Source organism: Phalacrocorax carbo, chromosome 9 (assembly GCF_963921805.1).
Source record: "Phalacrocorax carbo chromosome 9, bPhaCar2.1, whole genome shotgun sequence".
Taxonomy (NCBI): domain Eukaryota; kingdom Metazoa; phylum Chordata; class Aves; order Suliformes; family Phalacrocoracidae; genus Phalacrocorax; species Phalacrocorax carbo.
In genome coordinates, this window is record NC_087521.1 from 19121774 (window position 1) to 19410131 (window position 288358).

The 288358-nt window shown below is 43.2% G+C and overlaps 1 protein-coding gene across 5 annotated transcripts; it reads right to left on the minus strand.

Moving 5' to 3' along the window:
• Positions 1–11088: 11088 nt before the first annotated feature.
• Positions 11089–230274, minus strand: FOXN3 (forkhead box N3). Of its 5 annotated transcripts, none has more exons than XM_064460546.1 (7): positions 230166–230274; positions 147667–148223; positions 122833–122969; positions 89429–89493; positions 41395–41460; positions 30029–30137; positions 11089–18547 (listed from the first exon to the last, which is right to left on the minus strand). In XM_064460546.1, the coding sequence occupies exons 2-7, from the start codon at positions 148207–148209 to the stop codon at positions 17998–18000; spliced, it is 1470 nt and encodes a 489-aa protein (XP_064316616.1). In that variant the 5' UTR covers positions 148210–148223; positions 230166–230274; the 3' UTR covers positions 11089–17997. The 5 variants fall into 5 exon arrangements, with proteins under 5 accessions (XP_064316616.1, XP_064316619.1, XP_064316615.1 ...); XM_064460549.1 differs by lacking the exon at positions 230166–230274 and adding an exon at positions 151045–151178 and having other exon boundaries at positions 41398–41460; XM_064460545.1 differs by lacking the exon at positions 230166–230274 and adding an exon at positions 151045–151178.
• Between the last annotated feature and the right edge of the window lie 58084 nt (positions 230275–288358).

The following is a 288358-nucleotide window of genomic DNA, read 5'->3' on the forward strand; positions in this document are numbered from 1 at the left end:
CAACTGGCGGTAAGCAGCGTGGTAGGAGCCCATCACAGGAAAATGTGCCAAAGTTTCCTAGTTTACCCACTGCCAGTTGACAGCAGGACAGAAAATCATGCCTAGCCAGTCAGCATAGGAAATTTACTTTTTAAGCGATGTGCACTGCACAGTGTATGGAGGCTGAGATCAATGGAGGACAATAGAAATCTAAATTGACAGCACACTAATAATTGTTGGCATTAACTAATCAGATGGGATTTTAAAGTTCACACTGTGAACATTGATATTTTCTGTGTGATGGGAAGACAGTTTAAACTGATATTTTTTTCTATTAATAAGTGTTTGAAATGCTGTTAGAAGAAATTATTGCTGTAGTAATCAGAGCTCTCTGTGTGAAATCGCTTCATAGGCTTTGAGTTTCACAAAGCAGGAGATAGTCTGTCTTGAAAATAGTATGAGCCTTAACCTAGCTACCTAATAAAAACGTGAAAGTTATCTTTGCTTTAAACCATCTTTTAATTCATTCACCAATACGCTGTTTTCCTGATACTCTCTGGAAGACAGGCAGGGCCCAGGGCAAGGCCGCTGAAGAAATTTTGGGAGTTATCTGGAGAGGGGTTTCTGCCACCCTCTGCTGATGGGCAATAGCTCTGCCCTACTGCCTAGCCCCTCCACAGACTTCACCAGGCAGACTCGGCCAGGGCAGAGCTACCCATATAGACTATCCCGGGTCTCTACCAAGGGAAGCGGGAACAAAGGATGCCAGTCCTGTGTGTTTCCGATAAAACTGCTAGATGCCACTGGGTGCAGTTATTTTTGTTTAAGCAAACACTGTCACATTTCACTTCTCACTAATGAAGGTCAAACCGTATCAGATTTAATGGCTTCTTTAGACTAACAGTGCACATTGGGTTAGACATTTCCCTGTGTTTGCACGGGTGTCTAATACATGAGCTCGGGTGTATGGAAGAGACCCGCTGGTGCTTTCAACTAAACATGCTGGTTTGTAAAGATGAGAATGTTAGAATCATAGAATCATTTAGGTTGGGAAAGACCCTTAAGATCGAGTCCAACTGTTAACCTAACACTACCACGACTGTTTGTTGAGCATGCATCAGTTGTGTGACTAGTGCACATGATTTAGCATCAGGTGGCTACACACAATGGCTTCTAGCTCCCTTGGACTGAGGAAAATGTTATTCCCATTTCCCAGAGTGGAGCTGAGACTAATACTGTGACTTATACTGATGTCCAACAGTGCTGTGCTAGCTACTGCATGTGAAATCTAAACCAACCTTCCTTTTGCCAAAGGATTATTATTTATGATGTAATACAGCTACAATATTATGCAAGAATGAGTCTGGAAATGAGTGTTTGACATTGAGTCCATATCAGAATAGATCTGCAGTCAAGAAAAACCAGCTGTTAACACCTGCTATTCCTTCCCAGCAGCCTGCTACAGGGGTAAGGCGATTCAGCCCTGCTTCAAATCAAAGCCTTTTGTTTTCTCCTTGTGTTTCCCACTCTCGTTTCTGCCTTTACATTATGATCAATACAGTCTAAGCTTAGGGAATATTATCAGAGCCATGATTGCAACCTCTAACATTATAATCCATAGGGTTGCTGGGAGCATTAGAACATCCAGGATAAATTAATTCAGTGTAAGTAAAAGCTTTGAAGCTAGGAGCATCACCAGGCTTTTGAAGCTTAAGCCCTGTTTAGATTACTTGATTTAAGTAGGTCCAAAGCTTCACCAATCAATATATTTTGCTTAGGAGCAGTGTTGATACAGAAGCATGTTTAATTGGATCTGTGGTACCCTGCCCAGAAGATGGTCCTTTAGAGCAGAATGAGATAACATGCTTGGGAGGGAGAGGGGCAAAATCATTGCCATGTTTTTGTGCGTGCCTGCAGAGATTACTTGCAGCTTGTGTAAACGAAAAGGGAGCAGGGAAATGACAAGAAAATTACAGGCTTGGAAAAGAAGTAACTGAATCTTCTATTAGTCTAAAATTGTAAAACATGGCCAAACATAAACAGACATACCTACAGCTGTGCATTATTAAAGCGACAGCCATGCTCTTTGGCCAATTTAAATCTTGCCACCAGCTTCAGAGTAACCGGGACTGACTGGTTACCTGGATGCCAGCGTCTCTGACAAGACAACCAACACCGTACCCTTGGGCCAATATTGACAAGGCGGCAATTCTTTGTACAAAAATTAAGAAAAGTTTAGCCTGACCACTAGATCATAGTTGAGAAATGCAAAAAATACAGTAATCTCATAAAATTTTTGTCACCTGAGAATAGGAATATGCAACAGGTTATGGGGAGAGCACAGATTTAGTTTTGCTCCTCTTGCTTCCTTACTTTACCTTCAGATTTACCACACCTGTTTGATGATTCACATATAAAATTTCCTTCAAGCGAGGATCTGGGTAGGGCAAAGTAGGGTGTCAAATGAAATCAAAGAACACCCACGAAAGTCCTTTGCTTTTTTCAGAGAGGGGAACAATTGTTTTATGCCAGTAGAGACAGATGGAGGTAGTAATGCTATTGGCAGAATTGTGGGCAGCCCCTGGGTTAGGGGCTGCTGAAGCCTTGGTTATGTGGGGAACAGCTTGCCAAAAAGTGCTTGAGGTCCTAGGTCCACCCAGCAGACAACGGCGCTTGCCCACTCTCAGCTGCACAGCAGCTCTGCGCTGAGCAGACCAGAGGTGACCGCCAGCAATGTGTTGCTCCGGTAAGGAAGAAGCTGAGCATGCATGAGGTGCGCCTCCAGGGCTGCGGGGATGCAGAGCCGCGCCTTCGATACCACCACTGGTGGTTAGAAAAAAGGCTGTCATTTGTACCCCAATGTAAAACATAATCCATTTAGATTTCTAATTTGACTTGATTAGACTTTTCGACAACTTTTTTGCAGTAGCAATTTAAATGAGTTAGTTATATTTTCCAGCCTACTGAATAGATTTAGATGAGCAAATCGTGTGCTAGCTTCATGGCACAGCATGCGCCATCTGCAATGCCTGAGATTCCTGTAGCTCTTTAAGGAACACCATGAATACTGACTCCACCTTGGTGCCAGCGAGACAAGGCAAGCTGCTCCCTAAGAGGCAGCGACCTCTCCAGCCAGGGCCCGGCCTCACAGTGCCTCAGCAAGGTGAGCAGGGCAGACCTGGTGTCACTCACCAAGTCCTACCAAGAATCCAGATCTCATCAGGCAACTTTGTGCTTATAAGTCAGGTTCAGTGATGGTAACCAGGGTCAGCTATAGCCCAGCAATTGCTGGGCCGGTCCATAGAGACAAGGCAGGTCTGGGGCCAAGCTGGGAAGTCAGTCAGGGTCTGGATCAACAGCACCCATGGCCAGGCACAGGCATGGCTGTGGCTGAGCTGGAGACTGATACTCCTACAGCATAGCTCAGGCAAAGACCAACAGCCCAGGGCTGAGCTGAAATGGGGCTTCTGGATCCCCATGTGAGGCTGGTGAGGAGCATTAAGGTCTATTAGTGCCCTGACATTAAGACTGATTGTGGAAGACAAAGGTTTGCTTTTTCATTTCAGCCAGAACCTCAGTTTGGAGCTGGTGTTTGCTCATGTCATGGCAGTAAATATTTCATGTGCAGGAAAAGCTCACAAAAAGAATGAAATGAGTGTACTAGGATGCTTCTATGTCTAAAAAGGATTTTGCTCTGGATCATCCAACCCTGCAGTGAAACTTGGAGCATAGCACAGGGTGGGTTATGTTAGAGAAGTGCTGATGCCTCTTAGAATACAACACGAGGCAGCGCACCCTTGCTTTGCTGTCTGGCCTGCTGACCCACTGGCACAGCACAAAAGTCTTCCATGAAGAGTGACGTGCAAAGGTATCTGAAGTGTCTCATGGACACTGATCATCCCTATTGCCAGTGTAGGACAACAAATGCTCTAAGTACACAGTCCTGCTGATGTCTAGACAGCAATGCCACACAGAGGGGTCAGAGCTGCTCCTAGAAGTGTCTTCCTGCTGTACCATACTTGAAGTAACTGAGCTCCACTTCTCAGAGCACAGCACAGCTGGGATGTGCTGACCTGTTCCCTGGGTAATTCATTTGACACAACTGCCTTGTTTACCTGCACCCAGGGCTACCACCAACCAGACTCCTATACTCCCTGCAGCTTGAGTGGGGTTAGCTCTGCAGGCTGAAGATTTTCCTTACCACTTAGCACTGGAAAATGGTTTGTATGTTGCACCATATTCCTACATACCTCCCTGGATGTGTAACTAACTTCCACATTCACACTCTGGGTAAGCGTGAGCTATAGTACAAGAGAAAGTACAAGCCTCTATTGCCAGAGGTGACTAAAACCCAGGCAGGATGTGCTGCGTATTTAAAGGCAATAAATCTACACAGTGTTTGCCTCTGAGACAGCCAGAGACTGAGACAAAAAATTTGCAGTTTGAAAGTACAAATCCAAAGATAGGCAGACAGTGAGATGTCTTGGATAATGTCAGGAGTGGGACTGATGTCTTTTCCGTGAGTTCATACATAAGCATAAGCCTGAGCAGATGAGACCCAGCAGTCTGATAAGACTCACTGGTAAGGAGGTGCAAACCAGATGAAAAGGTTGTCAGGGGAGGACCCTCTCAGCTGATTACCCATTCCCTTGGCAGACCCTTGCAGCCCCACTCCTACCGCCGCTCCAGGCTCTGTCCATCTCCCTACCTAAGCGTGGACTGAACCTTTGCCCCAGAATCCCAGCCCTGGGTCCCATGAAAAATTTCTGCCTTGGCAACATACCCCTTCCTTTTGGCAGCCTGACTCGTACTGGGGCTGCAGGCTTTTTCTCCCTCCTAACCCTAACCTTAACATTAGGAGTGGGCTAAGGCTCATCTGACAAACCCTGGCCATGCCCTAGTGAAAAACTTCTGAGGGACTAATCCTTCTGGCAGCCCACCCCTTCCTTTGGCAGCCACTTTCAAGCTTCTCATTTTTTCTCAAAATCTTATGTTGTCGTAACATGTCTTCTTTCTAAAATGAAATATGTTTGTCTTTTTATTTTTATACACATCAGACAGTTGTCCTCCTGGTGAGCGCTCATGTATTTTAGTGGCATTTACAGTCTGCATGAATAAACAACTAGAGGCACTCGAAGGGATACAAGCTTTGCCTGCCTTTGAGCAAATAATCTTTTCTTCTGCCCCTGAACCCTGAACCAGAAATGATTATAATTCTACCTTGCAAACACAGCCAGGCACAAGTTATTACTTGGCTGTTTCAAGATGAATTGCTTAAAAAAAAATAAAATCTCACAACTCTTGTAAATAATTAATCCTTTTTTTTTTTTGCTACTGCTACTTAACCCTAAAACAGGCCACCCAACGGAGGCTTTGAAGCCCAGCGACTCATAGCTACTTGGCCATGCCCAGTCCCTACTTCTTGACTTGTGACTTGTCCTAGACTGGGGTCCCCGTATGATCCCTCCAGTCACTGTAAACACTACTGTCGATGGAGATGATATTACCAGCATGATGGAGGTGACTGATTTGCTTCCAGTTAGATACACTGTCACAGACTATTAATTTTACTGCAGCCTCATTTGAAGGGAGTGGTGAAGCAGCAGGGCAAGGAAACAGCTACCGTCTGTGTGGGAGCACTAAATGCCCAAGCAATTAGGCTTCTTGTTCACCACATTTAAGCAGTCTCCTGTTTTCACATTTGTTTACGCTCCAGCTTACTAATGCAAACAATGCCCGTGTAAGGTGAGACCTCTCTAAGAGGTTAGACACCGGGTTAAGTCAGAGGGCTCTCTTTGCAAATAGCTGTAAAAACAGAGATAAGAAAAAAATGGCAAACGGTACTTAGAACTCAGATTTTGTGTTTGAGGTCGTCAGCCTGCCACCACCTTGGATAGGGTTCAATTGCCCAGAACAAAGCAAGACACAATAGTGAGGAAGAAGAAAGGAGCATGGAGACGTGACTTTTCAGCAGCAGAGATGTATCCCATGCAGTACCCAGGAATGGGTTGATAATTCTCTTCCAAGTCATTTAACGAGTGGAATAATTTCAAGGCTGTGATTTTGTTCTCACTCACATCAGCATTCATCGCTCTCCATCCAGCCCACTGGAGGTAACAGCGTTTAGCCAGAAAGCCCTCCAGGCAGTTTTTAAAAAATCATACAACTTTGGTACCTGGGTGAGGAAGTCACACAAGGCAGCTGGGCCCCAGGTGGCTGGGAGCAGCCGCAGAGCTGGAATGGTGGCGGGGTGGCACAGAACAGGCAGCCACGATGCTTTGGAGTAGGCAAAATGCTTTAAAAAGTGGTAAGGGAGAAGGCCTTAAGAGACAAAAGTGCTAGCAGGGACAAAGCCATGGTGGCTTCCTATGTCAGACGCCAAGCACACATTTCTGGTAGGGCTTCCTGCCCAGGCTTTTCCCCATGGTTCCTGGATGCCACAGGCAGCATCAGGAACCTCTTGTGTTATCACCTTTTCCTCCTTGGCAGCCAGCAGGAGCTACCCTTACTTTCCCTTCCCTTCCCCCCACCTTGCTTGCAAAGCTCAGCAGTTCAAAATGGCTACCTGAAAGCTGTTTGCAGCCTTTTAGACAGTATTTCCCAAATCCACTTTTTTTTTTTTTTTTTTTTTTTTTGCCTTGTGGATCACCAGCGAGGTCTCACTGCGGGCACAGCTCCTCCCCACTGCTGCGCCAGGAGGAGGTAGCAGGTGGCGGCCACCCTGAACACGAGTGGGGTCTCTCCCCCGACTGATGATCTGCTTCTTACAATACTGTATTACGCAAAGCTGGTTGTATTTGATTACACCCCAGGTAGCGTGGCTTCTGTAACTGGGATGGTGAATGAACTCGACTGGCATAAGCAAGTGAATTAATTAGTATGCTGATAGCAGAATAGAGCTGTTTTTAAAATCACTGAACAGCACTGCTCTTTACTGTGATTGCAGAGATTATGTAAGATGATGATTAAAATCAGGTCCCTGCATCACAGACTGGTACGTATTTTAGAGATGCGAAAACAAAGCTGCAAAGGAATGAGAGGAGACTGTATTACTTTAAAAGGCTCTCTGTTTGCCTGCCCTAATTAGGGGCAAAGCAGTTATGTCATCAACTGCTCCATTGTCATTCTAACTATCCTACTTTTCCTTTGATATTTTGCCAATAAGCCATTTGTTTTTTAAGACTGGGTGTGTACATATGGCAATGTCAGCTCAGGAGGAATCTGCTGCGTCATCCAACAATACGCAGCTGACTTACAGGGTGTCCCTAATGCACAGCTTCTGACTCCTAAGGTGCATCTAGCGAGAGTGTTTTCCTCCTATTTTTTGAAGTACTAACATTCATTTTAAAAAACAGGAGAAGACAAATGCCCACGCTATCTTTTTATATTGTCTAACTGATTGAAAAACAGACAGATAACAAGAAGTTGGGTCTCAGCAGCAGGAAGATACTGCATTTCAAGACCAAGCTACCAAAAAAGACGCTGTTGTTTTCAATGACAGTTATTTGGAAAAAGCCTCTAGAAATTGATTGTCATTAAAGGCCTGGAGAGAGCATTGCTTATGACGATAAGCAGAGATTTTACAATTTCATGTTTGCAGTCTCCTGCACTGTAATGCTTAGATTGCCATATATACACAATCATCATTTGATTTCTTACACCACGGTGAATAGCAGCACTGCTGATCTAATATGAAGTGGCAAGCAATCCTAATGCAAATAGAAATATAAACAAAACCTGCAGATTTATAGGCAATCAAAATTACGTCAAAGAGTGTAAGATTAAAAACAGAGTGTATGTTTGTTATTAATTCTGACAGGTGTTTGTTGTAGAAAGTTTTCCATGTAGTTTCTCACCATTGTTAATCATCTGTATTTTACAATGAAGTTTGAAAACTCTTTAATTATCTGTGTGGATTGAATGTGCCCAGTCAAATCAACACACTGTGTTAAAGCTGAAGATTTATTGCTTTATAATATTTCTTTAAGAAGCAGACATCACAGAAATCATTGTTATTTGAATTCGTGGCATGATACAGGATCTGGCGTACATAGAACAAAGCCTTTTATCATTGTTTACACGCTTCTTTCTTTCTAGGCAACTTCACCAGACAGCATGCACACGTGAGCAGAAGGGTCAAATGCAGCCTCTTTGCAGGGGAGACCGCAGGAACAGCTGTTGTGTAAAGAAAGGCATTTAACATGGAGGCCACACAGACTTAGGCATTTTGTGTGTACCCATTTTGTGCAAGACACCCATTAGGTACATTTACCTGCAAGCAAGCCTGGGACCACGGTTTCTCCTGCGAGTCCTGACCGGGTGAGTTCTGCTTTGCTTGCTCTTATTTGGGTCCCAAAGCCTGGTGCCTCCTGCCACGCAGCAGCTCACGTCAGTGAGGAGCCTGCAGGGGCGTCTCGATGGGGACGTGGGGTAGCTCTGCCGTCTCAGTGGGCAGCACCCTGCCTGGTCGACCTGGGCTGTTTGGACTTCTGTAGCCAAAATTTGCAATGTAAAAGCTCATAGTCCCTTGCGTTACACACACACACAACCACATCTATTTCTACACAGTGAGGAAGACCAGGAGCACAGAGGCAGCTGCCCCGGGGTGGGTGCCCGCACCTCAGCCACGAGGGCAGGCTGCCGCTCTCCCCCTGCCCTATGCGGCCCCCAAGGGCTCCGTCCCAGAGCACAGCCATGGCGCCTATGCGCCTGGGATTCTCAGGGCCAGGGCAGGCCCTGAGTGGGCCGAATACTGCCGCCACCATGGCTGAGGTGCTGAGGGACTGGGGTGCTGCAGTGCCCAGGAGAGAGCAGAGTTCAGCAAAGGGTGGTAGCACCACCTCTGTGGAAGCCAGCTGGGAGCCACCCTGAGCTGGTCACAGCTGGTTCCAGCCAGCTGAGGGCTGAGGTCAAGAACAAGGAGGAACCTGCTGGGTGCCACCACTGTGGGCAGTCAGAGGAGCGGGGGGTATTCCTCCTCAGGGCTGTGTAATAAAGGAACCAGGAAACAGAGGGCTGCTGGAGACCCACTTGATGTCTAAAGGGGTCTGTGTGCCCTGGAGCGACTGCAGCCTGTGGGACACCCATGCTGGAGCAGGGATGCCCCTGGAGAAAGAGCAGCAGAGGCATCGAGTATGTCCGAAGCAGCAAGACAAACAGCAAGCGCCAAAGAGCATCACAAAGAGCTGGTACTCGCTTCAACTGCTCATGCTGCCCAAAGGCTTGCCAGAGGCATTTTGACAAAGTGAACATAACCCATGGTAGAAATGAGGGCACTGAGGCTGGAGAAGAGGTAGGACAGGTGTTTATATATATTTGGTTGGTCATTTGTGTCCTTTCTAAATACCCAAATGAGCGATCAGAAGTCTGTGTTAATTGGCAATGAAGTAAAACTCGAAACCTGAGACTGTTTTGCCCATGGCAGGCAAATTGCAAGGTTACACAAAAAGCCTGTAGCACAAGTGGGATTCAAAGTATCTCAAATAGCCTGATCTAAACCATTTAAGGCCCTCTTGTAATGCCCTATGCTGAAACAAGCCCAAGAGCAGTCTCTTGGCAAGCTTGCTGGTTTGCATATAAAGACTAAAACATTTTCTGTGAAGTCTGCGGGTCTCCCTGGTCCTCTACACGTCAGTATGGATCCATCCATAGACCGTGCTGTGCGATACTTGCTTCACTGGCAGCAGATGGGATGGGGGATCCATTAGAGGAAGACGGTCCAGAGTACAGTTAAGTGTTTTTCCCTTCTCACCAGCCTCCCCTCATCTTGTCTCCTTGGCCAAGTGTTTTTTTTTTCACCTCTTTGTTCCATTACAGCAGCATCAGACTCTGAGGATAGGTTACAAACTGAAACTTTCTGAGGCAATTCACTGACGTATCAATTGCCTGGTCAGATACTGGGGTTGGGCATTTTTACATTCCTTTGTTTATACCTCAGACGCTTGTTTCTTCTGCCCCACCCCTCCCAGGACCTGTTTACATCCATCTTGTCCCTCAGATGCCTACTGTGGTGGTCTCCAATACCAACTGCTCAGGATGGCATCAAGACAGCTGAGGGTATGCATTTATAGCTCTGGGCCAGCTGCAGGTCCAGCTTCAGCAGCCATAAATTCTCCTTGTAAAGCTGAGAAACCATTCTCCCCCGCTTCAGCAGCATCTCAAACCAGGTGTGAGAAAGATTTTAGTTTGACAGAAGAACAAGGGGGCTTTTTTTCTTCTCAATCCTTTAAAAAGTTTAATCTATAGATACATAAGGCTGTTCATAGAACACTTTCAAACCACACTGTCTGAGGAATGATTTTATTTATAAGATTTTACTATTCAGTTTATTTGGAGAAAGCTATGCGGCAACTACCATTTTTTATACCCTCTATTATTCACTCTCTGAAGAGATGACTTTTGCACTGTTTTCTTCAACTCTAGACTTAGGTTGGATTGCTGGATCTACACAGCCCGAACGGGAAAAAGATTTTAGCACCAGTGAACAAAGAGCATTACTGCTTCTTGCAGCACCCAAAGGTGACCAGGAGAAGTTCCAAGTACCTGAAGAGCAGGATACCTCCTAGGCGGTTATAGATTGAGTCAGTTTAGGCAACTAGCTTTGAAGCTCTCAGCTCTGCAGGATTTCCTCCTGCGAACAGTCCCTTCACACTGCAAGGTAAAAGAGTAACGTGGCAAAAGAATTAAGACTTCTGGTGCTGCAGAAACCAGAATAAAGCCTGGGGAGGGTTGATGCAAAGGTTAGAAAGCAATGTTTTTCAGGTTGTTATATATATACACACTGTTATACATGTCTTATTACTGAATCTCATCTGATTGTTGCTAATTAAAAAAAAAAATTCTCAGTGAAATTTGCTTTGTTTCCAGGCTGCAAAACTGATGAAAAAGGAAGATCCTGCCCTAACTTGACAGCAGTTTAGTATGTCTAGCCATTTGCAAATGACTGCAAATGAACATGAGCTGATATCTACTGCAGTGAAGACACAGGTAACGTTCCATGGTGGTTGGAACTATTTAGTAATGAAGGAATTAATTTGTAAAAAAATCACTGTTGTTCCTCCTTCATATCAGGGCACATCTTGAAGCCAATATTCACACAACTACAATTGGTCAATTGATGCAACTCAGTAATTTTTATTGCAACTGGAAGACAATACATCACAGAAACTTTATGGTAGGTTTTGGGAAAGTGTTATTTACAATAGTAATTGATGAAATAGTTTGTCTTTGGCAATATGATTACACATCAAGAAAATGTAAAATGCAAGTATGCCTCTAAATCAACATTTTCATATTTCCTAAAGATCAGCTGATTGCACTTGCCTTCGGACTGCTCATTTAGGTAAACACAAATACAACTTAACATCACTGTTCATTCCCCATCACAGTTCGTATTTTAATATTGATGAATTTGGCAGTTTCAGATGCCAAGTACAGGAAAAAAAATTGGCTTATCACCATACTAAATTAACTTATTGGCCAGTTAAGGTCCTGTGACCCTTAAGCATTAATACTAAATCTCTTGGTCTTTTGATTGCTTTATCACTTTTTTCTGTAAAAGAAAATATTTCAGAAATTACAGATCAGAGTATAAAAAAAATGTACAAGTCCATAATGCTTTTTCATACACACACAAATCATTCCCCCCAACATTTTACATCATGGCAGTTTTAAGTAGTGAGTGTGAATGATGCAGGCATGGAACTGGTTATCAAATACAGGCATGACTTTCAATTGTTGTCCCCCACACATACTCAGGAAATGTACAATGCTCTAGCAACTTAAAAATGTGCTCAAGTTCAATGTCATCTGAACAAAAAAAAGAAAGTGTTGGGATTTCAGGCCAGAGTAAACAAGTGAAAAAGATTCCCCTTTCTAGATGATCAGCTATCCCATAATCCAGCACATAATTTTAGCATCCAGTAAAATCCCTTCTAGCACTGAGGGCCAGCGCAAGTTGTCATTTATCCCTTAAACCCTCAGATAATGAGCTCTTGTAACTGCTGGCCTGATCCAAAGCCCAATGAAATCAACTGAAAATAAAAAAGTGAAACAAAACCCCCTTCCATTGCCTGAAAGGGTGAAAGGATGTTACATCAGGTTGATTTCCCCCTCTTTGCAAAAGGAAATATGATACAGTAGAAAAACCATTACATAGCTTCAGATAAATATACCTTGTTTCAATGCTAAAACAAAACAAAACTCAAACTCCCAAAACCAGGAAAGGCTACTTATTAGAACAACTCAAAAGTGACCTTTAAATTATTTCTGGTTTTAAATGTATACCAGCAAAATACAGCACCATAGACACATTAGGTTGAGACATCTTTTTTTTGGTCAGTGAAGGTAGTACTTGTTTGCTGAACTGTGGAAGAATTATAAGGTCATGTACATGATCAAAGATAAAGCAACCCAGCTGACAAGTCTCTGCTTAATTCAAGAATAACCAGTACTAAAAATAAAAATGCAAAAACCCCTAATAAACCACCATCAATTAATACTTTCTAAATAAAAGGGGATTAACAGATGAATTCACAAATGTATGCAGATTTATACAGAACACTGAATGTTGTGTGTAAATCCTTATAAACTCCAGCTCGAAACAGAAACACACAAAATGTATAGTCTGACTTACACATCCCATTTCAAAGGAAAAGAGACACCATTACAACTTGGTAACTGTGCTAACTGCAATATAAACCAAACAGAAATTCGAAGTTTGGCAGGTAACTAAGAAGAGGGTTATCACTTAGGTTATATAGCAAAGTGTTGATGTATATTACATAGAGTAGTATAAATAATAAAAAAGTATTATTTAAATTAGATCACAGTGCTGCATTATGTGCATAACAGTGTTTGATATATTACTGGAGGGCTGTGAAGAACACTACTAAAACTTAACTGGTCAGATGGTCAACACTGATATTCTGTTACAATCAAGAGGATGTATGGTTCAAATGCTCTTCTGGTGGCAAAGTCAAGAAAACATTTCAAAATATTTCCTATAAAGTATGCCAATGAGCTATTCAGGCAGTAGTAGCTATTCAGACACACCTGAAGGAGCTGGGTTTGCATTCTCCATGAAGTGAAGTCAATCGCATTGCATCTGAAATTGGAAATGCATTCTCTCTGTAGTTTTATTCTGATCCTGGAGCACGGGAGAGAAATGTTTTTGAAAATGCCTAGGGCCAGATTCAAGGAAAAATGGTAATAATAATGATAGTAATAATAGTGAAACACACAAGACTTCCAGGAGCTCTTGGGTGTCTATAGCTCCACTGACTACAACGGAGATGACACCTCAGGTTCTGAAAAAGCTCAGCTTGTACCTATGTATATCTTTAAGATGATTTGGGAGCCCAAATCTCAGTGAAAATCAATTGTGGCTACCAAGAAAACAGGACTCAGTGTTGTTTTGGTCATTTTATCCCTGGTGCCATTTGGTGTATAATTTAGGATTTCATTCTCTGCTAGAGTACGTTGATGCAACACTGCCTCACTCCAGTGAAAAATGCAGCCCCCAGAGTTTCTCTGTGTCTTCTCCAAAGGTAGACAGTAATTCAAACACCAGGAGCCAATGCACCTCCTTTGGGATTCCCTTCTCCCGTTAAGTTACAAGAGGAGCCAGAATATGGACCTTGACTGAATTGCCAGAGAGGAGAGTCACAGTCACAGTCACAAGACAGCTCCCTAGTCCTACGCGTCTCCTTGCTCCCACACCAGGCTTTTCAGCTCTAAAATCCCATGACCTCTGTAGAACTACTGCTGGTTTTGCCAGAAGATCAGCATCGGACTGCTTTCAGAAACAGCTATGGGGTGATACATTAAAGCTGTGCAAGGCCTGTGCTTGAATTTTTAAATGCAGACAATATCTGTATCAAAATGCAGTAGGACATCCAATTGCTTGCACAACGCAAGCACGACTGGCAGATTTCACCTCCCTGCAGATGCTGGTGAAATCTCCTTGTGGCATTGGCTCTGGCCTGCAAGAGCTTCTTGCTGTGAAAGGCATATTCCAAAGGAACCCACCATGAAGTCCGGCGACCTATGTGAATCTCACCTATGTGAAACTCACCACTGAATGCTTGCTGACCTACTGGGATTCCCCTAGCCCCCACCTGTCTTGGAGAAATGCTATTTGGCAATACTGCTAGAGTGAGGAAAATGGAAAGTTAGAGATTTGACAACTTCTCACCCCAAAATGGCTTAATAAGGAAAGCAAACAAGCAAAACCAAACCACCACGTCTGGCAAGTGAGAGAGTTCGTAATACAGTGCAATTACCACTCCATTTTGGCATGACCTAGTCAAAGTAGACACAACTGGATTGAAAAGCTGACCTTACATTTTTTTGAAAACAAATCGGTCTCAATTCTTGTAAAAAGAGAATTTCTCTGGTGGAGTCGAACCAGTTCTGAGAAAAGGTGCCATTGTCAGCCAGGCACAGAAATGGTTTAAAAGGTGTCTCTTAAGTATTTTATACAAATCCAAATGATGTACTTCTCATCAATAGTCAGAGTAAGGGTCAATAAGGACAAGTTGGTTTTAAACTCCATAAATAACCTGTTGATGGCATTAGCCCTCAGCCAAACTGCTGGTTCCTGAACATAACTTTGTAAACTCCTACTGAATAACACCTCCTTAGCAGATCGGTCTAGGAGCAACACATTTTACATGAAAATAGATGCTTGCCAACATTTTAGGCTTACCAGCAAGTATATAAAGGAGTTCTTGAAGTCTTAAATAGATTATATATATACTTAATATATATGTAAAGATAACCTGCCTAATTAGATATTTATGCAAAATGACTGTTTTCTAAGGTGAGTAATACTAGTGGTAATTATATATTTAGCCACCAAGAGTCCACATTAATGAATAGTACGTGTTGTTCAGCAAATACTTATCTCATTTGCACTGACACGCTGCAATCAGTGAAGATGCTCTAGAATTAGTGTCATGACTGTGGACAGAATCTGGCCACCAGCACACAACCACATCACTTCCTCGGGAGGACAGAGATGGCTGAGCCATGGTTTCAGTGTATCTTCTACTACTGAATTTCACTTTTCATCGTTGCCTTCTGATAAATATTAAACCACTCCAGAGCTGGTACAACTGTGCATTAATGAGCAAAGGTGGTGGCAAACTGATACTGTAGTATTTTATATTTCAAATTACTCCCCCCAAAGTCCATAAAATGATGAAGGACCAAGTTTTCTTGTGCAGGGGTTGTGTGGTTCACTGCCTGCGGACTCTGGCTGTAGGGAGCGTGGATCTGGGAAGAAGCCAATTATCCCAGTCCAATCACACAAGGGAAAAGCTATGGCTCATTCATCTCTGTGCTACCTGGCGAAGGGACCTGTCCTTCCTGTTTTCTCCAACTTCATTTTAAGGGCTGCAGGCAGCCAACAAAAATTAGTATCCATGTACTCCTGACTTAACTAACGCTGGGGATCAACCCTGCATGCATCAGCTCCAGCAAACTGCAAGGAGCGCAGAGCCGTTCCTTGCACCATCCTTGGCTCTCTCCTTCCTATCTGCATAGCTGGCTGTTGTGCTGGGCTCCGGCAGCTGTCAGGCAGCTCCCGGATCCCAGGACAAGGTGGGTGGGATGGGAAGAGAAGCACCATTTTGCTGTGCTGCCTCCATTGCGGCCCTGTTCTTTACAAGACAAAATGCTTGTGGAGCACAGCAACAGGTCCAGACCAGCCTGCCCTTCAGTCCTTCCACTTCCTAAGTGAACACACAACACAAGCATCTCCAAATGCAATTTTTAGTTCACTCCACTGAGTGGGAAGTCAAACCCTTCTCTAACTCACTTTTCATAAACTACATCTGTCTTGGTGAAACTGCTGTCCGACACAGTTGTTAGGGATAAATATAAACCTCTATTCTTTTTAAGAAACAGACCATTTTGTTCTGTTAAGTGGTTGGTTCCTGGGATTTTCTTCTTGCCTCTAGGATATTCTAAGTGTAGAAGTTTTCATGCCAAATTCATGAATCCAGGTGAGAGAGACTGTCTTATTTATTTCACAGCTTCCCTCTGCTGTAGGGATCTCCAGTCTAACAGTCGCCATTACCAGGAGAGTAGCACTATACCTGAATCACACTCTCTGTAACACTGGTTCTTCTCTGGACACCTCAGTAAGGCTCTTTACTAACTTCATTTTCTCATGGCAAATTAGCAAAGCTATTTTCTTGTCTACTTATTCCTGAATCAAATCAGAGAGTTTTCCTCAATTAGCCTCCCATTATTCTCTTGATTCTGTCATACACACTCACTACTAAGTTTGCCCTCAGATTATTGCGTCATGTTACACATGTACAGACGAAGAAAGGACACACTTTTTCTTTTTTTCTTTTTTTTTCTTTTTTTTTTTTTAAACAGAAGTAGGGAGAGGGGGGCTGAATGTGCAGACAAGGCAGTATAATTCAACCATCCAAGCCCTACCAGAGCATGAAGATTTTATTTTTTAATATTGCAGAATAAGTTCCCCAACAGTCAGTGTTTGTCCCTGAAGAAGGTTAAACCTTAAACACCTGCTTCAAAAAAACCCCAACAACAACAAAAAAGAACCAAAACAAAAACAAAACAAAACAAACAAAAAATAAAACCCAAAAAAACCCCAAACTCTAAGCCTAAGGGCTTAAAAATTAGAGGCATAGCCTTTTTCTCTATTTTCTATATTTATATGAAAATAATTCATGCTTCATGCTAAATACATTATTTACCTTACAAGAACTTTGTCATCTTTGAATAAAAAAAATTGTTTGCTTTTTGTATTTCCCCCCTCCCAAAAGGAATCCATGCAATGTGGATCAAATTTCTTCTGCTGGCTACGCTGGTTGAATCTGGAAATCTGTTGTCATTTTTGCACAGATGAATCCTGACTGACGGTAACTGCACACTCATTTCTGAGGGCAGTGTAGGAGCTCTTTTGTTGAACTTCTGAATTTTACTGTTCACCGATATGCTTTCCTTTTTTTTTTTTAATACAAGATACTACTAATGGTAGGTTTTGTAGCTTTGTTTCCCCAGTTAGATCAAGGATTTGATCCACAGAAAAAGATTCTGATGTATTTCCATCCTTAGTATCTACTGTAATTTCTTAGACTTGATTGCTTTTCACTCAGGCAGTTTAGAAGACATAGCTTATTTTTCCCTATTACTATTATTTTTTGCACGCAGTGCCAATCTTCGGGCTTATGGCTTTTTGAACTTTCTTTTAATTTAATATAGAAGACAGAATCCAATGATTAATGATGCTACTAGCAGTGCCCCCTCCCCCGATTTCTTCTCGTTATTTCACTGAAACCCATTGCATACATAGTTCAAATTTCCCCAAACTTAAAATTATCAGTCTTCACATTATGAGCCACATATAGTACGTGAAGCACTAAAAGTGCATTATGGTTTGCGCAGTTGCCACCAGTGGCTGTCCAAAGACTTCTATGGCAAAATGTATCCAAGTGCCACTAGATGGTTCTTGGTTTGGTGTTGAGAAGTACGTGCCTCCTCTTTCCCCCATATCTCTTTATTCACATTCACTTCTAACCCAATCGTAAGGCCATTAAAAAGAATTCTTAAGGGCCAGGCCTGAATGATTACTAAATTATGCACAGCTCTTCTAGCGTAAGAGGGATTTCCAAGTGCCCAATTTTACTCCCATCACATTAATGTTGATGTCACTGAGTATTCAACCATGCATTTTTGACAAGCCGGAGAAAGCAATGGCGATTTTGGCTTTTTTTTTTGTTAATTTTTTGTCTTCAGGTAATGAAAAGCTTTTGTAAATTAGCTGAGTGTCAGTATGAGTTCTATGGCTTCAATCTCCTTTAAAAATAAAAATCTTAAGGGTCCAAAAAAAAAAAAAAAGAAAAAGAAAGAAACAAAACAAAAACAAATAGAAAGAAAATCAAAAAAGGAAAAAATTGCTGATATTGCCACAAATCATTAGAATTCACCTGACGTGCTGAAACAAAACTTTGTTAAGTTCAAACAAATCATTGATTTGTTCTAATTTTTTGTGGTTTCCTTTTGCTCTTTCTGCCCCTTTGCCGTCCGATTGGTGATGTTGTTCAAACAGGATCGAATTCCTGCTAAATGCAGGAGCGATCCTGCTGCTTCTTTCATCTCCTCATCATCACTCTCAGGGGGCTTTTCTGTACGTCTCTTTTTAAGAGGCAGTGTGTCACTTGGTACTTTTTTCACCTTCATTAAATGTTGCCTTTTCTTGTGCTGGGATGCATATCCACTGTCAGCTAAAGAATCCTTGGTCTCCTTCTGATTTTGCTTTTTGTCCTCCTCTTCTGTTTCACTATGGCTCTCATGGCTCTGGAAGCTAACTTCACTTCCTTCACTGCTGGCTTGGCTACCTTTAGTTGCAAATTCATACTGGTCATCAGCAGAGGAAGAGGAAACGGAGTCACTGGCAGGTGATGTGCTCCTGTGGTTGGAAGATTTGGCACTGCTGTAGTTGTGATCCTCCTTTGGGTCACCGCTAACAACTGGAGAGCCACAGGACTGTTCGCTTTCTGTCCGCATCCGGCAGTTTGTTATTCCATTCCTGTAAAAACAAATTGAAGCAGTCTTAGAAGCCACAGAGGTGTGATCCTGCTTCAGTGCAAAAGATGATAAAGCCAACTGACAGATAATTTAAAATTATGACTATCAAAGTAACGTCGGTGCAGGTCGGTTTCAAAGCCTGACTCACTTTGCTTGTGGATGGGACTCCACACATGGAACAAGCCAAAAGACATGCAACATCACAAAAGCAGGAGGAAGTAGGGGATGGTCACAAATAAGTGATGTCTGAACAGTCCTGATTTATGTTTCAGCTAATAGTTTACACTTCAAAAAAATTAAAAAGAAAAAAAATCTCCATTACTTTACTGACTGGATATTAAATAAACTCTGATATGCTGCAAAGAAATCCCCCTCCTCTGTTTCATATAAAATGATGCTATCAAAAACGTGGGGAAGAGACACTACCTTTCTGGAGTACTTTGCCCTCTCTCAAAGACTCTTTTCCAGCTAGGGCTCTTTCTGACAAAGGGAGCAACTAAGTACAGCACCCAGGTAGTAGACCAGTCATAATCCTGATTGTGATCAGTTCATGAATAACCTTAAAAGCAACAGAATCATAAGCCACTAGCTGCCAAAAAAAGTTATTAAAACATGTTTAAAAACAAACAGTAGAAAAAATGTATTGTTTTCCCCTTTGGTTTTATGGCACTCGGTGCTGTGAGAACCATTGCAACAAGATGAATTTAAAAACAAACGGCATCCTCCTCTTCACTGGAAAATATTAGAGCACTGCCACTGACTTTACAATACCGAATACCATACTTCCAAGTCTGTTAAAGAAGGGACTGACCCTGTGCAATGCTTAATTCCTGCTGAAAAAAAGCAGAGAAGGATGCTCATCATCGAGTAAAGGCATCATCATTGCCACCCGCCAGTCCACCAGCCTTGAGACCCTCTATCAATTAAAAAAAAAACAAACAACAAATCAAGCAAGACTGTTCAAACGATCACATGATAAACTGCTTCAAAATCTAGTCTTGCCATCCTCATGCTACCACTGCAGTGCTTGTGCACACTCAGCGCAGTGTTGGATTAAAACCTTTTCTTAAATGCACCCACTGAGCACAGGTATTTCTTAAGAGGAATGGCACAGTGGCGTGTCCACAGTATTACTGCTCTTCTACTTGAAAAATGGGAAAGTGCTTTAGGTTTCAGGGAATGGACCTCATGTCTGGTTTCTTTACAGAAGAAACAGCAGAGTATTATCCATTTCTGAAAGGTAAGGCTGAAAGGTGGAAAATGTAAGAGTGATATATAATTCCACAGTTCCTATTCATCTAAATGCTCGTCTGTAGAGTTTGCTGAAATAAGAAACAGGCTTCTGTGAACCAGTGACAGGACAATGCTAGAAGGTAGCAAATGAATCAGTCATCCCAAATGTTCTTATTTACAGTATTTTCAAAGAAATGTCTATAATAGAAGGCCCAGTTAGAAAAGGAAGCCTCTTGCCAACCTCTTTTGCTCAACGAAATTATTTTCTCCTAGATTTTCGAGTACCTTTATGATCCATAAATTATATTCAGAACCCAGAGGGAATACACAAAGCCCCTTCAATTATTAATAACTAAATGCAATGTCATTCACGATTGTGCAGCAAGCCAGCTGCATTTACTCTGTGATGGTTTGCCACTGCAGGGGTTGTCATTAGAGGATGCCAAATGCTTAAAAGAAGAAATCATCCATACTAAACTAGTTGTAAGGTGAATTTATAACCAACTCCTTAAGATCAGTCATTACAAGGAAGCATGTGATGCATTTTAAGTGACAGGTTATTCATTTTTAGGGTAAATTTACATTTAAATATGTTAAAAATTATCATAAATTAGCATAAAATTAAAGTTACTTGATTTTACTAGGCATCTAATAGTCAGAGCAATGTGGCTCAATAAAAATCACATGCTACTAATTTTCCATTAAAAAAACAGCAATAAATTCTTACTCCAAGGAAACAAACACAGGACAGAATAGGTGGGAACTCAAAGGGGGATTCCTACTCACTAGGTTACTAGTGAACAGGCTCCCAACAAATAGGCTTTAAATCAAGATGCCCATTTTCATGTTACAGTATCTACTCCTATTTGTTAGTTTGTACTGAGAGACTATCAATACAAGGAAAGCTACGGTTCCATGGAGCAGAGCAACCACATGCCAAAAAGACACCCCTGATTTGCCCTGCTCTTGAGTCTCTAGTGCTTGCTTTTACAGAAAAGGGCTATAATTTGGATTCAAAAGCTCTGCACCATGGGACTTACTCCAGATCCCAATCCTTTCAAGAAAGCACAAAAATAGAATGAAAGGCCTGGGGATTACAGAAGCAATGTCCTCAGGGAAGGTGCACTACTACGGAGTTAGCATCCCATAGGGAGTGATTGCAAAGAGGGATGATGACAAAGGAAACCAGAAGACCACAGAAAGGTGAAAAAAAGAAATCACTTTAAAATATGGGAGGAAAGGAAATACCAATACACTTCAGAAGAAAGGCATCTATGGTGGAACTGGTCAGGAAATGGATAGCATTTGCATGTCAGAAAAATCTTTGGCTTTCACTTACATTTTGAAAGATTTCCAACCAGTTCTGCTTGGGGAAATAAAAAAGGAAGAGAAAGCAGGTCAAGGAGAGAATTAGCAAAGGATATCCGCAGAAATGAGTTATACAGGCAGAGTGTTTTAGGATAGTCACAAGATCAAAAGTCATGTACCCTGTAAGTACAGTAATCTGGTTAGTATCTTGATACACAATAGCTCAAACATAATATTTGAAGAATTGCTTATAACTGATAACAGTAGATTAGTAAGAGTTGAATAAACCACTCACATTCCACATGCACCTCTGAGACATTCTGAAGCTTTGTATTTCTCTTATACAGTCACTTACTCACTAAGAAATGAATCTGTGATCTACTTAGTTCATTCTAGATCATCAGTGGACACAACTTTCCTGGGTTTCAGGGGACAGATTTTGGCCAGCTGAATCTAATTTTGCTCACAGATCTGGTTGTAACTCTAACTTCATTACTGAAACAATAAGAGAGTTTTAGAACAAGTACTTGCTCCGATGTTTGGATTATTTTTAAATTACAGAGGGTAAGAAAAGGTATTTAAGAATTCTGTGCTTACTACAACGAGGGGAAATTTATTTCAACTAATACCTTATCTTTTCCCCATTTCTTTGTTCAGAACTTCATTTCAAAATTTCCAGAAACTGATGTATTTTTGAATGTTTTAAAGCAGTGGCTTGCCTTTCCATCCTACTGACATGGACTATTTTATTTGCTTGAGGGATCTTAACCATAGTTACACAGACAAAAGTACCATGCACAGATTCTTTTCAAAGCACTTCAGTTTGGCTGTCGCACAATGACACAACCCTTGAGCACTGTAGAGGTAAGTTTGGACTTTTGAAAGCTCAACTCCATTCTCATTGTTAATGGAAAGGAGTTCTGCTACTAATGGCATCAGGGGCCAGGTGGGACTCATGGCAGCCGGATCTCAAGTCAGTAAGGAAATAATGTCCTTTGCACAGTGTCAGTGCCTCTGCCTTTGAAGGGTCCTCCTCAGTATGAGATGAAAGTAAGTCTCAGTGATTTTACCAAGGGCAGACAGATCTTCCTCAAATTTCTCTACTAGCTTTTAAAGAAGATAGGTAATCACATTCTGTTTGCAAAATGGCAGGAAGTTTTGCTGAAAAATACTTACTGTATTCCACACCACAGACAGGTATATTCCTTTGATAGACAAAGCAAACCTATGTGGAGTTTAAATATCACCTTATCTATCACTGATCCTTCTGGATGACAGATATTGTATATGCATAGGTGACAGTTTTGATAGGTAATTGGAAACAGGCCGTTAAAAGACAGAAAGAAAGCAGTACAAGTAAGTTGGGTTTGTGGATTTTGACAGGTTCCAAGTTTGCTAAAAAAAGAAAATAACACTCTTTTTTACTGTATCGGATAATATAATTTCAAAGGGAAATTCAGGACAGTCAGAACAACTTTTAGCTACAGGTAGCTGAACTGTTACTTAAAACCAGTACATACCAGCAGACAGGAGGATGAGCAAGCATATGACAAGTAAGTAGTGCTCACTTGGTGTATGATGAGATTCTATCAGGAGTGATTGAGTTAAAAGTCAACAACAGCAAGTCGGTTATGCTATTGATAGAAGCTCTTACAAAGGTACTTCACAGCATAATTGTATGCAAAGGACCACAATAAATGAGTCATGAACTGCCAGCAGAAAGAGCACTTTTCCAGTATCAACAGCAGATTTGAAGTTAAGACAAATACAGCCCTCTGCATTTGCAAAGAAGGATAATCAAGTCAGCCAGTATTTTTGCCCTTTAGTTACTAAAGAATTCTTTCAGTTCCCAAGGATAACTCATCCTGCCTGTTACAGGTGGGAAAGGGAATACAATGCAATAAGGATGATTTGGGGTTTGTTAAGCTGACTATGCCAGTAATAAGCAAAAACATTAAGTATATACAACTAAGAATTTATAAAAGGAAGTACCTACTGGTTCCTTTACCTAAGCAAAATTAATAATTTGCAGATAATGTAAATATATAATTTTACTTGTGTTTTGGCATCTATACTGCACGTTATTTATGTTTGGTTTATTTAATCACTGCTGAATGGCTGCTTCAAGGGAGGCAAAAATAAAGCCAGCATGAGAAATAAAGTCACGATAATGAAAGCTAGGCTTGAAAAATAATCTAGTAATTGCCCTATAAAGTGAAAATAATAATAAATAACAATCTTCCATCTTTGAATAAAGTTAGGCACAAGACTCACTCTTGTCACTCCCCAGTGATCAGGAGCTGCACAAGGAACTGCTGCATTAATAGCATAAGAACAGGTATTTTAAGATCTACTCATGACGAAGTAGGTAAGGTTTGTTTGCATTTTTGGGTTTGTTTTTCTTTTTTTAATTCAACCCCCCCCCGGCAAATAAATGAAGAGCAGGAGCTCTGCCAGTGCAGATGCACTTGCTTTCCCTACGAAAAGGGAACATTTGGTCTTGGAAACCTGAATGGAAAGTTTATTTACTTAGGGAAATTCCCTGGGAAACTTGTGTTTGTAATGCATAGATAATTGTAAAATTCCTTGAGAAGCTACACTTTTGGTAAGAAAGAAAGGAGGGAAAAAAAAAAAAGGAAAACTACCAAGTAATTTTGCATTAATGGCTATTTTTAACCTGAAATAATTTAAAAACACAAAGTATTTCTAACAAGCACTACTGAAAGTAATTTATCCTATTACCTAGGCATAAATGGCATATAAAGAAGTTTTGCCTAAGTTTTCAACTAGTCTGAAACAACAGCTTGGATTCATTCTGGGGAAATATGAGCTAAAAAAGGCAGTTAAGCAATGGAGTCTACACTATCCTCCATCCTGACATTTCTGATGCATCGACAAAGAGAATGGCAAATCCAGCCAAAGCATCCTTACTGGGACTGGCTCTGCTCAGCTCTTCCCAAATCCTAAAGATTTTACCTGCTCCTTAAGGTTTCCCACCAAGGTGGCTCTTAACTCTTCCCTCTTATTCACCCCCATCTCATGTGTATTTGCTGGTAGTTATGGGATGGGGTCTTCATTTGGCCTTCCCATCAGAACAGACCACTGAACAGGCCATTAAGCCCTGTGGGCCAAGACCAGTAGCACCTTAATCTGGTCAAAAAAAAAAAAAAAAGGAAGCATGGCCTACACAGTACAAAAAGCACTGGAGACCAGAGCTCCATAAACCCTGGATTACCTGGGAGCCCAAATGAATGCTGTTCAGTGGCCTCTGTAGCAGTGAGCATTTGGAGCAGAGGAAAAGAAAAAAAATAAAGGCCTAATGCATAAAAAAGAACAAGGGTGTTTTGTAAAACATCTTTTGCAGAATAACCCGGACCACATTACAAAGCCTATACCACACAGCTGATGAAATTCTCTGGAGTGAAAATCCATCACCCTCATCTCAGTGGATGTGCGCATGTCAGGTAGATGAGGCTTAGGCTCAGCGGGTCTATCGCACTGCGGCAGGACACGGACATAGCCACAAACCACTCATACACTACGGACAACCAAAGGAAATTACAAACATCATGGTGGAGGCTGTTTGCTGAATGTACTGAAATAGCCATTCAAACAGCTCTAATATTATATCAGCTCCCAGGCTTGTGCTCTTCCAAAGGGTTGGTGTAACTGGTAACACCTTACTCGTGTGGAAGGTGATTATATATGATAAAGCTTCTTGCACCTTGCTAAGATGCACGTTGGCAGATGCATTGGCCACTTTGATAGAGACTATGCCTACCAAACTGGACACAGAAGTCCTTCTAAGTAAATATTTAAAAGGTATTTAACAATGGAGGTACGTAGTAAGAGCAAGAGCTCACCTTCAAAGCACAACCAACTCCTTGCTGCATGTAACGCTCTACTGGCTTTGCTTGCTTTCATTTAATGCCTTTTTAAGTCAGCATTTTCTTTTCTACATATCCGGACTATCACTGCATTTGCTTTTAGATTCTCTCAGGGAACTGTATGGGGATATGGTCTGCCAAAAATATATATGATGGATCTCATGTTAGAGACACGCTACATGCTGTGCAGCTTTGAAGCGTTATTTTTCCCTGCTGTCTTCGGGTGGGTCTTAGACTTGTCAGCCACAACATGGAAAATATGGATGGTAAACAAGCTAAAAGTGGTGTGAATAAAGTAAATAAAAAGCTACTGTCAAAACACATCCAATTATGCTCTGCTGTGGAGACTTAGCACCAGAGGATGATTTTCAAAGTAAAAATAGTGTGGGATGCCTTTTCCATTTGTAGATCAGTTTGGAGCGAAAGGCCTATTTGTGCAATTTAAGCCAAATGCACTATAACATAATGATGCTCTCCTCAATTGCTGTCCTTTATCCATGGAAAGCGGTGGATTTGTTGTGTCTGTGAAATACTTTTCAGTAAGGTTTTTTAATCCAAACTACTTAATTCGATCGTACTTCATTTTGTATATAAAACCCGAAGTAATTACATGGAATTACATGAGAACAGCAACACATTGATACCTTGTGCAGGAACAAAATAGGCTAATACATGTACTGTTGAAAAAGAACAGCACAGTAACTTTCCAACCGATGGGATCTAACACATCAGAAATCACAGATTTCAGCATCTTAGTCCCATGCTATGGCTTTGGCCTCCTTTCTGAAAACAGGTTAGTCAAGACACTCCACCTAATTGCAACTGCAAATTTAACCCAAGACCAAACTTTTTGTTACTCTCTTTTGACACTAATGGCAGTCTGCACAACAGGACAACATACTGCAAGTTATTCACATGTGGTTTGGGGGATAACAAAACCAAAGACCACTAAGATACTGAGGAAATAAACAGCTCAGGGAGCAAGGAAGTGCCAATAGAAGACCAGCACCTTACAGAAGAACCTGTAACTCCTGCATATGGCAACTAAAGAAAAACAGTTAAGAGGTTTAATTTATTATGCAAGGACCCACTACCAAGAAAATATGAGGTCCTCTATATGAATGATGAACCCCACCTTTTTTAGGCTGTTTTAGGCCTTTCATTTGGAGCACCAAAGGAACTCTTCTCAAGAAAATATGCATTTGAGAAAAAACTTCTCAGAAAGAAGCTGTCTGGCTTCTTAATATATAGGCAGAGGCACATAATTTCTGCAGATAACTGTAACAGTAGACTGCACCACCTCCCAGCAGACCTACCTCCTGGTGAAAGCTGGAAGGGGAAATCAACCTTCTTGCACGTGAATAGGTCTAAAACATCCCCTGCCAGCCTGACTGGAGCATCTCTGTCTATGCAGGAATGACAGCTCCATGTGAGCAGTACTCCTGCTCTTAACTGCAACAGAAGGTTGCGCGGATGCTGTGGTAAATTCCCCCTGCTGCACATGATAAGTAGAAGTTATTTTCATGAGATGCCATGAAAGCTCAATATGACAGGTCCTATTTAGCCCTGTGTATCTGAGGAGAGGGGTAAGCACCAAGAAACAGGGTGTCATTTTTACAGTAACTGATAACAGAAGTATCCAGTTTTGAGAGGACCAGCTGATGTTCTAAGAGGCATCATGCATCCAGACTGACCTATTCTGAATCTTAATATCCCCAAGAGCAACAAGACAAAACTGCCTGCTAAACTTGTGCTACTGCAGAGTCCCCTAACTTCTCAAAAACTTTCAAAGGTTCTTCCCATGCCCTGCCTACCCCCTTTTCAAGAATTAGAAGAGGGGATATTACAGGAGCCCTTAAATACAAGCAGACATCATGCAGACCAGGAATATATTCATAGCAAGCTATTTCTTATACTGCCTTAGGCTGAAGAAGAGAACAAGAATTAGAAATGCCTGCATTAACTAATTATAAATGCTTTTCTCTGAGAGAGAGCAAAAAGAACATAAGCAAGGGAGGGGTAAATTCACTAATTTCCCAAATCTACATTAGCAGGTAGCTGGTAAAGATCCTGTTCTACCTGCTGGGAAAAAACATGAGAAGTAGTCCTCAGAAAATGCATAAAATTTAACTATATACAGCCTTACAGCATAGCAATTTGATGATATCTACACAGAAGAAAGTTTTCAAGTGGCCTGTAAGGAAGAAACAGTTCTATCTCCTTGAGTCAGCCCTGATTATGAAACAGGGTCTAAGCAGGAAATGCAGATAAACCAGGACCAGCAGGACCATGACTGTGGGAACAGTGACCTTCCATTTGGGGACACTGAAATTGTAAGGGAACAGCTGTTAGTCTAACCTCAGTTCCTGGAAAAATTATGGAGAAGATCATACTGGGTACTACTGAAAAGCATTTAAAGAATAATGCAACCATCAGGCACAGTCAACACAGATTCACAAAGGGAAAGTCCTGCTCAACTAATTTGATAACCTTCTATGATAAGCCCACCTGCCTAGCGGATGAAGGGAAGGAGGTGGATGTAGTTTATCTGGATTTTACTAAGGCTTTTGATACTGTCCCTCACAGCACCCCTCTGGACAAGTTGTCCAGCTGTGGGATGAGTGGGTTCACAGTGTGCTGGGCAAAGAACTGGCTGAAGGGCAGAGCTCAGAGGGTTGTAGTGAATGGGGTGACATCCGGCTGGTGACCGGTCACCAGCGGTGTTGCTCAGGGTTCAGCTGTAGGGCCAGTTCTGTTCAGTATATTTATCAATGTTCTGGATGCAGGAGCTGAATGCACCATTAGCAAGTTTGCTGATAAAACCAAGCTGGGAGGTGCTGTTGACTCTCTTGAGGAACAGGAGGCCTTGCAGGGATCTAGATAGATCGGAGCATTGCGCTATGATTAATGGGATGAAATTTAACAAGTCAAAATGCCGCATTCTGCACCTGGGATGGAGTAATGCCAAGCACAAGTATAAACTGGGAGAGGCGTGGCTGGAGAGCAGCCCTGCAGAAAGGGATCTGAGGGTGCTGGCTGACAGCAGGCTCAGTATGAATCAACAGGGTGCCCAGGCAGCCAAGAGGGCAAACCGCATCCTGGGGTGCATCAAACACAGCACAACGTGCCGGTCAGAAGAGGTGATTATCCCACTGTACTCAGTGTTGGTGCGGCCTCACCTGGAATACTGTGTGCAGTTCTGGGCCCCACAGTTTAAGAAGGATGCGAAGGTCCTTGAACGCATCCAGAGGAGGGCTTCAAAGCTGGTGAAAGGGCTGGAAGAAATGTCCCATGGGGAGCAGCTAAGGCCTTTGGCTTGTCTAGTTTGGAAAAAAGGAGGCTGAGGGGTGACCTCATTGCTCCCTACAGCTTCTGAGGAGGTGACGCGGAGAGGGAGGTGCTGAGCTCTTCTCCCAGTATCCAGCGATAGGACGCATGGGAATGGTTCAAAGCTGCACCAGGGGAGGCTTAGGAAGCATTTATTTACTGAGAGGGTGGTCAAACACTGGAAGGGGCTCCCTAGAGATGTGCTGATGCCCCAAGCCTGTTACTGTTTAAGAGGCATTTGGACAATGCCCTTAACAACATGCTTTAACTTTTGGTGAGCCCTGAGTCAGACAGTTGGACTAGATGATCGCTGTAGGTCCCTTCCAACTGAAATAGTCTATTCTATTCTAACTAAGAGAGAATATTCAGGCCACTATGTTCTCCATTTAGCTTGGACACCTCATATAAATTATATATATGATTAAAGATCCAGTAGTCCCATAGCTTTGCAATTCCCACTGGAGCAGAATACAAGTCCTTGCGGCAAAGCTACTGAAGACAGTTGACCTCCACTGCTAGGAAGGCCAGACTGTGGTAAAGTGAGATGGAGAGGAACTCTGCAGTATTCTGGAGGATGACCCTCAGGGTTGAGTCTCTTCGGTGTGGCAAATGTGAAAAACAACTGAAACAGTCGCCCATCAAAAAATATGGATTTTATTCCAATTAGTATCTTCCTCTCTATGCATTTTAAGCATCAAGAGTACATGGATGTCATAGGTTCTCTTGCTCTCTCTCCATTTACTGGATGGAAATACTGCACCCAAAGGGCTAGACACTGATTGTGAAAAGGAATAAAAAAAAAAAAGAGCAAATGGGAAAAAAATCCCAAGTAAATAATAACAGAATAAGCAGCTATCAAGATACTTTATTTCACTGCTTTGCAGCCATTTACTGAGATCAGAGGGTGTAATTGGAACAGCCCAGCAAAGCAGGATCAGAGCTAATTATGAACCCCCACCCCGAATACCCAACTGCCTGAGCTGAAATAGCTTTTGCAGATACTTAGAGTTCTAAAAGAGAAGGGCACTGGCAGCACACTTGACCAAATTAATCTCTGTTGCGACTGACTGAAAATGGAGCTACACCTGAGGCAAATTGTTCTTCCACCAATAAACCATCACTGCTTTAATTAAAGCAAACCACTGAACCACAGTTCTTATTGCCATCACTAGATGTCTCTTATTGCCCTGCTTTCTGAAAAAGTTGAATATCTTCAAACAATATTTTACCCTTGAATGTTTCAGTATAACCTTGAAATAGAAACTGTAGTGAAAGAAACTGCCTCAGAAAGGCCTAAATTAATAAAAAAATGGCAGCTATATGTTTAGATATCTTTCAGAATTTACTTTAATATTTATATTCTTCTCACTGGTATTTAATCCAGGAAAAAGGTCTTTAGGAAAAGGGAGGGAGAGAGGAGCAGGAAAAAGCATTTGCACTTAGAAGAACCAGGTCACTGTAGGAGGTTCTCACCATAAATCGCCTGCAATTTGAAAGTGAAAATAAAACTGCTTTTTACAAACCAGTGTGCAACAGACAGATATGCCATGACTATCTTGCAAAGAATGATAACTGAAGAATTTTAGTGGCAGAGTTTTATTTCATTTAGAACCTCAGAAGCTTAAGCAAGCAGCAAAGTATCTCTTGACCAGAGTTTACATACACTTTTACATTCTCTGCAAAATACTGATTTATTTCATAAAGATCCCGCAATGAGCCAATCTTACCTTACTGCAACAGCCATGCTTCCTATAGGGTTGATTGGCAATGGCCTGGCTCCAGGAAATATTCCTCTACTCAGAACTCGAGCTCCATTTTGTATCACACCCGGAGGAACTAAAAAAAAAACACAAAACCAACATTTTTTCTTTTAAAGGAAAAGTTAGAAAAAGGTAGGACCAAATGCGGAACTTAAACTTTCCAGTGAATTGAGAAAACATTAGCGAGGCTCATGTAGTACACTGCTTACCTTGAACATCTCAGCCTCAATTCTTGTGAATGCTATACTACTTCCAGTGCTATTTTCATGGCACAAAAAATTTAACAGCAAGCTATGATAACATGGCTTGTGTAAGCCACTGCCAGACCCAGTTGCTGCAGATCTTTCCTTGTACAACCCAATCACTTTTGTTTTGTAATCATCATTCTGTGTCAAAACCAGCCATAAGCATAGATGTAACTATTTCATCTACAGTAAGAAACAATGACCCTTTACAGATAAACAGAATATAAGCACTTCGCTACAAGAACAGAGGTCATAGCTTTTTATCATGCCAGCTTACTTTCTGAGCAGAAATCTCTTGGCCTCTGTCTCCTGCAAAATAAAGCACTAACTACAAACGTCGATTTACCAGGAAAGCAAAGAGAAGAGGCTAAGAAGGCATTAGCTCCATACCACTAATTAGCTCCTCTCTCTTGCCACCGATGACCTCTGTCACCCAGCCTGACCGCAGTCATGCGCCGCCAGCATGCTGCCAGGTCACAGCCTAGTCTCCCCATCCAACGTGGCATGCTGATGCCACCGACACTGAACTGCAAGGGTACTGGCCACTACAGAGGACAGATTTCGCTCCGGCCCTTTAACTTGAACATGTATCGAAAACTGCAGCTCTGGCCAACAAGATTTTAACCTACCACCAAGTACTTCTTTTCTATCCAGGCAGTTTCTGTGGGCTGCTCAGCCAAGGGCAGCTAACCCCCCAGCTGAAGAAACAGCAGAGGAAGCACTACGAAGGCACCACCAAGGGAAGAGTCTGTCCTTAGTACGTCCTCAACATTCTTCTCCTCCACTGTGGGATGCAGGACTACTGAACACAGTCCTTATCCTAGGCACTTACCAGGGACTTAGGTGCAATGCCATTTGCCTGCACAGCTATTTTGTCCTTTCAGGTTGGAACAGTAACCTCCAATAGCCTCAACCCGAACTTGCTGCTTTAACCTCCACAGGTAGCCACTTTTTCTTTACTATAAGTCATCATTCATATTGTAACCTCCCCTGATGGGGAATGTCCAAAAACAGAATGATGATCATTACTCTGGATGCATTATTTTTAAACATATTATATAAGTACATATAAGATAAATGTAAACCATATCACTTCATATACACCTACAGATTTTTATTTTTAAACAAATTACAGGGAGACTAGAAAAATCATTCAGTGTAAGAATCAACACATACACTGTACATGCCCAACTTTAAAAGCTCACACCTGAAAATATTAGTGTAATGAGGCAGAGAAATATAGGCTCAGAAGTACATTATTTCTAAGCTGCTGAGGTAGGTTTCAACTTTCTATCAACACCAAGCCAGATCCAAACCTCCCTTCCTCATATCCTGATGCTCACCTTGCTTCACTCCAGACCACACAGATTAGTTCTGGGAAAATAATCTTCTTTCTCCTGCTGGTGAGAACAAATCACCCCCTAATCAAATCCTGTCACTGTGTTATACCCACCCTGGCTTCTGAGCACCTCTAAAGAATAGGTCATTTATATTTAGGTCCTTAAGCACAGCCTCAAATGGCTAAAATTACAGAACCTACTTTATAACAACTAGGGTCAGCTTTCAATGACCAAAATAATTTTAAAATTTCTTTTGCTATTTATACTTCACTACTTTGTGGGCTTTTTCCTTCAGCACTACATTATGAGAAATCGATCAAATCTGTTTCACTAAGGGGACACTATCTGGCTTTCAATGCTCCGATGTCTGGGTTTGTAGATACTGTAGAGGAATATTATCTTGCTAAAAACTTCAGAATCTGACCATATTATATTTGTTTCAACAGCATGACCTTAACATGGCCAAAATATCAGTGTCATAAAAGAAAAGCAGTCTGCTCAAGGATATGGCTAACCTAAAATGCACAGGTAAGAGGTAAATTCAAAGCAACAGATAAACCTGCTAAATATCAAAAGATTGATAAAGAGACATCATTTCCAATGGACACAGTTTTTCCAACGGCCTTTCAAAAGGGACAGATTTTGTCTTGCACTACACAGTACAGTTTCTCTACATTTACAAAGTCCCATTAAAAGAAATTAACCCGGAGTTTTGACCAAGTAAGATCTGGGAATTTTCTCTTTATTCTGACACAAACCATAGTTTTATATTGAAAAGAAACATTTATGCATACACACAGAGCCAAGTGTCAGTTAGCTATGGTTGTTGCCTAAATACATATATATATATCTATGTATCTACATATAAAACTTCAAAGCAAACAGACTGACAGTTCTACCGCAGCAAAAGAGCAATAGACTCCTTGATGCCCAAACTCTTCTTTCCATGGTTACCTAATTATCCTGGTCTGTTGGCAGAGTTAGCTGATGCTTATCTTATTCTTTTTGCTCTCCTACCCTCTCTTTCTGCCTTATTGACAACTCCTATTGCTTGTTTAAAAAATCTCGTTCACTTCCTCATCACTTTTCTAAAAAAACTCCGTCTTCCCTTCTTTACCTTCTCTGAGTTTCCTTTTTTCCCTGCACTCCTATATTTATAAAAATACACTGCCAAGTCTCATCACTTAGTCTTTCTACATATTGACATCCCCACTCGAACACATCTCCATCTTCCTCAACGTTTTGCAGGTTTCTAAGTCACACTGTGCTGTTCAGGAATATTCTCTTCAAAAGCTTCACATTTGAAAACATCCCCGCATCAACACACACACTCCACATCTTCCCTTCAGGAATTAAGAACTGTTTTGGGGAAAAAAAAAAAAAAAAAAAAAAAAGAAAAAAAAAGAAGGAAAAGTAGAAGTTTGCTGTCCTCTGAAAAGATCCCCAAAGAGACAACTTGGTACCTATTCCTGCCTATGAAACTCACATCAATTATGTCTGGTCTGTTCAGTGCGCCACCACCCATTGAAAGGCTTCAATAGGACTATTTGTGCCAGAAGAGGCCTTAGCTTTTCCCTTACAGCTCTGTATACTGAAATCGCCACTCAGAATTCAATAACTATTTCAGCTTGCAACAGCGGTGTTATTGCTACTGATTTTTATTCTTGTTTCCCAAAACTCTCTGAATTACAATGCAGCAATACCACTACATCACTAACTGAGTTATGCAGACAGACAAACAGATGTAAGGGATCAACTGAAGGACATGGGGATGATGCAGTGTATCCTTTCAGTGAACATCTGGAACCACAATGAAAAAAAAACCCACAACCCATCACAACTGGCTGGTAAATCAGTTCCCATGGCATTCTAAACCTACAATGAAACGCAGGATCAAAATAATTCAGTGGTAGAAGTTATCCACATAACCAGTGTACCACAAGACTGATCTCTATTGCTCATGCATGTCTACTTACAGCATTTAAAGCAACAATGCCCGTCCTTCCCAAAATGATACTGTTTATTTTTAAAAATTTATGTATATAAACTGCTAACACATTGTCCCTGGTACCCAGACACTTTCCCTGCCATTCTGCAGGCTGTATGAAGATGGCTACTTATTATCCCAGGAATTATTTTTACATGTTGGTACTTTTGAAGGGTTGTGGATTATTTACTGGAAAATATGTGGTGCTTTTATTCCAAAGATACATTTATGCCTCACAAGCTTTAATTATGTTTCAAAACCATACTTTGAGGTGAGTTATTTATATTTTAGATTGAAGATTCAAGGTGTGGATGTAAGATAATTTACTCTAAGCCATATCATCAATCAGTGCCAGTCTGGACTAACACCTTACAGTCCAGACTCCTCTTTTCTAATGCTTCTTTAACCAACAGTACAGGCAGGTGACATGGTTCCCAATTCCTAAGGAGAAGTGTGAAATGTAATTTACACCTTTTCTGTGCAAGTGACAAGAGACATTTATGTCTGAGAAACTCAGCTCAAGAAAACAATGCAAAAAGATCTGTGCATCTCTTTGGTATCGGTTTCCTCTTTCACAAAATGCTCCTAGTGAAATGCATAGAGTCTGAAACAACAAAATCATTATTCACCTTTCAGCTTTCATCACTGCTATGTCTTCAAGGAGGCGTTGGACCTCATTCTGCTCTCAGGGCGCTTAAACCAGGAAATACTTCCACTGGAGTAGAGTTAAACAGTGTACAGAGAATCTGCCCCTAATCTGCTGCATGAATGGGGAAACAATTTTTTACTCTTACACTGCTCTGGTGGAATTCCACAACCTCAGTAAGATCTGTGGTATTTCAAGTCTCCACTGGCTAACTGTGGAGAGGAGCAACACATCCAACATCAAAAATCAAGACCACAACTCTGAAATTCCCCAAGGGGGAAAACAATTCGTCTTTTGCAGCAAACTTTCACATTACAGTTTAACAGACGATAAAGTGAATGCCATGTAGGAAAACATACCATAATCTGAATCGATCAAAAACACTATGTTCAGATAGTGTTAAAAAGACCCAACAGAAGCCCTCAAAAATCCAGTGTTGTTTTGTGGCCCATATTCAGCCTCTGAAGGTGGAAAATAAGTAGAAGGCCACATGATCACTCCACAGCCCGTGCAGGACTGTTTTAATTCAGAGCACGGACTTGTGTGCACATTAGCTTAGTCGAATATCCCAAACTATTGACTTCTTTCATCACATCCCTCAACAGACTGCATCCATAATCTCTTACTTGCAAGTGTTTGTGCAGGTAAAGCAAGCTTCCCCATCCAGCTGAGCTAACAACTTCATCCAAGACCTTCACAACAATCAGAACTGTTAGACTGGGTCCTTCCCTGAAGATTTGATTTTCTAACACACAATATAGCAATTTGGCAAAACTGAAATGGAAAAGGAGGAGGAAATACTCAATGGATAGAGCATTCAGACACACTGACATCCCAACAGCTCACTAGATAAGGAAACCAACTTCTTGGTTAAATGTTGGCACATGGAAATTAAATGAAATATCAGCACTGAGAGTGATGTGTTGTAAATCAAGGAAAATTAAAAAGAAAGTGGTAACAAACACGTTCTTTATGTCATCTGGGAAACAAGCATACACATCATTAAACTGTCTAGCTCAATGCAGCCAACATTTAGACTAGTGAGGAGGACTGAATAGTATTTATTGAAAGCGAACTTTAAAAAAAGTGGAATACTGGAGTATGAAGGTATCCTGTAGGGACAGACTGGTTCTCTGCCTCTTCTGTCATCACGTGGCACATGCATTTATCTCAGGGCTCTCTTCCCTGACCCATCTCTTGTAGCACAGAAGAAATCATTATAGACATGAGGTACTGAGTTTCTGCTAATATCTGTCAGCTTCAGCTTCTTTCTGCCAATCTCGCTTCCAGGACAGTGTTTAGCAGAATACTTTATCTCAGGCTACAAAAACTGAAAATAGGAAATTACTAATGATGAATAACTGATGGGACATCAGAAATTGCCAAAAGCAAATGTTATCTGCCAAATATGTAACTTTATTCACTTCAACTCTCTTATCCCAAGCATAAATTTGATGCCATCTGCCTAACTTCTTCTATTTTACTGCTCAAGGACAATTTTACAGCTCTTAAATTCTATAGTCTGTAGTCCTAACAAACTGCAAATCAAGAATGCGTCCTTCAACAAGCCATTTACTCTAAACAAAAATTTGAGGGGACAGGGGGAAGGAAGTGTATCCTGATAATCCTATCACACTCACACCTTGTCTAAGGACATCTAATAAAAATAATTCAATCTTCTGAGTTATTTTTTGTATAAGCAGAAAACCATGGCTAGCAATTCCTCATTTTGGCGATGCTGGAACTGCTCAACAACAAACTAAACCATGCTGCTAAATCAAAATACAAGGAGTAGGGATAAAGAAGTAGAAAGTATTTAATAAAAGTAAATTTTCTCTCCAATCCTGTTTCCTCACTTTAATGACTTAATACTAAAACACTGAAGTAAAAAAAAAAAAATCCTCTTTAATAGAAATTGAGGATGTCATTCTCCAAAAAATCCCAGCAACTGGAATGGAAAGTTTCAACCCTATGAAAATTACTTTTCCCAGTTTTCACTTTGATACAGAATTGTCAGCAAAAATAGCTTTATGAAACATTTTACAGTCAATGATTTATCATTTTCTGATGTAAAAAGTTAGGCTGGAAGCTGTCTAGTAAGTTATAATAAGTGACTTGTCCACAAGCAGTACAAACAGAATATTACAGTTATCAAGTTTCATATACAATAAAAATGTCCCAAGAAAATATCACGTTCTATTTGATCCTATTTGGAGGATTTCTCTCTGTTATTATGGCAATTTTATATCATTTTTTTGTCTTGATTCCTGTAAATATATCTTCCGCATATACAAGCCACTTGCATTAGCTTAAAAAGCAAATTTCATCAGGCTACAATTTTAGAAGTAGAGTGTTAGTAGTTCTCTATAGGGAACTACTTCTCCTCCCACCAAATTTAAAATATATGTATCTATTCTGGTTTTTATAGGCTTTGAGACAAAGATTAATGAAGATTTCCAAATGAGAGAGATGTTGATCTCGCCTTTGGAAAGCCTGGTTTTTAAAAAGCACACAGCAAAACTTCATACTCATATCTCCCCAAACATCTTTACCACAGCATTTCACCCCAAAACCAGTGTTGCAAAATCTCCTGAAGGCCACCACTTTCCAGCTATCCTGGCTGAGTAGTGGTGAGCACTATTGAAAACAGAAAATGGATGTTCAGAGCTGAGAGGACTCTCAGTTTCCTGGTTTCTGCCCAGACCCTGTCGGCAAGCACTGTTTATAGCTGTTCCCAGTATTAAACTTCAGCTTGAGCAATGTACTTACATTTGCATGCAATTCCTAAATTATATAGCAATGGGCAAAGGTCTACTTATGAATTCGAAGCTATGTGTAATATTGCCGAGTCAGGAGCTTCTTGAGTTAAATCAAGATTTCCAGTATCATCACTTTGACCGCAGTGTTGTTTCACTAGCAGTAGCAGCGGCAGCAACACGCTACACACACTCCCTTCTTACTGCTCCTTCCCTCAGAGCACATGGTTCCAAGTTCACAGTGACCTCACCAGTTAAGAGGGCATTGCTACTTAAAATGCTTACAGTGACTTGAATCTCCGGAAGTCCAAACACACTGCAAAAGCACCAAAACCAATCTCCATTTCATTCATGGCAAAACACAGTGTTTTGGCAAGACTAAACAACATGCCCTGGATGAGCGTTGGGAATGCTACGCTGGAGTGGCAGCTGGTAACATTTACTTTCAAATCACTGGTAAGAACTGAAGTATTGAAAATCTTAAGTGTACAAAACTAATGCATGGGCTTCATCGGATTAGTAGCCATGACTTCTAAGTTGAGCTTTACCATTTGTTCACTATCTCTTTTTCCTCTGTCCTCTCTGTGAATCAGATTTCCATCAGGGAAAACAGGCCCAGAAATTTGATGCAACTTGCCCAAGATGGCCCAGCCAGTACCCAGTCCCCTGCAGGTCAAGATACAGTTTTCAATATAAGTCATGCATTTTGGAACGAATATTAATGTACTGGCTACTAATAAAATCCAAAGTATTCGTAACTTGTGGTAGCTCTTACAGAAGAAAGCAGGTGTTTCAGTTGCTGCTTCTTTTTAAACTCAATCAAACCACACAAAACTTAATGAAATAAAAGAACTTCCATAAACTGAAGAAAAAAAAGTATTAAATCCATGTTCCTACATGTCCTTCCTTAGCATATCACAGTATCTTTCGTGCTTTATTCTTGGTGCCAGCTGGATTGTATGTTTCAGGAGAGTCTTGCAGAGAGCTGGCTACTTTGAACTTCTGTCTTTAGTTACAGTCTAGAAATATTTACTCTGAAAATACTGCAAAGTGTTAATGTTTTAGAAACTGATTTCTGATGTCAACACCCCAACTATAATTGCGTTATTTCCAACCTTTAGTGACAATGTGAACAATCAATTTCATGAGTCTATAAGTAAAACCCCCACAAACACAAAATAATCCTAGTAACAGTGTTTTGCTGTTTTATCCTGCCTTTTTTTTTTTTTTTTTTTGCGTAAAAACTAAAGCACGGTATGATTAGGGTAAACGATAAGCAATGTTTGTGCCAGCTCAGATACCATTTCAAGATTTCATATAAAGGCAAAAGCTGACTTTAAAATTAGCGTGTGGTTGTTAGCAGCGTTTCACGTATGGGTATGGAATTTTAAATGGTCATTTAAAACTCTAAAGCTAATTAATCAATGTGTTATAAAGCAGGAATAGTTCACTCTGGATTTTCTAATGCCACCAAGATGGGATTCCTTTATGACAGATTATATTAAAAGAATAAATTTTAATAAGACTTTGAATGACAGCTTTAGCTAATTTCTTCCTAAAGATGCTTTTAGCATCCCCATTGCCTAGATGAACATGGATTTTTATCCTGCTGGAAAAGTAGCTTTTAATCCAAGAAGATGTCTTCAAAGTCAAAAGCCAACACACGTAACCATCCTCAGAAAATGAATCCAGACTCTGTCACAATCTGCTTTAGAAGTCTCCACGTTTCACAACAATAGTTAAATGTTTGCATGACAGGCAAAGGCCTTAATGGACACTTTCTGATGTGTCAAACTGTTACACTGTGAAATGACACTCAGGTTCTGCCTCCATCTGACCATCTTTGTTGTGGAAGTAACTGGCACACTTGAAGTCAGACTCTCAGACCAAGACGGTGTTTTCACTCAGGTATGAACATCTTTGGCCAAACTGTAAACTATGGCTCCCCCTCTTCAATTCACTTCCAGGCAAGCTTAGCTTCAGAAGATGGGGCATTTTGCAGCCCTGACAGCTTGAGCGCATGCTTGACACCACAGTCCAGTATGATAAAAAGAACTCTCATCTTCAAAGAATCAAACAGTACCAGCATGCTTACTGCCCTGATCATTCACAGCTTGATTTGCAGACCACTGTAGTCACTGACAGAGCAGAGAATGAACTGTGAGCTTCTAGATGATGCTCAGCATTGCGATGAAATTTTTACAGCCCAATTGCCTTTTATTTGGAAACTACTATTAAACTTGATTTTTCATGCAATTGTTTCTTAATGTGCAGTAGTAATTAATTTGATTTAAGTTGCCTAAGATTTTCCTAACATGGTAGGTAAGTGATACCTAACTGCAATTCATAGGACAGGCTGATTTACTTCCTCAGGCATCCATTCACACACACAAAAATATTTCTCCTCTGTAATTTAGAGGACCTCAGAGATTATGATTAAAACTTCTGACCTTTCCTCCTGGCACTAGCCAATTCTACCCAACGTTTGGAAGGATTCATGAACTTCTGAGCAGACCTGGCTTTTCAGTTTAAAGGCACAGAGGAAGGCCTCGTTACTTGCAGACATTAAGGAGGGAGCAATGTCAATGAGGAACCGTCTTTCTGCTTTCATCTCCCTCTCAATTTTGATGTCCTGACACAACAGCCTACTGGGAAGGTGACATGGGGGGAAGAGATATGCCAAACTCGTGGAAGGCTAGAATTTCCTTCCTCAGAGCGACCTCTACAAACTAAAATAGCAATAAGCCATTTGACAACCTGCAGGCTATGATCTCTATGAAATGACAGTGCCTGAGTCTCCAAATCACTTCCATGCAAACACCTGCAATGCTGGCAAATATGATAAAAGTCTGCAGTGTGTTTAGTACTTGTAGCTTACTATGGATCTCATCCCTTTCTTGTCTGCAATCTTCTCCTGCTCTCCAGTTCATCCAGGAGTTCATATTATTCTGTTTTCCCCATCCTTTTTCATGCACATAACTGCTTTATTTCTCCTTCCCCCTCTCACATGCCCTTTTACCCCTGCACTCTCGTTCTACCCCAACTTCTTTTCCCCTTTTCTCTGCCCCAAAACCCTGGCTTCTTTAAACTTCTGATCCCTTGAAGATCTCTCACGTTATTCTTCCCACTAAGCCCAATGATAACCTCCTCTCCCCGATAAAATCTTTCCTTTTTCCTACCTACACATAGATGGGATTGCTCACCCTTTTACTGTGCGCAGTCCCTGAAGGCTGTTTAGGAGAGGGGGACAAGGACCACTCTTCTCTCTTTCCAGAATGGACAGTTTGTTGCTACATCATGCCCTCCCCCGAGAGGAGCTTCTCAAGAGGCAGTTCTCTGGCAGGGGCACAAAGCAGGCTGACAATAGCTTTCCTCGGCTGACAGGAAATGCTTTGATGGTAATTGACTCTCTTCCCCAGGCAGAGTATCAAAGTGCGAATCAAGGCTTCCCCTGGAATTTGGATTTGGTTGTGTGAGCTAGAACAATAGTGGTGATACTAGACAGGCTTGAGATAATGGCTTCTATTTTAACTTCTGCCTTTATTTTTTAGAGCTGCCTGTCACTTGGCATTACTACTGTGCTTGCTGACCAGCGATATGTTTGTTTTCTTGTACTCCCTGCTTTTGTGCAGCTGTATCCCTCTACGGATTCCTCTAATACCTTCCCTGCATGCACTGTGGGGCAGGATGATTCCTGCCCTACTTGCACAGCCCCATACAGTGCGGGTTCAAGGCCCCTTCAGTGCTCTGTTAATACACAGCATCAAAACCTTGGGTCTGGTCACAGAACGAGGAGGACAGCATTGGCAGGAAATGAGACCTTTCCTTGCTCCCTGGAGCCTGCCTACTGCCTTGCATCAGACAGAGCAAAAAAGCAAAACAGGCAGGATGTGTGCAAGGGAGGAGTTGAAACAGTGCCCAAGTGAATGGAAAGCATCCAGATGGCTGTGGTAACTCACACGATGGGAGTCAAATCAAAACAAAATGAAAACAAAACCATATGCCATGCACCCTTCGCTCTCTTGCTCTCTTTCTCTCTCTGCCTTTCTCCTGGCTGTTGCCCCAGGTCTTCCTATCAGTACGGATAATAGTATGTTACTCAATTATGTGTATGTCATGAATAACAATAACCCCTCTTTTACATTAGAGATCATGGATTACTATTATTCACGTAACAAAGAATGTAGTATGAACCACAAAATTATACTCATGTAAGGGTCAAGGAAGTGTAAGGGTCTACACGGGAAGTTATATTTCTTCTTTAAATCCTTCTTTTTATCTGGTACGCTCTATACTTATAAAAGAGAATATTAACTTTACACGTCTATGTTGCTATATGCTATAGAAATATCTACTCACAACCTGCTTGTATCTCAGGGGGAGTATTCAAAAGCATCATGGCAGTGGCAGCATCAATGTCAGGATCTGGAAAAATCAACCAATAAATACATTATTTACAACTGGGCTAATCTTCTTGCCCCCGTTGCTAAACTATAGGTTCAACCAAATCTCTGCAGTGAAAAGGTGTGAGATTTCATTATTCAGAGGGCTTGCTGATCACACACTGAATTTACCCCCAAACTTTCATGTGATCCCACTGCTACTATGAAGTAGACACAGTGATGAATGTCACCAAACCATACTCATGTGTGCATGATACTTTCGCTGTTAGCCTCATGAATTCACTATGTAGTTCTGTGGAGAGTATTTACATTTCATTACAAAAGATCTGTGAAAGCAGGTGCAACATCACAATTTTGAAGCAACATGGAGGGATGAGCTGACAGTAGAGTGGGAAAGCATAAGGAACACCTACGCTTGAGCAAGTGCAGAAGACGACGCTTGGTCATTTTGATTTGTCAATAAGGATTTCCCTCATGTTTGAGAAAGTGTTGGAAGCCAAACTGCTACAATTAAAGGGGTGGGGGGAAGAAACTAGCATTTCATTGAAGCACCTACTTATTTGCATCCTCATCCATCGTCACTTTAATATAAGCAAAAATCATCAGCTGGCTGCTGTTATTCTTAAATTGGTTTCTGAATCCATCACAATCAGTCGACAGATGGTAAGTTATACAGACAGAACAAAATATGATCCTTTTATAACTATATTCACTTGCTTCACACACAGCAGCTCGGCTGCTATGGAAATGTAGGTAGCTATGACAACAGTAAACAACCCCAGAACAACCACTGAATAAGCTGAAAAGAACATCTGCCCCAGCAAAGCGTCCCAGCTGCCCTGGGGCACAACTTGCTAATCGTGCAGTGATGCCGTGTGACAGCGAAAGCCGCCTATGCCATGTCCAAATAAATGAAGTGTGCAATTGAAGCAGACATAAAAACGCACACTCTGGCCGACTGCTGCCTCTGTGCTACTAAACTGAATGACTAATGAGTATGCATTTGTTGTTTGGGTGGTGGGTTTTTTTTCACCCAACTTGTCAGTATTTATACTAAATTACATACCAAAAAAGTCAATTTACTGCTAATAGCTCCATGGCACTTTATTTTGGCTATTATGTCAGAAAATTACTTTTCACTGTTAAAAATATATGTACATTGTACCTTTATATATTTCAAATCTATTTCTAGTAGAGTGATACTGTGATACTCTATCTAGTAGAGTGATACTGTGATAGAGTGATAAGTCCTGCAATTTATTAACAATACAAATGACGTAGAGAGAATTTCAATATCTGCTTAAGCAAAACAAATTCACTTGACCAATTAAGAGAAAACCCGATTTTTTAACTAGTTTAAGTATGTACTATTTTTTTGTGAATAGCTGGAAACACACTTTTAATGGCTACTCTATTATTTAATTGCTGAAACAGTAAAAAGGGCAAGAGTGTAGCGTGTGTGAAACTAAAGGTGTAGCAGCAGCAGACTAAATTAGTATAAAAGGTGCCCACATACTAGAAAGCTGGTGCCTGTCTGTCTCCCGGACAGGTCAGCATATCCTTTTCCCAAAGTCACCAGCAGAATCCTCAGAAAAGAAGCTTTACCAACTTATGTTCATCCTCGGGTTTGAAGATACATCAAAAGCAATATTCCTGCTGCGAGCGTCTATGCTGAAAGTGCCATTTCCAAACAGCGTCACTCCCGAACACGAGCCATTTTGCAGGACTGGGTCCACACAGCACATAGCCCACACAGCAAGTTTCCCTTTAGTCAAACTGAAGAGGGATAATCTATCTAACGTTAAAAAGCAAGACAAAAAGCAAAGAAGCCTGAGAAATAAAGCCAAACCAAACCAGAATTCTTCCATCTCTTTCATACCATAAAATCAGAAGATTGTTAGAAGCTGAATTTACTATATAATAACTCATACAGCCAGCTTCAGCATTTGTTTATCAGCTGATCCTAAATTTTGTTTTCCTGTTTTACTTTAAGGTCCCACCACTGGGTAACACTGTACCATAATGTTAATTTTGCTGCCAAAAGAATAAAAGGACACAACCAGAAAAAACACATTTCCTGATGATTTCGGGTTTTGTCTGTTTAACAAACTCTGCGCTTTGAGATAAAATTGATGCAATCAATTTATCTTGAAAGGTGCATTCTTTGCCTTTGGGCCACCAATGGTACCACCACGTTTCTGTCATGACTTCAGGACACTAACATGAGCTGTTCACAACACACGACTCTATCCACAGCAGCTGTTTTCCAAAGCACAACTATGGCTCAAGCACGTTCACACCTGCTATGGTGTCTAGCTCTGTTTCTATTGGTATATTCTTGAAGAAACCAGACAGCTATAACTATAATGCCTTGGAGGAGGTAAGAGGGCTTGGAGACATGCACCCAGGGTGGTGTCAGCACGATCAAGGACCATGTGGTTTGGGTTGTCCTTCTGCAGAGAGAAGAAAAGAAAGGAGGGACTGGCTGCACAAGGAAGTCAAGGGCCGAGGGTCAGCAGTCAGAGACCACAGAAAGAAGTGCGGAAGCAACATCCGAGGGCAAACTGAAAGGCCAGCTCATTCTTGTGCAGCATTTATGCTTGAAAATTGGAAGTATTCTTCTGAGAAGGACATCAAGAAGAAGAGCCAAGAAGTAGTCATGAGGAGCAGCACTGAAGGCAGGTAAATGAAGGCCGCCTTTCCTTGGACTGGCATTTCCTGCTTAGACTTTGGTACCGACCAGTGCCTCCATGCTGACGGCCCTTTTCCCAGAGTTGGCGTCTTCGTGAAGTCTCTTCCATGACGATCCTCTAATTTCTAGCAGTAAGGGCTGACCTTGCATGGCAGCCTGACCGGCCTGGTAACTGGTTCCTCTCCCTTCTACCTGCCTGTGTGCATTCATGAAGCTGTAGATTTCATAACTGAGATCTCTGCCCTACCTGAAGTCTGCGATCAACACAAAGGCTCCTGAAGTTATTAACAGTGGGTGGTTAGTGAAAAATGATTGCAGGAACATCTTTCCGTAGGAAACCAGGTTAAAAATAACTACATACAAAGTTTTGGAACTTAGAAAGAAAATTAAGTATTTAAATGAATGCATCCTGGTTTCTTTTTGCTAATTAAAGTGGTGAATTGACTGCATACACAAACTGGACGTTCATTTTTTGCTAGTGGGAAAGTAGAAGATGCCCAGCTTTCCTAGTGAAAGAGGAAAGTAAGAAACAACAAAGAAGAGGAAGGATTGTTGTACAGAGACGGAAGAGTACATCCAAGTCTCACACAGACAACATCAGAGAGTGACAAAAAAATTGTGACAAAAATTGCCAGCAGCCCCTAACAGACAACTGCTGTCCACATACTCAGTGCTTTGAGCTACAATCTGAAGTTTCAGTGCTTGGTCCCTCATCCACCAAGTGTCCTTCACAGGGTATCAGAAAGGACCTGGAAGAAATTTTAAGCGCTTACACTAACTCAGAAGGCATGAAAGCATACATCCCAATGCAGTTCAAAGCCAACAACGGGTGGGAGCTCCACCACAGCTGCAGTACCTCCCCCCTTGCAGTGGGAGCCTACCGTTATTTTTGCCAGCATTGCTTTCAAAGACAAAACTTCTTTTGATGAAGATGATACCAACAAACGGTAAGTCACAAACCTCATGGCAGGTCTGTTGGCTGCATTTTAGATTCAAGGTCTTATTCAGCAAAGTGTTCAAAAGTAAACACCAAATTGGTAAAGAGCATCTAGTTCTTTCACTGAAGAGCTAACCTACAATTTATCACTCTGTGGAACTGTGATCTGGTGCATATTGTCAAGACGTGCTTTGAGCCAAACTTCACTCTGCACGTTACCTGTATAGATCAGAATCTGTCCTGCACAGACATGTGATGTGGCAAAATAGTAGGCATGAAATATTTTGGCATGAGATTACATAAACACATTCAGCAGCGCAGAGGATAACCCTCAGGTAGCAGACTGTTTATTCTAGAATTGACAAATAAGAATTAAAAACAAACAGGGTACCTGAGAAAGCCGGATGTGACAGCTGTCCTTTTATTATCTTTGTGATCTCTGATCTGAGTTCATTTAATAGAGGAAGTGTTTTATAGTTATTCATATTATTTTCATATTTTTATTTCAAACTTTGATCTGTTTTCACTGAATGCTTCAAATCCACCCGCTTCCAACTAAATTGTAATAAAAATTAGGAAAGCACAGTCCCTCTTGATTTTGCTAGAGGGTATTTATTTTTACAGCCATACTATAAGGTTTTAAAGAAAATAGCAGTTGAAGCAGTTCAAAGCAACCATGGCCTGAATTTTCCAGCACAGATGCCTAGAGAGAGGCACTTAAGATGCATATTTAGGTACTACTAAAACGTTACTGCCAACTAACATAAAAAATACAGTTAGTAAATAAACTGCACCATCTGTACACTACAACCATTGCCATGTTATCTCATCAGGAAGGAATTTATAAGATCTTCTTTTAATTTAAAGTTACTACATCTAAAACAGAACTATTTTTGTAAAGAATTTAATTTCACCATTCAGTATGCTAGCTTTTGGCCCCTTCTACTTCTGCCTCAGCATCCTCCACTGCTTTTTTCCACTCAAATGCCCTACTCTAGCTGGAATGCATAAAACTTACTGCCACTGTACTCAGAAGATAAAAGTCCGTTTATTCCTTTTTGAGAAGATCAGTCTTTTTACTCCCTGCCTCAATTCCTAGCACAGCCCATTCCCACATGTTTTTTGTGATCCTATTCTTTGATATTTTCAATTTTCAGCAGCAGGAAAATGTTGCAAAAGCAACACATTGACTTCTACCTTTTACCTTCGGTCTTATTAAACTGCAACAGAGCAAATAGCAGCTTGCCCCTATTTAACTTGTCTGTTAACAGATGTGCCTTTTCCCTTCCCACATCATGATGGTTAACCTTGCTATGAGCCAGGCTAGGTCAAAGACATAGAGAATAATTAATGGAGTGAAGGCTTTTTCGCTGTTTGGGTGGGGTTATTTTTTTCCTATTTTTAATTTAGCTTGCCTGATGACAGAATAACATAGCTGTTAAAATAAAACTGTAATGTGCAAGACAGAAAGAAGTACCTGAAGAGAACTGTAAGTACTGTAACTGTCAAACTCCTTGGTGTAGGATGCCACTGAGTCCACTTCTGAAATATTTAAATAAGGTTGAGTAGAGCTCTTAAAATAAACAGAATACCTGCAGAAGCGTATGGTAAACCAACAAGATTCAGAACCAAGATCTTGGGAAGAAACAAGAAGTTATAGTCATACCTCAACAACAGTGCACGAAAGACCAAGAATGAGAATTCTGGAAGCTATATAACAGAGGCCAGGAGGAAGCAATTTCACTAGCAATACAAAACTGGTCTGGCAGTCACAGTGGTTCTCCCATTCCTTTGAAAGGATCTAGTATGAGACACAGAAGAAGAAAGGTACGGGTCTAAACAAACCATTCATTTTCCCTGTTTTCTAAGTTCATTTCCAGCACTGCCAAGTAAGCTATGGCACAAATTACTCCGAGAGGTCTAATTTTCAAAAATACAGAACATTTCTGACAGAAACTTCTTCCTGCTCCTCTATTTTGTTAAATTTGTATCGTCATGAAGCTACACATACACTTTCCAATCTCTAACACCACCATTTTATCAGCCAAAAAGCTGTATAAACAAACAGTTACAACATATGTTCTTGTTAAAAATACTAGCTTTAGTAAAAATAAAGGTAGGAGAAAGAGTTATGAAAGGTCTTACACATGCCCAAACTCACAGAGGTTTGTCTATCATTTGGAAAGCTCTATGAAACCAAAACATGTCATCCTAACTTTTCATCTCAGTAGTAAAGATTAAGATCAATTAAAAAGAAAGACTCACAATGCTGATATATATTTTACCAGTGCAGTATAAAAATCTTTTTAAGAGACAGCTGACTACAGAAGGATAAGACATACAACTTACACATGAAAATGGCGTATTAGAATACATTCTCCGCTTAAAAACAGGGCGGAGATGTTTGCTTTAATTTTGTTTCTTTATTTTTAAAATAATTTTTCCTTTTTGTGTACATTACTGGCAGGCTTAATTTTCAGTGCTGGAGGATGTGAAAATAAAATTTACCTATCACAAAGGCAATGGTGAAGTCTTTTTTTGACTCCATCCAGCCTACGCAGCTTGTAGTAATGAAGAGAAAACATCAGCTGGTGAAAGCACTAGCCAGTGAGCCCAGCACAGAAGAAGAAAGAAACAACTTGCTGTTCCATCATGTACTTACCTGATTTGTGATCAGGCATTTCAACCATCTTCTTAACTGATTGCTGCAGCCTCAGCTTCTACAGTGGAAGACGGGATTATGAGGGCAGTAACTCCTTGCAGCCTTACAGGTTGCACACATTTTGTTTTGACCAAAGGATACACATACAAACACACATGCTCTTTGTCCCCAGTAATGCAGATGTGTGTTATCTCTAACTGGGACACCAAGGTCATAATTGCTCAAACGCGAGCTTTCATAATGTTCCTACTGCTAATAATAGGTTTTTCTTCCAGCAAAGTGAGAGGATGGCTGGCAGGAGGAAGCCCTCTACACAACTCTGACCATTTAAGCCTGAATAAACCATACCTTATTGTCCCATACAAGTGTTTGTTGTAAGCACTCATTTCCCTCTCATGCTATTTCAAAATACTTTCATGTCCACCAGACCTTGAGAACCGAGTATGTCTTTCAGTTGAGTAAGTGCATCTCACATAGCCTGAGGGACCCTTGGGGAAATGCTTGCAATCCACCCCTCTCTCAACCACTGGTTCTGCAGAAGAAGGTGGCTTCTGGGTACTTTCACTGCCAGATGAGTCTTCAGGAGGGCTTCACCCAAACATCCCAAACTACTGGAACCACCACATCACAACCCACAGCATGAATGTGGCAGCAGAAAGCAAACATAAATGCCACACTGGTTTCAGGATCCAGAAAGCAAGGGGAAATGTTAGATAAACATGAAAACAGTGAGAAAGGTATTTCAGTGATCTGAAGGAAAAAATGCTACTAATGATGAGAGGTCAGGCATATGACACTGCCAATCGAAGGACTGTATATAGGCTAACTAGGGAGCCAAATGCAGTCTAAAACCAAAAACAAGAGCAGAAAAGGTGAACAAAAAACACAACAGCTAAAATAGCCATGTGCTAATAACGCAGGCAGACTGACGTAATGAAAGAGGAACTCAAGGCACTAGAATTATTACAGGAAAATTCACAAACAGGGTGGAACGGCAATTATTATTGAAACAGGTGTCAAAAGGTCTGTGCTTTTCAAGGAAAGGAAATACAGGTTTTATATGGAAGGACACTGTCATGCAGTAATGAAAGAATAGACTTTGGAAATAAAGCAAAGAGAAGAAAACAGAATATGTTTGGAAATGCTCAGAGAAGACTTCTAAGAGAGAGACACTGGGTCTGCTCTTGACTTCTTGCACCAGATATGGATCTGGATACAGCTCTGCATCATTAAAGAAATGGAAATTATGTCAACACCAGAGACCAACTTCACAGTACAGATTAGAGAACAAATGCCATTTACCATGGTAAGGCCACTTATTCCTGGATGTGACAGCTGACAGGTTTCTTTATCTACGTTGCTGAATGAACAATAGATTTTTTTCTGCTCTCAAGTAATGAGAACGACTTCGGAACAGGAGACCACGAAGTGACTCAGTTTAGATTAAGTGGGAAGGTTAACAGCAAACCTAATTTTAAGATCTATGATTTCCAAAGAGCAAGTTTTGATAAACTATATGGTTGTCTGAAACTCTGGGAAATAGACTGGGCTGAGGAGCTCCAGACCTCAGCCTGCGGGAGGCTGCAGTTCCTCCAAGTCACTGCACAAAGAGCTTGCTCCAACTTGTACCCTGAGAAAAGTAGGAAAGATTCATTCTTTAAAAAAAAAGAACAACAACAAAAAATGCTAAAAAACCCAAGCTGGACAGCTGAACCAAAATGGAAACCTACTTTAGGAGAGAAAACAGAGCTTGGCTTGCTTGGTTAAGCAAAACAAAGGCAGAAAATAAGTAAGACACTATCAAAATAATGAGGTGACTATGGGATGCAGGAGGAAAGCAAGGAAGAAGAACTATTAAGTTTAAAGACAGCTTCAGTAAAGCAATGTTGGCTGAAGACAGACTGGTAACCAGAACACTTCTTAGACAACAAAGCTGTGGTATTTTGGAAGGCTCTTCTAACAGGAGCTGGAACAGAGTAAGAAGATTGAATGTGAGTTTTCAGAGCTATTTGCGCAGTGCTGCAGCTCACAATGTGACCCAGGGAAAGGGACTTTCCAGAAGCTGCCTCCTAAACTGTGCTTCTCTAGGACAGGTAAGCTCTCTGCAAAACTCTATGACATAGAGGGAAAGAGCACATGGAAGCCTATGTGCACAGAGGGTCACCTACATAAAACTGCAGAAGCACCAGGATGATGTCTGACACTGCAGGGGCAGACCTTGCACCACTTCATGACAAAGCCAGCCTGCAAAAAGCTTATGGGCAGTGCTAGGGACACGCAGGTCCCATGCCTACCAGCTTCCAGCAGGCAATGTGCCCTGGGCTACTGAACTCAGGCAGGATGCCTGAAGCTTGGTGGCTATCTGCACTTGGAGGAGAGCAGCACAGAGCTGGAGCCTCATAACTGACAGTCAGCGCAGTGCAGAGTGGTGATATAAGCCCACATCTGTATCATGTAGCCGGCCTGAGCTCTGTGGCAGCAGCCTTAAACATGTAAGACTCCCAGAATAATAAAGAGGAAGCTGGCCAGAGGCCAGTAGCACTTGAACCATGGCACTACGAATGAAAGCCAGTGAGCAAGCCATACAAGACCTGGCTTACAAGTGGTCTCACCTCTCCCATTGCACTCCCATACCTGCATATGAACTTCTGTTCAGCCTTCTCTCTTCTGCTCTCCTCTGCAGGACAGCAGAGCAGTTCAAGGCAGGAAGGTGCAGAGAGGTGCCAGCAGGCAGAGCCTCGTACGTGGGGGACTGGGAGAACCAGAGGGGAATGCCAGTGCCTCACAGCTTAGGGAGGTCTGTGCACAGGGGCTTCTTTGTGAATATAGGAAAAGACTGGGAAAACTGGTTGCAAGCCCAACAGTTCCCACTCTGGTGTACGCTATGCAATCCTGGGTTTCAAGGCGTGGATGTAGGCAGGACAGCTAGAATTGCCACCAGAAGTATGTTTAAAAAAGCGTAAACAACTAACAGGGACACAGGCAGGCAGGCAGGCAGTCTGCTGGGGCTCAACTCCATACCATACAGCCATGACAGCCAGCCAAGGCTTGCCCTCCAGTTCTAGATTAGGTGTGTTTTCCTCAGGAGGGACAGTGGATAAATGGAGATGTGTTAGTGCTGATTCTTGAGTAAAATCACACCTGAGAGAACAGATCACTTTTTGTTTGCAGAATTACATCCAAGACAGGCAGGCGTATTATAAATAAAGAAAAATCAAAGTCCATACCACTTCTCTTCTTCCTAAGATTGAGACCAGCTAACAATTACTATTATGAATCAATCAATAAACAAGTAAATCAAATTACTAGTTTTGAAAAGCTATTATTAAATACATTAAAAAACCCTGCTGAGGCAATTCTTTCTCCCTTGCCAATCTTTTGCAAATGTATCCCCATTAAAGACCAACAGGACTAGACATAAACTTACCCAAACCAATGGAAGCAGAGTAAAGCCTTTTTTCCATCAGAGCACTTGACAATTGTTATTTTGCATTGCTGCGAGCGAGCCCCAGCCTATATATGGAGATGCTAAAGACTCGCCCAGGTCTGTGGATGATGGCTGAGCACTCTCCACAGGGAGTGATGTTCAACATGGCTGGAACAAGCTGCTCTTCTGCTTTTCAGAAGGAAATCAATGGAGGAGGGAAGACAGCCCCAGCAACACTGTCATCATCTGACAAAACTGGTTCCACTCTTCCTGCAATACTCCTTCTAAATATCTTTAATTTTCATATAAAAGACATGACACAAGAGCAGGAATCTAGTGTTTAGGGCCTTTTGACTTTTTTTTGTTAGACAGCTTCCCAAGTGGGCCAAGGGATGAGACGCAGGCCAATGGTAAGGTGATGCAGGAACTAACATCGTTTTTGAAGAATTACTATAAAGACATACAAAACCAAATACAGCCTTTGAAGATCTTGACATTCCCACTGCAGACGTCTACAAAATAACAAATGGAGTAGCAGAATTACTTTCTAAATACAACCATCAATATCCTGAGACCATACTGGCCTTTTTTAGTGAAAGCTCTGGCTGAAAGTAACACAGTGAACGTAAGCTGCCTGAACACTGAAGAGACTTTAAGAGTGAAATTAGTCAGCCTTAGGTTAGGGCTTTAACTTAGCTTAAATAGCATATGTAATAATAGGAATTTTTTAAAACAACTGCAACACAGTTTGTTTAGACTAAACATTACATCCTAGTTATTAGGGTTTTTTGTTTCTTACTTCAATACTTCATAGAAGAGATTTTGTAGAAGAAACATTGCAAACCTGAAAAAAAACTATCAAACTTGCTTTTGCTTACATATTATTGAATTCAGCTGCATATGCATCTCAGATCTTCCAGTAAACACTTCGCTAATATGAAGATGTAGTACCATCTGAGCTATATAGTAGCAAGCATGTAAGCTAATATTGGCTTCACTGGAATTTTTACTTAAACATTTCAAAAACAGAGGAAATATGAAATGCCATGAATGGAAATGTTGTGACAGAGTAGTTCACTCTAGTCTCTAGAAGGCGAGCACTTAGACAAGACTTTGCAAATAAGTTGCATATTTACAGGCTCCTTGGATGCTTCTAACATGCCAAACTGTTATCATGTAGCTCCTTTCTATCCAAAATGGTTCAAACAACCTTTTACTTACTATTATCTGTTATGTTTAATTAAAAAAAGAAGGGGAGACACAAGCTTCCACTTCTGCCAACCTCTGATTTGCCATGAATGACCCTGTTCAAACTCCTTGGACTCTCAATCACCACTAGCTGACAGGTGAGATTATCAAAGTAAGGAATGGGCAGAATACAACCAGAATTCCTTTCCAAACTCTTTCAGATCCTCAGCTGAAAGGTGTAAAGTGTATTTACCTCACAAAACAGAGTGGGTAAGATAAGGGGCTCTCGTCCCACTCTCTTCATGTGGTGAACAGGGCCTCAAACTGACCGTGTGCACAGGCTGTGCCCAAAAGAAGTTGGTGGACTTCTTAAAAAAAAAAAACACAAAACAAACCACCAAATGAAATTAAGCTTTATCCCGATAGTAGTGAGAGCTGTGGCTATAATCCAGGAAAGCACTTACATGTGTGTACAAGCCAGAGAACAAGTAGTCCCCATGGAAGAGGATCAGAGTACCAGCATCCCAGACTGGAACAGCTGGGCAGCTTAACTATAGCTCAGGACGCTTTTGTAAAAACATTAGTGCTTTCATTAACAAGAATGACAAGAGTGTTTTGTGCCACTCTCACTGGCACACAGCAAGGCCAGAGAGGAAACCAGGTTTTAAACAGTGTTCCCTCTGCAGTTCCCCAACATAGCTCCCCATCCCTGGTGGCTGTGTCCCTGCTGGGGAGGAATGGCTGTCACTCCAGCCAAGCCAGTGGCATGACAAAAGCTGCCATGAAGAAAAGGAGGGCTTGATTTTACTACATATGAAATCTTCTTGACAATTTTGTATTTACAACCAAATAGAAAAAATGCCCCGCATTTCTTTTCGTATCCAGAATTTCAACAAACTCTAGTGAGAGCTGGTTTATTGATTTTAACCACGAGTTTCTGTAATCCTTGTCAGTGCAGCACACAGGCATCAATCCGGGCTTTTAGAAAGCTCTCCTTCATGTACATACAGCAAATGGTTCATACTAACTCCGCCAGCTCAAATTCAATTTACTAGCATGATCTGCGTGTCAGATCTGCATGCCTGTGAGAGCAAAGCATCGGCTATCTGGGGAAACAAATCTTAGTAATGTTTGGTAATCAGATCGATTACAACAAAACAAGAGAGTACACATTCATCTTGCCCCCCTCCCAATCTCTGCCTCTCTGTGCACTGATCTTTAATGATCGTGTGCCTTCTCATGGGAGAGTCAAACAGGCTGAGTACCCACCACTGTACAGAGGCCCTCCCAACTCGTCTCATGACCTTTCCATGGCCAGAAGAGTTTCTAAGCATCCCAGTGTCTGTTGAAGATTTCCCTCCCCTGCTTCTCTTCTTCCTGTCTCCAGCAGGGGGTAGAAAAATCTCGAAGTATAAAGGTGGCGGACCTCCAGAAAGGCAAATGCAAAAAGAAAAAAGCTCCGATGTATTTTTCATTTTAATGCTATCATTTATAGGCAAACAGCTGTCTTGCACGCAGTCAGGAATAGAACTGAAAACCTTATAGGGATCCTTTCCCCTCCCCTCCCCTAGCACATACCTGATGCCCCAATTTAGAAACAATTCTTCATAAATCTGGCGCAACATTTCATCTGGTATAACAAACACTCTAATGGCATGTATTATAGCCTTTGTACAGCGTTTGTTATAAAAACCACAAATATTCTTCCACTGGGAACACACCAGTGAAAATACTTCTATTCTATGCAAAACTGTCAGTGAAATTCCAGTAAAGTTAGAGCCCTGGCAGTTACAGGACTCCTTAGTGCAGGAAGCCAAGTGCTAGATTGTACAACAGTAACACAGTTATGGAAAACAGTGTAAAGCCTTAAAATAGCTGGAGGTAAGTCATATCACCGTCTTGTTTCAGAGGAGACTAACAGTGGTAATTATGCCTGATTAAAAATCAGTGTTGCTGGACTTGATGTTGGCTGGGAAGGGCCTGGAGTATATAAACTCCCAAACTCTTCATGCTGGGAAAGCACCGAGCTACATCTTCCTTTATCAGGGATGAAAGGAAGCAGCTCCCTTCCTTTTAGTTTCCAGGCAAAGTATCTGGAAACACATTTGAGGTTGCTTTTCATGTCATTACTGGATATTTTAATAAAAGTGTGAGGATGTATGTGCAAAGTTACAAAGAGCTTATTTACAGTTAGTTTTAGAAGTGAGAAAACTTCCCTTTCGTCTCCTCACGTGTCAGCCAGCAACATCAAATCTGTTCTGCCCCTCAATCATGATAACGCAGCACAGCTTGCCTAGGCTTTTTACTGATGGGACTGCTTTGGGATTGCAGAAAGGATGCTGATGAGTATTAACTATGATGCCTGTCATTTTGTATCTCTGCGTAATCCTACAGCTCTACCATTATGACAGCAGAGTGCCTCTCAAGAATTTAAACACAGAATGCTCCCTTTTCTTCCCAAACTTTTAGATTAAGTAGTTTGATGAAGGGTGTATGTGTACATCAAAGAAAGAGACACACACGTGCACGTACAAGGTACTGGAGAAAAAGCGTAAAAGGTAGAAAAATTAATTTTGCAGCAAAACCTGTGATAACTGTCTGGCTGAGCATGTATCCTACGTGAACGCCACCTTCCGTGGTCCTCAGAGCTAAAGCTACACTGCAATGTAATTACTGAAGGAGGTCACAGCTTTTCAGGGGGTAAAACTGGAGGAAATCTCTTGGAAAACTCTGACTACTTGGACAACGAAGTTGGCTTTCCAGAATGGAAACTAAATAGATACATTCCTAAGAGGCTCTATACAACACAGCAGAGAATTCTCTTTTACATCAGCTGAAGGGTTCTGTCAGCAGCAAATCCATTTTTACTGGGAAGTCATCTAAGAGCATATATTACACCCAGACCAACAGAGCGGGTCTGAGTCCTCTGTTACAGAGGGATGGTAGCAGATACCTCTTGCTGGCCTAGCAAAATGGGCATCCAATAGCTCTGAAAAACATAAAGGCCCCCAGAGCAGAGGCAGAAGCAATGGTCTGGCACAGAAAGGACATTTCCTAGTGCTGCCCCACCTTCTCTACCACCACACTTTTGTCATTTGCTCACAGAAATCTGGATTTGCTAAAACTGACCAAACCCTGACTGGAAAGGGCTGCAGAATTGCCTCCTACGTTGGCTGATGCTGTCACCTCCATGAGACGAGCTGCACAAATCTTACATCACCACAGTGCCACCAGCTGACCAAATCTAGAGGAAGCTCCTCACTGACCCCACAGAGATGTTTGGTCTTCTCCAAATTCGGTCATTTGCATGTGTTCTTATCAAACCAACCCTTACCTCACTTCAGAAATGCAGCTAGGGAAGAGCAGCTGACTACAACCACCTCTGAATTTCACAAGCTGGCAAAAGTTTTTCTTTCAGATGCCTTAGGTGAACCCATAGCTATTGTCATTAGTGACTTGCCTCTCTACCCCACAGAATGCAAACAAAACCACATTTCTTGTCAAAATCTTTCATAATAATTAAACATCAGTCCCCTCCAATTTTCCTTTCTTCCTATTTTCCTGTTCTTCTTTGGCATGTATCAGTCCTTCCAGCAGGCTTTTTCCCTTTTTTCCACAAGGATAAGTGCGTGGTGCCCATCGCCGTGATACCAGAGCTCCTCACCACTGGACAGATGCACCAATATGCCCTGCCCAAGGCTGGGACAGAGCTGGGCCCCGAGTTTTGGTGGGGTCAGAAACACAGCCCCTCTGGGGCAATCATCCATAGCTGAACACTAAAATACAATGCGTTAATAAGTGGGTGAGCATGCTCCTATGAAAGTAATGGGTTTAACGCCGACTGTGTCTGCCAGCAGGCGTAGAAAGTGTCTGGAGTTTTCCCCTGTTTCCCACATTCAGCCCCTTCGAAGCCACAGCAATCCTCCTCTGTCTCTGTCCTGCTGGCAGCAGGGCAGGGTTCATGGGGTGCCCGCAGCCCTGCCGTACCTTGGCCACCAGCAACTCCGCCTTCGCAGGGCTGCGGTCAGGAGCCACTGCTGAAACCTTGCACCAGAAAGCAAATTCCAAGAAAACAAACACCATCACTAGGCAATCAAAATGCAGTTGGTAGCAACAAACAAACGATCTGCAACAAGGATCTAGGGTTCATTCTTGCCAACAGGTTCAACAGGTTTAATATTAAGTCACCCCAAGCTTTATTAGTGCTTAAAAGGGAAACAGCGCAAAGATCTTGTCACTTTGGTTTCACCACCATCCCTGCTTTAGTGCAGCTCCCCCGCTCCACTTCTCTCCCTTCAGCAAGGAAGTATTTTGACTCTCTTTAAATTAGTCCGGAAAAACATTTCCCTCCTGTCCAACTAAAATATTTGAGTGTCCCAACCTTACGCACATGCCTGAGCAGGGCTGAATGCAGGCATGGAGGGACAGGGAGGTGTGGGAGGCAGCACCCCACCCACAGGGGAGCAGGAGCACTTTTCAGTCTGCCCAGAGTTTTCAGTTGCTCAAGGAAGAGGACACTGGACTGAAACACGGTGCTGAGGTAGCGCGCTGGCCCTTTGTGCAGCTGAAGCACACCTGGGCTGCCCACTCACCAGGCCCACCACAGGCGACTAATGCAGTCCTGTGTGATCCCACCATAAAAACCTGGGGCTGAACCTTACCTGCATGGCTTCTTCACCTTATCACAGCCAGTACAGAAAGCTCTCCTGAACAGAAGGATAATTGCTTGCAAAGGACACCGATTTATTTTAATAAAGGCTCTGATATACTCTTGTCATTTTCTTTAAATACAGCAGCAATGGTATTTACCAAAAATAGCGCAAAAGGCAAGAAAGTTCATTCAAACGTTTCTTCTCCTCTCAATGAAGCAGCTCACTATGATGCCTCTGCAAATAGATCTCTATATTCAGCCCAACATGGCATCGCGTGGACTGCAAGACCACAACACAATGCCCAAATACCATCTGCTCCTCCCACGAGCTGGTCTTTAGAGCCTTTAGCTTTTGTAAACAACTGCTGGCCCATTTTATTTTGAGATGCTGCACAATGTAGCAGAACACACTTACAAGCTGACTATAATCAACAGCTTTACAGTCTGCTAAACTTGTTTTAAATAATGCATAAATACCAAAAAAGACACACTGTACTCTTTATCAATTTTCATGCAAACTCAGTTCTGTTTGTTGCATTTTCTGTTTATAGCAGCATGGCTTTAAACCACAGAATAAATAGTATTATTTTCCATTCCATTTTAACTCCAGTCCAGAAACATACGCTATATTTAATTACTGTTTTGGTAGAGTCCACCTACACAGACGGGCTGTGCTTGCATGAATCAACTGGTATCTCTGGATTCAGAGCACAGAAAAGGTTAAAAAAAAAATGAGGGCACTTATGTCAGCCCCTCCTTCCTCTCCCCTGCATTTCATCACACTGAAAGGGTTTAAAAGTAAAAAATTCCTTCCACATCATATAATCCTGGCATCTGCTGTGCAGCAAATCAAGCTCACTCATTTTGCTGTGTTATTCCCAAAAGTAACTGTACAGATTCAGGTTCAGAACTCTATTTTCCACTCCCTGAAGTTTCCAAATACCTGTTTTTTCTATTTAGGTACATCAGAGAAAGCAGTAAACACAGCTAGTAAATACAAAGCATTCTCTCTGCCTAAGTGCAATTCTTATTGCATTATTAAGAAATATAATTTCCTGGGGCTTTTTACTGCCTTACTTCATGATATACATGATATGGTATCAATCTACCAACCTCCTTCAGCTGCCCCTTTCTTCAGCGGCCCGCAGCTCACCCATGACATTATGTAGTTCAAATACGAACCCATTACCGGGATTAAGCCACAGAAGGAATCCAGTCTAGAGAGTGAGTAGGTCGCTGTGGTCATGTTTATTAAATAATAACAGTGGGAATAATTCATATCACAGCAACAGTTCTTCACCACTCCGTTTATCAATTTCAAAGTAAAGTACGTCAGGCCTCCAGGCAGTGACGGGAGGCCGAAGGCTCAGTCCACCTGAATTCTCTCTGTTAAGCCCTGGGCCCACGTTCAAGGCTGGACTCCAAAGTAAGATACGTGGGAACAATCTTTCTTCACCTACACCTATGGCCAGCAAGTCTGTGCCAGCAAAGGCTTGGGAGTAGCACAGCCTCAAATTCACATCCTATTTCCATGTAGACACTGTGGTTTCGGGTAAGGTGTTTCATCCTCCCTCCTAAATAAATGAGGTTTAATTCTTCTCCTTGATATGGGCTGCCTGGCTGGTGTACTCACTCTGCAAGCTTTTTGAGGCAAAGACTGTCTCTTACTACATGTGTCTTGGTTGACAATAATTGCTGTAGCTGTCCTGAAGTCTACAATTTCTAACATTTTTTAAAAATGTGATTAAATAAGAAACCTAATGTCCTCACCAACACCTTTCTCAGGTGTATCTTTTCCGCAAAACAGGGCGGTGCCTCTGTCATTAGGCTAACATAATAATTAATTTTCTTCTGTAACATGCTTTCCTTCACACCCTTGCTATTGGTCAATATGATTTTCAATACATATTGAAGCCGCAATGAAACAGAACAGGAAGAGAAAGGAAGACATGACAGTAAAACTTAGAACTTTATTCCAAGAATCTTCCTATTTCTGCAGATCTCACAGATGAGGCATTTTAATTTCACCTTGCTTTTTCCTACATGCTTTTATCCTGCACCCTCAACAATTGATGAACTACTAACTGGGTTTCCAAATCCTTACAACAGGGCCAAGGTTTATGCCTTTTTGTTTGGCTAATCTTTTCACATCTATTTGCCTTGCTGCCACGACAACAAAACAGCAAATAAGTGATTTGGGTTCATTCAATAGATTCCAAATTGGGAGCCTGCCTATTTCGTTTGCTTTAGGGCAAAAGGAGGAAGCAAACAGCAGCTTTGTAAGTGAAGTTGCTGATATTCTTCTCTCAATTATGGCTGTGAAAAGATTTAGAAATGCAAAGTACTCTTTACAAACAGAGTCACTTCATGCTGATCCAACTTGTTTCAATTCACTTTAATTTGATTCCGCCTCTAGAAGTGGTTTAACTTTGATACCTACTATGGTTTTTTACATTTAGACAGATTGTTTTCAACTCAGCAGGACAAACTAATGTTAATAAGTTCCATTTAGTTTTGAGTATTTGCTTAAAAGGGGGGTGGGAGCTCATAACCAACAACCCCTGAGGCTAACCAGCTCTCTGGGTGCCCAGTGCCATCTTCTGATTTGTATCATCTGAACAATTCCCAGTGCTGATGTTGTTTAATATTTTTAAGACTTTTCCACTAAGGTGGAAAAGAAAAAGCAACTTTAAAGGGTCTAAATAAAAAATAATCCACAAAAGCATTTTTTAATAATTGCTTGCCAAGGATGTACTGCTGCATAATAATTTTGCAGAGTAGCTGCAGCAGGCAGTCAGGTCTGGCATATGGTAGTTCAGCTGCAGTTTGAAATAGGTACTGCTCTAAAGCACAATTTTACTGCTCCATGACTTTATGGCAGTAATTTGAAGACTTCTCACCCAACGTTAAAAAAAAAAATTAACAAAAAGAACCCTCTGAAATCAACATATTATTTAATAAAATAAATGCATTTTGAAACTTTCAAAGTTCATTCAGCTTCTTCCCAGCCTGGCCCTGGTAACTAAACAAGTACAACACACATCATGGCAAGAGGCCGGAGTAATAAGGCAGATAGGAAACCTCTTTCTTAAAAAGTCAACCAATTACACGGATGAGATTCAGCATTTCTTACATGGCTTTTAAAAAACAAACAATTCCTGCACCTTCACTGAAAGGGAATTCTCTCTCTTACAAAATTCAGTAAGGAGCAGAGTCCAAGAGCAAGGGACACAGAGAGGCTTAACTCACTCAGCTCCTCCTGCAGAGCAAGGGCATCTCCCCTTTCAGCCACTCCGTAAGCACCACAGGCATTGGCAGAGAACTGTGAATTCAGCAACATGCTGGCATGTAAAACCCCAGAGCAACTGACACACAACTACCAGAAAGTCCCTAACGGTGCCTTACTACTCCAGTCCTTATTTAATGTGCTAGAAAACAGTAACAGCACCTGTATGATTAAAAATAAAATAAAATAAAAAAAACCCAAGGAACTGGGGTTGAGGGGGGAGGATGGAGGAATGGAAGAAGGAGAGAGGAGGAACAAGTTTCTTACCTGGTAACACCACCTGAAGACATAGGAGAAAAGAACCAAAGAGATGCCACCTCAGAGGCCCAAGAAATTCAGGGCAACTGGTCAAGCAAATACAAAAATGTACAAACGATAAAGATTCACAGACCTGAAGGGGGGCGGAATTTTTCTCCTTTGTCAACTGAAGGTAGAAAGTCAACCAAAAAGACATGAACAGACCTCCACAAAGTTGACCCAACTCTAGTTTCTGGTGTTGATTACAGCCCTGTAGAGACATCCCCCCCCCACTTCCCACACGAAGGTTCTCACATTACACAAACACTACAAATGATTAAAAATTACATGAAATTTTACAAAATTACATGGTATGCTTCTGCTTCTGTTGCCAGCCCCGAAGTGTTTAGCACACTGTTATGCTATCAAGTTTTGTACTCTGTGCCAGTCACTCCCCAAGGTGTTTATGTGAAGCACTCAGGCAAAATGAACAGAACATCTGTATTCTATTTGCTAATGAGCAATCATCATTTCTACAATTCTCCAACCAGGGATTTTGCTGTTTGGAATACTAATGCCATTTAAAAAAATTAAAAGAAAAAAAAAAATTGTTCTGCTCATTAGTACTACAGTTACTAAAATACTTTCACACTATTTACAGTGCAACCAGGCTTCTATTTCCATTGCTTTCCAGTATTTTTACAAAATTAGAGCTTTCAGAAATAAAAACTTTGATGATATATACTTAATGTATTTTCAGAATTAGCATCATTGGCAATGCAGCTCTTGCTTTAATTACATTTTACCCTCTCAGAGGCAAGGATTTAAAATAAACTTTTATAAAAGCTTTTCAAACACACCCTACTGCAGATTCCCTTCATTGCTTCCTTTTTATATTGTGGCAGCACCCACAGCAGGCTAGATGAGGAAAAAAAATAAGAGTTATAAAAATACGGGCCATGGTCTACAAACTTAATTACATGAAACTCTTATGTGTGCAGAGAGAGTGAGGGAATACAACAGCTTTGTAACTTGTGACATGTGTCGTGCAGACAGAGCTATCAGTTTCCCTTCTAACCAATGGATATCTGCATCAACTGAGGACCAGGATTATTCTCTGACAGAAGGGCCACATTGTGAAAACGGCAACATGTGAGGGAGCGCTCCCGGCTGCCTCCCCTCGTCACAGCACTTGGGCATTTCAGATGTGAACCTGCCTTATCATCCTGCGCATCAGAAATCGTTCTGCTGAAGTCAGTGAAGAGCAGCAAATGAGATCAGAATGGGATATTAAAGTTGGCAAACTCAATTAAAGTGGCTTACATAAGAATCGTCTTTGTACTTGCTCATGGCATACTGAAATGCAACTTACCAAGCAAGAGAATGACGACTAAATACAGGATTTGATTGATCTATCCAAGGAAGTCTGATATAGTACTTGTGCTCTTGAGCGGGAGCAGGTGAGGGGAAAGCATCCCTGCTAGGCAGAAGGAACACAGTACACTAGAAATGTCTGGCTTTCCACACGAGAGCAGAGATGTATTTCAATATACCGTGACGGCCTTTCAGTCTAAAAATAAACACCCTCATCCTCCAATCCACAATCACATCAGGTAGGGTCAGGACATTTCAATCACCGATGAGGTACTCAAAGGCAGCTCTGCTCCCTAAGAGGATGAAATGTCTCTGCCGCTGTAGCCATTTCCCAGCAAAGACGTCGTGGTGTGTTTTCGTCCTCTGCTGGGGAGGCTTTCTATTGCCATGGCAACTGGCAGCGGTCCACACACCACAGAGGACCGCATCGCATCACCCCGGCAGGACAGGAAATGCCGTGCCATACTTAAAAGCCACCTTCCCTAAAGACAAAACAAAACAACACAGGGGAGAGCAAGAAACCCCAACTCTCATGGATGCCAGATGAAATAATCTGCTCCTCACAAACCTCTCTGTTGCCCTGCATGCTCAGCTGCAGGCTGTGCTTTAAATCACTCTGAGGAAGGTGTTTTGTTTGACTGAAATATCCAGCTGGCCTCATTTTGGTCAGTCAGATAGCATTTTGTTTTTTCAGCATTTACCTCTCTCCTTTTAAGCAGTCGCCAATCAACTTGGAAATACATGTCTCTCCTCCAGCTGGCAGCAAAGCCAGACCCAGCCTGTGCAGAGGAGCTGCCCACCTCAGAAAGCAGAAAGCTCCCAAAGGCCCCCACAGCTCAGCTGAGTATGAGGCAGACCAAAAACAAGGATAGGTGATATCCAGGAGCAAACATTCATTTCTTGTGCCATTATAAGGTAACTTGCACCTGTTGCTTTCTGCCCTCAGATTGCAGGCTGCTCTACCCAAGCCAAGGAAGCATGCACTACCAGGACTACTTCAATTTGGCTGAAGCTTTCTACATCTGTTTAAGGAAACAGCACAAACCTATTCTAATATATAGATGACCACAAACCGTAACTCTCTTTCGCTTCCCCAGAACTAATTATATACATGTCACCAGAGTGTCATACATCTCTCTCTTTCCACCTATAGAACACATTTTTTACTGCTGCAAGTTTAACATACTGGACGGTACTCTCCATGCAACTTGTTCAGGGGAAAAAAAACCCCTAGTCCTTCAAGTGATGTGTGTACTTTTGTAATGTTACCTAGACAGAACACTGAGCTATAGTGGTTTTCATTTAAGAACACATCCAGTGGGGAAAAATAAACCACACACCTTATATAAATATCGATAAAAATGTTTCTTCTTACTGTGTTAGTACTAGCCTACATCCACACCAACAGCAAATACAAAGGAACACCATGTACTTGCACTGAAAGGGCCAGTGTGCCTTTACTGTGAAAGTAAAGCATGAAACCAAGTTTAAAGGCAAATGAAGTTAAAACCTGACCCATGCTAAACACAAATTCAAACTTCACTTGAAGGTACAGAATATGTTACCTCACAGTTTGAGCAAAGCTACGAAATTATAAAGGGAAATACAAGAGTAAGCACCCAAAAGAACCTGGAAAACATCAGAAACTATCGAAGGAAACTTAAACTGACCACGTATGAATGCCTGCAATAAACAAAATAGCAAGGAAACACCAGACTGAAAGATCAAAAAAGAAAACTGCTTACGTGAATACATCGCGCCCTTCATTTGCACACCAGGATTCCCCTTCTCAATGTGAATAAAATGAATACCCAGAGGCCAAATTAGTTGTTTGCATCATGCAATGCCTATTCTAGCAAAATTGCATATACTAGCAAAGAAATATGCCAAATTCTGTTTCAAAATGCGTTAGAATCACAAATATTGAATGTGTTTCCACAACTTCAAGAACAGAAAAAACCAAAACCAGTGTTGGAAGTTGAATGGCTCACGCTTATTAAAAAGCAATGAATTAGAACTGAACAAAAGAGCCCAAACAAACATGAAAAAGTACAGATGGGGCTTTGCCTCCTCTCACATCTCCAAATATCATTCCCGCCCCCCGCCAGATATGACAGCATGCTGTATTGGGCCATGTACTGGAGACACACTACAAACAGAACAGGCTGCAGTACTGAAATGATATCAAGAAACCACCTCTTAAAACTAAATTTTACATGAAGCACTTTCATGAAAATTGAAAAATATAAGGACACCAAGAAATCTGATGGAATTCAGTGTAACACAAATATGTCTCATAAAATTTTCAGTTTCTGTTTTAAGACAAAGAGCCAGATCTAGAGAACGTTCTCACAGTAAGTCCACTAATGAGGAAGTTTGATGTTTCAAGCACAAAAAAGAAAGCATATTCAAATTTTAAGCGTGGGAATAAACTCACCTGCCTTCAAAGTACTTGTGCCTAGCAGAAGTCAAGGGAATTGAATCTTACATTCTTCTTAGACATTAATGAAGTAATGGCCACTCTCGTCATCACTAAACTAGTTTAAGCAGTGCAAGATTGTAATTAGGAGAGAAAATTCATATGCTAGTCCCAAAAGGAGACACATACAAAGAGCATCAAGCAGCAGGACTGCAGGAAACATCTGATAACCAAATGTGTGCACACAACATAAAATGGAGACATTTGTTTATTGACAGTTGCAAAGTAGGCCGAACATTTTATTTACTGTTATCTCATTTTCAGTATTACACAGATCATTTGAAAGAGGGCAACGGGGATGTAAGTTTAACAAGCATGAAGCACGTCCATGTGCATATGTTTATGCTAACAACCATGGCGAACTTCAGCCTTTTCTGGTGCAGGGCTATGACAGCAGAACAACTTCAGTGCATGCCAAGCACGCAGCGCTGAGCCTGTCCTCCCGACATCTTTAGGCAGCTGCTGAACCACGCTAACTGCTGGCTGCCAGGACCATTCCCTCTTTGGCAGCAGCGCTGCCCACTCTAGGCAGAGTTTGCAGCTCTGGCTTCTTCTCTCCCCACCACTCTGAAATGAGAGTTCAGCTCCTTTTCCCAGTCAAACCTTGGCTCAGTACAGAGAACTGGCAGAAAACACTTCTGCCAGCAGAAGCACAGTCATGCACTCAGTGTTCTACGGCTGAACTCTTCAGGATGGGATAACGCACTGGTAGGACATCTACTGCTATGAATATAAAGGCTTGAAATACGAAGTTCCCAAAACATCCAGCTATCCCACATTGTTTGGATCCCTTGGATGGAGCATTCAACCAAGTTGTTGCATTTAAGTTCAAACCAGGGAAAGAACAATCAAGCAGATTTTAAACAATCAGGGTTGTGATAGAGACATGCCAACAAAATCAAAGGCCAAGTCAACATGAGTGCCGTGCAAGTGATGGAGGGTGTCTCTTACTCCTTCCTGTAAGACAGCACGCAAGACTGCAGAGACCCAAGGAAACACAGACACAGATGTCCCCAGTCCTTCCAAGCCAGCCCCTCCCCAAGCAGCTCTGCACTAGGTGAGCCTCGTCCTTTAAGTGCACTGCATTAGATGATGCCATTTCAGAAGAGCTACTCACTGAAACGATTCTCGCTCCACAATTAGCATCCACATGAGTATGGAAAATCAGACCTAGGGCTTTTGCCCAGTTCCAGCCCTCCTGTACTGAGTCCAGGACAACAATTTTATAATGCACTGCAGTATCCCATACAGCTGTGTCAAAATGCCGTAACACTGATCGCCTGTGACAGGAGGCATTTGTACTAAGAGATTTCTGAAAGCAGTACAGTATTTCTTTGTGTGAAGTAGCTGAGAAGTAATACTCTCGACCCCCTCCACAACCTTCTTTTCCTTTGTGCATTGCCAAGCAAAACGGGCCCAAAAACATGCTCCCTTTATTCTTTAACTGATGGAAATTACATTAGAGAGAAGCCCAGCACAAAGGAAGTTTTGGCAAGGAATGTGCCTTTTATGTTAAGTTCCATAAAACACTCAAGAGATGTATCGACTGATATTTACAAAAAGACATTCTTCGTTCATCTATACACAGTGGCTGCTACAACACTGACTTGATCTGTACTTCAAATTGGCAATATAAAACAAAACATTTTTAAACATATTCGATATATATCATTTTTTAAGAAACAAAGACTTAAAAAAAACCCCAACCCCAAACCCTATTCCTTTATGCCTATATTATAAACTAATTATAGCAAAGAAATTCCAACTTACAATGTATTTGAGTATTACTGAAAATAGAAGCGGTCTACATTATAAGCAACCAATCACAAATGTATATGGAGCCTTTGTTCCTAAATAAAAAACACCATAACAAATGGCATAAGGAACCCTTGTAACCTCCTTTTCTGAGCCTTAAGAGTTGGATTTATTCCCCCTGCTTGTTTGGTGCTTTGCCACTGGCAGCGTTGATTTTCTGCCCTCCTGGATGACTGCTGGAACTTGAAAACCAGAAAGCCTTTTGGTTTCAATGTTCTGCTCCACTTTCAGCAATAGCAACAGTGGTCTGGAGTAGCTTTTGTTGAGGAACAGCACAGAGCCACAAACCTCACAAGCACAGGCAAGACATGCAGCAGTGTGCCAGTAAAATCTTTCCATCACAGGTGTGATCTAATCTATAGCTACAGAATTTTGCTTAGCGCTGATACTATCACTGTGCTCTCAAATGCTTTTATAGTGGCAATTCTTGCCCAAAAGGCAGTCTTATATGTACAACCATGAAGCTGTTCAACACTAACAACACTAAGAAATTTTCCAGTTTAATAAGGATAAATAATACACTAACACACTTGTCAATTCCAACTGCTTGGCCAGGAATAGCTGGCATATGCTGGTGGGGTCCCCCTGGGACGGTGCTCATGTATTGCCGCGTGTCCCAGTGCAGCAGGATCCTGCCCCACCACCCAGGAGGGACACATCCATGTCACCTTCAGGTGAAACCAGGGGTGAGCAGAATGCAGCAGGGCTAGGGCACGAACTTGGCGTGCACTGTCTCACACTCCCAAGGAACCGAATCACAGCCCAAGCCAGTACCCAGGCTCAGGGAGGGACTGCTGCTTCAGTGTGACACAGAGTCACTGCATGACAATTTGTGTTTGGAGGTGCCTCTGAAGATATACTTTAGTTAGTAAATGCAACTGTGCCAGCAAAAATGCTTTTCGGTGGTATGCAGTGTTCTTGCAAGTAGAATTTACCTGTAAAGCCACATTAACAAACCCTCACCAACACAAAATTCACTCAAGCCGAGTGCTCAGGGGGTACAGCTGCAGCTCTGCGCTTCGGGTAGAATAAAGCACAGCACAAACTATCGAGCAAGAAAAAGTGTTCTGAATTATTTCCAAGTAAGTACTTTTAAGCATAGCAATTGCACTGACTCTTTAAAAAGTTACTCTTATTACAAAATATTGCTGCTTTGCATATTAAATCATTTTTACTGCCCTTGCAGGAGTTAGAAGCTTAAAGATCTGGAAGATCTTTAAAGATATGGAGTTTTCAAAACAGGACAGAAACTTAATTTCTTTGGCAAATTGAATCAGTACCATGACTTACTCTCCCTAACTTTGGTAAATCACAAGAAAGGATTAAAACCCTCCCAATATTGGAGAAGAGTTTTATAAACATTTTAAAATACACAAACTGAAGTAATGACTCATCATGCATTGCAGCTCCCTAAATTTACTCACAAATTCTGTTACTTCAGGTTTTGTCTTTTGTTTCTGGAAGGAAGGGAAATGCTTGCTTGAAAGATCCAACTAAATAAAAGCCATGGGGTCTGTTCTCCTACAGTGCACCTGTTGACCCCAGTAATGTGCCTGGCAGTCAGATACACCAGCATGGACAAGAGAACTGTATACAAAGAATTTTTTTTAAGTTGATCAGTAGTCAAAAGGCCCCTTAGATAACATGATAGCACTGCTGTAACCTCTTCAGAGTTTCAGCGTGTTTACTTTTGAACACGTGCCCCAGCTGTAAATCATACAACTATCACAGTGCTGCATAAAGGTCCATGAGTCACTACGAGGTAAAGTTAGACAGAAACGTTGCTTCTTTAATGCCTTCCAAAACCACAATAAAACCTAAACTTCTTATAATTAAAGTTATGTTCTATTCAGTAAATGACGTTTATGTAATTAAACACTCGTCAATACTGTGGACAAAGTAAAGCCACTGGAAAAGTCAAAGCTTCCAGCTGAAGCCTCGCATACAAATGTTGCGCTGCCACAGGATTTGCCTTGTGCAAAAGCCCAGCAGAAATCCAGGGTGCATGAGTGGCTTCCTTACTGCACCTCTTGAACATTAAACTGTTGCAGTAAGATCATTTAACTTTCAGTTAAATGCTTGCTTCCTCCCCCATTTATCACTCAGTATACCTCTCTGTGCTAATTGCTTTTTAAACATTGCTCACTCTTAAAATTCAGGCTCAGCCTATACTATTTACTTCCCAATGTAACTCAATGTTCAAAGTCAAATGCATAATTACTCTATAAAAAGTTGTACAAATATAATTAAAAATAAGGTAGAAACTTTTTTGCCCCTGCAATTTATTTTACAACATTCATGTCCTAATTAAGCTTAAAGCCCCCAATTTAAGCTAATATATTGGAAAGAGCTCTTTTTTGCCTATTCAAACTACAGCTACATGAAAGGGACCTATCTGCACTAACTCCCACAGCAAACTCTCAGCCTTTATGGGAAAGTTTTCTTCACATTTCCTTCACTGAGAAATCCTTTGGTGAAAGCTCCTGTAATTCAACAGACTTCCAGGGGCTGAACAACTGGTTCCTCATGTGACATAGCTGAACATCACCGCTGGTGTTTCTGTCACCTACAGGTTAGCCCACCGGCGATCACACTGTGCTGTGTGTACCAGACACACAGGCTGGTATCAGGGCTCCACATGTGAGCAACAAAGAATTGGCTTTAGTACTAGTATTCATAAAATGTGTATGTGAAAGCTTTTATTCTGCTCTATCAGTTGATATACCGCTCCCTTAAGCTCCCTTATAAAACAAGGAGAACAATTAAAACCTACATTTAGACAAGGCAACACTGGAAGACTGTCCTCTGCATCAACACAAGTAAATAAGCACAGTACAAATCTTCTGCAACCTTTTTTTCTGTATTAATGTGTCTGTGTGAAATCAGGACTTCCCCCAAAAACTAAGCAAATCAACACTGTCAAATGGTTAGGGGGGAAATATCAGATTTTCCACCTAAAAAAAAAAATGGCAAAAATTTTCCCAAGACTACTTTTGCACCAACACCCAGCACTGCTTGCTGTGAACCCTGCCTTATACCACAGGCTCATGTAAGAGGAACCTGTTTGCTTTTATTCCGCTAATGGCCACAGGAGATGACTGCAGGAATTATCATCAAACCTGGAGCATCATTATCTTGAATTTGTTTACCCTCTCATGAAATGTACACTTTCATTCATACCTCTGGACAACAAGAAGCTCAGTTCTTCCCTGCAAAGTTTGGGGTTAATTATTCTTGGAAAATAAAGGTTTTCAGGAAGAACTGAAGTTGTAAGATGTTCTGGTTTTAGTTCAGCTGGATACTACTTACTTTCCTTCCTTTTTAACTGATCTCCCACATACTGTTTTGGGTCACTGATTTTTTTTTTTTTTTTAATCTAGCAGCTCAGGTACTAACTCTTCCTCCTGTACAACACCTGCATCTGTTTCTACAATCTCCCTTCTAGGACAGGACATCCATGCCTTGGAAAGTGTGAATATGAAAAGCCTGTTCTTTCTTGATTCAGTCAGTGGCTGCTGCAGAAACGTAGGCAATCAAAAGTTCATATATTTTGAGAATGTGAGCCCACTTCTCGCTTCAGAGCAACAACTTCAAAGTTGAAGTGGCTGCCGCAGTACACGACAGACTCAGATATGCAGTTGATAGGTGGACCCAAAATTTAAGTAGCTGGCACCTTATTTGAAGCTTTTGACTGGAGATCTTGCTAGCTACTGACGCATCCCTCCACCCGCCAAAACAGCTTCTGAGCAAATTTAATCATAAATGACCTACAAAATCATCTTTTTATAATGCTGGTACAGCAACATGTGCCTTCCTCACAATTACATAATTTAATTGCAAGTGGTATAAGAGAGGTGAAAAAAAGGAAAAGCACAGTTAGGAAATCATGATCAAAACCAGCTAGAGTAGATCAACAGTTTGCTCCTGCTGTTTGTCCTGAGCAAACTGGTTACTGTCTCACATCACACATCCCCCCCCCTCCCCACCCCAATAACCAAGCTGTGCTAAACCACTGCCAACAATATGCATACAGCATCAACGTAGCAAAATACTGTCAGGAAAGAAAAACTTAGTCTTGCAAGAGAAGCTGCAATTAACATGAAAAGAGCTGCAAAGCTACTCTTCATTTCACTCCAGAAGTTAAATTGTTGAACTGTAATTAATGATCAGTTTATTAAATAAGCATCAGGCTTTTACGTCATAATTCTCCTAAAATCCTCGGCTGTTACATAACACGTAAGACTGAATTTGCACTGGCTACTTTGATTCTGAAACATCAGTGTTCATTTATCCATCAGGGGCCCAGCAGGGCAGAGTTTACCATTCCTTTTAAAGTCAAATACAATGTCATTTTACTTGCTCTTCAAGATTAGCTTTGTGTTTGCACTTCTGTTTGTCAGGCCAGTTTCAAAGACTGACTTTCAGAAGTCCCTGGAGCCCACTGCATTTATCAAGGCAACAAAGCCACAGGAAAGGTCTCTTTGGTTTTTTATGTTTGCTTTTTTTCCCCCCTTTGTAGAAGTGTAGTACTTTGTGGCATTCTTTTCTTTTCACACTCACTTTTAACAGAGCAACACTCCAACAAAGGCAATCTGTTTCATCACATTTACCAAGTCCTTATTGTGAGGAGAGACTATAGATTTGCCAGTGAAATGCTGAAGTTGTTATCCTCTGCTAATAAAACTCACTGTAATACAGCGCAATGCAAATAGTCTGCAGAATACATTAAAAACAAGCACGTTCTCGGTGGCGACATCTTTATGCTTTCTAGGGTACTACCAGACATCTCAGCCTCAGTACTAACAGAGAAAAAAATCTCAAAGTTATGTCTGAAAACCCCTAATCCACAGTGGAGCAAAGAATCACAGGTTTTATAGACCTTTCCACTAACTCCAGAGAACACGAGCAAAGAACAAAATACCACCCTGTCAGCTTTGAGAGAGCCGTTATGCTCTGCTACCCATCAATGCAGAGAATGATTAAGTCTTGATTCCTGGTGCCTAAGACTTCAGATAAAGAAGCAAACCATTCATTTCCAGCCGTGATCACACTTAACAAAGCAAGTGAGGGAACCAACAGTAAAAGTATGCTCAGCTACTGAAGTTTATTGTGAATTGCTTGGAAGTAAGATTTCTTTCTACAATGATGTCAAAAAATCCATTACATGGAGGCACCAGCAGATATTTATTTATCTGAGGTTAGCATCGCTTCATGAAGAAGCAAGAAATACTTAGTTTGGATGACAAATCTGTCCACAAACATTATTAATCCTCCGAGTGGTAAATATTTCAGGTTTCAAGAGCCAATTAGAAAGGTCAGCATTTATCTTTTTGTCTGTTTCTAGCCTTAATAACTTTTGCACTCTGCCTGTAGATTAATCATTGAAGGGAAAGATACACAGGTTTATATATAGGAAAAATAACCTAGGCATAACAAGAGAGGGTCCAGACTGGAGAAAAATTATCTCTACCTGCTCTGGTTTTGATGACTATAGCCTACCTTAATCCAAAATCTAATTATTTGGATTAGATTAGGACAGTGGATTTTCCCGAAATGCCCAGGAAAACCACAAGCAATTTCATATTTGGGGCACGGGGTTGTATTTAATTTCCAAATACCTTTTAATTCCACACAGGCACTTGTAACTTATTTTTCCCATGACAGGAAATATTTGTCCCTCTGAAAAAGTTTAAAAAAACAAAATCCCTGTCTCTAAACCCAGCAGAAGACTATTTGGCTTTCATTGTTATTCATTTGCTACACCTGAGGTCATTACAATTACTAAGAATCCAAGAAATTCTATAGTTTTTCAAGTGAGAATTATTTTGCAGGGGGATTGGTTGGTTTTTTTTGAGGCAGTATGTGCCTATGTTCCATAAAAAGGCAAAGTAGCAAATAAAATATCAGCAGTACCCGCCTCTGCCAGTGCATGAGATCATTCCACCTGAGACGCAGAATATGGGATGTTACGCAGAAGCAAGGATGCATACAAATCAGAGTCATGAATGCACAATAAGACAGCAAAGAAAGCAAAACTGACAGGGTAACGAAAACCATGCCTCCCATGTAAACATTTTCTGATTACCAGATGGGAACCTTGTTTCTACACTTAGCAGAAATACACAATCAGAGCCACCTATAACAGGTTTAACTCATCCAAACTGGTTCCTGGATAAGTTTGTTCAAGTAGTCTTCATGAAGAAGAATCATTAAGAAATAAGTAAAACTTGTTAACTGCTGTCAAGAATTTTCTTTTAAAACTGAAGCCTCCTTTCTTGAACTGGATTCCTCCATCTCACACTGTTAATCTCTACTGATTTGACAAACATGGTTTTGTTTCTTCCCGGAGAGGATGAGGACACCCAAAATGCATGATTAAGAAAAAAATAAAAACAGTTCACCCAGAACTATCAACATATATAAAACCCCGTTGCTTGAAGAGGGCATACAATTTGGACTGTTTGCTTCAGTACAGTTCTCAGAGGCTGTGCTGAGCAGGCATGTACAACTCACAATTTACTTCCAAAACATCCCCTTAGGAGAAGTTCCTCAGAAAGATTTCCTAAATGCTCATTTGTACACTATGTGTTTTAATTAACATACAGAATAGAAATTACCATTTAGATAAGATAATGCTCCCCAGCCACCCCACCCTTGCATTCTGAAACTCCGCCAGGTTTCTCAGCCCCTCATCCACTTGTATTTCTAGCAATCCTCAGGCCCTGGTTAGCATTAATTCAGCTGCAGTTGGAGAGTTTCTCCAAGGCAGTCTCTTCAATTCCAAAGTGCATGAACTGCTTAATTTGAGTGCTCTGTGATTCAAGTACTTTAAATAAAGAAAATACTGCAGAAAATGACAGACCTCAGACTTGCTCATGTGACTGCTCCAACAGCTGTATGGACAGAGTGAGCTGCATGCGTATGTGCAGTCCCAGCTGCCAGCACAGACACCAGAGCAACACCACCTGAGAAATCCTTAGTCTCCTGGCCAAAATTTCAGAGAGCTCACACATGAAAGTTCAGAAGGTGTTGCTGGGGTTTGTCACATGGAAGCTAGCCCATATCTTACACAGCAGCCGTGCCTGCAGTGAAGAGTCATACAGATTATCAGAGATAAAAAGATACTCTCTCTGGTCATGGAAGTACTAATGGGATTTACAACCACTTCACACAGATAATCTGTTATCCCCTGATTCCTTTCCTCACTCCATGGTCATGATGAGCACTTTCTCACTTGGCCAAGTACAGAAAGTCTTTCATCCCTTTTACCACCTGCCTGTTTCTGGTCTTCTGTGAAGCAATCTTGCAGTAAATATCCATCACCGACAAAGAAAACCTATGGCAAATTTCATACTGAACTGAGAGACCATGCAATTATTAATTCAGGCCTCCAGAATGTACAGGCAGATACTTAACAATTCTAAGGCACATTTCTAGCTATGATGGGAATCTATCTCAAGGTGTATTTTAAGAAGTAAGCAGGCATCAAGGAGGGATCAGGGATCCTGTGGCTCCTCCCACATCTGATGGGCACAGGCTTGCCCTGAAGAAGTTGCTCAAACTCTCCATTTAAGCCAGGGGTACTGGTGCTCACTCAAAACCACTAAAAAGGGTGCTGAGTGATTTAATTAGATATATGCTTTCAAGTATTCTGGAGATGACAAATGCTGTATGCAGCAAACGCTCAGAGGTATTATCACGATCCAAGTAATTTATCATTCTTGAAAATAATTCGCAATTTTTGAGGACAAAAAAAAATCTAAGCGGTCCTACTTACATGTTACATTTAGATGCTGTATATTGGAGGGCAAAGGCCTGTCGTTTTGATTTTCTGGAAAGTGGCATGCCACCTACAGAAAAGTACTGCCTGAATAAACTTAGGTATCACAGACTACACTTCTATTAGAGTGACAAGATTATTAAGTCCTAAGAAATGCAAATGGTTTTCCTTGATAACAGAAACCGACCCAGAGTTTCAATTTCAGTGGAGAAAATAATAAATAATGATGCCAACAGGTGTAATGGGCAGAGGCAAGGGGAACAAACCCCTGACCAAACAATTAAGTAACAGAATAATCTTTTTTCTTAAATGCATACCTCAGTCTTCACCTGAATAGATTCAAACTTTTAGAATGGGTGCTCAAGAGTTCCCTTTTTATTATATTTTGACCACGTACAATAAACAAGCTCATTCCATCTCCTATAGAATTGGTATGCAGCGTGCAAAAGCATGGCAGAACCAGCGTCTAGATTTTCTTACATATACAAATACCTAACCTACGCAAATGTCACGAAGGTGGCAGAACCAAAAAACCCCAAACCCAACTCCACTCACCAAAAAGCTAGGATATGCTACACTTCAGTAGATTTGCAGTAGTTGCCCAAATCTCAGTTTCCACAGTTAATGCACTCAATAAAGCAGGAGACTAATGGAAAAAAAAAAATATGAAGCAATTACATAATAAGAGGAACTGTATCCTAAAGTACACATAAACAGGAGAGCTAAATTAAAATTGCATGGAAAGATATAAGCTCTATTTTTTTCCAGCCTACACTCTACTTGTAGTAGACAAATCACCACCAATAGCTAATTAACACAACTGACAGGCAACTTTGTCCGTAGCATATATTATGGCAGAACAGCAGCCTGACAGGGTTCAGCAAGTGAAGAAGAAATATGACTTGTGAAACCACCACCATAAAGCAGTACTGCAAAAGCTGGGATGAATCTTTCTGTTGGTATATGAAGAACAGCATGTCAAAATCTTCCCAAACTTCAGCATTTGTTCTGAATTCATGGGAATTACTAAATCACAAGGCATTTAGGAAACTTAGTGCTCGGTGTAAAACTGTTCCTTCCCAGCTCAGGGAATCCAAGCAGAGAAAAATGTACGTCCAAATTCTCAGACAGGTGAGATGGACACAGTGGGGCATTTCTGAAGACAACTTTAACACTAACCACAGTTTACCCCAATTGGACCTCGTCACCTGGTTTCCCCTTTCACAGCTCTGAACATTGCTTTTCAAGTTGCCTCTTTTCAAAAGGGTAGCTGCTGCACAGGGATCAAACTGAGAGACTGTTTCCTTTTACAAAGGTCACCTGGCTCTGCCCTTTGCAGGGGCCTCCTGGCACTGGCCAGCTGAGGATCCCCGTCTTCCCCAAGGAGGGCTGACCACAGCTCCCCATCAGTCTCCCGGCCAAAGGCAACTGCCGCTTTCCAACCAGTGAGGACAACTGGAAACCCTCATTTATTATTTTGCATGCACTTTGTGTCCCTGGAGCAACTTATCACACAGGCTTTTTTTGCTTCTGAATGACCTAACATCATGCCTGCAGGGAAGAACTTCTACAGGCTTCAGCTTGTTGGCTTCCTATATAAATTCAACAGCATTTCACTTCTTGATTTTTTTCTTAATATATACTGAAGAAAAAACCTAAATGAAGAATCCAGGAAAGCTGAGGTGTTGAAAAAGACACCTGTAATAAGACAGTGCCTCAAGTGTGTTGGGTGCTGCATTTGAACACACAGGCAGACCCAAAGAGCAGTACAGGTGGCTGTTTGAACTGGCACAGACATACAAGTGGAGGCTCATGATGCTAATTACAGTTGCCACACAGTGATTCACAAAATTCATGTCCTTTGATAAGAATATTCCAATTTTAATCAAATTATTTGTGAAGTATTGTATGTAAAATAACCTGAAATATGTGCAAAGTGTGGCAGAGGGGTTACACATTTACAGACATGGTTGCTCACGTGAGTGAAGAGTTCAAAATGAAACCACGACTAGTTGTTTTCAAACCAGAGTTTGAAAACAGAGTTTCAAGGCAGCAGACAGGCAGCATAAACTGCTGAAGCTCGCAGTTCATCTTCTCTCTTGGGACCCTTGGCCAGCCGCTGCAACACTTGGGTGTGCCCCAAATTGCAGGTTACAGGCTGTTCCAAGAAGCAGTTTTAAGATTCTTCGCATATTGTCTCAGGTCTATAAAGCTGTCCCTCCTCCTGTCAGGCTTACAGAGCACACTCCCCTAGGATATTATCTGGAAAAGAATTTCAGCTTATAAAACAGGTTTACCAGCTGAATAAAACATCTAGCAGGAACTGTATACATTAGGATCTGTTTTCACATAACAGATTTGTTCTAAGGTACATTTTTTCCTTATTATTATTTTAAACTAATCTTCAGTGGAAAAGATTATTCTTCCACCCAAAGCACTGCCACTACATGTCTATTAGTTCAGATAAACTCAAAAAAACGAGAGATGCCTTTAGCTAGACTGGTAGCTCGCTATCACCATCTTAAGCTATTTTACTCAATCCATACATTGCTAAAGAGCTGTTCAGCGGTCTTGTGTACTAGCAAATCTCATACAGATCTTCACATTTCATTTTCCTCCTCCTGGAAAATAAACACTGAAGATTTGGTGTTGCAGTTAATCACAGAGAAAGCAAAGTATCAGTGGAAAAACTCAGAAACGTTTTGTTTTATAATGTTTTCTTACTGTCCCCCTAGGAGTGGAAACTAGGGGCTACCCAGAAGAGTTTAATGCGTGTCACTCTTCAAGAAAAACATCTATACCTATACAGAGGGGGCATCTCTAAAGATAGCAGTGAAATCATGAAGGGTTTACAGAATAAATCATGACGCCAATGACCTATACACATTTGCAAGTCTGGCAAGAGAGTAACTGCTGATCCTAGCAACAAAATTTCAGAAGGATTCATTTCAGAAATCTTCCAGTAAATTTGGATCCTGTTCTTCAGAAGTAATTGGAGCTCTGCTAGCCCCATCGTGACCAAAGAGAAAAGCCAGGGGGTTGTGACCTTGCAGCACTGTGTGCCTCTCAGGTTCTGTCCCCATCCAGTTCTGCCTCCGAGCATTACGCTGTTCAACAGATGGTATGAAATTTAGGGTTTGCTGGGTATTTTAAGTATCAATTTGAGTAGACTGTACCAAGCTGATTCTTTTGCCTTTCTGTATGAAACTGCACTCTGAGCACTTATGTCATACATGGGTTGCCTCGTCGGTGATTAACGCTGTCCAAAGCACTAAGAACAAGCATCAGTGCTGCAACTCCGCACCGGTCATGTCAAACCCTTACTCAGACACCAGTTCATACGTTTCAGGCTTCATCTTCTTAGAAATAATACTCCGGCCTCATTTGCACAGGGAGCATAGAAACAGATGTATTTGTGCAAGATGCTCTAACTCTTTTACCTTTTAAACCTCTTTAAAGAAGCAGCTAAGTTACAGATACAGTAAAATGAGCTATCTAGAAAAGCCAAAAAGCAAAACCAAATTGATGGAACACCTCAGAGACTGACTACAACCCAATAAAATAAGGGACTAAATAAAATCCTCTAATTTCTTAATCGATCATACATCTTAGCTAGCATTTGCTATTTTATGCCTTTAATCCACTAACTCATTTATACATTAAGTTTGAAAATGTAGACCTAGTTACTCTTGTGGTTTATCAGTGTGACCAAGGCAAGTTGTGATATTATTAAAAACAAAAATCTCCTCTCTCATCAGCCACTGTAGCAAAATTTTAAAGAGACAGATCCAGAAGTACTCCTTGACCTCTCTAGACATCATACAGTAAATAAGGCGTTTTCTGCCTGAGACACATATAGAAAACTCTTTATTTGGTAATAGATTAAGTTATTGACACAACGACACCCAGGGGAACTAGGTGGGGAAAAGTCAACACAAACTAATGGTAGTGTAAGATTAAACTGATTTAAAAAAAAACAACAAAAACAAACAAAAAAACCACCCAAAAACCCAAAACACCCAACAACTTTACAATACACCTCATTTTTTTATCTCCAAATTGCTGTAAGCAGCTGCAGTGATCAAAATTGGAACCGCTTGAAGGGGAGAAAGGATTAAAATCAAGGGAACAACTTCAGATTTGCTCTAAAAGACTGAAAGGGAGGTCTGACAGAAACAAAAAATAATAGAGAGAAGAAAATCTTTACAGAGGTAAAAATGGGGGGAAAGGGAGAGATATAACACATCCTGGTGGGAAGGACAATCTTTGTCACCAAAATATTATAGAACTTAGTATTTTGCTGTACTGGTATCTCCAGCCTAGCATTTGGATGGCATAGAAAACATTTCCAAACAGGAATGGAAATATCGAGGTTTCCCGGCAAAACATTAGAACATATTTACAGGTAATTTTTCCTCCATAGATGGGTTTCTGAATTTACAAGAACAGGGCAGATACACCAAATCTCTAGCACAAAAAGGGATATTTTTCTACATCGCTGTGTATTTCTTTGTACATTAAATATATTAGATAACCCTGTGTATTTATATTTCAATGCATTTCTTTAAATACACACACAGACACGTTTGTACACACGCAGCTGATCAGATGGTCTGGCCTTAGCTATTTTCCTTTTTCATGTCCAAGAGAGAAAACTTATTGTTCTTGTTTCTCAGGAGAAATAACTTAATACTTGAGTATCAGAAACTGAGTGCTGAAACTCAACATATGATTCACAAAGCAGCATATCCTGTTTTATTACAAAAAATCCCAACGTATGTATCCACACAAAATAACTAAATTACGTTTAAAAGCTGCAAAGCGAGGATGTACTGGAAAAATATGAAAATTAAAGATAGGCAGGAAGTGTTCTTAGTATCTTCATTCAATTTGTGCATATACGTAAAAATCAGGACTGGAATTTCCCATCACTCTGTGAACAATTTTAATTTCAATTTCACCTTATCCTTCCTGTGCACTAGAGAGCAGTATGATGGGCTAACACACAGAAATAAATACTGTCAGAGAGAAAGAATTTATTATCTTTATTGTACACAACTGCAACCACTGTAAGACTCTGACTTATAAAGGGAAAGGAAACTAAGAGAAGTAACATGTAAGAAGCAGCCAAGAATCCTATAATGGTATTTCCAAATTGATGGAGGTTGTCCTAAAACAATTCAAATAAAAGTTTTGGTTTCTTTGCTAATTTGTGGTCAGTATGAAACGCATTAAAGAGAGGATAAATTGTTTTACCAGCCTAAAAGCCTTCTGGACTTTTCCCAAAGATTACCTTTGTAAGAAAATGAGAGTTTATGCCATTCTACTGATTAAAGAGGACTGGTTTTTAAAAGTTCATCCTTCAGGATCCAGATACAACTTCTCTTTCCTTTACAAAGGGAGAGGGATGTGAGGAAGAAGTTCTGTATACAAAAGATTCATGTCACAGTCTGCTGCCTTGGCAGGTGTACTTCAAGTAGCTTGGAATCGGTAGTGTAAAGGACTGCTTACCCCAAAAGAAGCCCTAGCTTTGGTTTTGGTATTCCTGAACACACTGTACTTCTACTGATAAAGAAAAAAAATCCTACCTCTTTCCCTCTTGGAAGTCCCAATTCAGTTTCAAGTCTGTTACAAATTGCAGTAAAATCAAGTGATGTGTTCACAGTTGTAATAATGAAGTTGGCCATCCCAGGGCTCTGCATACTTTCAAGTGTACAACTGAAGAATTTCTAGCACTAAGATTTATTCCAATATCTGAAACAAATGGATTATTTCCACACTTAGCTTAACCCACAGCAGCGAAACGTGCACACCACTGACCACCCTTCCAATTTAAGATAGCATCTAGTTTTCTCAACTGTTCAAATAACATTGAGCTCTCTTAACAATATGCCATTTGCATTGATTTGCCATTTCTTCTAGATAGTCAAGAAATGCCTTTTACATAACCAAAAACTTACCAATCTTTAACCAGCATGACAGAGACCTGCTCTGACCAGATGGGAGAAATTCTTAGCATGTTAGAGAGGAAAAATTATTGCTAGTGTTAACCATGAACAAAATCAACACAGACAGCATACAAAACCACAACACATGAACATCGCTTGGACTAGATATTCATCACTGGTTTTCCCATAATTTTCTTCTGTTTACTGGTTATGAAGGTTTGGTTTCCCCAGGGATCCAAAAACATGTGACTGTCCATCACCCAAGTAGGTCATAGCAAGAGAGCATCTTAAAAATTCCAGAGCTTCTGTTTTAATTATCTCAATATAGGTCTGTCTCAAGAAACCTGACATGCCGTCAAAGAACAGCCCAACTTGAAAACAGCTTTCCCTTGCTGATAGCATATCACCAAAACTGCTCATAGCAACACAACTGCAATATTATTATTTTAGTAATCTCCACGTAAAGCACGGGCTTATGCCTCTCTCATAGCTGTGCTCTCAAACAGACTCTACAATTATGAAAGCCAAGATTACTTCTAATATCAACCACCTTCACATTTCAGGAATGCCAAACAGTCACAGGCTCTCAGCATGGAGCATATGCTCCAGCTCATCAGCCCAGAGATTTTGATGGCAATAATCACAATAATTTCACAGTTATGGAAAATAAAACTTTACATACTCTACCATTTTCCAAGTTACCGTACAAATTTTACCACTAGTTTCTAACTGCGACTTGTTCAGAGAACTGCTGTTATAAAATGGGATCTAACTGATCGTACGCAACGTCCTGGCCATAGGCCACTGAAATGTCATACCCTAAGCCCCAGCCTAGCCAGAGGTGGCCTGGCCCCAAATTCCATGTACAGAAAAGGTCTGACACCGATTCCTGCCAGACTTGTCTCTGTAGCTGCAGAGACCATGTCCAGGACTTCCCAGCTACCTGACAGACCCTTAGGAGATGCTGTCACCGTGCTACCAGGCATTCAGAAACCCTGGGCACAGGCAAACAATCCCCATGCTCTAAGCAGTCTATGGCTCCTGGTGGGGAAAGGAAAACGTCAGAGGAATCCTGGATACATGGTAGTCCTGGTAAAGGAGATAGCCACTGAACAGGAACCTGCCATTTCTGTATCTAGTCTACATCTTCCTTCACCCAACTGAAGTCCAAGGGTGGCACAGTCAGTTTTCCACATGTAAGTCAGTTCCGTATGTGTGGTTGGGGGTGGGGGGAAGGACATGTCTCTGGACAAAAGCATCTGTACTGATGTCTAAAGAAGGGCCAGTCACAGAAAATGCTTCTAAAAAAGCTGAGATCAGCTACCAGTGATTTACAAGAAGTGGATTCCAGCATTCAAATTGCAAAGCCACAAGGACATCACCTACAGGACCAACCTGAGATGAAGCCAAGAACATATTTGAGGCCATTTAGCAGCATCTCTAGAGTAATTCTACCTGCAGGTTACCTCAGCACTAAACTGTTTGGGCCAGGACTATCCACTCCCCACCCCCTCCATGATTTAAGTAGCCTCCCCTTCCTGTCCTACACTAGTTTTTGGGGCAGCCAGGCCAGCACTGTGGGGACCTGCAGCAACAACAGCAGCTATTTCTTCAGTGTGTATTGCATAGTGCTGTTTAACTGCCACCGCTCACACAGCAGTTGACACTGAAGGTAAAACAGGCAGATACACACAGATGTATCCTCTCCTCTGCCCAAGGTTAGCACTGCAGTAGGACTTGCCTTGCAGCATTCACCCACACCCTCCAGTTGTCAAGGGAAGTAAACAAAGCCAGTAAACTTCATCTTGAGTCACTCAGAAGTAGTAATTCCATAGTGACTATGTGGGACTGTTACAAAATAAGCAAATTTATCGGTAAAGATAGCAAAGACGCCTATGCAGATGTAAAACATAAGTCACTGAGTTTTTAAACACAGTAGGAATTTAACTCATCTTGTACTCTGCAACATTATCTAACATTAGCAAGACCTGTCTGCTGCAGTTAGGTTTTCTTCCTTCTCAGCTTTAGAAGCCAAAGGTAGCTCAGATGTTTTGGTCACAAGGAACATAAACAGCCAGTGGTCACATTTCCTTACTAATGGCTCCAACACAAATGTTAATAGGACCACACTTCAGGCACTTAATAAATAACAGCTTTTTCCGTTGTCTTACACACTCAGCTTGAAAAACAGGAATAAAAAGACTATATACATACTGCACAGCTAATGCATAGCACCCTATATACAAATGTCCTACATGGAGCTTAAAATGTCACACCAAAGTGACCATTTCTGTATGAATCACTGCAATCACTGTCTCTCACTAGGATTTTTTTATTGGATTCACAGTGCTAAGGCCATTTTAAGATCCTCTCAACAAACACGTGCCCTTACCAGCACCCTCAGGACCCCAGCCACCTCAATAGGGTTTTACCCACTTTCACAAACAAAGGAATTTTACTTCTTCAAATAATACAACTGCAAACACACTGAATGTTAATAATAAATAAATTATTCAAATATTTGGTCTCTACGGGAGCACCATCTGAGTCATCTTCCTGAAAAGTAACTCCTGAAGAGATTGTCAGGTACCCTTCGTATGTGTGCCTGTGTGTGTGGGAAGGGCCAACAAAAAGAAAAAAAAAGTTGATTTAAATAATAATGCAATGTGAATGAAAAGTGATTTATTTTAACACAGAGATATAGCAGCTTTGCTGTTAGTTCAATAGGTTGACCAAAGGCAAGTCACCAGCAAACATAGAGCATGACTGTGACTACAGTTTCAAAGATGGTGGAACTGGAGGTTGGAGAAGCAATATTTGAAGAGAAAACATGGTGAAGTCAAAAGGTTTAGTGCTCTTCTGATGAATATAACTAAACTGGACACTCAAAACCTCAGATCTCCACAAAAAAACAGTAATTTATGGAGTTAAAGAGTCAATTTCCAAGTGTACCTCTAAGAGTAAGGGGTTTAATTGAAACTTCATTGGGGAAAAACAACCCCAAACCTAAAACACACTTCCCTGAAAAAGCTAATAAACAGCACCGTTGCTTTTTACAGTTAGGTTCCCCCTGTTTAAGGTTCTCCCATTAGTGGAGCATCGGAATATGATATGGAGCCAGTATTTTGTAGACTGGCACCTCTGCGCAGTGAGAAGCACTATTACTATCCTCATTTCATAGAGCAGAAAACCAAGGAATTATAACCCCAAAGAAAGAGCGTTTAGATTCTTGGGGAATATGAGATGCCTACATACACATTAGGAAACTAATGTTCAGTTGGATTTGGGTCTTGCCCAAGGTTGTGTTATATATAGATCACAGCCCCTGAGTCTACCAATCCTAGGGCTAGACTGCCTTGCACCATTTTTGGCATTTCTTCTGATAGTCGTAATTACATTTAAGTATTATATAATATTAAATTATCTGTAATATATATGCTACCTTGCCACGTTGAGCTACCTCACCTCTAGGTAGTAGAAGAAAACAGAGCAGTTCTCTCCGAGTTTGGTTTTCTTTTGAGGTGCACTGAGACATGCAATTCTAAGAGTTAAATACACACAGAGTCTTACTAATCCTCTCTTCTTTCAGCATTCCTGTTCCTCCTCTCGTCACCCCATTAGCACCAGCAGGTACGGATACCCTGTGTCCCAGGATGGGCTGCACCTCTCCCTCACGTGCCCAGGACTTGCACCTGTCCTGTTTGTGCAGTGGAAAGCAAATGAACTGCATTTCCACCAGAAGAAAGCAGCCCACTATGCCTGCAGAGGCCCTCAGGTGATTGTTAGCGGGTGCTGGCAAACACATCCCAATTTTTCATGTTATTAACAAGAAAACACATGTGGTTGCATACACATGGGAGTCTTTTCTTTTGAATTTGTTGTCAAATTCCACCTTGAAGGTAACAAGAACTCCTCCTCCCAAACCTCTCCAGAGAAACGACTGAGTAGCTGATATGGGTAGTACTTGCTCTCCAAAGAAACCTGTCCCTTCTTTTGTTATATTTTTATCCTAATGTCACTATTAACATAAAAACGCAGGCTGATGCCTTCATTTATAAGAGGGGACAATTCTAATTTAGCATTCACAAGGGAAAGAGCAACAGTTGCCCCCTTTCTGCCTCCTCCCTGTTGGCTTATTTCCAACTTAGCAAGTGCTTATATTGATAGCTAACACTTGGAATCGTGAAGTCCCAAATCTGCTCTCTCATTTTGTACAATTACTCAAAGGACAGTGGATTAAACGAACTGTTTGGTCATTTCAAGGATTCTCATGCTCATTAGAGAAGAAAAAGATCTCTGCGTGCATGTGTTCATAAATGAGCTGGTTCCCCATCTTTTTCTGTAGGACTTCTCAGGACTGGTCTGTCCACATTTTGTACAAAATAAACTTTCAGAATTAGGGATGCAGTTTTCTTGCTCTCTCAAATAAATTACCATTCTCATCCAAGAATAAAGTGACCTGTGTGCTTTGGCAATTTCCTTAAAGTCTCATGTTATGGTCAGATATCAGATGTCAGTACACTAAAATGTGAAAGCCACCATCTTAGATTGAGGGCACCAAGGGTTGGTATCTTGCCTGCAACAGCAGTCCCCAGAGTTTCCATTTCTACTCTGCAACGGACTCTGAAGTCACTGTCTCACACTGCTTTTGGTGATACCTGACCCTGTGAAGACAGTGTCTTCTGTTTTTCCTGCCAGAGCTCCTCACAGGTGTTGCCACCTACAGCCATAGCAGCTGGACCAAGGCAGATCACACATGGGCTGCTGGAAGCATCAGTCAGAGATGAAAGTGTCCCATAAAATGCCTTCCCAGAGGAGAAGAGGCCAAGCCATCCCCATGTGAGCATCCTATCGCTTGCTCTGTTCTGGAGCATGAGGATGCCTGCTCCCTGCAGCTGATGGTAGAGAGAGAATAAACCAGCCTGTCAGATCTGGGAAAGACAATCCCTCCTTTCTCAGGCTCCCTCAGCCAAGTGGGACCGGAGGCCACAAGTAACTCCTCACTCCTCCCCTCCTGTGTTCTGCAAATGGGATGGGATTTTTGCCAGTCTTTTTTTCTGTTCTAATTAACAGAGAATTGTAGCTTCAAAGGAAAGACATGCAGTGTGAATTCAGTTCACTGACTGCTGCAATCCTGCTCACAGGTATGAATCTGGGTCTACAGGACCTCTGGAGCAAGAGCTCATATCTTTGATTTAAAATCCATAAGCAGCAGATTTAAACTGTACTGGTCATCAGAAGTGGAAGTGGAGGACCTTGCTCACACAAGAAAGCGGACAGCACAGCAGGGATCATGGCTCTACCTCCAGTTGGTCAGGAATTGCTCAAAGCAGCAATCCAAGGTAGACCATCTAGACACAGTGATGAGGGCCATCTCCATTTTCAGTTCTAAGAACAGCAAGGACTGGATGACCCAGGTTCACTTTCCTTCCTTGGATGATGAAGAATCACTAACCATGCTACCATGAAGGCTTGCTTCTTCCAGGCTCTGACTAGAAACTCAGGAAGCTTACCCAAGAATGGCATTAAGCCTTGCAGACATGTACTTGCCATAAACCAGACAGGAGGCATTGCTTTATGTCAGCTGCTGCCCAGTCACAGGGCTCTTGCATCTTCCGGAGCAACTTCAGAAGTTCTTGCATTCTTGTTTCAAACTCCACTGCAGCAGCAACAGCAGATGCAGAGCAGTCTTTTCACTGTACGGCGCTCTGTTTCCATGCCAGCTGTAATTAGACCCGCAAGCACCTTCTACATACGCTTCCTTGCAACTCAGGACTGGACAAATTCAATATGAGAAGACATAGTAATATGTTCATTTTGTTTATTGAAGTGTGAGGGCAAATAAGAAAAAAGAGAGTGGTAAGTTCAGTATTTTTTTTTTCCTCAAAATGAAAGTTGCATCTTTAAGAAACAAAACTGATCCCCTCCACTGTCCAGTTACATCTTACAGGTGGAGCTCAGCAGCTGGAATTTACATGACTGCTGCTAAAAGTTAATTTGAAGATGTATGTTTAATTTATTCAGGAATAATGTTAGATATATTGAGAGCAAGAGAGTTTTATTATTACCATTGATCTGTGAGGAACTGCATCCTCAAGTTTATAACATGAGATTAATAGCAAAGACAGAGCAGAGGCAACAAAACTGACCTTATCTGAACATGATGCATTAGTTTCAAAGTCTTGAAATTAATGTGATTATATCCCCACCTATCTCACTCGGCACAAGTTCCTGAAGACTTTAGAACAAGTCTATATCTTTTCCACTGTAAAGACTTTTTCCTGTCATCTATTTTATTAAATAAAAATGGATGTGTTATGACAGCTGAGAACAGAAAAAACAGTGGGAACAAAGGCCCTCCATACAGCACATTTTAAAAAATTAACCCATGATTTGAAACAAAACCAAAGTATGTACAATAACAAGTTACAAAAAACCAATAGAAAATGTAAAACAGTAAGAGCAAAAGCATGTTTTATCTGGGAATCCTGAAGGATAGAATGCAGCAATCTCCATGGACACACAAGTAAGTTTTGAGAGAAGGTATCAGAGTCTGATAAGGCTGAAGGTTCTACCTCCGTTAAGCTCTGCATGGGATTCCATGAGACCAAAGAGCACAAGATATAAGGAGCAATCCTCACCTAGCAGAAGGAGCTCAACATTTCAAAAAGCACCTGAGCACGTGACTCAACACAAAAAGTAAATTTATTGTTCATTTGTTCTGATTAGAGAGTTAATGCTAGGAACAACAGTACCATGATCCTCAAAAAATAAAATGAGGTAGCCATCTTGTATCTAATAAAATCATAAGCAAAAAGAAAATTACATATATATTTTGTTCAAAATTCTTCAACAAAGTACAAGCAAAGACAGCCAGAAAGGAACAGAGAATTAATCCTGCTCATGTCAAAGGCAATAAGAACACAGAATAGTTACAATGAATTTTAGCTTCCCTTTTTCTTCCTTTGCTATTTTGAGGTACTCAGATAACTGGTTTCTTAGTCACTTTCTCTGGAGAGATATGTCAAATGCTTTACAATAGTTAAGATTACTTTGCCAAATAGTTCAGGTATAAAATGAATGGAAAGCAGGAGCATCTACAAGTCTGTCTTGGCTAACAGAAGTACTATTGTGGATTTTTTTTCTCTTCATTCTCATTCCCCAGACCACAAAAAGAGCATTTTCCTTTACAATTCCAAAGAAATGAGGTGTGACAAGTGCATATGAATATCACTTTTACTAATATTTCAGAATTATTCCATATTATTGTCTATAACACGCACTGAACATTCTTTTCAAATGTAGTAAAACATTTATCGAGTAAAAATTATTTTAAATCCCTTTGTTACCTAATCTTTTGCCAATCAAAAGGCAGTATTATAACCTGAAATGGGTAATTGAGTCAATTTTTCATTCTCTTGTTTACATTCAGCTGGATACAAGCACTGGAAGAAGAGACTTAAGATGGTCAACGTAAGGTAGGGCTCGACAAACCTCTCCACCTGCTCATCTCACACCTCCCTGCACCTGCTACCATTCCTCTATATAGGTCTTCCAGAAAAAGACAGTCAGAAGCAGCAAAGAGGTGGATGCACTATTTCCATGCAACCTGCTGAAGCCTGTACGTGAAAGAGTTCATTGTAGGGAAAAACAGGAGACAGAAAGACAGTAAGAAAGGCAGACTTTGTTGAGTTGTTTTCTTGTTTTAAAATTAAAACCAGCAAGTGTTAAAAGATGACTTTAATGAGGTTTTTCTTCGCACTCTCTCATCCTTCCAACCTCAGACATATCATGCATATTAGAGTTCAAACTGGCTGCATTTTCCACTTGAAATGGCAACACAGAATGCCAACTCAGTTAAAGGTCTGTTAGGCTTTGTTAGTTCCTTGAAAAGGCAGTCATCTCTTTTTTCCCTCTACTCCTTTAATATGCTGTAATGTTTTGGACTTTTAGGATTTTTCCCCCCCAACTTGGAAGGCAGAGGAGGGCAGAGAAGAGGGTGGAGAACAACATACTCTTCTTCATTGGGAGAAAGCTTAAACAACAACTGAAATAGAAAGGACTACAAAATAGTTGTTATTAATTCCTGGATATCTTCCATCATAAGAAGAGGTAAAACATTTGTGCCGCACAGTCTTGACAGAGTAGTTTACATTTTATGAACTCAAATTACAGACTGTATATGTGCAGGTACACATTTAAAACTGGAATTAACTGAAAATCAATCAAGCATATCCATTCACAATAGTTTCTTTTTTTCCTGAGAAAAAGAAAATTTTTTAAAATCTACTTCTTTCCATTAGAAAGGACTGCAAAGGTAGCAGATCTGTCCTATCAAAACTAAAGCCAAATGCAGCCAGATTCTACAATTTATAGCCTCTCCGAATGTTAAGAAATAATCTGAATGCTTTAATGTATTTAAAATTTGTTTGAACAAATCTCAGCATAGATATTAGATAACAGAATTATGCAAATTCCTAGACATGTGCAAGGAATCAGTTGAAAAATATTCTCAGGTAAACTACAGATGCTGGATTACTTTGGGGTGTTGAAGGTGAGCAGTACTGCCTGCTAATTATTTGCTTGTGAGCCTCATTGTGAGTAAGGCTCCATCCTATGTGATTTGGAGAAATGTTCTGGAGAACATTATACAACATTTTTTGCCAGAAGAAGGCCAGAAAACTGCTGGCACCATAAGAATGAATACAAAACTGAGATATTTCATGGCAAAATACTTGCAAAGACCAAAAAAATCATCCTAAATGGTATAAGTTACTTTTGCACCATAGACAAATGCATGCAGTCTAGGGAAACAGCCTTCTGTGTTGCCAAGACACTTCCATTAAGAGCAATGGTAGTTCTATGTACTCAATGGCAGAAATGTAAACATACTCAGCAGTGAATAATGATTTTAGAAAGTCTAGCAAGAGAGACTGAAAATCTTCACCTACCAAAACTGCAGTCATACAGCTTCTATCATCCATCCAATGGAAATAAGTTATTTAACATTCCTCTATGAATATAAGCACCCTTAAAAATTGTATGTTCCTTGAGACACATAGTCTGCCACTGTTTTTCCCACTACTGCACTGCTACCTACCTTTGGGTACATTTCTCTATCAGCACAGTTAGGGAGTAGAAGAAAGGATCTGTCTCAAAGAACAACCTGACTTCATCCACAGAGCTAAAAGCAGTGTTCCTGGAACATTTCCTTCTGGGCGCTGTTTATCCACACAAAGGAAAGGAAAAAAAAGCCACCCTTTGCTGTATTTCACACTATGTAAATTAATAATCTGAGGAAAGAAAAAAAGCAGCAACTTTCATAGACTACACTCACTGTATGTAGTAAACCATCATTTTCAAGGCACCAGATACGCAATAAAGGAGACAGGTTAAAGGAAACAAAAAACGTTTGGTTACTTCTTGCCCAGTTATTATTACAAAAGCTGTGCAATTTGCAAGAGGTATGTGTTAAGTAGAGCAGTTACTCCAAGATGTAACATCCATCACCTACCTTGTAGAAGGGCTCCATTTCTCTTGAAAAAGGTGCTTCCTGGCCAAATGGGTGGACCTGATGTGCTAAAGGTAATAAGAAATAAGTGTAAAGAAAATCTCATTCACATCAAACAATTAGAAGTTACTATTTGCATGAATTCTGTTTTGGTTTTAAAGCTAATGTATGTAATGGTATTTTTGCCTTCAAGCAAGGGTCTAAAATTTCATGTTAAAATATGTCAATTTGATTCAAGATTCACGTTCTCTTCACAAGGAAAAACTCCTCAGAAAAGCACATGCCCACACTCTCTTAGAAGAAGAGAGAAAAAAGCCATTTGGAATAAATAAATAAAAAAAACCCAAATCAATGTCAAAAATATTTACTGAATTCTCAGTACAGCAAAATATACTCCCAAAGCCATCTGCTAAAAACCCAAACGCTTTATGGCTTTTATTCAACCATAGCAACGTGCTACCCCAGCTAATGCATCAGCCTGGAAAAGCCTTGGCCAGACACCAGGCGGGTTCTGTGCTTCCACCCGAGCACTTCGCCCACCAAAGCCCCTCACACGCAGTGGGCACCTCGCCGCGCCACGGAACACACAGCTCAACAGGCTGTCCCATGAGCACCAGAATTAATGCAGCTTGGTCTTTGCGTGCTTCGTGACCAGAGTGGCTCCCGCAAGACCCCGGTAGGGTGGTGGCTGTGGTGGACCCTTGGTCGCCCAGACGTGCTGGACGCCTGCCTGAACCAAAGCCCTTCCCTGAACTCGGGCCACTTCCAGGTCCCTCTTTCGCTTCGCTTCGCCTCCTGCTCGCGCAGAAGCAATGGCCTCCGAGAGGCCTCTCCCGTGACAAGCGTGGCTGAAGTCGAAGAAAGGATTCAAACGTGGGGAAAAGAAAGTGAAGGAAGCGGCGGGGAAATACGATCCTCTAAACCTTGTTTCAGTCATTGCCTCGGAGCAGATCCATGGTGCTGCAGGCAACAGGACTGTAGAGCAGCCACTCCAACAACCTGTGGTGCTGGCGGAGAGGGGAGGCTGTGAGGAAGCGCCTGATGGCAGCCCGCACCCCTTCTCTCCTGCAAAAGCACCAGAGCACCGCTGCAAGGACACCACCACACCAGAACAGCTCTCCTTCCTGCGGCAGCTGCCCCACAGCATTCCCAGATGTAAAAGGTAACCTCACTCGTCTCTGAACAGGGCAGGTGACTGTTGGCCGGGCGCGCCCCTCCTGCGGGTCCAGCACAGCTCGCCCCCGCCCAGGGAAACCCACAGGCGCTGCTGCCCAGAGCGAGAGCGCTGCCGCTGCTCCTGCTGCACGGGGGTCCTCCATGGGAGAGGCACTACCTGTAGGAGCTTGCCGACTGCATCCTAGAGCTCAGGTGCAGCAAGTATTTTAAAAGCTCAGTACTTAGGGAAAATGACTAAAATAATGGAAAATATGTGCTGCAGCGTTGTCAAGGCAGGTGGAAGAGACAGACTGCCAGGGAGTCCTTCCTGTAGTCATGAAACAGGTTTCAAAGTCCTCTCAAGCTTGAAGACAATCGTAGGTATTTTAATACACAGAGCTTTTACTGAAATTAGTATCATGAAACGACACTATCGATTTATAAATAATTGCCCTACACCCAAATTTGAGCGCAAATTAAAAGCAAGGGACTAAATATCCTTTTGGTAAGATTACTGTAAGCCTTTTTAAGGTAATCCACCTCCCTCTTTGGATGCAAAATGTGAGCCAAGCCTCACACACTGTTTCTGTTGAAAACTAACTTTTGTCCCCTCTTGAGTTGACTGCCACTACACAAAATGCAATGAAATGGAAAGCAGATGTTGTCTATTACATGGACAGCATCAGCAAAGCTCAGATAAAATGCCATACATAAAAAACGCACTGATATCACAATTATTCTGCAGAGGCTCTTTTGCTAACATATAAAAACTTCACTGTGTTAAACACTGACTGTAAAAGGATACAAAGCAATTATATGAGTAATAAAAGCCTTCGATGCTCCTGAACAAAAAGGGGAGTTGAAAGAGAGAGAGAGAGAGGGAGACCAAAATGACTAAAAAGAAGTTAAGTAGGTCTACATTCGTACGTGCTGGAGTGCGCTGGGGCACACACTCGTCTGAATACACACGCTCACTTCATAGGGCTTGATGTAACCAATTGTTTGCATTCCTTAGAGCAAGCGCCAGCTCTTCAAGTGTAGCTCCTCAACTCACATGAAGGTCAAGAGCTGTTGAGGGTATTCACACTCCTGTAGGACAGGCTCACAGTTTTATAGCACATCAGAGTCCAGGATAATCTCTGGGACAGGACCCATCAAGCTACAAGTGAAAAGCTGTAGCGTAGTCTTTATACTGTATAAATTTGCCACAGAAATCAGAAATCACAGTATGGCAACTATATGCCTCTCAAAAGCCCAAGAAAAAAATGGTGGAATTCTGAAGTGAAGCCACAGAAAAAATTTATTCCCAGGCTGCGTATGCCTGTATGTGGCTGGAAGAGGGTTAAAGAAAGGAGAAGGAAAAGCATATATATCTGAATAGACAAAATGTCTCCACTAGAGAAACAAAGCCATAGTGATTTATCTTATTTTCCAACTCGAAATAAGGCCCAAGGCTCCCATAAAAAACTCCATCTGATTCAGCACAAATCTACGTGAACTGAGAAAATTAACTGTGCCTTCCCAGGGAAGGAAGCTAAAGAATTCAAGCATGTAAATAATGTACCGCAGTGACTGGTCAAGCCTTTCAAACAACAAACTTCTGTGTTTGCAGGGCTTTGCTGAAGTTTGGCTATGCCTGATCTGTGTTGGATAAATTCTCTTTCTGTTCCCGAACTTTTGCACATGAAGTTTCAGGTGGTATTTATTATTACAACCTATTTAAAGTTGAGAAATGACAGAGTTAAAACATCTCTCACTTCAAAGTGCTCAAAAGCTGCTTTCTCCCTGCTCCAGATTAAGAACCACTTGAAGAAGTTCATTCTTCTAAAGGCCATCTCTAACAAAAAACCATTTGGTCCATCCCAGGTGTTTCTCAAATGAACTGTTTCTTCAGTGTAGCCTGTAAACTACTAGAGAAGAGTGGCTGGTTCTCCTGCAGAATTAACAGGATATTTACAGTATTTAGGCAAAATAAAAATGCAAAATCTGGTTTTAGAAAATTCTTTAATAATCAATACATGCTGTAAGATTAATATTTATGCAATTAGCATTATTGATGGCAGAGTTTTTCCCCAAACTTATCAACTAAATGCACTAAATCAGTATTTAATTTCTTATAAACCCCACAGAGCTACCAGTGAAAAGCAGTTACTAGTTTGAAGTTTTATATCAGTACAAAGAAACTTGTGGCCTAATACATTTTTGTTACGCACAGGTTTGGACTGATTTAACTCCCAACAGGGCACTTGGGGACTGGGGAGACAGACTTGGATCAATCGTAAAGAGCTAAGATTTCAAACTAACATCTTGAAAGAACACGAATTAGTATAGTTTATGGATAAGACAACCTGTGAAACACCAACAGTTACCTGCCAAGGACCATTGGTTTGATTTGCAGAAAATACTACCATTTCAAGCATACCCTCAGCCAAAGGGATAGCCCGGCTGCAACACTATTTGTAGCAAATGCATAAAACAGGATCCGGGGGTGCAAGTTCATGTCCATCCAGTGCAGGGTCCACCTCTCTCTGAAGCACAGTCATGGTCACTGTGGCATCCGTGCACCACCACAGGGAGTAAATGAAGTATTCATGTAATTGCTGAAAACCAGCAGCTGAGAGAACTGACAACCATCAGTGTTTTAACCTGTGAGGATCTGCTTGTCTGAAATGGGATACCTGATTTTTCTGAGGGAAGGCTTTTCCATAGGAAGATGCTGCTTTGCTGAAATCTAAAACATTCCATGGGAATGTGTTGATTTGGACACCACTCTGCTGGAAACCCAGCAGATGTGGCTGGCTAGCCAGCCAGTGAGGGTTTGTGGCAGCCTGCCAGCCCAACCAGGAGCTCCCAGGGCATGGAGAAGCAGTAACGCATGTGAGCACACCCCCCCTTTAATTATTTCTACCAAAATGTATGCCACACATTTATAAAAATCTTTAAAAGATGCATAGGCTGCGAGAGACTTAAAAAAGGAAATATAAATCCTTTGTCTTCTGGAATTCACATTAGAGCAACGAGACTGTAGTTCTTAAAGCCAAGCACACCAAAAAAAAAAGCCAGGGTATGAATTCTCTCTCACATTTGCAGTATTTCACAACTATGCCAAAAACTCTCACGGACCTCTTTGTCAGAGAGGCCTGATTAATAGATTTAAAAACCCCCAAACAACTAAAAATTCAAAACAAATTCAATTGTGTGGGACTACATGCCACAATTAAGGGATGATGAAAACACAGAAGAAAGGCAATAAATACAGGCCAATGACTGTGTTACCAAATATGTCCAGAGGGTGATGGCAAGCAGGCCGATGCAGAAAGGGGGAAAAATAAACAAACAAGCCAACAACACCCCCCCAACAGAATGCACAACACACACTTCAAAGTCCACTGAAGCAGAGAGCTATTAGCCCAAAGAAGAAAGGCTCAGTGGGGAGGCAGGGAAGATGCTCCACACACACCTTGACCCACCATGGTCAAGAGGTGGTAAGCTCAGCTACTGGGGCATAGCAGGTGCCAAGGCATACCCTGGCTCTCAGTAAAGCCTGGAGTACGGGGCAGGACAGCTCAGTACAGGGTAGAAAGACAAACGGTGTCAGCTGTAAGTTAACAAGCTGTTACACACAATAAACCCAACACAGAGCCTGTAGTAAGCAAACAGCTGCTAGATGACAAACAGGCTGCAGTGACACAGAGGATCCCCTCTCCAGCCCTTACCAGTGGCAAAAATGATGGGCACAAGCAAAGATGATTGACTGAAGCGCCTGTATGTCCAGCTCAGCCCACAGATTTAGCGAAAGGTGTGGCAGGAAGAAATACAGCTCTTCCTCTCCTGGCAAGAACAGTAAGTTCCCAGTAATGCAGAACAAGTGGATGGGAGAGCACCCGAATCATTGTAGTCACCACCCTTTGCCCCAGGGTTGACAACTGTTATCAGGACAGCAATTTAATTGAAAATTCCTGGGAACAGAAGCTGCAGCTGCCAGATGAAGGGAAGGAAGGCATCGCTGTACCTGCACTGCAAGTACTCCATTACCAACCATCCACACTGCAAAAATACCTCACTGCAAGTCTCTCCGACACCTCTGACAAATCGTGAGCTGAAGAAAACATCAAGGACACCAAACGTAGAAACAACAAACCATTTTGTCAAAGAGTAACCAGTGGAGCATCTTGCAGGTATAGAAACCCACCTCCTAATGTTTCTGGAAAGCAACTAAACCACAATTATTCTTACGTGCAAGTTGCTGAGATAACAATAGCTGCAGGTACCTCCATCTGGCTGAAGCCCATGAAACCCTGTATCTTGTGGCAGCACAGAATGATGTTCTTGACAAATACATTCAGCTCGCTATGCAAGCTGGGCTCAGACTGCTACCATAAGGTATATAAATGGATGTCCAATTAAGCTGGAAGATCATAATTTTTACCATTCCTTGAGATGTAAATTTAGGATGGGGTGGTAACTAAGAAAAAAGCTTAAGTATACTTTTGTGAGAACACAGCATCTCTTTGATGCTGGAAGATGAATTGTACTTCCTTATGGCAGTCGCCCTGTGTAAGGCATGAGAAATATTCATGACTATGGCAATGAGCAGTCCTCTTGGCTCCCACGCTGCACAAATGTGTTCTGCAGAGTGGCTGGTGGACAGCATGGGAGGAGGTCACTTGGCCCAAACAACGTGGCTTGCAGAGTGAACACAGGACAGACGGCACTTCCTTCTGGTTGAGGACTCCTCTAACGCTTGTCAGCTTTTCACTGCTTCCACCAGAGAGCTCAGATCCTTCTACTGCCATATCAGCTCTGTTTTCCACACTCAACTTTAATGACAGTACTGGACAGCGGCTAAAAAGACTACTGCAGTTAATGCCCTACACCTGGGCACATAATCACAGTTGTATTAAAGAATTTATCGCTCCCATTATGGATTTTCAGAAATAGAGAAGCATTTTGATTCTGCCACACCTCTAACACGTGTTTTGTTAACAAGGAAAAAAAATTTAGAATCCCTGCCAGCAGCTTGCTGGCAGTTAATATCACAATTAGCGATCACCTAGCAACAGGCAAGCAAGCTTCCTCTCCAATCAAAGGGAAAAAAACCTCTGCTAACCTGGGCTAATGACAATACATGAAAAAAAAAAAAAAGTATCTGGAAGGTACGTGTTAAGGTATTTCCTGATTTTAATGAAAACTGATTACTTTAGAGATTTAAAATCTATAAATCCATTACTCCATCTTCTTGAATTTTCCATAACTGACAAAACATTATTCTTAAAGAGATTTATGAATTCACAATACTAATTTTTAATTTATGAAGGCTGATCTAATATTCTGGTAATGCTTCTCTTTCCTCTGCAATTCCCTCTTTTATTGTCTCTCAGTATCTCTCACTTACTGTGACACATGGGATCGAGACTTTAAGCTCCTAGATGGAGTCTTTCCTGGTTTCTCTAGGGTGTCTAACATATTTTCGAGCGAATAATAAAATTTTGATCTCTTGAACACTCTAAATGAGTTTTCTACACGACACAACTGCCAGAGGGATTACATCTGAATTTTTATTAAAGACAAAAGAAAAGTTGCTCAGGAAAGCTATTCACGAATGAAACACCTGAAAATAAAATTTCATGTTACTTTTTGAAGGATGAAGGAAGTTGGCCAAATCTTTACATTCTCCAAAGAGCCAAAGCCATTCTCCTTCCACTGTCTCCACTTAAAATAATTAAGCAAGAAAATGGAGAGAGGGGGGAAGAGAAAGAAAAAAAAAAAAGAATTAAAAAAGCTTCTCAGATTTCCAGAATAAGGGATGATAAAAAGGGTAATTCCCCATTTCAAGAAAAATATTGTCATGTGTCTTTTGGAACCCACCAATGACTCTGCTGTCATGCTCAAAAGACCACTCTCAATGTCAACAACATATATGAAGCCTTCTTCTGCCCTCGGTGAGACTCTGTAGCCTTCAGCCAGAATTTTGGTCTTTGCCAACAGCTGAATATATTTATGGACAGCAACAGAGGATTTGGTTTTTAAATAGATTAAAAAAATCATAATTTCTAGATGGTTGCTGTTTTAAGAGAGATGGCTATTTGAAGTAAGCCAGCCATAGTGCAAAATGAACATTTCTCACTAATCTGTGTTTAAATATTTTAACATATTTATTGTGAACATATTAAGTTCTAGGCTGAATACTGAAATAGAAAAAAGTCCAGATAAATTTGAAAATTCATGGTGAGACAACTGTCCCATGTTACTTTTCATTAAAAAAGATTTGTCTCCATTGGGAATTAATTGGGAGACGCCAGCTATCAGCCTCCAATTCTACTTCTGCCTCTACCACTGAATCACACTGTGACTTCAGGCAAGTAATTTCATCCCTTCTGTCTCAGTTTTATTTTTCTTCTTTTGTGTTAAAAACAGGAATAAGTTCTTACCGACATAGTCTACTATCTCTGGGAGGAATAAAGAATTGTTAAGCAACAGCACAATAGGTGAGGGAATAGTCTTTTGAAGTGCATGTAGTTAAAGAAGAAACAACACAGCTCACTTCTAGAGCATAGGTTGTTATTTCTTCCTGCTTTCCTGACTTTGAAGAAAAAACACTACAGGTTGCTTCACACGCTGTAGTGCTGTGTTTCTCCTTATTTCACAACTGCTATTAAAATGGTTCCTAGACTATCTATCACTGGATGAAAAACTGGTGGTCGTCAGGCTGGGGAAACTTCAGAGTTATGTGAACTTGCTCATGTGCTACGGAGCATGCCTGTGCCAGCTCATGCAGGCGCCACAGGTCAGTCCCCTGAAGCCCAGATGAATAGAAGAACCTGTTTACGGACAGCCATTGGCCCCTGAGACCAGAGAGGACCGTGGCCTCTTTTGGGCCATAGCAGCATCAAATGCTGACCTGGCCAGTGGGGAGGAGTTTGATTCTCTTCTATTCTACAAAATCAAAAATGGAGCACTCCAGTTTCCTGATTATAGCCTTTGTTTGCTGCAAAACAAGTGAGGGGGAAGCCGAGGTTCATTTCTGTTTTGGTTTTACTCGATTAGAATTGCCCTGGAAGAAAAAAGGTCTCCAATCTCAGATTCCAGAAAATAAATGAGTCCTATGAATTACCTACATTTAGGCTCACCTTCATTTTCAACTTGATGTAATGAGTCTGCTTTGACAGTTAACGCTAGAACACAGACAAGACTCTGGAGAACTTCCACACCGACCACCTGAGGAACTGAACTGCATGAAACAACAGAGCTGCCACCCAGGCACAACACTGTAAGCTCTACTAAAGGAAGCATTTCTCCCAAATTGAAACTGATTACATTTTTATAAAGCCCATGGTCACCCAATTGACTTCTGTTATTCTAGTCCCAAATTCTCCATTTATTGTTTTTGCAGAACTTCAAACAGCTTTGCTGGTAGACCTGCCTGGGTTTCATAAATACTTTCTACAGGAGGCTCCCACACATGTTTCTAACCACAGCTTAACCATGGCCTGTCAGTCAATTGGACTTGAGATTAATGATACGCACATCTCTGCTAGAACAGCTTGTCACCCATTAGTAAGCATACACCGCTTGTTAATTTTAAAGACACCAGTGTACCTTGAACATGCACAAAGTTATAAACATGTGCATATGCAAAAGGACAAATCTGATTTCCAATGAAACAGAAATAGATGGGGAAAAGGAAGGGGAAGCCTTTAAGTGCCCCCCTCCAAATGCTTCATGTTGGTTGCTGAAATTCTTGTTTATCCAGTATGGTGCAATTCCCCATTTACCTATTTAAGTACCAAGGAAACTCAAAACTAAGCATGACCTGCAGGCTGCTGCCAGTATGAACTCCCCCCTCCACCACTTGCTCAAAGCCAAGGCACTTACCAGCTGAAATTTTCCATACTTGGTCTTTCTCATTAATCTTGAATGAATGTGGTTCAGATGATTCAGAACTAATCTGGCTTCTGGAATTACAGAAGCAGAGGACAAAACAAATGTTTAACCTCTCCCCTGGAACATTTAACCTCTCCCAGATGCTGAGGGTATTTTTCCCTGGGAAGCTTAACATGCTTATAGGCTTCTCAGCACTGCTGCAGAGGAGTGTGCAGAGATTTGCAGTCACTGGGCCATACACCAAAGTGTTTGATGGATATGTCACAAAGTTATATAAAAGCAGAAAACATAACAATAATAATAGTAACAAAACAGAAGTGAAGTACTCACGTATTTGGAAAGCCCCAATTATGTTTTATGATTGATCTCAATTCTACCTCTTCATGCATATCTACTACAAGGCTCCTGCATTCAATGGTCACACTTTTATCCCCCAGAAGATCAGTGCTTGAAGATCACACTGCACAGCATGCAAGGTGCTCAAAAGATGCATGACAGTTTGTGGGTGCTTCTATCACCAACACAAAATTTTAATGCAAAAATATCAAGTTGTCCTTAGAGCTACCTTTTTAGAAATAAACTGCCAAGGCATAAAAAATTTAGCATCAAAATTTGTCAGTTTTCACTCATTCACATTCCTGTGAATTCTCAGCTTGAAGCACTCAGAGCTGTATTTTAGGGATGGCAGAGGGACAGACCAACACGCACATGAAACTACAGCACCTAACACCAGGCTATTTCACCTCGCAGTCTGGGTCTACAGATGTAACAAAAGAGGGAAGAGAATATAGTATTTTTTGCATTCAGAAGCACTGCAGAGACATAACCTAGATCAATCCTCCCACCCACAGAGCTACAGAGGTACCATTTTCATTCACAGAAAGGCAAATATACACACAGACATAACAGCATACCTCCAAAAGACCCAGTAAACCCTGTCAGACCAGGACCAGCCCCAGGACACCCCACGTCCCAGCTCCAGACCCCTCCGACAACCCCCACTGCTGTCGTATTAGTGCTCCTCATCACCGACTGACATTAGTTGCACCTACAAAAGTTCAGCTTTTCTCCTGAACAGATCCCAAATGCCTCAGGTTGGATGCAGAGGAAATTAAAAGCAGAGTTATAATACGCCCTCCACTGTACAGTGAATTTAAAGCGAATGGCACAAGTTTGACTAAATTCTGTCCTAACAGCCCGATGCAGTCAGGAGAAGACAGGACTTTTCCACTTACACCAGGGAAGTCTTCAATTCAACAATGCCTCAAATTCAAGGGGCAGAGCAGATGCCACCTCATAGGTATTTATGCTGCCAAAGTCTCTTCCCTTGTTACAGCCTCTGCTAAAATTAAGAAGCCTCACTGAACTGTGGCTGGGAACTGTACATGAGCTGTACTTATCTGGTCTCCAGATAAAGAGCACTCCTAGTTATTTTTACAGTAGCAATAACCACAGCACCCAACTCCTGATACCTTCTACTTAACATTTTCAAAGCAGAGCTATGAAATAATGAATTTCACATGTTCTGCAAAGCTAACGGTAAACAAATACTTGGAGGACTTAATTTTGACTCATTTTTAAATTATCTGTAGCCACTTTCATCTTAGCAGAGAAATAAACCTCCCACCTGTAATAGGAAATAAAATTCAGTGTGCATCTTTATCCCTGATCTTTACCTCTCCAAACACCTTGTTCAGCCTGTTGAGAATACTAATGTTCTACTTAATAACATTCTAACAATTTCTCAAGTTACAATTTTACCTACATGAATGAAGGAACTCACTAAGGAAAGGAAAAGCTGACCGTCGCATGATTTATAGCGAGAAGCCATCCCACTACCTATAAGCCAGAGATTTGTCACACAGCTGATGAAGCTGCATCTCTACCAAGGAGAAGACTACTTTTCCAGAAACTGTCTTACAATATTGTTATTTAACAAATCTCAGCTTCCCAGGTGGAATCCACGATCTGGTCTACATGTACCTCCATTCGCTGTGTCTCCTCAGCCATCTGTGCAGAAATTGGATGCGACTCAGTAAGACAGGGTTTAAACACTGCTCTTTGCTCTGGGATTCTCAGCAAAATGCAAAGGTGTAGAAATAAAGGCTGTTTGAGGAAAGGTGAAGGTGGGCAGGCAATTGCTTTTGTGATGAGATACTGGCTTCTATATCTTTGCTTTGTCCACTGCAACTTTGTGTGGGGAAGGTTGAAAAAAATCATTACGGACATAAAAAGTCACAAAAAGTTGCAAATATTTAGGTTTACTGGTTCTGCACGGTATATTTAAACAGCAGTTTGGTAACAACCTTGTACCAAAACACAAAGCCTAGAAAGAGAGTCGAGGACATTCACTCTCTCTTGATAAAACTCAAGAAAGTTAAAGAATAAAACCAAATATGACAATCCAGCAATCCTCTGTACCCCTTGCTGAACAGCTTTGCTCTAACAGCCAGTGGAGGAGACTGCAAGCTCTCCCCTCAACAAACCAAGAGGTTCTGGGAGGTCCATCTGCTGGTGGGCCACCCCAAAACCAGTGGTATTTCACTAACAAACAGCAAAATTTTTGTGGGCACCAAAAGGAGCTGCTAAGGATGGGCATGGTTATCTGTCAGATGTCAGATACTGTGTAATTCTCCTTCCAGTTGAATCAGTGCCTGCTATGCAGTTGCAAAAAATCCTCATTAGTATTAACTAGCAAAAATATGTTCATGACTGTATGTGCACTCTCTCTCTCTGTAATTAATCCCTGGAGTAAAGCTGTTCCTTGGATCACCTCAAATATAGAAAATCAATGAGTTAGATTACAGGAAACAATTAATTATGGTTCACTGGTGTTTAGAAAGAGACAGACACCCTGACATCCCCAGATAGCATTTCTGCCCTCTAAAGCAGCAAATCACAGAAAGTAACAAACCACGCATTTCAAACATCAGATGACCTCAAGCTTGCTCATTCTAGTGAAATGATACTAATCAGTCAAAAAATGAACGGGACATAACCTTTTAAACATTAAAGAGGCAATTAATTTATAGCGCATCCGTTTACTACAACCAATTAAGCAGAAATATTTTCTTCACGTGTTAATATAACTTCTGACAAATCATGAGGGGGAATAGAACAAATGACTTTGCCAAACCATTCCAGTTAATTCTCATGTTAGTGGTTTCATTGATAGTCAAGTTTCTTTTTTCAGTGTCATACACAGTGCATCACTGAATTTTCCCGCCAGCACACAAAGGACTGAAAGTAAATAGGCATAAATTGGAAAGCAGCAAGTGCAGCCATTTGCAGCACTGAACCACGCAAATAGCTGCCTCTGCTGGGTGCAGCAAAAACCACCTGCAGCTCTCAGTTCAACTGGAATATGCTCAACCACCTTTTCAGAAATCCCTGGGCCAAAATTTTATATCACAGAGAAACATGACTTGAAGCAAAGCAGGACTTGGATGGTATCAGCAGAAATTGTTGTCATCTCAGTGCTCTCTTTACCCTTTTCAAGCCATTTTTGCTGACCTACAAAGAGGACTTGTTCTGTTTTCACTGCCAACCCCTGCCTAAATTGTTTCCTCCTCCACATTATCCCCTTTGCTGAATCCGTTTTGGGATTGTTGTCTTTATTCTACTTCAGAAAGTTTATGGCTATTTTGTAGAGCCTTTAGCATCTCAGCACAGGACAACTTCACAACTAAAGCTTTATTAAGCCATTTAGCCAAGTCCCATGCACAGGACGAGAGCTTGTATTTCTTCACCAATCCCCCTTCTCCCTGTTTGTGTGGAAACTCTACCGGCAGGTTTGTCTCTAAACCATATTTTGGCACTAAACCAAAATATTTCCTATTAAATCCACAATATCTCTAATTCTCTTCTATAATTCAACCTTTTGAAATTCTCTTTCTGGAGAGGGAGTGAGGGGGAAAAGCCCTCTTTTTCTGCTGTCTCCAAGCAAGCTCCAGTCTTTAGCTCTGGACACTTGCGCCTACTGTTACATGAGTATGTCACGGCCTCTTCAATATGGCAGCAAGGCTTAGTGCCTGCTTCCCTCCTGGAGGAAGAGAATGACTACACCACTGTGGCACTGACAGAAGACAGTGCTTTTAACAGTAGTAGGAACTGCCCGATTTGCATCTCTGAGCAGGCCAACAAACAAAAAACGGCACTGAAACTCATCTGTAGAATGAGTGGTGAAAGGGTAACTCCGGTGCAGTCTCATAGTAACCACCAGGAAAAACGTTTCCCTGAAGAAAAAAAGGGAGTTCAATCTGCCTCCTTTCCTTGGCTTCCCCTTTAAAGAATACAAATAAGCTTCCTGAAAAACAACGGGCCTTTTGATGAGGCAACAGCTTTCCTCCGTTTTTGTTTGTTTGTTGAAAACACTTTGATTTCGCAGGAAGCACTAACAAATGCAAGTGGGGATCAACTTAGTTAAAGAACCTTAAAAAGCAACAGGATACACATCTCCTACTTCAGCCACTAAACTGGATTGTCTCACTGGCTTGAGCAAAACTGCTGAATTATTTCCCTAACAAAAGAAAGGCGCTTTTAGGTCCTATAATCTCATTTCAAATCCTTTTACCCACTCCTTACTCCTTTTGGCCTTGAAATTGCAATCCTCTTTCAGGACTAATCTTGGGACTAATTGGTGCCAGCACTCCAGTTTCTCTCGCGTTTCTTCCCCCTCCCTCTTGCATTGTTCAGGTGCTGAAAAGGACGGCGGGCCAGGGTTCAGCGCCCCTATAATGAGTCTGTTCCTACAGAGTAACTGTTAATAATTAGCAGGAAGCATTTTGTCTTTAAATTGCACAGCATGAGCAGCAAGATTTCGCAGAGCCAAAGAATCACTTCACTGTTGCTCAAGGAGCTCCACAAGATTGCCGATCTGCAGGCCGGGCACGCGGAGGGCCTGGCAGCGTGCAGGGCGGCGTGGCCGGGCCAAGCCCAGCCAGCCAAGCATGCAGGGTGGCACAGGCAGCGCTGACGTTACTGGAGCTCCACCGGCAGCGGGAAGGAAGAAGGAAGTGAGGAAGCACCCTGCACACCTCACCTCCGGCACTGAGGCAACACCACCACCACCACGGAATGCGTCAACTTAACAGGACCGAGTTGGTATAGTGAAAGGACATCCTTTGTTTAAGAAATATTCCAGAACACAATTCCCTGAAGAACAACCAGCAAAGAGGAGATTTAAGAAAGCTTGCTACTTTTCAGCTAATGACTGTATTTGCAGGTAGTGCCAAAAAGGAACAATGACTTCTCTTACCAAGGGACTATCAGTGTTGACCATTTCCCAGCCAGACTTGGAAGCAAAATTAGTTCTTCTGTAATTGGAAACTTCAATCTAGTAAGAGCATTAAAACAGAATCACAGAATCACAGGTTGGAAGGGACCCTCAGGGATCATCTAGTCCAACCTTTCTAGGAAGAGCACAGTCTAGACAAGATGGCCCAACACCCTGTCCAGGCGACTCTTAAAGGTGTCCAACATGGCAGAGTCAACCACTTCCCTGGGGAGATTATTCCAACGGGTGACTGTCCTCACTGTGAAAAATTTCCCTCTCGTGTCCAATTGGAATCATCCCAAGAGCAACTTATCTCCATTCCCCCTTGTCCTCTCCATGGGACTCTGTGTAAAAAAGGAGTCTCCACCTTCTTTGTAGCTACCCCTTAAAGTACTGGTACATGGTGATGAGATCCCCTCTGAGCCTCCTTTTCTCAAGGCTGAACAAACCCAGCTCTCCCAGCCTATCCTCGTATGCCAGGCTTCCCAGTCCTTTGATCAGCTTGGTGGCCCTTCTCTGGGCCCCTTCCAGCCTGTCCACATCCCTTTTGTATAGCGGGAACCAGAACTGTACACAGTCCTCCAGGTGTGGCCTGACAAGCGCTGAGTAGAGCAGGATGATGACTTCTTTATCTCTGCTGATGATGCCCTTTTTGATGCAACCCAGCATCCTGTTGGCCTTCTTGGCCACAGCAGCCCACTGTTCTCTCATGTTGAGCTTCCTGTCCACCAGCACCCCCAGGTCCCTTTCCACAGAGCTGCTCTCCAGCCAGGTGGATCCCAGTCTGTGCTGCACTCCCGATTACGTTTTCTCAGGTGCAAGACCGTGCACTTGTCCTTGTTGAACTTCATAAGGTTCTTGCTGGCCCACTCTTCCAGCCCATCCAGATCTCCCTGCAGAGCAGCTGTCCCTTCTGGAGTGTCTACTTCCCCACTCAATTTGGTGTCATCCACAAACGTCACCAGGCTACACTTGATGCTGTTATCCAGATCACTTACAAAGATGTTGAATAACACTGAGCCCAATATCGATCCCTGGGAGACCCCACCTGTGACAGGTTGCCACTTTGAAAAAGAGCTATTTACCACCACGCTTTGGGTGCGGCCTGTCAGCCAGTTCCTCACCCACTGCACAGACCACTTGTCTAGGCCATAACACATTAATTTCTCCAGGAGGAGACTGTGGGGGACCATATCAAAGGCCTTAGAGAAGTCCAGGTAGACAATGTCCACTGCCCGCCCCATGTCAACCAGGCGAGTCACTTTGTCATAGAAGGCCACCAGGTTTGTCAAGCACGATCTGCCTTTAGTGAAGCCATGTTGGCTTTTCCCAATCACGTGCTTCATTTGACTCATGATGGCCCCACAGGAAGATTCATTCCATAACTTTCCCAGGGATTGAAGTAAGGCTGATGGGCCTATAATTACCCAGATCCTCCCTCAAGCCTTTCTTGTAGATTGAGGCAACATTTGCCTTCCTCCAGTCCTCTGGGACATCCCCTGTTCTCCACAAATTCTCAAAGATTATGGAGAGTGGCCTTGCAGTGATGTCAGCCAGCTCTCTCAACACCCTCAGGTGGATGGTGTCAGGGCCCATCGATCTGTAGGGGTCAAGCTCCTGTAATAAATCACGTACTAACTCTTCCTTCACTGATGGTGGGTCTTTATTTGGATCAACCACGAATTCCATTCCCAAAGCCTGGAACCCAACAGTGCTGGTAAAGACAGAGGTGAAGAAAGTGTTGAGGACCTCTGCCTTTTCACCATCGTTGGTGACTGACCCTCCTTTTCTGTTTAACAGTGGGCCTATCTTTTCCTTCTGTTTCTGCTTATGGTTGACATACCTGCAGAACCCTTTCTTGTTATTTTTGATGTCTACAGCCAGTTTCAATTCAAGCTGGGCTTTTGCTTTTCTAACTGCATCTCTGCACACTCTGGCAATGCCCTTGTAGCTCTCGACAGAGAGTCCTCCTCTTCTCCATCTCTGGTATGCTTCCCTTTTGGTTTTGAGTAGACCCAGGAGCTCATGGTTGAGCCAAGGAGGCCTCTTGCTCCGCTTACTTCCCTTTCCTTTATAGGGGATAAACTGGTTTTGTGCTTCCCAGAGAGAGTTCTTGAAGAACTCCCAGCACTCACTAGCTCCTTTATCTTCCATGGAAGCATCCCATCGAATCCCTCCCAGCTAAGCGCTGAGCTGAAGTTTTCTCTTCTAAAATCCAGAACCCTTGTCTTAGTACTGACCTTCAGCACACTCAGCAGGATCCCGAACTCCACAATATTATGATCACTGCAGCCAAGGCTATCACTAACTGAGATGTTACAAAGCTGGTTTTCTCAGTTTGTGAATAGTAGGTCCAGCCGTGCCTCATTCCTGGTTGGCACATCTAACATTTGTATCAGGGAACAGTCCTTTATACATTTCAGTAACTTGGTGGATGACATGCGAGCTGCCATGCTGTTCTTCCAGCAGATGTCTGGGCAGTTGAAGTCACCCATAAAGACCAGGTTCAGTTGGCCAGAAGCTTGCTTTAGTGCCCCAAGTATCTCTTCATCAGCATTGTCCTTGTGGTTAGGAGGTCAGTAGCAGATGCCCAGGCAAAACCACCACAAAATAAAAAAGCTATTTCCAATGGACATTTGTTTCCAGCAAGCCTAAGGTGAACCTTGAGCTTTGATTCATGCAAAATAAGCCAAAAGCTTCAAAAGGTTTTCAAGCTGGTAGGATTGCATCACCAAGAGTCGACATAAAGTTCTGACACTTAGATATTGTACAGTGTCGTCTACTGTCTTGAAGCTGAAGGACAACACAGGAAGCTCCATCTGATGAGGTCTGATGAGACATTGCTTATATTGTAACCCCAAAGAGTGCTCTGGAGTTTAAACAAGATTGCGACTATATCCATACCCTTACTCACTACTGCACACCTTTAGGCGTCTGCAAGCAGGTATGCTATGAAGAATACGTGAACATTAAAAAGAAAGAAGATACAACTCGCCCCGCTTTCCTGAAAGATCAACTTTTCCTGTGGAGCATCAATAAGAGATGGGCTGTTACGTGCTGAGACTCCTGCAGAAGTCAGGACACAAGGTCTCACTATCGCGAGATTTAGGGAATCTACAGCTAAAAAGGCATACTCTCTGGCATGCTCAGCCAGCATCTGACTGTAACTGTAGAAAAAAGCACAGTCTGCTACTGCAGGTACGCTCTAGAAATGGTGTGGGTACACAACAGCCACACAGTAAAAACTTGTCATTTATCTCCAGTCATAGAAATCGATAGCAGGTTTGAACACAGAGCTGAAATGATTGATGGTTTCTTCATTTGCACCATAGCTTGAGATCAGGCTGTGTCTTGGTGGCTTTTAAATTAAGATGGGTAATAATTACACTTAGCTCTGTGCATATTACCATCCTCTGAATGTTAGGTTCCCCCGCCACGCTTAAGCCACCCACAGCGTGACACCTCATTGAGGGAATCGTGTTACAGAACATCAGCTGGAACAAGCGCATTTAAATTCTCCATCTCTTGAAAATGCAGTTTGCAAACCTTGTGCTCAGGATCCACTGCTTTCTGTTTGCCTTTGCATCAGAAATTTCAGGCAGAGGACTCTCCTCAGGTCATCCAATTCAGCTTTCTGCCAACAGAAAACTCCTTCCTACAGTCAATTTTCTAGGATTTTATTGAGTCTACTTTTCAGCACTCTACCAGATGGATTTCAAACCATTTCCTTTAAGAGATTAATTCAGTCTAATAAGTTCATTATTTGCGCCTGGTCAGCGACCAAGAAACGATAAGCCAGAGTCTGTGTACTTGTTTCCTCCTCACATGCTATTAAAATGGCAAGTGTTCCAGCTAAGTGTCAAAGGCTGTTCACAATAGCAATATAACAGAGTCAGAGAGACATCCCTGTGAAAACTGAGCACCTGCATTCACAGAGGGATACTGTTAACTTGTTTACAGCATCAAAGCAACCTCCCTTTTCTACCTTGCAGTTTGAAAACTGGAAATCAGAAGACAGCAAGTGAAGATCAGTTCCTGTCATCAGTCCCCTCTCCCCAGGTCGGAGTCCCCGGTTAGTGTTTGCCCACTTTGGTGCAGTCTGAACTCCTGTGCCAGCCCAGGCTGCTCCACTGCTAGTGCATTAGAGCACAGGCTGAGAGATGCAGCAGATTGCCGAATTGTGCCATGCGAATTACCCTAGCTCACCAAGCTTGTGAAGACCAAGGAATCATGAAGTTGAGATGCAGCACCTCTTTCCCCAGCCGTTGCTTTACCCAGCACTGGAAAACTTTTCTACAGCATGTGAGTGACTTGAGAACACAGGTTTGGAACTCGGGTTTGAAGCAGGTTTGTAGCACTCACCTGCCAGAACACACGTATGTCAACGCCATGCACAATGATGCCTCCATGCTCTTCTGCGCAGCAAACTCTGCTTTGACAGCCAGACACAGCATAATTTTACTAGCACAGCACTGGGCTGTCCAACCAGCCTGGGTGAGATTATGGTTCAATAACATTTTCTATGGTAGGAAAGCTTTAAGAAGGCCCTCATCCCTCCTTGACAAGTCCCAATCCCTTAAGGAAAAAAAAAAACAAAACTAAAAAAAACCTATCCCATTTAGAGTGCAGCTACACAAATGCCTTCATTAGCACAACTAACGGCCAATGGCACCCTGGCTTGTACCAGGAATAGCGCGGCCAGCAGGGGCAGGGAGGTGATCGTGCCCCTGTACTCGGCACTGGTGAGGCCGCACCTCAAGTACTGTGTTCAGGTTCGGGCCCCTCACTACAAGAAGGACACTGAGGTGCTGAAGCGTGTCCAGAGAAGGGCAACAAAGTTGGTGAAGGGTCTGGAGAACAAGTCTTATGAGGAGCAGCTGAGGGAACTGGGGTTGTTTAGTTGGAGAAGAGAAGGCTATGGGGAGACCTTATTGCTCTCTACAACTACCTGAAAGGAGTCTGTAGTGAGGTGGAGGTCGGCCTCTTCTCCCTAGTAAGAAGCGACAGGACGAGAGGAAATGGCCTCAAGCTGCACCAGGGGAAGTTTAGGTTGGATATTAGGAAAAACTTCTTCACCGAAAGGGTTGTCAGGCATTGGAACAGGCTGCCCAGGGAGGTGGTGGAGTCTCCATCCCTGGAGGTATTTAAATGACATGTAGAAGTGGTGCACAGGGACATGGTTTAGTGGTGGACTTTGCAGTGATAGGTTAGCAGTTGGACTCAATGATCTTAAGGGTCTTTTCCAACCTTAACAATTCTATGATTCTGTGATAACTGAGAGGACAGTTTGCTATTGTACTAGAGCAGCAAGAGGATCTTAAAATGACTTTGCAAAGGAAAAACAATGAAAACACAAAAAGAAGGGAGAAACCACAAAACCAAACCAAACCAAACCAAACCCCAAAAGCAATCATCTGCTGAGCAATCAGAGGATACTGCTCCCAGGGTCCTCAGGCAGCTGGCTGAGAACTAGTCTGGAGGTATTGCATGCCACTGTCTCCTGTAGTATGGTTAAAGCCTTTTGTTGTCTTAGACTAGCCAAAAGGAAAACTCAGTAGCAAATCCAAACAGCTTGTGGAAAGTTATTTGGGGGGTTTTAACTGATCAGATGACAACAGCTAGTGCCTGAGAGTACCACCTATGGAGTGGTAGCCACTCTTCTCAGGGGCACCTCATACCCACCTTAGTGAACCAAGGATGGCAAATGGGCACAGTAGAATGAACTTTTTTTTTTTTGGCAGTGCCATTCAACACAAACTGAACTCCTAAAGCTCTTGCTCCATATAATTACAAAATAGAGAGCTCATCAGTACAACTTTCCCGATTTTCAAAGCCAAATTTTGATGGTAATACCCCCAGGGAGACAGAAAAAGACCAGTTCTAGCATTTCCAGCACAAATTTCCATTCTCTTTTTTCCCCCAAATCTAAACAAGCCTATTGCTACATGTGAAGGCAAAAGGAGCAAAATAACTTAATAACCGAAAGATCCACATCACTTCAGCAATGTAGTTGACTAAGGCTCTTAAACTATCATGAAATAAATGCATTTGTATAAAGTCTTCTTTTACATTATACTTGCAAGTATCAAAATAAAAGCTGGCTACTCTAGAAGCTTTGTTTGTTATTAATTCCCTTAAGTTTAGAAAATTATTTCATTCTAATTGTTTTATTTTTTAATCTCATGAGAAGAATGGTCGTCTTCATCTTTCATATGCAAAACAGCTAACGAAAGAACAATTTTTTGTATAGAGAAGGAACTCCAATTAATAGAGATCTTAAATACTTGGGGAGCTGTTATGAGTTTTGCCATTGATCAGACAGCTGCCTGGAAAAAAAAGTCGTTTCAGGAAAGATACATAATTAGAAGTAACCCAGTTCCTTTTTGCTTACATTTTTTCTCCATCTGCTAATCCAGATCAAACATAAAAATTAATGTCACCCAAATAACCCTGCATTTGCTAAATTTACATCTCTTTTTCATATACTTTTACAAGGACCTACATCCTGCACTGCCATCAGTTATGAATTCCCAATGCTGCATGGACATTTCAAAGCATCACTGTATTTTTAATAACTCAGTCTTCAGTATCTGCATTACTGTGCAATTAATTTTTCCAAATTTCACATATTCTGTCTTAAAAATCACCACCACACTCACACAAGACTAAAACCCAGAATTGTATACACTTCTAAACACTGAAGTTGAAGCGTCAAAAAGAGCTGTTCCAAGCATCTGAGTTCTTCAAACTAACCTTAGGAAGTTTTCCATCAAGCCTGTAACCACTGAACAGAAATTTCTTTTGGAAGGATATATAATGGACTCCTGATAAAAGTAGTTAAAGAAAAAAGCAATGAGAGGCGTAGAGCTCTGCAATATTTATATTATCCAGGCAGACAACACAGAGACCCATCAGTGAGGTCAAAAACTCCAGTACAGAGAACAATTGGCAACAGCAGTCAGGTACACGGGGCCATAAGAAACAAATGCAAAATACCACCAGCTGTATAAAGTTGGACACTGACTACTACCTTTGAAAAGGGCAGAATAGTAAACTACACTTATTCCACTTTCACAAATAAAGTCCACATAGTACTGATTCTAATTCCAAAAATATGACACACAAGCTAGTGAAAAGAAAATTTAACAAGTGCACGCATGCTACAGCAAGCCAGGAAAGAAATACATTTACATTTGTATTAGCAAGACCCATTGGCTGTGCAATCTTGGATGCTTTAAGAGCAGAGCAATGAAAAATTACCATACATAACTGAAGCATACATGTGAGCCCGAAGAGGGAGTTCTGGCAATTAACAGGAGGAGATTGCCAACAAAGAAGAAATGAGTCAGGATGAAAAGAAAGGAAAGATCTTTTTATAAAGCTCTGATCCACACTGGTATCTGAGATGGCCAATCTCTTCAGCCATTCCCCTTTCACAAAGAAGAAAACGATCTGAAAGCACGGAGGTGTTTTAACTATGCTTCTTTGTAAACAGACACACGGGTGTACATGACAACCCAACCAACTTCACCCTGAGCAGCAGAGCCAGGCTGCACCTTACCAGTGCTCCTCTTCTGGTATCTGCAAGTTATTCATCAACAAATGAACTTCTCTAATGCATTTGCTAGTCAAACTGCTTACACAAACCCACCTCAGACTAGCTGTCTCAAGCAATTCTCCTATCACTGTTGTGTGAGTATTTACTCTTTTATAATGGAAATAGGTCACCTGCACTAGAACAGTACATTTTGTTTCTAAGCACAAGAGAGAGCAGCTTCCCTGGCATCCTTTTGACATCAGTGCACTGTACATACATATACTTGTGCACTGAAACGCCCCAGAGGTTTGCACACTTATCACTAGAACAACATACAGTCATAGGTGAAAAAAGGCTCAGACTCAAAACAGGGAATCTTATCAGAAGTATAACAACATCAAACCCACCAAACTGGATGAAGCCAACAGCCTGTTTGGTCCAGGGTTTCTGTGACGCAAGGCCAGAGATGGAAGTTTTCCAGAAAGTTGAAGAGTGGCATAGCACGGTGAATCTCTGCCTGTTACTACAGCCCATAAGGACTCAAAATATCAGGGAGACTGATTTAAAACTAAAAATCCCATGAGTCCTAGATCCTCTTCCAGATACTCTACCTTTTGGGAGACTATTACGTTATCCTTAGCCTCAGCTTTTTCCTGTGGCAGCAAATTCCACTAATTTACACACTGTCTAAACCTCCCTCTCCCCTTTCTTAACCAGGAGAGGAAAAAAAAAGGCAACTGCTGCACTTTAGAACAAATGCCACCAACAAGCACCCCACACATACACGCTGCCTTCAGGGCCACCTGGAACAGAAAAAAAAGCCAAAACCAGAGTTTCCTGAAATCTATCTAAAACACAGCCTCTTAATTCTCATTTATGTTTAGATGTTCCAAAAATTGCTTGACAGATTTTCTTTAAATAACTGTGGGGGTCCCAAAATTAAGTCAAAACATACAGTACAAATAATCAAATACAGCCTTCAGAGTTTCATCGTGGCTTTACTGAAAAAAACATAAGTGCAAGTCCTGAGCGCTTCTGTTTCGCAAGGGGAAAGGGGAAGGAACATTTTATCTGGCCACTGTAGCATAAAACACATGGGACAAGCAAACAGCTGTAGTTCTCACCTCCTGTCTTTTTACTTGGGGACAAACAGGTGAATGTGTGGGGAAGGCAGTCTCCTCCCAGCTGTGCAGGGCTTTGCTGAGGATGGAAATTTCTCCACGAAAGACCCCCCACCTCCTCCAAAACCCAGTTTTTTAGATAAGTACTTCCTTTCTGATAAAACAAGCAGCTTGATTTTTCCAAGGCAAGATTCAAAACCCAAGTGTAAGAAAATTTCAGTATGAGAAAAGGCTCTATGCTTTTTGTTCTAAAACTTCAAAATGAGACATTTTAACACTGTTTAAGACTTATCAGTTTTAACTCCTCTGAGCCATGGAAGCCCCTGTGAAAGGAAACAACTCTAGCAAATTAGTTCTGTTTGTACAAAATTGAATCCCACCATAATGGAAGGGATATCACTTTTACATGGTAGGATAATACAAACAGAGGACAGATTCACACACATTAAAAACTGGATACAACAGAAATCCAGGTATCATGGTGATGAAGAGTTATAAAAGCCACAAAAAACACAGTCACTAATCACAACCTGCCTGTGGCAACTCCAACCCTGAGCTGAGGTTTCGTGACATCAGAAGTGAAGTCATAACTAGCAATGATGATGAAAAAAAATCACTATTCAAGCATTCAAATATTAACAAATAAAATTATCCCAAAACTTAGTTTCTTCAAACAAATTAAAAACCCTGCATTCTCCAGAAAGCATACCAAACTATACATAGATACTACACTATCAGCCTACTGTATATACACATAACTATATGCTGGGATACCATACATATCCCAGAAAAAGTGTGTTGGCTAATAAAGATTGAAAAAGCCCAACCTGCGGAAAGTTGTTTTGAGCTTTTTATCAGAGAATAAATATTTACTAAACAAATAGCTTTCAAGTAGAACTGCCTTTCACTTTAAGATTTAGGGGCACTGGCACTGCAATATGATAGTGGAAAAGCTCTACAGGTTTAGGACAACTATGCTTTTCAAAAAAATCATTTACAGAAAGACTGATTGATACTTTGAGAAATACTGGGTCAGATACACAGGCAGGGACACCTAACAGGGGTATGAAATGCAACTGCACTTTTCTTCTAACCTTATGTATAAAATAATTGGAAGCACTATTGCAGCAAGCCTCGCTTAGTACACAGGTGCCTCCTATGCCTGGGAGACGAGGAAGCCAGGTAGGATTTTGTTTGGGACAAAGACCAGCTGGTCTGCAAGCTCTGATGTCAGTCCACCTTCCTCTGAAGCTGAAGATCTCCCAATCTGCTGCCCACTGGCCCAGAGCCCAGGCTGAGGGTCCACTGTCTAGTTCATTTTTTTACCTCTGATGGGTAACCCAAGGCCAGATGAGCCACCTCGATCACCTGGACCCCACCTTGTCAACATTTTCCAGTCACACTGTGAGCAGCAACGGAACAGGACCCTGCTCACTAACACTGTGCAGAGAAAAGAGGAATTGATTCTCACTGGCCACACTCATCTCCCAGGAAATTTCTCTATAGAAAACCAGGTTTTTTATGGTACAGTTCTCACCTTATTTATGACCTGGGGAGAAGCCTGGTCACTTGTAGCCAGTTCCTCCAGCTCTTGGACTCAAGCAGACTGTCCCAACACAATGAGAGGCTGCCGAGCAGACAATCTTTCCTTAGCCAAGGCCACTGAACCCATGGGCAGAACTGACATTCGCAGAAGGACACTACATATGGAACAAGTGGGTTACACAAATACTGGGAGTTTCACATAAACTGCAACCGCTCCATCACACTATAAATATGTTCTCTATTCCCTAATATCCATTCAAATGTTAGGTAAAATCATAAAAGGTCCATGCAGGTTTTTGTTTAAGACAGAGCTGCAATTCTTGGAAACAGTCAATACACCTCACTATGAGTCTAAACAAGTATTCAATAAATAATGAAGAGTTAAACTACAGAACGCCTTAAAATCACAGGAGTAACCACTACACAAAAGCCACCCCTTCCCTAAGGGGTGCTGAGGGGGAGGAAAAAAAAAACAAACTAAAAAGCCAAGTAACTGGGAAGTCTGTTCAACAAACGGGGCTATGAATAACAACAACATAATGCAAGGAGCTGGGGTTTGCCTGGCATCTAGAGAAAGATGCCAAAATTATTGTAACTTTTTACCCATATAAAGTTTATTACTATTAATATGACATTAGAAACTGTTATAAGAATGTCAGTCTTACAACAGAACTGCAAGTAAAGTGACTTTCCCTGTAAATCCTTCTCACTAAAGGAACCAAAGGAAAGAAGTCCAATAACTAACAGAAATGTGAAGAAAATCTGAAAGAAAAAAAAATGTAAAAGTAATTTTAAAAATTAATTCTTGAAATAAAAAAAACCCAACCTTTTCTGAATCCAACAGCAATAAGATGCAAGACAACATGATACTATTTCTGGTTTCCCAAAATTCATGAGTCTATGTTTTCAAATAGAGAAGTCGGATGACTTCCACTGTTGTAATACTGTATGATTAACACATGTGATGCTCGTGTCAGCCACTGTTCATCACACAAACACTTGTTCTCAAGTCCTAGTTTTCAACTGCTAACATGTCAGTGAACTGTTATTGAATTGCATTACACAGGCTTTCCCATCCACGCAACTGCTGCAGTTGTAGTAGTGAGGCAATGGCTATTAATGGGACAAAGGGTGAGAGATGGACTGAACACCACCAAGTAACCAAAGCAGAGGTGTGCCCCATGCTCTCTGCTTTTTGCTATACCATACAGCCCATGCACTGTACAATGCATGCCCTAACCGCGCAAGAGCACACGCTAGGGACAGCAAAGAAGAGGGATAGGGAGTTGCAAAAGACCATCTCAGAAGCACAGCACCTATGTGCTTACAAGTTTCTGCAGTCAACAATTCACAGCTCTATCAATGAGGCTACTGTAATAATTTTCATAGGGAAATACCCACAGATAGAGAGGGATTTACAAACAAACTAACCAAATTTTCAAAACACATCCCTAGGCTTTCCTTTTCCCATGAACTGAAGTAGAAATACGTATGGTACCATTCCAAGCTATCCTTGTAATAAGGCTATATTCATCTATAGAAGGCACAGTGGAGGGGGAGGGGAAAAAAAAAGCCTAAAAAGCCAAGTAACTGGGAAGGGGAAGACCATTCAACAAATGGGGTTATGAATAATAACAATGTAATGCAAGGAGCTGGGGTTTGCCTGGCATCTAGAGAAACATGACAGGCTAAGGATGCTGCTTTACAGTTCTTTACCAAAGGTCTGCAAACATGCAGCCAAAACAAAGACTCAAACAAATCTGTATGTATTTGGCAAACGGGAAAGACATTTGCACTATTTTGGGGGTATGGATGAGAAAGAATTGACAACATCTCAGCTGAGAAGGCTCAGAAGCATTCATCCAATTTTGAGAGGAATGAAGACATGATTAGAGGGTTATTTGTATTTCCACCAGCCATTCCTGCTGAACACAGGGTGCTGCAGAAAGGATCCATGAAACTGTTGTGTGAAAGACGGTGGACTCGGACTTTCTGCTATTCTTTTTCTGTCCAAGTTCTGCTGCCACCTTTCCAAATTTATCTCCCTCTCCTCCACTTCCCTCATACTATAATGTACAAGAAAATTTCCTTCAAAGGTAAGAGTCAATCTGTTTTGTTTCCAGAAACTAGGCTCAGTAGGATACTTCCCATATCACAGAACTCTACCAGCTAGAGGGCCAATAAGAATATGTTAGAAAACAAGTCCTGGACTGGCAAATCCTCAAATATTTGTGTACCAATAGCATCACAGACATTCACTCAAGCAAAAGTTCCTTTTTTTCTTTGCTATTCCCACCTGGCATCAAGTGGAACCAATGCTCTCTAACTTGCCAGAAAATAGAAATGAAGCAGCATAATCCCAAAGTATAGATGCTCTTCAAATCAAGACGTTATGGTGTCAGAAGGCACAATTTGGAAGAACTTGTGTTCCCTGTGATCTCTGAACTACAAAACCAGCAAAACAAAACTCCCCAACAACTCTGCCTTAACACCACACCAAGAGAAGAAAATTTACTCTGACTCAATCCTGGAAGTGAAGTATCTACATCAATCTTGATAAAGGGGTTGTAGCGTGCACAGAAATTAATATTAGACTGTGCTATGGTGAGCTCCATTTCCGACTGAAAGTAAAAACAGTAATACAGAATTAAATCCATGTTTCCAGACTGCAAATGACAACCAATTAACTTATTTTCTAAACCCCTTCTTACAGGGGGACACCCTGCAGTGTCTTTCAGTGCTTCAAAGTTTTTAGTGAATGGGAGAAGGTATGTTTCACCAGCCTCACCATATGGTGAATATCATTTCTGATCCAGAAACAGAAAGATCATTTCTGTTCTCAACTTACGAAGTGTATGGATAAAAAGAGTGTTGATACATTGTCCAGAATGATAACCTACAATATATTGACTTTGATGCAGGTTTAGCTTCAGTAAACAACTGCGAAAGGTTGAAGCTTCTGACAGTAAAGCCAAAACCTGCAAATATTTGAAGGACTTGTTCCCGTAGCAGCAGTGTCCTAAGCAGCTGATCTACACCAGCCGTCCTTGGTGAGGAACACTTGTCTGTTTCACATCCGTGTAACAGCTTCGAAGTTCCCCATCCTGAGCAGGCCATATGCAAACTGCATGCCGGCAGCGACTGCACGAGGAGTTATGGCTGCAGCAGTGCGCGGGGGTGCCCCAGGAGCTGCCATGGCACGGCCACCACTCGCCCTCCTCACGGCAAGGTGGGAGGACTCATACTGGTGAGGTGGAAGCAGAAAACTAGGACTAAGAATGGTAGGACTGTGAATTTTCAGTCTCAAAGTAGGTAAATGCAGGGTTTTTTTAGTTCAAATCCAAATGTAAACGTGCCCAGGCCACCTCTCCTGCTGTTCACAGGGCTTGGAGCGATGGCAGGTCCTGGCAGCTAACACTTTCTTCCTGAAATCCAAGTTTCACAAATTTTTCATCATGTCTCTATTAAGACATTTCAGAAGTTAGATAGGGGATCATAATCACAAAGTCCCCTTGTCTTATTCTCTCCTGTGGGGTAGAGAGTAAGGAAAAACATCTTTATCAGAAACAGGTATCAAAAGACGCTGGAGAAGTGATGAACATCTGAGGGGCTCATAGCATTCTTATGGAAGCCACCAGCAGCAGAAGGAAATAGTGCTAAGAGACATTCAATTAAATTTAAAAAAAAAAAAGCCACTCCAAATTTTTCAAATCCTGGACTAGTAAAGTTTCATAAAATGTCTGGTGACTCACGAACCTGCAGGTCCTCTGTGATCCGCTGACCTATCCCTGTACCATGCACTTCAAAAAGGGAAGGAGAAAGAAAAACCAGATCACAAAGCCACACACATTTAAATGAAATACTGTTCTGGGAATTGATGCTACACAAGAAACAGAGGTGGTTTTCTGCTGACTCCTTGCGAGGCCTGGTGCCTGCCAGCCGCTGAGGCTGCAGCACCAGCTGGGAGTCCAGCAGCGCAGCGGGGTGGCTCTGCAGCACCCGCTCTGCCAACAACCGGCAGGCACCACGTACACTGACTGTGGAACGGCTCCAATCTCCGACAACCAAAATCATGCTGCAGCTGAGTTTTTGCTACAGGTTTTCCTGTCGGTTCCGGCCCTACAAGACTCAAGCCCTCTCTACATAGGGCAGCCTGGCAAAACCACAGCGATGCCTGCTAGAAGAGGCAGAATATTTTTCTGACTAAAGTGCTTTGAAGTGCACAGGAGAACTCCGCGTCCAAAGCCAAGCTCAAGTCTAGTTTGGGACTAACTGGCACCTCAATCCTTCTTATGGTGAACATACCAACCAAGCTCATCCAAGGGCCTGTTTCAATGGGAAGCAGCAAAGCACCAAGGAACCCAGTGAAGCCTTTACAAACAGGCAGGCTAGGGCAATGCAAGAAAGAAACCAGTCTTCAGTTTCTATCTCAGGCATGTTTGCAATTTCATCACTTACACGGCAGCTTAGGACAGATGTGTCAATGCTTGCCATTGTTTTAATAAACTACAATTAGCAAAACATGCTGGAAAAAATGAAAAACAGTGGAAAAATGCTCCACGAGTCTATAAAGGGATACAGTCAACACTCCTAGAAGGTCACCCAAATCTTCAACAATTTCTTATCATCTGTGGAACGAATAATTTCTATTTTACATTACACTTCCTGCCAGTATTTCTCCTTCTACTGCTGAAAACAATTGAGATCTAGCCTGATGTAACACATCAGAAGAAAGAAAAACCCATTTCAAGATGTCCTCAAAGCATACCAGAAGAAAAAATTCTACCTACAGTTCAGTTAGAGTCAGAAAACTGGAAATAGAACATACAAATGAAGTACCAGGGCACTGACTTATGTAGTCAGTTAACAGAGTTTGGGTCTATAACTGTATTTCATGGTTGCTATTACCAACACAATTGTAAATATTTAAAAAGAAACACATTAGACTAAAGCACCAATTTTTCCACACCAAGGAGAGTTTTTTCTTTAGAACACTGTATTAGTATCAGTTCACCCTTGAAATTCATCGTAAATGACATAATATATGCTTCAGTTAGAACTACATAAAAATCCTTTTGTTTGATGTGAGTTTTGTTTTTTTAAGAAAACACATCCAATCCAATTACAATTAAATAATTTGCATTGCTATATTATTTTTCTTAGGGCTTAAAGATTATCTTCTTCACCCTGAAATGCAGCAGCAATTCAGACAACTGTATTCTGAAATTTCTTCTTAGGTACAAACACTGCAAGGTTGCTTTTTCCCCAAAAACTATGGTTGTCTGCACATGGAACCCAATGTAATCCAAGCTTCCTGGTTTGAGTCATATGTCTAATCTCAAACGATACTAATATAACACTGACTCAGCCACCCAAATGTGTGGGTTCACATCGTAAAACTCCTTCATAAAAGGTCGTCTCTGTTATGTTTATGCAGGATGCTCTAGTGAGGTTGTAAAGCTAAATTATCTGATGTAGTTAACTCTGCTCAGAAAAAGAGAATTTGTCTGTTCAGGAATCATCTTGCTTGGGATATTTTTACAGTACATTCCTCCGTTTTGTGCTCAGTTCACCCCTAAGCTGCTTATGCGGATACTGAAGAGAACATGCAATTCATTTGTGTATCCTTATTCTTTTAAAACGTCTGATGAAGACAAGCAATAGGTCGGTTTGCCCCTGTGGAATCGCACCAACTGATCCTTATAAACCTTGTAATTCCTCCGATTAATCCCATTCCTAGAGGCTGGAGTAATATTAGCCAATTATCTGGTTCCAGACATATTTCATTAATATCAGGTGACACAGTCACTCTGAGTTGTGGGCTTCAGTCATGGTAAGATGGATGGACAGCAAAACCTCTGCCACCCGAAGATTTTTTCTAGACGTATTATCTTCACTATCAGAAAAATTTCCCTTGGAATTTGTTACTATGACAATGTATTGCTCTGGAGATCCGACGATGGCAGAGCGGATTTACATTTCCTACCACTACCAAAGTCTCTGTACACATGAGAAAGCAATCACATACATGCGGGATTACTGTTTTTCCAAAGGCATGGGGGATGTTCAACTCCTTGTGAATATATCAGAAATATATTCGAAAAAATGATTTCGCCGTGTAACTGCCAATGCATATTTAAATTAATTCAACAGTTACTGATGGCCTAGACCAGCCTGTGTTGATGTTTCGCCAGTCATTAGTAGATGAATAAATATTTTAGAAGACCATGGGAAGATTAAGTTTATTTGACAGTGGGACTGCTGAAAGATATCCAGCTAAAAATAACAGTGAGACCACAATTTCTTCAAACAAACTGTGACCTCCTTTAGGCCTCTATTTGCAAGGCACTTGCTCCCGCAGCCACGCTTTGTTTTGTGACGCAGTCACGACAAGGAAGTCTCGAAAGCGCCTGGCAGCACGAGCAGTGTAACAGCAGCTCTGGCATCCCACAGTTTCCAAGCAGAGGAAGTTTCCCTTTCAGTTTTGGGACTCACTTGCAGGTGTTTCAGTAGAGCACCCTCCCTCTCCCTCGCTCAGGAGACAGCTCTGCCATTTGCCCAGCTACATCTGGGCATCGGCGAAAGCAGGCAGTCTTTCAAAGCACCTTCCTGAATCGCATGCTGTTTGGCACGTGCCAGCACACCTCTCCTCTCCCACACATGAAAACAGGCCAACGGGTTCTGGCCGCCCACCCCATTAGAAGAGGGCAGCCTGACTTTTGCCCGAGGTCTGTGGCTCCCCGAGCACCCTTTGCCGCACACAGGGAGCACGGGAGAGCAGCAGGCAGCAGCTGTGCAGGATGCAGGGCAGCTGCCCCAGGGCAGGCTCCCTAATGCCCAGCACCCAGCCACGGCGTCCCTACGGGCTCGACCCTGCAAGGGCAGCTCAGCTCGCGCCAGCGCTGCTGCATCACTTCCTTCAGCCTAACCTGGAAAAGCTATCCGTGCGCTCCTGCGGGCAACGTCTGCCGGCACACTGCACAGCGGTTCTGGCAAACCCAACCCATTAAGTCAAAAATCACTGCAAGCGTAAAAGTATTGGAGATGCTCCTGCTTTCAACTGCGTGTGTTTGCTGGATTTTTTTGCTTGCAGGGATTAGAAGGGATCAAAATCCCTCCATTTCTATTTCAGATGTGCATTACACTTTTACTTGATACGAGAGTCTCTGAATAAATCTGTATGGGTATTATTAGAATACTCTTTAAAAGACAATAGAAATGATATAGTGAGGCTCTGGAAACAAGCCTTGTTCAATCACACAAATAATTTTAATGCCATTATTCAAATTATTTTTCTGTCCCTCTGGAAAGCACAGTAGCTGTGGGATCGCTGGGAGCAGGGGAGAAGTAAAAGTGAAAAAATCCCTCCTAAACGTGGTACTACGGAAAATATTTTTCTTGAGCTCCACATGAAACACAAGATAGAGCAATCTGCACTGCAGCTGTACTGCTGGTGCCGCGTTGCTTCGGGAAATCCCAAACTCCTGTCACCTCCTGCTGCTGGCTGACCCCAAGACAGCCGCTCATTTCAGAACATGGGGAAAAGACCCCGGCGCCTGCAAGTCCCCAGCCCCCAGCAAGCCCCTGCAAGCCGCGGAGCACCAAGCCCGGAGCAGGGGCCCGATTTTCAAAGCAGCGTCGGAGGTCTGCCGCTGCCCCGCAGGATTACCCGTTACCACGGCAACGGCGCGCGGCAGTGCCCCAACGGCCGGCGCTTTCGCCCGGCAGCGCCGCGCGGCCCCGTGATGCAACGGCACCTGCCCGGGATACGCGTTGCCAGGGAGACGCCCGCGTTGCCGCGACGACCATCACGCTCATCGCGCGGGCGGCGGCGGCCTCTCCCGCGCCAGCCCCGGGTCCCCGCCCCCTCCCCCCTCCCCCCGGCGCCCCCCCGCCAGGCCTCACCACAAACGCTGAAACTGCTCCGGGAAAAAGAAAAGAAAAAAAAAGAAAAAAAGCCCGAAACACCCCGCCCAAACCCCGCGAGAGCCACCCCAGTCACCCGGTCCTGGCGATGCTGCTGGGCCCTCCTACGGCTGGCTAATGACGCCTTCCCGATTATGTGGGGCGCGAGACAGCGCTGGCTATGACCGGCATTTCTGACCCGGCTGTGACACGCTGCCACATTTGGAAAAAGCGAAGAAAACAACTTCTGTATTAGCAGCAAGGAGAAAGCAGCAGTGTCAAACACCGGTGGCCGCTTCCCCGCTTGGTGGCTGGCAGTTGTAGATTATCTTCCTTCGCTTCTGTTAGTCATAAGCAACAGCCAGATCAAAACCAAATGCAAAACAAATGAAAAAACCTGGCCCTGCGCCTATTTCACTGAAGCAGGGCAGAGGAATGGCTATAGCTCTCCCCACGCCCCTCCGGGACAGCCTGGAGGGCAGGCGCTGGGCGCAGGGAGGCCCTAACTACAACACTGGCTGTTTAAGTCACCTGGGGCTCGCGTGGGGACTGACGGCTGCACAGGCAGCACAGGCCCCACAGCACACACGGGGAAAAACCGAGCCCACCTCCTCTGAGCAAGGATACCGTGCTTTCACCTGCCACAAGGCGGAAAAGCGACCCTTTGGAGCTCTCCGTTTGCTTATACACGTTTTAATTTCAGGTGTTCTTTTGCCAAAAGGCTCTGTGGCTCACGCGGGAGCAGGACTGCGGGCTCCTCCCCGGGGACTCGCTGCCGCCACGCAGGGGCACAGGGATGGGGACGGGCAGGTAAGGCGTCCCACACCCACGCTGGGCAAGGCCAGGCTGCTGCCAGCGCTCCTGGGCTTTCTTTGCTAGCACATTTCCAAATGGCATTGCTTAATTACATTTAATGTCTTACCCAAGGTTCATATGCAACACTGGATGAAAACATTTAGAGTTGTAAAATGCATCTAGTTCTTACCTTTGATATGCCTGAGGAGATGTGGGAGGTGTATTGAACACATGCGAATATGGGTGATAGGGTGTCTTTTTCAAAGCCTGAATAAGATTTTGTCTATATTCTGGGTCTATACACCATAAGGACCCCTTTCCAATACTCTGCAAAGAAAAAAAAGAATTAAAAAAAAATCAAATATTTGATCTAATGGCATAGCCTTATTTATTTAGCAGTATTTGTCAGGAAAAGCAGTGGGTTTGGGTTTTTTGTCTGACAGAAGTGAACAATAGCTTGCTTGCCAGAGATGGGTGCTCCATTAATAACATATTGCGACCGTATGATTTAAATCACTCTTCCGGGGGGAGAAAAGTCAGAATGAATGTTTGTTTGCTCCCCCCACCCGTTACTAGTTAATATGATGTAATAATATCTGGCAATTTCCCCATCACCCTTTATTGGAAAAATAAGAAGCTACAGTTACTGTTAAATGGACACTTTGAAAAGAAGTAGGCTCTTTTTGAAAGTGATTTTCTTCTCCTTTTGCTGTTATACTAACAAGAAACAGGGCTAAAAAGGAGGGGTTTAAACACCCTAGCAACTGTTTTAAAAATAAAAGGACTTAATCCTTCAACCACATGACATCAGTGCCATTACACTACAAGAGGAAATTAATCATCTTTTCTCCCTTACGGGGAAAAAAAAAGTACCCAAAAAAACCAAACCAAAACAAAAAAAAAAAGCCCACAGTATAATCAGAGCTTAAACCATTTACGGGTGTTGTGAAATTGTGATCTGTTAAAACAACAGTTACTGTAATTACCCTTTCTGGACACATGGAGCAACTCAAGCAGTCAATCTGTAATGTGAAGACTACACTAAAATTCAGTATTTCTTCTGCAGTTTTACAAGCAGTGCAATTTCAGTTCTTGTCTCAATCCCATCAGAGGTCAGGGTGCAGATATTTTGAATTGTTCTGTGCGAGTTCTCAAACAAACAGAAAAACAACTTTCCCTTGGCTCCGCTATGAAAACATACAAAACGATAGCTCAGGAGCAGCCTTGGTCTGCTTGAGCATACGTAAAAACAAACACTAATTCTAATTACAGACTGAATTCCACTGGCAGTCTTTCAAGGTGTTATGATAAGATTTTCGGTAAATGTTGACTTTTCTGGAAGAGGTGGGGGAGGCCACACTACTGCCTCTAGCTGCTTTCCAACCCAGGACCATCTCTTTTCTCAACTCCAACTCTGTCAGGGGAGCAAGGCCCCCAGTTTCATGTGTCGAGGAATGAACAAACAAACAAACGAACAAACAAACACACACACACACACACAAAATATCACACCAGAAGTAGAATATTATTTTCTAAAGCCACAAGGGAGGCCAAAGCCAGGCACTTGTTTCCTTCTGAAAACTTGTCATCTTTGTGGAGCCCTACCAACTCCTAAGCATTCCTCTGCCTCACAGACAGCTTTAGGATACACAGTGCAAAAGCCAAAGCGCTTACAGACCTCCTTTCCGAGCTTATAGACAGCAAATCTGCACTAAGTTCTTCCCCCCAAAAATAGAAAACTTAAAAAGAAATATCTTCCCCAACATCACTGGCTGGCTGTGTGGGAGCATCTAGCAAGTTCACAGCACCTCATGAGACTTGGCTTGAAAGAAAAGGAGAGGGCCTGGCACAATCGCAAGAGCTGCGATCACTTTCGGAAACAAGCACATCTGCTGGAGGGGTTGAAGAGGAAACCATCTTCTGCACGCTGCTCTGGTGGAACCACAAACATGGGGTCAAGCCTCTTCAGGATGGCAGGGCTCAAGCCTGTCTCTCCCCTTGCTTCCCAAGGGCACCCTACCAGAAGGCCACTGAACAGTCTAAGGGGAGACGTTCTCCTGCTCTCGAGGAGAAGCAGGGCCTTTGCATGGCCAAAAGGCCCAAGATTCAAGGGGCAAGAGAGAGAGCTCAAGCAAGACTCTTGGGTTTTCGTCTCAGTAAAGCACTACAGCAGATGACCAAAAGATCCGCTGTTGGTGTCAGTGGCGGAAGCTGTGCACAACACGTCTCAAACCAGTTTGCAAAAAGGAGACTGCTATGTTTAGCCCTCTTTTAAACATGGAACAATGAGCCAGAGACTTGACACGATAAGCCTAGTAAGTGACTTTTTAGGCAAAGGACAGAGTCAAAAATAGAATCCAAACCTCCCAAATTCCACTTCCATGCTCCATCCAAAAGCCAGAGCAAGAACAACATAAAATTTCCTTTTAAGCAAGCAACGTTCAAAACTAGGAACGTTTTTCAGGAAAAAAACCTTTGCTGGATTCCTTACTCCTTACAGCATGGGATAAGCTTAAAAAAATAAAAAGCTACCATCTACCTTATTTGTACTTGCTGGAACATTACTGTTTTCAAACTTCTCTGTTTTTCCATTTACTTCCAAGACACACCTTTCACCTACCTGAAAGAGATTACCCCCAAAAACCTATCGGAGTTAGTTCAAGTTGAGGGCCTTACAAGATGAAGTCACTACTGAAGAGTAACTTCAAAACCTTTCATTACTGTTAAGCTAAATTTGTTTGGCATGCCCATATTCTTGCAAGAGCCAAAAATAATCTCACTGAAAAACAGAAACTCTCTCACACAAAAAGTATTGAGAAGAATTGTACTGCTTGTTAGAAGTAACACTAGGAAGGCAGATTTACTATATTTTTACCGCAACTGAGCTGACTTATAATTTAGCAGAGAAACCAAATGCAATTTAAGGCAAAGCTCTCCAACCATGCAGAGCTCCTTTTTTAAGGTAGTTATTTTTGTTTTTCCACAATCACACAAGAGAGCAGAAATAAAAAGGAAACTGAAGTGTCATCCTAGTTAAGAATCCTTCTTGACTGTCAGAGGTGAGAAGGGCTTCGTTAACTGTCTGTTTAGATGTGTCATTAGTCTTCCCATATACAGAGCAATCACGGGAAAGGAAATCATTGGAACTCAGACCCATTGGTTAGTGATTAATTTCCATCTTATGACACTTGGCGTGCTGCTTCACTACCTCCTCCAAGCCAAAAGTCAATAGTGGCTCCAATCAAAAACCAGCAAGGAAAGGGGGGGGGGGGGGAGAATCCCTGGATTACATTTGTCTCCCAGGCAACAAGTGACTGAGGAGTGGATAACAGCCCCCTGATCATGTCAGCACCACAGTGCTTTCAAACCTCCCGACACGCTGCCGGCTCCTCCCAGGGCCAGGCGCAGCCACCTCCCTCGTCACTCCTGCCTGTCACAGTTACTGCTTCTGCATCCCTGCTTAAGGTTATTTAAAAAAGGGGGAGTGTTACTACGAGTCCCCTTCACCTTGTTTAAGAGTAGACTATAGTTACTATAGTTGCAGTTAAGCTATTTCAGAGGCACTAATGGGGAGAGAAAGCAACATGTAGAAGATACCCCATAAAACTTTATGACTGAATACTTTTCCTTTTAAAAAATCCTGATTATCTTTACTATTAAGAAATTGTTATGCCTTTTTTCTGTCACTTAATACATATGTAGATTGTATTGGGATGTTGTATACTAAATCCCAACTCATTAATTCATTTGCTCTTTCTCATATCTCAAATACACAAATGCGATTCCCCCCCAACAATTAAAACCAGCGTGTTGTCGTGAAAAGGTCCATGATACACTCAGGATCCAGTTGTTTCTCCTCCCAGTTGACTCCATATAAAAGTTTTTAAGTCCTACTTTACACAACCTATTAGGATCCAAACAAAAATGTTTGGTCACCTTTTAGTAGAACTGAAAGAAGTTTGAAATTTAAAAATAAAATAAATAAAATGCTGCTTCTCAGCTCCTTCAGTGGTCACAACAGCATTATCCACTGTTAAAACTCCTCATTACAAAAATTTTGCTTCCATATACCTTGCAGCTAACTGCCTGACCTTACATATCACCTATCATTTGCTCAAAAGCTCAGTAAAAAAAACTGTGCATTGAGCTCTTTCCAAGGCTGGGAAAAAATACATACCCTGTCTATATAAAAATTCTGGCAAATGTTTATTTGAGGAATTTTGTTCCCTGTTTTTTTTTAGCACAGACTTGAAATGTGTTAGGAACGCTACTTTTTCCAGGGTTGTTCTTTTCATTGCCATACAAACAGTCTGCCCAAAATAAAGCTTTGGGAAGAAAGCAGATACAGGAACCGCAAAACATGCGGGCTCAGAGGGACGCTGGCGATTTCAAGTTGTACCTTCTGAAGCTCCAGTTATAAATTTGCTTTGAATGTGCATGAGAGTGCGCTGCAACCAGGGAGGAGCAGCTCCTGGCACCCACACCTCTCACAGCAGTACCCCACCGAGAGGATCCCTAAGGGAACATTCCCCAAAAGGGACGTACTGGATGGAAGGGTCTGAGCTGCTGCCTCTGCTTCCTTGGTCCTCACTGCTCTCTTGCATGTGCCCAGCCCTTCTTCCACAAGCCCATTTCAGTCAATCTCCTCAAAGAAAACTACTTTGCTGGCACACTTTTATGTCATTTAAACTCATTAAGCTGGCTCATATAAAGGGTCTTATGAGCACCCAGGACTGCTGCAAGCAGCACGGATACAGGGACCCAGGGAGGGGAACGGGAAGCCCTCCCCTTCTGCAGCAGGAGCTGTGGTAACACCAAGATGCACCTCTTGAAACAGCACACAGAGAAAGGAAAACCAGGAGTCTGGCTGGACACAAAACAGCTCGGAAGAGGAATGGGAAAAACGGCATGACAGAGAGCAAGCATAGATGGGAGAGCTGGGGTGAGCTGGCAGCTAGGCTGGTAGACACAGCCCTGATGGAAAGACCAGGAAACCTGCGCAGCCAAAACTAGAGACACCAAGATGCTGGGCACTGACAGATGCATTGGGACTGGGAAAGCTGGATAGGCTGGGAGGAGAAGAACTGAAGCAAGAGACCCACAAGCACCTGAGTGACCGCACAGCTCTGCACAGGCGCCCAGGCTATGCCAGCAAGCTGAGAATTATTAAATTGAACTCTTTGAGTTAAGGACCTTGCTACTTTAAATGAGTGAACAGAACTGAAACCAAGCCAACAACTCCCCACTGAGTAGATCTGTCCTTTTTCTTCTCCACTACCAAACCAGGAAGGAACGAGTGCCCATTGCTAGACTCTCCTGAACTCAAACTGTCGGCAATATGAATTAGGCATATGGCAACTAGTCAGGACGAAGTGGTGTAGATGTACACAGTCTTTGAGAATTATGCGATGCTGGTTACAAGGGTGCTTCAGGAACTGTAAGAACAAGCAGAAAAAGCAGAAATTTCCCATTACTCCAAAAAAAGGGCATTTCCAACTAGCATCTGCAGTCTCACGCTGTCAGTTGTTGAAATCGCACCACTGTGACTTATCAGTCCCTGCCTAGCTCAGTGTAAGTTGTTGCAGTCGTTAACACAGGACCTGCGAATAACACTAATGACACTTTCTGCAGTGATGAGGAACCTTTTGGTGTCAGTATTCACTGTTACTGATCTAATGGTTTGCTCTCAGCAAAGATGAAACCTACTATTGTTACAGCAAATGACCTCTTTGCAAGTAACAGTGGAGAGATTACTGGGTATCAAAGGTTCTTACACTAAAGAAATATTTATCCTGAGCGCCTTGCACCCAGTTACCCTACAACAGCAGCCTTGAGGAAAACCCTTCACACAGATCTGCCAACAAGTTTATCCACAGGAATGCTGTACAGCTTCTATAGGTGTCCAAGAATGCCATGTGAGCACAGCACAGAAGCGTTTCTCTAGGATCAAGCTTTAGTGAACCAGTTTTTGAAATGCAAATTTCAAAAAAGGAATTGGATGATAGCAATATCCATGAGGTCACTGCAGAATTTACAACAACTGCTTAAGTAACAACAGCCAGGACCAGAATCTGAAAAAAAAATACTGCTGTAGACCAGAATAGATTTGTGTGCATAAGGTATGAGAGAGAACAAACCCTGAAGAGCCCCCCACAAGTAGAGCCACAGGCACAGGTCCTATGGCCTTGTCTCCCTGCCCCAAGTAGAGCAAAGAAACAGTTGGTAACAACTCACAGCAATGGCTGCAAGAGCCGCACAGGAGTGACTGCGTGGACAGTTCATGTTTTACGCAAGTGAAGGCATTAATGGGCTTTTAAGAATTTTTTTTTTACCTTGGCACCCCCCTCATGAGTACAGAGAAGTCAGAAATTACTTCTACAGAATGACCTAGACACCCAGCAAGTCCAAGCTGCTGCCAATGGCTACCAAGCCAAGGCATGTCCCCAGAGTCCAGGCTCCTGACCCCACAAGGGGCACTTCAGCCCCAGGTCTGGAATGATTCTCTGTCATTATGTGAGTCACAGTGACCCACTGCCACACAACACCATGGGCACAGCTGGTCCACTGCTCCTCCAGCACACCAGCACCTGTATGTACAGGTAAACTGGCACAATACTATTCCCTACAACCTACAGTGGATCTGCTACATCACATTAGCTTCCCACTGCTCTCATCATGAGTCCTCCAACAGGCTCAGGAGGTGTTGCATTATCACCTGACTCCAAGAGTCACATTTAGCCTGTTAAATATCTCCTTGTTGAGTTTATATGCAAACCACCCTATAAAGCTATTAGGCTGCCACGTGGAAATACTGCAAGCAACTGAAGAAAACAGTGTCATTAACTGCCCTTAAACAATGCCTGGCTCCTATATAAAGTTGTTTCATGCTAGTGCCTAGCAACCCCAGACGTTCACCAATGCCTCCCCAGGCTAGGTGGAGTCTGGGCACTGAAGAAGAGAGGCTGTGACACTGCTACGGAGGAACAAAGTGCAAGATCAAACAGACACAGGGATGCTGGGCTGGGAAGGCAGGAGAGCCCAGAAGGGACGCCGGTCAGCATGACTGGCTGTCACACAGCATATTTGAGGGAGATTAGGTAGCAAGTAGCATTAGTAATGCCATTTCAGCCTACAGAATTCCTGTGTATACAGGGAAAGGGCAATTATCCCCACTCTATTGAAAAGAAAATCGAGGAGACACAGAAACAAAAGGATAGGAAAAAAAGTTAAGTGCTCAAGGTCACCTATAAAGTCAATGGCAAAAGGAAAAAGAAAAAAAATCCCAGAGACTCCAGACCAGTAACCCATTTAGCGGGATGTCCTAATTTAGTGTCAGAGGGGCACTCATTTAAATACCCACTGGTTATCTGATACTTTTCCTGTTATCTAGATTATAAAACTGGGGAAAAAATACAAATTGGCTTTTCTTACAAATATATGGTTACGTCATATATGAAAACCTAGTGACAATTTTGAAACACAACCCTTCACCCCACAGGTATTCAAAAATTGTTCAACACTTATATCTGTGCTAAAGGTCTGCAGGTCATTTTTTGCCTACTATTGTATTAATGATGAAATAAGCCAGTGAGCCAATTTCCAGGAGAAGGGGTTAACAGCTAGTAGAGATGGGTGGGAGGGAGTAGGTTGCACTAAATCCATTAGCAGTGACAAATAAAAATAGAAATAAGGAAGACCTGACAAATGCTAATGGATTTGCAATGTTTCCCCCCTATAACTGTTTATTTAATATAGGGTTTTCCCTTGCTTAGTGTTTAATACTGGTGCACACAATGAATTGACAGGGAAAAACAGGCACTTTGATAAAGTTATTTGAGAGCCTGGATCTGTGGTTTCCAAGTGTCCCTGGGCTCTTTAGGGTAACAAAGCTGTGCTCCATCCTGAGTCCTGTTCTACAGCCTCAGCACCATCACCTGCAGCAGGCACATGCTGAAGAAAAACCATCCTCCTGCAACAGAGACCTTCAGTATTACTGCACATCTGTCAACACACAAATTATTTCTGCCATTTACATACACATACTCTACCCTGCTTGTGTCCCATTTCTCCACTAAGTTCACAGATACTTATTTCTTACTGTCATTTCTCTTTCGCTCTCCTCCTTCTCATAGCTGAATAAAACCCCAGAAAGCAAAACAAAACACACACCCCATGCTACAAGCATCCTCCGACATAAGGCAATTTCCTGACTGCATTTGAAGCCTTCACCTCGCTCACTCAGCGCAAACCAGCACAAACTCGTCAGGGCAGGGCCTGGCTTCAGGAGCTTCAACAGGCCAAACGTCACAAGCCCAAACCTCATGGACTCCAACAAACCTGGGACTTCATCATGACTCGGTACCTTTGCAAGCAGCCTGCACCAGTCCTCCTTCCTCCCAAACACCAGAACCTGTCACAAGACTCTGGAGAAACACCTCCTATATTGGTCAGTAAGATCAATGTCTCTGCAATGAAGGCAAACCAGGGCAGGACCAGTTTAGCTCCAGGAGCAAACCGGCCTCCTGCAGGGAGGTCAAAACCCAGTTGCTCCAGCAAGCACACTCCCTCTTAAGACACCGGGCACCCTGGTGACACTAAAACAGCAGCGCCTGCAGGAGAGGGCTTTGCTCACCTGGTAGGATGTCGCATCTTATTTTTATTGTAATACAAAACAAGCAAGAAATCCCACCTGAGAGCCACACCACCAAGACCTATGCATGGCCAGACAGGGAGCAGCAAGCCCCTGCAGGGCCCAGCTGCAGAGGAAGAGCATCATCAGCTTTGGCCCTAACCTCTCCCTGCATCTTCTGAAGAGCTGGCCACAGAACCACACCTCAACTGCATCAAAGCCTTCTTGCACAGGGAGACTCTGACCTCAAGGCTGCAAGGGAATTAATTACATACCCGGGCAAAGATGGGGAACACGCTGCTAAGCTGCCTGCCTGCCTCCACCCACTGCCACATCACAGGTCACTAAAAAGCACCCTCTCCTGATCCTAGCTGTAGCTTTGGTCTCCTCTGGCAGCTGCCCTGCAGCCCACCTGTACACAAGAGCATAAAGGCTCTTCCTGCTGCAGCCAGCAAGATGCCCCAGCCCACTGGTGGCAGGGGACAGCCAGGACTACATCATTACTGCACGTGCAAACAGGAGACACCGTGGCATGCAGGTTAAGCACAGCGTGTCCTCCCACCCTGGCCATACAGGCAGCAAGCCCAGTCCCCTTGCCCGCCCCGCAGGCTTACAGCACCAGCCTGCGCCCAGCCCAAGCGGATGAGCATCCAACCAGCAAAGGGACGAGGAGGGAAGCAGGTGAGACACTGTCCTCCACAGAAGGATGCAGTGCCAGGGGGAAGAAAAAAAGCTACATTGCCAGGTTTCGTCCAAGTCATCCTCAAGGTGGAGTAAATTACAAGGAACAATACTGGAACTTCTCATTGTGGGAGCAATTAATTCAGATGTGCTTATGTTTCCTCCTGTTCTTACTTTAAGTTTGCTGTAGAAGCACAGGCTTATGAAAACAGTAAGAAGAGATGAAGTTGCTTAGCCTTCAGAGTTTTATTTGCAATCAGATTCATTAAAACTGTAAGAAGGCTCCCCCTATTTTTTTTCCTCTACACAGTACCTCAAAAATAGATTTGACAATTATAATTTATTTTTTGCTGCCTTGGGTTTTTTAGGTGCCTGGAATTTTACAAGCATGGCTACATGGGTTGCAACTGGTAAAATGCTAAAAGCAGCAGATGCAACAAAGCCTGGCATGAGGAACTTCTCCAGCATGAGCCACTCAAATCAGGTGTATTTTAGAGTGAATAATTAATAGTGCATTTCAGCTTCCCTGAACAACCTCCACCAGTAAAACAGATTTGAAAGTTTGCACATAATTTATTAAACACTGCAAAGTGGTTACATTGGAGAAATAAGATGTAGACTCACTGGTACGTGTGGATTTAAAGCAAAAAAAATATTTAAATCTAGATTTTTTTCCAAGGAAGCTAGCAAGTCCCTGAAAAAAACCTACAGCATGGCAAGAATAGGATTCACAGGTTTATTCACGTTATTTCCCAGGCAGACTAGTTCTGCTTTAGCAGAGTGTTAATCAAAGTCTAAATACTTTAGGATCCTGACGACTCAATATAGATACTTCCTCTGTTTAATATCCACCTCATTCTTCCAGATGCAATTCCAAATCCCACAGTGATTTTACGATTTCATATATAGTTCATATTTTCAATTTCAAAAAGCAAAGGAAAAGCAGGTTTCCTCAAATTCACAGAAGAGAATCAAAAGGCACGTGACAGAGGCAGCAGCAGAGAGCCAGCCTGCAAACTCACTGAAACAAACCCAAAAGAAATAGAAATGGAACTCTTCTGGGCATGCTTTTGGCTCAGCTGGTAGCAAACAGAATGTCAGCATCAGTCGCTGGGTGCAGAGAAGAGGTTATTCAGAATAGCAAGTTCAGGCACAGACTGGGTCTTTTACCAGGTAAGGAAAGAGTGGGAGGAAGGGGTTGGGGGGCAGCTTTCAACCCACACACCGCAGCCCTGCCTACTTGGGTTTTCCCTGGTCTCTTTTTAACTGAATTATCTCACAAGCAGTCGTTTTCAAGTGCAGTGGTCACAGGCAGCCCCCATGAAATAGGGCTGCACGGGGAAGCCTGCACATGCTTCATGTGTGCTGGGCGGAGGAGGAGAAATGACAGGCTCCTCTGGAAAATGAGACCATGGACAACCTCAGCAGCACCAGCAGCCCTGACTGGGGCACTTGTCGAAAGACAAGCCATCCACAGAAAGGAAGGATTAGTGCTTGGTTTGAACATGAGAACAAGAAGAAGAACAAGAGTTTGGAGCAGGGGAGGGGAAAAGAGAAGACAACACTGTTTGATGGAGTCTAGAAACCTCTGGAAGTTAGAAAAGCTGTATCAACTTCTCCATTGGGCACCATCATCTTCACCCTCCCACTCCTCGTGTTTACTTGCGAGCTATTACTCATTCTGATCATCAAATACAAAAAGGCTGCTGATCAGTATTGCACAAAGGTGATTAGTGCTCAGTGATTAAACATCAGTGTATGAATTTATCTGATTTAACATGCCTGAAGTAGAAGGAAACAGGAAGAAACAATTTCTGATCAGTCTCCAGTAATGAAAATTGACAACTTGCCCAACATCAGATGTTGAAGTTGTGAAGAGTTCAGAACAAGGAGGAGATGATGTATGATATTCTCAGAAGGATGGAAAATTGTTTTCCTCCAAATTATTCATGATCAAATATGCTTTTGAACAGATCTACCATCTAAAAAGAAAAGAAAAACTCATTTAAGGATGCCAAAGCAAGGTTATTTTGATGACACAGGTGTCATGCAAACAGGCCTGCTGTGACCTGAGTCACTGCTCCAGGTCTCCTGTGATCTTTTTCTCTATCGGTTTCACACAGGAAGCCTTCATACTTGACACACCAAAAATAGCAGATGGTTTACATATGAAACTCTTGCGTCAAAAAAGGTTACAACTTTTTTCTTTTCCAAAATGCAAATGCATTTTCAGCATGGTGCAATGATGATTTAAAGCACTTGCCCCTGCCACACGTTCCTCAAACAGAAGTTTATGAACGGTTCTATTTCTAGATGATGCAAGTAAGAAAAGAGAGAACTAAGAGGGGAAAAAACACAAAAATAGTAATCGGAAATTAGTACCTGAATGTGAAAAGCAACCACATATAAAGTACAAACTCCCTTACAGAGGAAAATGCATAGCTAGAAAATGAGGTCCATTATAATTGACTCCATTCATCCTATTGATGATGAAAAATTTTGACAGCAGCAATCTTACCTTTCAGAGCTGCATAATGTACAAAATCCTGCTGAAAAACAGTAACCAGCCCTTTGACCATGCTGGTGGTGTGAAAATCCATTCTTGCCCCACAAAAGCAAGCCAGATATACCAGCTCCAAAGCACCAGCCATGGAAAAGGGCTGGTATCCTCCAAAGGGTCCTCCTCCTCCTCATAGTCACACTCAGTGACCACAAATGCTGACATCTGCACTGTACAGAAGAGGATTTCTGTAATTGCTGTGTTTTCCTTGCAAAAGACTCTCCAGGGCAATACTAAACACACCACCACCAAGAGAGTTTGAAAGAAACTTGACAGATTACAGCTTTATCATAACCTCCAGAATCTGGCTTTAATATTGCCAATTCATAGCATTTTTAGCATGTTGGGATTCTAGGTGTTTCTATTAGAATGTCCTGAGATAATGCAAAATCTTGGGGGGTGCGGGGTGTGTGGGGAAACAAAACCAAAATGTTTCCAGATGTCTTCACTTTTGTAAAAGAGCCTGTAAAGGACCTTAAAGGCTCTAAAATAAGGTCCACATCCCCTCCCCCATTATTTTAAATGACATCATGATTTTAAGCCAATTTCATAACTTCTAAGGCTCAAATCTCTATATAAATAGGCCCCCACATCATCCTTATCATACCCATCTGCGCTATTACACACACACCCCTAGATGCTAACATTACTTAGCCTAACTTAAAAGCCACGCAACACAAACACAGAGCATTTATTTGTGCAATTACAGAATTCCCTTTCCAAACAAAAGCATGCCTCTGTACACAGTGCGAGAAGGCTGAGGCTACACATGGCGTGGATTGAAAAGCCATTTAAACCAGCTCTGGAACTGTTTTATTGTTTAGCCTGATGCCAAACAACAGGAATCGACAGATAGTCAAAACAGGAGAAAACGAAGAGTTTACTGATGAAGCAAATTCCTTCCCTTTTAATGTATGTCTAAATTAAAAATTTAGAGTGCAAATCCAACAACAAATCTGTGAACCCCGTTTTATAAATTGTGAGGGAAATAGATCGAAGTTGATGTGGTGCACAAGTGGATAATTCTACCATAATTAAGACACGGACTCTTGTCCTGTCAGCTCAAGCCTAGCCAAATGCATTTTTGGCATACTAGGTGCTGGGGGGTGAGTGGGACTCAAGTGCTGGTGAAGGAGCAGATGGTAATTAGCAAAAGTGGTTAGATCATAAGCATGTTTACTTTGAAACGAAAATAATGCAAGTATTTTAGCGGGGGGGGGAGGACATTTTCCTATTTTTTCCTATTCAGCAGAAAAAACAGGATGAGAAAGCAAGAACCTTCCCACAGTTTCAATACTACAAATTAAATTAAAATAAAAGGTTTCTGTATGAAAATTTTATATTTCTTCTCAAACAACAACAGAAAAGCTTGTCTCTTATTGGAAAGGGTCATAATTACATTTCTGCTTTTCCAAATTCAAAATTACTCAGCTCTAAAAATCAACAGCAAATGACACATTAAAGTGGACTTGCTAAGCTAAGAACAGGTAACTTTATTCCTCCAAACAAAAGCAGCACTGCCCAAAAGGCACTGATGTCTTACAGGTGTTTTAGCAAAACCTGAAAGAACAAAAAATTAGTCAAAGTGGAGGTGTTTTACTAAATTTTAAGTGCTGGTTTGTTTTAGGAAAAACAAGAGAGACTGTTCAGGTTAGTTAGACTCAAAATTAAGAGTGATCTGTTTAGACTCATTGATAACCATTGGTGGCAACAGAATCCAAACACTTTTTGGTCCCATTTTACCTTAAAAGTGTTTGGATGATCTAAAAACTACTTGTATAAAATGCAGATATACAGATAGAGAGATACGAAGATAATTATTTTAAGCAGAAAAGGAAGTACAGCCTGAACAATAAAATCCCATTTGTCTCAATAGCTGGGAGCTAGCACCGTACTGAGTCCTCTGTGCAATTTGTCTCCATGACAGCTTCTTTCCTCTTTCTCTGCCGTGCAGCCAAAAGTCCAGAAGTATTAGAACTTGATACAAAATTGTAAAGAACAAGTCTACCCTCTTTTACAACAGCAACGTTCGTGTATTTAACCCCAAGCACTGAGAAAGAAAACATCCATCTTTAGAGAAGGGGGGTAAGAGAGAGAAAATCCAAATAAATTAGTGCAACAAGGTAATTATGTAACAATAAAAGCATTATGTTACTTGCCAAAACAGGAAAAACCATTTTGGACAAGTTCATCTGCCTGCTTCAAAACAAACCATGCAATGCTGAAAGCACCAGCATTTGTCTGATCCCCGGCCACATCCTGATCCTCCAACTTCCCATCTCTCCCAGCTGAGGACTGAAAGCCTGCTGCCTACCTCTCCCGTGCACACCATGCATTTCTTCCTACCCCAGCTATGCGGGCAAGCCAACGAATCACTTATGCTTTTCATCTACAGCTCCTTAGTCCTGAAGTACTTCAGGAAGGGTGGAATTATGTAAGAACTATATTATTATTTCCCGTTAAATTTATAAACAAATATAATCTCTGAAGAGGATTCCTGCAGAACTAAATACCTTTTGATCCAGGAGCTCTGTACCATTTTCTCTCAAAGCCTAAGTGTAATTGTAGCTCCATCTGAGCTGGCAGCATGCAGTTCTTAAAGCCATCAAACATTCCACTCCAAATGCCTTCGAAGTACTCCCAGGAGCAGCGAGGATCTCTGGAAGTGCAGTGCTTCTGTGCTGTTCTAGGGCTGGAGAAGGCTGCACACAGACAGCCAGTGCAAAGCAGTGCTACCAAGGAGAATCTTGCAAATACAGCTTTTCCTGCATGGCAAGGACTTTATTGCTAAAGATGAACCATGTGAGAACTATTTAGTTCTCCCCAACAATTTTAAGAAAACTGATCTAATTGCAAAACTGCTATATTTATTACGTTCTGTATCATTTAACCTTAACAGCGATGATTATCCCCCTCCTCTCAGTCTAAAATCAGACCATTTAATGAATGATTTCCCCATTTTTACTGGAACACACATAACCTAAGGAGAGGTGTGTTCCCACTCTCCACCCTAAAGGGTGAGGAAAAGAAATAAAAACATGTAAATGAAAGCTAGAGATAAGGTGTCCAAGTACCTAACTTGGTACCTAACTTCCATTAACCCCCGCAGCCCCTGCAATTTGCACTGTAGGCATTTTTTTTTCAACTGTGAACTCAGGAAAACATTTACAACAGTTGCCTCATCTCAGTGAGTACCCTCCCACAGCAGGCAGCCAGGGGATCTCATAAATATGACTCTGGAGCAGAGCCTAATTTCCTGCTCATAGCTGAAATGAGTGTGAATTCAGCATTCAACTAGATTCTCTTATGCAAAACCCCATCAATAAGTTTCTGCTCTGTGTACTGCCACAGACACTTTTCCATGCCATTCCCCATACAGAAGCCTGTTCACTCCTCTGCTTACCAACAGTTGTCTTTCAGCAAGTTACACTGGCATTTCAAAAACCCGAGAGTACTCAGCTAGTGGTAAATCGCTACTGTTCACTGCTGCAACAAAATATAGCAATTCAGCATGCCGTAGATGGTGTTTTGGTATCTTAGGTCACTGGCTGAGGGCAGCAATTTGGTTTCTTTTCTACCGTAGCAGGGAAAAACCCACTCACATTGAAGATCCTTGGAATGAGTCCTCTGACAAATTCCTACATCAGTTCCCAGGACAAAGTTTCCGTAACACTCAGAATGGAATTTGAAGAACATAACTAACGAATTAAAGTCTACTGTCTCCAAACTTACTATTATGGCTAACTGAGTAAGATCCAGAGACATCATTTATGGCTACAACTGTTACTTTCCACAGCTCTCAGTCCCAATTCTGCTGTTGTTTACTCAAGAGTAAACCAAAAACAGCTCCTCTGAAGTCAGGAGTCCAAATTGGTGGGAGAACAGAAAAATAACAAGTAACATTCCAGCCTAAGAAGGGCCAATAGTGACCTACCAAAAATTCAGGTGGAAAAAAAATGTATGCCAAAGTAGGAAGGTCACTCCCGTTCTTCCTCCCTACTGTTGCTTATCTTACATGACCTCTATCACTGAAGAGTTCAACACCACTTACAGCCATAAGAAATTTAGGACTTTGTGAGAGCCAGGTGAGTTGCCAGTAAGTACATAACACTTGTCAGCATCCAGACTCTTAAAAATGTGCTTTTTCTCCAGAAAAATAATAATCTGCAATAATCTGCACTAAATGCCCAGACACGGCAGCATTGATGAGTGCGGTGTGGGTGCAGTATCTCGACTACTGGGCATCTTAGCAGCTCCAGCCTCTGATCAGTAAGATCTGAAGGCAGGCTAAGAGGAATCATGGACATGATGTCATGGCAGAGCTGAGGCACTCTGCCCTCCCTTGTGTGATTAAAGGTGAGAATCACTATGAACTTCAGTCCGGGACACTAATTTTGCTCAAAGGGAGAACATCTCAGAAAGCTCTTGCTAAAAGCAGCACACCTAAGGTGTTCCTTGCCCTCATCTACAAGGCCAGTTAGTCCCAGGCCAGCCAACTCTGCTGAACAGCAAGTGGTCTGGTAGCCATCCACAGGGTCACCGGCCAACAGCAATAACATTTCTGCTCCTTCAGAAGAGCCACCTTTGTCTCCACAACTAACGAAACCGTATGGTACTACTTCTGTGCCTGAATTCTTCCAAACCAAAGAAAACACATGCAAGAATTAAGTCAGAAAAAATAAGATACAAGACTGATGCAAACATTCAAGCAGATGTACAGGAACTACTTTACCTTTAAAGATGTCAGAGTGCAAGCGTCAAGGACAGGGACTCATAAGAGCGCCAGAACAGACTTCCTGCATTTCTCTGCTGGATGTCAATTAAGCACTGCCAGGCAATCGATTTTGGCATCTCCTCTCTCCCCCAACCTACCTGTAATAATTTCCCAGCTCTGGGGCTGAGCAGGTGCCCTGCTTTTGGCCAGCTCTGAGACACCAGAGCAGGTGGGGAATGGTTGGAAGAGAGACTGAAACTTACTGGGAATTAGACTGAATGACAGATGTTAGGAAGCAAAATTAAACTGTTTTTTCCTTGAGACCCAAACTTAAATACTGAATCATAACAAGCCAGTTGCTACTACTGAAGAGAACAAAATCTCCTTGCTCTTAAACTACGTAACAAGAAACTGACTTATAACAGAAGTACCAGAAAACCAGCAAGATTCATACACATCTCATTAAAGTGAACTTTCAATATCTTCCTTTACCTAGAACACAGAAGACCTGACTTACACTGGTTCAAAATACCAGATTACAACTCAAAAGATAAAAGCAAATACTTAGAGAGAGAAATCTTTATTATCTTAAAAAATACATATAAGCATGCAGCACAGTCTCTCCCTAGATGCTTACTGAGCAAAACTTAACCAGGGGCAGCCAGGTGGTGGGTTTTTTTTCCCAAGCAAGTCTGTGTTCACAAGATTAACTGCATCATAACGTATTGCTTTGTTATAGCTACATACCATGCTGGCACCATGACTTCATCTAGCAATGGTCTGCCCAGTCTTGAAATCACAGAAGTCAATTACTTCTATACACTAAGCTACCATTAACCAACATACAAATACCAACAAACTAAATTAAGAATAGTGTCACACTGGGTCCCTTTTTCATAAGGATTCCAGCTTGTGTCACCCTGGGCCACTGGTTTTAACAAGATTTATGATGAAGATACAGCAATTTGCTGAGAATAACACAGAAGGAGCAGGTATGAGCAGCCTGGAGACTGATTCTCAGGCTGCACTGGGCCAGTCTGACTTTACCAGGAAGACAGAGCTGCCACAAGAATGACCCAAGCTTTCAGCTGCCTGGGTCAGCGAGTGGGACGCAGCAACTGCCTGAAACCAGAGCAAGGAAAGGAAGCTTCTCCAGCAACTCAAAGGCTACTTCAGGCTGCCTGGAGAGTATTTCCAACTGCTTTTTCATGAGGTCTTCACCCAGGAAGAAATGCCACACAGCACCATTTACTGTGCTCTTTCAGCCAACATATAACAACATGTCACTTCCCTTTTAGGAAAGGAAGGAGGAAGTCTAAGGGACACATATTCTGTAATTAAAATTGATTCTTTGATGTTTTGTTGAAGAACTGAAGCGCAAGGCAGAAGAGTACATGGCTGGCCGGAGCAAGAGGCCAATTCATCTCTGATATTCAGCCACAGCCAGAGGTAGCACAGCTGCCATCATGAGCCTGGTGTGCAGGGGCATGTCTTGCCTACTGCCACAGGAGTTTCAGGGTGATCCCCCACAGGCCAGCGTTCGTTAATGGACACATAAGGCGCTCCTACGTACATACGTACTCCAGCCTCATCATCAGCAAGGCCTCCTGTGCTCAAAGCAGATCGTGGCCCCAGGATCCATGCTTCATTTGCTGGTAGTGACAATGGCAGTTTGTTAGCTCTCCAAGAATTAAGAAGAAACCTCGGTGGCAACAGGGTTGTAGAGACAGCTGCACAGAGAAGCCTGGCAATTGATTTTATGGACATCCTTCCCTCTTCCATAATAGTTTTTCAAAGGATCCACAGCACAGCTCCACTCAGAGCCACCTCTACTGCCAATATTAAAACTTTTTGGGAACAGAAAGAAACAAACCTCGCAAAGCTGAGAAAACATGCATGCATGAGTGCACACACACCCTTGCACAGTTTGCTTCGGATCATTTCATCCATGTTGTACGGGCCCAATCCAGCACCAACCACATACCTGACCAAACATACAAGCAGCCCCAGAGGCTTAAGTGGAGCCTGGGCTCTTGAAGGTAAGATCATCCCCCGCCCCTTCCATTCCATGTCTTCTGCTACTGCCACCAGGTCATCTTGGAGCTGGCTGAAAGTTCTGGGCACTGTTTCATGCCAGATTAAACAGAGCTGAGCCCATGGCCTGTGATGACACTGGTGCTCCCCCGACCACAGTGACCACAAGCTAAGCAGGGAGCTGAAAAAGAATTCAACTAAATTTGCCCACTGAAAAATAACGCTAACAAAAATAAACACAAATAAGTTTTCAGCCTGCTCATTGCATGGTGATGTACATGCCAGTACAGGCTCCAGAGGGGCTGGCAATACAGCTCTGGATCGGTTTAATCTCCCACCAGAGGCAACAGGCAGCCAGGTTGAGCAGGGACCATGCTTGATGGTGGCAGCCCAGACTTTGATCACTTTAAATCAGCTGTAAAACACCACAAAGCCACTAACACAGGCCACTTGAACAACAAATAGCACAGTCCTGCTCCTAGGGAAAAACCTGAAAATGCCTCCACCAGAAGAAAGCTTCCTATTGTATTTAAACTTTTTGTCTCATCTCACCCTAGCCTTTACCTTGTGGTAGGGACCACATCCATTACCCCACCAATCAGTCCTGCACCAACTCTCCCTGCAGCTGCCAGCCTCCTCAGCAATCTCAACCAGAGGTATTCCCCAGCCTCTCCATCATCTCTACTCCCTCCATCGTGTTCACACAACTGTTTGTTGTACTGCGCTATGACCTGAACTGGGGAATTAAGGTGAAAAGCAACTCAAGAATTAAAGAGGGAAAGATAAAAATCCAGCTGGATCAGACCTCCGACCAGATCTGTGGTTCGTCACAGAAACGCAGCAGTTCATGTGCCAGGAAGGTGTTGGAGCAAACAGCCAGGAGCAAGGGAGGTGTGACCATGGCTGAAAAACAGACTCAGCAACCAGCAACCCCACCACAGCTGAAGCTCAACAGGGGAAGAGTGGTTTGCTCTTGCTTTCCTGTCTGGGCTCTTTTAGTGCCTCTCAACATACTTCACATCGTCTTTGCTGTGGGTTAGGAACACAGACACAGCCAGTTGCTCCAGTTTATTTAGCTTAAGTAGCCAACCCCCTCTGGCAGGTCAATAGCCTGTCAATGTGCAACTAATACCCCAGTTACTCAGCAGGGCACCTGCCCGCGGGCTATCTTAACCAAGAACAAGATAACATAAATACCCTGGATATAAGGTTCAGAGGACTCTCCAGATACTGCCAGATCTTCATCATTACTTGAAAAAGAACTGATTATGCTTTGTACAGCTCTAAACCAGTTAAATACAGGCAGACTCCACTGCAAAGAATAAGCTCTGATGTGAAGTCAACCAGCTGGAAGCCAGTGAAATGGAAGCATGTTATTTCCACGCACAGCTTTAGGAAATCTATTATTTAAATATTCTGTATAATTTCTCGGGTTTGCACTTCAAAAACAAAACTGAAAGGTTCAAGAAAAGATCTCCATAAATCGTCTGATTTCTGGAAACCCTATATGACAGTATCACCCTAGAGACTTTTACGATTGCTCTGGAATGAGATGACTCTCATTTCTCTAAATACCAATTTGAGAAGAAAAGTTCTGATGCTAGAGAGCTTTTTAGTGTGACATGCTGGGGTATAAGAAAATGGATTTCAAGTTAAACTAGACAAATTCCAGATTCAAACCACAACACCTCCTTTTAACAATTTGGGAAATTAACCGTTGGACCAGCTTATTTAGGACATTATTAATGGAGTCAGCATCATCTGAAGCCTTTAACACGAATCTGAGGGGTTGTTTGGGTTGGTTTTTTTTAGATTGGGTGGGTTTGTTTTGTTTTTTTTTAACACCTAAGCTCCACCAGATGTTATAAACGTAGCGAAATTCTGACACTTCTGTCATTTGGGTCAGTCTAGGTGATAACAATGTTGAAAAGAGAGACCAGTTCTACCCCTAGAGTGACACCAAGCTTTCACAGGAGATCTTTTGAATAATAACATTAAGAGGGAGGACAGTATCCCTGGTCCCTTGCCTTTGTGTATATGCAGATTGGATTAGGAGATTCTAAGAAAGAACAAGCAGGCTCCTCTTCCTCTCACTCCCGCTACTGCTTATCTTTCTGCAGGGTTTTACCTGTCAAAAGCCTAGACATTATCACATCAGAGGAAAGACGTTGGCAGGAGGGACTCCTGCGCTCTAAGGGTCCCCCACGGCTCTGGTCAGGTGCCCTGGCAGAGGGCTTAGGAGAGGCAGTGCATTAGCATTAGACAGGAGTCGGCTCTCACAGAGCCCAAGGACCACTCCGGAGTCCTCAGATCTCAGAGCCTGCTCCAGACAGAGGAGGAGCCTGGCTGAATCACCATGACCCAGTTATGGACCACATACTTCTAAGAATAACTTTCACATCAAGAGAGAAGAATTTTCTTCTCCCAGCCCCATAAACATATCCCTTACCCTCATAACATTTTTATTAAGACATCCCTCAGCACAAGTGCCAAACAAACCTGTGTTGAATTTCTTCAGCGTGCACACAGCCAGGAGCATGTGTGCGTTTCCCTATCTCAGACAACGCAGAGCAGACACAAAGAGGAACCCTCTTGATAGGATGGATGTCCAAAGAAGCACAGACCAGGGAAAAGATGGCAGAATAGCAGAAAGGGGCGTGGGACAAGAGCCCCAGCTTCTATAACCATGGGCTGTTCATGGAGACAAAAAAATTACAGAGAAGCCAACAAGGTCAAACATCCTTTCCCCTCACCCACTCATTTGATAATAATGATCAGGAAAGTTTGCATTCATAAAAGGCACAGAGGCATCACATGCCCTAAAAATACAACCCTACCAGCCTTTGTTCAAAGCAAGAATCCCTACGCAAATAAAACACGTCTTCAAGGGGAAAAAATAGGGCTTATAACAAAATTTTTCAACAGACCCTTAGCTAGAGCAGCACTAGTGGGCGCAGCTATAATTACAGCAAACCTACATAATGCGTCTGAACTAGCTTAGCCCTTTCCCTGCAAGCAGAGAAGCTGCCACATCAGTAACTCCGTTGCTAGGGCAACTGCTTACTTTCCATATCAACTGCAAACTCGTTGCTATGGAGATACATATACAAGAAAAATTCCTCTCTATAGCCAAGGACCAGATGGTAGGGAAGTCAGAGAAGTCACGGGCTAACGGGCTGTACTAAATGGGACACACATTGGAGGACATTTAGATCTCTACGTTCACAATAGGATTAATCTGAATGACTGAATTCACAGGTCCAGCAGTATAAACAAAGCCAGGGAACTCCTCGTCTACTCCCCATCATGTGATACTTCATACTCTGGCCAACTATTATTAAACTGCTGAGCTCAATGTAAAGAGGTTTGTACAATCAAGGGCTCAGCATTTTCCCTTCCTCACCCTGGCTCTCTGTCTCAACCCAGGAGATCAGCCTCATCGCAAAGTTACGTGAATAGTCACTCTGTCGGCTTGCCAGGTAAGCCTGATGGCATTGCAGCCGAAGTGGAACAGCAGCAGCACATAAACAAATCCGAGAAGAAAAATGTCTTTTCCTAGCATTCCACACCAGACCTAAAAGCACCAGGACAGGGCAAGTTAAAAACTCAAGTGATGCAGCCTCTAAGTCTTTTTTTCCCCCGTTAATTACAAGGATCTCACATCAGGAAATGCAAGCATTCATATGCAGGCAGAAAAAGCTGTACACTATTAAATACATATTTAGCCCCATGAATATAAATTAGTGGAATGCAAGATTGAGGAAACTACTATGCAGTGGGAATTCAAAAAAGAATTAAGTGTTCAGCAGAACTTTTTTTTAGAAAAATGATTACTGAAAGGCTACACAAACACTGGAAAGCACAACTATGAGAGGAAAAGCTTCTAGCTTTTCACAACGTCTCAACGCACATCAACTGGCAAATGCCTGCAATTCCCAGCACTGATTAACTCCTTCCTCCCATACTGTACATGTTTCAGAGCCTATCTTGTCAGCATTTTATAACATGCCATTTGCTAAACGTTCTTTTTCCCCCCATAAAGAACAGTAAGACAGGCAGACTCCAAACCTGCAATCTGCAGAATCTGGCTGCAAAGGGAAAGAAGTGGCATAAAACGATTCCATATAGAGGACAGTCCCGTCCCCCCCCAAGCCCCAGCCTGAGACCAGAGAACCTGTTCAATGAACACCTTCCTTCTGAACAGCAGAAATGCTGGCTGCAAGGTACTCAAATCAACCCTGAGTGTGCGTGTGCACACACACACGAAGGTACTTTCAAAGCCAGCAGCTGAAGTTTACTGCTTTCCAAGTCTACAATTAGCTGTCAAGCACCTGATTCAGCAACTCTGACCAAGTGCCAATTCTGCTCGGGACTCTGTCTGCCTTGTCCCTTGGCCAGGACACGAGAAAAACCCAGCAAGAGATTTAAACGACCTGCCTTGGTGCATTTTATGTTTGAGACTCTTGTCTCATTCACCTTGATGCTGGCTACCTGCAGTTATTAGCATCCCCAGGAGATGGAAGAAATTCTCTCATAATCTGGGATTTTCCAGGAATGAATAAAACCCCACCTAGTTATTCATATAGGCAAGGCCTCCCACCGCACCTTGCTGTCTAGCTATGTAACCATGGCTCTAATCACAAATCCAAGACGTAGGTGACTAGTCATGCATTGTGCTCCGCCACTTCCCTGTGGAGAAGCAGCACGTCGTGGTATTGTTCATACAGCTCCGCAGACTGCCGGATATTTGACAGATAGACATGAAGACAAGTTCCTCATAGAAAGGAAACTGTAACCTAAATAGTCAACTTGTAAACAGAGGAAGAGGGATAGACCAAAACAGAAGTGGCAGTGTTAAACACGTGCCTTGCCAGTTACTATATTTTGGGGGTTTTTTAAAGTGTATTGTGTGAAGGTTTCTTATGGTCTGGGACGGGATCATAAAAGTCTGGTGTGGCACTTGTTATTATAGTCTCACTTCCAAACAAGAATTTAAGACTCTGGTTTACACAAAACAAGATCCAGTTCAGGAACAGGTTTTTTAATCTCATACACGATTGTTCACAGCAACTAGTTTATAAAAATACCAACATATAGTGTGTGATTGCCAACATGCGGACAGTGGATTCTGGGGAATGACATTTAATGGGGTGGCAGGGGAAGGTAAGAGAGCCAATCGTTTAAAAAAGGAAAGCTCCAGAGAAAAGAGAGTTAGGTAATCTAAAGTGAAAAGTTGCTAGTTTAGCGTAATGTATGACTCTTCCTCCAGAGTTACTTGAGCTTCTATTCCACAGCACTTAAAGTTAAATGACATGCAAAATAGGGAGAACAGCACCACCAACAGAAGTCTAGTTTCAGGGTAACCAGTTAAAAGACAACCACAGCATTTACTTCACTGAAATACTGAAGCTGAGTGCACCTATTGTTTCTGCCAGGAGAAAGCGTCCACTTTCTAATCTTCAGCCAATTTTAGAGAAAGATGGTCAGTGATGTGATTTTACCTATTTATTTCACTAACCTGTGAAATTATTCTGCAAACTGGTATTTTTATCGGTATACTTGTAATTCGCCTGACCACTGCTTCTGGAGACTGTCCCCTTCAGAAACTGATATCTGCTCCCAGGCACACCGACACGGTGGAAGGCTATGCGAAGGACTGCCTCCGCCGCTTGGCTCGCTTCCCCATTCCCCCACACAGCCTCTTCCTGCAGACACCACTGAGCATTCAGCAATGAAACTGGCCGACAACAACACAGATCTGAAGGCAAAAATGTGCTCCCCAGGCTTCTGCCACCACACCAGTCACAAAGCTACATGAACCCAAGGAGAGAACAACTGAAATTTCAGTGAATGGTAACTTTCACTTTTGTTGCCAGATCCATCTCCTCCCTTTGAAGAGTTTCGCTAAAACCAGGTTGAAATGGAAATTCAGAACTACTTCTGTTTGTTTAAAAGAAAGAAAAGTTTTTTCAGATTACAACACAGACCAGGGAATAAGCGATGGACTCTTACATAAGGCATACCCTTTCACTATACATTTGTATAAGCCAAGAACAGCAAGCAGCCTATTTATAACATGATTACATTCATCTAGTATAGCTGGAAACCATTACCACAGCATGATAACTAAAAACAGTATTTAACTACTATGCATGAAGACACCAGCTGGGGGGAAAAGAAAAAACACACGCACACACACCCCGAGTACTTTCTCTCAGATGTCTAGACAATGAATTTAATAAAATCAGAATGAGCCATGCTAAAGAAACGTTGGCTGTCTGAATTTAATGAACTATGTTACCAGCGACAGCGCTGGATATTCTGCATTTCACTGTTACGGACATGTTCTGGGATTAGCAGGTTAATATTTTCAGAACCAGACAGGTTTCCATAGTTCCAAACTTACCTGACTTCTGTCTTTGTCCACTTTCTTAAAACACTTATTCAAGGATAGATTATGTCTCACAGAATTTTTCCATCCAGTGGGTGCATTTGCAAAATACGGAAAGTGTTCCAAGATCCAGTTGTATATATCCTTTACAGGCAGTCTTTTGGTTGGCGAGTCCTCAATGGCCATAAATATGAGGCAGCTAAAGGAATAAGGAGGTTTGCAGTTGGGGTTCTGCTTGGCATCGTAGGGCATGTCAGAGTGGGCAGGAGACGGTGGTGTGTCATCACCAATGTCCTGAACAGGGCTAACGCTCCTTAACACTGAGTCCCCAAAGCTTTTCAGTAAGTTCTTGCTCTCGTGTAACCAGTTCAAATTAGTTAGTTCTTCATCTTCCATGGCCCCTTTATCTAATCTGATGGCAGGCAAAGAGAAATCTAGGTCCTCGTCATCGTGAAGTGCCTTTGATAAATCGCTATCTTGGTAACGTTGGCTCAATCCGCTGGGAACACTAATTCCTGAGCCCTCCGGCTTCTTACTGGGAGGCATGACTGGACCCATTTAGATAGCAACTCCTGGGAGAGCAAATCCAAAGGAAGGAGAGAAAGAAACGAGAGAAAAGTTAGTTCATAGAAAGATACTGCATAACATTTTGACAGCTCTTCCCTAACCGGTCACTCAGCCTTTTGCCATCTGTATTAAAAACTACAGACTCACATAACTCTTTCACAACTGTTAAGCAAAATAATCAAAAGTCAGGACGGGAAGAAATTTCAGTCAATGGAATAAAATGATAATCCTGACACACGTCGATTCTGCATGTGCATGAAGCCCCACGTGGGAAATCCTAACATGACATGACCCTTTAGCAATGAATATGTGTATCAAATAATTGAATACTCTGGTTGTATCACTGTAATAAGCACGTAAACTAAAAAAAAAAAAAAAAATATAGAGGGGCTTAAGGCCGGTTGCTTCAGATTAAGTTCAGCTGTTTACTTTTGAGGACAATACAAGAGCACCGTGATTAAAGCCACTCTGGCTAAAGGCTGAGGCAGACAAGCATCCGATCTGACTACAGTCACAGTTGCAACAAAACTTAGAAACGACAGCAGAACTTCAAAACCAGCAAGGGTGGGAGAAGGGAGGAGGGAGAGCAACGCACGGTAGTTTTGGGACCAGGGCCAAAACACAGGGAAACAAGCACCAGAGGAATAGAACATTTTAAAAATGTATGTAAACAGAGACGATTTTGACATAAGCTGAACTGTATTTCAAATATGGTAAAAAACAGAACCAGAAGGACTGGTGTGATGCTCAACAGCAGCCCGGAAGAGGTGGGATGGGCTGCCGAGGGTACTGCACCAGCAGGCCCCACAGGGTAGCAATGAGCAGTAATATCTGGGAGGACCTGAGCCCTCCAGAAGCTGGGTGGGGTTGGGCATCTCCAGACAGGAGCCCAGTAACTCTACTTCAGAAGCAGCAGACAGGCTCCCTTAGCTTCTCCATACATTAAGACTGCCAGGATTTAGGTCTGGAGATGTGAACAGCAGCAAAATAAAAACTGGAAAGAGTTAATAATGGATTTAAAAATGACAAAACTTCCTGCACAAACACTGAACAAGAGCAAAATGACTCCCATTACCTAAAACATATCCTCAGCAGTTCCCTGAAGTCACACACTTGGTACTGTAAATGAAGGGCAAAAAACCTACAGCTAACAACAGAATGAACTACCTATCTACAGGGGGTGGGGGGGGAAGAGCAAGACAGCCATTCTGGGAAAGAGAAATGACAGACTTTAGCTTGGCTTTTACAGAAGGGCAAACCCAGAAGTTTCTCAGCTCCTTCTATAACTACTTTACACCAAAGCAGCCATTACTAAAAAACAAACATACAGAACTTCTGTGCAGAGAGGCCTGTTAATACACACCATCACCCAACAAGCTGGGTGAACATGTGCAGTTTTACACAAGTATCCGGAAGAGGAAAAAATACGGAGGCAGATACAAACACCGGGAGGCCAAACTCACATCGGTCCCGCTTCCCAGCTTTCAGCGCAGCGTCCAGCGCGGCCAGAAGGTAAACGCGAGTATCGCCGGCGTCCGGGGGCACCGGCATCGCCCACCTACGCCGCGCACTCAACTTTGACTCCAAATGGAAGTTACGTCCCATGAGCTTCTAAACAGGAAAATTATATGATGGCTGACAGTAAAGTAATTTAATTGCGCTGTTGCTATGACAACACGCTGCTCTCTTTCTGTTTAATTTGCTTATTTGCCAGTATCCTCCCAAAGGGCCGTATGCCACCCCCTTTCTTTCCCCCCTCCTTTCGCTCCCTCTTCCGTCCTCTCTCCAGGCGGGTCCGCGCGGGCGCCGGGGGTCACCGGGCGGCAGAGCCCCCCGCACCGGCCGCGGGCTCTGCGGGGAGGCCCGGCGCAGCCCGGGCGGAGAGCGGCGCCCGGCGGGAGGGCGGGCGGGGTGCCGGTGCCGCCCCCCCCGGTGGCGGGGCCCGGCCGCAGCCGCCCCCGTGGGGTGCGGGCGGGGGGTGTTGTTAACGAGGCCCGTGGCGGCTGCCGCGGCGCCCCGCCGCCAGACAAAGGAGCGCCGGTCACATGAGAGCCCGCAGTTGGGCGAACATTTGTAATCCGCTGCCAATCGCGGGTGGGTGCTCTGCCGGAGCCCCACGGGGCCGACTGCCCGAGGGGCCCCGCTCCGCGCCCGCCCGCCTCAGCCCCGGTACGGCGGAGTCGGGGGGGGGGGGGTGAGGGGGCAGGCCGGGAGGGAGGGGGCAGCGGGACAGCCCCCCCGCGCGGCAGCGCTCCCACCGTACTTGCCGCACGGGGGGGGGGGGGGCGGGCGCCCATTGGCCGCCGCCGCAGCCAATCAATGGCGTTGCTAGGAGACTGGGACTGCTCCGGCTGGGCGGGCGAGGCGGCCGACGGCGCGCATACCTCCAATGCCGGCCAGATGTCACCGGCCCCGGCCGGCCCCGCCGCGCCGCCCCGGGAAGGAGACCGCTGCCCGCGCCCTCCCCGCGTCCCCGCCGCGACCCCTTGGCCCCTTCTTTATATGTGCGTGTGTGTCTGTGCGTGCTCGAAAGTCCTCGCCCGAGCAGCTCTCGGAAGCCCCCGGCCGGACCACCCTGGGCTGGAGGCGGCCCCGCGCCTCGGCCCCGCGGCGCGGCCAGCCGGGCTCGGCGGGGAGCGGCGGCGCGCATGCCGCGGCCGCGCACCAACTCCTGGCCAAGTTGTGGCGCGGGGCCGCGCCGGGCTGAGCGGAGCTGAGCCGAGCCTGGCCGGGCGGGACCGCGCCGCGCCGCCCCCCGAGCGGGCCCGCCAGCGCCTTGCGCAACCCCCGCGAAGAGCAGCAGCAGCAACAACAACAACAACTTACCTGGCGGGGGTTGGGGGGCGGTGGTTTCACCGCTGCCCCTTCATGGCTGTGGCGCAAACTTTCATCTGGCGGAGCCGGGCATGGCGCGCCCCCAGCCTCAGCCCGAGCCCCGAGGGTGCCGCGGGGGTCCCGGCGCCGGGGGCACCTCCGCCAGCATGGGGCCCGGCCACCGCCCGCCCCCCGCTCCCGACGGGCAACGGTCCGCCTCGGTGCGAGCCGAAGAGCGAGAAATTGTTTCCACTGCAAACAAAAAAGGCGACACATGACCAGGGAGGGAGGGGAGAGAGGGAAAACGTGGGCTGGGCCAGCCGAGACGGGAGAAGCCGCGGAAGGGAGGGCCGCCGGCGGTGGGGGAGGGCGGCGGCGCGGGCGGCGCTCCTCACGGCAGGCCGCGGGGACCCCAGCCCGCCGCCGCTTCAAGGGCCGCCCTGCCGCCGCCGCCAGCTGCTCCGGCGCTCCTCCCGCGGGGGCGCCCGCCCCGGCCCGCCAGCCCCCCGCCCGGCGGCGAGGCGCGGGGTCGTCTCCGGGGCAGGCCAGCGGCGGCGGGGTCGCGCCGGGCCGGCGGCGTTTGCCTGGGGCGGGCGGGCGGGGCGGGCCGGGGGGAAGGCGGGTAGCGCCCGGGGAGAAGTGACAGCGCTGCCGCTGCTCACCGGCGGCCCCGGCGCTCCCGCCCGTGCGAGTCGCCTCCCCGGCCCTCGGCGCGGCGGGAGGCCCGGCCGGCCCGGCCCCGGCTGAGCTGCGCAGCACCACGGCACCATCAAAGCCAGGCGCCAGCGACCCAAAGACCAGCGCACCGGAGCCCCGCAGGGGGGGCGCCTGTCAGCGCCGCTCCACGGGGCGCCGTCCTGCACCTCTCCCGGCAGGGAAGCGATCCCTGTCGAGGGGCGCAAAACCCGCGAGCCCATCGACCAGACGCGGCTGGGAGCGGAGCCTCCGGTGTGAAGGGAGCCCGCCAGCCAGTTTCCAACACATCCCTCCTCCTAGTCTGCAGGAGCCAGGTCCCACGGAGAGGCGTGCAGGGCAGGGGAGGCACACCGGCAATAGCAACGAGCAGGGGATAACGTGAGGGGGTCTCTGATGCTGGCTCGGTCTATCGTGAAACTATGGCCGCTGCTGAGGGTCCCCTCTTTCATGTTTGTAGTGAAGATCCGCGTTGCAGAAATCTGCAATAACTGCCGAGGAAGTTACCTACAATAACTTTCCTTTAGTCTAAGGAAATTTGCTTTAAAATAAGGCCTGATTTAATTAGGAAGAACGGTGCATTTTCTCCCCTGCTACCATGCCTTGACATAACTAGTATAACTTGAATAAAAAAACCTCACCATCAGTTAAGTTAATTGGAGGGAACTAACTTGATTTAAAAACAAAAGAAGTTGCCCAGTCTAGAGAACACTAGTTATAAGCATACAGTCTCCCATATGCAACGTGCCCCAGCTCAAGCAGCTTCAGTGATTCGCAGCACAGAATTAAGGTACAGCTGTCCACCTGCAAAACAAGTACATGAAATTGTTTTGTAGCTGATCCACAAAAATCAAGGATTTTCTGCTCTGGGTAAACAAGCCTTGCAGATTTAGCATACTTCAAAATTAATTTTCCTTTCAGAATGGGAAAGGCCTGCTGCTGAAACGTATGAACAACATAATACGGGTTAGAAATACAGGTATATTGGTAGATCCTTTGCAATGCAGCCCTGGACACAGAAATTATCCCTAAGACAAGAAGAAAAGCATTTCAGCAGTCTTATTCCAAGAAGTTGGGACAGCTATCTCAGGACCTTGCAGGAATTCTGTGCTGGCCCACACAGTCAATACTATCCCACCTAACCCAGTTCACCACTGTATCCTACTGCATGTTGGCATCTGCACTTAGACATTTCCCAAAGCATGGGTTACCTCTTTTAATCTCTCTGACACTTGCAAAATTCACATTTTCATACATGAGTGGCAACTGCCTCGCTCTCCAAGTGCAGGGCTGAAAAACATTTTGTTGATTCTCTCAAACTAGAAATTCCTGTCATAACTCGCCAAGACCTTCTCTTGCCGATAGCTTTCCCTCCCCTACCCAGTGAACTGTTATTTCACATTCTTGCATATTTTCAGGAAGACACGCCAGCAGCTGGATTGAGGAATGGGAAGAATACCTATTGGGCAGCCGAGTATCATTGTTACCCCCTGGTAACCAACCCTGCCCTGTGACTCCACCAGCCCTAACACTCCAACAGTCAGCAGACCCTTAGTTTACACAGTTCTTATCTCATGGCCGGTTGGTTTCAAACCCAAACTAAATTAGCAGGTCGTAACTCCACCCACCTGAATTTAGTCCAAACGCTTCAGACGTTCTTCTGAGTGAATCAACATGTCTCTTTATCGGCAAGCAAGGAGATTATCGCATTTATCATCACTTGTAAAAGTCAAGTGTCTTAGAACACAATACCAAGAAGAATTCAGCTAATGAGAAGTATTTCTGAAGTGAGAAGGGGAAAGCCCCATGAGATGCAGGGTAATATGCAAAGAATATTACACCTTGAATACTTCATGTATGCATCCTAGTTCAGCTTTGAACAGCTCAGTTCTGTTCAAAATCAGTAGCAAATTTCCTCATCAATATTGGCAGAATAAGATCAGTTGCAGAGTTTTATATTTTTATAAAGATACAAATATTTCCCCAGAGTGCATACTATGGATTACAGTGAAGGACTGCTGTGAGACATTTGCCGTTTAGACAGAAGAGCCAGCGTGATCAAGAGCAGGGGCCAGCAGCAGGCAATGGAGAAGCCTAGGAGAGGAGGGGGCAGGCTGCACACCGGGTCACAGTGCTGGCACAGGGCTCCCCGCTGAGGCACCCCGCAAGGGGCAGCAGTGCAGGCAGCCTCTCGCTGTCTCCCACTCACCCCTGAGCTCAGCAGCAACTGCAGCTGCTGACTTGCAGAGCGGTAGAACACCAGCAGCGAGGTAAACACTGGTATCTTGCCTCTTGGGAAGACTGTCCCCCAGCTTCTTCTGACTCTTTGCTGGAATACTTAATACAACTTATTTAAGAAGGGAGAATACAGTCTTACACGGCACCACTGAAAGATCATTCACTGCTGGCTTAGAGACTACAGCAGCATCAGAACATCCAATGTATGGCCATCAAGTAACTCACTGTAATCTTAGGGAAGCCACCAAATTTACTAGGGTGTAGATTTCCTCATTTCTAAGACAGGAATAACACTAACTTATTTAGCAAAAGATTTGTGACACTGACAGATTAAAACTGTTTGTACACCAAGACCAAAGTATTTTCCATACCAAAGGCCAATTTGAAATACCAACAGTACAGAGCTGCAGTTTAACCTTGTGGGCTAATATACAACAGTCTAATCTTTCCACTCAGATTTCAGAACACCAACTGTAGATGTTGCAGTATCTTATTTAACAAGGATTTTCAGCCATCCCCCTATATTCCTTTATCTCTCATCCTCCTCTAGATTGGAATCCCTGATAACCTCACACAAGCCATCGTTGCCAAACAAGCATAGCAAGGGTCACAGGCTCTTTATCAACCCTCCAAAGCTCATCTTCCCCCCGCCCCCCACCATCTCCATCTCTGTTGCGAACATCTTCCCTTGCTAGTATTATGCCCATGCCACGTGACCTTGCTAAATATTTCTACTTTCTGCCCTCCAAACTCACCAGCCTTACCATCCAGCAGACCTGCACTTCTTATCCTCACCTTTAAGCCCCCATTCCTAGCCTATATCCCATTATAATGTCCTCATTGACCGGCATCCTTGTCAATGTTTATTCTCTCTACATCAGAGTCAAATTTCTTCCCTGAGGTCTGCTGCAAGTTTGCCAACTAAGCTTGCTCATTAGCATTTATAATTTGACATGCAGCTGTACCCAAAAGCCTCCCAGTTCTGAAAAGGTCCTGATGTGCAAGGTACCTTTCAAGACTGAAGTGGACATGGTTGCTGCCCCTTGTGATCAGTGATCGGACACTCAGAGTGGGACACATCTCAGGCTCTAACACCACACACTGTCCGTCTCGTTCCCATTCTTCCCCCATGCAGAATGACTGGCGTCCCCCACCAGTCTTGCCATTTCAAAACTTCTGTTTTCTCCGAAGCAAAGGACTTAATCTCATACAGAGCAGAAGCCTGTTGAACACCTTCGGGCACTATTAAAAACTACATTGTGAACACGATATGTGTTTGCTCATTTCTTCTTTCACAACTCCTGTTCCTAGTGTTCTTCTCCACTCCCTCATAGAGAACATGCAGAATCAACACTTCTGTATTTTTAACCATGCCAGACCAGCCTGGTTTTGTTGTTTGTGCTATGCCCACTTCAGGGCAGAGAAACAGCCGTATCTGAATTCCCACCTGAACAGCCAGAGTCTCTGCCTGGTACTGAGGTAACACGACTGATGTAGCATCAGTTGCATGGTGTGTAGAGGGGACCCTCCCTTTGAACATCCAGCCCAGCACTGGCAGTCGGGGTGCCAGGAGCAGCTTGCCTCAGTACCAACCACTTCTGAAGCAGCTCAAACCCCTTCATATGCTGCCAATATCTCTTTTTCAGTTGGAGGATAGCGGGCTTCAGACCCTCTGTATCCATGACTCCAAAACCCTAGGGGTCGACCTCGGGTCTCCCCTGGCGCTTTCTGCCAGAGGCTCCAGGTAGGGCCATTCTCCCCGGCTGTGGTGTAGAGCACATTCTTTACATCTCGTCCTGCACGGACTGGCCCAAGGGCTACTGCATGAACTATCTCCTGTTTAATTTGTTCAAAGGCTTGTCATTGCTCAGGGCCCCATTTGAAATCATTCCTTTTCCAGGTCCCTTGATAGAAAGGTCTTGCAATCAGACTGTAATCTGGAATATGCATTCTCCAAAAACCCACAACACCTAAAAAAGCTTGTTTCCTTTTTGCTAGTTGGTGGAGACATGGCTGCTATTTTGTTGATCACATCCATTGGGATCTGATGACGACCATCTTGCCATTTGACTCATAAGAACTGGATCTCTTGTGCAGGTCCCTTCACCTTACTTTGTTTTATGGCAAAACCAGCCTTCAGAAGGATTTGGACTATTTTCTTCCCTTTCCCAAAAACTTCTTCTGCTGTATTGCCCCACACCATGATGTCATCAATGTATTGTAGGTGTTCGGGAGCTCCACCTTGTTCCAATGCATTTTGAATCAGTCCATGGCAAATGGTAGGGCTGTGTTTCCACCCCTGGGGCAGTCAATTCCAGGTGTACTGGACGCCCCTCCAACTAAAAGAAAACTGGCCTGCACTCTGCTGCCAAAGGGATGGAGAAAAACACATTAGCAATATCAGTTGTGGCATACCACTTGGCTGCCTTGGACTCCAGCTCATATTGAAGTTCTAGCATGTCCGGCACAGCAGCACTCAACGGCGGAGTGACTTCGTTCAGGCCACGATAGTCTACTGTTAGCCTCCACTCTCCATTAGACTTCCGCACTGGCCATATGGGACTGTTAAAGGGTGAGTGGGTCTTACTGATGACTCCTTGGCTCCTCAGTTGGTGAATGAGTTCATGGATGGGAATCAGGGAGTCTCGGTGCGATATTGCCGCTGGTGCACTGTTGTGGTGGCGATTGGCACCTGTTGTTCTCTGACCTTCAGCAACCCACAACAGAAGGGTCCTTCGAGAGGCCAGGCAAGGTAGACAGCTGTTCAGTTTTCTCCGTCTCCAAGGCAGCTACACCAAAAGCCCACCTGTACCCTTTTGGATCCCTGAAATACCCTCTCCTGAGACAGTCTATGCCAAGGATGCACGGAGCCTCGGGGCCAGTCACGATGGGGTGCTTTTGCCACTCATTCCCGCTTAGGCTCACTTCGGCCTCCAATACAGTTAGCTCTTGGGATCCCCCTGTCACTCCAGCAATGCTGATGGGTTCTGCCCCTGTACAGCTTGATGGCATTAGGGTGCGCTGTGTGCTGGTGTCCACTAGAGCTTTATACTCGTGTGGGTCAGATGTGCCAGGCCGTCGGATCCACACAGTCCAGTAAGCCTGGTTATCCCTTTCCTCCACCTGGCTGGAGGCAGGGCCCCTCTATTCCTGATCATAGTATTTGCTACTCACTTCTTGTAAATATGAAGCACAAGTGTCTCTGTTAAGATCAGAAATAAAATCAGCGCTTCTGCTCCTCTGTCTGGGGAATTGCTTACTAACATTAGAACCTAAACGGTCTGCAAAAGCAAAACCAACAGATGTATCTTAACTACCCAAGGATGTTCAAGATACTGAAAAGTTGTTGTAATGAAGGAGGGGGCATTGTAGAAGATGGTAGCTAAGGTACCATTCTATACTTCCTCCATAAAAAACCTCTCAGAGGAGGAGGTATAATTGCTAATTGTCTCCATGAGGTGGTAGCTGAAGTACAGTAGCGGCTTCCATGCAAGACCCAAATAGCTGATAACGATCAAGGCCAGTGTTTTAATAACAAATCTCCTAGGCAAAAAATCTCTAGTCACTGCAGAGCACAGCAAACTACAAAAACCAACAGCAATTTTTAACGTGTCCTTCACAATCAGCATGGTGTAGATTGGACAAACTAATATTAAGAACAGATGAATCAATGCTGTGCCCAGCAACTGTTATTGTCTCAAACCCTTCATGCCCCATGTTGGGCACCAAAAAGGACTGTTGTGGTTTAGCCCCAGTCAGCCACTAAACACTGCGCAGCTGATTGCTCATTCCCCCCACGCCACCCCTGTGGGATGGGAGAGAGAATTGGGAGGGCCAAAGTAAGAAAACTCGCGGGTTGAGATAAGAAAAAATTAATAATTAAAATAAAACAGTAATAACAATAATAATAGTAATATAACAAAAAAGAAAATAATGAGAGAGAGAGAAAGAGAGAGAGATATGAACCCTCGGGCAGTGGAAAAAACAAAAATCCAAATAACAAGTAATACAACTGCTCACGACCCACCGACCGATGCTGTTGGTCTCCGAGCTGCGATTGCCCTCCCCCGGCCAGCTCACCCCAGTTAACACACTGGGCATGACATCATTTGATATGGAATATCCCTTTGGCCAGTTTGAATCTGCTCTCTTAGTTGTGCCCCCCTCCCCTCCCAGCTTCTCGTGCACCCAGCAGAGCATGGGAAGCTAAAAATCTCCTTAACCAGTACAAGCACTGCCCAGCAACAACTAAAACATCAGTGTATTATCAACATTATTTTCATACTAAGTCCAAAGCAAAGCACTGTGCCAGCTGCAGTAAAGAAAATTAACTCTATCCCAGCTAAAGCCATGACATTGACAAACAGTGCCTCGCTTCTGTGAAAAAGGACAGCGCTTGCCTCGCAGCAGCTCCAAGCGCAGTCGTACCCTGCCCCACGGCTTTTACAAGCATGCGCTCCCCTTCCTTCTCCCACCCCAAGCGCTAGCTAAAGATACAAACAGTGCACGCAATGAAGGCCCAGCTTACTCCAGCTTACTGATAGGAGATTTATCTTTTGCTTATTCACTTGAGAACATGAAATCAGATTTACAAAGCATTTTCCCAACCTTTCATTTAATTATTCTTCAAGTTCTCATTTGCTCCAGCTGACAGAACCCAACAGAAACAGAACTGAATCAGAGAAAAGGAGGACCGATATGAAGCTTTGTCAGAAGTGCGAGCAAACAGAAGTATCTACAGCATTTCTGTTCCACAGTGAATTTCTTAAAATAAAATCCAGAGGTTTTATGAAATAGTTCCTTTGTAAAATAATGTATGCACTTTTACGATGTTATTGTAGTAACGCTTGCAGCTTCTAAGAAAATGAGTATACTTAGCGCTAAAATTATATACAGCTGACAAGCTACCAGCAAGTGTGTTTCTATACATGAGTGCAGTGGGAGGAGAGTATCATGCACGCTAGTTTGTCCTACATATATTTATTAAAACAGGTCCATATGAGAGAGGCTTTCCCAGTGTAATTACACCAACGTACTAGCACCCCAAGCACAAACTTAGCTTGTACTGGTAAAGGGAAGCTTCTGCCAGTGCCTCGTTTTAGTAGCCCAGCCAGTGGGAAGTAAAATGTTGCTGGGATAAACATCTCTACTGGAGTCTTCTGCTATATGGCTATATTGGTCTGAAATCACACCTAACCTAACACAGCTGGTACATTAATTGCAATACAAACCAGTATTTCTGGTACCGTTGCAGTGTTTGCAGAGGCTGAATACAGAAAGAACTGTTTCTGGCGTTTGGTGCAGAGACTCAGCTATCTGTTGTACAGGTACAATGCCACAAAATGTGGCCTGTAGTTATCTCAACATTAGTACTCACCATTTGGCAGCTGAAGTCAAACTTACAAGTAATCAGCAGAACCAGAAATCAACTGTATTTTTGTTCTTAAAAGGAAGGTGGAAGAAAAGCAGCAGACAACACTGCACAGAAGTAAAGATCATGAGTTTTGGGGAAAACTATAACGGAGAACAAGTTCTTTTTATAAAGTTCCCAAACTGTGTTGCCAAACTGAGTTTCTAAAACTATGACAAAATTATCGCTGGACAACAGCTCAAGTCCTGCCTCAGCTTTCCTGAATACATTTCATCAAAGCCTTCAGGAGTTCATCCTTTATTTGTGATTCTACACATGCAAAATTAAGTTGCCACAGGACCTCAAAGGTAGTGAAGTTTGTGTTCACCTCTCATCAACTGAGGATCTCGGGAACTGACACTAAATGCAATTTGCTATCACTATCTCTAAGCTAGTAGATGATTATTCTCTGACCATTTGCTTGCGCCAGGTGGACTTCCTAGCCACAATAGTACTGAGTCCCAGCTTGATTTCCAGCTCTTTGGAGTACAGGATATTCCAGGGTGCTTTCCTCTGCTCACTGCTCGGCACTACTCTTCCTGTGCATTTCTTGAACGCTGTTCCTGGAGGAAATCCTGTGAGATGCAGGTCCGGATTCCCAGACTGCAGCAACACACAGAGAGCTATGAAAGCCTGCACGAGGTGATGCAGTGATGAAGCACAGGCATGGCTGACCTACAGTTCTGTCTGTGAAGGGATGCTGAGAGGATGCAGGCTTTGGAAAACAAGCAAAGTCTCATAAAATGATTGAGTAGACTTCTTAGTGTGTTTCTAGTACTACATACCAGCCTACCGAATGCGTTGGGGAACAAGGAATGGAAACCAATTAAAAATTTCAGGGAAAGGACTAAAAAGAGTCAGCAGCATCTGCAGAAACCTTCTGCTCTGCCCTGTTGATACCTTGAACAAAAGCTAAAAGATAGGAGGTTCCACTGTGCCTTTTGTGGTTGACAGGATGTGCTTAATTTATGCCCAGCCGATGCACCAGAATTGTTGCCTCAAATGTGTATATATATCTCTCTATATTCTTTTTGGATGAAATGGAATAGCACAGGAATTATTAGTAATTAAGGATCACATTTAGGAGTGGACACTAACACCTGAGAATTTTAATAATGCTTGGGCCAGATAGGACGGTATTAGCAATGAATGCTTCATTGACAAGAACCTCCTCAAAGAATACAAATCAGTAGAACTTCAAGGACTAACAGTGGAGACATCCTGCTACAAAGAAGGTTGCGAAGACAAGGGAAGGCCACAAATCAGTCAGCAGTGATAAAAGGGGGAACATCTTGGCCCAGAAGGCGCTGAAGCACAGAAACTGGGGGAAAGATAATCCTGGCAGGGGGAGATTGTGACCACCGACTCAACTGAGGGATGAAAGGACTAACCCCCACCTCCTCTTGAGCACACAGAACGGATCAAAATCACACTGTAGCTTTAAATCTAAGTGAAGAAGATACAGACCAATGGAAGAAGAGAATGCTCTGTCAGGTCAATGATTATGTATTAGATAGGCGCAGTGTGTTAACTTTCATGTATGAATGTCAAAGGTGAACTCCAGCAGATATGCACACTAGGAGGAATTATCCCCGGTGCGTCGGTGCTGTAATAAATGAATGCCTGCTTTCTCAAACTCCAAAATTGAGTCTTAGAGAGTTCTTTTAACCAGCTTTTATGGCATCACTATGCTCCTCTCAGCAGCCACAGGCTAGGTGGGCTCCATGGCTGAATCAGAGAGCAGCTGCCAGGCAGAGCAGGTATGCGAGATTTGAGAAGGAAGAAGGAAGGCTGGCACAGAAAAAAAGCACAACTAAATCACCCGCATGCTAGCAGCAATGACTGTCGCTAGCTATGGCCGAGAACCTGCCCCTGGCTGCTGCATTCATGTCCTGTGAGGTGGGTTTCCCTGTGAGTAGCTTTTGGCTTCTCCATGGTGACAAAAGTTCATTACGATTACAGGCTAACTTATCCACTGGGGCATTAATTCATGCCAGGTCTTTCGTCACTGCTCTATTCTTTCTGTCAACAGGTAACTTCAGTTGACAGCTGCAGTCATCTGGGAGGTACGGCGCATCTGACATCTCACAGATTTTTTGCAGGCAAACTTCTCATTCCACAGGTTTCTCACAAAGATGCCACAAGGATGGAGTGGGCCTCGGCACCCAAAGCCCTAGGAAATAATCTTGGGAATTTTTTTTTCTTTAAATCTGCAGTTCTGTAAACACTGATAGTTATGCCTCCTTCTATGGTTCAGATAGTTCCAGCAGAGTTCAGCACTTCCATAAGCATTTCAAGGACAAAAAAAATGCTATGGCTATAACAAAATTTTGAAGCATGTTTGAAGAGAAAAGTAACTTTTATTGCTTGTATGCAGGTAGAGGGTTTTACTTATTCCACATCACTTGTCACATAGTCTTCAGTATTTTTCTCCATAATGGAAAAAAGAAATACAACATGAAAACAACACAATATCAAACCAAACGTCACATATAACACCCCCCACCCCCCAAAAAAAAAGAAAAACTATCACTGGAGAAACACCTGCAGGTCACTGGACCAGCACTGGGCAGGAGAGTGGGGGTTTCAGTTGAAGACAAAGGCCAGTCGAGGCTGGAAGGAGACGGGCTGTCCTGCCACAAGCCAGCCAGCCGCAGAGCCATCCTCTTGCCATGCTGTTGAACAGAAGGCCCATGTAATGACAACCACAGAACTCATTTAATCTCTGAAAAGGTGACTAATGAGCTCATTCATGCTGCCTATAAATTATTCACTACAACACTGACCCCACTCAGACAAACAGCAAAGTAAACTTTAAATACAGGGATCTGGAGCCTCCTGTGTTGTCAGCTTCTGCCTGTAAAACTTTTTGCAATCAAACAGACACTTGGCTTGCTTCCGCTCCCTTGTTACATTTGCTTGGATGTTTCGGCCTTCTTTTTTACTACCTCTGGTAGAGCTAAAGCAGCTGCAGCTGCTACGTATTTATTTCTCTGTTGCCAAGTCTTCTTCATTAGTAGTTGCAGGTAATCATAAAGTGCTATAAATAGCTTTAAATTATATTCTTCAGAAATTAAAGTCTGACCTCAAAATGAAGGCCAGGTCTAAAGAAGTAAGAAGACAACGGCACATACATGTTTAATGAGAAGCAGCCCATCTCCAGAGCCTGTGCTTATTCATACTTCTGTGAATATCTATGATTTGTGCCAAGATGAAAACAGAGGACTTGAAAAAACACACTTTCATTTTTTTAGGTGCTGGGCCAAACAAGCTTCTGATATGTATAGAAACAGCTCATTTATAGGTATACTTTTGTTATCCTGTTTAGCGTGAAATAAGAGACCGGTTATAGTTCAAGGTTAGTGGCACGAGCAGCGGTGTTTGCGGCCGGGGTGGCTGGAGGCACTGGCTCTCTTTAAACAGTACTTTTCTTTGCAAGATAAACTGCTCACAATATTTACAGGTTAACTTTAGTAACTTGTTGCATGTTGAACTATCAACTGCAAAGTGACATTAAAGGCTGTCTTGTATGACTTGTCTGATGTTCAGTGGAAAAACGTTACTCGCACCTCTGGTTACACAACCGAGCTCCAAAGGTCGGAAACAACGAGATAAAAGGGAAAGCCAGGAATTACATAGCTAAAGTCCAGTCACCGTGTAAGGTATAAAACAAGGTAAAGTGTGGGAGGCATAAGGCAACATCACAGTGATATCCAAACACAAGAAAAAAGAGGGGCTAGCAAAGGAAGTTTGCAAATGAAATAATCATTGCAGTTTTCACTGATCACTCTCTTACTTCCAAGCTGGAAATGCTGTAACTAAGCAGAGTTAAGAACTTCTGCACTACTTGAAGAAAAGGACTTCACTGTCTACTGACAACCATGTGATTTGCCTTCATTTATTTACATCCACGATTCTGAATTTGCCAGAGATGCAGAGATGCCCTGTTAGTACTACTCTTTAAAATTGTTATTAAAAAAACCTCCAAATCCCCCAACAAACACAAGGCAGCAATGGAGCAGCCCACACCACATAGCATGCAAGTCTTAACTTACCAAAAGCTCTCCACTTGATGAGATTCCTGAGCCTCTCCTAGCTGAAGGGTGTTGGCAACAGGCTGCTTTGAAACCCCATCACATGCTGGACCCCACTAACCTGTCTGGCGAGCGGAGTTCACCTCCCAGTTCAGTGGTGGGAAACGGAGGTGCTTCCTGCAGCTGGCTCCCCACACCCTGCTCCTCATTTCCCTAATGAGACCCAGCAGTGATGTCAGTTTTGCCCCAAGGCCTGATTTGGTCCAAATAAAAACAACCTACAGTTGGCTGCAAAATCAGAGGAACGCCAGATCTGGGGGAGGATGAGCAAACAAACGACGGTACAGCTTTTAACTGTGTGCAATAAAGCCAACCTTTAGCTGCGACTGACCGTGAATCTCTTGACTGGTCAATTCCCCTAATCTGTTTGAGGGTGCCTTTTCAATGGTCAGTGCCACTAATCTGCTTGAGGGTGCCATGGGTGGCTTTGGACTGAGAGGTCACCTAGGGGTCTTGAGACACCATCTCAGCAAATTCATGCATGAATCCCATGCCATGGGTAGGGCGCACAGCCAGCACTAGTCAACTGTGTAATCCTGACCATCACTTGGGGCCCGCTGATGTTGCTGAGGGGAAGGCAGCTGGATCGTGCTGGGTACTCAGCCCAATCCAAAGCCATGCACAGCTGCTACCTCTACTGGAAGACTGCTCCTGCAACTTCTCCCCCTCAGCTCTCCAAACCACATAATCTCACGACTCCCAAGATGCCAGCATTTGCCCATCTGTCAGGAAGGTTGGGCTCCTCTGTGCTTTGGTCATATCACTGCAACAAAGTATACATGTTTCTTACCAGGAAAGAGCAAATTCAGATGTTTGCAAAGCAAAAAACTTGTATGTTCAACTCAGAGGAAAAGCTATAGCTTCTCTACTCATCTACTACCAGACACAGGTCCCAGTCCAAAGGAAGTTAACACTTACACTACTATACACTTGTTATATATAGTAGTAGTTATTTAATACTTATATATTTATACATATACACATATAGTATATGCTTATACTACTAGTAATAGTAGTGTAAATTAACACTTGTACTACCAATACTAGTCCAGTAGCTACAGGGTAGTAAGTGGGAGAATGCAACTTTGCAGAGTGAGAAATTCCATAAGCAATGGCCAGATGAGGCCAGAGAATAATACATTTATTCCCCTTACTTTTACTTATTTCTGTCTATCGTCACCACTACTGCTGTAGTGGAAAAGGCAAGCCAAATGGCCTTGAACAAGAACTGCCATCAGTAACTTGCTCTTCTTCCACAGTGCTGGTCTCGCACACACCTTGTACACAGCCATGGCTGACTCTGGATCCTCAAACACACCCATCAGATTTAGGGAGCCAGAGACATGCTCGTATTGGGTTTGCGTGGCAAGGTTTTGGTAGCAGGGGGGGCTACAGGGGCGGCTTCTGTGAGAAGCTGCTAGAAGATTCCCCTATGTCCAACAGAACCAATGCCAGCTGGCTCCAAGACACACCCACCACTGGCCAAGGCTGAGCACATCAGCAATGTGATAACATATTTAAGAAGTGGGGACAAAAACCTGCACAACACCAGCAGTAGCCAGAGAGAGGACTGAGAATATGTGTGAGCAACAGCCCTGCAGACACCAAGGTCAGTGGAGAAGGAGGGGGAGGAGGTGCTCCAGGTACCAGAGCAAAGATTCCCGTGCAGCCCCTGGTGAAGACCATGGTGAGGCAGGCTGTCTCCCTGCAGTCCATGGAGGTTAATGGTGGAGCAGACATCCACCTGCAGCCCATGGAGGACCCCACACCAGAGCAGGCAGATGTGCCCGAAGGAGGCTGTGGCCCTGTGGGAAGCCCGTGCTGGAGCAGGCTCCTGGTAGGACCTGTGGCCCATGGGGAGAGGAGCCCATACTGGTGCAGGTTTGGTGGCAGGACTTGTGACCCCATGGGGACCCATGCTGGAGCAGTCTGTTCCTAAAGGACTGCAGCCTGTGAAAAGGACTTACATTGGAGAAGTTTATGGAGGACTTTCTCCCGTGGGAGGCACCCCATGCTGGAGCAGGGGAAGAGTGTGAGGAGTCCTCCCCTGAGAAGGAAGGAGCAGCAAAGATAACATGCGATGAACTGACCACAATCCCCATTCCTCACCCCCCTGCACTGCTCAGGGGGAGGAGGTAGAGAAATTGGGAGTGAAGTTGAGCCTGGGAAGAGGGGAGGGATGGGGGGAAGGTGTTTTAAGATTTGGTTTTTATTTCTCATTACCCTGCTCTGATTTGATTGGTAATCAATTAAATTATATTTGCCCAAGTTGAGTCTGTTTTGGCCGTGATGGTAATTGGTGAATGATCTCTCCCTGTCCTTATCTCCACCCACAAGCTTTTCATTCTATTTTCTCTCCCCTGTCCAGCTGTGGAGGGGAGTGACAGAGCAGCTTTGGTGGGCACCTGGTGTCAGCCAGGGTCAACCCACCTCAAATGCTTATCAGCCAAGTTTAAGACACAACAGGGAAACACGAGAATAAGGCAAATTTGGCCACATAGGTGTGCACCACTAGATTTAGAGGAGGACTGCATACTTTTACTGGATTTTATTGATGGCTCTACTAACACACATGTACACTCTGACTTCGTGTCTACAAACCCCTCTGGACTTGCAGAACAGCCCCTGTCAAGCAGCTGATTTCCATGAGTAAGCAAGCATGTGTGTGCAGGGAAGTGTGTTTGTGCATGCATGCCATGGCAAGTATGTGCTCAGCTCTCCTCAAAACTGGGATTTTAGTTTTCAAGTACCCAGAGGGGGTCCTTTCTGAAGTTAACAGGTTCTACTTGAGCAGGGTTTCTTCTTTCATAGGTCAGGCAGATGGAATAAGATCTTGAAAGTAGCCAGATAGAAGTTTATGCCTGTGCTTGTCTTATTGAGTGGGAAGTGCAATAGTGGTGCCTGCAAAGTCCTTAGGGAGGTGGGCTGAAGCTGCTCTCAAGTACCCCAATGCAATGTGGCTCTCATGCACTATTTAACTGCACCTTTGTATTTACACCAGTGCTAACTAAATCAGCATCCAACCCTCTACCTTTGTTTCTCCTTTTATGCCCCATCACATAACTCCATTTAGCCTTTACTCTAAGAGTTGACAAAGACGGTCAGACCAAAGCCCTTCTGGCCCACGTCCTGGTTCCAGACACATCCTAAGGAACAGCAGGGCAAATGCACGGTGATGTTCTACAGCATTCTTCCATGTTTACAGAGTTCTGCTGCTTGAAGGCTTCAGCTAAAGATTCAGTTAGGTGCAGTGTTATGGTATAAGGCAAAGACACTTCTATGAACTTGTCTAAAAAAGGTTCATGCAAGCTTCAGCATCAACAACAGCCTGTAGCAAGGAGCTCCTCATTTTAACTATTGACTCTGTGAAAAAAGTTCTCTCTTTGCTTTAAACCTGATAGCTTTACTCGATACCCCTATTTCTTGTATTATGATAATTATTGTATGTCTAGGACACATGATCATGTCTATGCAGACTTCTCTTGATTTTATAGTCCCTTTCTACTGCTCAGACCATGCTACTAATGCACGTACTTCTGTATTTCATTCTTTGAAGTAACTACAGGTATACATAAACAATAAAACATACTACATAAACATACCTATCAATGACCATCTAATCATATACTCATAATTATCAATATTGTGTCTACCCAGATAGGAGAAAAGGGTGCTCTTTTTCAATAAAATGGTCCTGGCAACATGCTTTCCCTTGTAGTCTCACTCTGTAGCTTTCCCTTTATAGTCTCACTTGAAGTACCTGGAGCTTTTCCAAGCACTTAATATGTCCATACAAAATGTGGAAGCAGATCATTCCAGCTGACGATATCTTTATCCATGGAGAGAACTGCAGCTGGAACATGCTGCCTCACACAGTCACAGGCTGTAATGGATCAGGCCCTACGCAGGTTCGATCCTTCAAAAAAGCTGCAGCTTTGGAATTACCAAACTTCTCGGGGTTGCTCCCAGTGCAAGTCGCAGCCTCTGGCTTACACCTGGTACCTGCCTAAGACAGCAGAAGCATGGCCAAGGTGGAAATGATCTGGGAGATAAGGATGGACAGTGATGGGAAGGGCTATGGGGAAGGGACAGAGAAAGAGTGCTTTCTAAGAGTGGCATGGGGCTAGGTCAAGTGCAGGGTGGTGATATGGGAAACGATGGCATTGCCTCGTCTTGTACTCAAGTGTCAGCTCTGGCCCCATGCAAAAAGGGCAAACCCCCCCTCCAACAACCTGCACTCAACATTATACATGACCTCCTTGTGCTTGGACCGATGCAGTAATAACAACTGATAAATAAGGGTGAACATAAATGCAGGAACTTGATTTCTACTCAAAGCATCCTGAATTCTTCACCTGCGCTTCCAGCTCCTGGGAGCACTTTCTAACCACCACGCGCAGCACAGGGCAGGAGACCTGTCCATTTTGAGGCAAAGACCAGCAGTGTTTTGTGGCTCAGCTGGCAGGATGTTTTTGAAAGCAGCTCAGTTCAGTCAACAATCTCCCCCTAGAGTCCAAGTGCATCACCTCAAAAATATGTCTCAGCTCTTCTGGCGCAGAGCCTGGGAGCCCAAATTTGTTTCTGATCCAGGTCCTCCAGCTGGCAGCGTAACAAATTGCTGTCCTGCCACCAGGATGGATAAAGTCATTTTTCACTCATTATGTTATTCAAAAATAGAGCAGGAGCTTTATTTAAGACAAGAAAGCAATACACTGCACTTCAGGAAATTAGCAGGGCAAAAAGGCTCTTTTGCTTTTTAAACCACAAGGACAAGAGACTGAGTTAGAACAATGGGAGTTAATATCCCAAGGAGCTTGACCAGAAAAAAACATATTCTGGTTACAAATTCTACTGCTCCCAGTCTTGTGGCTAAGCTTAATGTTACATCCACGTCAGGCAGTCTGGCTTTTCCTGCGCATCACTAATATTTTTCCCTGCAGTCTGCAGAATGGCTTCAGGCAAAATGGTACAGATCCACATCAGCTGCTGGATGGGATAACCTATGGATGTTTTCCTCCATAAGCATGGGATAGAGGTGAAGTGTGCTGCAGTTAGTGATACCTCTGCTGTTCTGATTGCACCTTCCTCGAGTGTGAGGCATCACACTTCTCTCTTTCCCAGGGTGCAAACCCGCAGCTGCTCCCACCATGAGAGGCAGCACTGAGAAGCAGCACCCTGAGCATGAACCCTGTTTATCTAACAAACTGCAATGACTCTGCTAGACTTCTGTCAGAGGCTTGCGACACTGATAACAATGGTACCCATAAAGCCAAGTTGTTACTTAACAGCCAGCCAAAGAAAAGTGGGAATGTGTATCTTGTGTCACCCAGCTGCAATGTGTCTATGGCTGAGTTGTTCACAAGCTCCCAAGGAGACCCTGCTCTCCCCTAAGCAAGTCTCCCTTGGACTTTCCCTCGCCATGGTGAGGAAGGGACTGGCCACACAAGCCACTTACCCCGACCCGCTGGCCTTTGCCTGCAGGATCCTTCCGTCGTTGCACTGCCTGTCAACTGCTAGAACTGCACTCCTGGAAGAGTGATTTATTGTCAGCTTTTATTACTGACTGGGTTATTTTTCCTATTAACCTAAATCAATATACTCATACAGTAAACATCCCAAAACTCAAGTCAATATAGAGAATTCATAAGGTATTACAGATTTATAGATATTTACAGCTTTGATTAGAGATCCTCAGATGGATGGTGCAATGGAGGCATAGCAATAGATTAGATTTTCAAGTACTGATGGTAACTTGTAAGAAAAGCACTGGGAAGATTTAAAAGCCCAAGTCTCACTGACTTTTCATTGACTTTCAGTTAAGTTAGTATTGCTAAAGCCGTCAGGTACTTTCAAAAGTGTCATCTTAAAGCCTTGCCTAAAGGTTTGCCTGTCTCTCCCACCAACACAGTGCGCCTGTGAGAGGGGAGGGCAGTTATAGTGGGATACTCATCTCACCAGATGCTTGTCTTGCCTAAGGTTAACGTCCTGCACAGAAATGAGCATGACCTTGAGTATACTTGGCCCTCAGCCATTATGCAAACCAGTATGGCCAAACTGTCTGGGGCTGCTGTTAGTCCCACACCTGTCCTGCTCTGTGGCCGACAGGAGACGGCAACGCAGGCAACCAAATTGGTGTCTCCCTCTCCTCTGATAACTCTACTTTTCGTTTCTAACTCAGATGGACAAGATGGTAACACACCCTGTTACACATCTTCTTCTGTGAATTATTTCAGGACTGTGCATTGCAAGTGTTGGCTTAGGTCCTACTCCTAGGAGTACCGATCCCCAAAAGGGACATGCCCAGCTCTGCGCCGACTGAGACAGCACGCTTAGCGCAATGGAGGCCCAAGCCAGTACAGAGGATGGAACCACTGCCAAATCATGTCTCTGCAGAGTCCATTTACTGTATGCTTAGATTGTCTCTTCTCTGTAACTATGAGCAAGCTTCCACTCTTAGGAACACGTATGAGCAAGCATCTAGATTTGGAAGCTAGCTGAAACAAAGGGGAAGCACAATGTCCTCTCATGTAGTAATCCCTAAGGTTATATCTGCTACCCCCCGCACCATACTGTGTAGGGACAGCCAACTATGGTGTGTCCTATAAGCAACGTCCTCAAGCTAGCACAAAGATAAACTCATGGTCTGGGTGGCTGAACTTTGTCAAGAGCTCCTCTGGAGTTCACTGGGATACCTTCAGACAGCACTAGGGTACCTTTACAGAGCACCACATAGGCATGCCCCTGGAGACAATGGTTGGGTTGGGTTGGTTTTTTAAAAAAAATCTTTAACAAGCAAAAGTAACATTTGAAATATTAATTTTTACTCAAATAAAGGAAAATGTACTAATAAATGAAAACCTGGCATTTTGTTGCGGGCTTCTACACAGCAGGAAAGGGATTCTCTGCCCAGAAACATCTGTAAGACGGTTATACAGTATTCTTTCTATTTAAATAGGTCACCTGACAGGAGAAAATATCTATGCAAAGTTTCAGCAAAGCCAACAAATTTCTGATCAAGACTGGCATCTGGCAATAGCTATAGATTTCGACAGATTCATTCCTCCCAGCAGGAGAAGTCATATGTCTGATGCTAACTCAGATGCTTATGTAAAAATCTTGCATACATTAATACAAAATATAGGAATTTCCTTCCATGCGTTTAGAAAAACAAAATAGCACATCCTTGTTACAGAGTTCTGAAAGTGGATCAAAAATCCTATATAAGGAGAGATGTCTGTATTTAGCTCAAATTAATTTGACTTCAGTGCAGATATTCTGGAGCCAAAAATAGACCCTAGACTCTTTGACTCCCATTTTCTGTTCTAGCCACTACACCATGCTTTGACAATGATAGGTTCTTTACATAAACGTTGGTTTCTCTCAGTCTTACATATTTTCAGTTGCCCTTTCAAATGCACTCCACTTCAAGTGGGCTGCCACATGTATGTATTCTTCGAATCAAAGCGTTCAGTTTGACACTCCGTGGAACTACCTCCTTACAATACAACCCTTGTGATGTATCAGCTAATTACTAGGAACTAAATAGATGGGTTTTATCAGAATACATCTATCAGAGTTCATTACCCTGCTGACTGCTGCCAGCTGAGTGTAGTATCAGGTACAGGCACAGCAGATCTAGAAACAATTGCTTCAAAGCACAGAAATAGGAACAGGACTTCAGCAAGGGGTAAGGTCAGGGCAAACATCCGTCAGAGAAACATCCCAGTAGTGCTGCTACCAGTCCCATGCAGGCCAGGTCTCACTGTTAAGTGTGTCAATTTAAAGAATTAAAAAAAAAAAGCAAACAAAAAACAAATCCCCAAAAAAAACCCACTTTACTTGGACGCCAGTCTGAGGGCCCAGGAAGGGCAGGTCTTTCCAAATTGGCACCAATTCCTGCACTTTATTCTTGGAAAGGTTTTATTTACATTATTGCAATTCTGTGTAAGTATTGCAAGATATAACTCTGAGGTCAGACCTCTAATCCTGCCTCTCTGTTTATTGCATTGATTGTGCTCTTTTAGACTCTGATCTTGCCATTTGTGCTTAGCGCAGGCTCCCCTCTGTTGGGGATGGGGAATTAAAATGGGATTCAACTGAAAAGCTGAGGCAGAGCAGGGAATGATGAAAACACATCATCTGCCACGAGCAGCCCTCACCATGGTTAAATTTAGAATGTAGGCTCCTCAAGCAGTGAGATGATCCTCTTTCCCTGTGGGGCACCAGTCACACAGTGCTACATAAATATTAAAATAATAATTGATGATTAATTAATAACGGCTTCCTTTTCCTCATGACCACCTCTCAGCTGCCATAAGAAATATTCATTTCCTTTCTTTTAGATGCAGATACAAACAATCATTCAAAAACTTATCTCCTCAGAGAAAATTCACTTTCCCACTCCATTTCACTAAAATATTACTTTCTGCTGCCTCGGACATGAGATTCTAGACTATTTGCAGGCACTCCATTTAAGAAATAAACAATAATTTTAAAAGCCTCAGAAGCCACAATAACCAAAATAAACATCATGAAAGCAAAGTTGAGGTACAGGGGGAAAAAGCAAATCTATTCATTCCCTCTTGCTCTATAACTATGTCCTCTGCAAAGACAAAAGTCTTTCAGTGAAACCATTTTAGATGCTGTGAAAAGTATCTAGGGACACCTGTGTTCCTTTGATGATGGTAGAGACAGACATCTGACTCTGATCTTACAGCTGCCTTGTATCAGTGTATGTTCTTGCTTTTGATTTGCGCCAAATCTGGTTTCTGTAAAGTTAGAAAACCTCTAGAAATTCCGCAGCCACCAGTTCCTTTTGCTCACCATCTTGCTCTGCCCATCTCTCCCTAAGCCAGGGCAGCCTTACCGCTCCTCCACCTACAAGCTTCATTCCTGCCACCAGCAAGTTCTCTTGCTAGTTACTGAGCCATCACACAGTCTTCTAGCAGATCTTCTAGCTACTACCTTCTCTTGTAACCCTCCTAATCAAACAAACAAAAAACCCACAACTCAAAGCTCCTTTGTTCCCCATCTGCCATATTCTCCCAGCATTCAGCCCAGAGTTCCAAAGTTGGTTTCTGCTGCCTGAGTTCACTTCTCTCCAACTTAGCCTGCTTCCTAAATGTCAGATCCTACCAAAGCCTTTCCTTACCAACGACATTGCTACCTGTCTTCCTCCTCACTCTTTTTTCTGTTGGCTTTTGTTTGTTATTTTTTTTCCCAAAAAAACCAGCCTTAGTCTTTCCCAGCTGCTCAGCTCTGCAGGTGTCAACCACCCAGAAATCACTGACCAAGCCTTAAATCACAGACTAAGCCTTAAAATCCAATTTAGCTTTCAAGATAATTGTTAAGATAATTATGCTTTTTAAATAAAATTCTGTTTCTTTGTGGAAAAAATTAACATCATCCAGGACATCAACATTTGTCTAGGAAATTTCTTCATGGTATTTTTACTGATAATGAATGCCATCTCTTAATAATCCCCCAAGTCCTCTTTAGAGACAATTATTCTAAAAACAGATCTTCCTAATGAAGATAGAGTTACTGTGTCCAGAAGTTTTAAATCACTAATCAGGATGGCTGTGAGACTCCATGCAGCAATTACTTTTGAAACCAGTTTTAAGATTAAGTTGGATCACTTTCTGAAAGGGATGCTACAGCATGCTGACCACTGAACCCTGTGCTTGCAGCCACGCAGTGGCAACTTACTGGCACGTGACTAGGTCATATGCAGCATTGCATTGGCATGTATCTGTTACGTAAGCACAGAAGGACTAAAAACACATGAAAAGGTTGTTGGAGAAATTAAAACAGTCAGGGCCCCATGTGCAGGAAGCAGCTCGAGGAACACATTGGGGAGCCCCGCAGCTCAGCCCTGGGGAGGCTAACGGGGGCACACGTGGGCAGCGTGAACTGTGAAGCACTCAGCACGAACCAACATGGCTGTAAACTCGAGCTGTTGGGCTTCACCTGGTTGCCCTATACATGCTGAATGGCAGCCTGGATCTAAGAAACTCCCTCTGTAAAGGTTTCACCCCATTAAATAGTTTCTCCACGTTTTTAAAGCCCATAGCAAAAGGACTGCGCCTGCCTCCTGGAACATCATCTCACCACAATGGATGACGTTCACCGCTATGTTAAAAACGTGTTTTAAAACTTCTTGAGCAAATGAGCGAAGGCCCAATACTTCAGCCCAAATCCTGCAGCTCTCCATTCAGGCAGAAGGCTCTTGCCTCCTTATGGGAGGAGGGCCTCAACAAATGAGTGCAATTAAAGCACAGATAATGCATCTGAACATGTACATTTCTCATTTATTTAACAAGCACAGTTTAACTTTAATTATTTATGATAACACTTCAGAAGAAACTAGTAAACACAGTGCAGTATGCTCTACAAAAGTAAGAAGGCCCTTGCTGCAGGAGACTGCTCCATGGGCTCCTGCTCTGAAACCTCTGCTGGGACAGGGACTCAAGCCTCGCTTAGTAAAGGAATTATGAGGTGCAAAGATTAGGGCAAATGAAGAATTTCAGGTTGTATTAGACTTTGAAAGAAAACCCAAAACTTAGAAAGGAGAACAGTGAGCAATATTATAAAGAAAGTTTTCCATTAACACGAAGAGTCTTGTATCTTATTCTGAGTTGTCAGTGTTGAAACCCTCTCTCCTCACCTACACGTACAGGATGGTAAGTAGGTGTGAACGACTCAATAAATCTTTAGACCTACTCCTCCTCCCTCTTCCACCAGGAAAATCAGGAGTTGTTGCAAATCAGTGTATTTACTATACAAGTAGCTAAGGGGAAGGGGTGGCCCTGGTCCGTTTGAGCCAGGCCATGTGGGATCAGACATTGCTCCCCAAAAAGCCTACAGCCTGCATTAGGGCTGAGGACCGCAGCACCCCACACAAGCAGACTGACAGTCTACAAATGTCAGGTTGGTGCCAACGATTTCTTAAACACAGTGGGGGAGGAGCTTTGTGGGGAGGACAGGAGGAGGGAAGGGGCCCATAAAAGGAAAGGGCTGGGGAGGCCTGGACATGGAAAAAGAGAGAGGGAAGAAGCTATGAGAAGAGGGGTAGAAGCACACAGCCAGCCACCCCAGAAGCGCCCATCCAGCACTGCCTCTGGGCCAAGGCGGTGCGGCAATATGGCACATCTCTGGTCACCCCCTCCTGCAGCACCGGCGGTGGCAGTGCCCAGTGTTTGCTCCTGCTGCCATGAGTTCCGCTGCAGGCAAGGGGACCTCTCTGGACTTCTGCCATCCCTCCAAATCCAGCTCTCTGCGAAGGAAATGGAGCTTTTGTGGTTGTCTTCCTCCTTGTTAGCAAAGCCTCTGTCCCCACCATGCACGGTCGTTGTTTCTGCTTTCGGAGATCATTGGAAATTGCAGTGGAGAACAAAAGGCCATTGCGGCGGGGGAAAGACGGTGCCAATATCGAGGGCCACTTCTCAGTTGCACTGCTGCCTGCCAGTCGCCATAAAACATGCTGCTGTCTCTTAACCCAGATGAATGCATCCGGTGGTGTAAAATGTAACGGTTTGATGCTGAAAATACTCCAAAGTCATGGCACTACTCCCCACCTTCCCGAGACAATTGCAGTACGTGAAGAATCCGTGTTGTCTACTGACATCCAAAAATACCTGCTAATAATGATCAACACACGGAACACTACCAGGAAATTTTGGGACACATGAACCTGTATGTTCAGTCAGTTTACATGGATTTTTGGTGAGCGGATGAATAGCGTATCTGCAGGAACTGACATCCAACTCAAAACCATCCTGATGCACAGGCATACAGACCATGCAGCCCCTTCCAGACAGCTGTGCATAAATGCAGAGATGTCCAAGTCTCAGGCCAACTTCAGATTGTTATTCACCAGGGAAACCTGAAACTAAGTTTAGCACTTATCTGGAATCAATTCTTTCACCCTCACTCTATAAAAGTCAGGCCTCTTCCTTAATGAAAAAGGTGCTATGCACTCTAGCTTTGCCTTTTCTATATTTCGACTTAAGGTATCGCTGGCTGTGTTTAATAGTTTCACTCCTGCAGAGCAACCTTCTGAAAAGGTCAAAACAAAACACTAGGAGCCACATTCATCGCTGGTACAACTCCATTGACTTCAGCAGCATTACACCTGGGATAGATCCAGCCGTAACTGTTTCCATTAAGGTAAGTGGAAAAGAAGTGTACTTGCTGTCTTAACTTTACTTTTCAATTGATCTGTTCTGTTCTACTCTGTGTGTTTCATTGCAATCAATAGGAATATATCTATTAGAGAAAGTTACAGCACAAAACATCTAAATAGCTTTTTAAAAACTTGGCTTCTCAGTTTATAATGAACATCAGGGAGATGAGAAGGTAGCAGGCATTCAGTGTGCACTCAAGTGCTTTAGCTTCTGAAAGAGGATGGATGTAAGCAGCTACCATAAATATTTTTATGTATAAGCTATATCATAGCCAACAGAGATCTTCCTTAAAGATCTGCTCTTGACAGCAGACATGAGCTGCCAGCCCTGAACAACAATGTCAAATACAGCTCTTATGTTACAGGGGTGGCCACCGTAAACGCTTATAAGCAGTTAGATTAGGGGGAAATAAACTTAATTCTCTGAGATTGTATTCATGCCCATCAGGTTCTGCTCTGCACCACGTCCGCCATGCTGACAGACTCCTTCTTCCAGGCAGAGGTAAGATTACGGGAATCTCATTTGTATTTCAAGTGCTTGTTTTCCTTTCCAACCTTTCAATGCTTCTTGCTTCAACCCTTCTTTATATGCCATGATGGCACTCTACCACTGTACTAGTGCCTATTGCTCTAGCTGTAACTCCACCAAAAGCACCACTAACTGAGCCATTTTTAATAAGTGATCCTGGAAAAATACCCCAAATCAGTCTTCTGGAACAGCTTTAGTCATTGACGATGTCATGAAACAAGACGACATTACCAGACTAGACAGCTGCTAGCATTAAACTGTAGTCATGTGGCTCTTTTAATTTGACATTTAGAATTTCATTTAAATCTTTGCCTCAGAACTACAGAAATATCAATTAATGCCTGCCATTATTCCAGATTTTAATTTTTATTGCATTTCAGTGTCATGCATCGTTGCAGTGGAAGCTTCAGAAGGACACTGCACAGTGTGCCTAGCAGTGTGCAGCACCTCCCAAACTGGGACATGGGACAGGCAATGGGCGAGGCCAAGAATCAGAGCAAGCAAAACTAAATTGCAGTTGCATCATTCCTGTGCACATATGCTATTTGCTGGTTTTAGGTGCGAGATTTGGATTTTTAGACAGTTTACTGATAGAAAGGCTCATCTGTTGCTGGTATGCTACTATGCTAACCTACAGCCATAGCACTCTTTCCCCCACTTATGCCTATAAAAACTGTCTAAGGTGGTCTTAGTGCCCTGAAGGACTGGGCACTAGAATATATCCATGTCCTACCTCTTCCACAGGATAAAGACCCTCTGTCCCATACTGGCAACTTACATGCGCTCTCATTGACTCCATTGTGCAATTCAGAAGGGTTGTAGCCATTGTAACCATCACACAGATCCTTCACAATTCATGTCATGGCAGCTCAGTCAGCGGCAGTGACCAGGTCTCAGGTGCTAATGGCCATCATTTAAAGGTCGCTTTTAATGCACAGTCAAGCAAAAAGCAATCATTTTAAAGAATACTATTGTATTGATTTAGTTTGCATCACTGGGATGTTTTAGCATAATGGATGAGGTATTCATGACCAGTGTGCTATGCTATTCCCTGTGAAAACATTCTTAAGATGTAAATCATGAGGCAAGAAGGATTTGGGAAAGGGCCTTTTTCTGTTCTTCATATTTGCTTGCTCTTCTTTTAAAGTGAGTATCATTCACTTTAATGTACATATTCTGAATAGCTGTGCAACTGAGATTAATTCAATTTTCCCACCACAATCAACAAAATGTTCTTCCCTTGATCTCTCCACTTCGTACATTACTTTGTGGCCACTTCAGTGTCAAATTTGGTCTTCCCTGCAATACCCAAATGCTTCTAACACAATTTACAGCCTACTCAGAGAGTACCTTCTTGGAAATAATGTTAATCAGGATAATTTCTGCTCTTACTTTAAAGAGCTCTTGATTGGCTGCTTTCAATCAGCTGTTAGCCAGAGTTACCTCAGGATTTCTCAAGTTCTTATGGTGATATGGGACAATGCCATTTAGCAGTCAGAGAGCATGTTTAATGGATCACGCTAATCTCAAGGAGGGCCTATGAAACTCTAATTTGTCAGGTTTCATTACATTCAATAATGACTGTAATTTTCCTGAAGCGTTCTGCTCACTAGAAAATTATGTACCATAGTTCTGCACCCCATTTTGTCTAACTCTGTGTTCAGAAAAATTGAAGGCCTCTCGTTCTTGACGGCTACTACCCAGAAGGGGCCTGCAAAAGAGGGGTTAAGAGTTCACTGTCAGATGTATTTATCTCAGAAGCAGGTATAATTCTTTTGCAAACAGCTAAGTGTCAGTGCAAAGCCAAGCTGATTCAGGGTAATAAAAGCACTTCTGGAAAGCTTTTAGGTGACACTATATCCCTCGCAAGCTTTCTCCACCCCTGCTTCTACTTTATCATCCAATACCATCATTACCTTGACCAATCTGCACATTATTTCCTTTCCACATGGATCGATTTCAAAATAGCTCATCTGCTAATGCCCAGCACACATTTGGGTGCTTCTCCTATTGTTTCAATTATTTCTTTGAGGAAAATTCGATCCTGTTAAGCAAACAAAGCTTTTATCTTGGCTGAAGACATCTGAGCTACAGTTGCCACTGACAGATCAAGAGCTTCTTCTGAAACTCTTCTTGCAGTTGTAGCAACCTTAAGTGACAGAGGTGTCCCAGTTTAGTTCATTACATGTAATAGACGGTGTTAGCTATACTCCAGCACATTAAATAGGTGAACTATTAAAATTAACCGCACTTTTCTGAAGAAAGATGTGCCGTCTCAATAAATGACTTGACGAACTCCTGTTTTTGATGTGCTGTGGCAAAGGAATGGCTTCCCAAAGAGCAAAGTGAAAGGTGCATATGACTTCACCCCAATTTCCAAGGGCTACTGTCTGCTTTGGAGGGCAAACCAGCATTGATCAACATTTGAAAGTGAATCTGTCATGCTTTCTCTGATGCCTTTGGAGATTTGTCCTGGCAGTCCATAAGTAATGCAGAGTGTGCAGACGAGAAAGCCCCAGGCAGAAGAGAGTGGTCACAAAGGAATAAATAGAATAAATAGAGCAAAATAGATGATCTTTCAGTTGTATGTGTGACGAGTCTGCTGTACCTTTATACCTCTTCACCCTGAGCTAACAGTGCCTACACACTTTATAAACAAGAGACTGTGGAGGGGCTCTGTCCACAGCCGTTCAAAATCCTTTTTATAAGGCGCTATATACTGAACGGGCACAAAGTAATTTGATTATAAATTAGTCAAATTTTAAACTCTACAGTCATCTCCCAGGTCCATTCAAAATTTTTTTCAGCTACACAAAGGAAGTGTGTTTACCAAGATCAGCCTTTTATACAGTCCAATGTAGCATCACTGGAAATAAGCATCACCTTGGTCAGAGTCTCACTTGCAGGTTCATCACGCTGGCATTTTCCTAACCTCACTCAGATAGCATGAAGGGCCCAGAAGAACAGCCTGTAAGCATGAGCCAAATAGAGTTACATCCTGTTCATTAGTGCCTTTAATGTGCTAGTCTGGTGCTGGACAGGCCATTCTGTCGCTACCAGTGAAGTCCTGAACAGCAGCCGTAGCTTTCCTGTGCTGGGCACCGTATTGGGTTTGCGCAGTAAGGTTTTGGTAGCAGAGGGGGCTACAGGGGCGGCTTCTGTGAGAAGCTGCTAGAAGATTCCCCTATGTCCAACAGAACCAATGCCAGCTGGCTCCAAGACACACCCACCACTGGCCAAGGCTGAGCCCATCAGCAATGTGATAACATATTTAAGAAGTGGGGCGGGTAGGGAACTGCACAACCAGTTTTTGGACCAGCATTTGGACCAACATCAGCAGCAATAAGAAGAGAGGACTGAGAATATGTGTGAGCAACAGCCCTGCAGACACCAAGGTCAGTGGAGAAGGAGGGGGAGGAGGTGCTCCAGGCACCAGAGCAAAGATTCCCGTGCAGCCCCTGGTGAAGACCATGGTGAGGCAGGCTGTCCCCCTGCAGCCCATGGAGGTTAGTGGTGGAGCAGACATCCACCTGCAGCCCATGGAGGACCCCACACCAGAGCAGGCAGATGTGCCCGAAGGAGGCTGTGACCCTGTGGGAAGCCCGTGCTGGAGCAGGCTCCTGGCAGGACCTGTGGCCCATGGGGAGAAGAGCCCATGCTGGAGCAGGTTTGGTGGCAGGACTTGTGACCCCATGAGGAATCCGCACTGGATTGGCCTGCTCCTGAAGGGGTGCACCCTGTGGAAGGGACCCATGTTAGAGCAGTTCATGAGGAACTGCAGCCTGTGGGAAGGACCCACGTTGGAGAAGTTTATGGAGGACTGTCTCCTGTGGGAGGCACCCCACGCTGGAGCAGGGGAAGAGTGTGAGGAGTCCTCCCCTGAAGAGGAAGGAGCAGCAGAGACAAGGTGTGATGAAATGGCCGCAATCCCCATTCCCTGTTCCCCTGCACTGCTTGGTGGGAGGAGGTAGAGAATTGTGAGTAAAGTTGAGCCTGGGAATAAGGGAGGGATGGGGGGAAGGTGTTTTAAGATTTGGTTTTTATTTCTCATTACCCTACTCTGATTTGATTGGTAATAAATTAAATTTCCCCGAGTTGAGTCTGTTTTGCCCATGATGATAACTGCTGAGTGTTCTCTCCCTGCCCGCATCTCCACCCACGAGGTTTTAATCCTATTTTCTCTCCCCTGTCCAGCTGAGGAAGGGAGTGACCAAGCGGCTTTGGTGGGCACCTGGCATCCAGCCAGGATCAACCCACCACAGGCATTACTGCTAGTCCAGAATAAATTGGGAGGAACTTAATTGCAAAAATCTCACCTGAACCCTAATCAGATGAGAGAACACTATTTTACTTGAATCCCTCTAGGATTTCCACACGCAAAATTTTGCACACACAGCCTTTTCAGCTCTTGTACAATAGCCGGATGTGCATATCTTCACATGGTGTTCACCTGAATTTACTTTACAAGTGCCTTATGTCCCCAAGAGAGTAGCTGCTCAGGACTACGAAATCAGCTCTGTTCAAGGCAAGGGATTCAAATGTCTCTCAAACCTGTAAATGGCTGGAGCTGAACACAAACTTTGTGGCTCAGCCCATCACCAGGTATCTAGAGAAGCCTTAGTATGCCAAAGCAAATACAGTAAATAACACTATTATTTCTACATGCCATTCTCATTCCTGATTTGAAAAAAAAAAAGCTTTTCAAGTGAAACATGCTTTGCATTACCTGAATGCAGAAACAGCTCCCTGTCCTGCAGCGTTTTGTTAAAATGCTTCAAATGGCCCTTGGTCTTCTGTGCCTAGAGCTGATGCATGCTCACTTTTACCAGCAACTCCTAGGCTTAAGACCTCATTGATGAAAAAGCCAATTTGTTGTTCACTGCTTTAACATAAATGTAGCAAGAATCAGAACATTTTTTAAATATCCCCCTTGATCACATTTGTGACTCAGGCACTTGGGAAATTCAAGCCCCTTTGAATGATGTGTGTTTATTGGGAGAACATGAGAAGTAGCGGGATGTCTTATATTGACATATTGGTTCCACTTTGCTAGACATACAGGATCAAAGTCATCCCTGGCAGAACTCCATAACCTTCAATAGACAGGATAAATTTGGCCCCATATGCCTGTAGCAGCTGGGGACTACAACTGTTTTCTTCTTTTCATCTGTATTTTGAGGATATGGAGCCTGATTTTCTGTTTGCAAAGCAACTTGAGATTGTGCATATGTGCAATGTGAGGCAATTAGTATTATCATACATGGCCCTGGTATGATTCTTACGGTCATCTGTGGCACATATCTAAATTTTAAATTAAATGCACGCTATAAATAGCCTATGAAGAATCAAGCTGGAGATTATTTTATCAAACACTCGGCAATCTGTTCAACTGGCTTTCCTGCTTACTGAACGTGGCATCAGACTCCATTTTGAATATACAATTATATTTTCTTTATGTAGCACCTCCTATCATCTATTGTATTCATATGGAGAGAAGCAGTTCGTAAATACCATTTCAAATTCCAAACAATTTGCTATAGGCAACTACATCATTGCTCTGTTCAAATAAATTTACATAAATCATTATTAGAATGTTTTACCTTAGCAACTCAATTTTGCTCCCAGAGCACAAATTAAATGTGTGCTTAAAGCAGAATATTTTAGAGGAAGTTATTCCTGAACTGTTTATGAGACAGGAATAGACATTTCCATGCAATTTTTCATTCCTAATGTAATATCTTTAGTTTTCTCTGTACATTTAAAAACCACATGTCTAATTTGCAGGGGTTTCCCAAGAAGTGTGCAGTAGAATAGATGACTGTGCCACAATCTGTTCATCCATCAGCTGGTGCTTCCTTTGACTCACTGTGCATTCTGCTCCAAACACTTTGTGGGAAAGGCCAAGAACGACAGTAAGTCCCACTTGCTGCTTGACATGATCATATTACGAGCAAACTGTTGTTGTTAACCAAAATTTGCAAATAAAGTCATTGGAAGATAAATCTATTTCTAGTAAATATTTCTGTGTTTAGATTAATTGAACAGAGCTAATCCTCCCTAGCTCAGATTTACAGCCCGGCATCCACCCATGCATCTCGTAACCAAACGTGTTGATCTCAGTAGTATTATTCAATTATGAACATACACATCCTAATTGTGTTTGACTCATGGACCACCATGAGTGACTCAGAGAAGAAAACCAGAGGGCACAGTCACCCAGTAACTGTCCCTCACGCCCAGCTCTTCCACCTTGCCAAGCCTGAAGATGCAGTGGGCCCATCCCACAGCTGTCCATGCCCTGTGATGGGCTCACGTCCGCTCACTAGTGCCACTGGCAGGAGCTGAAGGACAACCAGTCCCGCACATCCCCCTACAGTGCCCAGCATCAGCTTGGAGGATCAGTCCCCAGCAGAGCTCCCTGCGCAGACACTGATTTCAAGAGACCCAGCAGGCCCATGCAGGGCCAGGGAGGTCGACGTGGAGACACCAGCTCTACATAACAGGCTGCAGACTCCCTATTAAAGCCTGGCTGAAGCTTTTCCAGCAATGCTGCCCTGCTGCTGCAGCTCACGGGTGTGCCACAGGATCCAGCCCCTCTGCACCACGGCTGTTACATGCTGCAGACCTGCCCTAGGAAAAGCTGAGCCACTCCATCAGTATGCTCTCAAACTAAAATAAAATCTTTTAAACACAAGGCATGTTAACCGAAACTTGATCTTTGATTTATCTCTGTGTCCAACGCTGCTCCCACTTGCCACTCCTCAGCTTCTTTGTGACCATTTGCAGAGTTGCTTTGTTCCCTCAACTCCCTTCCAGAGAAGAGCGACCCCAGAGCAAGTGTTAAGAGCCCATGTAAAGACCTCAGGGAATAAGGAACAAGAACTTTTTTCACTCTGCGCTGCTATCATAGATCACCTTTGTGTAGGTAAGGAACCTCTCCTGGCCTACCCAGTCCAGCTACTGGTTTTTGTACCATCTCCACAGCTGTCCCAGTTTCTTTTGTAGTGAAACCCAGGTACATGGTTAGGAAAGAAAATTATAGTCCAGATGATCCACAAGAGAGCTCCCAACAAGCACTGTGGACACAGCCATAATCTTGCGAAGTATTATAATGCAGAAGCCTTGATGAGAACTTCTGCAGGACCCTTTCCTCCTCCTGAAAGGCAGCACACCACAGGTCTGCTGTTACTCCATTTGCATGTCCTATTGTAGGCATCGCCAGTATGTCTCAGCTGCCAGCCCATCAGCTATACATCAGTTTAAACGGACATGAAAAACGCAGCAGAAGCAAAGACACAGCTGGGGAGCTTGCACCAGGATTCAATGCAAATACCACCCCCACACCCCAGCAACGTGGTGCTTCATCTCAGTCTTGATCTTGGAGATAAGTTGGAGTTGTGCAATCTGGAGCTACACCTGGGTCAAGCTTAGGGTGTGGGAGAGGTTCAAGCCAGAGGATGCTCACTTCCAGGCCCTCACAAGTTCATGCTAGCATAGATAACTCTCTGCTATTTGGGATAAAGGGTGGGGGGTGACTGCAGATAGCAGAAAAACCTCTTGCAGGTCCTCGCCTTTCCCCTTCCCCAGCATTCCTGCCCTTAGAAACCAGCAGAATTTCATGCAGAGCAGAAGGACCGAATCAAATCTCTTCGCTTATACTTAATCTAAGTATACTGCATAGCCTTATAGGTCTGGCCAGATCTGTTCTCAAACTAGCATATCACAGAAAATTGCTTCAAATATACAGGTTTTCCATTCCACAGCCACGGTGATACCATGTGAATAGCAAGTAACTGAGTACTGGGAACCCAGTGAAGCTTCAGTAATACAGCCATGGAAGATGGCAATAATTTATCATCTCTGCAGTAGTTTAATCCCAGATGCACCATTTGCTAATTTATTTCCATATGTACCTGGCAGACAGATTAATCAGCCATCTCTCTCTGAAACCTAGATTGCACTTTATCCCTTTAGTAAGCAAGAGAAAACAAATGTACACAGCAAAATAAGAGTCCCTTACAGAGGAGCTTCGTCAACCTTTACAGCTTGTGGTTTCCTTTTTTAGCTTAACAATGGCTTTTAAAAAATGTAATACCCAAATCTGCTTTCACTTCAGTGCATTTCTCTATCTACTGAAGTCTCTTGCGAACACTTGTGAAAACAAAGGCAGAGAAACAGAAGGGACATCCCTTCTACTTCTGGAGTCAGCTTGAGAGAGCAATGTGGTCCAACAAGAGGGGCAGCAGCCTTGCACCCAGGGCCAGGGCCATCCCCATGGCCAGCAGCAACTCCTCTGAGCTGAGGAGGCTGTTTCTCTGTGCTGGGGTTTGCAGAGTTGCAAAATCGGGATGATGATAATGTTTTACAAATAATTTCAAGCCCTACTGAACTAATTACTATTATCAGCAATAATGCGCTTCCGATGCATTCCCCTTCTTCTGGAAAACTCTGCAAAAGGGCCACACTTGCCGGAGCTGAGCAGCTGTTAGCACTTCAGTGATGTTATTGGTAATAAATACAGTGTCAATTCTGTGCCTCGTGCCCTTTAAGGATCTGTTTGCAATCCACTCTTTATTTTGATTATAAGACATTATCTGCATTAAACATAATTAGTCATATTATATCATTTGCCAGTCTAAGCCTAGTCACTTGACAAGGCGGGATGGAGTTGAATGAAGGCACAGCATCAGCTGAAGCCCAAGGAGCTGAAGTGAGTGGGAGCTGCTGCAGACCCAGAGGGGACAGGGGCTCAGGCATCCCCTGGACACAGGCTTTTCGTACAAAGGGTGTCACTTGCACAGGCACGCTGAGACTCTGTTCCCGGTGTCAGAGCCTGAACAGGCACAGGCAAAACATCATTAATAAACCATGGAAGAGTAATAAAATGATTGCTGAAAATGAAATGATTTATGAGCTTCAGTATCCTTGTAACAGTTACAATAATCAAAATATATAAATATTTGGATATGCTACTGACAGATGGCATACACTGGAATAATCATACAGAATATGTCAGTTTTCAGAATCAGCTTATTCCAGAGCTGGCATGTTTCAGGGCTTTCTGCTACTAAAATAAGCACCTGGTATTTGATCCTCCAAAAATGTACTTTCACAAACACATGGGTGTCTTTTGATAGTAAAGCTACTGGGCTTGTCACCATGCACATACCCTACCCAAATAACAGTGTACTACCACCAGCCTCCTTTGCTTCACCCGCGTGTCAGGTGGAAAGGCAGCGGCAACACTTCTCATTAGAGCTGCAGCTGTCAGGACAGAGTGACAGTGCCTTGCCGAGGTGCATCGGCAGTTTGGGTTTGATCCACGTGTTGCCTGTGAGACCAACTTTTCCATTTGCAACCCCAGGAAGAACAATCTGACTTTTTTTGCCTGTGCTCCTCTGTCAGCAAGTCTGAGAAAATCAGGGCTTTTGGAGACCTCTGGCTGGAAATAATTAATGTTCATTAATAATGATTGAAATAATTACAGTAGACAAATATGCCTATTTGCATTGGGCATCAACAAAATGGTAGCCTGTGCCCTGGACTAAGAAATGCACATGGAGAGGACAACCCCGGGTGGAGAGAAGGAGGAGAGCAAAGGCCATGTCTCCCGGCAGGCTGCTCCTCTGTCCCCACACCCAGGACAGTGAGGGACAGGACCTGGATACATGCGGGAAAGGGGACACCGTGCCATCTCCCCACCAAGGTTATTACTGAATACCAGTCTCGTTCCTCCCCTGGAGGATAGAGCAGCCTGGAGGAGACCCTGCCTCTTAGCGAGACCAAAACACATCGGCCACAGCCCTCCCAGGTAGTAATTCCACTCCACGAATAACACTATTTCAGAAAAGCTGTTTACGGCACCATGTAACAAGCCATTTTAGCAGATAGTAGTTGGTGGTAAACAGACAAATTTAAAAGATTAACAGACATCCATTTATTATGTTACACTCTTTTCAATTTTCCCAGACAATCAAATTGGTAAATTAGAGCCATAATTCTCCACCAATTAATACCAGATGTGACACATTTTGACATTAAAAGAGTAAATATAAAAGGACTGCCAAATACTTCATACCCCTAATATAATACTGTCTGAATGGAAAACCTAAGATCTTCACGCCTCAGACCTGTTCTGAAACACAGACACAAAGGATGCTGATGTTTCCAACAACTGCACATTCACATGCTGCACACTGACCCTCGACAGTCGCTAGCACCAAACCCTGAAGCAACATTCATACCTGGAAGCCAGTACAGGACATACTGTCCTGATGTAAAGGGGGATGCCAATAAAAAGTAATAGAAAATGCCAAAGGCAAACCAGGGCCATTGCATGTTTTCAGTGCAGTACAGGAAAATGATAGTTGCCAAAGCTTTTAGAAAAAAAAAAGGAATTAAAAAAATCTTGATTTGGCTGCATTATTAAACAGCTGATCTGGTGACTCTCCTTTGCATGTTTCTACACTAGGACATCACAGTTACAGAACGGTCTGCAGCATGCCACAATCCTGTAGTCAGCCAGACTCTGTGTTAACACAGCTGACCAGCGCGACCAAGTCAAGGCAACCTGCCAGGCGTGAGGGGACCGCAACGCAGGGGCCCGGGACGGTGCGACAGACCTGCTCCCTGCAGCTGTCCCGGCTCCCCCGGGCACAGGACCCAGCGGTGCTGCCGGCACTGCTCCAGTACAGCTCTACCATCCAGAGAGGAGAGACACGGAGCTCTGGGAGCAATTAACGCTCATCTGCTTTTAACTCTGCATCAGCTACAGTTTTGGGGAGGAGGGAACATACCATACAGCAGCTCTCTTTTACTTCAATTATAGCCATACCCCCTTTTTCCATATAGTCCCAGGCAGCATGGATTTTTGATACAGGCTGAAAGTGACTTTGCAAAGAAGGAAATACCTGCTTCACATGCCACATGCCCCTGCCCAGGCCCTTGAGCAAATCTCCCTATGAATTTTTCCCATTTGCACTACAGAGCTGAACTGGGATCACACAGTCCATCGCCGGTATCACATAGCCCTCTCTCCAGCAGTTATCTGCCACAGCCTCCAGTATTGCTTCCCAAACTCACCAGGCAGCTGTTGCTGCAGACTTCAGGTTTCACCACGACGTACAATGAAAGGGAGCGAAACCAGGAGGATGCCTGGAAAAGGAGAGGCTTTTTCCATCAGTGGTTGCTTTGCAGCCCAGGGCAACAGCCAAAGCTCCTCCACAATCACATCCCGCTGGCAAAGTAATTGAAGTCAAATGTGTCAGGTGGAAATCACTCTCCCTGTTGTGTCTCACCATGCTCACAATGAATGGGCTTCTCATGCGCAACCATATGCCATGTTTTGCCAGTACAGACAGGTATCTGACACGTTTCCTAGTGGCCAGAATTAACCGGCCAAATCTGGTACTCAACTGACTTCAGAAGTTTTTTTTTCCTGATTAGAAGCCATGGGCTTTGCCTGCCCTTTGAGTCAAATTAACTGGCTCCACCAGGCTCCAAAATCTGCAGGGACATTCAGCCACAAGAAGAAAAAAGCTGGACTGGAAAGGGGCTCAGCCACATCTGCAACAACAGTACCAGGAATCTGCAGAAGGGCCCCCGCAGGGTCCTGGATCCAAAGTAGATAGTGCAAAGCTACAGTCAACTGGCACAGGGGAAGACCATCCCTACTGGCCCTACAACATTTGTGATGGGATGAAATACAGTCTCTGGCTCCAGAGCAACTCTGAAGCCCAGCCCAGCCTCTGTCCAGACACTTTCCTGGAAAGACATAAGAATAGGTCTCGAAGCAGAATCAAAGCCCAGGCAGAAATCTCCCCCTTTTCAGTCTTTTCCCATAGACTGGCAGTGGGGGGCAGAGGGGAATGGTCTTTAAATGGCTTTGCAAGAGGAACCCAGATGAAAGCAAATCAGCTACAACTGAGAAAATCCAATCTACTTAACTGTCCTGCACAGAACTAATTTTGCTCGGTGCAGCTGTGACCTTCATGAACATCAGGTCAGTAGCAGCCTTACTATCTCCAAATGAAGGTAGAAGATAGTCGTCCCTTAGCAGGCCAACACAATGTCAGAGAGTAAAGAGCTCTTTTATAAAGCACGGTCTCTGGATCAAAAGGAATGTTACTGAAAGATTACACTGCAAATCTAATCCCCTATCCCTAATGCTCAAAAATCTGATACATGAACCTGCCTTTCATCAGAAAGGCTGGCAATTGCAGTGTTAGGCAATCTGAGCAATGGGTAGGGAATGAGGTTGCCAGCTGTATCAGCCAGCTCAGGCGCAGGTGATACAGGCTCTGGCCACACCAGCTTCTCCGGGAGAGGAGTCCTTGCACATGTGTTCATCCAGGTACATGCTGCAGCCCATCTGAGCAACGAGTTTTAAAAAGGGTCTTAACGTTTTCCATAATGCTGGTACAAACAGTCTCCTCACCGTCTTGTCTCCAGGTGTTTGCAGAATGCCCGTCAAAGTGGTATCTGACTGCTTTCAGTCTTTAATGTTCAAACTGACTTTCAGCAATCTCATTTTCGCCTCCCTGAAGCGGGGGGAGGAGCAGCACAGGCCAGCTACAGAAAGAGAGTCATATCCATTAACCTTGGCTACCCAAAAGCTAAGCATGTACAAAAGGTAGTTGTCCAGGTCCCACCTGCACAAGGCAGAGGACGTCAAAGGAGCAAAGGGGCCAAGTGATTTGCACCAGAATATGTTTGACCAGTTAGTGCTGCTCAGCTGGTGATGTGCCATTAACAGACATTACTGGTGTTACTCCTCACCTTCCAATAAGCTCGGCCCCGGAGCAGCCAGAGGATATAAGGCTTGTTTTCTAAGCTCAACATCTGAACAAAAAAGGATCTTACTTTCATAGTCTTAAATCAGGAATAACCTTACCACAAGCTGATACACAAACACTACTATGAAATCAGAATCAAGCCCATCAGCTACAATAAGTTGTTTAAAAGTACTCAGAGCATATAGAGTTTTACATCTCAGCCTTCTCTGTAGAAGTGATCTCAGAATGCAAAGCAACTACCTGTGTCACAGACTAACGGTTTTCTACTAGTGAAAATATTGTGAACCACATTTAAAGTATCTGCAAATAGAAATAAGGAGGAGTAAACCTCTTGTCAGTAAGTGTACATTTGCTATACAAGAAACCCACGTTGCCAGGAAAAAAATTTTAAGTGGCCCACAGTGGAAAGAGCTGTAAAACCACTGCTGGTGATGTCTTTGTAACTGGCTAAGGGACAGAGACCGCTACCTATCTCTGCAGCTGATAATTCGTTTGGATGTTGAAAAAATAATTTGGCCAAAGGGAGAACCATGCCAAAAAAGTTTCATCTGAATTTTACTCACTCAGTTCCTACGACTTCAATAGAAGTAACGAGCAGAGTCATTTATAAGCACCAAGCATGCATGGCACATGTAAGCACAGTGCACAATACTACTCACCACTGGTAGTGCTAGAATAGCTTAAACTTTAGCTGTAACCTTTTTTGTTATCTGTTTTATGACATGATTTGATACCCTGTGCTGTTTTTGCCAGAGACTGCATTCCGCTCTCTGAAGGTGAGTCCCAGGCTGCCGCCTGGAGAGAGTGGGGCAACTTCAAAACACGGATCTACTTGCTTTGCAGACACACGCATGTCAACTGATAGCTGGAGGTAAAAGCTAAGCAGGCTAAGATTAAAACAGCAATAATTTGCCAGTGGAGCAAACAACTACAGGAAACAGCGACCTACGTCTTGTCAACTCCAACATGTCAGTATATAAATCCAAACAGCGTTTAATAACAGACCAGTTATTGGGTGCACTACTTGTCTGCATTATACAGGGTGTGACGCTACCTGGCATATTAAGATCTTCTCCACTTAAAATCTGGGACTCTGAAAGTCCTCATTCACGTACACGACTGAGTGACTGCTGTGCTCATTTTATGATATACGAGAGACATAAACCATATTCTGGGCTTTTTCCAAATCAGCAAACATTTTTTTTCCCGTAGCAATCTCCAATCTGGACTTCCTCTGGTTTTGTCAGAGGAGTTGTTGGTGACTCACATGTGGATTGGGAGCTTTCTCAGCCCGCAGCTGAAGGCAAGAGTGTTAAATATTTAATAAAGAGACAGCTTTTCTCCCAACTGTTTTGGATAAATAGCTACTACGAGAAACCAAAATACAAAAGGGTTTTAGCTGCTGGAATAAAAATATCTTTTTCCCTTTCGAACAACCAGGCTGCCCTCACCTGGGTTCCTTCCCTGGTACTCACAGCTGTCCCCAGCTTCCACTGCCGACCCATGCCTGTACTCAGGAGGGAACCACACTTCAGCCAGGCTCCTGCAGCCATACCCATCCTGCAGCCAGGCTTGGCTTCAGGCAGGTTTAACTAGCACAGTAGTCTAAAAACTGGTCTGGCCTTTGGAGCCCGGTGTTCCCAGCTGGTGCTAATAGTTGTCAAGCAGCAGAGATGATAACAGTGGTAGGGTGTTTTGTGGGTTTTTTGTAAAATACCATGTAACTCTCGCCAAGTAGCAGGGCAGGGGAGACGTGTACCCTCACTTGGTCTCATGTTTGCCTGATTGGTTTTTAACAACAGGAAAGCTGTAAACGTTCAAGAATTTCTGCTTTTTAATGTCCAGAACAATATTTGTATTAAGCCAGTAACTGGACCTTCCTAGGTCCATGGTTCCCAAACCTTATTATCTGCTGACTTTATTCAGTGCAACTATTACGTGACTATGTTCTTTATTTCCTTACAGTAATTTCTATGCAGTTAAAATACTGTAAGCTGCAATGCAAAAGAAGGTGAAAGAAAGGACCAAATCCTTGGTCAGTCAATTATAAACTCTGTTTAGTATCTGCCTTCAGACATAGCAGAATGAAATCCTTATCTAAACATCAAACAGGGTTTATTTAGGTATTGTTATCTCTGTTGAAGTATTAAAACAGAACATACCACTGTAATGCCAAACCCTCCTACCAGAGTACCTGCCCCAGTACAGGTGTGGTAAGGTGTATACACGCTGCGCCAGGATTTGGCCACCACTGAGCTCAAAAACTGAAATGCACTTTCAGTGCGGCTGTCCTCTAGCTCCACACTCCACTTACGACTTGGAGTATATCCTGAGGGCACACACCGCCATCCTCGTTGTTACTACTCTAGCAGCTGATGATCTCCAAGACCATCAACTTTTCAAAATAATCCCGAAGAAGGTTTGCACCAACCATCCATAGCACCAGCTTCTACCTCACCTGCTTTTTTGCTGGGAATGTGAAAACTGATGAAATTCAACTTACGCAGCCATGAGCAAGGACCTTCTCAGCAGGGAACCCTGAGCTTCGGGGGGGACCGTCACCAGCAGTGTGCTGTTATAAAGGTTAGCTTTGGCATTTATCATCTGCAAGGTGAAAGGCAAGACTCATCTGCTTTGGTGAACCCTTTTCCAAGCCGGTGGCATTGCTGGGACACAGTTGCCATGTCCTGCATTGTTCTAAACCTGTTGACAACTGTCAGGAATAGTAAATTTTACTTTTCTCTCATTTAAGTGAAATGGGCTTTCATTAAAAAATTGTGTAAATAATGCTAAGAATAATAAACAAAATTAGTTGAAACAGCATGGCAACAATTAGCCACAGGTCTTAGGGGGATTGGGCAAGCACCACAGCAACATGCTGCTAACAGACACAGCCCGAGCCCTGCCCTCCACAGGAGGAAGGTGAGCCGGAGGTAAAGGCTGCGTAGCCGTACTTGGTACAATGCAGGACAGAACCCATACCTAAAATAACGCTTGCTGCTGGAACGCAGATTTTAAGATTCAAACTTCATGCCGACTTCAGCCAAAAAACCAGAAAGCCAAAATTTGAAGAAACCAACTTGAAAGCTTGTTACTGATACAAACCGAACAGAGGAATGACGACTAACTCAGAAACATCAAGTAGAGGTCAATGTCTGCCTCTCTCTGTACCTCACATGAATACACAGTTCTTTCTACCCACTTCAATGGCCACTTCAAAAGAAGCAAGCTCTTTGAGATATTTCACTAGACTAAAATCACGAGTTCTGATTTTGCTTATGCCTTTCTTCTGCTGCCCACAGTCTTCCCATCCCATTTTATTACACAATGTAACTGCAAGCAGAACGGGATCAACCTTTCCTGTCCCATGGCAAGCAACAGACAGGACTGGAGCCCTGGGAATGAGTGGGTCAGCAGAGATGGTCAGCAGTGCCCAAAACCAGACCTGGGCTGTTGCCCATAAGTAACTGGCAGACAGTAGCTAAACATCTGCAGTTATAATCATGGGAACAGTTAACGTCACATATTTAAGAAATTACTTATATTTGAGGACCTGTAAGTATGAATGGTTCACCTTCAGATAACCTCTCAGAAGACTAAAATAATGGATTTTTTTTAACTCAAAAATATCACTGCTTTTGCCCATTTGACTCAGAGAAGGAGACTTTGCTTGTACTATCTTCAAATATTAATAGTGAACTGCCAAGGCACATTTCTTATTGTGATGCACTTGTATAGCTCTGAGTAATTCCCACTGGCATTAAGGAGAATCACTTATATAAATCTCCTTGCAGCAGGTTAAGATCTTCATCCCATAATCATGATCATGGCTTTAAAAAGGGTGATACGCAATATCTGTCTCTCTGCATTACAGGACAGTTCCTACGTTCAAGTTCTCCATACAACCCCAGTGTAGTCAAGGTACGCTAGTCAAACACCAGGTTAGGGTATCACCCAGCTCTGTCTCTCATGGAGCCAAACTACATTCGCTTTCCTAGGGGAAGTATTGTCCTTGCCTGGACGTAACACGTTGTCTGAGCCACTGGTGGTTCTGCTTTGGGATCTTAAATTCCTGCTGGAAGGAAGAGCACAAAATTCTTGTTTTCATTTGCTGTAATGTCCCATTATAGCGGTTCCCATTATTAAAATTTCATTCCTCCTTTTCCCTACCAGAAGAGCTTAGAGGGCTTTTAGAAGGAAAGCCTTCCATCTCACGGTGACGACCTTAACTCATACTGTTCATCTGAGACCGATTCAAAGAGCAGAAATGACCTCTGGTACCAGCAGGTAAATTCCCGGATCTCAGGGACCTGCTGGCTCCTTCCCACCCAGAGACCTTCCTTGATCCATCCTGGGAAGCCTCTTTGAGGGCAAGATTTCCCCGGTGCCACACCGATGCTGCAGCTCTGGTCTGCTGAGCAACAACACCTGTCTAATTCTGAAACAACTCTATTCTTGCACCACAACAATACCAGCTCATCTGAGTCCAATTAAACCCCCAAAGAATGATTCATAGCAAACTGAACCATATTTACTTTCCGCTCATTATCACACTTGCAACTTGTAATTTTGGAAATTTTATATTCTGAGTGCAGCAGCAGGCTACAGGCTGTACACCTCTTGCTACTGTACAGAGACATGCCTGAGAGAGATGTCTTTCTCTTTTCCTTCCCCCCCTCCTCCCCTTAGAGGGGAATTAAGGCAGCAGAGAACTTTAAAAGCTTTGATCTATTCATGGTATCCACAATCCTAGGTAACACCAGAACCAGAGGAAACTCCATCTTTAACCTGCTGGACCAGTCCCAGGATAAAGGTTTGCTCTGGGCAAGGACAAGACAAGTAGGACAGGACAAGTTGCATTTTTTTGTTTAATACCCTTTTAACGTGAGCCTGGGCTGGTGCACAAATGAGCACAACTGCTCAAATGAGCCACACTTCTTTTTGAGGGCCTTTGTTCTGGCAAAACTCCCACTAAACTCAGCAGGGGTTTGGCAGAGCGGGAACTGAGGAGCAGCCCAGGACCCAGACCTGTGGGACAGGAACGTGAGCGCAGGGCAGTGTTTAATTAAATACATCCAAATTCTACAGTGTGTGAATATTTGTAATCTTCACAAATGGCAAAACAATACAATTAAAACCAAAATTCTCACCTCGTAAACAAGACAAAACTGGTGCTGAGATGCCAGATTGCATCGTTATCAATTCTTAAAGCTCGTGGTACCTTAAGTGCATTTAAAGGATCATAACTATTACAGCCCAATTACCACTGGGACCCCAGAGCAGGTGCACTCATCTAAACAGAAGCCTCAGCGAAAGCAATTCAAATTGAAATTGCTACAGGATTTTCAAAGTGTGAAAGGGACTTGTTGAGAGTAATTAAAGGCTCCAGGATGCACAATAAAAAGGACATACTCTATCCGGACATGCAGGAAAGACAGCACCATCTCCAAGTATGCAAACTGATGGTAGGAGGTGAGCTCCCTGGCAGCCAAGCGGATACCCAGAGGGTGCCAGGGCAGACAAACTGGTGGGATAAGCAGGGGAATGTCTGCGTGAACCCTGCTTGATACCGCGTAGTTATCACGAAGCGATTAGTGTGACAATTACTGGCTAACAAGCATGCAGGTGTCCAGATAAACATGGTATCCACCACAGGCTGGCACGGCCAAGGGGAGACCTTGGCAGGCAAAGGATGGTGGTGGCTCGTAGGAAGACTGCAGCCATGGATTTAGAGTGAGACACTCTGGTGGCATCAGCTGGAAGCGCCAGGAGGTTTCCGAGATGCAGCGACCAGCAGCAGAAGAAAACGTGCAGCAATGCTCTGTCACACTCTAGACTGGAGCCAAAAAAAAAGCCAAACAACACACACACACAGAAAGAAAACAGAATACAACTAAAAATACTATGGGCAGAACACAGGACAAGGTTTCCCAGCATATGTTGCAGGTGCAGGCAGGATCCTGATAACCCTGAGCCCAATCCAGGAGATGCTCCCGGTGGCAGAGCAAGATGACAAATGCAGGGCCTGTTGCTATTTGGGTTAAAATACTTCTGTTTCTTTTTCTGTTAAAGAAGTACTCCTGTGGGATAGTTTCAGGCTCTGGTTACCTCTGAAGGAAAAAAAAATACCCATGAAAGTCAGAAGACTCACAGCTCCAGAGTTACTCCGAGGAGACTGTGCTTGAACTCCAGAAAGCAGCAGGCAGGGAAGGGTTGCCAGGAGCAGGGGAGCAGCAAGGTGGGATCCATCAGGATCCCAGGGCACTGCACACTGTATATTGCCTCTGCTTTGGCTCACACCACAGGGACTAGGGCCTTGGTTCCCTCCCCTGCCGCAGCAAGGAAAGCAAGCTGAGGAAAACACAGGAGAAAACACCATCTCCCACCTTTTCCTCCTTTTCAAGAGCCTGTGACACTCCAGCTCGGGGATTGTCACAGTCTGCAAGGACACCTGGGCACTACAGCTTAATCCCAAAAGTTGGAAAGAAACTTAAACATTGGAATAAATAAATAGCAGCGTTACCCTGCAGAGGTTATTAAAGCATTAATTTCAACAGACAGATGGTGTGAAGAGAGAAGGGCTATGTACAGAAGAGTGGAGCCAAGAGCTGGATGCAAATTTTTACCCCTGACTTTTCCACCCTTTGAAATACCTCCTCCCCTCATGGAGGAGAAAATTTAAAAACTAAAAAACAAACAAACAAACAAAAAAACCACAAAAAAGCCCCAAAACGAAAACCACAGCTTGCACCTTCCATTTGCAGCAGTAACATGGGGCTAGAAAAGTGCTGCCATTGAAGAGCATGAGCCTGAGGTTTGCCACGGGCCAATAAATAACATCTTTCAGAGGAGGGGCTGTAGCAATAGCTTGTTTCCCACTATCCAAACCCACACAAAAGCCCCCGTTGTGTTTCAGTGCTCCAGCAGCCCCTCATGGTACCATGCTCCAGGGCAGAGCGCCAGGGCCTAAGGCACTGGGCAGGAGGATGCAGCAAACCCAACATCATCTCTTTCTTCTACACCTCAGTTTGGTTTATATGCCACCTGACTGGGACAATACACAGAAGTGAGGAAAAGTTATGGGCACATGCCTAGATCTCTGACTGCCATAAATTTATAATTTTATTGCAGTAATATATCTGTCATAGCAGTGATTTGCCTGCGGCTATCCCACCTTGTGCCATGATACCATCAGTTCCGAACACCCAGAGGAGATGCAGGGCGAGAGCAGGAGGTGCCCAGGCACGTGTCCTGCTGTCAGTGCTCACCCCCTGCATCGCCCCTGACCTTGCGCCCCAAATCAGGTCGGGGGGGCAGATTTATGAGGATGCACCACCCTTCACCCGAGCCTACTGCTTTGTGCACCACCTTGCCTGCCCCGCACCCTGGCTGCCATCACCAGCGCTCCTGGTGGTACTCCTGCGGTGGTGCTTTTCCCTGGTCCCCCCCTACCCTGCAGCCCCCCAGCCCCGAGAAGACAGAATCAGTGCTCATGCCAGCCCAGGAGCAGCAGGGAGTCAAAATAAAGTTTTGCCAATGCTGCTGAAATAACCGGATTCATCTCTGGGCATATGGCGGTATCTTCAGGGAGAGAGGAAGCCGCTGCTGCCTCCTTGCCAAATTCCTAGTATTTGTGGAGTATTTACATGTTGTGTATCTCTGGTTTCTCTTCTCACTCCGGCTGTTCGCTGCGGCAGGACAACGCAGCCCAGCCGGTGGGGGCTGAGGATATCCTGCCCACAGCCCCCGCCACAGTAACTACAGACAGGCAATTTTAGCTACTTCAATCTACTATGGTTTTCTCCCAGATTTAAGCAGAACAACTTACCAAAAAAAAAAAAAAAAAAAGGAAAGAGCTGTTTTAAAACACCATGGCCTCCCACTCGAGACCACAACACAGTCCAGTGAGAGGCTCAGGAAGGGAAGGGACCCGCCTGAGCCCACCACAGAGGTGGATTCCTCATCCCTCTTCAGAGGTTGCTCTGAACGACCATGACCGATGACAGGGAGAGGGGTTCAGCTTTACCAATACCACCCTTGGCTTCCTTCAAAATGCTGTTCACATAAAGAAGTTGGTTATAGTGTGAAATCACTGTTCCTTCCCACCCTGTGTTTAAACCTGAACATCAAAAATTACACGTGTCCTGAAACGTTCAAAACCTCAAGCGAGGCGCAAGCAGCTTGCAGTGTCATCAGATGAAAAACCACAGCCACAGGCTGCTCCATGGGAAGAGAAAGAGAAGCCAGCAAGTACACAGGGCTTGGAGGCACCTCTTCGACCCAATGCCCGCTCTGTGAGCTGCCATCAGCCACGGGCTCCACCTGCCCAGCAGTCCATCCCGAGGACCCAAACCCATTCCAGAGCCACAGTTTCAGACACGAAGACATTACAGCTTACGTACCTTCTAGACAAAATGAACACTGCCATGTTGATGTAACCGTTGGCAAGCACAACTATGTTACTTCAAATTGAGAGGAAAAAAAAAATCACTTGCATGCCCAAACTGAAGCCAAGAACAATTCTGCCAATGTATCCAGAAAAAAGCATAGTCTTACGTTTCCCAAATATTTCCAGAAGATACTATGGAACGGTCGGATCTCCACTGGAGTGTGAGCAGCATAAAAATATATCACAATGATAAAAAAATATATACCTCCTAATGGTACATTTTTGAAAGGAAGCCAGCTGGCATACAAACAGGTAATGTATTGAACAGGTTACAAACAAATACATGTTCTAACGAAAATGTTTGCAACTTTTTCCACTAAGCATTTAAAAGATATTCACAGCAACAATTACAATGTTCTTTGAATACTTAACAAAGAGATGGCTGCATTTCAAAAAATCCACTTTCCAAAGACTGCATATAATTCCGTGTGCCAATAAGCTATGTTACAGCAACAACTACATACTTTTTCATACATACTCACAATACATATATATGCATTTATACTCATAAATACATATGCACTTTATACTTATATATACACATAAAATACATCCATAAAACAAGTCTTGTTTAAAGTAGAATTTTATCAAGTCAGAAATAAAACAAATTGCAGATTAAATTCAAGAGTGATGAATCTCCCTGACATAAGGACAGGAAAAAAATTTCTGCTCCTGCTTGTCCTTTCACATTACAATCTGCACATGTTCTGTGGTACCAGTTTCATTTAAATTTTTACTAACTGTTTTCACAATTAGCATTTCACTCTTGCTACCACAATCTGAAAATTAAGGCTTGGACCGGCTGAAAAAGGCGATGAGAAGTTAGCAAGGGACAAACTCTCCCAAGCTCCTTTCAGCAGGGCGGCAGCTGGGACTTACAAGCCCTCATGCCCCATCAGATAAAGACAGACCTTGAAGCCTCAACACTCACACAGTAGCCAGTAAACTTTAGTAAATAGATTAACCTCTTCACGTATTTCCTTTAGTTTCAGTCACAGTCCAGAGGAAAGTGCCTTTTCCAACACAAAATCTTCTAAACCATCATAGGGAATTCCAGCAAAACAACTTTTTTTTTTTTCCTCAGACATGTTTTTCCTCATCTACACTTCACAGTAATCCCCAGCTTCCCAAAGGGAATCAAATGTTATTCCTAGGTGTCTTCATGAACTGGCTACCCTTTCCAAGCCGTTACAGACCCACACTTGCCCAGGTCTCCCCTGCCCCCTCACTCCCTGCAGGCTTACTCAAGAAAGAAAGGGAGGTACAGCAGCTTTAGCCTCCAGCCAGCCTCAGCACCAAGCAGCCATCATCCTTGCAGATATAACCTGCTCCATCTAGCTGATGGCACAGCTACCCTGCTCCCTCCACGTTAACTTTCTCTACCCAGTCAGCACTGACTAGCAAAAATGAACAGCTACAACAGGAGATTCAGGTGAAACGCAAAACTTTCCCCTCTACCTGGGTTTCATTCCAACCTTTGCAACATCCTCTAGTCAACAGAAATAGCCTAGAAACTGCTAAATTATAACGTGGGTACAACAGAGTTCTCTGGAGCAGGGAAAATGAATTAAGGAGTCCCTCCTTCTCTTCCTTGCAGCAGCTCTCTGCGGATGTTCATGAGAATTTGCAAATGATTCAGACAGCAGCATTCACCAGCAAGATCAGCTCTGCCAATTATTCCTACACCTATCTATTAAATTTAAGAAACCCCTGAGAGGCTGAGCCTGTCACAGACTGGGAGCTAAAATTAATTCACCAAACAAGAAAAGTTTTTAGGAAACTCTTGCCACAGAGCACTGGCTTGGACCCTCTCTGGAGAGGGCCTGTGGAGAGGGCCACCAGCAGGCGCAAAATACTAGCAGACCTGTGTATTTTCCTCAGTGGAGCATGGCACAATTAGCAGCATTAATGGATAGACTATTCATTTAATTCAGTTTTTTGTTTCACAAATAAAGTCTTCTGTTTTTTATTTGGTTTTATAAATTAACCTCTTTTCTCATTAAGTAAACAATGAAGGATTACTCTGTGGGAAAGATGCAAGTGCAAAGGGCAGTAGTTTTATACTGCTGCAGCAACTTTCTTTCATGCTTCCAAATAACTCTGCTCTACAAGGCAGAAAATCATTGAAGTCTAATCATTTATTTAGTAAGATACACTGTTTTCTTTTAGCTTAGGGAAACTTGTGGCTAGAAGGCTACACTAAAAGTTGGTCTGTTTATGAATGGCCCCCGGTCCTTCAAACAGTGATGGAGAAACTGCATGCATCAGACGTTAAGCAGCGGTGCAGTTCAGGGAAGGAAGGACCATGGCATAATGCACTTTGTTATTTGGACCCAAAGTTCCCATCAGTCTCCTCACAGGCATCTCTATCTGCACTGTACCTCTGGTGCAAGACAGTCACGCAGCTGAGGATCCCAGAGGCCTGGCTGAGCCATAGCTGACTGAGGTAGACCTCCCCAGGGGGCACTCTGCTGCTCATTTGTTTGCCTCAAGTTTCACCTAATTCTGGCCTGACTGAACCTTGCTTTCCCTCTGCGGGTTTTAGAACAGACACGTGCTGGGATCCTGCTGAGAAAAGCTAAGCTTTACAGCAATGGAGTAATTTTTTTTCTTTCATTTCTCCCCTCTTAAAGCATAACAGCAGGTTTACAGAAATGAACATTCACCTCTGCTCCATGGCTGTGAGACAACCTTAGAGCACTGGGTGCAGTCATTGACATACTGGAGCAAGTCCTGTGGAGGGCCACTCAGAAGGCCAGGGGGCTGGAGGACAGGACATACATGGAGAGGATGAGGGAGCAGGGCTTCTTCAGTCTACCCAAGACAAGGGTCTGGGGATACCTTATCACTGTCTACAGCTACCTAATGAGAGGGTGTAAGAGGCTGAGCCGGACCTCCCTTGGAGATCTACAGGAACAGGGCAAGAGACAACACGCACAAGAAAGTTCCAGTTGGATCATGAACTCCAACAACAACAAAAAAACCCCTACAATGAGGGTAGTCGAGTGTTTGAGCAGATGACCCAGAGGGGCTGTGAAATCTCCATCTGGGAGCAACTGGCTCTTGTTGGCCCTGAGCAGGCTGTGGACTAGATGACTACCAGAATAATTTAGACCCTTCCAGTCTAAATTATGACACTCTAATTCTGTGACGCTATGTTCAGGTTTTGAAAAAAAGGAGAAAGTCCTGGCACTACATGCACAAGCAGATCTGTCTCAGTCAAAGCCAAAAGCAAGAAGAGTTGTTACCTCCTCTGCCTCTTCAAAATCTCTAATGTAACAAATCTGAAGATGTTTCCAGAATCTTATTCCTATGCATTTATGCCTGGCCACTGCTGAAGGCCCCTGGGACTGGCATGGCCCTCTTCATAATGTGGTACCTTATACCCCTGTTGCCAACAGAGTGCACTGCATGGCAGCTGGGTACACAACTTCTCCGTTGGTCTCACCAGGAGGAAATCCTTAGTGTTCTGCAGAGAGCACGCATGTGCTTTTGCACTTAAGAAGAGACTGTTACATGCTAAGCCATTAACAAGGTACATGATATGGGTATGCAATACCTCTGCATTTTCATTTCAGTGCTGTATGCCCTTGGCTGCCATAGCCTCATTTAAGTTTGAAGATGCTAACAGAAAACTACAAGCCAGTCACACCAGGATAGGCCCTGCCCCATAGGCTAAACTCTACTGCTAAGTCTGTTTCCTGTGTTTCTGATACAGGTGTAGGGGCATCTTCAAATACCTCCAATGGACAAACATTAATGAGAAAACATACTCAAGATCCCACAGATACACAACCAAACACAGAAATTTAACTTGTCCCAAATACACATTTTTCTTAGATCTTCCCACACCACTGTGGATGAAGAGTTGTTTCGTATCAGCAGCCTCCTCAGGAAGGCTCTTCAAACAGCAGCACTGCTGAGCCACAGACCATCACTGCTGTCACGGGGAGGCCAAAGGATCTTGCAGGCAATCAGCCTCTTCCCTAGGAAAGCCCTGTTTCTCCAGAGAGGCCAGCAGACTGAAAGGGTTCTCATAAACCTTCTGCTTTCCAGGCTGGTCAACAGCTCTGTGCTGCACTCCTCTCCAGATGCATGAAAACTTTCTTATTTAGTTAGATTTAAAGGAATTTTGTTTCAATTAACCAAATGACCAAGAGCGCTGTATCCTACTGCCCTCATTCCCACTTCAATCAATCTTTGTGCCACCCACAAATTTTATCAGGAATAATTTTATATTTACTTCCAGATCACTGCCAGAAATGATGAATAGCATGGGGGCTCTGACTGATCCCTGCAGAGTTACATTAAAAATGTTCCCATTCACTGATGATTCCCTATTGACAACTAGTTTTTGAGTTCTGTCAGTTACCCGGTTCTTAATACATTTAATGTGTGCTTCAGTGAAAGTATATAGTACTAATATTTTAATCATAATGTCATGCAGAATAAAATCAAACGCCTTACAGAAGTTTAAGCATATTATATCTACACAGTTATCTTATCCCCCAAACTTGCAATCTCATCAGATAAATCAGGTTTGTTTGACAAGACATATTCTCCAAAAAAGAATGTTGAATGGCATTAATTACATTCCCTACCTTTAATTCTCTAAATCCTCTATCAGCTCCCTCTATTCCTTTGCCCAGGATTGATGTTAGGCTAAGCTGCCTGCAGTTACCCGGGATCTTCCTCTTGCGCACACTCATTGTGAATTTCCAAGAGGTGTAAGAAGTGAACAGAAGCAAACCAAAGATCTTCTGCATGAGCTTCTTTTATGATTTTTTACTATAAGCCATCCACCCCCAGCCACCAGAATATGTTTAAACATTACCTCACTTCACCATATTGTACAGACTGAACTGCTGATGCTGTGAATACAACATATAGCTTTGCTTAGCCTTCACCACATGCAGCAGGATCCATCCACTGACAAAGACCAACTGGGCAAAAGATCTGAGAAGGCAAAGATGAGTTTGGTGGGAAAAGGACAGTGCTCTGAGGGGTTTGCTCACTCTGAGCAGGTCCTTCATTTTCAGGTATGCCCTCCTTTGCCCCCTACCCTGTCTCCATCAGTCAGCCCAACCTGTAGTCAGGCTTACATTTCACACTGAGACTAAACCATCCCACAAAGTTTATGAGTGGCAAAATACTATCAACTTTGGGTAGGAATCTCCAACTCATTCTAGTAGATGGTGACCTTGCTGCACCTATTTGTGCTTTACCACCTCTCAGTTTGCAATAGCCATGCAATCTACCCAGGCATGAAGCCTCCAGTGCTATGGAGGTTGCTGCTACTTGTACAAAATGCCTCTGTGTACCTCTTCAGCAATGCAAGACATGGCTGCCCTACAAGCTTTGTACCACTGAACTATATCAAACCCAGACCAGTGTCTTTTCCTGTTCACCAAGTCCCCTGTGGCACAGATCCAAGCTGCTTTCCTGGGAGTTGGGCTGAGCCTGGGGCTAACTTCCCAGGAATTAAGGAAATCTTATTGAATAATACATAATATAATATACAAAATTCACCTACACAAAACAGATAGCACTGCATCCCAAAAAGGGACCAGACAGACCAATGCATTTCACTGAAATGCCCTCCTCTGCCTACAGATAATTTGTCTGATGGCAGGAGGTGGTGTTCCACATAGCTAGGACACACACCAGACAGCGAGCTTTCTAAATACCATCAGCCTGATGCGCATCCAGAAGGGAATACAGAGCTAGTGTGTTTGCTCCAGTCAATGTTGTTAAAATGGGAGAAAATTATGCATTTAAACAAAACTTTTCTAGCAGGAGGTACGGCAGCAGTTCAGTGAGAAGCATTAAACACACTTATTCCACTTCAACCATTAACTATTTTTAATTTTTAAGCAAGTTATTACAGCTACTATAATATTATAAATATTATATTATGCAATCAAAAAGATTAAATGGTCTCAAATAAGAGAAGATATTCTTGTTGCTGCTTTAGTATTTCTTTGTGATCAGCTACCTGGCTTCTCTACACTTCCTTCATGCTTCTCTAGGACACCAGCCTGGATGGCACTGGGTGACCTCAATTCCTCCTCATCCTAAGGTCCTAAGGGAAAGTAGAAGCATCCAGCATCAAGCAGAATCAAGTTCTAGACATATCCCAGTTAAGTGAAACCATGCTGTGGGCCTGTTCTGGCGTTATGTCTGTGATCTGTATCACGTAATCTAGGATGCTGCAAAGTGCTGGCCACTGGCTACAGCTGTCCTGGTCACCTGAGCTCCAGGAGGGTGGCCAAGCAGCATTCATGGAGGCAATCACCTGGCGCAGATCGGAAGAACTCCTTGGGCTGAGCTGATTTGCACCCCCAGCACTTGTTTCTCTCCGCTGGCTACAGAGGGGTGCCATCTGCCACACAGGACAAACAGCAGGGCTGAAACACTTCCTCAATCTGTAATAAAGGCTCTAATCTTAACAGTTAACTTGTGTGCACTACACGGTAGTTTCTTATAATGTAAACCCTTTAATGTGGGAAATGGTCCTTTTTGGTCTGTATTTACACAGCACTAAGTAATGGCAGGATCATAGGTGAGAACCAGGCTCATCAGGAGTCCTTACAATGCAAATTAAGGACATACTCATTAGGACCAGCACTAGCAAGGGTGAGCAGGCTCCCCTGCACAGCCCCCGACTGACACTCTCTTCAGGAGTCGCTTATGGCATATTCCCATCTGACCCCTCAGTGAGGGGTAAATAAAAAAAAAAAATTTGACCTAACCATGGGAAGGCAAGTCTTTCTTTGTCCTCTCCCTGAAATGGGAGCCCATGAGCAGCAAACTACTCTCTCTGTCAAAAGGAGTAGGACCCATCCCTGCTGGACTCGGCTAAAAGAGAAGTCCAGGCACCAATCTGTCAGAATTAAGAGTGAATACGGCAGCGGTTGTGCTTGGACTGGGACAGGAGCAAGACCACTTGCTCCCTAAACACACTTTCTATTGTAGAAAATTTTTCTCATGAACAACCTGTGATTCATTCAATTAAAACCTTAATATGCAGCCTTTTGCTTTATCCAGTCTCCCAACTGGTAAACATGATGTTAGTTTTTCGTAGTCATTGTTCTTTTCCCAACAAATACGCATACCAGCATTCTGAAAACACTCCTCCTTCTAAATTTCAGGTATCTGATGCTCTGCTTCCAGGTACTTCTTTCTGCCACCCTGTGTACAGCCATTTTAGAAACAGCACAGACAAAAACAACAGTGTTGTCATTGAACAAAGCTCCACTATCCAGGTGATGGAAGTTATCAATCTAGAGTTGAAGGACTTGAACAAAACGAATCAGAAAGAATCTGTGTAAGGCAGAAGAACAAGGAGACAGAACAGCAGCTTTTCAATCAGGAGCCACATACCATATGCTTTAGGAAATAACAAGTTCAATAGTCAGTTGACAAATAGCTTGCCACCAGAAAGTGCATTCAAAATGGCACATTATTGCCACATATATAAGCAGGGAGTACGCAAGAGCCATGCTGAACCGTTCCACTCACAGCTCACTGCTGCTGCATGTTTTCCCTGCCTGCTAATACAAAAATAATCTCTCAGAGGCAGTCCCTGCTCCCCTAAGGTCATGGGCACGTGGACGGAGTCACCCCAGGACAAGGATGCAAGGCCTCACAGCAGCTGCGTGCCCACAAACAGCTGTTCCCGGTGGGTCGATGGAGGGAGGAACACAGATGAAACGAAACTGGAGCAACGTTTCTTGGGTTGGGGCAGATTTATCTCAGTTTAAGGGGTTGTATCATGTAGCTGAAAATGTTTTTCCCCTTAGGATAGCTGATGCTTTCTCTGATACCCCTTTCATGGCTCTACACTGTAATTTGCAGTGGTCAAAGAACCTGATCCAACAGTACCCGAGCGAATGTAGCTCCTACTGCCTTCCCCAGGCTCCCAGGGCCTGCTGGCTCAGCAACACCATTCACACAGGTCCAGATCCAGCAAAGCACATGTTCAAGTTTAAAACCATCAAAAGGTTCATTAGCTTCAATGGGACTATTAAAAGATTTAAAGTCAAGTACATTCGTAACTGCTTTTCCTTAATCAAACCCTAAGTAAAGAACTTGTCAACATAAATAAAGGCACCAGAGTCAGACCATGAAAGATTTCTGCGATTACACAGGTAGGATTTTGTGTCAGCTTTTCAGCACGATTTAGATCCAACCATTGTAAATGCGCAAGAATGATAAATTCACCCTAAAGCACAAGATTGGCACATCTTCTAAAGAAAACCAAATAGCAAATAAATGCATCCTATAATAATTAAATATTCCATAAAATTAAAGAGATACTGTCAGGTCCTATTTGGTTTCAAAATGCTGGCATTACACAACACTCCAACAGGAACAGCCCTCTGATTTCTCCAGAGGCTTCTCAGGCTGCATCCCGACGGTGCCTGTCCCACTGCGTGCATGGCATGGCTGGGAGCCCTAACGCCGGACAACCACGGGACGGGGAAGCACAGCCGAAAAGGAGGTCAGACCTGGCCCAGCCCCAGCTGAGCCCAATTCACAAACTAAAGAAACCACCAAAGAGCGAGAGGCCAGTGACATGTATGGCATTCGCTGAGCTCCTGCAGCCCACTGGTTTACTTGTTATTACAGGTAAGGGCCTTTCTAAAAAGGAGAAATGATGCTGGCAATGTGGCTTTAAGAGCCTGAGGGAGGGGAAGAGCAAGGCCAGCGATGTGAAGGAGCTCGCAGCGCCTGCTCCCAAAGCGACGTGATGTAGTCAACTGAATTAACAGGACAGTGCAAAATGCATTTTATCCAACCCTGGCACAAGCACCAACTATTGAGAGACTCCACATCCCCCGCTGGCTGAGCCCACGCACCCATCCCCTGCGTGCGCGGAGGATGCGGTACCAAGAATATATTGTGGCTCAGCTAAAAGCGGAGCGGGTGGCAGGACATCCATCTTCCTCTGGGAAGGTTGCTGGGCAACTGGCAAGCTTTTGGCTGGGCGCTGACGTCTGCGTGCACACACGCGCCTCCTCCATCACTTGCGACTAACTTGATTTTGATGGATTAACATGAGATGAAAATCTACTGCGCTTCTCTCTCTCCCCCCCCAGACACACAGGGATCATTAAGATACAAAGGGAAATACAATAAAGCATCAACTTATAATGCGTGCAGAAGACTGCAAAGGAAAATGCAGGCACTAATGAGATTAATGCTCTGAAGCTCTGAATCCCTTATTCTACAGTAGAGAAAACTATTTAGTTGGTAAAATCTCATAAGAATAATAATCAAGTAAAACACAGATATATGCCCAAACTGTGATTCTCTTGCATCCTTGACTATTTCACATCCTTCAGAAATGCACTGTTCTGTGTCAGATGATGTTTTAAGACTATTTCCCTTCACCTGCTGGAGACACACCACTGGGACACAGAAGTTCTTTCTAATCCCATCTAGCCAGGCATTTATACCACTCTTATTAGTTTGGTATCCGAGTACCCTACTGAGCTGCATTATCATTAATTGTTTCTCAAGTGTCAGCTACAGGCTCAGCTTTACTCAGTACAAAGCAAAGACACGATCCCTGCCCCGAGGAGTTTTACATGCTAAACAGATGGTTAATGACAGCGGCATAATGCAGCGTTTGGACTGGTAGGGGATAACATTTATGGAATGGGGAATAAATTAACCGTGATTCATGACAAACTGCACTTGCTTTTCCTGAAGAATGTTGAAAATCTGGTGGTGACTGTTTTTCAGGGTACCCTGGAAATGTGTACCAGGCTTGCAACCCAAAAAACAGGACTTCAGTGTTTTTGGAAACTAAAGGCTTTATTCTAACTGAATTTTTTTACTGAAAAACTGACCAATCTCCTTCCACCAAACACACAGAGGCTGTTTTGTCAGAAAGGGGGAGAATTTAAAAAATATTTATTCAAAAATATTAATTGTAAAAAAAAAGGGCATAAAATGTTTTAGTTACCCCTGAGTTTAAAAAAGTTCTTTAAAAAAACAGATGAAAAGGCAAAATGGACAATGACCTAAGAGCCGAATAGGAGTCGGAGATTAAGGCAATGCAGACCATGCCAGCGGGGTGAACACCGTGCCGAGGATATGGTAACGCACAGGCTTTGGGCAAGTACAAATAAGGAGCTGGGCAGGACCTGGTAACTTCAGGGACAAGAAACTCAGACCTGCGAGGCAGGCAAAGGAAGCTGATGAGGATAACCACACCGCGCGTGCATTATTTATTTCTCCGAGACTGGCACCAGGTGCAGTGCAAGCGGCCCCAGGCAGCCGCAGGGACTGACCGCTGGGCCTGGGCTGGAGGGGACCACCAACACCCACCTCCAGGGCTGGGCCATCAGCAGGGACAGGGCTGCAGGATGCCGGGCGGCATTCCCCCACCACCCGGCTGACAGAAACACATTGGGCTTCAACAAATTAATTCTAACTGACTGGGGCATTTCTCATGCTCTTAACATCTGGTTCGGCAGGGCTCAAAACGGTGTTTCTGTACTCCTCACCAGCACATATTATTCATTTCAATATACATATAAGAGGACTATTGGGTCTCGTTAGCTAAGGGACCACAAATCCGCAGAGCCCAACTTCTGGAGTACCCCATGCACAGCTGATACATGTGGGTGGGAAAAGCAAGATCAGAGACAATTTGAATTCTTCTAACGTGACAGATTTTACCCCACTGTATTTTATTGTTATTGATACTGATGTTATCTTCAGTGCCAGAAAGCTGTTCATTATTTGTGTAACACATAGCATTAAGTACAGGGTATTTCTGTACGATCTCCAGAAGTCAATTCTTGAGTGACAAGCATTTAAAAATATTTTTTCTACTCCATTTTGCAGTGTAACGCACAAAACAGTAGATTATTTTTTTTTTCCTTCTCAGTCTTATTGTGACATTCTGGTATTGTCCAGGCTGCATGGCAGAGCTCACCCCCACACACCAGCCCTTTGCTGCATTCTAGAAACACATTGCCAGTTTCTTACTCCACAATGACTCACTCTAAATTCCCTTGTGGACTTCACAGATCTTTAGATAAGATGCTGAAGTGGGAACTAGGACTGCAGAAAGGCTTCTCTCAGGTGGTGGAAGAGGCAGGTCCTTTCAATTATAAACATATATATATATAAACATAACATTTTATTTACATTATCCCAGTTCTAGCCCTCCAAGTAACGTTTTCAAAGCTGTTAAAAGGCAAGGTCCTTCTTCCATTTCAACTCAAGTATTTAAGATCTTATAGCTCATTGAAAGCCAGAGGAACTAGGCCATTTATGTCATTTCTAAACAGACCTATACTACTATTTCTATGTGGGCAGCCAGAATTTTGCACATGCAAGACAGTTAAAATACCTGCAAAAGCCAATGTCACATGAAACAAAATAAATCCTCAGCAATTACATTAAGACCAAAAAAGGAATAACCACTGAGCATTTAAGTAAGGAGACAACAGAACCTTCTCCCTATTTGGATGAAAACCTTTACACCTCCCAGTAACTTCAATGTAAATTCAACTTAGAACAGCTCGGAGATGATCTAAAAATGAATTTGTGAGCAAAATAATTGATAAGGCTCTTGGGTCCTTATTTCTGTGTGCTCACATAATGGCAATTAAAACTAAGCACCTTTGAACAGCCTCTAAACAAGCACATGGAAATCTAGGAGAACCTCTGAGTGGGGATTATGCATTAACCTAATGTTCATAATCATGCTCAGAAAGTTTGCTCTTTCAAAGACTGAAACAGAAATGTTAATATTCTTAGGCAAATAAAAAACCTTAAGCTACTGCAAAAGGCAACTTTTGAATCAAGTATATAATAGGTAATAAAACTTCAAAGGATTCATCACACACTGCAATTAAAATGCCTAACAGATTCTTGAATAGCCTTCTCATTTCTAAGGAAACTTTTTTCTTCCAAGTGAATAGATAAACTCAGGTGAGCATCAGATTATTATTTATTTTAGGAATAAGCATATTCTTTCATCTGTGCTGCAGTGAAAAGCGCAGAGTGTCATAGACCAAAGTGGCAATCAAAGCCAGTTCCACCTTGTCTAATCTTGTTCTTTAACGGTTCACAGTATCAATCCCCTTCTCAGAAATCTTCAGGTATGAACAGTTAACACAAAAGAACAAGTGGCTGTACACGAGAGAGTAAGAAGATAGTAAGAAAAAATCCCACCCCCTCCCCAGCTTCCAGACGATTAACTGGAAATCTTCCATATTTTGGAAGAGGAGAGGATGTCTGCCTCCAGCGTAATGATAGATATGAGCCACAGATACCAGCAGGCTCCAACAATTTCTGCTTATCCTGCCTAGGAGAGGCAAAAAAAAAGAACATCCCTGTGGAAAGTGAAACTTGTAGCTACGGCTTTACAATGAATCGCCAAACAAAAAGCGAGCAGCAGGCAACTCACTGCCAGATTTGACAAAGCACCTAGAACTCTCATTCTCATCACCACAGCTGCCGATTCACAGTCCCTGGCACTGTAACCAAAGTCAGTGCACCCCCATGGACACAGCCAGGTGAAATCACCCTCTTTGACTGCAGTCGCCAAGTTGCAGTGGTGGAGGACGCATCCTTGGGATGGGAATCCTCCGTGATTGCCTTACCCTAACAGTGGGAACAACTGTGGCATGACGGCAGGTCCTGAGCACCAAACTGGTATCATATCAGCCTGCAAAAAACTGTGATGGATGTTCCTTTAAACAATACCCAAAGAGATCATAGTAGGGCAGAGGAATGAGTGATAATTTGAAAATTTTGTAATGAAATCAAACCATATAAAATAGAAACTGCATGGTATTTATGGCAGGTATTTAGGCACCTACGTCAGCCTAAAGGACTTACTTAAGAGTGGTCCTACTAACAGCTGAACTAGCTTGAAGACCCAGACTACACAATATAGGGGCTCCCTATTTCCATTCAACATAGTTTGAAAAACTGCCTCTTCTGTAGCACAAAACTGAAGAAATGAAAAAAAAAAATCCCAAGCACCACATCAAAAATCACTTCAGCTTATTTGGTGCCTTTAATTTTCATAGGGAAAAAACAAACTTATTTCCAAAACACTTTGCACTCAGTAAACTCTCAGTATGATAGTATCCATTTATCCTCAGAGAACTTCAACTTTATCACTTGTAGCCTGTCCAAAAATATAACAAAGTCAAGATGCTCTTGTTTTTTAAAAATGGAAATCTGACTGTCACCATTTCCTTTCCTTCATTAGCAGAAGAATACATGCATGGGACATGGGATGAAAACATAATAATGCCTAGATTTGGGGGAAAACAAAAGCCAAAACCAGGACAACAACAGCAATCAAGAGAAAAAAAAAATTAGAGAACTACGTTGCTGTGGCCTGCCAGAGTCTCTTTCAGAGTATCTAACAGAGGTGATGAGGTCAGCCTACCACTGATGATCTCAGGACCCTCAAAAATCATTAAGATCCTTCAATAGGACCAGAATTTTATTCCAGTATCTGATAATTAGTATCTTTTCTGGAGATGGCCTGAACAGAGGTTAAAGTTGCTACTCTATCTCCTCAAATGCTATTTCAGCTAGGACAAAATCACACAAATGATATCTGAAAGCAAAGCCTCCTATGGCCAGGCACAGCAGGCCCAATAGTTCCCAAATGTGCTCCTTTCCACTTCCGCTGAGAAAAGTGATGGTTTGCATGATCTCAGCTGCTTACCTGGACACACAAGGATTTTAAATGGATTTGTTGTCTGGCTTTACCTATGCACTTCTGGAAATCCCTGCTTTGCCCTGGATCTGAAGCAGCACCAGCTGCAAAGTCAGAGCATGCTGAGAGTCTCACAAGCATGGACCCGCCTCCAGCTGTGGGCAGCTTCCCAAGGGAAGGGCAAGCCTTGCAGTGACAACACTTCACAGACACCCAGCACATCTGGATTTTGCTCCAGGTGTGCTACGAACTGCTACGTGATATCCAGCCACCTGGAGCTTCATGGTCCCCATCTGCTAAATAAGGGTAAATGCTGCAGGGGACATAAGAAATCCTACAGACGTCAGGATAAAGAGCATCTTCCCAATCTTTTTCTTTTGCTATTTGTAATTATGTCAATGTTGTTCTCACAAAACCAAAAAAACCCCAAAGCCCCCCATGTTACAGCTTTGTTAAAAGGACCATGTTCAAAACCTGAAAGATCTGCTGAGTTTAAAGAGGCACAGCAAAAGCATCAGGTGTAAACATGGAAAGCGCATTATGTCAGTAGATATACTGTGTCAACAGATACACACCAGCTGAGGAACCAATACAAGCATATGTTTAAATCTCAGAAGAGAAAGTCCTAGAGCAAAATAGAACTGGAGGAGAAGCTGTTCCCTCTCTGAAATGGCACTGTGTAGGAAGAAAATGCTTTCTGCTGTGTTAAAACATCTCAATATTCTTCCTTCTTGTTTTTGTTATACTTTCAAAACAAGACTTCCATACTAAACAGTGTGAGCAGAACTTAATGTATTAAAACATAAACAGTTTTCACCTCAGGAGCAGCTGCAGATCAAGATCGGACAGCCTCCTGACTATGGGTACCAGCAGTTTGCCCAAGAATGGCTATTGAGCCTTTTATAGCAATTCAAGCTACAATATGATGCCCCTCTATACACAACCATCACAGCCTGGTGTATCAAAGCACTCCGTAGGTCTTGGTGCTCAGCATCATTATTTTTTAGCGATTATTGTTCTGATGAGTAACCCTTAGGCAGTGTCCAAGAATAAGAAGAATTTCTGCCATGGGATGCCTGAAGCATTCCTTCTCTGCAAAATGAAGCAATAAAATCAGCATGCGAATGAAATAATGCAACCCAACTCCCCCCATTTGTGCCCAAAGAGGCCACAGGGTGAAAAAGTAGCCCGGCTAGTCAAGAGCTCTCTGGGAATTGCCTCTCAGGTATGTCGGGCTATGTGGTGCACTACGTAGGATACCTAAACACAGGCAGCCCCCATTACAGGTACCTGAGCAGCAGCTGGCTTTCACCGAACCAGCCATCCAAGCACAGGAAAAGCGGCTGGTTCTGAAAGCACGTTTAGTGGATGAACTGATGCTGAGCCCTAGCTTGGTGCAGCGACTTGTGAAATTTGAGGGCATCTGTCTACACGGTTGCAAACACTACTAGCTAGATGCTAACTTGGCACTAACCAGGAATCAAAAAAAAATCTTATCATAGTCTATGCTGACAACTAAACCACTGTTTGGCCCTGGATTAATGAATATAATACCTGACAAAAGCAATTGGAGATTAATGGCCTGTAACTGCTTGGCTACCTTGCACTCTATAGGGTCAAGTACATTAATGTCAGCAGAGAAATAGTTTGTCTCAACCTAGTGCTAGTACTACAAGGACCCAATGAACTTGGAGATATGAGGGCCAGGCTCTCAGACCCACTTTCTGTCACCAAGCTTTAGTGATGGTCAGTTCTCATGAGGAAGGGTCCCCATACAGAGGGACTACAGCTTGCCCACAGCACATTGTGGAAGGACATCCTGGTGGGGCACGTCGCACATGCCACCCTGCAGGACGGTGACTGAGGCGGGAGCTTCAGGGCAGCAAAGGCAGCAGACATAAGTGAGAGCAGGTCACGCTGCCTCTGCCAGGGCCACAATGGAGGCAGCCCAAGACTCAGACAATCACAGGCAGCCCCCTGATCCCATCTGTTCTTTGCTTGGCACATCTTCTCACGGGATTGAAATACGGGCCAAAATTTTCTCTTGCTCTTGGTCACCACATTCAATTGCAAAAAATTAATCACTCCAACATTTGCAGAAATATGCCTTTTGCTCTGCTTTCCAAATCTGGCATGTTTCCAGGGGTCTCAGGACCTGACTCCTGAGCAGTGGCCAGGCTCACTGGAGCACCTGCATTCATCTCCAAATAACTGATGCACTCAGGCTATACAGCTGAAACACGGCAACCTAAAGAAGTACTCCTAAAGTCTGGATCCCTACACATATGCCCATATATAGTCTCCAGCTCTGCCTGAATTAGGGTTAGCTGATTAATCAGCTGCTTTATCTTGGGGTGGAAAAGAAACAACAGATAATCTGGAGATTAAACTGGAACCACTCTTCCTGAGAAATTGCTTTCTGAAATGCATAGTAAAGGAAAAAAAAAAAGTGTGTAACTTACAGAGCTCCCAGGGGAAAAATGAATATCCTAGTTGTCCTTAAAAGAGTCCAGTAAAAGTGCTGAGTAAATTTCTAAGCACACGATGCTGAGATACCTTCAAACCCCTTCAGATGAACCTTTCCCTTATGTCTTTCAGGTAGCAGAAGTTACATTTGGGAGACCACTGTTCATATGCAACTTCTGGGTGTAGACAGGAATTTATTAATACAACAAAAGGTTGTATTACCCTACGCTACGTCTTCAAACAACACACCAGCCTGAAATAATTTCCATAACCTCTCTCTTAACCCATCTGTTCCTCAGTTTCTCAAATGTAATTGTGGAAGGAAGAGCCAGAAGGAGGGGAGAAGGAAGGACGACCCTGCGGTGGCTCGCAAGGCTGCCACCGTAATACACACACCACCGTCCATGAGTTGCTCTGATATGATGGGAGCAAAAGCCACAGCAGCCAGAACATCCTTCCACACTCAGCACATGCTTGGGAGTGTGCTTTGGCCACAGAGGTCACACAGCTTTCAGAGATGCTCCCAACACTTGGGGAGGGGATGCTTGGCAGCCCACTGACCCCTCTCAGGCCCCAGGGCTTCCCCCAGGACCAGCAGCAGCCACAGCTCTCCTGCAGTGGCCCAAGTCCCCACTGGCTTGGGTCCTCCCCTCCTCACTAGCTCCAGCAACATCCCTTAAAGAGGATCTGCAAAGAGCTCCACACATATGTGTGCTGTAGATATCAGCCCCTAAAACATTGCTATGAAGCACACTGGAGCAAATATATGGTAAAGTGCATCAAAGGAAGAAGCAGGTGGCAAAAAGTGGCAGCCTATAAATGCACCTTTTGACAATTTTTACTTTGCAGTCTCCTCAGCCAACAGCGCTTTAATAAAATATAGTCAAGAGAGCCAGCTTTAGCCTGCCTCTGAGAGCAGTGGACCTCTAGCCATGAGTGGGCATGGGGTAAAGGGGGGTTTCTGTTCCCAACGCCACCACCCCTCCCCCTTCCGAATCCTCACCCAACTTCACATACCTCCCCATCGCAGCAAGCTCTTTGGGGCAGAAACTCTCTTACCTGCATGTCTGCAGGATGCACGCTGCAGCCAGCCCCTGAGCCTCATAGTGCTTCAGTACCATCCACGCTACAGCAAAATCCACCATGGCTGTTCAACTCTCAAGTGCAAAATCAGTTCTGTCTAGCCAGAGAAGAGGAAAAAAGAGACCAAAACAAAACCCCGAGCACATTAGTCACTGCTAACTGTTTTTTCCAGAAACGTAATATTGAGGGGATTTCACATATTTCCTGGCAGGGAGATTTTGTGGTGGCTTTTAAAAATGGATGATTAGTACGATATATATCCCCATAGCTAAGATCAGCAAGAAATCCTTTCACACACACATGTATACATATTAAAATTTGAGTACTTTACCTTTCCCCAAAAAAGCAATTGCTGCTGTCAAGTACACCCTTCTATTACAGCCACATGCTCTTTTTAAGAATAGCTAATCAGAAAAACATACAGAGGTATTTAATCACGTTTTTTTTCCTTTAATGACCTAATGTTTTGGTTTGCAACTGCTGCCAACTCACACTGGGTGGAAATTTAGTACTGTCAGCATTTAATTATTATTTTAACACAGATTTCTCTACCTTCTTACAGTGAAGAAATAGCTAAAAAAATGCAGCAATGAGCAGTTTTTTAAGCCATTAGATGCCATTCTTATTATTTAGCTGTATTGGAAATTACCATTTAAGGACATGCAGAAGCTCACTCTGCCATCCCATTAGGACAGATGCTCCCCAGTTTGCACCTCTGCAGCCGACCAAAGGGACAGCATCCAAGGAACAGCCGTGAAGGACTGCAAACACCTTGCCCTGGAAGCTGCCAGGCTGTGACACAGCTCCTCGAAATATGTGCCGAAGAACTGAAATGCAGAGCACCTGGTTTGCATTGGGCCATAAACAACAAATCAGACTGGTTCTTTTTGTCAGCTTAAAACCTGTTTTCCTAATTTTCCCCCCGCTGTCTGAAACAAACTCAGTTCTGCAACCTGTACAGGCTACAGTGAAAATACGTGTGTTGATCTGTTGCAGACTGCAAGACAAGTTTGCTTCACACAGTGCGGGGGGGGGGCGGGAAAAACAAACCAAAAAACAGGTTGTCTGATTTCAGAAGAAATCCAGAGCTGTGCTGCTCATGGTAAACTCCCAGCACCATGCAAATGTTGTACTTCATGGTGCTCTGGAGCTGGGAAGGGTGCGTGGAGAGGGCTCTCTCCACACTCCTAGCCAGTCTGGTGAAAGCCTGCTCCCTGCTTTCTCCAAAAACAAAAAAAAACCCCCAAGATTTAGGCTTCAGCCCTTGCAAAAAAACCAATAGAGAAATGAGGCTGCAGCAAAGCAGAGCTCGTGTCAGCATGTGTTAAATGACGCAAAGCAGGAAGGGCTGAGAGGATGCATGTGGATAACTTTATCTTCCAGAGTGGATGGAGTAGTCAGCCACACACTTATTAAAACAAGTATTAGTCTGTGATACCAATCTAAGATAACACTAAGAGGTTTGTCACACAAGGGAAAAAAAAAAGGCCAAAAAAAAGATGCTATTGCTGGACCTGTGTCCATAGAAACCACATTTAACCTTAACAGAGGATCCCACTATGCAGGTGACTCCATCCTTGAGAAACACAAGCACCCTGTTTGGTATATGCTGACCTTTGCATACAGTCACACTCATATTTAAAAGAGAAACATGTATATATAAACAGACAAGAACGGAGGTGAGGAACAGGGAGGTGACAAATTTCATTTCTCTGACGGCAACGTAGGATTCTCTTGCCAGTTGGCAGGAATGAAGCATCGCTCTCCTCTACCTGAAAAAAGAGGTCGTGGATGTGGGGTTTAATATCCAGTGGGTCACTATAAATGGAACCTACCTGTGACAAATAAAGAAGCAGCTATTTCATCTGCTTAATATTAACTGAGTTTTCTCACAGGGTGCTTTACAAGTCACATTCCTGGAGCGAAGGGCACGTGTTTAGAAGCCACATACAATTCCAGTTTTGCAGAGTAAAAGAGAGGGAAATAGCCTTGGTCACTGAGAGTATTTGAATGTCACTTTGTTAGGCTGTGCATTGCATTTGACAGAGCTAGCAAAGGAAATGAGAAGTGATAACTGATAGTGCCGTGATTAGATCAGCCACCTTGGGAAAGGTGCTGAAGCAGAGATATTTCACTAAAATAAGGAGAATCCTGGGAATAGATTTCGGGCAAGTGATCGCAAAGGAGATACAGACAGAATTAGAAATGGATTTTGCAGGCAGATAAAACGTAATAGATAGAAGGCAGCTCAAAATGATATATCATGAAGGCCTATAGACTGACTGTAAAGTTTGTTCGCAGTTATTTAACATATAGAGGTCCTAGAAAGACTTAAAATACACTTGCTGTGTTATTAACTTTAATGTCCAGAAATAAAACAATGTTGCATTAAAGCTCTCTAGTGAAAAAGGAAGCTGCCTTCTCCCCAGCTATCCGCCTCTGGCTTCAGTGGAGCTGCACTACTTTATGCCACAAGACAGAAGTGGAACAGGAATCACTTCTTGGACTTCTGACTGACAAAGATACAGAAAATGTATGTTTCATTATATTCTCCTGCATGAAGTTGCTTTAAAAATGAAATATAACTATTGGCAGTGGTAATTAACACACTGTTATAAACTCATTACATGCATTTCTGTAATATGTTTCCTTCTGCAGTTTTCCTGGTTTAAGCTGGGATAGAGTTAATTTTCCTACACACTGATGCTTTAGTTGTTGCTAAGCAGGGCGTACACTAAGTCAAAGACTTTTCAGCTTCCCATGCTCTGCCAGGTGCCTAAGAAGCTGGGAGGGGAGGGGCCACAGCCAAGACAGCTGACCCAAATTGGGTAAAGGGATAGTCCATACCATGGGACATCATGCTCAGTATATAAGCTGGGGGGAGTTGGCTGGGAGGCAGCAGTCACTGCTTGGGGATGGGCTGGGCATCGGTCGGTGGATGGTGAGTGCTTATACCACTTGTTTTTTCCTGGGTTTTGTTTCTCTCTTTTTGTTGTTTCCTTTTCATTACAATTTTTATTATTTTATTTTCATTTTTAAACTGTCTTTACCTCAACCCACAAGTTCTCTTCCGACTCCCTCCTGCATCCCACCGGGTGGAGGGTAAGTGAGCAGCTGGGCGGTGCTTAGTGGCTGGCTGGGGTTAAATCACAACAGAGCTCACAGACGAAGCAGTTCTTTAGGCTGCTACTTAGGCATTCTAGGGCAAGAGGGTTAGCTTTATTGGCTATTGGAAAAGGATTCAGTCATCCTGCTGCTGCCCACGTCTGTCTGTCTCCTCCTTAATAGGTTTAGCCAATTAAATTTAAATGTAAAGACAACCAGCTTCTTGTGCTCCTGTAAAGTGCGGTGGCCAAGACAGAGACCTGATGAGTACACTAACTCGGGGAAAGGCTGTTACCTGGGTTCAGTCATTAGACATCAGAGTTCATCACCACAAGACAAACGTGTTGACAAGCCACCTTCACTCACTCCTGTAGTCACAAGACACTGAGATCAGTCCATGGGCTGAAAGGTCTGCAAGTCAGTAAAGGCCAAAACACTCTGCCCAGGGGGCTGAGTTCAGCCCTCTGCTCCTTGCTTCGTTGGCTGGTAAAGTGTTGAATTTTGCACGAACAAGTAATGGACTTGTTCATAACAAGATACAGATTTCACAGTTACAGCAATATAAATCCATGTTGCAGTATATCTGCGTATAAAGAAGTCTTCTCATCTGCTGCCTCCAAAGAGCCATACGTGCATCACTCTCGCTGCCAGAGTGGGAATACTCACACAAATCACCTTTGGTATCAATGGAGAACGCACCTGAGAGAGCACGGGTGGCTGGGGAAGAGCCAAATATTAACACTGTTTACCTACCACTGGAATACAAATTAATAATAACCATTTTGCAGATGACACCAAGCTGGGTGGAAGTGTTGATCTGCTGGAGGGCAGCAAGGCCCTACAGAAGGACCTGGACAGGCTGGATCGTTGGGCCAGAGCCAACGGTATGAGATTCAACAAGGCCAAGTGCTGGGTCCTGCACTTGGGTCACAACAACCCCATGAAATGCTACAGGCTTGGGGAGGAGTGGCTGAAGAGCTGCCTGGAGGAAAAGGACCTGGGGGTGCTGGTTGACAGGTGGCTGAACATGAGCCGGCAGTGTGCTCAGGTGGCCAAGGCAGCCAATGGCACCCTGGCTTGTGTCAGGAATAGCGCGGCCAGCAGGAGCAGGGAAGTGATCGTGCCCCTGTACTCAGCACTGGTGAGGCCGCACCTCGAGTACTGTGTTCAGTTTTGGGCCCCTCACTACAAGAAGGACATTAAGGTGCTGGAGCGTGTCCAGAGAAGAGCAACAAAGTTGGTGAAGGGTCTGGAGAACAAGTCTTACCAGGAGTAGCTGAGGGAGCTGGGGTTGTTTAGTCTGGAGAAGAGGAGGCTGAGGGGAGACCTTATCGCTCTCTACAACTACCTGAAAGGAGGTTGTAGCGAGGCGGGGGTCGGTCTCTTCTCCTAGTAAAAGTGACAGGACAAGAGGAAACGGCCTCAAGCTGTGCCAGGGGAAGTTTAGGTTGGATATTAGGATAAACTTCTTCACCGAAAGGGTTGTCAGGCATTGGAACAGGCTGCCCAGGGAGGTGGTGGGGTCTCCATCCCTGGAGGTATTTAAATGACATGTAGAAGTGGTGCACAGGGACATGGTTTAGTGGTGGACTTGGCAGTGAAGATCATTGAGTCCAACCGCTAATCTATAAGGGTCTTTTCCAACCTTAACAATTCTATGATTCTATGATTCTCACCATCACTATATCGATGATGGCAATGGAGCATCAAATTCTGCAGCCATAAAAGCAGAAGCTACCACCACTGCATCCCATGGCAGATCCCCATGAATACATGAAGATGGACTTTAAACATCAACCATCTACATGATGAAATACCGAGCTATTTGCTCAGGCAAAATCTTCATTGAAATCAGCTAAGACAATCAAGAGTCGATAGATTTTGACATGAAAAGGGACATGCTTCAATTTTTGCCAGTGTTCATTCTCACGTTGGCACCAGAAGGAACGACTGGCTAGATTTTCTGAAGTGCCCTGCCGCTTGATTCAACACTTGCAGAAGTCAAGGCGCTTCCTCGCCTACAGATGTTGTACCTGGGCTGAACCTCTTGTCTCTTGTGTTTCACTCCCAGCACTAGTACCTGCGAGTCTCCATAAAAAACAAAGCTCTACTTTTGAAATAAAACAAGCTCTTCCCAACAGCCCAGGAGCTGAATCCTGTTGCCTTTGTCATCGTTGTGCATAAACAAGAGGTGGGAGGGCAGTTTCTGTCTACATTAATCAATATTTAGGTGGTTTCCTGCCCATTGATTCATGTGCTGAAAGTGTTTTTGACAGTAAGAAATCTGCTGAACACAAGCAGGCCAGTAGCAGCTGCTCTAGAAATGCCAACAATAGTGTGCATACCCTCCAAATTTCCCCAACGTTCACGTTATTAGCAGGTGACAGGAACTTAAATAAAACGTGAAATATGAAAGCAGGACAAATAATTATACTGGTGTAGAGACTTCTATACTGGAGTAAGTTTTGCTGCAAATACCTTATTAAGGCTGTAAGTTTTGAGGGTCAGAATGAAAATCTTTTTTTCTACACTATGTCTATGACAGAGCAGGGTGTTTGGGATCCCTGCTGCTCTGTCGTCCCAGCTCTTACCCCCACACAATCAGCAGTAGCCAACGGTAGTAAGCAAGACTGAATACAAATTCAGAATGAAAATTACTATGAGAAAAAAAATCCTGCTCCAGATTTAAAAGCAATTCCTGAACTGCCCACGCCACACCGTGAACAGGCATCCTCATTTGAGCAGAATGCACTTTGCACAAAAAAGTGAGAAGGGAGGAAGCATGGTTTGAATAAACCAAGCACAGCCAACATGGGGAGCAGGCAGAGTCCACCAGCTTGGGACATAACCCTCTCAGGGAGAAAGGACAACTGGGCAAGACTGATACTATTCTTATCATCAACACAGCAAAGGCTGTTTCATGCAGTCCATTGACAAAAGGTAACACTGCTTTTCTGGTATAAAAGCCTTTGCTACTAGCAGTGTGAAATTATCCCCACAACAAGGGGTTCAAGGGCCCCTTCCTCATCCTTAGCATCTCTTCAACACTTTTGTACAACCCTCCAACCTGACAGCACAGGCACGAAACTGCTGGAAGCCTGATCCTACAGCCATGGTCTTTAATCGCCATTAGTGACTTCTGAGGGTGCACGGCCTCGTTACCAGCCCATGAGGAACCAGAGCAAGGCCACCGCCTGAGCTCACGTCGGTGCTCAACGTCCCAGCAGCTGCACGGGACCAGGAGCGGACATGAGCCTCTCTGCTCTGCAACTAGTGTCAGCCATTGCCACAGGGTAACTACTGCTTTCTGGAGATAACCCACCTGAATGACCTGTGGTAGAAGGCTTCGCACCCCGTTACTGTGCCTCTGAGCCCTCCACACCTTTCCTTGCTTCCCCCAGGAGCCATCTCTCCACTATTTTACCTTCAAGATGCTCAGCTTTTTTTTTTTTTTTTTTTTTTCCCACAAACTGCTGCAATGGCAGCAACACACGCTTTTGATACAACTAAGAAAGGAAGAAATCATTCCACTTAGAAAGCCAAAATGTTTTCTGCTTCTAAAAACACCGACTTTCCAACCCAGGCTAGCTGCCTCTGAGGTTCAGGACAGGGAGACCACCAGCATCACAAACAGGGAATGGGAGTGTCCCACCCATTAGAAATGGCACCCTGGCTTACAAAAACCAAAAGGATGTTTAAAATGCACTTTACGTTTCACTTTTGATGCTGGGTTTTGTTTTTTTTTTAATTTTTCTTGTCTTGGTACAATTAAGCCAGTCTCATTTCTAGTCAGGCTGTTTCCAGTCATTCCAGTGGGCCCCAGGACTGTAAATGGGTTGCAGTAACTCCAGTAATGAGACCTGCTGTGAACAAGGGTGACCACCCTCACACATGCCTAATTTCTACAGTTTTCCTCATTGTTCCTACATTCCACCTCATTTTTTCCAGTCTGTGTTTTGTTCCTCCTTGCACCAAGTTACTCCATGGCAAAATACACCCTAAGTGAGCTCTCCCACTCGGTCACAACAGAAACTGACACTGCAATGTTTTCCTCAGACCTTCTTCATCACACCCCAGCCCTGCTCCCACCAGGCACTGCAGAGCAGAGGGGAACCCCTCCACCATCTCCCTTGCCCCCCATGCCCACTGGTGGTCCAACACCGCCCTGCTCCCCCATGCAGGGCCTAATAACCGGGGTACAGCAACTACAGCTACAATGCTGGCACATTTAATCAAAAACCTGTACCCTTCTGGCACCTGTTTGAATTTCCTGAGCAAGAACCTGATTGCAATGCCTCCCTGAGGACCCCGACTGCAGCAGGCATGGTGGTCCCTGGGTAAACCAGGGCTGACGTGGCCGCTGCACCCCCTGGAACAGCGAGGGGCAGAGCTCTGCACAGAGCAGCCACGGCAGCACCATGCAGCGCAGCATCAGCTAGCGATGCTGCTATAACCATCCCCGGGACATTAAAGTCTGCTGCACCATTACATGAGACCACTTTGCAACAATAGAAGACAGGAAAAAAAAAAATTTACGTACCAGTTAAGACGTAGTTTATTTATAGCTCAGCTTTTCAGAGTTTTCTAATTGTAGCAGAGATTATTCATGGCTCATGTCTCTAAAGATGTCAATGTCGTTCCCTTTCTCTTCTCAACCCTAAGCAATACTTGGTGTTTTCTATTCCTCCTTGCAGGCTGAAGGACTTCTGTCCTCCCTCGGCTTCGTGAGTCACCGTCTTCTAGCCCTCCTCATCCTTGTGCAGCGATTGCTCTGTACCTCCACGTCTTCTCCCCTAGCTCCAGCTGTGGCCTTGGCCTTTTTTTCCCCCCTCCTCCTCACCCTCTACGTGATCTTTTTCACTCACACAACAATCGCTACTGTGCCAATGAGGAATGTACTCTCCATCGCTGACTTGCCTCTCCAGCCAAGGCCATCTCTCAGCCTGCCTTGCTGACACCTCTTGGCTGGGTGTCTTGTTGTCAAATCAAAGCCGATATAGCTGCAACGGACCTTCTGATCTCTCTTCACTTGCCCAGCCTCTCTATCACTTCTGAACAAACCTCCACCCTCCCTGTTACTCAGGCCTATAACCTCTTCCAGTTCCCCCACCCTTCACATATTCACTCTTCTTGTAATACCACCAGACAGACCATCAGCTGGTGTAAGTCAGTGTAATTCCACTAGCTCCAATGGCATTATACCAATTTACAAGAGATGAGTTTCTGTCCTGGTGCCTCTAAAAGCAAATACATTCTATTTGACAAGTAAAAACCTTCAGCCAGGTCCCTCAACACCTCCTGTATTTATTACTGTGATCTCTTGTCCTCCAGTCTCACAACAGCCAGACTCTTTTCAAAACACGTAACCTACCAAAATTCTTACCTGGCCCTTAGTTCTCTGCTGCTCACAACCCAGAAGTTCCCCTTCCACTCTCAAGCCTCCTGCACCTACCCACTGTCCACTCCTCAGCCATGCTTGGCTTCTTATGCCTTCTGAATACACCTGAAGTAATTTGGTGTGCTAACAGTCTTTAATTAGCGGTACCAAATCATGCACCAATTCAGAGCTTTATTTTATGCTAGGGAAAAAAAAGCAGCAAAAAAAAGGGAAGAAGAGTCCCCATGGAAGTTCAACATCCAATTTCAAATAGGACACAGTTAAAAAGCACCTGTTTAACACAACATGAGCACACACCTGCAAACTTATGTACTTAATCACCAAGATTACATTAAGTGTTACATGGTTTTGTGCCATCCTAATACCAAGCACTGTGCTATCCTAGGTAAGGCACCTGAAAGTTTCTCATAACCATTTTAATACCAGTATAAATCTCTGCCACAGTGTAAAATGATGCAAATGATACCACAATAACACCCTGTATCTTCACACTCTCTAGACCACGCTATTAAGTCTTGTAATGGCTGGAGGCTTTGGCACTTAGTGGCTCAAACCTAGCCATCCATGTTGTCTTTGTAGAAACGTTTAAATTTTGTTTTAAAAAAAAAAAAAAAAACAGCCAGACAACTTGAAAAAAAAAACCACCCCGCAAAATACTGGTGTGTTTTCTTCAGTTTACTGTCTATTGGAAAATGAGAAAAGTTCTTTCCAAAAAGCAGAACAGCACCTGCTATTTAGGGTTTTCCACACCTGGAGGGATGTGAGAGTGTGGGGGCAAGATCAGGCCCTTAATGAAAGTACTAAGGAGTTCACCATATGCACAATGCCAGAATGATAAAATGTTAATGAAGTGAAAGTATATTAGTGAATTATTAAAATTTCACTCCTCTCTGCAAAGCACAGAGTGAGAAAAACTCAGTGAAGATAACGATAAAAATAGGATCAAAACATTTGGTTCCCTTCTCCACCTCTAACAAAAAAGCTTTACAAAATCTGGTGTTAAAATTAACATATTAATTGGGTAGCTTTTACAAATGATCTACTGTAAAACCCAGATCAAAACAAGTTGGAGCTGGGGGTAAAATGAGATTTAATCCAGTTAAATCTGGATGGTTCAGACCCTCAGCTTCTTCCCATCTCTAATAACCTCTCCTAACCCCTCGAATGCCTCTGCTCCTTTCCGCAGCAAGCCTGGCCAGCAATTAAATTGGCAACGAGAAGATCTTACTGAGGGGAGTAACATCAAGCGCAGCTCTGCAAGGATGGGCCGGGCTGCGGAGTTTGCATCTGCTTGCTGTGCCGGAAGCCAACCTCATCCAGGGAAAAGGTTGGCCTCTCTACAAAGCCCAAGAGAAAAAACAAAAAGCAGCTCTGTACCGGGGAGCCGCAGAGCTGCCAGGGGTTGGAGAGGGAGCCTGGCGAGCCCGGGACGAGAGGCAAGGTCACAGGAGGTGCAAGGCCACTGCTCAGTTCAGCTGGGCAGGCACAGGTCTTGCAAAGAGCTACGCTAAAAAGAACAACAGCTTTGCTGTACAGTATTAAGAAGCAATTTCCAATAAAGCTGCCACTCTGAAATGCTTTCCAGAATCTAGCTTGGATTGCCTCGTACGTAAAGCCCCGTCTGTTAGGAACTCTGGTATATTTTCATTTCAACAAAAATAAGTATGCCCAGACATTGTGAGTGGGCTGTATCAGCAAATAGGTGGCAGGTAAGCGCTTTGCAATTGGGCTTTCACTGGGGAACCTCACACTCAGTCTGAGCAGAGTTCACAGACAGGATCCCACTACAACCCAGCATGTGGGAGGTGGGCAAAGGGAAAAGCCAGTGTGGGCCAAAACCATCCTGGTCCTTAAATAATATTTATTTTTATTTTATTTTAAACTATTTTCAGTAAAACTTAAAAACAACCAGTGCTGGAAATTTTATTATATTGGCTAGCATTGATGTAAATTCCTGCTAATGTTGGAAAAAAACTACAGCATCAAACAGCTAGGCAGATCTTTCCATTCAGTGGCACCTACCAACCCTGACCACAGGTCACAGCCCTGCCGTCTGCTTGTCCCGCAGTCAGTGCCGACACAGAGAAACACCATCTCCAGCAACAGCATCTTAGACTACAGGCAGAGAAATAAAAGAGTGACAAAATACTGTCCAGTGTTTTACTTAGCCTGTCCAACTTCTGCAAACATTATGGAATAGATGAGGTTTAGGGGGAGTTTTGAAAGAGTTTAACATGTTACTTCTCTTCCTCTCTGAGAGAGGTAGAGCAAAACTGACCCCTGGCAAGCAAGCGGCCACCAGTGCCTGGGCTAACGTGAGGGTGGTCCTACACAACTTGAACCACCTGAAAGTCGTGTGTCCAGCCGTGGCGAGTTTTAACCATTCCCCAGACTCCTCTCGCCAGTCACCTCTGTAGCAGGGCTATGCTGTCGCTTTGTGCCCACCCCGGAGGGTGGCACCTGGGCCACAGGGAGCCTCGCTCCTTCGTGGGGTATGCAGGCAGCCAAGGGGCAAAACTTAAGCTGGACAGACAGCTTTAGTCCAGATCAAGTACAAGTCCCAAGACTGCTAACGGCACCTAAAGCGTTACAGTTAACTTAAGGAGGGTTTGAGTTGCCCTCATGCTTGGCAACTGAACTTCAGGCACCTGAAACGGAGTCAGATTTCCAAAGCCTAGAAGAGAGTCGCTTCCCAAAAACTGCCTTGCCTTCCAGAGCTTCAGGCTGGTTTCTCAGAATCAGCTGATCACTTCTGAAAAAACACGGCTGTAACTTTTACATTTAAATGAAATGTTGTTTTGTTGGAGTCCCTTTTTATTTTCTTTTTTTCATTATTCTTGTTAGTTTTACTTTGGTTTGGCCATGAGAGCAGGTAACAAGCCAAATGCAGTTTCATTAGAAATATTTCTAAATTGTGGCCAAAGTCATGCTGCACTGTGTTACATCTGAAGTCATGAACCGGCAAATTCCAGCATCAGCCAGGACAGTCCTGTTCCAGCCCAGCTTAGGCTTTTGGACAGCCCTGGCAGCCTCTTCTGCCAGGAACGACTCCTAACACCAAGCCATCTCCTATGCCAAAAATCACTACTTGAAGCTGCTCGGCATGCCAGGCAGCTTCTTACAAGTTTATGTAACTTTTCCACGTTTCCTCCTCAAAACCCTCTGTGAAAGTTCAGCTTAATGCCATAAATATTCTTGTTGTGAGCCGACATCGGAGAAATAAAGTTTATTTCCCTGAGCCTCCCTGCTTACTAGAACACAATGACCTAAACCCCAGCCCTCGCCTTTAGTTTGGACTTTCATCCAAAGCTGCGTCTAATCTTACAAGCCTCCCACCTGGCATCCCAGCCACGCCAGGCTGGACGGGGACCAGTAAACGACTGGCATGTTCTGGAAACACTGCTTATATTCTTACCCCCGACCCCACATCCCAAATACATACGCACTGCATTGGCACATTAGCACGAGCGCACTTGGGAAAGGCAGATGCATTTTCAAAGTTTTAATCCATTAGCAATTAGCAATTGCTGAATAAGGGGCAATTAATTTGACTCCCAGCTCTGCTCCTAATTCGCCTTGCAACTTTGGGCAGTCCACGAGAAATGCTATGTTTCAGCTTCCTATGCTCACACAACTTCTGTGGATATTAAAAAATTCATTTCTATAAAGTGACTTATGATCCACGATGAAAGGCATTTCAGAAGTAGAAGGACTGCTCCTATTAGTAAAATAACTGGTGCGTTTTTTGATCTTCCATTCTAAGGGGGGAGGAAGAAAAAAAAAAAAGCTTAGCTGAGTATCATTAATGAGACTCAAAAGGTATAAACTGTAAATTAGATACTCTTGAAAATGTGGCCCAGAGAGGTTGGGGGGGGGGGGGGGTTTAAAAGCAAAAAATGGCAGGACAACACAAGCATTTAACTTCTTGCATTTCCCTCAGGAATGACTGACATCATAAAACTTTTACAAACTAAAACCATTAGAGAGAGATAGAGTAGCACAGACAAGGAGGACAATGAAGGGTAAATCTAGAAAGTACCTAATCCAGCTCATTTCCTTCACTGTGTAAAAACAAGTAACTGACACACTTCCTGCCCTCGAACCTTCCTGCAGATAAGGGTGCTCCCGACAACAGGAAATTCGCTTCTAGAAGCAAGCACACTTTCGCTACCAAGGCAAACTTTCTCCATTTGAACTCCACAGCAATTAAAAGCAGCATCTGGCTAATCAGTCGTGAGCTGGATTAAACACGCAAGCGCCCGACTCCCTGAGCCTTTCCCCGACAGCAGGGAGGGTGTCCCGGCTCCCGCGCCCCAGCGCCATCCCAGCCCGGCAGCCAGCAGGGACTCCTCGAGCAGAAGCAGGCACTGCTCCCTCTGACTTTACCACCCCTTTAGGCTGCTCTGCCCCCAGACAGATTTTAAAGCCAGGCCTTGGATTTTTTGGATGGCAAGGTCCAAGGGTGTGGGTGGGTGGAGAGTGCACTGAGCACCTTCGCCCCAGCGCCCTTCAGAATTTACCTCCTGATCCACAAGACCTGCTTACCAGCCTCTGGTTTTCTTAAGAAATAATAATGCAAAAAGTGAAATATGCAAGCAAAGAGGCAAAAGAGGTCAAACTGGTCATTTAAGGCTTCAAAGTGATGACTTATACAGTGGGTAAAGTAGTCAAGTGCTCTTTCTCGGCTCGGTCACTGCAAAATGAAGATTAAGGGGAGCAAAATGAAACGTTTCGGAGAAAACGCAGTGAATACTCAAAGACATCTCTCCATCGTGAACATCTGACATCAACGCCTGCTGCCCAAGAAAATAAGCAAAAACACTAAAACCTTTCTTGTGAGTTTGCTGTGAAATACTTCTCTCCCGCTCCAAAAGCAAAATAGCTCTCTCACACACAATAAACTTTCAATAGTCCAGCAAAGTAAAACTTCAATTTACCACAATAATAGTCTGATTTTCTCATGCTGCATTCATCAGTAATGAAGTATATTTTATTCTCGTATCTCTGCTTTTGTCCTCAAACAGCACGCTATAACCAAATAGTGATTTTTTTTTTTTTATTAAAAACAATTGCCCAGAGTTTACTGTAGCCATTTGCCTCCCTTTTTTTTCTTCTGTTGTGCAGGTGAGGCAGAGTTGTGAAATGGCCTTAATATTCAAGTCCAAATCATTACATTTTAATATAACTTTGAAATGAGGAGGAGCAGGGGGAGATCTAAATCAATCCCAGCTTTCTCTCCCAGGTCCACAGATTCCCAAGAAGAGAAACGTGGCCTGGTCATTCGATTAAAAATTAAAAAGTCATCCCTCGCTACTATTTTTTTAACCCTCTTGGTCCTGCTGCTTGGAGCCTCTCCTCCCCAGAGCAGCCCCTGCGGGCTGCAGGCCTGGCTGGGCAGGACGCCCGCCACAGCGAGGGCAGCCCGGCGGGCACGGGGCAGGCGGGCTCATCTCCCAAACTCCTCCTTGGGTGGAAAGTGCGGGACAACATCCAGAGACGAACGAGGGGAGACGCAGCACGGGGTTTTATTGTAAAATGACCTTGATTTGACAGGCACGTTCTCAGGTTTCAACAGATGCTGTGGGAAAGGCAACAGCAGCCAAGGCAGTCTGCAGGCATTTCTGATGATATGCAGACTTTTTTCTTTCTTTTTTTCTTTTTTTTTTTTTTAAATAAATGGGGAGGGGGTAGTCTTCTCAGTTTCCATGACAACAGTGTCTCCACTTGTCTGTTATTAGATACCATCCGCTTCCTGTGTCTAAATTTTTAAACCAATCAGAAAAGTGTTTATAGATTTTACAGCTCCTGGGACAGTCCCTCTCCTCCAAGAGAGCTACTTTAATGACACGTAACGCTTAGGAGCCAGGGCTGCAAGGCCTTATATTTTCGGCTGCCAAGTGATCACAGTTTATGTTGTTTACCGGCTGATACGTGGGCTGCGTTGGAGAAAACTGGGGGTTTGCTGCCTGACTTACCGCGCCTCTAACAGGCGTTACCACGTTGGGTTTTCTGACACCACGCAAACTCATTTTCATTGTTTGCTCGTTTTTGTTCTGATTCATCCCATGAAACAGCACGAGCCCTCCCTGCGTGAAAACCCATCGTCTAAGAGACGCCGTTATCCCACCGGAGTAACGGTCTGCTCTGACGTAAATGGCTCCACAGCGAAACGTCGCCTGCTGCAATTAAAGTTTCAGTAAACTGGGCTGTAGCAGCAGTCGTGCCGTAGCCGCGCACACGCATTTTCGCAGACGTATTTTTGATAATATAAATAATAACCGACCGCAGCGTAGGTGGCAGGTTAACAAGGAAATCCTCCTCCGGGGTGCGGGGACGCATGCACGCATCGTGAAGAAATTAACCCACCGTAACTCCTGACAAGTTAGGAGCCAGCGCTGGAGAACAGCGAGCAAAGGGGAGCTGATGCGGGCGTAAGGAAACCCCTCTCCCGGCGGCTCTAACAGCCGGAGGATGCCCTTCAGCCGGGCGCGCAGGCACAGACGGAGCCCCTCAGTTACGGAGCGGCTCCTTCCCGGGCGCGGATCGGCGGCAACAGGGACAAAAGGGAGCCGGCGGCGCGGCTGCACGGCGGGGCTGCGCCCGACGCCTCCCGCCCGCCCGGCCCGGGGCACGGCACAGCCCGCCGGCGGCCGCCCCGCACGCGTCCCCTGCTCGCCCCGGAGCGCCCTGCCCTCCTCCCGTCCCCGTCCCCGCCGCCGCGCCGCCCTCCGCCTCCCACCGCGGCGGGGCTCGGCGGCGGGACGGGGGCGGCCAGCGCGGGGCAGCCCCGACTAACTCCCCGCCGCGGCCCCCGCTGCGCCCCCGCCCGCCGCCAACGGCCCCGCGGCCCCCAAAGTTCGGCCGGGGCTCCTTGCCCCGGGAGGGACGGGACGGGGCGCGGCGGCTGCCGCGGGGGCCGGCGCGCACCCCCGCACACACACCCGCTCCCGATGACACCGCGAAACGCCACCGCCGCGGCCGTTACCTCCTCGCCGCGGTCCCCGGCTCCCGCCGCCGCCGCCGCCGCCGCCGCGGGGGTGGGTGCTCCCCGCGGCCGGCCCCGCTCCGCGCCCCGCGGCGGGAGGCAGCCGCCGCGCCCCGCCGGGCCCTAGCGCCGCCCGCCCGGCCGCCCCGCCCCGCGCCGCTGCCGCCCCCCGCCGCTGCCGGCGTGTGCCCGCGCCGGGCCTTCCCCAAGGAAACTTCGGGAGAAGGGGGGCGCGGGAGCGGGAAGGCGGCGGGGTCGGGCTGCGGGGCGCGGTTTGCCGGGGGGTCTTTTCCTGCGGGTACGTGGGGACGCGGCTTCCTCGGAGCTGCGGGGAGGTGGTGGGTGGCTGGTCCCGCAGTTTCTTTTCCTCTCCCTGCTGGGGTGCCCGCCCTGCCCGGCCCTGCCGACCCCCGGTGCGGGCAGGCAGCCCTGTGCTCGCCCCCCAGCCGGGAGGGGCGCGGCCCCCGGTGGGTGCCCGCATGCCTTGGCCGCCTGCCTTCGCCGTTACTTCGCAGCTGTGAGTGACCTTCGTGTCACTGGAGCCGGACCTCTGTGTGTTGAGAACTAAAACTGATATTTTTGTTATCATCTTACTTGCCAGGAGCCCCAGACGAGACCTGGCACCCCGTTATACTGTATTCTATACCGTCAAACAACAGAGAAAACTCCCCAGGCCAGGAGAGCTCACAGTACCAAGGGTGCGCCCTGCCTCCTCTTCCTCGCTTCGCTGTCCCTCTGCAAGCCTCATCCCAGCCTCCTCCTGCTGCCTCTCCTGCCTTGCTCCCATGAAAGCAGCGCAGAGGCAGCTTTGGGCTGAACAGGGACAGTCCGTGAGCGCGGAGACGGGCAGGGTCTCCGCGGGAGCTCGTGCCATCAGCGCTGCCATGCGCCCGGACAGCTGTCAGGCCTGTAAAGGGCATTTAATTATTCACTGTAAATTTACCTTTCTCCAACCAGCCCTATAGTGCGACAACTCAAGGTACATGCGATTGCTATAGTGATTATAGGAAAAGCCTAGCTTTATCCCTTTAGATTTATTTTGCCATAATGTGTGAATGATTGGTTTGGGACAGGCTGAGAATTTTTTCCCCCAAGGGATACATCCTTTCCCTGACACAGCCTGGACAGAGGGCAGAATGAGACCTGTGTCCTGCCAACCCTTTTTCCTGCCTACCCAAACTCCACTACTCAACTCTACAGGGCTCCCACCCCCAGACCCAGCACACCTGGTATAGGAGTGTCACAAAGAAACCCAGATTCTGCACCGGCATATTGCAACCTTTGGAGGTCAACAATATGCAAAAAGTAGCAACTCTGAATTTTGATTATAAGATTTGAAAAAAAATGTAATGTTTTCCTGTGTCTGTAACAAATACAGCTTTACTGGCAGAAGGGAATGGAAACGTCATTCCTCTGCCCTTTTTTCTTGCTGTCTCAGGATGGATTTTGAAAAGCCAGCATGGGTTGAAGTAGCAGCTCGGTCCTTTCATTCGTAAAAATTGCTGGCATGAAACTTCTCCCAGCCCCCACTTTGGTCCTAGCTATCTCCCTGGGCACTGCTCGTCTGTACAGATGGCCATAACCTCCTGTTGATTCCCCAACAACCACCCCTTCAATAGATGGATGGTCTCGGTTTATTCCAAAGTGAATATAAAAACCCTGGGGTTTTCTGAGCAAAGTTACAGTTTTCCTTCTATAGGAGCTTTTGGTGACATGGAGGCAGAGGTGTTCCCATTCCACAGGATTCCTGCGTAAGACATGCAGGTCCCTCGTTCTGTGTGGTTTAAAGTTTTCTACTGACTGCTCTGCAATATGCCTCAGACTGCAGCAGGAGAGATCAGCCCTGCTCGCTGAACACCTAACGGTGCCCTTGCAGCAAAGCACTGACAAGAAAATCAGAAGGCATGGAATAAACCCAATCCTGGCATCCTTTTCGAGGCTTGTTTCCTAGTTTAGGTGGATAGCCGTCGGCGTGGCGGCCGCTGGGGATGATGCTCTCAAAGTAGAAACACCTGGTTAAGTTTTAATGAAAACACCCCAAGAGTAGCTGAGCATTTGGGCTCAGCTATTGATGCAGCTACAGCTGGGGACCCCGGGCACCAAGTTAACAACAAAGCATCTGTTAATTGTTTTTTAAAATAGGAATGTCTGTTTGCAACATTGCCACATATGGAAATCCCGCAGACGCCAACAGGAGTCTCCACAAAGGGCAAAATCCTGGCCCCATTCAAAAAAACCCAAATCACATAATCATCGTAGGCACTGCAGGTGCCGATTACCCTTTGCAGGGCTACTCCATATCAACATTATAAAGCAGGCATTTTTTTCCCTGTGCTTACCCATTAACTCTAAGCCAGGTAATTTTCCTAATGAAATCAGTAGTAGCATTTCTTTGTCCTTTGATCAGACTGTCTGAATTACTTTGTGCCTGTATCTATGCTAACCACAGCAGTTTTAAACCTCAGCCTAAGTTCCTGCAAAATGTAGCCACAAGTACGTGCATTTCCCTTCTTCTGTTGTTTGCTCCCAGTGATGCAAGCTTCATTATTCTTTCATTTCTTCCTCCTTCCTCCCACTCATGTATCTGAGGCTTTCTTACATGCATTGTAGCTCTACTTCCCACCTCCTCTTCATTTAGATCCTTCTTAAAGAAAAGAGTGTTTTAGAAGACCCACATTTGCAAGGGAAAAATATTAATAGTGGAAACTTTCTCAAAGATGCATTTTTCCTATGTCTCCAAGTGCATCTTGTCTCTCTGTGTCATTCTTAGCACTGTTAACTCCCCCATGTAGAGGGCTGCTTTGTTATCTGTATCTCCTGGATAAAATTAATGGCCATGAAACTCTTACCTCTCTCCAAGGGGAGAATTTATGGTTCATGCTGTAGAACATTTTCCCAGGTCCACATCAGTCCATATAGCCTAATTCTCCTTCAAGTTTTCTTGGAGAGTCTGTAAATCTGGGCTCTCCAGCTGGCAGCTCCTGAGTTATTTCTGGCCTTTCGGCCCAAGAGCTTACAGCCCCCAGAGCAGGCCCAGGGCACAGGCGGCCCTCCTCCTACCTCAGGAAAAAAATGTCTCTGCCACCTCCTCTCTGCTGCCGCACAACACGGTGCTTGCTCTGGGGCCAGAGAGTTGAGAGGCACTTTGCCACAGGGACGCCACTTGGGAACGGCTCTGTCCCATGAGGAAGGCAGCTCAGACAGAGTTTGACTGCTGCTACAAAGCAGATGTAGGTCCTGCTATAAAACCCCTTATGTTGTTACCCCTTCTTTCACTCCCAAATTTGTTTATCGACCTGGGATGGAGAGGACCTCCCAGGCCAGGTATTGTGGGCAGCAGAAGCCACATGAAAATGAATGTAACTGTGGTAGGAAATTTGTCACCATGCAACTGCTCCCTCGTCACTTCCAAAATGGCATTTTATAGCTGTGCTGTTTACCTTTTTTGTTTCCTGAACATGTTTGGTCTCTTCGTTCGAACACAAAGATAAAAATGCCAGCACTTTAAGGCAGATCGCATGTTTTCAAGGATAGGAAGATGTCAGTGGCTTTTTTCGACTTACTCTTTTGCCGTTTGTATCTGACAGTGCAAAACCAGAAGGCCAATAGAACAATCTTCATCTAACTTTTCAGATATACCTAATATACCTAGTGCCTCAGTTTTTTGTGTGCCTGTCTTGAGTTGTACTTAAGATCTTCATAGGACAAACACCTGTGCAGTTCCAGGTCATGCATTACTGCCTCTCAGATGAACAGGGCGCGTGGCCCAGACTGTGCACCAAAACACTCCTGTTGCCAGTGCTGTACACCCGACCACTCCACCATGTAAGGCTGAGCCCCAGACAAAGTAGTGAAATACAGGGGGGTTACGGTAATGACATTCCCTCTTTCATGCTTATGAATCAAGTCCCACTCCCATTCCCCACGGACAGGCAGACTGGCCTTTTATGGTCACAAAGGAGTACTTAATTATGCACATGTATGTGTTCTTGTACTACTTTAATAACAGTGTAAGAGTCACTTGAGCAATAGATTTGATTTTATGAACCAAAAGGATAAAACTCAGGTTCTCTGGTGGACAATGAAACTGTATTTTTTTCCACTCTTCCTTATTTTATTTTTTTTAATATCACCCTTAAACTTTGAATTATCCTGCAAGCATTTGGGCTCATTAACTTTGTTTTGGCTTGTACTTTGTGTTAATGCATTGGTTTTTTGTAACAATATGAATCACTTGAATGCTACGGCTTAAATGTTTAATAAAAGTCATTAGTAGAATTACATGCGAGGGCTTATAAGAAAGATGACAGCGTTATTATGGTTATCGCTGTATCTCTGGCTGTCAGTGGTCTTTCTGACTTACCGTCTGTTCATGCAAGGCTGTGAGATTTTACCTCTCCATGGATGGGATAATCGGATTCTCGCACACTTACAGCAAGCTCCAGCCTATGTACCCAGTGCGTTCTCCAAGCTCACACATGTACATGAGAACAGAGACCTTCAGCCTTCCTGCATGACCCAAACAACATTTTTAAAACAGAAGAGCCATTTAACCATTGAAAAAAAGCATGTTGGTTACAAAATATTTCACATCCACTTTATCTTGTAGTCTTGCCAACGTCTGCTAAATTAAACATCTACAGATCTAAGCACTTTTGACCCCTTTTGGAGTCTTGTTCTCAAAAACCTCTGTTTAAATGGTCCTCTGTAAATTCTCTGGGGTCTTTCATGTCTTGCTTTCCAGGCGCCCACATTTTGCCCAGGGACATCTCTCCAGTGAGCCTAGGAGGGGCCCAGCCAAAACATCACAGTGACGGGCGCTTGCTTTGTTTCCCAAGTGTTTCCTCAAAAATGTATGCCTGGATCCATCTTCTCTCTCCTGGGTACACATCTTGACAATCCAGCTATTGAAGTAGCTCAATGTATGTACACAGTAAACATGTCAACACATCACATTCATAAATTATTACAGGCAATGCTAAATCTGCCACAAAGATTTTTTGACTTGAAGCCATAAAAGAGGATCTTCAGTGGCAGAAATGCTGAAAGACTGAAAGCAAAAAATAAGAAGGTTATGTGTTAACCTCATGCAACTAGGATCCAAGACAGCGTATGCTTTATTGCTAGTGATAAAAAGACTGAGGACTGTTCAGAGGCAGATTTTAGAATAACATAAAACTACCAGAAAACATTTATGAAGCTGTTCTGGTACTGCCAAACTTGGTCCTACCTGTCTGTCTGAAGGGATCACTGGGGAGCGTGGTAGTCTGTGATGTTTTGTAAAACTAGTTTTCTTTTCAATTCTTCGATTAAACATCCAGGAATTTACACCGTAGTTACAGGTGTTACATTGATTACAACCATGCCAGTAAGATTCACTCAGTTTTTCTGGCTATTTTAGGTCTAGCCTCGGGCAAAGGGATACTCACTCTGCCTCCTCATTTGCATCAGCATCTGCTCCCCAGGCCTTTATCCCCCTCTCCCTCGTTCTCCCACTTCGTCCTGTCCCTCTCAGGCTGCCCCTCCGTGCTGCCCTCCCGCCACGCTGCTGAGCACAGGCAGATGCGCTTTCCTGCATCTCACCTGGGGGGTTTAAGGATTTTGCTCCCTGATGTAGCTCTGCTCCCCCTCTGAAGTGACACTGCTGAGTCACCATCATACCCTGTGTGACAGCACAGCAAAAGGTCCAGGTCACTTTTTCAGGTGGTTCGAGGAAATCTACTTTATTTAGCATAGAAATGGATTAAAAATGTAAAGCATCCCCCTTCTTTGTGGCTGAGGAGTGGTCAGGAAGTGCTACAACGCTGCTGTAAGTGACTTCTGCAGCTGCCCTGAGAGATCTCCCGGAGCTCTTTGCCAGCTCAGCAAATCCAGTCACCCCATCCCCAAATCTGACACAGAGGCTTTGGGCTGCCACGGTGCCTCAGACCTGGCTAGAGCAGCACATGTGTAAAGCCAGAAGCGTGAAAATCAGACCACGAATCTCTTAATCTCCGTTACTTCGGGATGTGTCAAAACTTGGGGCTGCACCTGGCATGACGGCTGTGCCTGGCAGCTTCCTGAGACTTGCCTTGAGCAGGTGATGGCAGTTTTAGCTCTACCAGCGCCCAGGGCTGTGGAGGAGCAGCTTCAGGTCTGCTCTGTTGTTGTGCTAACTTGCTGTGTGCTGCTGAGGCTAATTGTTCGTCCTGTAAGCCTGCGTTTTGAAATTCCCACGTAACTTCACCTGGCTTTGCATTTCTCAGTTATGTAAATCTAGCTCCTTCCAGCAATGTTTTTATCAAGGCTCCCAACAGATTATACACTGGCCTTCATCAGGGCACTCACCAGTCACCCATTTTAATTATGGCAGAATTTTTTTCCAGCATCTTGGTTATTTCACTGGCTTTCAAGTTCTGAGATGGATGGCATCTGATTCATTGGGTCTCTTTTTTTTTCCCTCTGCTTCTGATACTGTCTTGTCTTTCATGTCTGTAAAGAGTAAATGGACAGGAGAGAGATTTTTACTACCATCCTGTTTGTCCAATATGCCAGCTAGATGTTTGATACTTCTTAGGCATTTAAAAAACACTCTGATACCTGTATCAAAATGACGGAAGTGAAAGAAAACAAGGAAACCTCACCGGTATTAGCCCCTGTACCTGGTACAAGAAGTAGGACTGGAGTGTTTTATAGCGAGAGGACACGAGCCTTTTGGCTGTTCTGCCTTGAGCAGGATGGAGATCCCTGGCCACAGATTTCCTCATAATCTCCCTCTTTCTCACTTGCCAAAGTTTGTGCTCTGTTCTATTAATCTCACCTGGTCTGATATTAGTAATGTGGCTTTGCTGGATCACGCTTAGTTGTTCACATATTTGGATGAATTTAACATGAGCTTCACTGAGAGAGTCTTTCCTTCTGCAAGTTGAGATATTTCTGTTTCTAATAAGCACAACTGCTCTATTATTCCATGGTTACCTCCTTGCCCCTGAGAAAACAAAGCCTCTGCATTTTATTGGGATGAATCAAAGACAGTGAGCAAGTTATCTTGTAAACTAGCTTTATGTGCATCTCATTAAATAATGTAAGTCATAATAATGCAGTTAATCAGAAAAATTTCTGCCAATTTTTTGCTATTCTTGCTTAAATGTTTATGCTGCAAGGGTAGCCCATCTGGTTTAGATTGTATGATGGAAATCACAAGACTTACCCACCATCCCCTGACTTGTAATTCTGGAAAAGACTGGAAGTAGTTTGGCAACATAATATGTTTCCCCGCCTCCTGTAGAAATAAATCTCCAGCTTCAGAGTAGATTGAAGCAGACAACAGGGTAATTTTGAGACCCAAGCTACAAAATGGGCAGCTGAATCCAGATTCAGATTTCTAGTAAGTCAGTGGTTGGAGTTCATGTTGAGGTTCAGGCTGTTATAAATTAAGTAGGGATTAGCTGTGCAATCTACCTTCAAGCCCAGGTTTGGACACTGCACCCCATGAAGTTCAGCAACACCTGGATGTCTGGGCCTCCAGGCATTTCCCACTAGAACTGGGGTGTTAATAGCCTGGTTCCTCTGATTGCACTGAATGCAAATGCAGATGATCACTTTGTCTGCCGCTATTGCAGAATTATCCATTGCAGGTATTTGTGTGGTAACGGTCTCAGTACCATTAATGTACTTTTTCTCAACATTAATGCAATCAAAGAAACATTACTGTCTCCGTTTTACAGGTGAGGCATGAAAGCGCAAAAAGACTGTCACACATGGAGTCTTAATACATCAGGGAGTTGAGTCCTCAACGAGTGCTGCAACAACAGAGCCAGCCGTTCCCCAGCTGAATTTGATGTGACAGGCTGCTACAGATATCTGATACCTAAATAGCATTCTCCTTGCAGAGTTCCCAAAGCCCTTTGCAAAGGTGGCTTAATAGCCTTCTTCCCAATTTGCAGGGGGAAAATGGAAAACACAAGCAAATCCCTATGAAAAGAGTTTACCTACTGCAATGAATACCTGAGTCAAGAGAAGGACCAGGCTTGTGAAATGCTTTTAGATAGCTGGGTGGGACATTTACCAAATTTTAAGGAATGATTAAATACAGTTGCTATTTGTTCATAAACTGTTACAGGATGCTGTGTCTAATCACAGTGGAAACTCAGAAACTCCTGTGTGTCCTTGTTCGGCCAGCAGCGGGAGGGGTAGGAGGTGCCAAGATGACAAAGCGCTGTACGCTGGCCCGTTTCGGCCACTCTGGATATAGCCAGCCACGTGGAACTGATAAGGGCTTTGAAGCTATCTGGCTGATTTGTATAGAGTGTGGAGCAAGTTGTCATTTAGCGTCTTTCAGATAACTGATGTGGCCACTGGTTTTCATTACTAAGTGACCATCAAGATAAAGAGAGATTTATTGCTTTTAAGGCAATGAGGCAAGTGACACATCCTTCACATGCCAAAGCAGACATGGATAGTTCTTTCAGTAACACCTGGGTTTTTATAAAGGGACAGGACCGAAACAGAGCCGGAGATCTGGACCACCGGCTGCCTTAAGAAATGGCATATCCAGAGGCGGGAGCATCATAGCTTGGATCTTTCTCTACAGAGGGTCAGCTTAGAATACAGGGGCCAGTTTTTTCTCTTGTCTTTGGTCAACATCTATGTGGAGTGATGCCATGGGGGCCACACAGCTCCTCCACGCTACAGATGTTGCTGTGTCCCTGTGCTGGGGGAGGGAGCACAGCCCTGGTGTGGGCGGCAAGGGACTGTGTGGCTGGTGGTGGCTGTCGCATGGTGCGGCTGCAGGCAGAGAGTGCAGGCTGGGGCTGGCAGGGGGATGGCGGGGTCCCGGCTCTGTGCGTCCGCCCCTCTGTGTCTGGGCCCAAACACTGGGAATAATAAAATTTGTCAATGTTTTCCCCCGCAGAGTACAACTCTCAAGAGCAAGCGGGACCATTGTTTAGACTACGCAAGATAATGCTATGATAAAATATGTGAAATAACAAAGGAAAATGTGAATGCTGGTGGAGATGGAAAGTCACAGCATGTGGATTCCAGCCAGCAGATGCTGGTACTTATTTACCCATGAAATTTTGGTTGTGTATCCTATTCTGTCACTACCAGAAAATGAGGTTATGACCCTCAGACTTGGGAGGCCCAGACCCTGCTGCAGACTCTCTCAGACCTTGGGGTGGATGTTGAACCTCTTGCTGGTTTAGTCTCTCCCTGTGAAACAGGGATCTATCCTACTTCACAGAGCCGCTGCACAGATAAACACGTTAACAAGTGTGAAGCCCTCAGCTACCAAAGCGACGAAGGCCATTTAAGTGCAGTAAATAGAGCAGAAGATACAGCATTGTGTGAGGGTGCTGGTTAACCCGCATCGCTGAGGAGTTCAGCAAACAACCGCTGCTCACCAGCTCTGACGTCCAGAGTGGCTCACCACCTTCTCCAATACCAGGATTATATCCCCAGGCCACCAGAAACTCTGCAGTTACCCCAGAAGATCTGATGCCTGGCATCAGCCACTGAAAGGTTTTACCCACAAACCCCTCCTTCAGCTGTGCTTGGCTTTTGCAGGGGCAGGCGTGGAGGTTGCAGGCAGCACTTCCCAACTGTAGGGCCCCCTGGGTACCCACTGATAAACACTGGTGGAGCTAAATTCAGAGTTTGAATTTACAGTATTTGTTCAGAATACCTGGTTTTATGGTTCTTGTGGGAAATATAACTGGGACATTCCTGACTTTGGTGCAGACAAAAATCTCTGCACAGCGTAACATGGTCCAGCTGGGAGCAGGGCAGGGCTGCGGAGGTGGTGCTAGCGTCAAGCAGGGTCAGGGGTTTGGTATAAATTGGGGGGACTGCTGTGTCTGCCAAAGCTGGAACTGGACTTAGATGATCTTTCAGCAAAGACGCACATGATATTTTGCCCAGCAAGCATGCTTTCCAGCCCTGAAGTCCCCCACTGCTGGTTGTTGCTTCCCCCCTTGCTCCTCCTGCGGGAACACCAGGAGCCCAACCTCACCGGGAGGATGGACTACAGCAAAATCTTTTTATTTTATGACCATAACCAAAGATGGAAGAAGCACCACTAGGCAAAAACATCCAGCTATTTTTTCCTGGAAATGTCTATTTCTGGAAAATGAAATGCATTGAACAACAGTACAGCTCTGTAACTGAAGACTTGGCCTTTAGGACTCGGCCTAAAGATCCTTCTGACAAATGCCTGTTAGCTAGTGCAGGCTGGGTTGCTTCAGGTAAAAATCAGAAAAGCAGCAAAAATCTTATTCTTCAGAAGGCTGTTATCTAAGCCCCAGGGGTAGGTCATTTCTAGCAGCGGTAGTTCAGGAACATGTGGGCAGTCAGAGTCAGGTAGGGCACCCCGGCTGCCCAGATAGCGAGGTGCTGCTCATGCTGTAGTGAATAATAGCTCTTCACCACGTGCATACTGCACTTCGCTCCCCTAACGAAGACGGGACATCACTGGGACAAATACCGCTCCTGCACTGTTATACACATGAGTGAGGTACATATGATACTGCTGTGGATTTAATTTACTTACCGTGAATTAAAATGTCTAAGCATTGCTACGGATATTCTGGCATTGCACCTGCCAGAGGGCAAAACTGAACAAATCACTCAAGGATGGAAGGAGCAAACAGTTTGTGTCTCTGCACTGCTCACTGAACTTTCTTCTCTGGACAGTGCTGAGGCTCCACAAACATACCTCCTCAGGCCTCCCCGCCCAAGAATTGTCCTCCGTATGACTTGTTTCCATCAGAATTAGCTGTTTAAAACATGCACAAAGGGGAGCCCCAGCCTCCCACCTTTTCTTCACTTTTCCTCTGATCCTAGAAATACAGATAATGTCCCTCAGGGGCCAGGCTTATCAGCCAGGAGTGCTTGGGTGAGCTGTGAAAAGCAGCACATTCACTAGTTGTTAGAAAAATCTCCTAATGCTTATGTAGCATTGTTCTGAGGTGTGTAAAGATGCAACACATATGTTATGGCTCATTATGGGAAATGCATCAAAAAGAGCAGCTACACAGAGACATTGCATTTAAAGCCATTTGCTCTGGGATTGTCAAGTAAATATTAAGGGGGAGATTTACTCAAGGAGAGCAGGGGTTTGCTTTGAAAACAGGCTTGTTGACCTCAGTCTAAACAATTTGGGATCAAGGTCTTATTTCACTGCAGGAGGGATCTCAGGCTCTTGCCCTAAAGGAGATTCACAGATTACAGAAAACAAACGCAGCAGAAGAAACCAATACGCTGAAGCAACCTGCTCCTAGTGACCTACCAGTGGCTCAGCTAAGCTTGTCACCACCCCGGTCCCAGCCCAGCTTGTGGGTCTGAGCTGGGTGTTTTGGGGCCTGTCCCCAGGTCAGTCCCTGCCTGAGCTTCTGCTGGGAGAAATGTTCAGGCTTCACCTGGGCTCAGGCTGCCAAAGCCATGTGGCTCTGGCAGCAAAGGTGGCCCTGGATCACCTGGCTGCTGTACCATGTCCCCAAGACCTGGAAAGGGGAGGTGGCATCAGGAAAAGATGGTGGCACAGGCAGAGGAGCGGGAAAACATCTGGGACCTGGGGATGTGACATTGATCCCACTTCCTCCCTGTTTCAAGTCCTGCCTGGGTAATGAAACAAAGAGGACACAGGGATATCAATGAAATCTGAAAGATGCCACCCTCCACCTCCCAGGGATACTAAAAGCAATCCAGAAAAAAACCCAAAAGGCATTATGTCCTGGTAGGTTAAATCAGCAAGGCATTACTAAAAAAAGATAAAGGGAGACAACTTTCCTCAGGAAGCAGCAAGCACTGGGTCCTCAGAGGGATCAAGCAATAAAAAATACTCTTTTACTGTTGTTTCTTCATGTCAGGAATAAACCAGATGCATATGAAATATTTTTTTAAAAAAACCAAACCCTTGCATTACTTAGTGTGCTGTGTTACTGCATGCATCCCAAAAAAGAGCATGGTAACCAATTATATGCTTTAATGAGAACTGGGGCTGTCTCTTCTCACCGTTTTCCCCCACAAAAGAGATCAGTGTGCTCAGATCTGGGTTTATTCCCTCAGTTGTACACTGGCATTTACTCTCACGACTGGAGCAGTGACTTTCATGGCTCCTGCTCCCTTGATTCATCTGAAACCAAAACTCCTGGAAGCTGAAAGAAGGTCTGTGTTGCAGGTACATGAAGATGCGGCTTCATTGCTTCAGATGAAAATTATAACAAAGATTAACTTATCCCTTCTTTGAATAATCTTAAAATGATAAGCAGTGAATCTGGCCTTGTTTCTGCCCATGTTTTGTCCTGAGAGACTTAAAAATGTAGTTTGGACATCATCAGGCTGGATAGTGTCCTCCCCAGAAGCCACATTTCAGGGCCTATTGCTCAGCCAGCGAGTCAAGGTTGTCTCAGTTTTCTCAGACTTGCCAAACAAATGGAGTGTTTTCCACTGAGGCTGTTCTGCCTTCTGCTCTGGAAGGAGGGGGCATGTGTGTAGGAGAGGCAAGGGGCAGGCTGCTGGAGTCAGGCTGGGAACTTCACATACCACAGATAGACACAAACACAAACATCCAAGAAGCAACAACCTTGAACTTCAAAATTTCAAACTAGAGGCTGCATACTTTTAAAGTAAAATAAAATATTTTGAATTTCCAATGCTGCCCACTGTGATAACAACATATATCAAAGTGTCTGTGGTATTTCTGGAATGCAGGATGGCTGCATATTTGCAAATCAATGGGTGAAAGACTCTACATTTGTAATGATATGAGAGATCACAGGAGCTGTGATGGAATCACTCTGACCAGTGTGTGTTCCGTCACTCATCTTCTAGCAATAATAAACGATGGGTCTAATTCAACAACAGTCACATCTAGCTTTTATCTATACAGAAGTCTCAAAAAGTAATCTTCCATTGCCCTGCAATGAAACTGGCTGTATTTTTTGATGAACTGTGCTCTAAAAATTTGTCTGTACTTGTTATCACCATGCCTCGGTTATGAAAGCCTAATGCCAAAAAAATGAACTTGCTTACTACATTATCAGGACATGCTAGGGTTTTTTTCTGCTTTCACCATCTGCTTGCTTTCATATGCTTTCCATTACTGAGACAGCATATTCCACTGCTAGCAGAATTAAGAGGAATAATTTAGCTCCCAAAACAAACATGATAGTAAATACAATGGGCAACATTCTGCTCTCTCTTCAGTCTGTGTAATCCACTGAAGTCTGTTCTGTGACACCTAACTGGGTCAAATTATTTTCTTAATCCTAAAGTTGCAGCTCCAGTTGACTTCAGTGAGGAAATCTGGATGTAGAGGAAGGAGGAGTGCAGCTCACATTATGCCTAAGATCTAATTTAATGGGAGAAAGGGTTTTCTTCATTGCTGTGGTATGCTACACTTTTGAGCTACTTAGTGAAGTAGGTGCAATCTATGTAAGGCTTATCTAACATACAGCATGCACGGAAATTGCAAGGACAGGTCTCGCCAGGCTGGTGTGCCTGCTGGGTGAGGGCACCCAGCAGCACCAGCTTCACGGAGCAGCAGCTGGCAAGAGGCCTTGTGAAAAGCCAGTTGTTACGGGGTGGCTGAGGAGGGGCCGTGCTCTGCACATGGGCTGGTGGAAGAGAGGCGTCCCAGCGCAGTGGTCTCCAGCTATCAGGGACTTATGAAGAGGGCCTGGACCCAACAGGCTCTACTGACTGGCATGCCTTGGGAGCCCCTGTCTGGTGCTGGACAGACAGCTGTACTTGGGGTTGGCTTGTGAAGGAGGACAGCGGTTAGACTGAAAGCCTGTTTGTGTGTGTGAGTGCAGAATTCTTCTGCTGATCTAGTAAGGAGGTGGCTCTGTGGAGCAGCCTGAGGAAAGGGAGAGCCAGCCACACCTGGTGGTACATGAGAGACCAGGAGCAGAGAGGGAGGCTATGCAGCAGCATTGCCACACCACTCCACAGTGAATGCTAGGAAAGCATCAGCTGTGTTTTTCAGGGAGCACAACCCGTCCGCAAAGGTGGCACAGGCAGCTGGTGCAGGGGTGTAGCAGCGTCACCCACTCGCACTCAGCCCACTTCAATGAGGAGTACTGGCCTTTCAGGGAGGGAAGAGCTGGTGCCAGAAAAGAGACTTGTTGGGGCTACCACTCCACCAATGGGGGTGTTACTCCTATCATGATTTGGTGTGAGTGCTTTTGAGAGCATAACCTCATAAAACATAAGTTTTTCAGGGATCACAAATGAGTTCAGGCTTTGTATTAACAACATACAAACCAGGAGAATACCTTCATATGCTATAACACGAAAAATACAAGCATGCTAGCTATCTGTAATGACTTGGCCGTTCCTGTTTTTCTTACAAAGAAAAATATGGTTCTACCACGTATTCTTCTCTCATTCTGCTGGGGAGTCATGTACTCAGCTTCCATGAATGCTCTTCAGTGTAAAGATGATGCTATACCCCTTAGTCTCAATTACTTCCACTAGTATCTTTGCAAGGAGATGATTAGTGTGGATAAAAAGAAAGTAGCAGAGTAAAGAGGTTCACTGCATTGCATAGGAGGAGCAATCCAGGAGAAGGACTTTGAGGTGAAGCTGAACATCTCCTCTTTATTGCATAATTACAGAGGACAGAGAAGCACCACTTGTCACTGGCTTATGCACTCTCCATTCTGCCACATTTACTAAAGCTTGTTTTCAGGTTTTACCATAAAAGAAAATGAATGGAACCACGTTTATCTCTGAAATGAATTGAGCACATGGCTACTGATTCTTTTCACCCATACAGCACCATTTTGAATATTCCGAATTAAATCACTGCTTAACAAAATAAACCATAGTATAGACACATTAATTAACATTCATAGTAAGTGAACTTCCTCCCAGATTTACTTCTGGTGAATACATCTTGGCTGTAGTCCTTGAAAACCAGCACTGAAAGAGCAGCGCTGAAGCTGTTATAAATTATCATTTGTGATGGCAGTGTCATAGACTAGAAGTCTATCAATGTGAATCATCGTAAATCAGGAAGAAACTTACACAAAATGTGCTGCTGCAATAAACAACAGGCTTCCACAACAGAAAATCACGATTGACATCAAGTTCTTGATTCAATAAAATATTACTTTCTTCATGACACACAAGCTTCGCTTTCACATTATGGCCCTGCACTGTTTTGCACTGCATGTTAGAAATGTTACTTCCCTGAGCTGTTTGACCTGGTCTCTCCCCCCAGCTGGAGGAGCTGCAGGCAAATGGAACTTAACAGGAAATTTAGGATGTTGATATATAGTGTTATTGTTTTAGCAGGTTTACTTTGACTTCATAACACGAGGAAAACAATTTATCTGGAATATATATGGCTAATAGCTCTAGGAAACTTGGTTATCTAATGTAGCATCTAGCTTACTTGCAGAAACTGTAATGGATTCTTCTCTGTGACATGGTAAATCATAAAGATTGCGTAAATAGGTAGATCTGAAGATAGAAACACTGTTGAGGATCTACCTGGCAACAGACACCCACTGGAAATCAAATGACCATTTCAACTGCCAACACGGTATAAATCTTCTATTATTGGGTTGCTTGGTTGTGGTTACTTGCAAATGAATTTGATTATTAGAAAAGGGAAGATAATAATCAGGAAATATTTGAGCTCAGCAAGTTGCATATACGTCCCTGTTGACTTCAAAATATGTATAAACACATACAAATCAAAACAAGTTAGTGGCATCAGTGCCTTCATTATTCAATCCACTTCAGTTCATCTTATGAACTGCAAATTAGTTCTTCACATATTTGTCATGATTAGGTTAGGTTTATGAGTGACTCATAATAGATGGATAGTGGAGTACACAATAGAGGATGAGGAAAAACCAAGGAGGCTGGTGTCTCTGTCATGCCTCAGGCAGGGATGATATGTGGTAAACGTGCTAAGAGCACTCCTTTCCTCCAGAGGGGAGGTGAACATTAGCATGGTATTTGTACAGCTCAGATATTCCCAATAAAGACCCTGAAATACCTGTTCCTCATTCCTCCTACAAGGCAAACAGGCTTCCAAGGGAAGACTTCACAGCCTTTTTTTCTTTTTTTTTTTTTCTTTAAATCTGGAAACCACGGTTTAAAAAGTGAGAGCACGGTAAAGAGAGAAAAAATGGTTAGCATTGCTTTTTTTTTTGTTGGGATCTCACAGTAAACTTCAGTGCAAGAAGAAAAACAAAGGGTGTAACCGAAATTTTGCATGATTCAGCACACGGATGAAAGTATATGCCTCTATTCCCTGTCAGCCTAAAGCTGAAGATAAGGTCAAGAGAAGTTAGAGAAAGGGCTACTTAGTCTTTACCAGTGCCGATTAAAGGACTTGAAAGGCCTAAGGAAAACACTATCCTAAAAATGACTTGATTTGCTTGTGTTTCACAAACCTTTGAACAGCCAATGCTGTTCAGGAAAGATGGAAATAGAGTTTATCATGGCAGATTAACACTGTAGTGCCATGATGTGGTAGTTCATAAAAGAAAGAGAAAAGGCAGAACGGATGGGAGGCAACTTCTTCAGGCTAAAATAGGTCTGAGGAAGGACAGTAAAGGTTGGTCCTGCTGCATTTCTAATGGCCCCCAGGAACAGCATCAGGAAAGGTTATCATTCTCCATAATGCTCTCACAGAAAAATCATGTCACAGAGTCACAGAAGGGTAGGGGTTGGAAGGGACCTTTGGAGAATATCTCATCCAACCCCGCTGCTTGAGCAGGCACACCTAGAGCAGGGGGCACAGGACAACGTCCAGGTGGGTTTTTAATGTCTCCAGGGAAGGAGACTCCACAACCTCCCTGGGCAGCCTGTGCAACTGCTCTGGCACCCTCACAGGAAAGAGGCTTCTTCTCATATTGAGGTGGAACTTCCTGTGTTCCAACTTGTGCCCATTGGCCCTTGTCCTGTCATTGGGCACTAATGAAAAGAGCCTAGTCCCATCGTCCTGACACCCACCCTTTAGATGTTTATATGTATTGAGGAAATCCACTCTCAGTCTTCTCTTGTCCAGGCTGAACAGACCCAAGTCTCTCAGCCTTTCCTCATAAGGGAGATGCTCCATCCCATGCCTTGATTGCAGAACAAACACTGCCAGCAATATTATGGCCTAAATACTCATGGATTGGGAGACTCGAATTTCTTCATCAAAGAGCCACTGAATCGATATGCAGAGCAGCAGTTAAGACCTGGTTTTGGTGAGCAGGGAATGCATCATGCAAGAGCTAATCATAGACAAGAATTTTGCAGTGAGCAGGCATGGGCTGGCTCAGTTAAAATTAAATCAAAGAATAAACAAAAATAGACCTGTTACTATTTATTGAACTAACTACCAGGAAACAACTAGTGAAAATAAGTTGACCAAATAACTCAAGGACTTCAGTTTAGGAAGGGCTTGACATTTAGATCAAAGAAACCATCAAGTAAGTTGGAGGGAAAAACCCAAAAACTTCTAGTGAAATGCTTCAGATCTAACAGGATGAATAATCACTTCAAAATGGCTGTTACTCATAGGGAGATCAGACATCCCAGATTGCCAGAGCTGTCCTGAATTATAGAGATTGTCCTATATATATCCTGGAAAAAATCGCTGAGACACTATGGAGCTCTGGATTTTCCCTGTCCCCACTCCAGGCAGCAAAAATGGTCCCGTTCCCAATGCCACCACGATGGAAACATGGACAACTTCAGCTCCTTGCCAGGTCACACACCCCAACACAAGGTACATGCTTCTTGCACAAAACCCCATGTCCCTTTTAAAACAAAGCGAAGTTAATAACTCAAAGTCTAAGTAATCAAAGTGCTTCTAAGAAATGGAAAAAGAGACAGATCAGCAATGAAAACTGGCTTAGAGGTCAGAGACTCTCAAAACGGAGAGTGGAAACTGTTGAAAGTGAAACATTACAAAGGAAATTAAAATAACAAATGGCTTTTCAGGTGTAAAAATAAAAGAAGAACAATGAAAAAATTTAACTGCTTTGAAATGGGAATGATGTGAAGATTAAAGGTAATTCAAGTATGGTTCCAAATCTAAGTGAGAATTTTACTTTGATTTTCTGTAATGACAACAATACTGAATTTAATGGTGGAAAACTGGATGGACAATTGGAAAGAAGGTCCTTACCTGGAAGTGTAAGGCAGTGAGTTCAGGCAGGGAAGGAGGGGACGAGAGGAGGTGATGCCCCTGATTCTAAGCAATGCAGCACAGTAACCAGGACACCAAATAACACTGTCAGGAGGCACTGGCTCCCTGGATAACAGCACTGGTAGCACCTACAGAAAGAAAATGAAAAGTAATCTGGACAATTACATGTCATTTTGCCTGAGATCAATTCTGTGCAATTTGTTAGGACAATTTCTGAATAAAATAAAAGTTGAGGACATGAAAGTAAATGGGATAAAATGTAACCTGAGCTTACCAAATAACATATCCTTCTGGAGAAAGAAAAGAAAAAATTGTAACTATCTGGACTTGGGCAAAGCATTTGCAGTAGTGTTATGCGGGAAATTAGCATTTAAATCAGTATGTGCAATGCACAGGACAACTGCAGCAGGCAGTGATCTGGCAGGTGCAACAGGACCACAGGCTTTACTGAAGAAGGAAGGACCGTGCTGAGAGAGGTTTCTGCACAGCGAAGCACTGGAAGTAATGCCCACTGTCTGCTCTTGTACAATAACTTCATCAGAGGCATTTACAAAAGAGGAAGTTATATTAATATACAATATTTAAATATATATTTCTAATAATAAAATTTTCTGATGTCACAAATTTAGGAAGTATTGCCAGGACAGCAAAGTGTTGGAATATCGCACAGAAAGACCTAGATGACTTTGAAAAACAGAAATAGGCTGAATTTTTCTGGAAAAGCAAAGGCTGGTAACAAAACTGTTGCAGTAAGATGGAAAGCTGAAAATTAATTAAAGAAGATGAAGTCACAGGGTACTCAGCTTCAGGGTGAGTACTTTTAAAAGACGATCATATGCACTCCTAGACTGTGGTAAATGAACTCAGAAATGTTATTTCTTGTCCTAGGAGAAGTGTCTGTGCCATTGCAGCCACTGAGGAGGGTCCCCTGTGGATCTCCGTACCGTTTGGGTAGCGGGTGACACGCGAATCGGAATTCAGACCTGAACAGATGGGGAAGGACTTCTGCCAGGCCCAAAGGTTTGCCTGTCCTGCATGGGGAGTCTGGACGAGCAGGGGGCAGCTCTGCTCAGAGAAAGGCAAGGCTGGGAGGAATGAATACAGTAAGGAAGTGAAATACGAAGGGGCAAGAACTCATTATATTAAAGTCAATCAGTCACGCTCAGGCAAAGCCATCTAGACTCAGCAGGGCCATGAGACTAAGAGCGAGGAAAAGTCCTTCAGACTGGGGCTTGCTGCCACCAGTGTCACCAAGCCCAGGCAGACCTCACATCCCACAGGGTGAGTGCACAGGGCCATCGCAGGATAGCAGCTCCCTCCAAGAGAGTGCTGGTGCAGATGCAATGGTGCTGGGAGGTGGCATGTGGCACAGAGGCAGAAGTGCCTGAGCCAGAGCTCACAAGCCCCGCAGAGCTCACACTGGATTCCTGCAAAGAGACAGAAATGGCTCTGCAGCACCTGCCCCACTGTGGACCCTGGCCAGACTGGACACTGGCTGAAATATCTCCTTTCCCTCTCCACCACCCCAGATAATGAAGTCTGGCATATTTATAATTTATTTTGCTTATTGTGCATACATTCAGGTATACACTGTCCTGCAGCTTGAATAACATCTAGCAGCTGAACAAGGCACTTCATTTCTGTTGACTGAGAGTTACATCCTCAGGTACTCCAAACCAGCAAAACTACATTAGCTTGCCCTGGCTAGAGATCTAGCCAAAAATATCTGGTGGAGGAGTAAAAAGACATGAAACACCTACAGATATTAAGCAGGCCTTTGTGTTGTAGTGCCTTGAAGGCTCTGGTTCACTGACGGGTCCTGGCACAGGGAAGGGAGTAGCACTTGCCAAAGGAAACTCTTTTTGCAGTGTTAGCTTCCTTCCTGCTTCATGGTGTTCCAAGGCTCAAATCACCAAATTTTCACAACTTACACAAGAAATGGCTATGCAAAGCATAGATGAGTGCCTCTAGTATTGCCAAGGGTATCTGAATACATGAAAGCTGAAGCCAGCTATGCAGGTGAAACAATCCTGGCTTCTGTTTCTGCACTACTTCAGCAGGACCTGAAATACTTTCATTTTAAGGAGAGTCTATAAATCTAGCTGTACACACATACACATGCGTTCATCTAATTTCACTGTTATGAGTAGCTATATAAAACTCCACGAAAATAATTTGAGATTCCTACCCCCTCTTTAGCTAGGTTATTACAGCTGGTATATGAATTTATATTTTGGAACTAATACAGTAATTGCAACTTTAATAGCTTATTATCCTTTTCCTCCTGATGGACCTGGCTAAGAGTGTCACCTTAAAACTAACTGTATAGGTATACAGAGATGGATGTGTAATCTAACAGCCACATAATTTCTGATCTTTAAAAAAAGCTTGGTGTAGGATGGATGGTGCAACTCTAATAAAGTGATTGTAAAACGTCTGTTTTTTTCAAGCGCTGCAATTTATAAGTTTTTACCACTGTATCCTTAACACGAGAAGCCTGGCAGTCAGGAGGAAACACACAAACTAGCCCTGTCCACCTGGGGTGATGTATCCTCAGCAGCGGGGAGGGGAAAGCTGTGGCCCTGAGAAAGCTTCAGGATGCACCCGGTCTGGGGCTGGGTGAGATGGTGAGGAAACAAATCTCCTTCACTAGGAAATGGTGAAACATCTTAGGAAGGTCTTGACTGATACTGCAGAATTGCATTTTTCTCTCTTATAGCTCTCTTCTTCAGTAACAGCTTTCACTGTTGCCAGCCTACATTTTTGACCCTTGCTTTACCTAAATAAAATAAATATATGCCTTTCTTATCCAATCTTATCCAGTTACGAGACCAACAGCGAGTGCTGGGGCAGCGGTGATCCCCCTTCTCACTGGGATGTGGGGTGTGTTTGGGCAGTATCAGGCTGCTCTGTCCATCTGGCAGCCTCTGCTGGGTTAGGAGTTTCTGGGAGTCTGGAAAAACATCTCTCAAATTGCAAGGACCTGGCTGCATGTTATCAACTACATAGATATTTGTGATGTATATATTAAGATTAATCTAGCTGACATATGAACAGAAATGCCTGTGTGTCAAGAAACAAGAAACACAAGAAACAAGAGCAAGTTTTAAAGGAATATCCCATGTTAATTACTGACAGAAACTGGGCTATAAATGCTGGGGAGTGTGTTCCCATGAAGATCAGTTGGCTGCTCTGCAATAAGGCCCTGTCAGAGACCGTTCACTGGGAGGTCTCTACTTTGGTAACTGCAAGACAGGAGCAAGGATATACCACAAGTCTTTTGCCATTGTCCTCCTTTTATCTCAACAGGAAAGAGGATTATAATCTTAAAATGGGAAAACAAAGATAAAGGGGAGCAGCCTTGCTTGACACCCTTGGACCAAGGACTGAGCAAGATTTGAGGGCAATGTATTACACCACAGTAATTTCTCAGCTCCTAGAGAGTATAAAAGGACTATCCAAAAGGGAGTTTGTCATTGCCAGAAAAGAGGAAGCCAAGAGACTTGGTGAGAGCTCAAGGCTCAGCATCCCTTGTCCCTGCCTCCCCAGGCACAGATAGAAGAAAGCTCTTGAGTGGGTGTGAAGGCACATGAGAAATGTGTGTGCGCGTACACGAGCAATCTGAGAGAATGAGCTTGAGGGACTGGAAATAGATTTGTTTAAAATAAAATCACCTTCCCTTTTCATAAGGTCTTACACCGAGTTTTGTCACTTTCATTTCCTGCAACCCAGTGTCAAATGTGGGGAGGAGTGTTTGTCAGCCTCCTTGGCAAGCACTGGGGAAGTGGAAAAAGTACCTGAAACTTGGAGGTCTCTCCCCTATTATTAAGATCCCCTTTACTTTTTCCCAAAGTACCAAATTCTCTGGTCACCAAACACAACTTCCTTTTTAATGAAACACCATCCCCTATCTCTTACAGTGATGTTTATTTTCCCCTTTTTACATTTCCTGGTCAAAATGTGCCTTTGATTTCACTTGGAAATCAATACTGGTCAAATTACACCCTCTCACCAGTGTAACACCCCTTGGCCAGGTCCAGGATACTGGTAACAAACAACATACTTCTGCATACTTGTGTCTTGCTATTTGGTTTGTTTTGTCTTTCTCCAAAAGGATACTTGTGTTTCACTTTCAATTAGAATTACATTATTCACTTTCTGAAGGAGCAAAAGTTAAGATGTTATAATTATTCTCATACTGACCTTTGTGTCTTTCTCATGTGACCTTTGGACTTTCTGCTAAATATCATGCACTCCCTTTTTTCTACAGCTTATCATGACTCAGCCATAACAATAAGTTTGCTTCACTTGGAATCTTGGGTACGTTAATTTTGGAATGAATTTTCTAGTACAGCTGTGATATCATCACTAGTGCTGCTGTGTTTTAGTAATCCTAAATTTGGAAGATACAAGAGAAGAGATTTCCTTTACTACTACACTTGATATAATGAAAAAGGAAAGAACTGAAAATAAGATGGTAAATGTATCATTGAAATATTTTCTGGACCACTGGGAATGCTGTCCCTCCTTGACATGTGGGTCTGTGCCCATCCTGGGGCCTCAGTAAACACTGACACACCCAGAAGGCAGAGATCTCTCGCTGGGTAACCCTAAAAACAGATGAGGCAACTCTTGCTTGTTGTTTCAGCACTGGTGAGGTCACGTGTCCAGTATGTCCCAAGGAGGACCTGGACACACCAGATGGGAGGGTCAAAAGAGATCAGCTGTCTAGAAGTCACAATCTGCAAGTACAAGCTGGATGAACTGGAGTTGTTTAAACTAAAGGGAAGTCTGAGCTGGGACACAACAGCATCCTTTAAGTACAACCAGGCTGCTGTGCAGAGAAAGGACATAAAGTAATTTCCATGCCCATGATGGATTGGACAGGAAGTAATTGTGGAGAAGTAACGGACGAGAATGTAATTGCAACAGTGACAATTTGAGAGATTTAGGTTAGATATTAGGAAAACCATAAACAGGATAGAGATGCACTAGAAGAGATTCACTGAGGCGGCAGTGGAATCACCATTAAAGAAGGTCTTTAACAACAGGCTAAACCAAACATCCTTCAGGGTGCATAGTATGACTTTCAGTCAAGCAGAAAATGGATGCTTTGCAGCTACATCTAGCTCTGTTCCATAAACCATGTCTACCACAGCAGTTTCCATACAGGTCCCCACAGTCCCAGTGTTCTGTCTCAGTCCTGGTAACTACAGAGAAAACAATTCTCCACATATAACTCACCTTCTAAAGGTGGGCAGCATGGCGTTTATTAATGGCGAATGTAGCAACGCAGATGTCAAACCTCCTGATACACTGTGCAGAGACCTGTGATGTCCAAGCATAAGCTCATTCATATCAGCATGCGTAATGTTACATGTGCCCTCTCTGAACCATATTATTTATAGGAAACATCACATTCTACTTCAATTTATGCAAGCGGGGAGAACTACAAAACACAACGAGTTCAAAGGGAGCACTGCCATGAGCTTAAACAGCACAAGACATCAAAGAAAGTGCAATCTTTAGTATCCTGGGAGGCTCCTAAACATTATCTCATTTCAGGCATGCACAGATGGCCCTTATCTATGCTAAGGAGGAGCACATTTTCTTTCTATCACAGCAGCAAGATGCTCCAAGGCTGTTGCTTCACCCCTGGTATCATGTCTCTAGAAGAAACAGCAAGAGAGGCAGGACAGAGCTGCAGTTTCTGTAGAGCTACCACAACCCTGCTCAGTTTCTCTGTGTTTCTACTATGGATCTACTGCATTTCCCTAAGATGTGAAGAAGAAACTTCAGGGATGTAGCCTGGCTCCGGCAGTGTAAGAATTGGCAGTGGCTTGCTGGGATTTTGACAGTGCAACACCCCTGAAAGGTCTACACCCCGGTTCCCCAGGCTGTAGCTCACAGCCCACTGGGTAAAAGGCATTAGATGTGACTGGCTATATTACACTGTGATGGACAGCAGTAGCCCAGCTTCAATTTGAATCCCAGTTTCTACACCATTGTGGAGAGTCTCATTGAACTGCCACTTGCTGGAGTAGGAAAGGAGAGTGCTTTTTAGTAAGATGATCTTAATTTCTGCCCTGGCTGATGCCATCAGTAGCCACAGCATGAGGCATGGTGACAACTGTGAAGTCCTTTGTTGGCCTGTAGCTTGTAACAATACATACATAACTCCCTCAGGCTTTGTGAGGATTAATTAGCTAATGTTCATGAAGCTTTGAAGACAAAAAACACTCTGTAAGTGTTAAAGGATTGCTGTCCTGATGTGTCATCAGGTAACAAGTAGTTACTTCTTGCTCTGCAAGGCGCAGTTACTTCAGGTGATCCTACACAGCAATCTATTTTTTTCCCCACTTCTGCTAAACTTAAAACTTGATTGGAGAATTATTTCAGTGAAAGATGCAAGAATCTTCTCTTCATCCCAGGCTTCCTTCTCTTATATGGGCCATGCCCCCACTGTCCCAAGACTGTGTCATGAGCTGTGCTCCTGAAAGATTTATTTAAGCTTTCCAAAACACTTTTACTGCAGGAGAAATCATGCTGCCGGGATGCCAAGAAGAGCAGGTGCAGCACACCTAGCCCTGCCTTCCTCTTCCGCAGAGACGACATGCTGTATTGGTCCAAACATACACCTCCGTGGAGCGGCTTGTGGGGAATCAGGATGCAATTGGAACAGCTTTGAAGCTCGGTTTGTGGCTAACTGCTTGGTTCCAGCCATTTGCAACACACCAGCAATTTGCCTTCAGTTGTCCCTAGTACTTCTTCTCCAACAGTGACAGAAAACAAGAGAGACTGTCAGGTTTGGAAACCAATTCACATCTAAAGACACGTGCAAATTCCAGAGAATGATAAGCGTACCTATCTGTAGTACCCCTTCTTAGACACGTATAATCACAAAATGTAACATCTAAGCTGCAGCTTGGACACCAGTGGTCCATCGTTCTGGGGCTGGACACAACTCACTGCTTCTGGAATACCACCTGGCTCACCTCTGAGCTGAAATCCTTCTTAGAAGTAAATTAATCCTTATTTCACCCTGGGTGCATACAGTTGGTAGTATGTCCAAAACAACTGCCAGCTCCAAAGTGTATTAGAAACTGGAAACAATGTTTGATGAAAGAGAAAGGAAAACCAAACCAAACCAATCCTTTTCTAAGCTTTCTGGGAGAAGAAAGCCAATTCCTTGACTGGAAGCACAGTGGAGGGCTTTCAAGTACTCCACTCACTCTTAACATTCGGGGGCCAGATTTTACAAAGCTAAGTGTCATGGTTTTAGCTGGGATAGAGTTAATTTTCTTCCATCTAGCTGGTATAGTGCTGTGCTTTGAACTTAGCATGGAAAAAAAAATGTTGAGATAACACACATGTTTTGGGCTGTTGCTGGGTAGCGCTTGTACTAGTCAAGGACATGTCTAGCTCCCCATGCTCTGCCGGGTGCACAAGAAGCCGGGAGGGGAGGGGGCACAGCTAAGAGAGCGGATTCAAACTGGCCAAAGGGATATTCCATATCATGTAGCATCATGCCCAGTGTGTTACCTGGGAGGGGCTGGCCAGGGGAGGGAGGCAGCAATCGCGGCTCAGGGATGGGCAGTGTCGGTCGGCAGGTGATGAGCGGTTGTATCGTTCGTGTTTCTGTGGGTTTTTTCCCCCCTTTCCCTTCCTTTTCCATTTTATTTTATTAACATTATTGCCATTATTATAATTATTATTATTATTTTATTGTAATCATTAAACTGTGCTTATCTCAACCCACAAGTTCTTTTGCTCTTCCAATTCTCTTCCCCATCCCACAGGGGTGGGGCGGGGAGTGAGCAAGCGGCTGCATGGTGTTCAGTTGCCAGCTGAGGCTGAACCACGACACTAAGCAGGATCTGGAAGCAGGCATCAGGTGGTATATTCAGCAGTATCTCTTGGTACCCAGTTTCTATTAACATCATTGTAAATCAGAAAAGTACAGTCCAGCCTTGACTTAAGCACTTTAATTCCTTTAGTTTTCCTTGGTTACTCTGAACCAAAATTGATTATTAGATTTTAAAATGGCAGAAAAATGAAACACATGGAAAATTTTTTCTAAAATACTTTCTGATCTAGTTGCATGAGCCAGTATTTTCTAAGGGAGAAGCTAGTTCATTAGGGTATAACAATCCTTCGGGTTGGACATGTTTGGAGAACTTTAAAAGACCTCTATAGCTCCCATCCTCTGGACAGAAGGATGGGGCTTTGCAAAATTCAGGGTAATTAATTCTTTCTCAGCCTCCCTGGGTATGAGATTTAATATGTGACAACAGAAGTCCACAGAAATTTAGGCAAAGGTATGAGATGATGTAACAGCTATTATAATTCACAAAATGTGTAACTTGGACCTAAAACAAAGCCTGAAGTTATGAAAGTTTCCTGGTTTGTGTCTTTATCACCCCAAATCTGCTGTTTTATGGAAAGCTGAAGATGCTAGGCTCAACATATTGCACGCCCAAAGCCAGAGGTGGCAGCATCACCTCAAATGGCTGCTGGAAAGTGTGTTTCCTATACCACATGCATGTAGTCATGCTGGAGGACTTCTAAGGCTTGTGAAGCACACCTGTTTAAGAATTAGGTGAGGCTGCTTTCTGATTTTTCAGCTGATTTCCTTGCTTAGCCTAGAGAATAGATATCTCTTCTTTTTTATGGGATGCCTTCAGAAGAGTTGCTGAATTGGGACTTCAGGCAAAAAAATCTCCAGTCTTCTCTGGAGAGGAGGCTAATGTGTAAACATAAATTTCATTATTTTATCTGGATAAAAGTCTTTTGACCTTATAGTTCTGGACACACAAGCCAAGCTGCAGTGATACTAATTGAAAACTGGAGGCTTCAGCATTTTATATAAAACTTAAAAAAACTAGAAGCTTCCTGTTAATAATAACCAGCTATACAAACCTCATCACAAAAAACGGAATAGCAGTAGCTACAGAAACGGAGTTAGACAGATGACAACTCACTCTGGCTTATTGTTTATTTCACAAAGGGACTACCATGTGCTCTCTCAGCCAAAATGACCCAGATAAGGCAAATCTGCATTTTATAACCATAACTGACTGAGAAACAAAGCTAGAAATCCCAGCAGGGCTGTTTCAGCTACAGCAGCATTCCTCTTGCAGTTTCTGGTTTTTATCCTTATGCCATTCACATATTTTCAGCTCCAAAATGCTCCCTATTTTTAGTACACAATTTGAATTAAAAATGAAACAAAATGGGAAATCGCAGACTGGAAATCACTGTCTCAAAGCAGTGTATGCTAATTGCAGACACACTACATGTCTTGGCCCCATTCTCCTTCCACCTAGTTGAATGCAAGTTTAACAGATCTTCCCTCCTCGCTGCTGTACTTGTATGTTGTCCTTGTTTTGCTCAGTGTATACTTGGTTCCTTCTTTTGCTTTCATCTTCTCTTGGTTTCCTATTATTTCCTTTCTTATAACACACTTGCTCTTGGGCTAATTCCTAATGTGCTAGGGGCAGGAAAGGACTGTGAAGGACTGGAGAGGGACAATGACTTTATATAGATGAAGAATTTAAGTGGCACAAATAAAAAGTAAATCTGAAGCATAAAGCTTTTACCCATCCAGAACTGCTTAGAACTTAATAGAAAATAAAGTCCTTGTAAGAGGGCATGAGGATACAATCACTGTCTGTTACTCGCTGTTATTTATAAAGCACAGTCACATTACCTGGTGATACACAAATGAATATAAGGGGAAGAGTTTAAATGATGGAAATGCAGAGTAACTTCCTGAGCAAACAGTTTTCCCATCAGTATAAATGCCTTCAAAAGTGGGTCCATATTCTAAGAGATTAATAGTATTGCTGTCTGCTCCAGAGACCTCTGAAATCATCTTAGTCTATTTTATCTGGCTTTTGATTAGCCTCTTAGCATAGACTAAAAACATGACAAGGTACAATACAGCTGAGAAACAAGGAACAGGGAAGGAAAGGCTTGCCAGAATATTACAGACAACCCTCATTAGTTCAAGAGAATTATGATGTCAAGACCCAAATAGCTGCAAAATGTTTGAACTAATATGTTCTTTCTAATCCATATTTTATTTTTGAAGTAAAATCACTATGCAAGTGTCACCTGAAAGATCTTTGCTGCTTAAATTTGCTACATTAGCCTTAAAGTTACTGCGTTATTAGAATCCAAGATTACCAAAATTACTCTGCAAATAGCTCTGCCCAGAAACACTGCAGGTTACATCTCTCCTGGCTATAAAAATCACTGAAGTTAAGACTCAGGTTCACTGGACAACAGCACCCAAGCCCAGGCAGCCACACACACTATGCACTGGTGCATGCAGTATTTTGGTAGGCTGGCTCCTATCTCCCATACCTTTTGTCTCTGCATGCAGGGACCTTTGAGGACATGCAGCTGGCACGTGTCATGCCCTGAATCTCCAGCATGGCCTCTGACAAGCATCCTGTCCACTTTGGCCTCTCAGAACACAGATGGCCCTTTCCATACAAATGGGTACCCTGTTGCACAGGGAAGCCCAACTGAGAGGTCAGCTCAGAGTAACTTTTCTGAATAAGGTTCAGAGTACAAGCCATACTTGTGTGTCAGGACTCTACTATTGGCCTAGACAACACAGCTCCCCTCAACTTGGCAAAACCCAACATGGAGAGAATCAGCCCACCACAATTGCAAAAGATGCACTCTAAAATCTGGGACACAACATTCTACCCAGTGTTTACAATTACCAAACACATAGCACTTTCAGTTACCATAGCTTGGCAAATGACATTGGCCACAGTATACAAGTATCAATGACCTGCTACTGTCTGCCCAGAGGAACCTAGTGCTATGCATACACAAAAAAATAAAAAATATACTGTTTTGCCCCAGTTCAAAGGGCCTGAGGAACACCCAGGCCACTTCACATACACTGATACAACCAAGACATTGTGTGGTAGTACCTTCTGGCCTCCTTGCACCTATTCTTGCTGCAGGTAGCACCACAAACAGGATCAGAGTACCAGACTGCCTAGCTTCTCACACCAGAGATGCTCACAGTCACTTTAACCAGAGCCCAGCTCAGAGGGCCCCACTAAAGAGGCGGTATATGAGCAGGAATCCTTACACATTCAACACCTCACACGCAGGGCAGGTGTTTCTAGTTGCCTCTGAAGGCACATTTGGAAGTTGTGGATGAGCTGGGTCAAGCCAGCTGGGTGTTGCTATAGCACCTGTATCACTCTTAGGGCTGGGATTTGTGCACTGGCCAGCTTGCCCACACCAGCACAGGCCTAGCTGCTTGCAAACATACTGCAGTGAACAACCAAACATGCAGAAATGATAAATGCAAGTGGACTGTGGGGAAAGGGTAGGCTTAACTCCAAGCTGGTCAGAAAGTGTAAAGGTAGCCAGAGAGATGGTTTATCTGCTTAGCCTTTTCAAGACATTTGGTCCATAAATTCCTGCTGGGTTTGGTAATAGTGTATGAAGATCTCTTTTACTGCAGTTAGCATGTACACATCACTGTATACACAAAGTGTATGGAATGACCTACTTTGCATGCTCAGTAGTTATTTTCCAAGCCTGAGTGTCTTGGTCATATGAAAAGGTCAAGTTTTAACAACCTGTGCAAGGTGTTTGGGCCAGGTGCTGAGGCCATACCCCCAGTCTGTCAAGGCCAATGCACATGAATTTCCCTGTGAACCCAGGGCTAGGTCCTTTACTTGATGAAGTAGCATGGAAGAATATTGCACACAAATAACTCTTCTAATTTTGTCAAGGAAATTAAACCGCTATGAGTTTACAAATTCACCTGTGTGTGAGAAGCACTTCAGAAACACTAGCAAAGCGTCCAGGGATGGGAGGTGTTTCTGGGCCTATTTCACAGAGCAGCATGCAGGGTATGCAAAGGTGAGTGATCCTGTCACAGCGGGAGGTTCAGGCTTGTGTTTACCTATACGTAATTTTTTTGACCATATCAGAGCAGAAAAAAAATCACAGTTTGCCCAGGGAACTAAATAAAGAAGGAAGCTGCTTTACAAGGAATTAATGAAGAGACAGGAGTATGTTTGCTTTAGCATCGCCCATTGAGGGGCCAATGCATGGGTACCACAAAGCAAGGCTCCACAGTTTCAGCCTGTTCAGCCCTAAAAGCATGGGCACAGCTTCTGCAGGGCATCCAGGTCACACTTCACATGCACAGCATCACTGCCATCACTGTCATGCTGTGCCTTGGGGTAGCTCTTCCCTGCACTCTTCCCTACAGCGCAGGTACACAAGCAGGATTAGAAAGAGGAGCTCATGGCAAGCCTTCCTGGGGCAAGGAGAAGGACCTTTCCCAGGGTGCTGGGGTGTTGGGGAGCTCTTGTGGGGCCCCTAGGCTGTGTGGCATGTCCTGAAGCTCAGTCCCTACATGGTTACCTCCGGCTTCACTTCCCGTCCCCACACAGAGCAGGGAACTGCAGATGCTGGCACATGACCCAAGGTGCTGCTGGCCAAGGGATGAAATGCACTCAGTGCACCAAATCTCAGCCTTACCCCCAAGGCAAAGACAGGCACAAGAACAAGGGAAAGCAAAAGGCCTTAATTAGTGCTACTCCCCCATGGCACCTTCTGGGGCACTGACTGAACTTTACTGCTGAGCTTTGAAAGGTGTATAAGTACCAAATCCACTTCTGGGTATTTAGGTTAAACCTGTCTGGTCTGATTTTTTTAAGTGGAAGGTACCTGGGACTCCCACTGCAGGTCGACACATGGGATCATTTTAAATAAAAAGGCAGATTCTGTGTTTCTGTACTTTTCAAGATACCTGCTCACTCTTCACCTTTTGTTTTATGCTTGAGACGTCATTTGAATAACAAGAGAATATATCAGCTGTTTCGCTATTCTTTAATGTGTTTTGAAAAATATTCTTTCCCGTTCTTGTAAAGCAATGTTAAAGGGACAAATCTGGTATACAATGGACGTAAAAGATGTTTCATATAATCAGAAACCAACAGGCATGTTTTCAAGAGCTTTCTTTTTTAATTCTTTGCACTGAAATGTGTTTAAACACAAATAAGTATGTCCTGACAGTATTTGCTCTTGAACATGGAAATATTGTACTGAAACATCAAAGCCTAGAAGTGATATTGACAGGAAACAGATACAAACAGAAGTGCAATGTTACTAAATGCAGAAATGTAAAAAGTAAACAAATTGGCTAAGTAAAAGGTAATTTTACTGATCTCAATTTTCTAAGCTGTAGCGTCACAAGAAAAAGAGAACAGACACCCTAAAATATATCGTTGTATTTCTGTTGTCCACAGAAATACAGACAAGCCTCTATTTTAGAATTCATTAGGTTAAAATTCAGTACTCCCATTTTTTGTCTTTTTTAAATATATACTCTTCTTTTTGGTTTAGTACTTTTTTTTTTCCTTGCATAAACTTTAAGGAATTGCTTCCTTTAATGTGTTTTATGCCAAAATGTTGGGGTTTTTTTTCAATGCAAAACTCACATTTTAGTACCTCTGAAGAATATATACCTGCATAGGCAATGGCCACACAGCAGGAATGTGCACTCTCATTAGTCTGACTGGGGGCATGGTCACAAATCACTCGGATGAGTTCATTGCCCATATTCAGTTTATCCACAGAATTATTGTTTGAGGTGCTTTGGCCAAGAAATGTAAAGGCCTTCCTGATAATGTGAGGAAAATAACCAAGAGAAATAACGTAGCAGATGTAAGTAGTTTGCCTGCACCAAGTAAATATTCATCTGCATGTCTGCAGGTGAAATTACTCGCATGGCTTTTCAGGAGGGTAATCACATGTATTCACTACCTTGCAGTCAATTCAGAAATAAGAAGCATGCCTGCTGGGCTCTCCTAACGTACCTTAGCAGAGGCATAATAAAGTGTTATATGATCAACATTGTTACTGACTGACCTGGAGCACAAGTGCTAGTGAGTTTTAAGGGGGGGCTGAGCTTGTATGTGCCTGAGGAACTTTTGAAATTCCCATCTATATTTTCTCAGTTGTGCCTAAATCTTATAATTTGCCCCTGGAATTGAATCAAACTATGGAGAGCAATTTGGGCTCATTGTGGTAATGGACAAATTGATGTTGCCTGAGGACAGCAAATGCTCCAACTGCCCAGAAATTTAGGCAGCATCTCACACTTGCTGTGAGAAGCTGAAGTGTGGATTTTTAAGCTGTAGAGCTTGGCAAACTTTGAAGAGGCTTGAAAAATTAGATTGATTGAGCATCATACACAAGAACATTTTTCTTAAACAACTCTTTCACTGTTCCAAATAAAAAGATTTTTGTAAGCGCAGGAATGTAAAGTGCTTTGACAAGAGAAAGCAACAGCAAGAAGTAGATATTGGCTGGCTTCTGTAAACCTGAAAAGAATTAATATTTTGAAAATAGGAGTCAGATTCTCAGCTGTGGGATAAAAAAGGCTCAATTCCACTGTCTTCAACATAATTGTGTTGTTAGAGCCATCTACCACTGTGTCATAGTCACAAGACACTTGTACTCTTATCATGGATTCCTCCATCTTCTAGCATGGGCAAGGAGACTGCAGGGCTGGATATGGTGGGGAGAGAAGTACAAAACAGAGAGGGGTGAGGAAAAACCCTATAGGGAAAGAAAGAAATGCAGTGAAAGAGCCTAAGCAACTGCAGCGTCAGCCACTTTCTAGATGCGATTGCTTGGAGTACACAGGGTTGTCATGAGTTTTAGAGGAGCCACACTGCATACTGAAATGTCTACCCTCAGACCAGCTTTCTCCAGGGCACTGGGACTGGGAAGCCAGTCTTCCCAGAAACTCATCTAACACCCCAGTGTCGAAGTACACTGAGGGGAGCCAGATAAGCAGAAGACAAGTTCTCAGTCTAGAGGGTACCAGAGATTGCAAGGAAGAAAGAGATGGATGCAGTGTTGCTTGTTTCATGGGGACTAGTGGGGAAACCAGGCTCAGTTCACATAACAAGTGAGATTTCAGGAATGAATTAGAGGAAAGGAACTTGGCCCAGCAGGGTTCAGGGACTGTCTGCAGGAAGGGCCAGGGACATAGCACCAGGAGGAAGGGCACAAAAGGGGCCCAGCTGGAGCCTAGCCCAAGGCTTAGCCCTGGGACCCCAGCAGGCTTGTGTGGCAGCTGGGGCAGCAGCAGATGGCACCAGGAGCAGCTGCAGTCACTGTGGCAGAGGCCTTCCCTGCACTCAGATGTCCACTGCTCTGAAAGGACTTTCTTCCTCCCATCCTTGCTGCCCTTCTCTTCAGCCAGTCTCCTCCCTGTCACCAGCTTCCCATATTCAAAGCCTCACCACAGTGCCCACATTCCTGTCATCCCCCCTAATTCTACAGCAGCCCTGCCTTTCCTTTTGCTGCCCCTTCTCCCATGGCCTTTCCTTTCCAGCTGCCTTCACCTAACCACATGTGTTAAGGGGGAGATGCTGGTGGGCTGGTAGCATTTGCAGTGCCTGGGCACCCAAACTGACCATACCATGGGCCTGCCTTGCCAGTTTTGACCAAAGGCTTCTTAGGAGGGGGTACTATCATCAGCTGGAGTCCCAGGACATTAGCCTAATGACCCATGTTTTGTATAGAGCCCAGCACCTGGAAGCTGAGTGGTGGGTGCAAGGTGGAGAGGATTTTTCATGGCTCTGTGTGTGGGAAGAGGAGAAGGTGGCCATGAGGCTTGCCGCAAGCCTGAAATAGGCAGCAGAGAATTTGTTTCAGAGGGACTGCAATGTGCCTGTTGTTGTCAGCCCAAGGAAACTGGGGGAGCTGTGGGTCAGAGCAAACCAGTGTTCTCGCTGGTTGCTGAGGATCTGATAGATGACCCAGTGTGGTTGTTCAGCCAAGGAGGACCGGGGGCTGCAGCTTGTCAGCCATCTGTGCTTGCCAGGCTCCAGCCAAAACAACTCCTCACAGGAACAGGCACTGATACTTGCTTTCGTTCTGGCAGGCGATGGGGGGAGACGAGGGAGGAGTGGTACAAAGCTCCTTATTAAGGAGGATTATTAGTGTCAATGAATTTCTGTTTTTCTGTAAGAGCTATGACTGACTGCACCAAACTCCTCTTGCAGACAAAATCTGGAGAGTACAATACAAAAAATGCATGTGTTACACAGAGCCATACTTGTCTTTTTGCTCTCCTACCTGCAGCACATCCTGTGTGCCACTGACTTCATTTAAGCTATATTAGATCGAAGACTTATTTTGAATAAATGCCTGCTATCTAACTGAGAAACATCAATTCTCATAGATACCTGCACTGAGCATCAGATATTGAACCCTTCCTCTATAGAATTCTTTGCCTGAGTAAAGGCAAATTTGGATCTGAATAAAAGCCCCTTGCATATTTATTTGAGTCTAACAATTCTCCATGGAATATTAATGTGTCTCTCTAACTATCTACTTGTGCGTTAAAACTTCACACTAGCCTTCCTAACACATATGGCTGGACTTTAGGAGCAGCAACTTGTGAGAAGTTCTGAGTGCAGCAAGGCATCAAGTGCCTGTGAGCATTTTTATTCCTTCTGTGTAATACCCTACACTTCTCCCAGTGTACGTACAGTGATTCACTTACTCCCTTCTCTGCGCCTTAAATGTTTGAGACAAAACAATGGTGAACAAAGGGGGCTGGGTGAAGGGTATCCAGCATCCCCCTGGCTCTCAGCTGTGAAATGCTGCATGTGCTGTGTATTGTATTTTTGACAAGCCTTCGGATACAGGGGATTCCTCCCAGCACATCCCTATGCTGTGAGGAGCATAGTCTGATCAGAGACACTTCGCGTCCATCAATCAAGGAACCTTCCTGGCCACTTCAGTGGGAATTTGTGGAAATGCCTCAGGTTTCCCCAGCTGTAGGCTGCAGTGCCATAGCCACATGGAGTTGCTTGTAGCCATATTTGCCAGATTTGTCAGGCCAGATGATGTAGTCGGAAGATGATTTTGAATTGGTAGATAATTTAAAAATGAAATTGCATTGAATGAATCATTAGCTTCATCAAAAAGCCAAATTATGCTGGAGTTATCAAACGCCACTCTTCTACAAACAGAACTCTGTTATACGTTCTCTGTGCTTATTTGCTCTTTTCATTTTTTCTGCATTAATTTCCCTTGGATTTCCTACCCCTAAGTACTGTCTGATGCATAGAGTCTTGCATTTGGCCCCTGTTACAGGATACTCCAACTGCCCAGTGACAACAGACATAATTATCCCGAACGGGAGGGAACAGCAAAAGATAATCCTGCAAAATGACAGCTGCAAACATCCCATTTGATAGTCCTCAGCGTGTGCTAATGACTGTTTTCAACACATGCCAAAGAAACACAGGGCAAACATGAGTGTGGAGTGGGCACGTATGGGAGCTGAAGAAAGTAATGCAAAATCTTCTACCAAATGATAAACAGACAAAGAATAGTTATAGATAATTCCTTGCTGACATATACAAGCAAACAGATATTGGTCCATTTCTGCCCTCTATTACATGGTGCAGTGACCAGGCAATTTAAGGGGGATAGCACCTATGTTAGTGATGGCACCCTGGATCCTCCATATGTTATAATTACAGGAGGCAGGCCAAGTTTTCAAACATACCTAAGTGTAGCTTATACCTAGTTCTGTGAACGAAGCATATTAAACATGCTGATATTTCTTTATTTTTCTGCTTTTATATCTGACAACTATATCTAATAATCTATTATATCTAATAATCTAAAAATTAATCTATTTGATTTTAATCAATCTAATATCTGTGCTATTAATACTAAAAAAGCAAATATAAAGCACTTAGCATTTTGTCATGGAAATGTATGATTTTTTTGAGTTTCACATGCCTTGGAGCACTTACCTTAGTCCAGTGAATCATGTCTTTCATCTCCTTAGCCTTTCAGAGGATGTATCAGATTAGAAGAAGCTGTAACTCATCTCTACTGTAAAACCATTGAAGTGACTCAGGCTTCTTTGGAGATCAGTTTGTTCAGCTACTTGTACTAGCCTTAAGAAGGGAACAGACTTCTGGAACTAAAAATGTTCTGCATCTTGGAATGTACTTATACACAGGTATTTAAAAATGTACGTCTTCATTGTCAGGTAGGATAATGTAAGTAACTGTTAAGTTAAAGTCTGTTGATAATGGTTTTTGCTTACTGTCATTAATAATAAAATATCAAACTAATTCTAAAAGTCAAAACTATGTGGAGGGAGAAGATGTGCTGGATTTAATGTAGACAACAAGCAAAGAACAAACAAGTCAGACTATTTTGGGGGGCAGCTCAAGTCAGAGGTCTTGCTATGTGATGAGGAAAAGGGAATTTGTTACTTGAGATGACACTGCTTTTATGTTTGTTATATATATTCATCTACAAGATTCACTGTGAGGCTTGCACAGTCTTTAAGTATTAATTTTCTTGCTTTTAAGTCTTGTTTCGTAAATGCTGTGATAGGTAATTATCTGTAGTCATTTCACAAATGTGGCTTTTGTAAGGTTGTATATTTTCTACATTTTCTGTTTCTTCAGATGTATTTTTCAGATTTTACTTTTCTGATAAATAGCTACGCAAAATAATAAATTAAATAGAGTCACCAAGGTCACCAGATAATTAAAAAAGAGCGAAGATAGCTGTAGCTGGTACTGGATATTGATGTCCCATTGTAATTATACCTGGAAAGCATCAGAGAGCAAAAGTGCACTGTCTGCACGGAATATGAGTTGTTGATATACTCGCAAAGGCTGGGTGCCAGCAGCATGCCAGCCAGGCTCTCTGCTTTGCTTGTGGACAGCATGGGCAGTGAGGATACACAGCGCCGTGCAATGCATGTTCTGCTTTGCCCTCAGCTCTGCTATGGAGAGGTGCTCCCAGCTCTCAGATAAAGGCAATTCCCTTTCTATTGTACTATTTCTCACCTTGAATACTGTGTGAGAGTATCAAAAGCCTATATACCTATTGGCATCTCTAAAGAACTTATATCCATGGTGTGATACCCTGGTATTATACATGGAGTAAAATAGTTACAGCAAGACTGCCTATGGGCAGCTTGTAATGATGGCAAATATTTTCATTTATGCTACTGTTTCTATAGGTAGTTTTGAAATCAACAATGTGTACTTGCTCAGCTTCCTATGAAGAGGTTTGCTAGATCTTTTCCATTTCCATTTGTTTCTCCAGAATTTCTTCCTTTTTCTCCTCCTGCACTTGAATTTCCTGCCTTCCTTCTTTCACATTGCCCCTGAAAGAGATGAGAACAAATAAGTCAGAACCTTTTAAAATAACATTTCCAAAAGGTTTTCTAAAGAAATGATTGTGCTAGCTAAAAGAATGTGAATTGCATCTGCTGTTCCTTAACTCACAGAGAAAACTTATCTATTTTAATTTGTAGCTAAGCATAGGACTGGACGAGGTTAAATAGATATGTGAGCTCTTTTGTTTGAGCTTATATTGTCTAAGGCTTAGTTCCCTCTAATAAACAGACCTGGGTTTACTATGTTACTATTTCTGGTGACAAGACCAAATAAATACCCGAATACAATTGGGTCTATTTAAAACAATGATTAGAAGATAGACACTGTTATTCCTAAACTCTGATCTAAACCTGAGAAAATGATGAGTTTTTATCCCAAGACAAGTGAGACAAAAGACCCCCTGTTTGAGGGACAGCACTCATATCAGAAAGGAGGCTCAGACACAGTTATGCAAAAGGGACAATTCACTGAAATGATAAAAGCCTAGTTAGAAAAAAGCTTAAATTATTTAAGTTGTTTGCAATGAGTTCCTGTTCTCATGCAGCTTATTTCTAAAAAATAGGAAGTGTCTTTCCTTCTATTTGTGTACTTTCAATAGACTTTAACTGGAATCAATTTGCCCCTTAGAATGAGGTATAGATCCATCCTTCCACCATATGATTTAATAATTCCCCAAAACTTGCTGGAGTTCTTAAAAGGCTTTTAATAATCTTCAGCAAATAAGTAAGTATCATGTAAATAACAGTTTCCATTGTTATTTACAACCGAGTAACAACCAAAACTGCCAGCCGTCTTCCTTCTCCAAGAACAAACAAAATTCATCAGTGAGATCACTGGGTAAAAAGAGGAAACACGTAATTTACCATGAATTCAACAAAGCAAAAAGGATTCTTAACAGATCATTGCAGCTCTTTATACGTGTTGGTAAAAAAGTTTGCTGGGGAGCATCTTCAGCTTGGGGGCACCAGGTGGGGCCACAGGGAGGGCCCTGAGGACATCGGGGGGCTGGCAGCAGCGAGCAGACCCAGAGCTGTGGGAACCCAGAGGGCAGCAGGCTTCCCCAGGAAGACAGGGGAGCTTCGTGGGCTTGCTCAGCCTAAAAAGCCACTGAAAATGATGGAATGAGAAAGCCAAACTTGAGGGAAGGCTGTACCCTGTAGGGAGATGGGGGCAGGAAGGAGCCTGGTTTCCAAACCTTGTGCTCCATTTTGGGCCAGAAAACTGAGTTTATCTATTGAAAAAGGTTATCCTGGTTTAGTGTAATACTACAGCATATGAATAAGACAAAGCTGTAAGTACTGGACAGATGCCAACTATAAATGTTGGTATCTTTTCACATGCTCACTTTGAAGAAAGGGAGGGATGTGCTGGCTCAGGGTTGCATCACGGGTAAGCGCTATTTCCCAAAGTGCTGCTCTGCATGGAGAGGAGTGACTCAGGCTTGTGGTGGAGGAAGAACAGAAATGCAAAGCAGAGACAACTGGATAAAATTTACTTTTCTTATTTTTTTCTTTATCCTTCATATTCTTGCATTCTTAATGGATGCAGCATTCAAAAACTATTAAATTTTTAACAGAGGGAAATTTCAGGTTCTCAGCCATTGATACAAACCAAGGATATGTCTCTATTACACAGCAAGCACTATTCTTTTTGTAATCATGACAGATGGTAAAGGATTTCCAGGGATCCAGAGATCAGCTCAGTCTATCAAAATTCTGCCCTATGAATGAGATAATGCACCACATGCCACTTCTCAGAGCCCAACAGCTAAATACACTTGTAGCTGGCAGTGTCTCCCAGCAAACACTGCTCAATGTCTTAAGCAAAAAGGGGGTAGAAGAAAGTGTATGAATAGCAGGTGCCAAACTCAAGTCCATGGGCTTCCATTGGGTCGGCAGCACAGCAGACGAGAGCAGCATCACATCCCCCTCACTTCCATCCTGTTCCAGGGAGCATTCGAGCACTATCAAGGCAGTCAGACATCTGTCTCTTCACTAAGCACCTCACTTTAAACAGCGAGATTTTCGAAATGTTGAGCAGCCACAGCTCCCACTGAGATCACTGAGGGCTGTAGCAACTTAGCATGTACGAAAGATTGGGGAATTTTAATTTCCACACTTAAATATCAAATTTGGTGTCTAACTTCAGGTGTCCAACACTTGCAATGGGAGCCAAAGCAAATAAGCACGTCTGCTCCTGACTAATACTTTTTGGAAAGCTGAGCACAACAGAAAATAATCCTGGGAATGAAGGCTTCTTTCAGTAAAATTGTCTTCACATAAAGAATACTAGAACAAAGCAATATTTCTTTTTTAATTTAAATATTTCTGAATGTATTTACTCATACAAAATAACAGTAATTCCTAATATAGGACCATGTGTACAGAACAAATAATGGAGTAGACTGGTGTTTTCTCCAACACGTCTCTTCATATCCTCACTTCTGCTTCTGATTAGGTTGGAAGCACAGTGCTGGGATGGAGTAACAAACGTCTACCCAGTAATTTATGTGACAAAAAATTGAACAGCCAGCTCCTTGACACTATTTCTGTGAATTTTCCAAGCTATACATGTATCAAACAGTAACAGAAAAACATAAATTCTGTTAAGCAAAAGGTCTCATTTTTCTAGTTATGTCTACCGACTTTATGGGAAAAAAAACCTCAGAATTAACCTGTTGACAGAAAACCTTTAAGACCAAAAGTTTACTCATTTGATAATGAATTACCATGGTGGCCTAAACTGTCTGAAAATGTTAATGATTTTAGACAACCCGTAATATGAGATCCTAAAATCTATAAAATTACATTTGTTTCAGAAAAAAAACCATACATTTGCTACCCAAACCTCAGACCTTTCACCAAATATTTTACATTGGGACTTTAAACTGCTTGACACCAAAACCAGCTCAGTATTTTTAGCCAAATGTTAGCTGGTGGACTTGAAAATGGAGAAAGGGGAGGTTCCCTGGGAGGAACGTTACTCTGACAAGTCCACAACCAGATAGCAAAGTACCATCTTCCAGATGTGCTACAAATGTAGAACTTGATTTTACTTAACCAAAATTAATACCACTAAGAGTTTATAGGATTAGTTTTGAACAACTGGAGAGAATTACTAACTTTGTGAACTCGCCAGCCATAAATTTATAATCTGATAAAATATATTTGAGCAAGAAAAAGTCTGTGGTTCCTTAGTAACTAAAACTTCAAGGAATTTTAATGCTTAGGTGTGTTTAAATTGTCTGAAATATACCACATCGAAACCCTCAGCAGCAGCAAAGAGCAAGGTGCCTGTGTCCATTGAGTAATACAAGTATAAAATTCAGTTCTATTTTTTCACTTTGACTGCCAATTTTGTGCACTTCATTTAAGCTTGAATCTCCAAAGAATCAATTCAAATTAGCTTTATAATTTTCCCCAAAGAATCTGCTTTAAAATAAATTGAATTGGAACATAAGACTTAGTAAATGAGTATAAAATTCAAGCGAACTTCTCTGAAGGAAAACCTCTTTTAATCAGAAGACAAATAAAGCTCAGGTGCAATAATATATGACAGATCTAAAAATAGTTTGTCCTTGCTGGTGGTTTAACATCGGACAAACCATACCTCATGTAGTTGCAATGTCTAAGATTTTCATGCCATGTTACTGGGAATACAAGTTGTTATATAAGATTGTGTTTTAAGGCAGACATAAGAATCCTTTTCTTCCCCAAGAACTGTCATTTCATCAAATTTTAGTGATGTGGTGGCAGAGCACCGGTGCTTTTTGTCTTGTTTTTGTACAGTTGTGCTTCAGAGTGAGATTTAACAGTTTTCTATCACTGACAGCAGCATTATTTGTTACAACTTTGGATGTATTCTTGCACAAGTGTTAAAGTTTATCCCCCCTAAGTAGCTGATTGGAAGCCGAGGGACCGCATACCTGTGACCATGTACCTTGACTACTGACAGTGGGCACAGGCTCCCAGGGACAGAGCAAGAAGCTGGGACAGTTGTAGCAGTCATCTGCCAATTCAGCTCAGCCTACTCCCCAAGGAGGAGGAGAAGACCATGTCTGGCACCAGGCTGGAAATAAAGGCACAAAAGCATAGCTAGCAGCCAGTGGAGTTGTCAGGGAAAAGCCAAGGATGCTCAGCTAAGGTGATATAAACAGATTTTAACCAATGATAGGGTGTTCAGCAGAGCACTGAGGCCAGATGTCAACATCCCTTCTGAGTCCCATCCCCGTCATTAATTTTCACTATGTCTCCTTGGCAATTCATTTAGCTTTCCTTTACAGTTCTGAACAGCAAATGCTGAGAAAGTGCTAAATTTAATTTGCATATTACATATACATAAAAAATCACTTTGCATTCTACTTATACACCGTACATTCAAGGTGGAAAGCTGAAACTGAGATAATATTAGTTCCAGCCACAGCTTCATGCTGCCCCAGTGTCAGATGACCAGTAATCCACCGAAAGAAGGATGACGAGGGGATGGGGATGTTCTCCTGTGGCTCTTGCCCCATTGTAGTCTTCAGAAAGGTCACGTGAAATCCAGACAAGGGAGGTGTCTCCTGTTGCCTCACCACGGCGCCAGAAATCCATGTCTCAGCCTGTGCAGCTATAATCACAAGCATGTTAATAAAGTGTTCAAAGACCCCCCCAAAAAAATCATATTTTCACTTCGTCTGATGCCACATGTTTACAGAGGTACTGAACAGTGACTAGTGTTGTCACCTTTCTTTTTCTGTAAAAGCAAGTAAAATCAGCAAATAAGATTACTTCCAATTTATTTAAAAAGAATGCAAAAAGACAAGCAATTGTTCGGAGGTAGCTGAGGCAGATCTGTGCCTGAACCCAGCAGTTCCTGCCACTCTTTCTGTCCTTAGCTGTTGCATGGAGCATTCATTGACCAGGTGTTTTCTGGCTCGCTCTCTACAACTAGCTGAAAGGAGGTTGTAGTGAGGTGGGTGTTGGTGTCTTCTCCCAAGTCACTAGAGATAGAATGAGAGGAGATGGCCTCAAGTTGCACCAGCAGAGGTTTAGATTGGATATTAGGAAAAATTTCTTCATGGAAAGGGTTGTCAAACATTGGAACAGGCTGCCCAGAGAGGTGGTGGAGTCACCATCCCTGGAGGTGTTCAAAAAACATGTAGACATGGCACTTTGGGACATGGTTTAGGAGGCATGGTGGTGTTGGGTTGATGGTTGAACTTGATGATCCTAGAGGTCTTTTCCAACCTTAATGATTCTATGGCCTGTGAGAAGAGTTGTCTTTTGTGCCACTGAGGTACCAGTGATTTGAACCTTTCCTATCATCATCCATCGCAAAATCATTACACTTGGAGGATGGCATCTACATCCAATGTGTTGCCAAGTCTTGGTGTTTTGGAAGGATGATGAGGGAATGGCAGCATTACCTCAGGAGTCCTAAAAACATGAAGATAGGGTCTTGAATTTTTCTGCCCCAGAGCCCTGGCGTTGTTTTGGGTGGCACAGCAGGACTGTGTGACTGCCCAGCACTGCACATGGTGACCTGGTATGGGAGGCTGTCTCCAGCCAGGAGGTGAACAAACCCTTGGGGTTCTCCCTGAGGGAAGAAAACAAAAATACCCCAAGAATTTACAAGCCTCTGCTTCGTATCAGGACAGACCATACAGCACCTCCAATGTAGCTCTTCTGCATTTCTTCTGACCTTAAAAGAAACCACCTCATGAGCTGTTGAGGTATCATGGGCTGGTGGCTTCCTGTGGCTCCCTGGGATGGCAGGGCAGGGCCTGGCAGCCCGGGCCCATCCCACCGCCCCAGCGGGGAGCAGGGCACCGGGGCAGCCCCAGCCCTGGGCATCGGGCACCTCCCTGGGGACGAGGACAGGCCGAGGCCAGGCTGGGCCGTGGGCCCGTGGCTATGCCCGGCTCGGCAGGGCCCATGGCTGGGCAGGGCAGGGCAGGGCTGTGGGGAGGTGGAGACCGGCCCTGCTGGGGTGATGCTGGGGCAGGGGCTGACAGCCCTGGGGGGCTGACGTGGGGTCCTGGGCCCTGGGCAGGGTGGGGGAGACTCTGGGGAGGCTGGCAGGGGTCGTCAGGCCTGTCAGTGCCCTCAGGGCCATGATATGAGTTGTAGTATTCCTCTGTTTTACCCTCTCATGCAGACAAGTATAGTACTACAGAGCAAAAGCCCCTCTGCTGTATCTGACAACCTTCATTAATGTTATTTCTGGCTTCTGCTTGAAAAATATATTGCTAGTATCCATATGGGCAATGAGATGCGCAAGATGCCCAACAGAGAACAAACAACAGGAGTAGAAACACTCCATAGATACAGTCAGAGAAGTCTTCATTCAGGACGCCTCGTTATTCACTTAATTATTCATTTTGTTTATTTACAGTAGAGATATTACACATAATATGGTGTAAATCCCCAGCATCCTCAAACACCAGATGCTGGTTTTTCTCTCCAGTCCCAAAAGGAAAAAACCAAAGCATCACTGTGAGAATTAACAAAAAAGCCCAATTAAATTCCTTGCCAGAATGTTGATTTCCCAAAGATAAAAGCAGCAAATTAGCAAATTAATAATATGCTTCTAGTGACCTCCCTTACCACTTTTGTGCGTATTTGAAACAACAATAATCTGTGTTTAAAATGGACATTATCAGGTAGACAAGCAAATTTTAAAGCTGATTTTTAAAAAGCAAATATATAATACCTCACTGTTTTCTTGTCTCAAATACAGGTCATAGGGAAGAACTGCTAAAGGCATTGCTCCACTGAATGACAAGTTATGCGCAAATGTTTGTATAAAACACGGGAGATGAGAAGTCTTCATGCAGAATACAGAGGACCACAGCAGGGGCTGGAGGGATCTCAGAGGTCTTTCTTTCATCTCCCTGCCCCATGGCAGAATGGACTATACTTAAGCTTTTCTTGGCAGGTATATGTTCAGCCTGTTCTTAGAACCCCCCTGTTAATGGGCATTTGAAAACTGCTCCAGGCAATAGAACCCTGCCAGTCATTCCCTGATCATTAAAGAGTTTTTCTTGCTTTAAAGTAAATCTCACTTGCTGCAGTTTAATCACATTACTTTTTGTACTATCAATGGACACGAAGAAAATGATTTTTTTTTTTCATATCTGCAAGTCTTTTGTTCATTTAAATAATGTTACCACATCCTCACTCAGTTTTCAGTTCTTGCTGGGATTTTTCCCAATTGCTCTGTCGCCACCCCCTGTTTTATGGGGACAGAGGCAAACCCATACACGCTTATGTCAAAGGGAGTTTTGCCATTTACTGCAGCAGAAGCTGGCCTGAGCTCCAGCCACCTTTGAACCTGCTCTTGCCTGACATTTCCCTTGTACCAGAGAAGCCCTAGCAGTGTGTGATAAAATGGGCTGAAGGCTTCACACTGCCACTCCATGCTCACAGTAAAAACTAAATTTTCCAAGCCCCACACCATCACTTATCTTTCAGCCATATTTTAATTCAATTTACAAAATCTATTATTAAATTTATATTTCTTAAAAGGTTTTGACAAGGCATTGCTCTTTTTTTGTGTCAGGGTCCTACAAAAACATAAAGCCTCACATTAAATACACTTCTATTTCATGTGGGGGACCAAATCAGTGCTTTCATTATCAATGAGCAGCACATCTTAAGTTGCAATCAGACAGCACTTCAGCAATTATGCACATATATTATCTGGCGTAGGGAGGAGAAACATCAAATATAACATGCCAACCTACTGTTGCCCATGTGATATTTGTGATAATACCAGAGACTATTTCACAGAGGTGAAATATTTACGTTTTCTGTTGATTAATTCAGGAAGGGGCACTAATGGGTTTTGCAAAACATACAAAAAAATGCAGTATTCACATAGCTAGAGATAAGTAAAATCAGTCAGGAAACAGTGGAGTAAGGACGTTATCTCAGCAGGAAGAAAGATGAACTGAATATGTACCCTTTTCTTAGAGGCAGAGACCCTTTTCGACATGTTTGGGGAGTACATTGCCTACTGGGATACTGTGCAAGGACAGATGCTGCTGCAGTAAATATTCCTGAAATAGTCATCAAGGGTATTTAAAGGAAAGAAAAGATTTTATACTGGATTACATGCAATTTCCAGCAGGGATGCTTTAAAAGTCATAAAAATACAAAGTTTAAGATATCCGTAGTCCTATATTGCAGGTAAGTGAACATCGCATGTATTTTGTAATATACAGTAGCAGTGTAACTAGAGTAGATGAACTGCTATGCTCTGAAAAGTGACTATAAAATGCCATTGCAGTGTTTCTTGTTTATTGAACACCAGTGTAACTAAATTACTGTTTTCATGCACTATCATCAGAATTCAAGATTCTGCCAACAAAAGAAAATCTTCGCTGACACCACTGATTATGGATGGGGTATTGGAAAATGTCCAGGGGTATTTCTCTGCCGTGGAGCACAATACAGAGACATCCACCATTAGCAACAGGTGAACTAGCTCAGATATCAAAAGCAGCTACTTTTCACTGACATAAATTAGCTGTGTAAATATGCATATCTTTATGTCCCATGTCAAGCCCTAAGGTACTCAGCAATGTGTTGTATGTAACTTCAGTGAGGCAAGCCCCTAATTTTCACAGACACTTTTGAAAATCCCACTTTTACCTTCACTGGTGCCTAGGTAGTCCTGCCAGTGTTGGATTTGCATTGGATGAAATGGATAACAAATTAGCAGACACAATTAATATTGCTATTACAATCATGCCTGTCGAATAAAAATATTTTGAACAAAAATGTTTTGTGTTACTGTAACTGCTTTTGTATGAAAACCACGCTTTCATTTGTTTGTGTATCTCCCTCAGTACTTCAAGTGCATTTCTAGTGTCATTTTCCAAGATATTCTCAATTCTGCTGAGATGCTCTGGTCAGCCTGACATGACACTGAGAGGCTTCATCTAGTTTGTTTCTGGACCTTTTTCAGTTCTATTCTTCAAAACAGTGTCCTTAGTAAGTCTCTGATAGCTTTTCTGCTCTACAATCAGCAGGATTGTTTAAAGACAGTAACATATTTAAACCTTCTCTTTGTGTATAACAACTTTATCAACAGAAGTCTAAATTTTGTTTATACTAGTGTGAACTTAATTCATGCTATTGAAAAGTAATGAGAAAAGAAAGTAGAAAGGAATTTGAAGTCATTCATGTTAGAGTGTGAAGATTCAAAAAACACCAAAAGATTCTGGAAAACATCTGAAGATTCTGGAAAACACCAAAATACAATCTGTTTAACATTTGTCTTGGCTTCACATTCTCCTTCAGAAGAATTTTTAGGTAGGCTTCCCAGGGACATGCACTCAAAGCATCCTTGCATTAATTGAGATTTTTATCTCCTGGAAATCTCCACTTTTTCTTGTAATAACAGGTTATCACGTCCATAACCATTGTGTAACAGAAAGAGTGAAGAAAACCTCTGAAGTGAGAGATGGAAAATAGGTACATCAATTATTGCCATTCACTTGAGAAAATGTAGTATTTCCTGGAATCTGAGATACTCTGTACAAGCTCTCAGAGAAGCCCACAACTTTAAACACATACAAAGTTACTTAAAAATATCCATGCCTGTGATCTTCATTTTTTCACTTTATACCATTTTAGGAACAAACATGGATGTTCAAAAGACTATAAACTACGTTTACACTCATTCTAACATCTCTTCACAGTGTTAGAATGGCCTAAATATAAATAGGAGTTGCAGATAATACATGAGATAATGCAATAACCAGTCAATAAGAAGTGACAGGATGGTACTATACTTTGACTCGGTCCTGAACAACACATGGATTTTGAAGTTACTGTATAAAAGCAACGCAGTGTATACTAAAGGGATTTAGGTGTCCAAAAATACCCTCATCTATGAGTTTATGAAGAATCTTTTCTGAATTATTTCCTTGAAGACTCATTTTATGATCTTTCTTTATTAATATGTTATTCTTTAATGATTATGTTAGTTTGTAGATTAATGAAGACTTAAGTGGACAGCTCATTTTTGACTACATTTAAACAGATGATGCAGTACACAAACCACATTGGGCACATCTATGTGAAATACAGGGATATGTCATCAAGAAAAAATATTCTTCTTTTCAGCCCAAATAGACAGAGGTTTGGAAGGAAAATATAACTGAACAATTTTTCACCTCTTCTTCTGTATGCAAGTCCATCTTTGGATCTTTCCATCTTTGATACCACGGTCCCTGTTAAGAGCTATATCTTTGCTGAAAGCACGATAAAAGTAATTTGAAAGAAAGTAGGTGTAAGGGAGAGCAAAGCTGCCACTGAAGAATTTCCTCTGTTGTCAGAAGGCTGTGGAACACTATTAATTAGCAGTTAAAATCTGATCTCATTTGTATGCTTCCTAGAAAAAAGGAGCATGCTGTAAAAGAACAGTGAATGACATATCTATATAAAAGATCATAAATATACTTTGAAAGCCTTTGACTGTTTACATTTCCTTCTGACAGAGTCTAGGTTTTGTTTTTATAACGATGGTTGGAAGGGTCCAAGCCATTTCAAGTTTAGCTTAGCCTGTGTTTAGCAGTTCTTGTAAAAGTAAATGGTTTTTTTTTTCCCTCATAAGTCTTTAAGACAAGCAGTCTGCCCTTCAACTTTCTTAATTCAGTGACTAGGGATGCTGGGGCAGTATGAGGCAACCAAACCGCAGGTAACATCCAGGCTTGTGTGCTCTTTCTAAATAGTGTTTCCCACGGGCACAGTTGGAGACAGGCTGTTGAACCAGGTGGACCATGGACCTGACCCCATAGGGCATTTCTAAAGTTCTTATGATTTCAGTAGGACAAAAATGCCTGAACTTCTTTATGTCCCTTGGCCTATGTACACCATTTCTAAATTTTTTTGTTCTATACTATAGTTAGAGAACTGCCATAGTGAACAGAGAACTGCAACGATGAATCACTGCAATGGAGAACTGGTACAAATCAGAGCGCTACAAATATTTTCTTTATGATCCCGCTGTTCTTTGTGCCATGACCGGCTCTAAACTAGAGATCCAATATGATTTCTCACCCTTGACTTACAGTCCTCAGTTCTATATGTCTAAGAATTGGTCTTTTCCTGATCTAAGTTTTAATACATCATACCCACTTGTAGATTGTGACAGTTTTCACAATTAGGAGCAGAATATTATAATCATGGCAACAATGTAAACAATTTCTGAACAGTCTTTGCCAAAAGCACTTAAAAAGTTTCAGTATTAAATGATTTTTTAATAAATCTGGATGACTCACTTTTCTTAAGCTCCAGTAAATATAGGTGATTTGCTAAGTTTAGAAATCTGCAGCTGTTATCGTGGATCACTGTGAACAGAGAAAATCTTTCTATGAAGTAGTCTCTGTCTGATCATAATACACCCAGGCTGTGGCACTGCATAAAGATTTGAACGCTACTTACCTAATAAGGCAGATCAAGCACGGGAGAGCATTGCAGAGGATTCTCAGCAGATGCTGAGGAGGGCTGCTCCACCATTTGGAGCAGCACAGCTGTGTCAGCACAGCAGAGCAGGGGACACAAACCCTGCTTCCAGGCAGCATTTTGCATGATATTGCCTTGAAGTATATAAATACATCAGTGGCCAAGCACCAGTCTGAGGATCTACCTCATGTTCTTGGTGAACCGCGGGACTGAGGCTGTCATTATATGTGTCTGATTTGTTAAATTTGTCTTTTCCCTATTTATTCATATGAAGTGTCTAATTTTAAAAACCTAAAAATGCAGGCTGATCCCTGCAGGATTTTTAAAGCTATGTACGTACTTAATGCATGAACTATGAAATTCCAGTAGAAGCTAGCACTTAGCTGCCTCAACTGTTTTGCAAATTACAAGAACCATCTTCCAATTTAATTAGGTACTTAAATACTGCAAATAATCTGAATTCTAATTTTTCTTATTTATGATATATGTATGTATTTTTATTTATGATAGTGAAGTTATATAATGTATGTATGAAAATCATGGGAAAAATAAAGAGAAATCTAACTGCTTCCTAACACAATTTCTGAATTATCTGTACATCCGTTTCAATACTGAGTCTTCAAATTATTATTGTGAAAGCTATACAATATAAAATGGGAAACTTTATTATGCTGCTGTATAAAGCCACAGTTATTTCTACAACTTCAGTAGTAAGCACAGTTCTGATCATCTCAAAAACACTGTAGTAGGACTGAAAAAACCACAGAGAAAAGTGTGATTCAAGACATAATCACTTCTATAGTATGGGACACAACAGAAGGGAGTTGTAAAACTCCGGCTGCTGGACACACAGACCATGCTAGGGAAGCATCGCTCTTCTACACCCCTAATGCTGTATAGTTAATCATCGTTACTGCCAACTGCCAGAGACTGGACACTGGAAGAGGTGGATCTTAGGTCTATCCTGTACAACAGTTACAATTTTCTGGCATTTAGCTTAAGTTTCAGGACTCTGGTTTTCATCTTTTGCGTGGTAAAATTCTGTCTCTGTCCAGACAGGGCTTTTGGGCTCTATCACCTGCACCATTCAGCAATTGTCCCTGTAGGTCTGACTACAGGGCAGTATTAAAATCTCCAGTAAAATTTGTTCGCTTCACAAAGCTATGAAAAAACACAAACAAGAAACCCCCAAAACATTTAATTAAATATATTGATTCAGATCAAGAGCCTTTCAGAAACAAGAAAGCTTAAAACATGTTGCTAATATATTTGCTAGCTTATCAGGCAGTGACCTATCTTCCAGATGGGGACTTGGAAAATCTAGGATACTTGGAGTCCTTTTTCAGGGCTGCTTTCTTTGGGCACGGCATATCAGCTCTGGAATAGGGCTTTTCTCTTCCAAAACAATGCTGTCAAAAGTTAGAATTTCATGTAATTAATCTTCTGAGGCCCTGAGCCAGTCAAATGTGTCTGTGTGCTGCTTCCCCAACAGAGTGGGTAAGTAGACCTTCAAATGAGTTGTTATTTGTACTCTTTTATCACTGGAATTTCATGTTACCCCCTCTCAAGATTGCCCTTAGCCAGGAATAGGAATGCTAACAAATATATGACACTTGCAAAATTAGTACAATGTTTGAATATGACATGATTCCATAGCATCTGTTACATCTCAATATGTCACTGAATATTTCACAATTATTTAACATCTATCACAGCTTTCTTCTCCAGGAAAGATCAAGTATTCAAAGTTCTTTCCTTTCTAGCATAAATGTTCTGCAGCTACTAGGGTTTTCTCTGTAGACCTATCTCAGGTCTTTTAACACAACAACTCACCCCAAGATGTACTATTCTAGGTGTCTTATTTTTCATAGCTACCTTGCAAGCCATCTTTACCTACATTCTTAAACATTTTCTTATATTTAGTGTAGTTTGTGGTAAAAGATACAAGATTTTCACCTTACATACTACATTTATTTAAATTAGAATGACTCTAACAGAACCTAAATGCAAACTTGACTGGACTGCACATAAAAATACTCCTCCTTGATGTCAGTGAGAGATTTCATCTAAGGCTGAGATTTTCACCATAGCATAGGTATCAAAGCAATTTTAAACACCAGACTCCCTGGCTATCTCTACATCAGCAAATATTTCAGTGCAAATCCAGTAGTTTAGTATTATGATGCCATTGGTGCTGAGTCACTAGCTGAAATGTTCTCACCACACATTTCATTCAAAGTTGTCTGAATAGAACCTATGCCACAGAACTGTGGCTTTCTTGCCCACAGGATCCTCCACCCTAGGAAACTCCATGCCATCCTTTTGTGCGTCTCATGCAGAAGACAGGAGCATGTAACTGCTCTGTCTCCTTACGATCTCAAATTTAAAAACAGCTTTATTTCTGTTCCTGCTCATTTCTGGCTGACACCATGGTGCTGGTTGCCAAACTCTTCCCCCACTATAAGTGTGATCAACATCCAAAGGTCCCACTGAAGGCACTAACAAAGGCCTGCAGCTGTGGAAACAAATCCAAGAGGACTTTGTTTCCTCTGTGTGACGGCAGTGACACTGACTTTTCTTTCAAATGAAAAACCAGACATGGAGAATGGGATGCCTTGCTACTGTGACTGTTTTGCTGATAGTCAGCTGGACTGATTGATATATGCTGGAGAACTCGGAGACCTTCATGGTGGTGCAAGCTGGTCATTATTCAGACTCGTGACTCCATTAGGTATTGAAGCATGTTTTGTGTGTGCCCAGAGTGGTCTTCTGGTTTACTTTCCTCCAAAATGGATCTTGACTTGCAGGCACCATAATGAGTCTGCAAACTGAACCAATACATAGAAAGGGAGAAAGATCAGGGGGTCACTTCGGAACCACACTATGATTTGAGCCAAAAAATCAATGCATGTACAGCCTCTGGGCTCTTTTTAAATTAATCACTAATTTTTTATTTCCTGTGAATAAAAGGCTCAGATGTGGATCCTTAAAGAACTATGATTAAAAAACCAACTTGTTATTCCTGGTTCTTACGGACAATGGTGCAATGTAGTTTCTGAAATCGTTATTGGCAAACTCTACACAAAAATTTATACAAACGGGTCTGACCCTTTTTTACATTTGGGCAGCCTTCCCAAAGAGTGGTGTTAAGGAATCAAAGTAGGGATGCAGCTGTAATTCATACTAATGTTAAGATTGCATTTCATTGCCAGAGAAGTGTAAAGCTGATATGTTATAGTAAATGAGAGTCATGCCAAAGCTTTTCACTGAACTGTGTCATTTTGTGTGTGAGCTAGTTACTGTGTTTGACTTGTCAGCCACCACCCACCCAGCTGATTAAAGATAGAAGACATGGTAACACTGCCACAAACCTAATGTACTATCTTTACACTAAGTTTTATTTTGGGAACCTTAGGGGACATATTGCATATTCTATGATGTACTGCACATAGTTATTTTTGGATTCTTCTGATTACTGAATAAAAGGATGAAATATTCATTATTTGATACACCAGAAAAAAATAAACAAACCATTTCAATAAGAAAAAAATCTTGATATTGGACTTACCCATCTGAATTCTTTTTCAGTCAAAGCTCTCCCAGATTTCAGTATACTACACTGTGCAGGCTACCAGGAATGCCATGTTGCCCAAAGACTATAGTTTAACAACTGCTTATTCAATTGATAAAATAATAGAATCATAAAATGGTTTGGGTTGGAAAGGACCTTTAAAGATCATCTAGTCCAACCCCCCTGTCATGGACAGGGATATATTTTGCTAGATCAGGATGCCCAAAGCCCCATTCAATCTGACCTTGAACTCTTCCAATGATGGGCCTTCCACAGCTTCTCTGGGCAATTTGTTTCAGTGTCTCACCACCCTCATTGTAAAAAAATTTTTTCTAATGTCCAAGCTAAATGTACTCTCTTTCAGTTTAAAACCGTTACCCCTTGTCCTGTCACTACAGGCCTCGGTAAAAAGTCTAAATCACCCAAATCCTTTAAAAGAAAATGACAGATTACTAAATTTCAATAGCTATAGTGAATTACAGAAGCCCCAGCAGAACAAAACAAATATACCTTGATAGTATTTATGGTTCTATAATCTATTTGCTATAAAATTGAAGCAATAAGTTAAGTGCATAAAGGATCCATTTGCAAAGAACTTAAACATATGATTCCTCACCTGAAAACTTGAGAAAAGTAAATATTCTTTTTGCAGATATTTTAAACAAGGAAATCCTGCTTGTTAAGTAACTGAGGTGTGATAAAACAACAAAAACTCTAAATAATAGGAAAGCAAATGTGCTCGTAAATTTGGTAAAGATAGTATAATGTTCTGGTAAGTAAAGTAAATCCTGAAGATTGACCTCTCTGCTGTTCTATAGGGTACACGAATAATTATTTGTTAAAGAGCTATGGCTCTTTAGCTACCACAACTCATTTTCCAGTGTTGGAGGTTCAGCCACAATTCAGTTCCCAGGGTTCTGCAAAGATGGTAGCCATCAAAAAAAAAAAAAAAAGAAACCTTCTCTGGGCTCATATCAGTGATATACTCACACCCTTGGAAATGTTGCAGAGTGGAACGTAATCTGCTAATGAGTGTATAGTCCCATTTTATGTCAGTCTAGAGTTGACGTGAGTTGTCAGAGTTGCAGCTTGTAAGCTAAGGCTGATCATAGCTCTTAGCTCTGCCAATCTTTCCATGTTGACTGTTCATGTTGAGCTGTTACCTCAGCAATAAAAAACATACCAAATGAAGAGCATGTGGCCTCTCTCATCCAATATCTGGGTAGCTATTGCTTTTATTGCTTCCAAAACCACTACGGAGAATAGGCCACCACCTAACCCACCTAATAAATGTCATTCCTAAGTTCATCAATCTGTAGTGATAGCTGAAGTGTTTCTGCAGTTTTCTAGCCAAAACTCAGATAAGCACTATCTAGTAACTAATTTTTATTCAACTATTGAGTAGGAAGAGTGCCACCAGGGCCTACTCAGTTCCACTCAGCTGTGGTCATCTGCAGTTTCTTTCTGTCAGTCCCTATGGGAGGAGAAATGAGAACACTTATGATGCTTTAATACAGTTCTGTTCTTCTCTAAAAAAATTTTCCAACATGGTAACATAATTTCAGTGGCCTCACCTGGAGTTTATGTTCTCTGTAATTCAAGTTCATAGCAACTTTTCAAGTCCTTGAGAAAATGAGGATTGAGAGCATATGGAAATAAAGGAGACAGAGTGCACTTTCCTCCCTAGAGTTCCTTGCCATATGTACTGACATATATATTTCTTAAAATGGAAAGCATATAAAGGCTTTTCTGTCTGTTATAATATTATCAGAAGACTATACTTGTACAATATAGCAGATACATTGTCAGACATTTAGACAACAAACCACAGCTGGACTAGAAATGTAAACAAGAGGCCATAGGCATTTTAACTGCTCCTTATGAAAAAAATTGTTTTTAAATAAGTAAAATAATAAATAATAATAAAATAATAAAATAATACTGTGTGGATTCAGTATTTAGGAAGGGTACAGGGTCTGGGCACCATGGAAACTGAAGTCTACTGACCAAAAACATAAAATGTAAGTAATATCACAGTAAACCATCATATATTTTTTTATGAACGTGTCTAGACCTGTGGTGACTATCCCTGTGGGACAATAATTCAATCTCCTACATCTCAGAAGAGGCTGTGATGATACTGCTAATTAACATCCATGGTGATGATTCTCTTGTGAAAACATTCATCTATTGGGAAATGGCATTTCTAAGGCAAAACCTGCACTCTATTAGCATGTCTTGCCATCCACTTTCAAAGGTAACACCAGTTCACTCCCACTGATTAGCACATAAAGCATGCTATTTGAGTTACAGCTCATTTCATCTAATAGATATCTGGTTCTTATATATAGAATTAGATATATCTGCTGATACATTCAGTGTCTCCAACTTCTCCCATTATTCATGTATTATCTGCCTTGGAATTAAAAAAGAGAAAAGTTTCACTTTGCCTGTGTCTAGTGAGATACATACACGTAATGGGAACAGAAAACATAGACATCATTTTATAAATACTTCACCTGCAAATTGTACTCTGGAATGCCTTACTAAAATCTGAAAGAAATTGGAGACTCTCTTGACCTAAGAGTAGAACTGATATTCTCTTCTTCTTACTGATCATTATTATTTGCTATTTGTTATTTATTTAGAGCAGTATTAAGTACGTGCTATACTCTGTAAGCTCACTTGAGGAGGGATTGCTTTTGGACAGTTTCAAAAGAAATCTCTAATCCAAACAACTTAACTGGCAGGTAAACAGAAATGAAGCAATAGAGTGCACCATATGATCAGAGACAGTCCCCATAATGAAATCTCTATTATCTGTGACTGTTAATACGAACACAAAAAAGGCAGGAGGAAGTAAGTGATCACAGATAAAATAAATTGAATAAGGAAGATTTATCTCACTATAGCAGCTTGGATGGATGTATATAAAGTTACAGCAGGCAAGAACATCTCCCAGTTACTGGATGAGAGAGAGAGAAGTGAAGATAGCTTTGTAGACAATGACAGATTCTACCTTATTATTCCCTTCAACTCTTGGGAAATTTTCTGATCTTGCTAAAGTATATATATCCAAATTCTTCCCTAAAAGTCAGCTGAAGGTTTGAAGGTTTGAAATTTGAAAAGTTTGAATTTTCAGCCTGCGAGACTGAGGTCCCTGATGTATATTTTAAAGATTTATTCTCATCTCCATTTAAAAATTTGTGGTTGTTTCTTTTTTATAAAAAAAAAAGGCTAAGTATTTATGCTTACTTTACTTCCTTACATACACAGTTTTTGATAATTGTTCAGAATTAAATTATGTAGCTAATTAACCAATAGATATTAAATTAAAAAGTGTAATATGTAAAAAAGAACAATATATGAAAGTGAAGCAGTAAAGAAAAGACAAATATACTACTGATTTTTTAAAAAACAAGCATTATCTGCCATAAATTTAATCAGTTTCTATACGTGTGAGATATTTTGGTCTGTCAACAAAGGGCTATTAAAAACCAAACAAATAAATTTCACAATAACTGGAAATCAGAGTTGCTCCTTTTTCATCTGTTAAATCAAAAAGAAAAAGTACAGAGTTGCAGTTCCTAACTAGAGTGATTGGGAATCAATTGAGATTTCAAATATTTTAAGTATTCTACACACACATACCCATGTAAATTAATACACCAAGCTTGTCAACAGTAAAGCTTCAAAGGCTGTTCTTCAGAGCTACACTTACAGTCAAAGTTCTTAAAATGCTGGCTGAAAAAAATGAAGTTTCATTGATTTTTATATATCTTGAGATCTGAAGTTTTCACTTTGTCTTTTCACCAGAGAATATTCTTTAGGCAAAGTACACTGGTGATACTTCATCTTGTCCGTATTTCATTGCAGATTCAAACTCTTTGAAGCTGTTGCGGCCATCAGAATCCTGATCGACTTCTCTGTAAGAGAAAAGAGGTTTGGTATTTAAAACCCAAAAGACATTATGTAAAACAGACATTATACTTAGCTGTAGATATCCAACACCAATATTGTTTTGAAGAGCTCAAGAGCCCTGCCACTTCAATACAAAGAATTAATGAACTAAAAAATGCTTTTTGTGTAGTACGTCATATGAGGATCTCAAAGCTTTTTTCAAAAAAAGTACCATTATGTGTATTCAACAGGAATTAAGTTACTTACAATATGACTTGTGCAAATTTAGCACTTTTAGCACAAATTTTGTTCTTACACTTCATCCCTAATTCCCCAAATTCAATCACCTGTGGCAGAGATCCTCAAGTTCCATAACACACATGCAACCCAAGACTTCTAGGTCTTAAGATACTGCAAACTTACATTTAAAATTTCTCAAATTATCACATGACCTTCAATATGCTGCAAGAAGCTTACTCTGAAACAAAGACTATGCTAACAGAAGACGTACTCCTTGTGGCTGTAAGAAAAAAAAAGCTCTTTGGTTCTTTGTTTACAAAATTTGTATGTTAGTATAGGCTAAAGCAGCTATTGAAATAGCTAAAATCCCTGAAAAGTAAAAGATGTTAATATTTATGTCCATGATATAAGCTGATTGAAGATGGCAATTCAGTTAATGCCATTAACACACACGGCTAGGTTTTACCAAATACACTTTGCAAAATTGTTTGATGCAGTTATAAATTTGGCTGACAAAATAGTATTCTGTAAAGTATTTGACTTAGCTCTACCTAGCTCTCTTACTAGAAATACAACACATACAAAAGTTAAAAATAAATAATTAAAAAACCTGATTAATTATTGGATCTCAACATTCACTCATTGTGTAGGAAAATATTTGATTGGTTTATACCAACGTACAGTCCATAATTTTATTCATAATCTGGAATAAAATTTATTATTATTACTGACAAAATTTGCAGATGACACAAAGACTGCTAGAATTATAGTGCTGCGCACTTTGCCATTGCCATTACTGTTCAATGGTAGTATGCTTACCATCTTGCAGCATGCAAAATGGGATGCATCTTCTACATAGACAAAATTGAAAATTCCAAAATAATCCATGCTGTTCAGCAGAGACACATATTACTATCCTTTGAATGCCGTGGAAATTTCAGAGATTCTGTACCCTGAAGCAGTAGTGCAGCAATTCAGTTTTAAAGAAAGCCTTACACAAAGGGGTAGGATGTCCCGTTTGACACTTACTCAAATGCAGTCTTGAGAAAAGACTAGTAAAGGTAAAAGAAAATTATTTATTTACAACAGCTTCAAATACAGAAACACTGTTATAAAGGTTACAAAGACTGATAAGAGAAAACAGGAAACTGCTTACATCTGCCTATCCTTACCTCAGCTGCAAGCAGCTTCTCTAGATTACCCAGCTTTCAAGACATCAATGACTATGAAATCATGGGACTAAAAAAAGATTTCTTCTGGAAAAAATACCATATCTTTAAGTTTGTCTTCACAGAAGAGGGCCTGAATTCAGAATATGTGCTTCCCCTTTCCCTGAAAAAGTGCTATATAGATTAAAATGTTATTATTCTCCCCTTCAATAAAAATTTTTAGACTTCATATTTTTCAAGAATCCCTCTGACTACCAACTTCTCACTTCTTTGGAACTTTTAATGACATTTGGTAAGATTCCTCTCATCTCTTGGCAATAAAAAATCTGTACTAGTGTTTAACTTTGCTATCAAGGAACTATTAACCTCTTGTGAAGTAGACTTGGACAGACAAAGCTCAAGACTCATGGTGCAATCATGGCCATAAACATATGAAATGACACCCTGTCATTATGGAAATATTTAAATGATATTCATTCCTTCAGG

What these genes read in the sequence shown, in the direction of transcription:
- FOXN3 (XM_064460546.1), bottom strand. Translation starts at nt 148,209, where the DNA reads ATGGGTCCAGTCATGCCTCCCAGTAAGAAGCCGGAGGGCTCAGGAATT. An exon ending in TCTCCTCAGGCATATCAAAG is followed by an intron (nt 89,494 to 122,832) that starts GTAAGAACTAGA and finishes TATTACCTTTAG; the next exon opens with CACATCAGGTCCACCCATTT. An exon ending in AGCATGGCTGTTGCAGTAAG is followed by an intron (nt 18,548 to 30,028) that starts GTAAGATTGGCT and finishes TTGTTTTTACAG; the next exon opens with GAATGGAATAACAAACTGCC.